Source organism: Caretta caretta, chromosome 16, assembly GCF_965140235.1.
Source record: "Caretta caretta isolate rCarCar2 chromosome 16, rCarCar1.hap1, whole genome shotgun sequence".
NCBI lineage: Eukaryota > Metazoa > Chordata > Testudines > Cheloniidae > Caretta > Caretta caretta.
Window position 1 is genome coordinate 25,199,311 of NC_134221.1, and position 288,358 is coordinate 25,487,668.

General features: G+C 45.2%; 1 protein-coding gene and 1 long non-coding RNA gene across 2 annotated transcripts; one reads left to right on the plus strand and one right to left on the minus strand.

Moving 5' to 3' along the window:
• Window positions 1-67,354: 67,354 nt before the first annotated feature.
• On the minus strand, window positions 67,355-96,310 carry LOC125623506 (uncharacterized). The gene is made up of 2 exons (XR_007353029.2): window positions 96,117-96,310; window positions 67,355-68,946 (listed from the first exon to the last, which is right to left on the minus strand). It is a non-coding gene; the product is annotated as an uncharacterized LOC125623506 (long non-coding RNA).
• Window positions 96,311-96,670: 360 nt separating this feature from the next.
• On the plus strand, window positions 96,671-225,397 carry LMX1B (LIM homeobox transcription factor 1 beta). Its single transcript, XM_048823241.2, has 8 exons — window positions 96,671-97,043; window positions 97,690-97,876; window positions 208,605-208,837; window positions 214,741-214,919; window positions 215,569-215,646; window positions 216,106-216,172; window positions 217,540-217,701; window positions 219,393-225,397. Exons 1-8 carry the CDS (start codon window positions 96,905-96,907, stop codon window positions 219,548-219,550), a joined length of 1,203 nt encoding a protein of 400 aa, XP_048679198.2. The 5' UTR covers window positions 96,671-96,904; the 3' UTR covers window positions 219,551-225,397.
• Window positions 225,398-288,358: the final 62,961 nt, after the last annotated feature.

Below are 288,358 nucleotides of genomic sequence, written 5' to 3' on the forward strand. Positions count from 1 at the left end.
CGCTTTCCCACTTACCTCAGGGCTTTCATCTCCTTCCCCCGGTGAACCTAGTTTAAAGCCCTCCCTTCCCCGTAGCCAGGAAGTGGATTATTGAGCAGCAGCTGTAGGCCACCAAAAGTGCCCCCCCCCTTCAAAGTCAACACTGGCCTTCCCCAGAAAGAGCTACAAAGCCAAAAAGGAACTCATCTGCTGATTACAGGAGACAGAAAAAGTGCAGGGGTGGGAGTGGGATGCCAGGTATCACAAAGCGGACAGCGATCCCAAAGCCCCAGACAGGATGGGCAGGGTAGTCAGAGACTCTTAGTGAGGATTCTGCTGAACTGCAGAGAACAAAGCATTGGTTGTTTTGCCTCATATGTTTTTTGCTTTGACAAAAGACAAATTTCTGTAGGTTAGAACTGGTTGATCATGCCCACAGAACACCGTCAGACCCTCAGCCACAACCCAAACTCCCAAAGCCAAAAAGTAAATGGTAGAAAAACTTCACAGCATCTGGCCTGGCTCTGCTGGATCTTTCTGTGATCCCCAGATCACTGGTAGGCCACATCCAAAACATTGTTTCCAGTACAGTACGAAGGCTCCGTTTTGGGACGGGAATGGTGATTGCAGGTTTGTTTCCCTCCCCAGGGGAGGCAGGTATTAGAATGAAATCTGCCTCCTCTTGCCAGGGCTTCTCCTGGGAGACAACTGTGGAGCTTGGCAAAAATAGCTCTGCAGCCCCTATGCATTTCCCAGCAGGGTGCAGATTCATGACATCCCTGATTTCCTTGGCATACAAACCTGTACCTAATTTCTTCTAAAAAGGCCCGAAGGAAGTAAGCAGATGTTATTATTAAAAGCATTGAGTATCAGCAGCTCCTGAGATATTGTCAGTTCCTTAATTAGCGGATCAAACTGCGGAAAGCAAGGTGTTTCCCAACTTCTTAGTAATGAAAATAAGACCTCCAAGGTTAAAAGACTTCTTTTAAACTGCACCAAGTTTATAGGTTGCAAAATGTTCTTTAATCAGTATGTCCTTCGAAGGCCTGACCATCCAGTCACAGGACTAGGTGGGTTATGAAGTGGTACTGCTGGGAAACATTAGCAGCTCTAATTCTGAAGCATTTGCTGCCATTTCTAACTGCTAAATACTTGGTTTCTCTTCACAGTAAACTCAATCAAAATGCTCTCTTTATTCCTTGGGTCCAGATCTTCCATGATGATTCGCATTAGCTCCACTCCTAGGAATCTACACACTTCCCAACCTTATTTTAGCCTTTTGTTGTTCGTTTGAAAATGAACCCAATTTCCCACGCTACTCCCCCCCATCGTTTTTCATTCTCCATTTGGCATACTTTCATCCTCAGGTGTTTTCCGAGTCTGGCAGGAGCCAAAATATGCAAAGGTGGGCATCCTAAAGGGGCCTTGATAGTTAGAAAGTATCCCTGGTCGCTTTTCTGTCTTTGCTCCAGCCTCATTGGCAAGGCTGACGTCGGGACCCATCCATACCTAGAGATTGGCTGGCAACCTGCTCCTACTATAAAGAGAGGGGAGGGGAAGGAATGGCAGCCACAACATCTGGGAGTGTGCGTGGAGTTTGGTTAGTTCTTTTAGTTGAAGGGATATTTAGAAACTGGAAGACATTGTCAGTTCGATTAGAGTAAACTGATGACAGGTCAGATTTTGAGACGAGGTAGTGTTCGTTATTGGTGAATCTCTAGAGGACAGTGGGGCATTTCTTTAGGTGCTTTACAGGTCATATTAAAAGAGTTTTAGATCCAAGACCCGACCAGTGTAAGCTGAGAAAAACTTGCCTGGTAAAGTTTGGTTCTTTATGCTCAAAATGTGACCAGATAAAGTTTAAGGGGAATATTCAAGGGGAAAAGGGTGCGCAGAGGGCAAGTTTTACTACCCAGCTCTCCCTGCCTGCTCACTTATGCAACTTTCAAATAGGAAAAGCCTAAGCCCCATCCCACTGAACTGAGCTTGGCCCAGGCGCTGGGGAGGGGAGAGAGGCCCCCATTCGAAAGCTCCCACCCATCCCTGAGGAACGTGGGCCCAAACAAAGGATTTAGCTGTGGATTCCGTGGTCCAGCATCTCTGCGACACTTCCCCTCCTGCCATGCATCACTTGGTTGTATAATCATGTGTGGATTTATTTTAGCATGGCTATATTTACAACAGCTGATAAGTAGGTCTGTGTGTGCGCCAGTGAGGAGGGGGCATGTTGTGATAAATTGATGCTCAGCTAAATTGTTTGTCTCTGATTTTAAAGATTAAAACAGTTGGGTCTTGGGGCAGTGGTGCAATGCTGTTTGTGTGTCACCAAAACGGGGGAAGAGGGGGGTGTTTCATATTTTAGGGCAGCAGTTTATTTACTTCACTGCAGCTTCTCAGAGGGCTTTCTGACATTCCATTCTTTTTAATCCTAATCTGTGTCATTGACTAAGTGTACCTAGTGACTCAGAACCAAACAGAACCTGAAATATTTGTCAGAGTTCTAAGAAGTGTCATTGTTTTTCTCGGTTTCCCCATCCTCTGCCCCTTCTGGCTTCAGCCAGGTCTGGAAGCAGAAAAAGTGAAATATAGCTAGTGAAGCTCTCATGAAATCTGATTGCATGGAGAACAAGGCAGACTGCAAACCCCCTGCGGCAGTCTGACCTTAAGAGCTATTGATCTACCCCCCGCCCCCATGGCTTTCCGAAGATGCTTACCACTTGGTCCCTTAGATCCAGCCTGGTTTATCTAATAGATGCAGGATGCTTTACGCCAGGCAAACCTTTAAATCACCTGAAGTTCTCCATCCCTAGGGAAGTACAGTGCTGCTGAAGGCTGATGGGCATAGGTCTCCCAGGGATCATTCATGGTGCCAGGAGAGCCATTGTCAGCTCAGTGGCCACTTATCAGGAGAAAGGAGAAAGAACAGAGGCTGAGCAGAGATTCACCTTCTCTCTGAGTGCGTGTGATGTTCAGTGCTCAGAGCAATATGGCTCCTGGCACCATATGCATTGCCACAAACGTCACCGAAGCCCTGGGCTTGCTTTGTTAAATCCCTTGGCACTGAGAACTGACGCACAGTGTTCCCTGAGCCAGCACGGCTCCTCGGGATCTGGGTGACCAACACTCCGTCTAGAACCCAACCTGATGAGCTACAGGTCAGCCATCACTTCACATGTCCTTCCTTTTACAGGTTAACCCAGACAGTGGCCATTCCTGGGGCTGCGATTTGTGAGGGGAGGAGAGGATTTTAATTTCTTTCTTTTCATGGCAACTTACAAAGAAAACTAATAGAAACCCATCCTTCCTGAAAGCAAGAAAACAATCCTGCGATGGATGAAAGCATTTGGGGCTTCTTATGTCAGTAGAGATCAGGACGGGGATGATTCTATTCTATTCTGTGGAGATTCTTATACCTACAGCCCTGCAAATCTGCTTTATCTCCACAGACCTTGGATGCGGATACAAAGTTTGTATCCACGCAGGGCTCTGCTTATACCAGGCTCATCACTGTAGTAGCTGAGCACTCTGTAGCCATGCTTTAAGTGATGGGACCAGCACGTGTGTCGTGTTTGGTCTCTCATCATCTCCCTGGGGGAGGAGTGTGTGCAGAGTTTTGTTCAGGAATTATTTTATAATAAATTATACACACATGTTGCTATGTGTTTGTGTTTGAGAAGGCAGGGCAAAGAACTGTGCCTTGAACTTGGTGTGAAAGGAGGGGAGGTTTGTGATGCTCCTTAGTTCTTAGAGAGTTTGTTCCACAGTCTGGGACCAGCACTGGTCTCTGGCACAGACGAGCTTTACCCTTATTGTCAGCAGTCCATTGTGCCACATTTGCAGTGCAGCTTCTATGTTAACAAATTCTGCCTCTCTTGCTGTCCTAATCCCACTCCATTGCAACCGCAAAGAGGCTAGTTCAGTGATTCTCAAACTTTTGTACTGGTGGCCCCTTTCACAGAGCAAGCCTCTGAGTGCAACCCCCCTTATCAATTAAAAACACTGCTTATATAGTTAACACCATTATAAATGCTGGAGGCGAAGCGGGGCTTGGGCGGAGGCTGACAGCTCTCGACCCCCCGTGTAATAACCTCGCGACCCCCTGAGGGGTCCCAATGCCCAGTTTGAGACCCCCTGCCCTAGAAAGAGTCAGGAAAGAACAGCAAAAAGGATCAGATGCTGGGACTGATTGTGGAGAAGGACTAAGAGGGCTGAGGCCCAGGGCCTGCCAACACCTACCCACGTGCCCAACCTGAAGCATGAGACCAGTCCCTTGGAGGCAATGTGAAGACACTTGCCTACAGCTAAGCATGTGCATGTTTGCACAATCACAGCCCATTTGATTACTGCCAGCAGTGTGAGGGACATAACCATAGACGCCAGATATCTGAACTGGGTAAACACCACAGAGAGAGAGGAATTGTGCTGGGTCCCCAGGGGAATAACGAGGAGTCACAGAGTGAAACTAAGCCAGGCAGATACACAGGCCTAGAATCATAGGACTGGAGGGACCCTCGAGATGTCATTTTGTCCAGTGCCCGCACTCAAGGCAGGACTAAGTATTATCTAGACCATCCCTGACAGGGGTTTGTCCAGCCTGCTCTTAAAAATCCCCAGTGATGGAGATTCCACAACCATGGTTTTTGTAAAGGGAAATCATGGCTCACCAATCTACTAGAATTCTTTGAGGGGGTCAACAAGCATGTGGACAAGAGTGATCCAGTGGATAGAGTGTACTTAGATTTTCAGAAAACCTTTGACAAGGTCCCTCACCAAAGGCTCTTAAGCAAAGTAAGCTGCCATGGGATAAGAGGGAAGGGGCTCTGATGGATTGGGAACTGGTTAAAAGACAGGAAACAAAGGGTAGGAATAAATGGTCAGTTTTCAGAATGGAGAGCGGTAAATAGTGGTGTCCCCCAGGGGTCTGTACTGGGACCAGTCCTATTCAACATATTCCTAAATGATCTGGAAAAAGGGGTAAGCAGTGAGGTGGCAAAATTTGCAGATGATACAAAACTACTCAAGATAGTTAAGACCTAGGCAGACTGCAAAGAGCTACAAAAGGATCTCTCAAAACTGGGTGACTGGGCAACAAAATGGCAGATTAAATTCAATGTTGATAAATGCAAATTAATGCACATTGGAAAACATAATACCAACTATACATATAAAATGATGGGGTCTAAATTAGCTGTTCCCACTCAAGAAAGAGATCTTGGAGTCATTGTGAATAGTTCTCTGAAAACATCCACTCAATGTGCAGAAGCCGTCAAAAAAGTAAACAGAATGTTGTGAATCATTAAGAAAGGGACAGATAATAAGACACAAAATATCATATTGCCTCTATATAAATCCATGGTATGCCCACATCTTGAATACTGCGTGCAGAAGTGGTTACCCCATCTCAAAAAAAGATATATTGGCATTGGAAAAGGTTCAGAAAAGGGCAAAAAAATGATGAGGGGGTTGGAATGGCTTCAGTAGGAGGAGAGATTAATAAGACTGGGACTTTTCTGCTAGGAAAAGAGATGACTAAGGAGGGATATGATAGAGGTCTAAACAGTCATGACCGGTGTGGAGACAGTAACTAAGGAAGTGTTATTTACTCCTCATAAAACAAGAACTAGGGGTCACTAAATGAAATTAATAAGCAGCAGGTTTAAAAAAAACAAAATGAAGTATTTTTTCATACAACGCACAGTCAACCTGTGGAACTCCTTGCCAGAGGATGTTGTGAAGGCCAAGACTATAACAGGGTCCCAAAAAGAACTAGGTAAGTTCATGGAGGATAGGTCCATCAATGGCTATTAGCCAGGATGGGCAGAGATGGTGTCCCAAGGCTCTGTTTGCCAGAAGCTGGGAATGGGCGACAGGGGATGGATCACTTGATGATTGCCTGTTCTATTCATTCCCTCTGGGGCACCTGGCATTGGCCACTGTTGGAAGACAGGATACCGGGCTAGATAGACCTTTGGTCTGACCCAGTAGGACTGTTTTTATATTCTTATCTTCTGTTCCTCAAACCAGTATGTATTTCTGAACTACGCCGACGTCTTCCCCTTTTCTGAGTGCCCAGGAGCGTGTTCTCAGAGGTGGGAAGATCAGGAAACCCTGCCTGCCACTTTCCCTCAGGCTGGGGAAATGGTCTCCTGAGAACAGAGGTGGAAGTCCCATGGTTTGGGACATTAACATTGGGCTAAGTTAGAGAACAGTGTGTGCTGGCTGCTGGGTGGAATGGCTGAAGTAGGAGGACTTTCCCATCTCTAATGACTCGAACTCTGTGAATTTTCAAACATGAGCTCACTTGCTATTTACATTGAATATTTAAAGCTTCTCTTTCCATCCTAAAACTATAACAATAAATGGCCCAATATATTCTGTGTTACAAAACCCAAACTGAACTGATCTGTGAGCAGGGCATCTTTTGCCTGGAGCCTGGTTTTCTTAGGGTCCTTGGAAACACCAGCATTTGGAGTACACAAGGCCAGACCAGTAGTAGCCAAGGGGGCTCTTGTAAGATGAGCACTAGGAGCAAAAGGCTGGTTTCCAAGAGAGGCTTGAACTAGTATACTTCCCCTCATCTAGTGCAGAGTGAATGCCTCACTAGGTGTGTTAATTACCTCAGCGTGAGCCTTGTTACTTAATTACTTTTAAGTTAGTAGCATGTTTCCCTTTACTCTTGTTTATCTGGTTTTATACCTGAATTCCAGTCAGGTAGTCAGAGTTGGGAACTGGGACTCAGGAATTCTGGGTTCTATTCTGGCTGCAGACTTTCTGGGTGATCAGGGCCAAATCACGTAATGCCTCTGGGCTTGCATTTTGCTCTCGCTTAGTTGTCCCCTGTTAATTTCAGAAGAGGTAGGCCTGATTTTCACCTGGGTAAATGAGATCCAAATGTGGCCCTTTATGCAATAATAATGCTGACCAACTGCACCTCACAGAGGTTTTGTGATGCGTGAGCAGTCTCTGTTAGCAAATCACTTTGAGATCTTTGAGTGAAAGATGCTGTTGTTCTGCAAATGTGCCATTAAACGTACAAAATTTATAAACCGGAAATGCTGTATTTCCATCACTTACTGCTGACACGTATTGGGGAAACTCCATGTCTTCTCATTGCAGACGTTCTCTCTATGCTAGACCAGGGAACTGACCTGGAAATGCCTTGGGCCTCCTCATTCTCTCCGTTGTGCATGTGCAGCCCCCTCAGACATCCCTGGGAGTTACACACACAACTGAGAGGCTGATTGGGCAGCTTGTGGGAACTGGTGATGCTCAGCATTAGAGAGGAGCCTGGCAATGTCACAACTAAGGATGGAGGCAAATTCATTCTCTCTAAAAATAGTGTGTGTGTGTGGGGGGGGGGCATAGCTAAATATTTTAGTTTCATTTTAAAAAGAATATAAAAACATCTTTATCTCTAAATGTCCTTGGCACAAAAAAGAAAACATTCATTCTTATCAGCTTCTATCATTTAGCATTTTCTTTCATAGTTATATAACGTTCAGGAAAAAACAGTTTTCTGGACACTGAATAAATGAAACTTGCGCACATAGTTTTGTGGCGGGAAGGAGAGGGGGCATGCATGCAAATGCAGGAACTCTACCAAAATTTTATTCGTACAATTAATGCATTATACAAAATGAAATTGTTATTTTTAATCTGGGGCTACCAGCCAGCTAAGAGGCAAAAGACACCTTTGTGCCAGATCCTTGGCTAGAGCATAGAAATGTGTAGTGTGCATTGGGGTAGAAAGGTGGCTTGTAGCTCCCCTGTGCCCTCTCCCAGTCCTGAATATGTTGTGTACAGGGCCAGCCCCTGGCCAGGGTAGAGCAGTCCCCAGGCTGGTCTAACTGAGACCAGTGGCTAACAGCCCCAAGGGGCTAGAGAGCAGCCAGGGCTTGGTGCCATATCGGCGCATCCTCCACCCAAGCCCGCTATATTGGCACCAGGGTGGGGGACGCCATAGGAGCCAGGGGCTGGTTCTTTGCCACTGGATGATCCCCCTTATACTGAAGTGATCATCTCAGAACTGGATACAACCGCTGAAGGCCAGAATCTGCTAATATGGCACAAAGCCACTGTGGCCATATCGCAGCATCTATCTGCAGAGAAACACTCATCTGAAGCTCACAGACAAGGAAAACAAGATACTTTATACATTCCCACTTGTCTCTCAGGTTCCAAAGCTCAGAATATACTGAAAACACATGGCAAAATATGGCTGTACATCCCCCGGGACTGTTCTGAGCTATACAAGGGGTATACTGTGACTAGCCTTCTCTAATGCAAACACAGACTTCGAAAGACTCCCTAATACAAAACATTAAAATACGGCTGATTTGGGAAGCTGTGGGTTGGTCTCCTCAATCCCAGAAGACAAGCCTGTTTGTAAGCCAAGTCTGAGTGACGTCCCTTTGCAGACAGAAACAGAACCAATTTCCCATACGATGACTCTTTCCCTCTTTCAGTAGCGTATTGATAAACTGCAGCACAATCAGCATACTTTCATACTGGCACATGCCTTAGAACTGTGAATTGCTGCAAAACTCAAGTGATGGAGTCATTAAGAAGCTACCACCCAGAATAAATCCAGAAGGATTAAAGTGGCAATTCTGCACTATTCTGTTAGAAAGTACCATGCCACATATTGTGTTTGGCTGTGTGCATGCTGGGTAGCTCACGGAAACCTTATAGTGCAGGAAAGTATTTCAACTAACTGAAAACAACACTAGATAGAGGCATATTTTTATATTCAAAGAACTATTTTGGAAAGTGGAATTTTGTGATTTAAAAAAAATTCAGGAGTCCATATATAGTTTTTGTCATAACACCAGAAGGGAACTAGTGCCGTCTGTCAAATTAGAAACAGGCTTGAGTATTAGTCTTTACGCTGATGGTACTCAGGTATTAATCCATTAAAGTAATCAAACGAGCTTAAATAAGAATGTGAAGGCTGCAATATATATGTCACTGAACAAGCTGTAAAACTTCCTGAAAAGGTGATTTCAAAGCCATATTGCCCAAGGTTGGCAAATTGCATATTTAATTATTTTGTCAGTCCCTCTTTCTACTCTAATCTTTTGGTAAAATACCTTTAGACATATGAAATCAGTTAAGATAATTAGGGTATGATGGAATTAGGTGTTACTTGATTTTTAAGAAAGATACCATCCTCTGCCTTGGTATAAAATGTGTACAGAGCCCAAAAGCTAGCCTGTATTGTAATGTTTTCTTTTCTATAAAGATCAAAGGTCTTTAGCCCCTTTCAAGATGTCTGAAGAATTTGTTTCCTAATTATACCACATTTACTTATTTGTGTGCTGGGACATCACAGTTAACTCTTTGATTGTAAAGATGAGATTGGACCTTCGTCCAGATGACTGCTGGCCAGCAAAACCCTTGCATCTCTAAATTGTTTTTTAGATTACCCTGGCAACTCTAATTCTACTATTTTGACACAGTGTTTGCTTTATTTTTAATACCCAAATCCTCTCCAGCAAAGATTTGTTTTTCCTCAGTACGAGTTTATACTTTCATTACTACCTTTTACAAGTTTACATACTCTTCATGAACAAGAGTAAACTAAGTCAGGTTTTGATTTGCCCGGGAGTTGGAATTGTTCTGACCCAATTGTTATGATCTTTCCATGAGGTGGTGACTGAGTTTCTTCAGTAGAAGTTTCTATAAAAGATTTGGAATTAGAATTTTTTGGCTCACTTCACTGACTTTATTCTTCCCCAGCAAGAGAAATATAAAAGCGTGACAGGCCACCCCAGCAATGTGAAAACAGGCTGGACGGTTTGCAGTTTCAGTTGTGAAGTTACAAAAATCAATTTGATTAGAATAGCATGAAATCTATAAAATAAAAAGCTAAAACATTTATAGGAACAGTCTAATATGAAACATTTTTAAACAATGTGTTTTATTTACTTTTTATCCATTTCCTTTCTCATATTCTTTTGAACTTTTTTGAATCTTCTCATATGTTTCCTAATTACATTTGCCTTTATGATTCCTGTTTCAATATTTTTCCCCTTCTACTAAGAGTCTTTTAACATGAAACATAAAAACACCATACCCGGCCTTTTTGGGAGAATATTTGGAAAAACAGTCAATATAATTCAGAAATCACAAGTGCCCACAAAACAGTGGAAAATGAAGCTAATGCGTAGATAAAATAAGTGAGTTTATTTAAGATTTTCTCCTTTCTGTGACTGGCAGCTCCAGAAACCTGAAAGAGGCTGTTAATACCTTCTCTTTATTTGAAGATTCTCATTCCTACTATTTAATCTCTTTAAAAAGCTACTGACTCAAACTTTGACAGGAAATACAAATTACTCTGTTTGGACCTGATCCTCCAGGCCCCAGAATTATTAACTGGGGTTAGCAGTCATTGGGCACATAAAGGACTGGCAGGACTGGTCCCTCCATGGAAAACAAAAATTGAGTAAATGTTTCTTTTTCCTCCCTGTTTCCCCTGGAGGGTGAGTATGCTTTAGCATAACAAACATTTCTCTTGGTAACAGATAGAATGTGTTCCAGTCTGAATAGTTTTCAGAAATCTTGAGAAAAATTACTAGCTGGTGAGGATGAGCTGACCCCTTCTTGCGTCTAGTGACCCGGTGCTCCTAGGAGTTTCTGCCATAAGATGTGACAGAAAACTGCTAATAATGGTAGCCCATTATTACTACTAGCCAAGATTTCCAAAAGTGACTGGTGATTTTGGTGCCTACCCTGAAAACCCTTCGAGGGGGCAGATTCTCAGGGAGCTGGCACTCCGTGTTTTCTGAGAGTCAGGCCCTTCTAAGGGCTCTGAAGCAGAACACTGAAAATCACCAGTCACTTATATCTTGGCTTTTATTTAGCCCACCTGCCTCTCTTGCTAGGGTAGAATTCAGCTCTGATGGCATGCCCGTGCAGGAATGGATATCTCGGGGACTGGGGTTTGTCCATTTGGGATCTTGAAGGATCCCGAAGCACTGACAGACTGTGCATTTGTACATGCAGCCATTCCTTCCCCCACCACTAACACATAGCACGCTGCACCATGGGGCAGAAGAGAAATTTTGTCTGCCTGTGGCACCTTGTCATTACCAAGATCATAAGCTCTTTGGGGCAGGAACTGTCTCTTTACGTCAGGTCTGTACAGTGTCTGATGCAAAGGGGCCCTGACTGGGATCTGGGGACATGGCTGTTTTACACAGTAATGATCCTGTGGCTATTATCTATTTTCCAAGAAAAATGCAATCTGCTCCTGTTTACTGACAAGTTTAAAATAATCCCCACCTCTTCTTGTAGCCAGTTCTAATGGTGTATTCATGATTTCACAGTGCTTCTCATGAACAAGATCTCATCCAATTTAGAGACAAACTAAAAATTGAACGGGTTTTATTGAAATATCTGGGAAAGGCAGAAGGGGCAAGAATATCTCCTGTCACTGTTTATATTCTCCCGCTTCCCTCTGAGAGGGGACCGGGATGGACAAAAATCAAAGATTTTTTTTAATTAAAAACATTAGATTTTATATTTTAAATTGTTTTTCTATTTAAATGATGTTTTCCTTGTTAAAAAATAAAACTGTTTAATATTAAATTTGAAAGAATGACAATAAATATAAGGCCTAAACTTACAATAATCTATTAAAATAATATAAATTATTTTTTAAAAACAATATCCAAGCAGTACATGTTTGCTGCCCAAGTTTGAGAGAAACTCAGACCACTGAACTGCTGGAAATCCTTGAGCAGGCATCTGGAACCAGAGTTTATTCAAGAGTTAACCCAGCTTTCGACAGCAGTAGCTCAGAGATAATATTTTCATTTCAGTTTATTCAAGTAGTTCAGTTCAATGACTAGTTCATTCAGAGTTGAGAAAACAACAGGAATTTGAAAAAGCAGGAAAGTGTGTTTTCCTCTTCAATCTATGAATAAAAATGAGGTGTGAGGATGAGATCTATTGTTTCTAAAAACGTGAAGGACACAGTGACCAGAAACAATCACTATAAATTCTCTAACTACATTTACATAGTTTACATTTACTTCCTTTGTTAATAAGCTGGTTAATTTTAAATGCAAAATATATTTTGATAAAATTTCTTTTTTCCCTTATGTATCCAGCACATATAAGGAAGTTTTAAATTTAATTAAAAAGCACAAAACCAGCACTCTAAAATTGTTTATTGGTTAAATAAATTTCCATCTAAATGTAGCTTGACACAAACAATGAGTCAATTTAATCATCTTCTAGTAAATAAGAAAAGCATTATTCACCATTTTCCAACATACTAAAAATGTAAAAATTAAGAATCTGAATAAATGTAAGTTATGGTACATAACTGCTTAAATAAATATGCACTGGTATACAGTGGAAAGGCTGTATCTAGTTGCTAAATAACCTGTTTTAATGGTTACCAAGCAATGAGAATCCACCTTTCTTTAGGAAAATAACTAAAATGTACAAATGCAAAAGAATATTAAAATCTATCATTTAAATCAAGGTTTCCTGTTGCTGATTTAAATCACCTTCAGTCCACCCTGGAGGGATTCAGTGCATTGCTACACGTTGCGGCTTCTCTTGGTCTGACATTCCTAACTGACTGCCCATTCTGTGTCCATGAGGACATGGTACACAGTGACAGGAGTGATCATTTACTCTTCTGTCACATCTTTCATCCCACAGAACATCGGAGTCCTTTTTGCCCTGAAGTGATGTTTTCTCTCTACAGTTTGTAGCTGCCTCTGACATTGACTCACATGCAAATAAAGAAATCCATGGGATTTCTAATGTCCTCCTCACGCAACAGACTGATTATGAGGTTTCACCTGAAAGACCTCCACATAGCAGCCGACACGGAGCTCTGGGTAAGAACCAGGGCTGAGCTGACGCTGCTGATATTGGAACCAATGATTCCCGGAGTTATCACATTACTGATGCTTAGAGCATCACATGACCACAGCAATAGTGTCATTCCCTGCTGCTCACAGGGGCAGATGATTGCGCTTTGATATCCTCTAAGAATGTTGTGTTGTTCTCTGTCCTGTGATGCCTTGTAGCTAACTTGCCATGCAATGCTGTCCAGCCTTCAGCTCCCGTTTTTTGTTTGTTTGTTTGTTTTTTGGTAGGGGCCAAGTGTTAAAGTTAGAGGGAACAAGGGGAAGTGCATCTCACCTGCCTCTACTCAGAGCACAGGGAGATTTCCCCAGGCCCACCCCAGACCCCCAACAGGAAGGAGCAGCTCCCCCTCCTCATTAGCTGGTGCAGTGACAGTTCCCCTTCTTGTTTCAGTCTACCTCAGCCCCTGGTAAAAGCCGAAGATTCATGTCCTGATTGGCCTGTGAGCACTGGCCTGGGGCTGTATCCATCAGGCATGGAGTCCTCTTTGAGAAGTGAGGACGTTTGCTATTTGTAATACTTTCTTTAGTCCAAGGCCCTCAGAGTAGCTTCATGCTATGTTCTCTTCCTTCTACTTCTCTAGTTTGAATGGTCCATGAAGACACAACTTCTAATTCCTTCCCACCCGCTGTCATCATTTCGTCTTTCCCCATACCGCTTCCAACTCCTCTTCGCCCCAAGCCCTTTATCAGCAGTGCTCAACTGCTGTCAAGGAGTTTCAGGGCCCCCAGAAATAATTCTGGTGTGAGTGTATACAATTGGATTGCCATGGCTGCATCCTGGGGTCACATCAACATGGTGGCATAATAATGTCGTAAAGCAGCGAGAGGAGCGCTCTCTCTCTCTGGTTATTTTGGGTTCTGCCGCTCCACATGAATCCAGAGGGGGGCGGGACTGGTGGCTACTTTTTTGTTCCTCTGGATGTCGGGTGCTGGCAGTTTCCGTACCACTAGTACATATACTTACTACTCACATGTACCTGGCGGTGGATCTAGCCCTCCTATGATTGGTGCTCATATCACTCTGAGCCCTGATGGCACCAAATAGCTACACAAAGCCAGTTGCCCCTGCTTTACATTGTCCAACACACGGCTATCCCAAGCAGCCTTCTCCAGTACCTGATTCATTGTGTGTCAGTGACCCTTGATTTAGGAATTGCTTCCTGCCTGTTCTGAACTTCAACTAACCCTAAGAAGTCCCTATTGTCTGATCTCAAGCTATTGTAAAGCACAGACAGCAGGCTTGCTGTCCTCCACGTTTCCCTTTAGACGTGTGAATACCAGTGTCCCAACTGCCTGGTGTCCTGCTGTTCATTATAGTCACATCTCAGCAGTTTGTTTCCAGGTCTGGTATTCTTCATCATCTCATGTAACTAGCATAGCACCTACTCCTACTCAAAGCCTCTTCCTGCTCCTGGTGGCCTGTGCAACTTTTTCTGCTGGTCCTTCAGAGACGCCTTGCACATGACAATGCACTCTCATTCCAGGAGCGCGGAATGCCACCGGTGAGTAAAATTACCACAATCTCCCAGTCTCTTAGGCCCCGATTCAGCAAAGCACTTTAGCATGTGCCTAATTCCTTTTGCCTTCAACAGGATTAATCATGAGCTCAAGTAAAGCATGTGCTTAGGTATATTGCTGGAATAGGGACTTAATTATCTTTACCCTAACAATTATTTTTCCATTCTTTGCCCAGCATTGAAGTTAACTATTGTTTCCCTTTCATTTTCTCTTTTATTCATTTCAATTGGTGTTTGCTTTAAGAATCCAGCATTCTTCTCCCTATTTTCCATCTTACCCTTGGCCTCAGTTCTTTGCAGACACATAGTGGCTGGTGTTCAATCTTTTCTCTAACATTTGTTATTTATTCAGGCAAGACTTCAAATTTGTCTCATTTCATTATTCTCAGTTTCGGAGTGGTTTTCTCCATAGCACTGAATATATTTTTCCACTTAATTAGTCATTAATTATTCAGCTTCTGTTCTTCAGAAGCTCTGCATCATAGTATGTCTGTTTGCTATTCTTCTTTTCTTTGCAAAGCTTTCAGTTTCAGGAATGTTGGATTTTTAACGTCATGTTGCACTATTCCACATATTGGCCCAATTCAGTAGAGCATCAAAAAAACTCAAGCGTATCCTTAAAGTTTTCTGAATCGAGGCCTTCATCTATCCAGCCAAGACATGTCCGTAGGGATTTAAAGTGAAATTTTGATTAAGAAGCCTATGTCACTTTTCATAAAACAAACAATCAGAACATTCTACTGTCCTCGTTTTAAATATGGGTAAAATTTTCCACAATGCTCTGCACACATTCCGAAGAGACTGAGGTATGCAGGAGCCCAAGTCCCACTGAAGTCAAGGGGGTTTCCTAAGTGCCTAAGTCTCTTTTGAAAATGGGACTTAGGCGTCTAAGATTCAAGTGCTTTTGAAAACATTTATCCTGTCTTATTGAAGGACATGCCCAGCTGCTTCATTTGCCTGCTTTTCATAAACAGTATTTCGGGCCGGATACTAAATGGGCTGTTGATGGATTTTTGATCAAGGATTTTTCATGTGGTCTCTTCTTGAAAAATTTCTGTGTGAGCTATCTGAATTCCATCCGTAACTCTCCCCTTTTGTCCATAGTTCATGTAGCCTGGTAAAAAAATATTCATGGGGAAAAGAATGGGTCTCAACTATAGAACTGTCATTACAACTGTCCGTCCCCAAACAGCTGGGCTTTCACACTCAGGTAAAATATATAGAATAGTTAATTTTGCAGACTAACTTGTCTGCACTCAGGATTTCCTGGACAGCAATGGTTAATATTAACTAGCTAATCTTTAGAAACATTTTCCCCTGGAAACATCTCCCACTTTCCCATACCTAGTGGGTATAATTCTCTGCTTCTTGACATTGTTAACATTCCAGTAGCAGTAGATTAAGGAGACACCAATAAAGGGATTGTGGAGTAACAATGAGAGAGTTTTAATATCTGCACATATAATTAATTCTGATGCTAGGTTGGAATGCTACTGACATGCCGTGTTCTTATTCCTCCAATTACCATGATGAGCCAAAGAGCACCTCCTTTTAAAACAAACTTTTGAAAGAAAACCATACAGAATCGTTCTTCTTTGTATAAATAATTACAAAATTATATAGCAAAAACTTTTTCAAAATGAGGAAGTTTAAATAATTATCAGCCTAGTAGCAGTACAAATGACCATTTTAAAGGCAGTAGATTTCTTTTTAAAGTAAACTTTAACATTTATGTCTATTAAATTTAACTTAATTGAATAAATGAATTAGGAAACATTTAAGGTTAGGAAAAATAATGGTTGATAAATATGCATTAATTCCATGAACATTCTTACAAATTCACACTTACTTTTTATTTTGTAATAAGGAGGAAAGAGTCATGCATTTTCTCCCATGCTTTAAGGAGTTTTATAATTGGAATTTATGCCATAACTTAGCTTGTATGGTTATAAGTATATTTAAAGATATGTTAAATTCATCAAGCATTCACTTGTTAAGCTGGTTAAATATTATTATAAATATCCAAGCATTTACCTTGTTGTGACTAGGTGCAGCAGACACCCTTTAAGGTGAGACTCAATGATGTTCGTATGCTGAGCTGAGAAGAAGCCCATGGAGGATTAGGGTGTGTTAAGTCTCTCTTCAGACAGGTGCACAAACACTTCCCCCTTGTAGGTGCTACCTGCTCTTTACTGGACATTTATTACAAGTCAATGCAATTTCACAAAGCACCTGCATGCAATAAAAACCTATTACATGTGTGAGGCCTTAAGGAAATTAACAGTTCCTCCCTAGGGATGCATATTTTGTTAAGATGTTTATTACAGATGAAGTGGTCCTGGGGTAAAACATTAACAAGTTGTAGAGTGATAAAAGGAATTTTATCATTTCTCAGTGACATAAATAGGAAGAAACATTTAACTAAATCTATAAAATTCCTGTTTCCTAATTAATTTGCTTTAACTATTTATTAACTGGGTCAACTGGCTGAGGCCACATTTGTTTGTTTGTTTTTCAAAAAGCAAAATAAATCTAGGACCATATGTGCTCATCAAAATGATTAGCTCTGCTACCAGAAATAAATAACAGCCTGCACAGAGTAAGAAACATCAGCTGTCTGTTGTGAGATGAAGGAAGCACAGTTCTAAACGTCAGTTTGCTGTTGTCATATTGACGTAAGCATTAGATGTAAATTTCACCTTCTGTATAAAATTATAATAATAACATAATAATATACTGAGCTCTTACAGGTCCTCATATTTATGACATAGTCCAGCAATTTATCTTTGGTTCGGGTTACAAAAGTGTATTCTTTTTTTAACACCAGATTAACCAAGTTTGTCTGTGCTCCATTATTAGAGATGAAAGCATAGAGTGCTGCCTTTGGACTAAGAATGCTGAATCTAATTGAATTATATGAATGTAGTTAAATGTCTACTTCAGAAAGGCTATATTCACTTTCAAGATTAGTTACTTCAAGAGTTAATGGGCTATTTAAACAACATAGTCCAAGAGCCAAACACAGGTGGGCTGCGTTAATAACTTTATTTAAACCGCTTTTCCCCCTTTGAGAGGCACAAGCCATCCATTAATGCATTCATTAGAGTTTATGGCATAGTTCTGCTTTTTTCCTAATGACACTATCCAGACTCTAACTTGCTCAGCTAATTTAGCCCAGCTGCCCTTTGCCTCTCAGCAACAGGTCTCTTGTTCTTCAGTCATACATGCTAAAGTGTCACAATGATTAGTTTTTGTTGCATTGCTACTCTTTGCAATATTGTTTTGTGTATTCTTTGCATCGGAGCCCACTTTTGCTTTGGGTATTTTCCATGTAGCCAATATGGCATTTGGGAAATGCCCCACAGGGCAGCCATTGGAAAAGGCAGCACAGCGTAAGAGCTAAAACCAAATTCCCGACAGTGCTTGCATTCCGATTTGATTGAACATAACAGTTTATTACTTTCCTCTAACCAAAGAAGCTAACAAGTTTTAATACCCAGTTCTGCTGCAAGTATTTGTAACAGCTCCTTGCTATTGCCACGCCCTGACCCAGTCCCTGACTTTTCAAAGTGTGTTCAACTGAATCCAAAGATGTTTGTCCCTGATGCCGTTAGAGTTGTTAAATACGTAATTGGGGACTGAAGTGCTCACTGCCACCAGCAGCTAAAACACAGGTAACCTGTGTCTGTTTAGTAACTAATTCCCCAGATACTAATGAACATCACAATGAATAAGAATGACCAATGTGTCACTCTCAGATTAACAGCCAGGAATTGCATATACAGAGGATAGACTCAGCCCCGTCAGCTGCTGAAATTTGTTTTGTTTTTTTATCAGATTACGGTTTGCAGGTCTAATATTCCTGGGATTTCCCTTTCAGGCAACTTGTATCCAATCTGAAAGAGCCTTAGCCTGCTCAGACCTCAAGCAATTCTGCAACCTCCATTCTGTTTACTGCAGCTGCTGCTCCAGTAAGAGCATATGCCCACTAATGTGTATTAAAACTGCATCTACTCAGACCTGGCAGAGGTAACTGTCCCAGGGAACAGCATTGGGTGAATTCTGGTTGGTGCTTGATAAAATATGTACAATGTTCCCCAAGTTAGCTCTCGTGTTGTTTTGCACCTGAATTTAGAAAGAGAAATCTAACAGCTGATAGAAGTATGCAATACACGGTAGGTATAAAACATGGACTCATTTCTGTGGAGGTGAATGACATAAATAAAGAACCACCACTGCTCTACTCTGCCAACGTCTCTCTATTGAGGAACTTCCGTTTCTACTCTTAGGCTGTAAACTCAGTGGGGGGGCAGATGTCATTTTATTAATCTGTAAAGCACCATGCGCCCGCTGTCTAAGCAATGACGGTAATGGGTGCTGCCTATTGCATTGCTTTGGGAGAGAGAGAAGTATCCCCTCCGGCAGATGGCACCCGCTATCGCACGCTCTCTGTCACCTTGAAGGGAAATGGGCAGCGTGGCTTGTTAGTAGCATGGCAGTCCAGGCTGGGAGGTGACGGGGGTTCAACCAGCAAGACAAAAATTGTGCTGACTGGCTATGGGGAAATGGGAGTGGTGCAGTATTTTCTTAGGGTCCAGCTGGCATCTTTAGGCTGCTGCTCCTCTGGCCCAAGCAGGGAGCCAATATTTGGAACCTGGCAGGGCTGTTTCCACTGGGATGGGAAATCAACAATATGAGTCAGGTCCGTTCATGGTGTCACCTTGTTTCTTTACCAGAAATGTACACCCAGTCCTGCTTCCCTGAATACACTGAAACAGACAGATAGTGGTCAATCTCCTTGCTCAGAAATCCCCTAAGCTGCCACACCAATGCGCCCTGTGCCCAGGATGCATTCTCCCTCTGCTTCCTGTCAGGGTCCTGCTCACGCCCCTCACGGCTTCTTGCCTCCAGCACACGCAGTGGCTTCTCAGTCCTCACAGCTGAGCTCTGATCTGCCATGAACAGTGTAGAGCCTTGGGCGTGGCCTCCGTTGCCTGCAGTGGCCTTTGCTACGTACAGGGGCTGCACTGCTCCTTCCACTGGGCCTGAAAGAGTGCCTGGCTCCAGGGGCTGTGGCGAGGTCTGTATCTTTGGACTCCCCTGGGGGCAGTCATCATCACCTTTCCACGTAACAATATGGTCTGCATATGCAGGACCGGCCCTGAAGATTGACAGCTGATGGCAAATGCTCTGTGCATTGAAGAACTCACTGGACTGCCTACACCAGCTGCCCGCAGTCTGCAGTGGAAGGGCTCATGCCAGGCATTCAGGGGCAGTCTGTGGGTGTAAAGAAGGCCTGATGGAGCCAAGCTCTGATATACCTGGTCCTCCACGGGCATGAAGTCCATCCTTTATACCCATCGCCTAGACAAGAGCAGGGCCCTGCTGGGCCAGGCAGCTGAGGATCAGGGAGTCACAAACAGTTCCCTGTAGCCGCCACTCCCTGCTATGTCTCCATGCAGCTCAGGGCCAAAGAGATCTGTTAAAGTGTGAGTCCGTGATGACTGGTGACTATGGAACCATGGGAGTTTCATCCACCCTGCTCTCTGTATGTATCAGAGCCAGGGCTATTGACATCACTGATAAAGTAACTGGTTTGTTGGGGGTGGAGGTCTGCTTTTTATTGTTGTTGGCCAAAACCACAACGGGGATCCAGGTTCCATTCTCAGTCCTGCAGCCCTTGCCGCTTTGGCAGAGGGGACTGAATTCTCTTCTGTCTTGTGCATAGGTAACAGAATTGTTAATCGAAAAGGAGGTTTGTGGCACCTTAGAGACTAACCAATTTATCTGAACATAAGCTTTCGTGAGCTACATCACGATGTACTTCATTGATGAAGTGAGTTGTAGCTCACGAAAGCTCATGCTCAAATAAATTGGTTAGTCTCTAAGGTGCCACAAGTCCTCCTTTTCTTTTTGCGGATACAGACTAACACGGCTGCTACTCTGAGAATTGTTAATGAGGCTCTGACTGTAGTCTCGATTGCTGGTGCTGCCGGAGCCCAGGAGCACCCACCTTGACTCTCAGATCAGATCCCAGGGTGAACTTGTAGGGACTGCAGGTAGAAAATCCTGTGTTACTTGTCAGTGGAGCAGATTTGATCTGGACAATAAACACAGAACCACTTTTCAGATTAGAACTGCCCTCTTGCTGTGGAATAGTCTCCCAAGGGAAATGGGGGAATTTCACCACACAAAACACTGAAAAACAGACTGGCCAAAGCCCTGGACCTTTTGTGGGCAGAGGGACAGAGTGGGTGAGGTAGGTACAAATGGCTTAACGCTCATTCCCTTCCATCTCTAACTTCCAGGAGGTTCCTTGCATGTGCTGCTGATGATTTGTACTGCAGTAGTACGTGGGGCCAGCCCCGTTACGCTCGATGCTGTATAATGCTTACGATGACTGACTGAACTGCGCTGGGGCTCGAGCAGCAGAGTCCCTGCCTTGAGGAGCTCACAGTCTTACGCAAAACAAGACACAAGTGACAAAGGAGTGCATGGAAGGGGGAGCGTAACACTCAATCTCTCAGGGCTGCATGGGCCAGCCCTGTGCACAACGGGGTGGTTCTAACGCACACTAACGAGAGTTTCAAGACAGCTGGCGGGTTCCTGCACGAGGCACTGGGGAGCTCAGGACAGGGCAGTGTAGGTGAGCAGTGCTGCTCCCTTGTCTCAAATGCAGGGATGTGAGGACAGGGCCTGTTTAGTTCTTGCATGTTCTGGTGGTGAGCACAGCCCCCTAGTGTCAGCACCGTGCTCAGAATCTGGCTGTGCTCTCGCAGCCTGGTCTGTGACCTCCCCTCCCAGTGGCAGGAGCTGCAGGCCTCACTCCATTCCCCCATCCTCCCCTCTCTGCCAGTCCGTTTTGCATGGGCCTGTGCTCACACGCATGCACCACAAGCCGTCAGAGCCAGAATAATGGCTACGAAGCTGGGTGTGAACACTGCCGTGTGGCTTCAACTCCTTCTCCTGGAGCAAAAAACATTCCTTGGCAGCACTGAGCAGCATTTTTGGCAGATTTTCTTTAAGCTTCTGCTTTGTGCCCCTCCCAGCTGCATGGTGGGCTCCAGGCCTGTCTGGTTGAACAGAAGAGCCCGAGGCACTGAGGTGAGCTGGCCGGGAGCTTCCCCTTGTCTAGCTGAAGCTGGCTGCAGAGCTCCGCTCTGGGATGATCGGAGCTGTCGGAGAGCCGGCAGCATGTGCCCTGCAGATCTGTTGTCCCGGTGTGTCCAGCTCAGACAGGGTCATAAGGTTGTATCCACAGAATGGGCCTGTGAGAGGGTGTCCACTCCACACAAGACTTGAAGGGGTTTAGAGGGCCAGGTGGGCCAATTAACTCCCAAGGCTGCACCTGGAGGCGGAGCCAGGGAACACGTTATTAATTAAATGAGGCTCAGCAGGACTGGAACAGGAGGGGCCTGAATAAAGCCCAGGAGCTGAGAGCAGGTGTGGGCTGCAGGGAAGCAGTCTGCAATTGCTCCCTGGGTGGAGGGAGGGAGTCTGGGCCAGCAAAGCCAGAGAAGGGGGAGCCAGCAAGGTAGGAGAGGCTCAGGGAAAACGCAGCCAGGTATGAAGTGGTGCAGCCCTTGGCTGCTGCGTAGAGGGCCCCTGGCTGGCACCTGGACTAGAGGGGGGCCAGGGCCCCCTGCCAGTCAGCCACTGGGGAAGTGGCACAGACCAGGCAGTGGAGAGCCGACTGCCTAGGACAGTTCGCCTTGGAAGATTTTGGTACCCTGGAAGGGAAGGACGACAGTGACCTGGCCGGAGGGCCGAGTCACGAACGGGCAGCTGCAGCTCCTGGAGCAAGAGGGGCCGCAGGGTGAGAGAGGAAGATGGGTGGAGAGACCCCCAGAGGGGGGTGCAGCGCCTGGAGAGAGCTAATCCCAGAGCACCCAGGAGGAAGCCCTCTGGCGGTGAGTGGATCCTGTGACGGGCCACAGAATGGAAGAAAGGAAACTGATGAGGATGGATTCCTCCAAGCGGAGTAGCGTGCAGGAGCCAGAGCTGCGGTACGTCTGGCCATGGGGCAGGGGTGCGAATGCCTGTGTCTCCGGGGGAGGAGGCAGCATAGGCCAGCCATTCACATCTGGCATTATGTACTGCCACTAATTTTAAAGGCCAGTGTGGAAAACAAGACCCAAGGAGAGGAGAGCAGCCTCCTCCTCGACCCACACTGACCCCAACCCCTCACAGAGTGAGGCTTCTGCACGGCAGATAGGGACACCTGAGTGCCACGCAGTTGATGGCAGGGAGGTCTTTGCAGTGCTGGGGAAAGCAGGAAATGTGAAATGCGTTCAGAACAGGGTTGCCAGGTGTCCGGTTTTCGACCGGAACACTTGGTCAAAAAGGGACCCTAGTGTTCATCAGCACCGCTGACCGGGCCGTTAAAAGTCTGGTTGGCGCGGGGCTGGTTGTCTCCCTACCTGGCTCTGCGAGGCTCCCTGGAAGCGGTGACGTGTCCAGCTCCTAGGCACAGGGGTGGCCAGGGGGCTCCATGCACTGCCCCCATCCCAAGCGCCAGCTCCCATTGGTTGGGAACCACAGCCAATGGAGCTGCTGGGGCGGTGCCTGCGGGCGGGGACAGCACACAGAGCCCCCCACGCCTCCGTCTAGGAGCCGAGGAACATGTCACTGCTTCAGGGAGCCTCAGGTAAACGGTGCCAGGAACCCGCTCCCCGCACCTCCTCCTGTACCCCAACTCCTGCCCCAGTCCTGAGCCCCATCCCAGAGGCCACACCCCCTCCCACATCCCAACCCCCTACCCCAGCCCTGAGCCCCTCCCGCACCCAAACTCCCTCCTGAAGCCTGTACCCCACACTCCCTCCCATACCCCAACCCCCTCCCCTCCTGCACCCTGAACCCCTCGGCCCAAGCCTGGAGTCCCCTCCTGTACCCCAAACCTCAACCCTCACCCCACCCCAGAGCCCGCACCCCCAGCCGGAGCCCTCACCCCCTCCCGCACCCAAATCCCCTTCCCCGGCCCGGAGCCCCCTCCTGCACTCTGAACCCCTCATTTCTGGCCCCAACCCAGAGCCCACACCCCCAGCCAGAGCCCTCACCCCCTCCCACACCCCACCCCCCTGCTTCAGCCCAGTGAAAATGAGTGAGTGAGTGACGGGGAGAGCGAGTAACAGAGGGAGGGGGGATGGAGTGAGCAGGGGCAGGGTCTCAGAGAAGGGGCGGGGCCTCAGGGCAGGGGCGGAGCAAGGGTGTTTGGTTTTGTGCGATTAGAAAGTTGACAACCCTAGTTCAGAATTCCCATCAGGGTGCGCTCCTTTCCGGAAGATGGCAGGCACGAGGTTCCAGGCAGCCAAGGCGCTGACTGTTGTATTAAATGCAAAGTACATGACTCAGTGCCTTCCTTGCTCCTTGTCCCTCTCAAGAGATGCAGAAATGTTTTTACTGGGAAGTGGAGATGCTCCAGGACTGAAATACCACAATGAGCCTGGCAAGCTCCATGTTCTTCTGGTACCCCCCAAAATCCAGTTCTTCTTATACCCCCGAAACACACTAGTCAGATGCAGCCCAGAAAACATTGTATGTGTGTGTGATGGAGAGAGAGAGAGCCTTACCAACTTCTAATGATGCTCCCAGTCCATTCATAAACGCCTTCCTTGCACACCTCACTTATCCGTGATCAGCAACATTACCCCACTGCTGCTGTTATTCCTCCTCGCTGCTGCTGAGGGGGGAGAGGTTCCTCTCTGAAATGGCTTTAAACGGCAAGTAAATAGTCCCTGCTTGTTTGCAGCAGATGTGACTGTGAATCTCTTCGGGCCAGGCATGGGGCTGGAGCACTGCTACCGTTTACTACAATGTTTCCCGTTTAAGCAGCGAAACATGCCAAGAAGTAGGGGCCAGATTCTCACAGGTGTTTGGGTGCCAGTGAGATCTGCCTAGGCGCCTGGCTCCCACTGACCAGGGGACCCCTCAGCCAGGCTGGCCCCCTCCTGCTCATGCTGTGGGCAGTGTGCTCTCACTGCACCGTGCAGGCGGGAGGTGGGAACGGACTGAGGCATTGTTAGGTCCTGGATTCTGCAGCAATGCTCATGCGAAGTGATTCTCGAGGACTGTCGGGTCCAGGGTGCAGGGGCCTGGCCTCACAGGCTGGGGGGGTTGAGAAGAGCTCCAGTGAACGTACCCCCTAGAGTTTCTTCTTCTTTTGTTTGTCTTTGACCCTCCATTTTATCCCCTTGCTGAGCTGAAGTTATTTCACCATTTCCATTTCCTGGAAGACATAATCACTAAGGGACCCCAAGAAACAAGGGGGTCTCCAAACCTGGGAGTCGGCCACCAGAGATGCTCACAGCAAAAGCTGGTGACAATGAGCCTGTGACCAAAGCGACCCCACATCTGCCCTTCAGTCAGGGCCGGATTGCCAGGTAGGCACAATGGGCACCTGTCTGGGGCACCGGCGTTCTAGGAGTGCCTTACCTCTCTCAAACGGTGTGCAACACGAAGGTCAGCTGTAGGCAGGAGAGCGCTGAAGATGCTGGGCCTAGGGGCACATAAGGTGCAAATCCAGCCCTGACTCTTATCCACATAGGGCTTTTCCCTGGCCCCTCAGCCCCAAGGCCACACACTGCAAGAACTGGCCCAGGTGGCAAGCCCAAAGGAGGCTGTACGGCAGGTGCAGCATGGGAACGATGGACAAGCCCATGCGTGTCCTCTCTGCCCCCCTCAACAAGTATTACCTTTGGCAAGTAATCTAAATGACCTAATGGTAACACAGTATCTGCCTTTGAGTCCCTCACAGGTGCTGGCTCCCCAGCTAGTCCGTCCCATGTCTTCTCCAAGGCATCCTGCAGCCACTGGTCAGAGCTGTCATCTGTAGGCTCTTCAGCCCGCTTGGAGTGTGTCTGCCAGGGCTCTGCCCAGGTCACAAAGCCACTTCCACGACTGGCTGCCTGGGTGGCAGTCTCGGCCAGAAGACTACTGGGTGAATGTGCCCTGGAGAACGGGCAGCCCACCAGTTGGGCTGAGGAGTGCGTGGGAAGCTAGTATGGCCAGTGCACCTATCTTGTGGAGAGAAGGTCCCAGGGCTGTTGTCTGTCTGGCACCTTTCCCCACCATTAACTCTCATGCAAGAGAAGAGCGAAATTGGCTCTCCATTTGTCACTCTAGGGTGCTTTCTAAAGTACCCATTGAGCTGTGGCACCCGGACACTGGTGTAAAATAAAGCTCTGGATACATGCGGAATTGCATCGGAATGACTGAGGAGCAGAAGTCTCCTTGTGTCTCACTGGGAGGTGTGCCCCTGAATCACACAGGTTCGTCTGAGAAACCCTCCCAGACACATCCTTGTTCACAGCTCCTAGACACCTCTCGCTTCCCACCAGTTAGCCTGCACTGGTGGGAATGGGCCGTCATGGAACCCTGCAAAAACCTAAAGCCATCCCCCATAAATTGTGTACTGATTCCTAACATGATATACTGTGACACTGTGGGCTCATAACACAGATCTTCCAGTTCATTAGAGGATTTCTTCTGAGGCCATAAAAGCAATGGAGGGAGAAAGAGAGAGGCAGGGCTCAAACATGCATAAATCTCCCTAACTACTGCTCGTATATCACAACCTGTAAACCTGCTGGAGAAGGAGATTGTACCTTAAACCTCAACAGAATAAACCATTTTCCATACATCTTCATTTTTGGGTGGTCTTAATTTTGTCTTTGATTTATCATGATTTTGCTTCTAGTTTGGAAAATAATTCTGTGCTGCATACATCTCACTTATAATTACATCCCATGTGCTGTCCTGGGGACCCATATGTGTGTTAGTGTCCTTATGTCCTTACAGATTTTGAATTTTAAAAGGAAAAAAACTTGCATAAACAGCTAACAGTAGTTCACTGCTCCCTTTAAATTCCTACAGTAAGGCTGGAGCTGCTGTTTTCTGCTCTAGTTTTTATTGGTTTGCACTAGCCACATTACATAAACTAAGATGCACAGTACTACAGTCATGTAATACAGTCTGGTACTAAAGGGTTTCAGGCATAAATAAATGTATGTCCACCAGCAAAAACAAAAGGAATTCCACACATAATTAACTCCTCCATATTCTCCATCATAACTTCAGAAAAAAGGTAATTGGCAGCCTTGATGATGAAAATCTTACTACAGGTGAATGGATTCCTTTGTCTTCTACTCCGTAATGCTCTGCTTGTATTGTGAGAGCCGTGTGGGGATGTGCTAATGAAACGAAACGACTGTGCTCCCATTTCCATGGTCCTGGCTTCTCAGCATGGACTGGGACACAGCTGTGCATATTCAGGATCTCATTTTAAAGCAACCACTAGATGTCACAGAAGGCATGTGGCCGAACACTACTCCGCAAAGGACAAACACACGTCACATTCAGAGGCAACATTCCACAGGCTAGGGAATAGCCGGTTCATGAGACTTTCTTTCTACCCTTGCAGGGAAGGGGCTTCTTGTGTGGACTTTTCCTTACCTATCACGACCCCTGAACCTGGCTCATGTGTGTGCAAAGGCATTTGACACTTCCCCAAGCCAGTGACTGCACTACGGATGGGTTTGGTCACAGAAGGCAGCATGCTCCAGAGTGGTTAGAGATGGGAAGCGTGTTCTCTCCCTGGCTCCAATGCACTGTGTGACCTTGTACAGAGAGGTAAAAAGATTTGTCCCCTATTCTCTCCAATAGGGTAGGTGGAGATAATAGAGGGGGTTGGAAAAGTGTTGTCAGTTTTTTTTCCCATGACTGACTGGCTTTAATATTTACTCCCCTTTGTTGGGACTCAGAGCACTACACAGCACTTTCACCCCAGGATCTCTGAGGATCATGTGTTAACAACGTTATAATCACAAATAATCTGAGTAAGTTTTCACCAACTGCTTCAGCCCAGGTGCTCTCCTCCTCTTCAGCTCCCCAGGAAATTCCATCCTTTCCTGCCACTCCCCAGCCTCTGCTGGTGTGATCAGTGACCGCTCTGACACACATGCTCCTGGGGTGATGGACATTCTCTAGTGACGGCCTGATAAGCCCTGTGCAGAGGTGCAGTACCCCTGAAGCCTGCCCCAAGGTCCTGGGAGGTGCAAAGTGAGAGCAGCAACTCTGCACAGAGAGCCTGTGCACAACCACCACCAGGGTTACTTGTGGCCCTATTCTCTAGCGATCCCTGTGGCCCCATGCTACTGGCTCTGGGGACCCCAGTCATGTATACAAGATGAAGAAAATGCACCATCTGAGCCTGGTCCGTCCTTCAGTGTTGGAACCACAGGGAAGTACAATATCACCTGTGTGATTCCAGCTTTCATCCAGACCACACCACATGATCCATTGTCTACAGCCAAGCTCTACGATACAACCGCATTTGCTCCAACCCCTCAGACAGAGACAAACACCTACAAGATCTCTACCAAGCATTCTTACAACTACTATACCCAGCTGCTGAAGTGAAGAAACAGATTGACAGAGCCAGAAGAGTTCCCAGAAGTCACCTACTACAGAACAAGCCCAACAAAGAAAATAACAGAACGCCACTAGCCGTCACCTTCAGCCCCCAACTAAAACCTCTCCAACGCATCATCAAGGATCTACAACCTATCCTGAAGGACGACCCATCACTCTCACAAATCTTGGGAGACAGGCCAGTCCTTGCTTACAGACAGCCCCCCAACCTGAAGCGAATACTCACCAGCAACCACACACCACTCAACAGAACCACTAACCCAGGAATCTATCCTTGCAACAAAGCCCCTTGCCAACTGTGTCACGTATCTATTCAGGGGACACCATCATAGGGCCTAATCACATCAGCCACACTATCAGAGGCTCGTTCACCTGCACATCTACCAATGTGATATATGCCATCATGTGCCAGCAATGCCCCTCTGCCATGTACATTGGCCAAACTGGACAGTCTCTACGTAAAAGAGTAAATGGACACAAATCAGACGTCAAGAATTATAACATTCAAAAACCAGTTGGAGAACACTTCAATCTCTTTGGTCACTCAATTACAGACCTAAAAGTTGTAATTCTTCAACAAAAAAACTTCAAAAACAGACTCCAATGAGAGACTGCTGAATTCGAATTAATTTGCAAACTGGATACAATTAACTTAGGCTTGAATAGAGACTGGGAGTGGATGGGTCATTACACAAAGTAAAACTATTTCCCCATGTTTATTCCCCCCCCCCCCCCCCCACTGTTCCTCAGACGTTCTTGTCAACTGCTGGAAATGGCCCACCTTGATTATGACTACAAAAGGTCCCCGCCCCTGCTCTCCTGCTGGTAATAGCTCACCTAAAGTGATCACTCTGGTTACAGTGTGTATGGTAACACCCATTGTTTCATGTTCTCTATGTATATCAATCTCCCCACTGTATTTTCCACTGTATGCATCCGATGAAGTGAGCTGTAGCTCACGAATAAATTTGTTCGTCTCTAAGGTGCCATAAGTCTTCCTTTTCTTTTTGTGTGATTCCTGGGACTTCTCTGGCTCTGCCTCCAGCCTGGCTTCCCATTCAGCCAAGCTTTGGGCTCCTGCATAACGTACAAAGTCTGCCAGGCCCAAGAAAAGCCTCCTGAAAGAACAGCATGGCCAGGTTCCTGCGAGTGGAACATGCCCTCGAAAGAGCCTCCACTTCAAGAGTGACCTCAGTGGTTTTCCAACAGCTGCAGCCGCATCCTGAACACCTCTGGGCGATGCTTGAGCAACAGGAACCAGGAACTGGTGCTGTGGTTGTTATCTCAGCAAAAGACAATAATGAATAAGGCCAGTCCAAGCCCAGGCCAAGATGAGAGCCAATCCCCAGTGCTTTAGCATCCAGGGCTTCCTGTCCACAGTGCTATGAATAACTTCATTTAGTGCAAGGGCTTGGAAACATTTTCCCCCTTTTTAAATCGCTGGTGTGAATTGCTTTATTACTTCAAGGGAGCTGGGAACTGAGAATCCTGCTGCTGATACTGGCTCTGATGCAATTCATCTGAAAGCAATTGTACTACAAATCAGCTTTTGTCACACTGCCCAGTTAATGAGCTTATCCATGGTCTGGAGAGAGACAGGGCGAGAGGCAGCCCTGTTTCTAGGGATGGGAGACAATTTATAACTTTCCCTGCTAGCTAAGTCCTGGGTCTCTTTCTGAGAAAAGACACAGGCCGTGCCAAGATTGACGACGTGCCTTGAACGCCGGATACAAGCACCAGGTATGATGTTCCAGCCTCCGCCGTTCACAGCATCCCAAACAGCTGCTGCTGATGCTGGGTTACAAGGGCAGCAACAACAAAGACAAAAATATTATTCAAAAAGTATCCAATTGTTTTAGAGCTAGCCGCAGTGACAGAGCTTCTCCACTCAGTAGCTACCATGCCACCAGGTAGCTCGCAGGAGAGCCTGGCTCTGGCAGGGTGGCCCCATCGGGACTGCACAGCCTGGGGCAGGGCACAACGTTCCCCCCACACACACACACACACTTCCTCTGCCTTCCATCGCTCAAGACCACCGGCGCCTCCCACCTCCTCCTGACAAGTCTGCCCTGCGGCGTGGAAGTGTAGCCCAGTTTCCATCCTGTGCTATTTACAAACTGGCCTGGGAGACCTCAAAAGATGGGAATTTCAAACAAACAAATATTGGTTTTATAATAGGGAGCTGGGCGTCAGGACTCCTGAGTCCTGTTCCTGATGTAACCAGCTTTGTGCGTGTCTTGGGAGCCCCAGATGAAAGGGAATTGACAAGGTCAAACCACTGTTATTTATTTATTGATATTGTATCTGTTAGCATGTTATTGTTTGCTGTATCTATTAGCGTCTCTGGGGACGTGTACTGAAGAAGCAACCGCACTGGAATCGATATTGGTCCAAATGAGGTTAGTGCTAGTGAATAGAACTAATACAAGAGGTGGAGGCTTGGAACCTGGGTCTGGAAATAGTCTGACTTTTCCATCACACACACATCTTGTCTAGTGTTTGGTACCTATTAGACGAGCACACTTCTTATCAGTGAGTGGGCAGCATGTGACAGATGGAGTCTGGGGTGAGACCTGGAAGATTATCAGGTGGGTTTGTGTCTTTTTAGCTACATTCTTGCAGAATAAAATTTTAGTGCAACACGTCTCGAGGCAAGTAGTTCATTATTCTGTCGACCAGTCTTCCCGAAATCATGTGCAATATTATCAGTGGTATTGGGGGAGGATGCTCTGCCTGCATGGACATGTACACGCACCAGCCATCCTCTACCCACACAGCCATGGTTTCATAAGCACGGCTACTCTAAGTTAGTGCTGGCATCCCTTCGGGACTGGCTTGTTCTCAAGCAGATCACACTTGTGGGCTGGAGGGTCCATGGAGATTGGGGAGGGTTTCCAGCAGCGAGGGGATAGGGTTGGGGCAAGAGTCATTCCATCAAGACTTGGCTTCTGTTTCCTTGCTGCTGGAAACCATCCTTGACCCTAGCATACGCTTCTCATGCTGCCTGCCTGCCTGCCTGCTGCAAGGCCTTACCCTCTCCACGGCTGAGAGCAGGGGCTGCTGGGCTACAGCTCCACTGGGATGGGGCATGCCCAACACCCAGCAGGGAGGTGGGAGGGGCAAAGAAGAGAGAGCCCCAGGGGAAGGCAGGGTGAACAGAAACTTGGAAGGAGGCTGACAGACGGTGAAGGACCTTGTTTTATGTAAAATCACCTGCTGTGCTGAGCTTTCCCCATTATTAAGCCTACAGCTTAATGCCACTGCATTCCCAGCCTGGCCGGCTAGCTGCTTAGGGCAGCCAGCCCAAATCTTTCTTTTCCCCTGACACCTCTGCTTCATTGCAAAGTAGTTTAAAGCTTAGCAGAGATTGCAGGGTACTCAGGGGTGGAGGTAAAATTAATGCTAGTGGGAGCCTCAATGAAATTAGCCCAAGCAAAGAAACAAAATGAATACAATAAATAAAGTGCACTTTGTCCCCTTTCCCTTCAGTGGGATTGCAGCTTTTGGGTGGCACTGGGCCTGTCACTCTGCTCTCATCTCTGCCTAGCAAACTGAGAGAACCCCTGTGCTGCACACACCATTGTATCTGGAGTTTGCATTTTATACTGGTGTGTTTGAATTGCAACTAACACTGTGTCCTGCAGAAGGCAGCAGGGAAAGGCTGCTCCTTTCCTTTCTTAGGTTGTGTATTTATTTCATCACTAGCTGTTCAGACTGTTTTAACAGGATATTGCAGGAGGGCAGTGAGCGCTGTGCTAGCATCCAGCCGTTCAGAAAACACAGACCTGGAAGCCCCAAAAATAAAAGTTAAAACTAACACAAATATCCAGATCAAACGTAAGTTCAGAAAAAAATGGAAATCCCTCGAGCACGTCAGTCACAAAATGCATAAAGCCCCACCGCACAAACAGCAAAACCCTCACCTCAGATTCTGCAGCATCTCTCACTGGATCGTGTGTTTCCAAACTTGCAATGTATGCAACCTAAGACTTAGACGAGGGGCGGGCAAACTTTTTGGCCTGAGGGCCACATAGGGTTTCCAAAATTGTATGGAGGGCCGGTTACGGAAGGCTGTGTCTCCCCAAATGCCCGGTCCCGTCTCCTATTCAACACCCCCCCACACTTCTTGCCCCCTGATGGCCCCCCTGGGACTCCTACCCCATCCACCATCCCCTGCTCCCTGCCCCCTAACCACCCCTGGCCCCCCTACCCCTGACTGCCCCCCCGGAACCCTTGCCCCATCCAACGCCCCTGTTACCTGCCCTCTGACCACCCCAACCCCTAGCCACACCCCTGCCCCCTGACCACCACCCCCAACTCCCCTGCCCTCTATCCAACCCCCCTTGCTCCCTGCCCCCTTACCACACTGCCTGGAGCACTGGTGGCTGGCAATGCAGCAGCCGCGCTGCCCAGAGCACCAGGTCAGGCTGCAGCTCTGCAACTGCGCTGCCCGGCCTCCCAGGGCATTGCACCGGTGGTGTGGCGTGCTGAAGCTGTGGGGGAGGGGGAACAGCAGGGGAGGGGCTGGGGGCTAGCCTCCCGGGCCAGGGGCTCAGGGGCCGGGCAGGAGGCTCCCGCGGGCCGGATGTGGCATCCTTTTACATTCCTAAAGCGTCAAACTGCTTGGGGCCCGTTTCTGCTCCATCATCACTGGTTTCTGTCCAATCATTTTACAGAACCACCTGCTTCTGAGATGTGATTGGAGGTCGAATAGCTACAGCCTGGTTTTTAGAAGTCTGTACAAACATTTGTAAAACCACCATCTGACACATTTCAAACTGATCCTGCCCTGTACATGCTCTGTATTAATTTTGGGAACACTTATTAAAATAAAAATTATGCAACGTTAAAGGGCTAGTCATTGCTATAGGGCAGTCCTGTAGGGTCTGATTAGAGGTTTTCCTATTTCCATACCAGACTAGGCAAATTTTAGGCCTAAACTGTCTTATCTCTGGATTGAATTCAAGTAATTTCTCTCCCTATTTCTGTTGCGTCTTCATCTGCAGATGCTTGGCAGGGTTTATGCAGATGAATGGGTGCCACACCCTAATCATTAATGCTCTTGATGCTAGTGTGGTGATTGGGTCTACAAATGTATTCCAATTGTGAGCTCAACTGTGAAAAGTAAGTGAAAGTTCATAAAGTGTCACAATCTAGAACAACACATGGCGATGGGGAAACGTGCAAAAGCAAGAGAGAGACTGAATTAATCCAGCCAAAAAGGCTTCTTGAGCTATCTCAAGAACAGTGTTAGGATCATGCCTGGTAAACACGAACAGTGTGGGACTGGAAATCAGTGAACCAAAACTGGGGTGTCAGAATGAGGGTGGACAAAATAATGAAAAGCTGGACGTGCACAAGTCCATGGGGCTGGACGAGTTGCATCCGAGAGTGCTGAAGGAATTGGCGGCTGTGATTGCAGAGCCATTGGCCATTATCTTTGAAAACTCGTGGCGAACCGGGGAAGTCCCGGATGACTGGAAAAAGGCTAATGTAGTGCCAATCTTTAAAAAAGGGAAGAAGGAGGATCCTGGGAACTACAGGCCAGTCAGCCTCACCTCAGTCCCTGGAAAAATCATGGAGCAGGTCCTCAAAGAATCAATCCTGAAGCACTTGCATGAGAGGAAAGTGATCAGGAACAGCCAGCATGGATTCACCAAGGGAAGGTCATGCCTGACTAATCTAATCGCCTTTTATGATGAGATTACTGGTTCTGTGGATGAAGGGAAAGCAGTGGATGTATTGTTTCTTGACTTTAGCAAAGCTTTTGACACGGTCTCCCACAGTATTCTTGTCAGCAAGTTAAGGAAGTATGGGCTGGATGAATGCACTATAAGGTGGGTAGAAAGCTGGCTAAATTGTCGGGCTCAATGGGTAGTGATCAATGGCTCCATGTCTAGTTGGCAGCCGGTATCAAGTGGAGTGCCCCAAGGGTTGGTCCTGGGGCCGGTTTTGTTCAATATCTTCATAAATGATCTGGAGGATGGTGTGGATTGCACTCTCAGCAAATTTGCGGATGATACTAAACTGGGAGGAGTGGTAGATACGCTGGAGGGGAGGGATAGGATACAGAAGGACCTAGACAAATTGGAGGATTGGGCCAAAAGAAATCTGATGAGGTTCAATAAGGATAAGTGCAGGGTCCTGCACTTAGGACGGAAGAACCCAATGCACAGCTACAGACTAGGGACCGAATGGCTAGGCAGCAGTTCTGCGGAAAAGGACCTAGGGGTGACAGTGGACGAGAAGCTGGATATGAGTCAGCAGTGTGCCCTGGTTGCCAAGAAGGCCAATGGCATTTTGGGATGTATAAGTAGGGGCATAGCGAGCAGATCGAGGGACGTGATCGTTCCCCTCTATTCGACATTGGTGAGGCCTCATCTGGAGTACTGTGTCCAGTTTTGGGCCCCACACTTCAAGAAGGATGTGGATAAATTGGAGAGAGTCCAGCGAAGGGCAACAAAAATGATTAGGGGTCTGGAACACATGAGTTATGAGGAGAGGCTGAGGGAACTGGGATTGTTTAGCCTGCAGAAGAGAAGAATGAGGGGGGATTTGATAGCTGCTTTCAACTACCTGAAAGGGGGTTCCAAAGAGGATGGCTCTAGACTGTTCTCAATGGTAGCAGATGACAGAACGAGGAGTAATGGTCTCAAGTTGCAGTGGGGGAGGTTTAGATTGGATATTAGGAAAAACTTTTTCACTAGGAGGGTGGTGAAACACTGGAATGCGTTACCTAGGGAGGTGGTAGAATCTCCTTCCTTAGAGGTTTTTAAGGTCAGGCTTGACAAAGCCCTGGCTGGGATGATTTAACTGGGAATTGGTCCTGCTTCGAGCAGGGGGTTGGACTAGATGACCTTCTGGGGTCCCTTCCAACCCTGATATTCTATGATCCTATGATTCTATGTGGGGATGGGCTCTCTTCCACCCCTCACTGCCTTTTAGAGGTAATAAAAAAAAGAGACTTTGGAAGGAAACTCAGCAAAGGGGGAAAGCTGGTTTCCGGAATGCTGGCTAAGTGAAAGATGGGAGAAGGGGAAGGCATGAGCTTCACCAGCATGGCTGCCATCCCCACTCTCTCCTGGGACCTGAGAGACGTCCTGACCAGACTGAGCCAGAGAAAGGGACCCACTGGCTCCCGTTACATCCCAAACACCAACTGGGATTTGAGACTTTGTCACCCTACCCTCCTACTGTCTCCTTTTCCTTCCCTGCTTTAATTTTTTGCTTTCCTATTCTCTCCTGTTGCCTTCTCTCTAAGAAGAATCTGGCGGAGCCAGCCAAGACTTTGTATTTTGCAACACTGCTGTCAGCCTTGACCAGAAAGAGGCAGCTATATGCAATGCCCACCTCAGCCCCACACTGGTACAAGTTTCCCAGGTCTCCGGGTGGCTGATAAGACTGTGTGCTGAGCCTGTGTTTCTCCAGCACTGAGGTTGCAGATGAAAGTTAACATGAGAAACAGAAGCTGCATTTTCTATCTTTGCTCTTCTTTTCTTCCCCTTTTGTGTCTGTTTTGTCTCCGTAGGAAATGGGATTGAACTTCAACAACAGCTCCAGCCCATCTCAGCTCACTTCTTTGCTCTTCCCCAGGACAGTCGTTACCATGTAAGAGACTGTCTGATGGGGGTGTTTCTTTCTGAAAGCTTTCTCCAACTGCAGGGAACCGGAACATGGGTTATGGTTCAAATGAAAGCCTTGGTTAATATTTTACATTTCAAATGCTTTGACCTTTTTCTTTCCTGCCTTTTCTGTATCTTTAAGAAAAGGTTAAAAGGATTTTTAATGGTGTGTTTGCCATGGCACTAAGCAGACTGAGGTCTCTAGCTGCCACACCCTAGACGTGTTAACACCTTGGCCTGGTTGGGCCCCCGGATTCCATCAAAATTAATACAAGAGAACCCAGTCATGTGCAGAGCCCATCTGCTGAAGGGGCACTCCTTGGGCCTACAGCCATCTTCAATGTCCCCTGATGAACCAGGGCAGGATGTTGAAATTATAACAGCATGTGACCCGGGAGCCTTCAGCTGCACTAACAATGAAAGAGTTAACGCAGTAGTGAAAAAGATTTTTAGCATGGGCCTGAACTGGGGATGACAATCCATTACTCATAACTCTTCAGAAACCTGTTGCCTAATTCTTTGCTCTCCCTCATGATTTACAGAACACTACAAAAAGTAGAAGCACTTTGCAGTTGGGTTTTTATTGCACTCTCCAAAGTGAAGAGTTATTATTCAGTGTTCACGCTGGACAAATGTGGGCCAGTGTTTTATGCGTCCTTTTCATCTGATCTGGCCCATGTCTAGCCTGCCCTCCAACTCCAAGCAAAGAACTTAATGAGTTTCTAAAACTGAATGCAGCTCAAGCAGCCCGACTGTTGCAACCTTAAGGGGTTAAACACTATGAACCTATACAAGTAGAAAGAGCTCCTCTCCATCACGCTAGAGCAAATTATGAGAGGACCTGGGGGGCAGCCCCCTTGCTGTTCCCAGCTGGTTGATGGGCAGCTTTAGCAGCTTTCGGAGGAGCAGGAGGCAACTGGAACGTGTCCAGCATGGTAGCCCTCATCTGTGTCACCATGTTCTTGTTGCAATCAAAAATGCAGCAGAAGCTTGGCTTGTGCTGTTGTATTAAAGAAGGCTCCACACATGTGAGAGCTGCCCTGCTGGGGCATGCCCACCACTCTATTTGATTTTCCCACAAGAGCTCCCGGCTCACCTCAGTGCAGCCTACGTGGGTCACAGCAGAATGTGACAACTGGCAAGGGCGGTTCCTTTTGAGCTGGAGCCAGATAAACCCCGGCTCACATCCCTCAGTGCTGTGGGGCTGACAAATCCTCTCAGATTCCCACTTGGTTTTCTCTTTCAGTAAGTAGCTGAGGGTTTTTTTATTATTCTTGCCTTGTGTCTAGTTCCCTAATGAAGACTATTGCAGAGAAAGTTACTGCACCTGCAGTATCTCTCCCGCCTTCCTGCCAGCTCCCCTCTCTTTGCCCCCCACCACCGAGGTACTTTCAGGAGAAGGTATTTTCATGGCAAAGGGCTCATTTATGCAAATAAATAAAATCTGTGCAGTAAGTAATATCCTGCCAGGCCCATGGACTTCAGTGGTGTCATACTAGGGTCAGACTGGAGCAGGCCAGTGACGTATCAGGTCCAAGTTATATACTCAGGTGCTAAAGCGTTGTCCAGCAAGCCCCAAACTGCGCCATGGCTCACCAGTGGTCTGTGAGCTTCTTGCGGGTGTTTCCTGGAGAGCTGGTTTCTCCTCTGTAGCTGCTTTTATACAGCTAAAAATACTTAAACATATTTCCTCCCCTTGTTCTGCACATAAGCAATGGTTGTTGCTGCCACAGGGAATTGAGGCAATCAGACAATTAAGACAGGCTCCGTAATTTGAAAAGCATTTGGGAGCCTCTGCTGTAGCTCTGTGGCACTGCAGGCAGAACCCCAACAAGAGCTAATTTTTCATTCTGGACAAGAGAGTTATGAGGTACAAACGAGTGCCCGAAAGAAGGTTAGTAAATTACCCAAGCTTAGCAGGAGTGATGGGTGTATCTGCTGGGTGCAGCATTAGACGGTAGGGCAGGCTGATCCTGCTCAGTGTTTGTCACAGATCAGAAACACTAGCCCTTTGACAGATGCCACGTAGATCTTCATTTCCAAATTCACCCATCTGAGAAACATCTGTGAACTTAGGCTGGCAAATCTCAAGGAATGCTCTGCCAAGTATTCTGCTTCCTTTTTTATAGCTTTGTAATCCTTGCTTTGGATTTCTCATTTAAAAAGAATAGAAGCGTGTTCAACATTTCAGGAAAGCTGTGTAGATGCAGGAGGAGTTTTTGAAGAAAAGATTCATGGCATGAACAAAAAGCAGCCGTGCCTTTTACAGACAGGGCTCAATACTTTAAACAGTTATGAGCATGAGCAAAGAGGGGAAAGCAGATTAAAGAGTTTTTAGTTTAAAGGTCTACATCTTACTAGAAAAGACATAGGCTTCATATTTTCTCTCTGCTCTTATAAAACGGGTTATCCACTTACATCTCAACAAGGATCACTCAGATGCAGACAAGTCACAGGGAAAGAAGCATTTCTCTTAAAGCTGTTTGTGTAACAGTCACTGTTGTTTGTCATGGATGAACCACAAAAGGTTGCTCAGGGCTCAGTTCAGAGAAGCATTTGACAGTTTGGAGACTTAACTCTTCCATGCTTCTCCCTTGAAATCCTACAGGAAAAAGGCTTTCTTGTAGGATTTTCAGAACCTCCCCATTTTCAGTGGTGACATAAATACCATGAAAATAGCTCTGGGGTGCTTTGCTGTTTCTGCTTCTGGCCCCAAACCCAGAGGATCATGGAAATTTAAAAAGTTACCTAAAGTAGTGAAACCCAGGTCAGCCTGGCTTCTCCTTTTGTTCCTCACATCAGCTGACTCAGTTTGCCCCTCCCTAATTGTAATACCCAAAAGAAGAACTTCTCGAAGTCCAGCCCACGTTCCAGTGCTCAGAGACAGTTCTTTATTAGCTCCACACACGTACAGTAGGGAGATCACCAAGCTGTCACCGCTTCATTTGCACCATCAGTAGATCCTGCAATTGTTATTTGGGGGCAAATCAGAATGTAAAATATGTGCAAATTATTTCTGCTTTTGCTTGCTGTCAGGGTGATGGAGCAAGATAGAAGGAAAGGGCTGGTAGGGGTGGCTGTATCCAATATGCTGCTTTAGTCCTATTCTGGGTATTGTTCCCATCATTTGACTCTGGCTCAGATGCTCCTCTCACCAGCGTCACACCACTTCAATCCCATTTCTTTCAGTGGCATTTACACCAGTATGAGGTTGGAATCGGATCTGTAGGATAAATGTGTAGAGGTGCACTCACTAATTCACCGGTGGGGGTATAACACGCTTTTCACTAGTTACACTCCTTTTCCTTTTTTTGTTGTCTCCTTTGGTTTCCTCTCATGATTAGAGTTTTGGTGCAATCTAGCTTTAGGTTCCTAGCTTCCCCACTTATAGTTTTCCAGCCTACAAGAAAGGCCTCAAAGTGGAAAATAGTTTTTCCCTGTGGCTTGGCAGAGAGAGACCAATGTTCTCCACAGTGAACATGGCGTCTCAGTAGTTGCTGTTGAAAGTGCCAGCCAGTTCCCAAGTTGCGTATCTCATCTGGCAGAACAAGAAGACGGTACACACTGCTGGCACGAAACTGCATTGCTGAGCCAGTGGCTGGCTCCAGGGCTGGGAATGGGGACACAGGAATCTCCTCTGCAGTGACCGTGTAGTGTTCCATATTCATAAGTGATGCGTGTTCCTTTCCCCTCCAGCAGGGAGCCAAACATGTCTGAATCCCATTTTGGGGCTCCTGGGAGCATTCAGAGTAAGAGAGCATTGGCATATACTTTGGGTCTGATATGAATCTTTCAAGGTGGCACCCAGGCCATCGGAGAGGGAAGAGAAGACAGCAGGGAGCATGCTTGTCCCTCCATTCTTGAAACCCTGAGGAGGGACGTGGGCAGGAAACCCAGCACAAGGGAAACATAAAGCAGGGCAATGAGACAGAAAAACAACGTCCGATAATCAGCAAATAACCAAATAGGGTTATCCCCTTCCCCTGCCCCCTCTTCATTTTAACAAACTTCCCTCCTTCAGAAAGGAATTATAACTCAGGGCGGGAATTCCAGCAACAGGAGAAGCAGCAATCCAGGGAAATGTCAAAGTCTTTACTAATCCAATGACCTTTTTCAGACAGCGCCTGGATATTGCATAAAGCAACACTCACATCAGCTGGGGAATGCCTGTGTCCATGGCTTGTGGAGTCAGAGGTTTCTAGGCATGAAGGCTCTCAAGTTCTGACAAATCCTGTTATAAACTCCCCCTTGTCTCCAGGTTGCTGGGATTGTTCCGGTTAGGATGGCAAGGCCCTTGGAAGGCATGCAGACTCAGTGAGTCGCCAAGTGTACAAACTGCAGAGAGAGATTCTGAGGGAACAGAATAATCCCAAACACCAGGCTGGCCTAACAGGGGTGGCCACAAGGTGGCCAATATGTGTGTGGAGCTTCCCACAAGAGCAAGTTGTTAATAAGCATCACAGGGTAATGTTCACATGCAAAAGCAGCCTGCATTTCTTGGGCGTTTGGCAGGAGCATTCTAGCTGTGATCCTCACATTGAGCTGTTTTGCCATGAGACGCACACTGACTGGAACCTGGATCGAGGCCACTAGCTCAGAGCCAGAAACTCGATTGCTTTTCCAAAACTGAGTGAAGATGTGCATCCACAGGCATATTTAAAACTCCCCGAATAAACCAGCACCTCTTCAGGCAGAAGCACAAGAGAGTAAGGAGAACTTCACTTAGTTCACAATTAACTCAAGGAGTATAGCTCCATCTCCTTCTCAGAATCATGGCAGTGGTCTGTCTGCTTCCACTCTGCTCATCCTAGTCTCACTGCATTTCAACGTCAGAACATCAAACTATAGCCCCATGTCATGACTAAAATGGCCAAGGACATGAGACACCTACAGTTACTAACGACAGTGCGCGCCTCTCTGTGTCTGACCTGCTTTGCACCAGGGATGTAGCAGTGTCACTCCTTCCCAGCCAAATCAATACTTGGCTACAGAATGACAGACCTTTTATGAAACAGACCAGAGAGTAAAGACTAGAAAAGGCTGTCATACAAAATATTTCTGCTCAATAGACCTGAAGAGTAATACTAATTTTTATGACAATACAAGTCAATAGATCATTATTAAGATATAGTGACCTGAGGGATAGATATTGACTAAGACTTTTTACTGAGTGCAATAAATCTTGACGTTCACCAACACAAGACCTCCAATATTTCATGCATTCTGAATGTCTTCATCAGAGATCTCTGGAGATCTCTTAATTATAGCCATTAATTTCACGTGTGTCACAATTTTTTCCTTTTGAAAAAAATGTTAAAGGGGAAGTGAAGTTGGGGATCCAGAAAGTTACAGCTTGTACGTAAATTCTAGTTTCCATGGAATTCTGTTTGGCCAAAGCTGCCCATACTTTCACATGCAATGTGCTTGGCAAACGCTGGTTCAGAAATCAGTGGACTTGATCCCTGAAAACTGAACCCTCGGCTCATCACCTGACAGTTTTCAGGCAGTCTGAAATCAGTATGATTCTCATGAGTGTAACATTCAGAGCTCAGTCCTGCTAACCCTTAGTCATAGGAGTAATACTATTTTATGGGGAAGGAGCCCCATTACTGAACTAGGATTACTCCCAAGAGTAAAGGGTTCGTGGGATCAGGCCCATAACACAAACTGGGAGGAGAATATTCCCCAGAAACAATTAACAGCATTTTGTTTCAAGAGATGGGTTCTTCCCTCTGCCTCAGCACTACCCAGCCCTATGGAAAAGTCCAACAGAATTGAATACAGTTAGTGCTTCTCTGTAATTTCTTTGGCCAACCCTAATGAATACCATAACAAGGGTAGAGCTTCCTATCATATCCAATAGGATGGTCTAAAACACCAGTAGAAAATGTCTTTTCTATTAAATTCCATGTGCTTTTCCAGGCTCTCAAGCCCTGATAAATTCCTGTTCTCCCTATTACTTCTACAGGATTGGTCCATAAAGGAGCTTTTCATGAAAAGAAACTGCTCCCTGATAGTGTCTGTTGCTATTCATTCACAAATCCCCAGCTCTCCCACCATCCAGACCCTCCCCACCCAAATCACTGCCCTGGGCTAGGGCAGCCTCACCCCAGAGCAGGCACCCACCATCTCAGTCACTGCCTGCACCCCGTTTCACACCATCGTCACTTGCCCTCCTGAGCACAGGCCCCAGTCCCACCATCTCCCTCATGTCACTCCCCAGCCTCGCCTCCACCTTCCTTCTACTTCAACAAATCATGTATGCCCTGGAGATGGAAAGTTGAAAACAGTCCAGCACATACACAGGAGCTGGTATGTGCATGGAAAGTCACTGCTCAGCTAGAACTTAAGTTAAAACTAACATAGAAGCAAAAACCCCACCCTTAGGCCTAGCCTACACTACACAGTTAGGCACAGTTGTATGTAAGGCAACATACGTTGACCTAATTATGTCAGCGTACGCACTTGTCATAAATATAAAGGGAAGGGTGAACACATTTAAAATCCCTCCTGGCCAGAGGAAAAACCCTTTCACCTGTAAAGGGTTAAGAAGCTAGGATAACCTCGCTGGCCCCTGACCAAAATGACCAATGAGGAGACAAGATATTTTCAAAGCTGGAGGGGGGGAGAAACAAAGCCTCTCTCTGTCTGTGTGATGCCTTTGCTGGGGACAGAACAGGAATGGAGTCTTAGAACTTAGTAAGTAATCTAGCTAGATATGCGTTAGATTCTGTTTTCTTTAAATGGCTGAGAAAATAAGCTGTGCTGAATGGAATGTAGATTCCTGTTTTTGTGTCTTTTTGTAACTTAAGGTTTTGCCTAGAGGGATTCTCTATGTTTTGAATCTAATTTCCCTGTAAGGTATTTACCATCCTGATTTTACAGAGGTGATTCTTTTACTTTTTCTTCTATTAAAATTCTTCTTTTAAGAACCTGATTGCTTTTTCATTGTTCTTAAGATCCAAGGGTTTGGGTCTGTGTTCACCTCTGAAATTGGTGAGGATTTTTATCAAACCTTCCCCAGGATTTGGGTTTGGGGAGGAGTTTGGGGGGAAAGACATTTCTAAACGGGCTCTTTCCCGTTATATATCTGTTAGACACTTGGTGGTGGCAGCGATCAAGTCCAAGGGCAAAGTTTTAACTTGAGTGGGTAAGAACAAGCTTAGGGGGTTTCCATGCAGGTCCCCACGTCTGTACCCGAGAGTTCAGAGTGGGGAAGGAACCTGGACAGCACTACAGCCTTCTCTCGCCAATGTATGTGCCCTACTACACCGACATAATAACTCCACCTTCACGAGAGGTCTAGGGCTTATGTGGGTGTAGTTAGGGCGACACAGTGTCTGTGTAGACACAGTGTTACTAAATCGGCTGTAGGCTGTCTTGTCAATTTTTGGGGTCTGTGCTGGGCTGTGAAATAGACAAGAAACCCAGGCAGCTAGCACCAGGCTGCCCCCGGGCTCCCCACTCCCAGCAGGGCTGCGCCTACCCGGCTCCCCCCTCAGGCAGCCGAGAGCCAGGGGGGCAGCTAGGCTCCCGGAAGAGAGCTGTGCGGAGCTGAGAGCCTGGACTCTCAACCCTCCCCTCCCCTCACTGCCCCGCTTCAGTCAGTGGAAGTGCTCCTGGTGAGGACGTGCACCACCAGCAGAAGGAGGGTAGTGGAGTGGGGATATCGGCCACCGATAACATAGGTCGACTTAAGTCTGTGGTGTAGACATGCCCTTAGATAACAGAGAGCAGCACCTTCAAAGTCCTTGGGGGGCAGCAGCAGCAGCAATCCTGTGCCCTCTCACTGGTGCCAGGAGCAGCGCCGGGGCAATGGGTGCAGAGCAGATCAGGGCTGTCAGCTAACTGAATTTACGGGCACTGGTGTGGCTGAGACAGAGTAAAGGAGCCTTTGGGCCTTCAGGGCAGCCTGGAAGGCAGAGTGCAGCGCTCGGGTGGCAGAGCCCAGTGCGAATGCCTGGGGAGCCCAGCTATGAGGGGCCTGCACCCCTCCTTCTTCTGCAGGCTGCCTTGCCCAGCTTGTAGGCTTTAGTCCCCATGGAGTGGCGTGGCGTCCTTCCAGCTGGGACAGTGCTGGGTAACGAAACGCACTGCAGATCCCAGCAGTCAGCCCTGCTGCAGCCACCATAGGGTTAGTCACCTGTGCAACTGCAAAGCACAGATGCAAACACAGCCTGAGGCTGCAGGAGAGGGTCCCGTGGGAGTTAGGGGGCAGTGAGAGCACAAAGCCAGAGAGCCATTTGGAAGGACATGGGACAACTGGCCATCTCACCCAGGGTTTAGGAGTTTATAAAATGGGTGCATCAGAGCTGAGGGGTGGAACATCTCCCCTAGGGGCCCAAGCACCCTAGCGAAATCAGGGATAATGGTTTAGAGGTGCTGTTTCGCACTCTTCTAGGGTTATTCTCATTGGGATTCCTCTGTGTGTTCGAGATCTGAGATCCAGGCGGCAAGCGAGGCTGAAGCAGAAGGGGCAGAGAAAGGAGCAGCCTCAAGACTTGAGAATCACCCTGACGTGGTAAACAATTCCTTCTCACCCCTACCTGATCTACGTGGGAGCCGAGCGCTGCCCATTATTGCAGATTAAAAGGGGTTGAAGTCACTTTGGGGCCATCTGCTGGACTGCAGCGCTAACTGCACCGACAGCCTGACACGCACCAGGGAGCAGGAGGGCTGCACAGCTGACATCAACGGTAACGTCTCCGGGGCACAGGGACTGTGTAATATACAATCATACGTCAGAAACCAGGGAGAGTAAATGGGTGGGAAGCCAGTGGGAAGGTTATTTAATCCCCCCAAAAGTGAGACACAGAGCCTGATTCTCCACTTTCTTTCCCGGTGTCAATCCACAGCCAGGCCGTTGAAGTGTGAAACTGGCGTAGGTGAGGGGCTAAGGAGGCCACAGGGCAGGCATCAGGCTCCCGGCAGCCTCTGCTGGCGTGTGGTGCGTCACAAAGCCGACTGTGGCTGCGGAGCGGAGCGCAGCAGAAACAGCAGCGCCATGGTAGGACCCCCGATGCTGGGCTGGGGTGGAGGTCCATGGCCAGAGTGCACGTGGATCTGGGTGAGAAACGCACTTTGAAAAGTGGCCCTTAATAGTGGGTGCTGCAGATTTGGGGAGCCCAACTTGAGACACATTGGGCCTGATTTTCAGAAATGCTGAGGCCTGCAGCTTTCCCATCGGTACCAAGAGGTCTGGGTGCTTGGCCCTTCTGAAACTAAAGCCCACCTACCCCAAGTCAGTAGGTGCTTCTGGGACTGTTTGTCCCTCGCTATTAGGAGAATAAGAGGGAGAAATCTGGGCTCACCTAGGCCCCAATTCTTTAAGCTGATCTGTGCGCCCTGGCTGAGCCCACTGCAGCCCCAGGGTCCTCACCACTGAACCAAGACTTTTCTAGCGTGATTTTTATACTTTGTGTGGTTTGAGTGTCTTGGAGCGTGTGTGTACGAGAGCGAGAGAGCACGAGAGAGAGCCCTCATGTCACATGGCTGTCCCACTGCGCTAGCAATGTGCATGCTGGCATGTCTCCCTCATACTCATGTCCCTGTTCTCCTTTCCTTTCCTTTGTTCAGGTGATGGGTGTATTCCCCTATTCCAGCAGCACTTGGTTCTTTTGTGCTGTCTCCACCCCATTGGTGTTGTGAGTTTCTATCCTACTTAGACCACAGGGCCCCTTCTCACTTGGGAGATTTGAGTTTGGCTTGACCATAGGGACAAGGCAGTCTATGGATTTTCCACATATAATCTACAGCAGTAACTCGGGAGGGGGGCGGGGGTTGGTTGGTTTTTAGAGGAGGGATAATTTTATTTTTTATTCTAAAACAAGCTTTTAAAGGCATATTAATAGCCTACAGGCTACCACAATTTTCTCATTTGTGCAGGCAAAAGAATATTGATGGAGATGTGCACAGACACCCCCAGGCCCCTAGAGTTAGAAATCTTTCACAGGAAATTGTTGTTTTCAGACAGATGAAAGCAAATCCCTTCTATTTTTAAGCAAGTGCAGGGGGGAAAATAGGAGCTGCTCAGGTGTGTTAATATCATTACCTCGGGCTCAGACTCTGTCTTGGTGGAGCTTTCCATACACTAGTCAGAAAGGAAGACTTTATAAAAGACTCAGGCAAGCTGTTTTTAACAAAAATCTCCCTTGAAAATAAACCCCAGTAGGTTAATCACACAGTGAGGTTTTCAATTATTTTCGGCAGCCAAAGGTGAGGACATAAAAGAATTCAACAGTGACACAATTGAAGGTTATGGTGGGGTCCAAAAAGTCCTCCTTTTCAGAGACAGCAGCTGCACCTCAGTAATGAGCCCCAGAATGGAGCAACACATGTCTGTGGTTTGGACTTTGGCGTGTTTTGGTGCTGCTAAACTGTAGTCAGCCATAGACCCAGCCTGGTGCAATCTGCCTGCTAACAGCTCTAGACAGAGTTCCCTTCCTCACTCTCCAGGCTGGGGAGCCTTTTCCCTTGGCTACTTTGCCAGAACACTGAGGGAAACCTCACCTAATCTCCTTGACCACATCTGTGCGTCTACTGTATGTTCGTTTTTGCTGCCTGCCAACAAGGAAGGCAGTGTGTTTTCTTAACATTGGAGGGCATGATTTATAAACAACCATTAATGCTCCTTTTAACCTCTTTTTTCATTGTTTAAATTTCAAATTTTTTGGATGCAAACTCTTTAAATCAGTTCAATATGCTCTGAAGGGCTGTGCTAGAATTCAGCTTGAATTACTTCCAAATGGAAACACTTAGAACGCGCGCACACACGCATACAGAGCACTTCAGTCATTTTCACTGACTCGCCGCTGTGCTTATAGTTTTAAATAATTGAAGTGTTTCCAATATTTATAGATGCTTCTATCTGGTGGTGATTTGGAGTTATGGGCAACTTTAAAATATAGGGTTATTGTGCAGCAGATTTTGCAAGGGATTCACTCTGGATTTAACTGGAGTTCTTGTGAAGCCATGCACAACTTTTGGAATGAAATTGAAAGCCAGGTTTGGTGAACCTGGTCTGAGTGTTGACAGACCCTGGGCCGCTGGAAGGTTTTGGATGGAAACTCACTGGTTTCACCAGATCCTCACTTTGAGTTTGGAGACTTATTTTAATTTGAAGCTCAAGCCCAAATTCAGAGAGTTCTGAATCCACCCCAAGGTTTGTACAAACCCTCTGGACTGGAAGCACACAGAGTATTGGTCCTTGTGGAAGGTGGCAGATAGATTGAAAACCAGTCAGAGCAAGAGTATGTTGCATTTTAAGAGGCCCTAACTACTCCTCCTCGAAGTACTTGTGATTTCTCAATACCTCTGTCCAGCCTGTGCTCCCCCCTGGTTTTGCTTCCATATATACAACATGTCTGTGACATATTGCTTCAGTGTCACATGGCAGCTCAGTGCAGGCTTCAGCTCTGCTTGCAAATGAGAAAAAATCATCAGAAGATAATGGAAAATTTACACCTAAATGCTGTAACTGCAAGGTTTGCCCTCATGAAGTTTTACTGAAGTGAATGCCTCTTAATCCATCTAATATAAAATTCCATAGGTGTGATTTTTACCGTTGAAAAACTACTGATGTAAGAGAAACAAGGTTTCTTCTACAGAAGCTGCTTTCTCATGCAATAAATGTGGCTGTCTAGAGCTATCTTGGCAGAATAGGAGTTTGCTTCCCTTCCGGCCAGCCAGAACTTGGGCTAGATTATTTGGAAGATGCTTCGCTATCTTTCTCCTTATCCCTGCAGGGGAGCCTCCCACTCATTTCCAGGGAGAATGACCCTCTTTGTAGGCATGTGAAAAATCTGCTAACTCACTAAGCAGCTGCCACCATTACTGATGAATGACCCACAACATGTAGCCAACAAACCAGCCTATGTCTAAGGAGAGCTGGAGATTCTTTGGGCAGGATGAAAGATTATCCTGCAGTGATGGGTGTGGGATTGACTAGACAGAACAGGAGGTCTCTTCCATCCGTAATAGTTATGCACTCTTCAGTGACATTCTTATATGTGGTCTGTACTGCGGACTGTAAAATCCAGTGCTCAAATGGGTGGAGGGTGAAGGGATGGTAGCCCCCAGACACAGGATCAACAGGCACCCCAAATAGGAATCGTAAGTACCAACTGCCCTGCTGCTTGTAATCAACTTTTTCCCCTTTTCCTACCAGGAAGAGTGAAATGTGTGGGTCTGGCATCCAGAACTCTGGTGCCCATTTTGAGCAGTGGGGTTTGAAGTGGATGTCTGGCATAACCACCTATATCAGGCAGGTACTCATACACACACACGTACGTACACATACATTTGTACCAGATGAAAATCCCACACCATTTCAAATTGACAATTAGCAACGTCAAAAGTTAGAAAGTAGCAAGATTAAGGTGACTTGATCACAGTCTAGTGATAGGGTTGCTTGAAATATTTACAACTAAAAGATTTTTCATCAGAAATGGGTTTTGTTAAAAACAAAAATCTCTAATGAAAAATCATGTCAATGAACTATTTCATTATTCAAAAAAATTTCATAATGAAAACATTCAAAAAATTCAAAAGGATTAAATCTCTTGTTTTGAAAAAGTGGGGAAATTCCAACTTTCCGTTTTTCACCCTTTTGTTTTTCCCCCCTCTTAAAAAGGGGAGAAAGGTTTTTTTAAAAAGTGGTTGAAAGTGAGGAAAAACACTCTCACACTTTTTTATTTTTCCCCACTGGAAGAGTGTGACTTTTCCCCACTTTTCCACTGCGCAAAACGGGGAAGAAAGTTCAAAAGCGAGAGGGGCAAAACCCCTGAAAAATTAAAAACAAAAAAGTTTAAAACAATTTCTTTTCCAAACAATATTAAAATTTCCATTTCATTTAAAAAAACTTCTTTTTGTGATCAAAAAGTGAAAAAAGTTTCAACAAAACAAACAATTTATATTCTTTCAATTTGTTTTTAACAAACTATCAAACAAAATAAAACACAAAATCACAACATTTGACCAGCTCTGCCTAACAGATAAAGTCACAACAAGATCAAAGACAGGCTGGAAATTGAAGCTAGACAAATTCGAACTGGATTAAGGCGCACATTTTAGCAGTGAGGTCAATTAACCATTAGAACAGATTACTGAGGGATGTGATAAATTCTCCATCTCTTGGAGTCAATAAATCAAGATCTTTTAAAAAGATATGCTCTAGTACAACCACAAGCTATTGAGCTCAATGCAGGGATCAGTCAGAAAAATTCTATGGGCTGTGATACACAAGAGGTCGGACTAGATGATCAAAACAGTCCCTTCTGGCCTTGAAATCCATTAACCTGCATATTTCCATTTTCTTTCTTTTCATTTTTCTCTGCATATTCAAATTTCAGCACAAGGAGTTGATTTTGTTATAAAAATGGTGAATTCCTACCTTGGAGTAGTTTCACAAAACATGACAATTGTGTGTGTGTGTGTGTGTGTGTGTGTGTGTGTGATTTTGTTACATTTCTCTCGCTCTCTTTAATAGTATTTTATCTTTGCTGATGGAAATGGTCAGATTTGGCCCTGGGTCAGATTGGAAATGCTGGTGGAAAACATCAGTTTTCAGATTCAAATCCTCACCAAGCAAAAATTGATGGTTTCACCCAGCACTAATGTCAGAGCAGCTGTAGCAGCAAAATGTGCAGCAAAGGGGAGTCTGGGATGAATAGAAGAACCATTCAGCTTTTCAATTGTAGTTTTAGCAACAATGACCCTTCTGTTCTTATTTATGTGTCAGGTAGTGGCTGGCTAAAATATTAAATGCCCTCTGCTTCACCTGGACCCTTAGCACCTTTCACTCCTTTCTTTCTTTTCTTCTAACCAGCATAGACCTGCAAATGGTTTGTTATTTAATATACAAGACAGATGGAAAAACAACTGCAGCAAGCCCCTTCTTCTCTGAATTGTAACCAATGTATTTTAAACATTTGGTTAAGTAATTTCCAAAAAAATTCACCATCTTCTATAAACTAATATGAACATCATGACATTCCCTTTAAAATTATATGATTTAGGGTCCTACCTGTATTTTAATGATGTGTTTAGATGTGCTACCTAAAATCCACCAATTCAGAATCAAATAATTAAAAATATTAAAACTCTAGTGCCCCTGAATCCATGTGTCTGGATTCCCAGTCAGAAACTTGACATGAAATGTAACAATACAATAATCTAAGCAAAAAGTCTCTCATTCTTGACTCTGTCAAAAAACATTACTTTCTCCAGTAACTTAAGTTTGTGTGTTGTATACCAGCAATATGTAAAATATGTTTCACCTTTTCTGATTGTGTTTACTAGATATTCTTTCTGATTCTTTTTATTTCCCCCCAAGAAGGAAGCTGCGGTTTAGTAGTACAAACATTGTGAGCATGCAAAAGAAATGCCAAAAACATTTAAAACACATGTATGATCCAATGTTAGTTTAGGCTCAGTTTGAAACATGTCAAGATGCTGCTCAGAGCAGTATTTTACGTCTACTTCTAATCTTCTAGAGTTTTAGTCTTCCACACAAAATTTAATAAAAACCTCATGAAGTTCTCACACTCTCGCATTTCCCAACGCCAAGGAAAAGTGACTTGCAGTCAATCATAGTCAAAAAAGAGGTGTACAGTTCCAGCTTTGCAGATCATCTTATTTCAAACCCAGAGCCCTGCACTGATACTGGGAAAGGTGCGTTTCACATGCAAGACGATTATTGCTTCAGAGCACGAGAACAAGTTTGATGGGTGCACCTTTGGGTTCCATTTTCCTATGGCAAACGAAAAGATCACTAACACATCTACTGGAGAGGAGCAAGACCATTCCAACAGCTAGTGTAACAGTCATTTTCCACAAATACATTGTAACTGCCATGGGGCGTTTCATACCTATGACAAGATGGCCATAGCCCTGAAAGTAGCCCTCTGTGAATTGGCCTCTGAACTAGAACAGCTGTTCAATGGTTAAACTGCCTCCACATCTTATACGCTAGTACTAAATATGTCTATAGTCCAGGCCTGTAAGCATAGTGGTGCAGCCCTGTCTTCCATCTCTCCATCTCTCATCCACCTGGAGCCATGCCTTACAGGAAGGGATTCTATTGGCCCATGCCAAAGCTTTGAGCGTTGATAACTTTCTATTTGTTTTACACATTCGTATATTGATGTAAGCAGTCAGGATGAGCTCCACCCTGACATCTGGTGGTGAGGTGTGGCAAGTTGTGGAAAAGAACTTCAGGGGCTGATCTCATTTGCATAGGCACACCCACCCCGCCTAGAATGAGGCCATAGCTGCCCAAATGGTCACTTTGGCTGCTGTGGGATCCCCAGTGTCTCTGTTATTGGGGCAGGAAGAATAAATTGTTATTACCCTGATTATGGGAATCAAGGACAGTGGAACTGTACTTGGCCTTTTATTATAATGGAGGGACTCGCCATCAACTAAGTATCACTCGCTAGGCAAGGGACATGGGTTCCAAAACTTTGTGAATTGAGAGGCTGGGAACAGGTATTAATACTTGGTGGTATGGGCCCCCTGGTGAAGGCCTTACATGCTAATTGCACTTCCTCCTCTCTCTAGTGTGGAATATCAGAGCTAATTTTGATTCCATTAGGAGTCTAGTTACAGGCTGCTGAGCTGAATTCACTTTGGGCTAATGGTGCACCAGCACTGAGGCTCCCCTACTACAAGCTGAAATCACAAAAGAGCTAAACTTACTAAGAGCTGAAATCACTGAGTGTTGTGTTAAGTAGTGGGGGAGCCTGAAGATATATGGCGGAGCAGTTTGCGGGACGGTGAGCAGAGTGGCTGGTGGAGCAGAGCAGTTTTGTTGGATGCCTAGAGCAGCCCATGGGGCGGCTGGCAGAGCGGAGCCCCATGGAGAGGTGGGGCCATCAGCTTTGGACCACATAAGGTGCCCCTTAAACTCCTCCCTACCGCAATCTCCACCCAGGTTGGGAGGTAAAACTCTGCAGGTAAACTTTTGAACTCTGGGGCTGCCCTGACCAGGGACAGAGACTTTTGGCTCGTTGGACTTTTGGGACTTTGGGTGATTTTGGGTTGCTGGACTCAAGAACTAAAGGGAAAGGACATGCTCCAATTTGCTTGGGGTGGGTTTTTGTTCATGGGTTGTGTTATGAATCCTGTTGGTGGTGGTTCACCAACATAATGCCACATTGTTTCTCTCTGTGATTAAAAGGCTTTTTGTTACACTCAGACTATGTGCTTGCAAGAAGTATTGCCTCTTGGAGGCGCCCAGCGGGGGTGGCATATATTTGTCACAAGTCACTGGGTGGGGGCTCGAGCTGGTTTTGCATTGTGTTATTGGAATGGAACCCCTAGATACTGAACCCGGCCCTTGTTGCTACCAACTCGGACAGGCAGAAGGGTTACATTTAAATAAATAAATAAATGTTGCTTTGGGATGGCAAAGGCCCGTTTGGCCAAAAGCAAAGCTGAAGAAAATGAGCAGATTCCAATTCTGGACAATGTTGCTGGTTTTGAAGCTTCAAAATTCAGTGTTGTCAGTTCCTGTGATATTTTATATTTCTTCTTGAGGACCCAGCTCCTGAAGTCATGTGAACACCAAAAACTATCAGCTTTCATTTGGGTAAATGTCTTGCAGCAATGGCAGGTCTAGCATTCACACATCACCGCGTTGGCCCCCAGCATCCCAAGAGCAAGTGTACACCAGTTTCCTGATGGTCAGCTCCTCCCAGTCTCTAGATGGGAACCTGAGTGTGTCAGGGAAGGGGCAGCCCCACAAGTGACCTCCTGCTCTGTGTGGGAGAGCCGCTGGCTGGGGGAAGTTGGTGCTTTTGGGGGAGGGGGGGAGAAGCTTCAGGCAAGGAGACCGAAGGGGCTGGAGGGGCAAATGAGCAGGATTTGACCTTATACACAAGCTTACAATGGAAAAAAAATATTGTCCTTAAATTTCATGACAATTTTCTTTTCATCCTATTGCAGCACATTGCATCATGCCATATAGTAAGGGCTATTTGATCTGATTTAAAATATGCTTAACACCACCCCCCATAAAGCCTACACACGGGCAACCCAGGCTTTGGCCAGCAGTGTAAGACTCAAACCTTTTAGTCTCTGATGTGAAAACTGGCTGTTGTTTTAACACTATGTAATATTTATTCAAAATGCATTCGTTGTCCAGTTGTGAGAGCATTGACAAATGTGCTGCATGAAAACATCCAATTTAAACACACATTAAAAGCATCACAAGGAATGACAACAACTTCTGGCTAGACATAAGAAGATGCATGCCGCAGAAGACTCATATAGAAAAAGTATGCACATGTAAATCATCAACAGCAAACTCATGCCCAAAACACGGTCTCCTGCTCCAGCAGGTAGTTCATTATGATATCCTGGAGTTTAGGCACAACTTGTTCAGTCCTCTTGTGTCCCCAGGGAATCTGCAAACTAAACAAGCAGCAAAGAACACTGGGGAAGAATGCCATGATCTAACATACAGACTATACATACTGAGGAAAGTACAGAGGAAAGAGAATCTGGACTTGCCCAGAGCTGGGGGATGGCTATGCTAACCTAGTGCAGAGCACTCAGACTCACATTCTCCTTCTACTTCTGTGACAACCCCCCCCACCCCCACCCCCCCGTGCACAGCCCCAGATTAGGATCCTAACAGGGCCTGAGCTGGTTTAGACACACAGTCGGGGCAGGGCGGGGCACAGAACTCAATCAAACATTCTGAAGATGCTTTGCGTTTTGGTGTGTTGTGACCTAATCTTTTGAAAAGAAGGACCTAGCAGAGCGCTGCTTCAGGATCCGCAGGGCAGGGCAAACTAGTGTGGATGAAAGAAAATCCAACCCAAACCTACCTCTGAAAAGCAAGCCAGGGTCGCTTTTGGTTTTGTTTTTTTTTAGAGTTCGAGAGTATTTGCTAAAGTTGCATCAACACAGAGCCCTCCTTTGGAGTCTGTGCTGCGCCCGCCTGGCACCCCCTGCTGGGGCACGCTGCCTGCCCACTCTCTCAGCGCATTTAGACAGCAGCATGGCGGCAGCTCAGAGTGCTCTGCCTGCCTCTCACTTCCGGCCTTTCCTGGGGGATTGGCCAGGCTCTTTGTTGTGAGTGACTGTGTCGAGCCAGCCAGACAGCATTTTCCTACAACTTCCTCACCTCAGTCTCCTTCCCCTGGGCTGAGGCTCACAGACAGAGGAACATCCCGCATTTGGTCAGAAATGGCTAAATTCTGAAATATTCCTGGGGCGCTGTTCATGACACATTGCCAGCCTGGCCAAATTAGGCTCAGCTACGATCTCATGATCTCTGCGCCTTTGTCCAGACCAAATTGACCATCCTCATGAGGTTTGTGCTTGACTAAGTTATAAGTAATCCTACAGCAGGGATTTATACACACAGGACCCCAGCTAAACCTGCTTTCTTTCCTAAAGACTGTTCTGTAGGACAGAAACATTTAAAAATAATCTAATTATCATGCAAAATAATTCAACCTTGTCCCTCTCTTGCTCTGCATGTTAAATAATTCTTCTATGGCTCAGTCCTGGGGCCCTGACATTGAATAGTACAGTGCCTTGCTTCATGAGTAGCCTTACTGAAATCCTTGAGAAGTCTCCCGAGTGAAGTACAGCTCAGCATGAGTGCGGGGATGGAATCGGGCACATGATAGTTATCCATTTCACCTTTTCTTTCTGGTGCCCTTGGTGTCACATTAATGTTCTCTCTGTAGCTATGGAACTACTAGTTAGTTAATGGGGAAGCTGGGAGGAGATGGCACTCAAGAATATGGCAGGTTTCAGACTAGCAGCCGTGTTGGTCTGTATCCGCAAAAAGAAAAGGCGGACTTGTGGCACCTTAGAGACTAACCCATTTATTTGAGCATGAGCTTTCGCGAGCTACAGCTCACTTCATCGGATGCATTCAGTGGAAAAAAAAAAACTGAATGCATCCGATGAAGTGAGCTGTAGCTCACACGAAAGCTTACGCTCAAATAAATTTGTTAGTCTCTAAGGTGCCACAAGTACTCAAGAATATGTAGCTTGGCTCCTGAGTTTTGTAGAACCAAGACACCTTGTTGCTGTATGCACTGCACGTGGCTTCCCCCAGCTGCTCTACATCAGTGCTTAACACCTGGCATAGCCACATTCAGTTGGGACAAATGAGACCCTTAAGCTTCTACTGAGCTGCTCAAATACCTTGCCAGCGTCTAGGTAATGTCTGTGACAAATGCACACAGGTCAAGGCTCCGGTGCAAGAAGGGAGCTGAAGTCTTTGGCTGATGCAGTTTCCAAGTTAATTCACAGAGTTCTAAGAAATATGAAGATTCCCCCTCTCCACCCTCTACGCCACCCCAAAAACAGTTTTCAGTGCTTTGACATTTCCCTGCCCCATGGCTAAGGCTGGGGCTTGAGTCTCCCCGTAAGGCCCCTTTATGTTACTCTGGCAGTGTCCAAAGGCCTTAAAATGGGTGGAAGCAGCACCCTGAGAGCAGCTGCTCTACAAAGTGGTCTCCCTGGCCAGTGCAGAGCTGAGGTCAGGGCTCCATGCTGACCCTGCTCCCAGCCCCTGGTGTAGGGGTGGATGTCGGTGTGGCTGGAGTGCATTGCACTTCGGTTATTCTCTGCTTCCTAGGGCCTGACTGCAGGGTCCCAGGATACCAAAGTGCAAAAGTGGCTCAAAAGCCATGCCACATGCAGCAGAGTAGCTGGCAAGGCAGGTGCTGTGGGCATCTCGCAGTCTTTACTTTCATGACAAGAAATATGAGTATTCCTTTTCTCTTCAGGGTGCACAGCCAGGACATTTGTGTCATATCATTGATTGTCTACCTAGTGGAAGTACCTGGAGAGGAAAATAAATGGCTTTAAAGGTGCATGATGTCTTGGAAGTGTGCAGCACGCTTTGGTCTCTGGGGAGTAACTTGCTTTCCCACTTTGAAGCAGAACTTCTGACAGATTCCTGTATGTCTCCAAGCTATTCACTTATCATTTACAGCACCCACTTCAAGCCTGAAATGAGGTTACTAATGTTTTCTAATATTTTTTATTAACCGCCTCCACCATCTTGTAATTTAAAGCACCTGTCTATTTAAATTCTCCTTCTGACCTACTAAATAACCCTGCATGATACGTACAATGAAACTAGTGGCTTTTGGATGGTGTTGTTGAAAACTGACTTATGAAAAATGAATTGAATGAGCCATGCTGCAGGAAACCCTTTTCAGACCCATTGGAACATGGAGCTGGGATGGCGCATTCTGCTTCCGCACAGAGGGCTGAATTCTCAAACAATTATCACTCACTTTGCACTTGAAAAATGAGGAATTTCTTGTGATTTTTCAGCATCATTGGGGCCACCGTGGACCCCCTTCCTGGCATTCTGTGAAGAACGGCAGGGGCTTTGCATTCCCCAGGTGCATGGGAGGCTAACAGCACTTGCCCCTGAGTACAGAGTTACGTGAAGAGGCTTTCCACCACTCTCGGCATCACTTACTCTTATTCTTACAAAAATATACGGCTCCGTTTCTCCGAGGATGAATGGTTAGATTTTTCCAGCAAAAGCAGCTTTGCATTTTTGCCTTAATTATTCCTTTACGTCCTCTGAGCCTGAACATACGAGCCTGGAAAGGTAATAAGGGGACCCAGAACATGTGGGTGGGAGGGGAAGCAGCTACACATTTCTGTGGTTTTGCAGCATATTTTGCACAGGAGTCTCTGGTGTTTACCTCTGGCAGAGCAAACCCATTGGGACTTGCCTCCAAACCCCGTTAAAGACTGTGCGAGTGATTTAATTATAAACCACTTAAGGCGACTCAGCCAATCAAATGAGACAGGGACTGTGCATGGGAATCTATACAGCGATACTTGCTGCCTGAATAGCATATACCTAGATACAGAGAACATAGAAACCGCCAGCACCAGGGGTTCTCAAACTTCATTGCACTGCAACCCCTTCTGACAACAAAAATTACTTCTTTCAGAGTAGCAGCCGTGTTAGTCTGTATCTGCAAAAAGAACAGGAGGACTTGTGGCACCTTAGAGACTAACCCATTTATTTGAGCATAAGCTTTCGTGAGCTACAGCAGATGCATCCGATGAAGTGAGCTGTAGCTCACGAAAGCTCATGCTCAAATAAATTTGTTAGTCTCTAAGGTGCCACAAGTCCTCCCGTTCTTTTTAAAAATTACTTCATGACCCCAGGAGAGGGGACCAAAGCCTGAGCACGCCCAAGCCGCACTGCCCTGGGTGAGGGGTAAAGCCTGAGCCCCACTACTCTGGGCAGCGGGACCAAAGCTGAAGCCCTCAGGCTTTGGCTTCAGCCCCAGGCCCCAGCAAGTCTAAGCCAGCCCTGGCAACCCCATTCAAAGGGGGTGTGACCCACTTTGGGGTCCTGACCCACAGTTTGAGAACCCCTGGATCAGACCAATGGCCCAAACGAGGCCGGTCTCTCCACTTTCCTTCTAGCTAAGATAAACACAGAGGCGTCTATCCAGAGCAGTCCGGACAACATTGATACTGAGTATTTTCTGCAGCACTTCAATTGTTCAGAGCACTCTGCCAAACCAGTCACCTTCCTAGCACCCGCAGCCATTGTGGCAGAGCAGGAGAGCCTGGCTCCTAGTCCCAGGGCTAGTTCATTTCAACATGCAGCTACACGAGAGACAGGAGCCATGGAAACAACCCTCTCCACTCCCACATGAAACCTGCTGAGTGTGACCAAGTTGCCCTGTGCGTGATAACACTGCTGCAGCGACCCCCAGGGCAGGCCAAGCACTGCAAACAGGGCCTGCAGCACTGCACAGCAGGCTGGGGCTAGTGTGACAGCAGTGCCCGGGAGCCGTTAAAGAGACAGAGTTCCTGCATACAGCTGGACAGGAGTCCTCACAATCAAAGTAAAATTAGCAAATATCTTGTAACAAAGTTTCAGTAACCCAGGACTTCACAGCTGTCATTATGCTACATTCCCAGTTCACTTGGAATTCCCCAGTGACAGCAGAGAGAACACTGAGCCTCCACTCAAAAGGCACAAGCCTCCACCATCCACCATGTGAGCCAAAGGAGACTCGCCAGTAGCTGTTAATAGTACAGGTCATATGACACACCATAGAGCAGATCTGATTTTACTCAGTCGGTAGCAGTGACATGTGTGCTCATGCATCCAAAACTAGCCAATTTATCAAAATATTTACTTCCCATTTTCTGTTACTTCGGCATTATATAAACAATAGGGCTGACAGAATTTTTTGTGCAGAAAGTTTTCCTGGAAAAATATAGGTTTTGTTGAAACCCAACTTTTTTGAGGGGAAAATGTCAATTCTGATTAAATTCTTTTTGTCTCATTTTAACTTTGTGTCATTTCAGTTAAAATTTCCTATGGGAAAACTAAATTTTTCAAATGAAAAATTTCTAACAATTTTTTTTTTTTGGTCAGACTTTCCCTCAAGAAAAAACCTTGGTTTTCCCCCAACTATTAGTAATAATTGATAACTGGTGCCTTAGAGCTAGGACAGCCCAGAATAGCTTAACAAGTGAGGATTTCAACTAAGAGGCTTAGAAGCACAAGTCTGATTCTCTTTGTAAATAATTGTGAAATATTTCCCATGAAAGAATAAACTAAGTTCAATACCTGTCAGAACGTTTTATTTTAAAACAATTATCATGTGGCGTATGTTGCACCAGATCATCTAAACCACTGATAGGGGCTGCCACATGCATATCCGTGTCAGAAATACAAGAAGGCAATTCTGCAGCAGATGCCTAGTAAGAGGAAGAGTGGGAAGGGTTGGTGGGACTTTCAGACGTTCACGTTCTCTACAGTGGGATGTGGGAGGAACTAACAATCCGTTTCTTCAAATGCTGAGGAGATTTAGTAAGAGAAGACCCTGGAATCCTGTCCTCCCTCTTCTTTCACCTCACCAGTCAGAGTGAATATAATTTTCCTGCTTGGTCACTTGGTTTTGACACCATCTACCCTGCTCGTCACCCCACCACTATCCACTCTTCCCTCTGAGGCTCTCCAAGAAACCCTCTTCCCGGTTTAATTACCGCAACGGCAGCAGGCATAGCAGCATGACAGAGCCAGTTGATTTCCCAGAGCTCTGTCTATGCCTCCCTCTTCCAAGCTCTTCACGTTCAAAACCAGGGGCACCTCTCCGTGGAGGGTGAGGGCATGAGGAACCATCGTCACGCTGCCCAAGGACTCTCATGGTTCTATGTTCCTCTTACCTTCAGCTCATCAGACACGTCTCCCCTACCATGACTTCTCTCCACAAAGCCACAACCCTTCTGAAAGCTGTGCAGGGATGAGCACGCTCGGGGGCAACGAGTGACAAATCCCTAGCCTGCCCCAAAGAATAGCAATTCGAACGCAAAGAGACCCTCGGCCTAGCCAGACAAAAACATGATATTAATGATGGCCAGCTGATGAACAGAGATGCGCTTCATTTCTGATTTATTAGGAAAAACTTTTTCACTATGAGGGTGGTGAAACACTGGAATGCGTTACCTAGGGAGGTGGTAGAATCTCCTTCCTTAGAGGTTTTTAAGGTCAGGCTTGACAAAGCCCTGGCTGGGATGATTTAACTGGGAATTGGTCCTGCTTTGAGCAGGGGGTTGGACTAGATGACCTTCTGGGGTCCCTTCCAACCCTTATATTCTATGATTCTATGATTCTATGATTCCCACTCCCATATCAATCAGCTGGGCCACTGAGGTTATAATACAAGCCTTGAATGGCATTGCTAATGTGAAAACAGGCAGCAAGTCAAGCAGGGACTGGGTGTGAGGGGTTGGTGTCTGTGTAGAGGTGGGAAGAACTGTGTAAAAATGAAAGAATCTGCTACTTCACTGGCCGGCTCATTTCAGAAAGCAATGCCGGGGGAGGGCGCCGAGAGGGAGCCCTGAGCCCTGGGGAGGGCACAGGGCTTGATTTGCACTGAAAGAGGTGCCGGGGCTCTGAACTGCCAGGCCCAGAGGTGACGGGGCTATGAGCTGCCGGGCCCAGAGGTGACGGGGCCCTGAGCTGCCGGGCCCAGAGGTGCCGGGGCTCTGAACTGCCAGGCCCAGAGGTGACGGGGCTATGAGCTGCCGGGCCCAGAGGTGCTGGGGCCCTGAGCTGCCAGGCCCAGAGGTGACGGGGCTATGAGCTGCCAGGCCCAGAGGTGCTGGGGCCCTGAGCTGCCAGGCCCAGAGGTGACGGGGCTATGAGCTGCCGGGCCCAGAGGTGCCAGGCTCAGCCCTGGCAAAAGCCTGACACAAATTAAGCACTGGGAGGGTGACAGAATCTCCACTAGAAAGGACAGTGCCACTGTTTGCTCAGCATAGCAGTCTGAATATCGCAGGGCCAGCTGTATCCCCCTCCCTGCATAAACTGTGACATGTATTTGCAAGTAAAGGTTTTAATTCAGACTTATGCTTTCACACCTACTGCTAGCAGCTGCCAACTCACTGGAAGATGACCCCCTTTGAGTCACCAGCAGTGCAGGAGCCCAGTGGAAGTGGCTGTAAATGCCATCTCTAGCCTGCTTCAGTGCTGAGATACATTCTGAGATTCACTGTACATACTTCCAGATTGTTTTGGACCAAGCCCTGTGTTTTTTGTTGCATCATATGATGCCAGGGTCAAATCTGTGCAGTATGCTTATGCCATGGATTATGTACCTACAGCAGGTTTGGTAATGGTGTGTCCTATGGAATAATCTGTAATAATGCGGTCATTGTGGGTAGCAAATAGTATCCGTTACCCTTGGATTAGCCCCTGCAGTTAGCTCAGGGATAGGATCTGGCAGAGAGTCAGAATCTAATACGAGTACAAGGTCTGCAACAGCTGGGGAAAGTAAGACTTAGCCAACCAGTTTGAAATGGTGGAAGGGGTGAGATACTAAATCCTATTTATATATTTATTATCTAAAATTCCAGAATTACTTGCAGTGATAGGTCTGTATCGGAGTTTATTTTATATATTGTACTTAGATTGCTGTAGCATTATTGCACCGCCATTCCTTTTTATGAATAATTCTTTTATTAAATGTAACATTAACTATACAGAAACAGTTAATCAAATATTATAGGCATTAAGGTGAGTATATGCAATACACCGAAAGACAGCATGTGCAATACATTGTCTAAGAAAATAAATAGCAAAGAAGGGGCTTGAGGTGAAATCATAAAATGCATAGGAATACAAAATATTTAATACAGAGAAGTAGACTAATTCCCCATAGTCATAAATAGAGCATACAGCCAGCAAGGAATACATGGAATTGGGCTTGATGAAGTTTCCTTAAATTTTAAATTAGATCTTTGAATTCCTGAGGCACAATTCCTGAAGAAGCAGACCCGTGACATATCTGACGTGCCCTGGGTTTCCCAGATCAGCAATGCTTTCTATTCTTTGGGAATTAGAGATGGGCCCATCCAAATACCTCCAGTGTTGACAGAGTGTAGACTGGGACCCAGACTCTACACGGAGCCTAATGGATGCCTTTGTTCCCTCTTGCTTTGTACGAGACCAGCTGCTCCAACTGGCCTTGGATTCTGGAGAAGTTTAACAGTTTCTGTCCTGTGATCTCCAGCAAAGCCAGCATCTTGGTCAGCTCTGGTGGGCCATATGTTGTGTTCACATGGTGCCGGAGGTACTGCAGGCCTGCAGGGGTGGGGGACGTGCATCCACACATCAGTAAAAAGGTCAAAAAGGAACTGCAATTTAGCATTATGCATGAAAAGACACTTCTTTTGATTGGTAATCCAGGCTTTGCTAACTGTGCAAATGGGAAAGGCCTGCCTTAAGGCTCTGAGATGTGTCACATTATCCAGAGAGAGGAAGGAGAAGATAGTTGAAGAGTCAGGTAAGGATGCATGCTGAGTATTGGAGGCTGCAGAGAAAAAAACCAACTAGTAGCAAAGCAAAATGACTGACACCACTTAAAAGGGCGAGAGAAGTGAAATGGCTAGACACATCCTACTCTAAATAAGAAACACATGGGAAATGTTGATCAGAGAATGCTGGCACACAGCTGAAGTCTCTGAAAAAGAAAAAAAAAAGAGGAAACAGAAAACAAGATGGGAAGATAAAATTTCAAAGCAAGCATTAAATGGGTAGCAGTTCCAGCTAATAGAGAGACCTGTAGCGATTTTGCCCAGTAGCACACAGAGACTTGCTGATGATCATTAACACCTTTTGCTAGGGATCCCAGGACGGAAACCTTTAATCCTCTCCAGAATTTATTATCAGCAAATTCAATCCTATCAATTTCTATTTCTCCCCAGAAATTGTTCTATAAAGATAGCAAAAACAAGTGAAGCCTTAACGGCAACAACAACAAAAACCCCTTATTAATTATATAGATTTGTAAATAATAAATACTTGGGATTTAATAATATGATATTCATTCAAGCAGCCATCAGAACCACAGGGATTCCAAGTACATCAGCTTCCTTCTTATCTGTTTCTCTGTTTTCTTACCACCCCACCTTTGCTTCCTACCAGTAGCAGCCATCATGGACCATTGGCACAACAGTCAGCAATGAGGAACAAGGACTGAGACCCAGTTCCAAGCTCCCCATTCTGCTGTGCAATTTCTTAGAAAATCTCTCTTTAAAATGCAAATTCTTTTTAAGAACGAAGGCGGATGCAGGCTTTTTCAGCAACATGATGCCTCATTCCTGCCAGTTACTCTCTGTAGAGTGCTGCTGAACATGCTAAATTGGTTAGTCTCTAAGGTGCCACAAGTCCTCCTTTTCTTTTTGCGAATACAGACTAACACGGCTGCTACTCTGAAAATTGTCTCCATTGTCTCTGGAGTGAAGCTGTGTGCCCGCTGGAGGGATTTGCTTTCATTGGGCTGGAATGTCAGCGCACCTGCTACAGAGAAGAAGACCCTGGAGTTCAAGTACATTGGCTGCAAAGGCAGATTTGTACAGTGCTCTCGATCAGCCTTCAACTCCCTGAAGGGGGGTTCCAAAGAGGATGGAGCTCGGCTGTTCTCAGTGGTGGCAGATGACAGAACAAGGAGCAATGGTCTCAAGTTGCAGTGGGGGAGGTCTAGGCTGGATTTTAGGAAACACTATTTCATTAGGAGGGTGGTGAAGCACTGGAATGCGTTACCTAGGGAGGTGGTGGAATCTCCATCCTTCGAGGTTTTTAAGATCAGGCTTGACAAAGCCCTGACTGGGATGATTTAGTTGGGGTTGGTCCTCGTCTGAGCAGGGGGTGGGACGCGATGACCTCCCGAGGTCCCTTCCCACCCGGATCATCTGTGATTCTGTGATCACTCCTCAGGTGTGTTGGTTCTTCATGTCTGCCTGCTTGGTGAAAATGGGCAGCGGCAGCTCCCACTCCACCTGAGAGCCCTGCCTGGGCCAGGTGCTCAGCACGTCTCACGGATGGGCAGCACATGACGCTTCCCAAGGGAGCAGGAGAAGGTACCAGCTTTATGCCACCTGGCATATGCTTCGAAGGCCACTTAAGCCAATTTTCTACCCTGTTGGTGCTGCCAGAGCAAGGCAAAAGACATGGAAGAGAGGCCAGAATGTGGCCCACAATCTCTTTCCAACAGGTTCTCTGCCTTCACACTTCCTGTCTGACTTGAGAACTCAGTTCCCTGCATCCCTTGAGGTTCTGCAGTCACTAGCCCCAAAGAGGGTGTAAAAGGCTTTGACTCCTGTGCCTACTCATCATAGGTCTCTGGAAGTCCCCCATCGCTCTTGCTAGCTCGGCTCTGTCTCCCCAGATCCTGCAGGAAATGGTCACCAGGTGAACACCGGTAAGTGGGAGGAAGCGTGTGTGTCAGCTGAACTGAAATTTGGTTTGGGTTTTGGAAAACCTTCGCGGCTGTGACTTGGTTTCATAACATGCGAGGTGGAATTTGTCGGTAGGGTTCTCATGTAGACCTGCCACTTTTGGCCTTTGCTTTAGGTACGTACAAAACGGGGACAGGACCAATCCAGGCTCCAGACACCAACCGGTGGGAGACATGGTTCCGTTGCTCCTGATGGCATTGTGCGTGAAGTGCTGTGCAGCACCAGGGGCAGACACGGACTCTCCCAGGGGAGCTGGAATATGTAGCCCAGGAGCTGCAGCACTGAAGGGAGCTAGCTCAGAACAGCAGTGGGTGTTTGCTCCAGCCACTCATGCTAAGAGGCCCCTTTGTACGGCAGGCATCTCACTGGGAGAGAAGAGCAGCAGGTACAATAATAAGAGGCTGTAGACAGGCCACAGTCGTAGGAATCTGAGATGTCATTTCAATGAGACGCTGGCCATGAACGGGACATTCCTATCACAGAGACATTAGAAACCAGGTGCATTTCTTTCTGGTATCAGGTGATGGCCTGCTGCCCATGGCTCCCATCTGGGAAGGCAAACATCAGACTGGTTGCCCCTGGGCCTACTCCATCTTGGGCCTGCCGCTGACATCCATGTATATCAAGAGATGCACCACTGAAGGCACCGAGTCACACAGGGAGAGTGAGAGGAGAGTTGGGCTCCTTGTCTCTGGCAATCCTGTCTGTTCAGCCCACAGCACTCTCGCCTGGAGGTCTCTGCTGGCCAAGGAGTCTGGCAATGGCTCTGTTCACTCAGAGCAGGTTTTCTCCTGGGCTCTGGAAGCTCTAAAACCAGCATCATAATGGCTGTGTGGAGGGAGAGTCACAAATCTGCAGCCCAGCGCCAGCGAGATGAAAATGACTACGGTGGGTACGATTAAAAAGGAAACTGACTGCAGAACAGCGTGAGCCCCCTGCTGCACTCTGCGTTCCAAATGCAGGAAATGTCACTGTAAAGTCACTACCGTGGAGCAGGGCTCGTTCACTTGCTTAATGGCACTCTCTGTACCTCAGATTTTGTAAATTAATTATTCATGACTTATACAAGGCTTTACAGTGAGACGTGGCTGCATTCTAGATATAAAAGCAACCCGCCTCCATTTTTTAATCAGTCTTTGTTATGAATGGTGGATGCTTGAAGCTGAAGCAAAAATCATCATCAGCTATATTTATTGGCTAAAATGTTGCTGTATCCAAGCTTAAGAAATATCAAACACATCTGCCAGTGGCTAGAATGGTAAGAAATGAGAAATCTTACCAGTGCAAAAGACATCATGTTTACCACAAGTTTAAAACAAAGACGCAGCAGCCATGAAAGGATTCCATCCAGGACATGGTTATTCCTTTAGATGATCTTTAAATGAATGCTGTGTTTCTGGGGAGGGTAAAAGACAAAATGGAAGGCTTGCGGTGTGGATGCTTTTCTTCCCCTGCACTTCAATTTGTTACCTCTTTTATTCGATAGCAGCATTATAAATCTTACTCATTTCATTCCAGGTAGAGGGAGACAACATCATAGGACCTGTGCATCTGGACTCCTCATTTTCAGTAAATAAATGGTCAAATAGACAGGAATCTTCTCAAGCTTCAGGACTGGGGGAATATTTTAATGCATGTTCCAATCTGACAAGTGTGAGCGAGAGCCCAGATGATTCTTCCGACTGCTCAGCAGCCTGTGACTAGGGTGGGGCTGGGAGAAGATGATCTGGCGTGCTGCCATCTTTATTCATACTGAGAACCACCATGTCACCCCATGAGTAGCCCAATGTGGGGGGCAGGGAGGGGGCAGAATACATAGTGTGAGGAAGGGAGACGCAATTGGGTCCTTTACATTTGGGAAATTAAAAGCATTCTAAGCTATTCATTACAGACTTACAAGCACTAGCTCACGAATGGGGACACCAAGGTGATTTCCCACAGCTATTTAAGTGTAGGAAGATAAAATTTCAGCTAACTTGTTAACTTGATTGCTGAGCACTAACTCTGGAGTCCCATTTCACCCCCGGATAGCTGGGGAATTATGAATTGCACTCACTCCCACTTCACCTGAGGGTGAAAAGGCGCAGCGCCTGTCCTATAGCGTTGGAACAGCTGTTTTGAGGTAATTTCAACGTATCTTATGCTTCGAACTCAACAAGTCAAACCCCCCCATAAAACCAGACAGCAACCACATTAGTCTCTTTATTTCCTATCACAACTATTTATGTGACATATTATAAAAGCCGATTTGTTAACCTTACTTGGTACAGCCTTACTGGGCTTGTATTGGTTAAAGACTGGCTCTCTGTGAGCTGCGTGCCTAAAGGGACCATTGAATAAAAAAAAGTGTTTGAAATTTTTTTACAAATGATAGAAAAATCCCATTTTACAACCGGAAGGTTGCAGATTATTATCTGGGTCTGTTTTCACTTGATTTCTCACACGGCAGATTTACTTGGTTACAATGAAATATTGGGGTAAAATAGTTCTGGGGCAGGTATGTGTAAAGTGTTGATAGAGTTTACAAGTCACAGACTCATTTTCATACACACAGGAAATTTTACTATCTCTTGATGTTTCAGTGTTACATTTAACTATATTATAAATGTAGCCAAAGCCAAATTCCAACTCCTTCCATGAAGCAAAATATGAAGCAGAGAGCAATGTGAGTAGTGAACCCAACCGGATAAAATCAGAAACAACCCAAATTTCACACACAATTTGAATTAAAATAAACTTTTGTGGAGGTTAGAAAGTTCTTTATTCCCACTAGCCTGAGTATGTCCTGGTGTCAGACAGAACCAGAAGCTGAAATGCCGTGAGGACAACTGCTCTTGTGTTGTTTCTGAGATGACAGAACCCAGGAAGTGGTGGAAATCTAAAGGCAGGGCCTGTTCCCATGAGAGTTCTAGCCTAGTTTCAGCATGGGTATCTGTTTAGATAAGCTTTGGGTGAGCATCTGTATTTTGGTATGTGCCAATATGGATCTCTATGGATAGCTATTAGAGCAAAAGCTGGTAGCAACCTCTTACAGAACACTTTCCATTATAAAAGATTATTACAACCTTTATTTGAGAAGCTCTAAGCTTGGCCTTGGCAGGAAGTAATTTGGTTGTACAGTTGTCCAGTGGTATGCAACACAGCAGTAGCGTTCCTCTCAAGCTCTCTTCTTCATATCTCAGGATGTCTTGAACCTGTCTCTTGTAGTTACCTCCCTATATTAGTTCATTTGAGATCTAGGATCTGATTCTCCACTTCCTCACACCTTACGTTAGCATTTGGACCAGTGCCTAGTGAATGCAAAATGCTCGCATTCTGGACTGACACTCACTGTGCTGTTCTGGCAGCTTTTAAACCCATTGTGCACAGGTGTAAATGAGGACAAAGGTGCAAGACCAGCCCTTAGTTCTAAGTAGTTGCCTGGGGCTGTGAAGATGTGATTGTGAAGAGATCACAAGTCAGTGAGCTACTATTCACTCAAAAAGCTACAACCCAGTGAAATTACCTGGATAGTTTTGCAGATTTCAAACATCAAAGGCTTTTATACTCTTGTCTCTTCTATCTCTCTAGGTATTTATTTGGCTTCCCTCTCCAGAGGAGCTGAGCACCTCACAATCACTAATGGATTTTGCTGTGTTTGTTTTGTTTCTTGCACCCCAAAGAAGTTCTGCCCAGAGATTAAACTTCTCCTTTCTGGGAAGCTGTTTGATCAGTATAAAAACATTTTAAAACCTGCATTTTTATGAAGTTTGTATTAGTTGCAGAGTCTGAGAGATGGGCACTAAATAGAATATTGGTCAACAAAGGTATCTATTTTTAAAAAAACCAGGTTGACTCTGATTAAATGCAAATACTGAATTAAGCTTCCTTTCCTCCTGAATCCAAGGTATCCTTCCCCAAGGCAATACCTTCAGGACTGACCCCTCGTCTTCTCTCCATTGCAGCTTCCCTCCCATCCTATGTAACAACAAGACCTGACTAGGAAACAGAAGGGGAAAACTCACATTCTAGGGCAATAAACAAGCCTATGTGCTCGTATTCCCTATAAACACTATCTCAGCTAACCTCCCCAATGCTGTTCGTACACTGAGAGAGGGAAATAAACAGCCAGCCACAGAAACAGACTTTTGCCAACTGCAAAGAGATTAAATTGGCAGAAAAAGAAATTTTATTTTCCAGTTTCACAGCAGGTTTTACCAACAATGGAAACTATGAAAATGACTCGCTCGGAAATGTCTAAGCTTTGTTTCTGGAATGTGCCCATTGTCCATGGTACAAGCAGAGATGCCACATGGGGTCAGTGCTCTGGGCGTACATGGCATCGGGAGCAGCGTCTTCCATCCAGTTTCCTCTCTGTTTGGAGAGGGGCGCTTTGCACAGAACCATAGTGTAGACAATGTATAAGCTGTTGAGAAAGGAGAAAATCACTTTGGGCTGAGAGCTTTGTCTGAACTTTGTCCTTTTCTCAAGCAAAGGAAAATATTATTTCACCCTTTAAAGAACCACACATAATAAGAGGCGAAATGTCAAGACCAATGTTGATATAAACCCCCAAGGAAAACAAACATCCATGTGGCTTCTCCAAAAGGTCTCACTCCTCACCCCTCTTCCCTAGTTTAAACAGATTTAGTAAGTGAGGAGGAATGGGAGGGAGGGGGGCTTCTCCAGGGGTCAATTCTAAAGGTCCCCTGTAAAGGCCCAGTCTGGTACATTGCCTTCAAGAGGATGCTCAGCACCTGGCGGGATTGATCCTTCTGGGATGGCGAAACCTCAGATTTTCACGATGAAAGCTCTGTGAATAAGACAAAGGCATCTTAGCCTCACACTGACAGGCCCCACACACATTTTCAGGCCCCTGTTTTCCAGTGTCATGTCATAGTGTATCCCTACGCCAGAGGGCTACAGAAAATGCCACGTACTGCTCAAGCAGATGATGCCACACTCGTCAGTACTTCAGAGAGGATTTCACTTGCCTGACCGCAGTAAAATGGCTTAAAATAGTACATCTGAGAACCATGTGGTCAGAAGAGCAAAAAGACACATTGAAAATGGAGATGTTACATTGTCTTCCGTAAAGTATTTGTTGGGTCTTTGGAAGAGTTGCATGGCGTATAGTCACACAAGTCTTGCTGACTTTGATCACTCCCCCATTGTCTTTCATATGAGACATACAGCTAAATCCTAGGCAACTCTGAAGAGATGGGGTGACGCATTTTTGTATAACAATATACCTGCATTAAGGGGCTGTATATACTATTTGCATGCCAACAAAAACAAGAAGCATATACCCGAGGTCCAGCTGGATCTGGAATAGTTAGCATGTGCCTGTGTCCATCGCCAAGAGGAGATGAACCCACAACAGGTGCTCTCGGCACAGTACCTCCTTCCTCCCCCTTTGGGGCAGGGCTGGGGCTGTCAGCAGCACAGTCCAGTCTCTCCCTGGGGGTAAGAACAGCAGTTGTGCCTGGCAATGCCTAGAACCCGGCCACTCCCCACCCGCGCACGTCCACACTGGGGACAGGCACAGTCGGCCAGACTGCCCCGTTATGTGTCTCGGCACTTCCTTATTTTCCTCTCCTCTTTCCCCCAGAGCTCTGCGCTCCTTGTGTTGGGGGACTGGGCTGGCTGTGCTTTGGACCACGGGTCAGACTGCAAAGTGTACGGTGGGCTTTACAAGACATGCATTTCTTTCTTGGTGGTGGAGCTGATCCGGGAGCACCCAGAGCTCTTTAGCAGGCAGCCCTGAAAAATAAAATCCCTGATTACTCTGCTTTGACTAGACAGCACAAATACAACAATTTCCACCAACAGGAACAATGATCACCACATTATGCAGCACAAAAGTACAAAAATGAATAATTAAAAAATACAAGCTGGCTCTGGGAGAGACCCTGTTATTATGTGCATCAGAAACAGAATAAATCACAAGTAATTCAGAAGCCACATTCCCAGGTTCACTCATAACCATCTTGGTATTCCGAGTCCCATTGGGAGCCATAAACGACACAGAGTCCACATTATAAAAATAAACATGAAGTTAAGTGGCAAGGATTCATTTACACCCAAAGGGGAAACACTTCACTGTTTACAGTATTGGTTTAATACAAACATAGCAAGTTTCACCTTCAAATACATCCCCAATTCTAGGGGAAGGGGATGCCTGTGGGAAGAGGGTGCTGGGTAACCCTATCTATTGTCAAAGCTGCAAGTCCCACCGAAGAGCATGTTGTCCTAGACAAGGTCCTGACCTGCTTGAGCTCTTGAAGAGCCACAGTCAAAGTAAAGGTAAAAGGCAAAAATGACAACGCCTGAAGCTGAAGTCCTTGCTCCATCTTAATTCAGTCCTTCCTCTTTCAGAACCAATGGGGCAGTCTCCCCAGTTCTCGAGATTTTATCACAAATCTCATGATACTTGGCATAAGTGGCTTGGCTTTACGAAAAGGCCTAGTTCCTGGAGGCAGGCGATGATGTGAGAATCTCAGCTTTCATTGCTTTAAGAAAGTAAGTTTCTAGCCCTGATGCTTTCAGAGAAAAGTGTGAACATGTGACACCCCAAAGGCTCAAAACGTAGAAGACAACTAAAAAGACCACAGATTTTATTGTTTAAAATCTCATGGTTTTTGGAGCCTATATTTAAGGGATTTGTCTGATTAAGGATTTCAGAATTTGGCCTCAAAGGATTGTACTGCCCAAGAGTGAATGGGCACAGACTTATATTTGACGTTCTCTTTTTCCCTTAGCAAAAATAAAACCAAAATGTCTCAAAGAAGCCCAGATCAACAGTCAAAGTGATTATCCCATAAGAGATATTATTAGATATTGCTAGTCAAAATGCAAAATGATTAACAGTGTGATTCATTTGGGGCAGGGAAGGGTGAATAGACCTTGGTTGCAAAATTGGATTCTTAGTAAAATGCAGGGCAGGCTCAGGGGTGATTGGCTGGGAACAGCGTCCCAGCACTCATGAAACCAAAACCGAGTGCAGCAGTTTACTCACCCTGAGACAGAGCCAACATGTCTTTCTCCAACCAAACACCCACTGACTTCAATCTCTTCAACTCAATGGGAGTTTTGCCTGAATGAAGGCTACAAGATTCATCCCCTGTACATGCTCTCTAGTATCCCTGTCTAAATCAAAATCTTAACTGCATCTTTATTCTGATTGCAGGCTCCGTTTCAGTTAGTTCTCTAAAGAAATGTTATTTGGTGGTGTCATGGGAGGATATTGCAGTGGCTCCAAAATACTTTTCACCAATAAGAAACGAGCATTTCACTGAAGCATGCTACCCTGTAATTCAGTTTGTTCTCAGGAAGCAAAAACTCCATGGGGGAACATGCCCAGGCAATGGTATGTTCCTTGGTATCAAAATTGTTTTAACCTCTGGAAAACGAGGGTTAAAATTAAAATCACTGGAACACATGGCACTTCCTGCATCTCTAGCATGAATCTTTAATTATGTATAATCACAGTGCAATCTGTTGTAATATCAATAGATGGAGCTAGGTGAGAAAGGCAAGGTGTGGAGGGAATTGTTTTTCCCATGATGCAGATTTAACTCTTGATTTGACCTGATTAAGGACAGATCCCCGATTTAGCTCCTGAGGCTTTGAAAATAACAGAAGGAAATAGTGATATGCAGCCCTGCTGGAATTGGACCCAGTGGGAAAACAATGACAGTTAATCTCATGGAAAAGTCAAGAGTTGGAGCCAGTTCAGACTTCTGAGCAAACTAGGAGCAGAGGGATTGGGCGCCGGGGAGGGGAGGTATGTCGAGCAGACAGCAACAGGGAAAGAAGGCCTCAACACTGAACCTTCAGCTCCCTCCCCCGGACCCCAGGATAATTCCTGGAGGGACATGATTTTGTCCTTGGCAGCACAATCAGGATGTGCCCTTTGATAGGACAGCCTCGTATAATGCATCAGGGACTGGTGATATTGGTGCTATCACTCATGATCAAAATGCATCACTGGTAATAATGCCATTTAAGCTCTATGGCTTTAATTTGCAAACTTTGCTAAGTATCTATCCATGCCCTACAAACTGAGAATGATGGGCACTAAAGCAGCAATGATAACAAATAATTAATTGATATTTACTATAGTGGCTATTATTTATTTGTTGAGAAATGACAGTGTGCTCAGCACCGAACAAAACACGTTTTCTGTCCCAAAGACCCTACAATCTTGGGACCTTATCCTGAAAATACTGGCTCTGCTCACATGGGTAAGGTTGTTCACATGCATACACATTTGCAGGATTGTACACGTATACAATTTCTGTGCATAGCATTTAACAGGGATATATATATATATATATATGTGTGTGTGTGTGTTTATGCCATATTGTGTGATGTCTAGTAACTTGATTAGCCAGGTGTCTGTAATATAATTACACAGTAACTGCGATGGCTCTTATGCTATTATTTATTATTTATATTAAAGTAATGCCTAGGAGCTCTAGTTGTGGACCAGGGCCCCAGTGCGCTAGGTGCTGTACAAACACAGAACCAAAATACAGCCTAGAACCAAAGAGCTTACAGTCTAAGTACATGGGTTTACCCTTTTTTGCTATTTCTCTCTGTTTCAGTACATAGCCCAGTTTAGTAGGGTTATGGAGGGGAAACAAATATACTTGACAGCAAAACCAGGGAAAAAGAAAAGGAGGACTTGTGGCACCTTAGAGACAAACAAATTTATTTGAGCATAAGCATTCGTGAGCTACAGCTCACTTCACCGGATGCATTCAGAATCTCTTACTGAAATCTCTATGCATATACGAGAAAATAACCTCACATGATCCCAAGCGTCTTCCTCTGTGTGTTTGGTTTGGGGCTGTGACACACATGAAACACGTCAGTGTCACTCCCCTGGCGCTTGGGATTTTGAGAGCAAAACTGTGGACCTTGGGAGTTCTGCCACCCAAGTTCCACACAAGCCACTTACGCCATTGGGGTACCAGCAAGGGTTCAAAGCAATTATGAAAGAAATCCAAATGCTCCAACTTCATGCCTCCTCTAATTAAATAAAGTATTAAAACAGAAATCAGGGGTCATATTCTTCAATCAGTTACACACATAAAAGGCTTTCAAGGCTGTGTGGAGAACAGAATTTGACTCGTTACGTGTTTCCCATTCTTTGCAGATTAATTGAAATGGGGTGGCAGCATAGATTGCTTCGCAGCAGAATAACTGAGCAAATGCAGCTCATTGTTTTGGTTTCACTCCAGTCTTGTCAGTTTCCTCTCTGCTGGAAGTAAGAGTTCTTTATTGGGACTAATGTTGTGATGCAAAAAGATTAAGAAATATCTGGTCACATACATATGCAAAAATCTGGGATGTATTTCAGTTCTCTAAAAATATCCATAGGGCAAATAAGGAAGAGACAGAGAGCTTCCAGTTTTCAAAAAACAAACAAACAAAACCCACTTTTTCACAATCTATAACCACAAACCAGTTATGCCTTCAACCCTAAAATGTAGCATTCAATAAAAACTCCTGGCAAACAAAATAGTAGTTTACAGTTGTAGTTATCTAAATGTTCTATACTTAACATTTTAAATACTAAATTCTCATAAACACTGTTGTGAGGTTGATTTGATTCCAACTCTATTGTTGTTATTATTACTCAAAATAAATTTGATTTTTAAATTTATTCCCTTTGTTATTTGGTTGTTTAATTTAATTTTGATTTGTTTTAAAAGATAAACATAAAAGGCACATTCATTCTATACAGCAGGCTTTGGCCAAAACAAATGCACATCAAATACGTTATTTAAACAAAAACTCATAAAGTTTTAACAAGACACCAAATAATTACAGGATAGGGCTAAAGTCCAACTCTGTCTGGAGTCCAAAGGTTTGACGTAGATTTAAGATCGAGATCAAATAGAATGTGCATTGGCATCATAATATCACCAAGTCCCCGACCCTCAGTGATGCACTCACTTTCCCAAGGCCAATCCATTTTAATGCACTTGTAGATTTATACCCAATCACATCAAATGCTCTGCCATCGACTATTCTAAAGGTTCTAATACAGGTTTTATGATCAAAATTTGGTCTCTTTGTTCTTCCAACATACATTTTAACACAGGGGCAAAGTAACTAAATGAATTAAGATGCATTTTTAAACATAAGCATAGCTTTCTGTCAAATATAGAAGAAATTTTCTCTCTCGTTATTTGTAAATGGATTCTACCCCTTTAATTAAATCTGCCCAAAGGTTATGGCAAGCAGTTTAGATCCCAGATTTGATCTGTCTGTAAAGAGCTCTAATCTGAGCCCGAATGGTGTCTGGATTTCAGCCATCTATCTGTGTCTTCATCATTTAAGACCCATTTCCCATTGGCTAGGTGGTCTTGGCGTCCAGCAGTGAAGCTTCTGATATCACACATTTTCTCGTCTCTACCAACCAGATGTGCTGCTTTTCTCTGATGATAACTTTAGTCCTACAGGCTGTTTAGCAACATTCAAGAGTGCCAATGCAGATGGAGGATTAGCAGACTAAGAAACAGGGACCCCGTCTTGGAACTCAGAGCCTCTGTGGCCCTGGATGAGTGGATGAGTATAACCATTGGATCAAGTTATACCTTCCTCTGCTAGACTGAATGGCCCATTATTAAATATTTGTTCCCCATATAGACACTTATAGCCTGTAATCAAGTCACCCCTTCACCTTCTCTTTGTTAAGATAAATAGATTGTACTCTTTGAGTCTACAAGACATGTTTTCTAATTCTTTAATAATTCTCGTGGCTCTTCTCTGAACCCTCTCCAATGTAAAAACATCCCTCTTGAACAGCGGCACCAGAAATGGACACAGGATTCCAGCAGCTGTTGTGCCGATGTCAAATACAGAGGTAAAACAACCTCTCTGTTCCTACCTGAGATTCCCCTGTTCAGGCATCCCAGGATCGCATTAGATCTTTTGGCCACAGTGTCACTTATGCTTCAATATGTCTGTTAGTCTATAAGGTGCCACAGGACTCTTTGCCGCTTTTACAGTGTCACACGGGGAGCTCATGTTCAGCAGATTATCCGAGACCCCCAAATCTTTTTTGCAAAGTCCCTGCTTCCCAGGAGAGAGTCCCCCATCCACTAAGTATAGTCTACATTCTTTGTTCCCAGATGTATACATCTACATTTAGCCATATTAAAATGCATATTGTTTGTTTGTGACTAGTTTACCAAGTGATGCAGCTGCTCTGAATCAATGACCTGTCCTCTTCATTATTTACCACTCTCCCAATTTCTGTGTTGTTTGCTTTGCTTTTGATTTGATAAAGATGTTAAATAGTGTAGGGCCAAGAACCATTCCCTCTAGAACCTGATTGGAAACAGACCTGCACGATGAAGATTTCGCATTTACAGTTACATTCTGAGACCTATCAGTTAGCCAGTTTTTAATCCATTTAATATCTGACATGTTAATTTTTAGCTCTATAGTTTTTAATCAAAATTTCATGTACCAAGTCAAACACCTTTCGGAAGCCTAAGTATATTAGGTCAACACTATTAACTTTATCAGCCAAACTTGTAATCTCATTAAAAAAGATATCAAGTTAGTTTGATAGGATCTATTTTGCATTACCCCATGTTTATTTGTATTAATTACAATACCCTCCTTTAGTTCATTAGTAATCAAGGCCTGTGTCAGTCACTCCATTATCTTTCTCAAGATTGATGTCAGGCTGAAAGGCCTATAATTACCCAGGTTACCCCATTTACCCTTTTAAAAACTGGCACAACTTTAGCTTTCTTCCAGTCTTCTAGAACTTCCCTAGTGCTCCAAGACTTACTGAAAATCATTATTAATGGTACATTGAACTCCTCGGCCAGCTCTTCTAAAACTCTTGGATGCAAGTTATCTGGATCTGTTTATTTTTAAATTTCTGTCTTTAGTAGCTTCTGTTTAACATCTTTCAGAGATACGAGTGGAAAGAGTATTATCATCACCATATAATGAGACTGTATCATCTGTTTTCCCCCAAATATAGAACAGAAATACGAGTGGAAAGAGTATTATCATCACCATATAATGAGACTGTATCATCTGTTTTCCCCCAAATATAGAACAGAAATACGAGTGGAAAGAGTATTATCATCACCATATAATGAGACTGTATCATCTGTTTTCCCCCAAATATATAACATAAATACTTATTGAACACCTCTGCCTTTTCTGCATTATTATTGACAATTCTACCATTTCCAATTCTACCACACCATTGTCAGGATTCTTATTCTTCCTGATATATTAAAAAAACTCCTTCTTACTATCCCCTTATATGCTGGCCATTCATTTATATATACACAAGGTATAAACAAGCTATATATATGTATATAAGGTCTGTCAATTAATCACAGTTAACTCAAAAAAATTAATCACAATTAAAAAAACTGTGATTAATCACAGTTTTAATCACACTGTTAAACAACAGAATACCAATTGAAATTTATTAGATATTTTGGATGTTTTTCTACCATTTCATATATATTGTATTCTGTATATATTATTTTTATTACAAACATTTGCACTGTAAAAATGATAAATAAAATAAATAGTGTTTTCCAATTCACTTCATACAAGTATCGTAGTGCAATATCTTTGTTGTAAAAGTGCAACTTACAACAACTTCACCCAATTGCTAAGACAAACAAGTTTGTTTACATTTACAGGAGATAATACTGCCTACTTCTTATTTACAATGTCACCAGAAAGTGAGAACAGACATTTGAATGGCACTTTTGTAGTTGGCATTGCAAGGTATTTACTTGCCAGATATGCTAAACATTCGTATGCCCCTTCATGCATCAGCCACCATTCCAGAGGACATGCTTCCATACTGATGACGCTCATTAAAAAAATAATGTGTTAATTACATTTGTGACTGAACTCCTTGGGGGGAAATTGTATGTCCCCTGCTCTGTTTTACCCACCTTCTGCCATATACTTCATGTTAGAGCAGTCTCGGATGATGACGCAGCACATGTTGTTCATTTTAAGAACACTTTCACTTTAGATTTCACAAAACACAAAGTAGGTACCAATGTGAGATTTCTAAAGATAACTACAGCACTCGACCCAAGGTTTAAGAATCTGAAGTGCCTTCCAAAATCTGATCGGGATGGGGTGTGGAGCATGCTTTCAGAAGTCTTAAAAGAGCAACACTCTGATGTGGAAACTACAGAACCCGAACCACCAAAAAAGAAAATCAACTTTCTGCTGGTGGCATCTGACTCAGATAATGAAAATGAACATGCGTCAGTCCGCACTGTTTTGGATTGTTGTCGAGCAGAACCCATCATCAGCATGGACGCATGTCCTGTGGAATGGTAGATGAAGCATAAAGGGACATATGAATCTTTAGAGCATCTGGCACATAAATATCTTGCAACACCAGCTACAACAGTGCCATGCGAATTCCTGTTCTCACTTTCTGGTGACATTGTAAATAAGAAGCAGGCAGCATTATCTCCTGAAAATGTAACCAAACTTGTTTGTCTGAGCAATTGGCTGAACAAGAAGTAGGACTGAGTGAACTTGCAAGCTCTAAAGTTTTACATTGTTTTATTTTTGAATGCAGGGTTTTTTTACATAATTCTACATTTGTAAGTTCAACTTGCATGATAAAGAGATTTCACTACAGTACCTGTATTAGGTGACTTCAAAAATACTATTTCTTTTGTTTTTTTACAGTGCAAATACTTGTAATCAAATATAAATATAAAGTGAGCACTGTACACTTTGTATTCTGTGTTGTAATTGAAATAAATATATTTGAAAATGTAGAAAACATCCAAAATATTTAAATAAATGATATTCTATTACTAACAGTGTGATTAATCACAATTAATGTTTTAATCGCTTGACAGCCTATATGTGTGTGTGTGTGTGTGTGTGTGTGTGTGCACCTTCACTTCCGCTGTAAGCCAGGTTGGTTTTTTTAACCAGCACAGCCTTTTTCCTCTTCTTGCTGGTGGCTGGACAAGGTTAGGTCATTGACAAGTGTGAAGCTGGTACTGCAATGCCAGGTTTCCACCTACAGTAATATAAGTTATCAAGTTACCAACTTTTACAGCGTTATCACGAATCTCATGATATTTTGGTGTTTTTCTTAAAGCTCCAGCTCCTGAAGGCATATTAATGCCTGAGAAGCTCAACTTTCAGTTTTTAATAAGAAAGAAATTTCTAGCCCTCCTAGTTGCAGAGAAAAGTTCAAAACCATGACCTAAGTGCACCCCCAACACCTAAAAAGTCAGAAGAAAACTATAAAGAATCCCAAATTTACTGTTAAGCTTTCATGATTTTTTAACCAATCTCATGATATTTTGGGGGAAGACTCATTAACATTTAACACTTGGAGTTGGCAACAGAGAATTTCATAGAACTTTTGCGATTTAAATCAAAGCAGGCCCTGCCTTTTAAGTGTCCCCGTCTCCACCTGCTGGCAAAGTGAAGCTAATCTATTGGCCTTGGCTGGAATAAGAGAATTTAGAAAAACCAAGTTTCCTCTGGGGTACTTGTCCTCCAAATTCAGGGCCCGCCCTTGTGTTACGTGCACACGCTATGTCCCCACTAGGCACTCTGGGTGCACAGGGAATGCAGCACTGCACCCAGCACTGTATTTATTGGCTGATGCTCCCTTTGAAAACGGTTTATTTTTACCTTACTGAAATCGCTGTAGTAATACAGACTTTTTTAAAAAAATTGACTCCTCTATCATTTTAAAATATATAAACAATGTTTAAATTGTTTTCCCTGGGCACTGGCAGGATTAGAACTGCAATTCCAGAGGTGAAAGGCCTGTAATTAATCCAGTGTGCCAATCAAATCCCATCAGTTAAACATATTTCATTAATATTTGTTTTTTTAATGTTAAGCCACATTATAAACATTTGAATAGTTCACATCTGTCTCTCATTGAACAATTGCAATTGAAATTAAAACTCTGGTTTTTCCAAGGTAATTGTATTTCAGAAATGCACATTCTTGCCAGTGGATGAACATTTTCCGCCATATATCTCTAAAACTGCAGAAGACTCCTCTCAACAAGAAATTAAATAGCACATCATGTGTCCTTCGCCTGATGGGATAGAGTAAAACACTGTTCTAAGACTCCCCTTGGGACTGAGGATGCCTCCAAAGAGAGATTGTGAATGTAAAATTACAAGGAGGGTGTTTGTCTGTCTGTTCCAAGGTAATGAATCCAGATGAATTGTACGTTATTTATACTGCTTGCAAATATTCAGAAACTCTTTTGATTTTTCCTTAAATCAACAGTGGCTATCGTGGCAAGGGGAATGCTGCTGAATTAAACAAGGTAGCACAACAGTTACGTAGCATTTTCCTTTTTTCCCTTTGAAATGTAAATATACAAAATTTGACAGAGGTTTCTTCAGCTCTGTATCCCTTCCTAATTTTAACAGCAACATTTTGATATTTTATTGGTAAAATATTTCAATAATTAAGCACCATCTTTACTGAGCCTTTTAGGTACCAGCCACTGCTTGCCAAAAAGGCCAAGAGAAAGAATTCCAACATCAACACAAAAAAGAACTACAAATCGGGTTCTATCCAATGTCCAAATGTAGCTAGAGCTCAAATACCTGAGACCTTGGCTTTCCATGTGCCAGCTATGAAACAGTTCCACACTAGCCTTATTGGGTTTTGGCTAGAAATGACTAAACCCTAATATACACACGGTCATAAATTCTGTGTGACCCATAATCCTATTTACTCTACTGCTTTCACTGCTCTAGACAACAGACTATGAGATCTCCCTGCACAGTAAACTTCTGGAATCCTGTCATGTAAAGAAAACACAAATCACTATAAACTCATAGACATAAGCTTACCCTACATTGCTGTCAGGGAATATACTTATTTATGGAGCTCCATAAATGCACATCATGTTTTTATGTGTTTTCAGCACACATAAAGACCAAGTCCCTGCTTTGGGCCAACATACAGAGCAAAGAGTAAAGGTGTCATCTGTTCCGAAATCACCCTAGAAAGGGGCTGGAAGGAGGAGAGAGGGCTTATGAACATGGCTAGTGGGAGGGTGCTCCGAACATGGAGACTGCTGAAAGGCGATACAAAGCTGGAGCTGGGAGGAGCCCAAAGAGGCAGCACAAGCAGGCAGGGGAGAACAGTGCTCTTCGGAAGAGATATAAATGTATGAAAGCCCACCGGGCTGGGGGTTTTACTCTGACTTTCAAAAAGAGCATTATCTATAAATTGAAGCTGTTTCAAAGACTCCAAAGCCAGAAGAACATAAAAACAGAGTACTGGGTCTGACCAATGGTCCATCTAGCCCAGCATCCTGTCTCCGACAGTGGCCAGTACCAGATGCTTTGGAGAAAGTGAACAGAACAGGGTAGTTTCAAGTGACCAATCCCCTGTTATCCAGCCCAGCTTCCAGCAGTTGGGGGTTTAGGGACCCCAAGAACATGGCGTTGCATCCCTGCTCATCTGGCTAATAGCCATTGATGGACCTATTGTCCAGAAGGGACCAGTGTGACCATCTTGTCTGAACTCCTATATAACACAGGCCACAGACATTTCCACAATAATCCCTAGAGCAGATCCTTTAGAAAAGCATCCACTCAATCTAAAAATTGTCAGTGATGGAGAATCCACCATGACTGCTAGTAAATTGCTCCAATGATTAATTACCCCCACTGTCACAAAGTTATGCCCTATTTCCAGTCTGAATTTGTCTAGCTTCATCTTCCAACTATTGGATTATGTAATACCTTCCCCTGCTAGATTGAAGAGCCCATTATTAAATACTTACAGGACCCAGGAGCATGGAAATATTTCTAGCTACCTGAGAAGGTGCCAAGTTTGGTAAAGTATGTTACTGGGAAGACTAGATGGGGACTGGCAAAAGATCATGGATCATCAACCATCTGGCCCTGATTTGGGAAAATACTTTGGCATGGGCTTAAGTGCTTCTCTATTAGCAAATCATTTAAACATAGGCTTAAGTGATTTGCTGAACAGGTATGCTTTCCTGAATGGACAACTATAAGAGAACAGCTCTATGAAGGAAGAAACCCTGCCCCATATGCAATAACTGAATTCTCTGGAAAACTAGACACCCTAGAAGTGCAGGTTGACATCAGGTGATCTATTACAGCCAAAATTAGTATTGTAAATGCCTGTACTTACAAAGTTACATTCAAGACCTGAGAGAGCTGATTTTTAAAAGGCAGATTCTGCTTGTGCAACCCAGTTGCATGCAGATTTTTACTTTCTCATCTATGTACATAGGTGACAGACTTTTCCTGCACATTTGGACAAGTTTGCTATCATCTGTGCAGACAAGTGAAATTGTTGTCACCTATGCTGGTAGGTGATATTGCTCACCAGGTGGTGTGAACCTGGCTGGTCTGAGAGCCCATCAAAAACAGACTGCAGGGGCTCTTCTAGAAATGTGTAGGGTTCTGTCTGATGCTTTCAATCCCCTTGCCCACAGAATGATTTGATGCACCACAGGGGTCCTAAATGGGGCTGCTGATTCAATTGTGCACCTTTATCAAATGGCCTCAATTTGCATAGATTCCACTCCCCACCTCACCCCCCTTTTCTAGACCCATTAAAGTAAACATTGCAGGAAATGTCCTTGGGAACTACCGTGCCTAAGTGCCATGAGAAAGCGGCTCAAATAAATCGGTTAGTCTCTAAGGTGCCAAAAGTCCTCCCTTTCTTTTTGCGAATACAGACTCACAGGGCTGCTCCTCTGAAACCGGTTTACAGTGCTGCCCTCCCCCCCCCCCCCCCATGTCCTGCTATTGCAGGTGTTAGGGGTCTCCATGGAGACCCAGTATGGACCACAGCTTCAGCGAGGGCCGGAGTCTGAATGTCACCGCTCTGGAGAGCACACAGCAGAGCCCAGATCTGATTTCATTCAGACCAAAGGGAGGTGCTGAAATAATTAGAGATGAGTCAAACTAATTTGAGTTAAGAAGTGTCAGCTAGGCTAATCTGTCATTGCCCAGATGAGGCTGAAACGGAAAGCATTCTTGCTCCTGATAACCTTTGAGCCCCTGAGCTCAGAATTCTTTCCGGAAGAGCCAGGATTGCTCTGCAACCAGGTGCCCCCACAGTAGCATTTACATAAATTTAGTTCTGTTCAAAGGTGACTAGCAATAGCCTTGGAGATACTGATGGTGAATGAGAACGGCTGAGTTCTCTACTCAGGCCAGTGGGTGTCTACAGTGGGATAGGACCATGTGCGACACCAAATAATTAGGAGCCAAATAAAGCATGGATCTGGTGTTCAGGGATCAAAGCCCTTCGGCCCCATAAAGAACTCCTGGGGTTGAGCCACCGAGTCTGGTCTTGCCAGCATCCAGCAGGCAAGATAAAACACTGACACATGAGACGGCAGCGGAAAAGAAAAGCCTCCAAAACAAAACACATTTTCTTTCTTAGAATGGCCAGAGGCTTCGTGCGCATCTCTCCAGCGCTGGGAAGGCATTAGGTGAGATCAGGACAGGGTGTTGGATCACATCATACAAGGACCCTCCATGGCAAACTGTCAGGCAGTCTGTGTGTTAGGAAATTTGGACAGGAAACCTATGATCAAAATGGAACTGACCCTCCGGGAGGGAGAGGACTGTGAAGGGGCCAAACGCAGGATGGGGGGGGGGGGGGCGGGGTGAAATGAACCCTCACCACCACAACATGTCCCTGAGGCCTTTGACAGGCCAAAGTTTCAGTCCTACTGGTTCCTTTTCTCGCTCTTGGTGGTGTCAGACTCTTTAGCCCTGGTTTGCATGAACATTATGTCACCTTCTGTGCTGCATGTAAGCGCCTCAGTGTTTCCCCTCTCTAGGCTGCAGGCGCTTAGTCCTGAAGCGAATACTTCCACTTCTGCATTCTTTAATGGCAGCGCAATAAGGACTAATGCAAAGCAGAACGGAGCTGCTCTGCTCTGCTCTGCAGGTCCACAGCTCTCTCGCTCGCTCTCATATGTATAATTATATAGAGACTCCTGATATTTCTCGCCATTTGCTTTTCCCATTCTACATGATCGTTTCCCATTTGCATGCAGGATCAGAGAGCGCGGGGCAGGACCGAACACACGGTGTGATTCTTCACTCCCGCGCTTGCCGGCCAGCCGTCTCTTGTGGGCTATTCCCGGCACCTGATGCCCGTGACGCGCCTGCCCCAGACCGCCCGCACCAGCCTGGCTAGTAGCCTGGATCTCGCCGTGGCCACCGTGAGACGGGTCTTGGGAGCCAGGGGGCTGCTGCAGTTAGCCCAGTGCAGCCCAGGTCAGTCTCCCTGAGGGCAGCCGAGTTTGGCCAGTGGCTGCAGCAACATGGCGATGCCACACGCGGGGAGAGGGCGGGCGCATACCCGGCCCGACTCCCGAGGGAGCTGGGCAGGCCTCTGGCTGCGGCTAGCCCAGGGCCATGCAGAGCAGGGACTCGCCCCAGCCCCGTGGGCCGTCCCGAGAGGCTGGAGCCAGGCCCGGGAGAGGGGAAAGCCCAGTCGTGCGCCCCTGACTCCAGTGACCCCCGGCCCGACACCCCCCGGGCCGCGCCCCGGCCGGGACCGCTCCGTGGCCAAGCGGGCCGGCCGGGGCTGCCACCCCACCCGCCATAGCGAGGGCCCGCGGTGCGCCCTGCCCGGGCAGCCGCCTCCCGCGTCTCCAGCCCCGGCCTGCGGCCGCCGGGGAAAGGCGCAGCGCCCATCCGGGCCGTGCGATGGGCAGGGCGCGGCGAGCTCCCCAGCCCGCCGGGCTCTCTGTCCCCCAACGAGAGACCCCCGGCGTCCCGAGCGGGGCAGGCCCTGGTCGCCCGCCTCCCGCCCGGCGTCTCCTGGCAGCCGCCCGCTGGAAAGGAGCCGGGCGGCCCGAGCTGCCCAGGGCGGGGCAGGCGGCGGCCAGCTCCGGCCGAGCTCCCGCCTGCAGAGGCGCGGAGAGGTGTGAAACGCCGCCCGGAGACCGCGGAGCTCGCCCGGCCGGCCCCTGGGCTCGTGTCCGCGCCTGAGGCTCGGACCACGCCGGCTGCGCTTAAGGGTAAAACGCCGGAGACAAGGCCCGTCCCGCCGCTCCGCGAGGCGTTCCCCCGCAGGGAGACGCGGCAAAGGAGGTGCAAACCCGTCGCCTCGACTGAAACCCAACCAACCCGTCTGGGCCCCGGGACCGGGCTCGCGGCGCTCGCCTGGCTGAGGGCTGCTGGCTCCTGGGTCGGGGTTTCACTGCGGCCCGCCCTGTGAAGCGGAAAGCGGCGCCCACCGATTTGTGTTTCACAGAAACAATTTACTGGGAGCGGGATTTAAATGAGCAAATCTCAAGGGATCAGAAAACCCCTTAGACAGGAGCCTGTGAGCCCATCCCACGCCAGGTCCGCTCCCCCGAGACCCCGGCATCCACAGGCCTGGCTCCAGCTGTTCCGGGCTGGCCTGGGAAATAGGACAAACCCGTCTGTCCTGCTTCCAGACCCACGGCCCCTGACGGCGCGGAGGGAAGAGACAATAATTAAAACTTCCGAAGAAGAAGTTGGTGCTCCCCTCTCCAAGCTGGGATAAAAACCCTCCAGATTCAAAGCACGGAGGGGGCGAGGGGGTTTATTTTAAAACGAGCCGCTAAAAGAGCCTGGGGAAAAACCATTATTTTGATTGTGAAGGTATTTCGCTGTATTCACGCCCATATCTCGTTTATTCTGCGGCTTCTATTAACAGTAACGAAACAAGCCCAGCGATGTCACTTTGTCACTCGCCTGCAAAAGGGAAACTAAACAAGAAGGCGCGTTTTGAACTCCCGAGAGGAGCAGGGAGTGCTCCTAAAAATTTTCTAAAATCTCCGCAGCCGTGCTGGGGGTTCAGGGTTTTACGCCGCGGAAGCGGACACACACACACACACACAACTGTCGGGAGTCGAGAGCCTGGTTGTAGCCCAAAAAGCAACCGGCGGGCTCAGTTTCTAGACTATGGAGCGCGCTGCTAATAGCGAGATTTCAGCTTGTAACAAAAATCTAAAGGAACAATAACGATAAATAAATAAGAATGAACCCGAGGGACCTGAGACATCAACACACCCAAAATCTTCCTCGCGCGGATCACCCCGGCTGTTGCATTTCTGTCTAAAAGCAAACCCGACAAGAGGGATCTTTCCAAAACGCGGGCGCCAGTTGTTTTCTTTTAGCTCCAGGAAGGAAAGGGGGACACATGGTTTTCCTCTGAGTTGCAACAGGCCCGGACTGCGGAGAGCCGTCCGAAGAATTAGCCCCAAACACCAACACGCGCAAGATTTGGCTTCTTAAGGTGCGATTCGAATTGTTCTGTTTTGGTTTAAAACCTTTTCCTTTATTCTGACTCTTCCCGACAACGCAGCTTTGGGGCGGTAGTTGGTAGGGCTAAACCCACCGTCGGACTTCACGTGGCGGTGGATGGCTGCTAAGTAGCCCGACTCCGATCACGCTCATAAGGCTCGAAGAACTGGTGATAACTTCTCCGCCAAACGAATAGTTTGGCCCTGGATGGGCGGGCTCCCGTTCCTGGTCTGTGCGAGCTGCGCGCCTCTTTTCTCTTGTTTTCGCTGCCCGTAGCACGGACCCCTTGTGCCCTGGTTTGCTCCGCTTCGCTCGCCCCTGCTCCAGACACTATTTAGGGGAAGGGGAGCCGCCTGGCAGGCCGGGTGTGTTTCCTGTTGGTTCCCCATCACTGCGGCTGGGAAGAGACCCCCGCCCACCAGGGTCCTGTCTGCTCAGCCCTGGCCGCGGTGTGCCCCCAAGCCCTGGGCGCTCCGGCCAGGCTCGGTCCTTGTCCGGCTTAGGCGCGGGGTGGCTTCAGCAGGTGCGATGCCCGTGGCACGGCGCCGCTCGCCTTTGGCAATGAGGCAGAAGGACAGACCCAGCCAGGCCTCTCCTGCCAGGCGGCTCATGGCCCGCGCGGCACGGCCCGAGCTGGAAATGCAGCGGGGCGCTGTGCCAGGACGGCGAGACCCGCGCTACAGGTTGTCACCGACTCCCCCCTGGCTCCGGCTTGTGCCGGTGACCTGGGCATCGTCCCATCGAGCAGGCGGGTTCTCCCGGGCCCGCCTCGGGCCGGTCCTGGCCACCACGCACCTGTTCCTTTGGGAAAGCGGGAGGCTCCATTTCACCCTCTCCGCGTCGCCGCTCACACGGGGGATCTCCCTGTCGGGCGCTTGCGGGGCGACCGTGGCGGTCATGCCCCGGGAGGCCCTGCCGGCTCCTGCCGCTCGGCGCTCCGGCTACCCAGGCGCGCCACGGAGCAAAGCTCTCCCAGAGAAAGATGCGCCATAAAGGCCGTTTAAAAGCGTTACACGAACCAAGTAAATCTCCCGACAGCTCCGTTGTGAGAGGCTGGGCTGAGACGGAGCGCGGAGCTCTGCACATTCGATTGCTAATTATTGTCCTCGACTCTGCGCTTGTCGCCAAGGCCGCTGGGGTGAGTCGGACCCGCCAGCTCGAGGGGCGCGTTCGCCGGCCGACTCGCCGTGGGAATCAGGGGTGCCCGGCCTGTCGGCTCTGGCAGGGTGCGGAACAGCGGGGTCGCTGCGATTCCAGCTCCTGGTGAGAGTCTGCCAGGAGCTAAAGGCGCCGCAAGGCCGGGCAGAATTGTTCTCTTAACTCGCCTGTTTCACGTTAGATTAGAAGCGAACTTTTTTTTTTTTTACCACCGAGGCTTGAAAATAAAATAAAAACAAAGTAAAACAATTATCAGGAAACCTACAAATCTCTCTCCCGATAAAATAATTGATTCGCGTGCAAAGTTCTGAGCCTCTGCTGACAACTGACATTAGGCTAGTGGGGAAATGAACTGCAAGGGGCTGTAGTGGTCTGTGTGCCTTTGGGTCTCACATGTAAACGAAAACAACATGCAGTAATTGTTTTCCCTAACATCGGGGCTAAACGCGAAACGATTTTTCTTCGTGCCGGCTGCACTGGGCCAGCCGCGGGGCAGGGAGAGAATTCAGCGCCCGAAGTCACCCGCGGCGCCCAGCAGACACGCGCCTGCCCCAGGACGGTCCGGATCTCTAGCCAGGGGGAATGGGTCGTTTACACTGTAGTCGCCAAGTCTGGTGAGAATACTCGGGTCTCCCGCGCCCGATTAGTGCTTGTCTGGATCACGGCAGCGCCCAAAACCCGCGCAGTCATTGCTTTTAAAACTCGCAGCACAGTTGCCTCTGTGAAATATTCGTGCAGAAAGTGATCGATCGAGATGAAATGTGGGGCAAGGGAAAGAAAGGGGGAGCCTCCAGCTTTGGGTCATGCGTGAAATGAGCCCGGCGGGGCGCGCAGGCTACGCTCCTGTGGGAGACCGGTTAAGCTGAGCCGCCAGGTCTTATTCACGGGGCTCCACGGCCCACAACTCCCTCCCCATCCCCCTTCCTTCATCCCTACACCCCCTCCTCCCTAACCCCACCGCCATCCTCTCTCCCCCTAACCCCACCGCCATCCCCCTTCCCATCCCCCTTCCTTCATCCCTACACCCCCTCTCCCCCTAACCCCACCGCCATCCCCCTCCCCATCCCCCTTCCTTCATCCCTACACCCCCTCCTCCCTAACCCCACCGCCATCCCCTCTCCCCCTAACCCCACCGCCATCCCCCTTCCCATCCCCCTTCCTTCATCCCTACACCCCCTCCTCCCTAACCCCACCGCCATCCCCTCTCCCCCTAACCCCACCGCCATCCCCCTCCCCATCCCCCTTCCTTCATCCCTACACCCCCTCCTCCCTAACCCCACCGCCAGCCCCTCTCCCCCTAACCCCATCGCCAGCCCCCTTCCCATCCCCCTTCCTTCATCCCTACACACACACACCCTAACCCCACCGCCATCCCTTCTCCCCCAATTCTACCGCCATCCCCCTTCCCACCTCCTTCCTTCACCCCACACAGCCCTCCTCCATGACCCCACCCCCTCCCCACCATCCCCCCACCTCCGCCTCACCCCACACCCCATCCTCGTCCCACACCTGTGGGGCGGTGCAGCATATTTCAGTGCAGGGTCTCCACCGCCGGGGCTGGAGAGAGTGGAGGGTGGGATCTCCGCAGACTGGGGGGTGGAGGGGGGGAGAAGGGAGCCTGATCCGTGCTGGGCTGCCTGACCTGATGGGGCCGAAGAGGTAGAAAGGGGCCAGGAGCTAAAGTCAGGGAGGCAGAGCAGCTCTGCTGGAAGCGCCTCTCCCTGGGGAGAGCAGCGGGCCCCCCAGCTCGCCAGGCTCCAGGGCTGGTGCACTGAGAGAGCCCACTTCAACCACCTGCACTGCCCCCAGCGCTGCCCTCCGGCCGAGAGCGCCTGGATGTCTGGGGAGAAGGCAAAGGAGTGAGCACTCCTGAGGGAGACCGGCTGAGCTGAGGACCTAGCTAGAGCCACGCTGGGCATCTGCTGCAGATTTCTCGGCTGGGAGCTTTGCATTCTACCCTCTTCTAACAACTAGAGCATCCTTTGTATCTGGCCTGTTCAACCGTCTGCTGAGTTTCTGCTGGGGAGAGGTTCCAGAGTAGCAAAGCGGCCTTATTTCCTGCAAGTCAATGTCCTAGCTCCATGGCTCTCAACTTCTCCACGCCACTGCACCGCTTTCAAGGCTCTGATTTGTCTTGCGCACCCCAAGTTTCACCTCACTTAAAAAGACTTGCTAACAAAACCAGACATACACATACAAAAGTGTCACCACCGCACTGTTAGGGAGAAGTTGCTGACTCTCATTTTGTCTGTATGAAATTCTAGCTTGTCCTGACTTCGCTAGTGCTTTGTATGTGGCCTGTTGTAAAACTAGGCAAATCTCTAGATGAGCTGAGGTACCCCCTGGAAGACCTCTGCGTACCCCTGGTTGAGAACCAGGGTGCTAGCCTGTCCTTGCCTTGATTAATTAATTAGTCTGGAGGCAGAGCTGTGCAGAAGAGCCAGGTGAGGTAAATCGGAAGGAGGTAAAATGACCTCAGTGGTTGAGAGACAGAAAACAAAGAGTAGGAATAAATGATCGCTCTCATCATGGCAAAAGGCGAGCAGCCCTGGCGCCCGCAGTTCCCTCCTGGACCCTGCCTTGTTTGACAGGTTTATCAGTTAACTGGGAAAGAGGGTGAATAGTAAGGAGGCAAAACTGGCAGATTACACAGTTGAAGTAAAGTCAATTTCGCGGAGCTCTCACGGTGCTAGGTGAACGGGCAGCACAAGGGCGGGTGAGATTCAGTGCTGAGCGTGGAAATCAGTGCGCACGCTGGAGAGATTCATTGCAAGGAACCCTACAAGATTACGGGGTAATCACTCCGGAGCAGCACCTGGGTGCCACCGTGGAAGGCGCAATGCAAACCCCAGTTCCATGCTCAGCAGGGGCCGGAAAAGATCCGCCCAGTGTTGGGCGGTAGAAAGGCTGACTCAGAAAAGTAATGCGGAACAGGTGACACTCGCGTTGCACACCCTCCCCTGGGGCAGCGGTTTTTTGAGCGGTTACGGCTACCCCATCTCGAAATACACAGAGCAGAAACAGAAGGGTTGCAGGGCCTGGGGACAAACACTATTGCAGACCTGGGTTAGAAATGCATTAGGGGCCACTGACAAAAACAGGACTGCCTAGAGAGGGGAGAGCTAAGAGGGGACATAGCAGCGGGACAACAATACGTGGTCTAGGAAAGGCCGGGGCTCTGCTGCCCTTTTTCATAACGCAAGAACAAGGGGGAAGCCAATGGAAATAAGAAGGGATATTTTAAAAACTGATTGATGGAAGGGCTTTTTGAAACAATGCATAATTCGTTAGTCTGTGGAACTCCTTGCCACCACAAGCCATTGAAGCCCAGAGTTTAGAAGGATTTAGCAAAGAATTAGTCATGTCCGCGGCTAAGGAGAACCTCCAACGTTACATCAGACGGGATAACAAATATAGGGGCTATAAACTGTCATGCTTCGGGGCAAAAGGAGTAGCAGACGGAGCCTAAGGAGGAACCAGGCGTAGGAGATTCACTCTGTTCACGAAGGGGTGCTTGCCGCTGGAGGTAGGATTTGTCCAGCAGAGCAGTGGGTACCTGTTTTCCTAGGAGAGCTCGGTTGTGAGGCGTGCGCCCTTCTGGTGATGCCCTCTGGGCTGGGGCATGCCCAGACCACAAGCGCGGGAGGTCGCTGGTGTCCGGCTGCCCCCGGGGAGGCGAAGGGGCCAAGCCAAGCACCGCCGCGCTCTCTGTGCGCACCGGCCTCGTCGCTAGTCTGAGCCTGCCCGCGCTGCCCGCAGATCTCTGCTTGCGCCCGGAGAGCGATTTGGGGTGGGGCAGCTGTGGGGTGATGCCAGCCAAAACAGGCGGTGTCCCGCTGCCCTGCGCTGCGCGGCGGCTCCCTGGGGCTCCTCTCTGGGGGGGGGGGGGGGGTGGAGGGAACCCGACGGCAGCTCCTCTCTCGGGGGGCGGGGGAGGGGTCCCGACGGCAGCTCCTCTCTCGGGGAGGCGATGCGGAGACCACGAGACTCTGCGGATTTGCCCTCAGCAGCTCTACCGAGCTAACGGCGCATGCAAATGGCTGGCGCCTCGCAGCTTGTGCCTTTAATCCAGAAAATTGAGTCGTTCCTCCAGTCCCCCCCCCCCCCCCCAACACCTACACAAGGCAGCGCAGCCGGGGCGCCCGGGGAGTCACACTCTGCGCCCAGGGGTTGCTGGCGCTCCTCCAGGCAGTTCTGACGGCCCTGGCGAGGCAGCTTTCTCCGCAGTGTCCCTGCCCAGAAGCTGGTACCCGTGCCGAAGGAGCGCAGAGCGCAGCGGTAGCATCGGTCTGGTGTGTAGCAGAGGCCCCGCCGTAATTAAAATATGTCGAGCGCTCGCCCCCGCGGCCTTGTTCCAAGCTGCAGAGCCCTGCCTTGGCCTTGGCGTGTCTCTCGGCCCGCTTCTCTTCCCATTCAAGCCAATGGGAATTTCGCCATTAGCTTTGGGCCTGATCCCAGCGAAGACTTCGCTGGCCTTTGAACTAGTTCCTTTGGTGGGGGAGGTTTGGCACACAGCGTGCCAGGTCCTCTGGCACGGATCTGCTCCTTGACTGGCACTGGCAGACTTCCCCTCCCTTGCAGAGCCATGGACAGGGATGGAATTATCCAGTAACGGACCAGGAGTGTTTGTACCCTGGTTGTGAAAGCTCCTGGTCACGCTGCCTCCCCAAGAAACCAGCTGCTGGCATGCGAGCGATGCCCCGTCCTAGGGGACCAGATTCTCTAGCGGTGTAAGCCAGTGGCACTTCATAGCCCACTGCCAGGATTCAAGGGTTTGGCTGCTGGCTCTCTGAAGAGGGAGAGTTTCCCCAGGGGGCAAGCCTGCAGCCTTCTTTGGCTCCTGACCCCAGCTTTGGTGAGCTCTGCCTGTGGAAGGCCCTGGGCTTGGCCTGCAGGGCGATATAACACCAGGGGTGACTCTGAGTGTCTTTGTAACTCCTGGGGAGGGGGGTGCCTGATGGGCTGCACCTCAGGGCCTGCCCTGTGCCCCTTAGCCTGGCCAGGGCCCACTGGGCCAGCGCATGGAGGGCAGGGCAGTCCTGGTGGGATCTGGCGCTGGGCAGGAGGAGGCAGGATGGGTACCCAGTGAGCAGGATAGAATCATAGAAGATCAGGGTTGGAAGGGACCTCAGGAGGTCATCTGGTCCACCCCCCTGCTCAAAGCAGGACCAATCCGCAACTAAACCATCCCAGCCAGGGCTCTGTCAAGCCTGACCTCAAAAACCTCTAAGGAAGGAGTTTCCACCACCTCCCCAGGTAACCCATTCCAGTGCTTCACCACCCTCCTAGTGAAAAAGTTTTTCCTAATATCCAACCTAAACCTCCCCCACTGCAACTTCAGACTGTTGCTCCTTCTTCTGTGCCTGATCCCCTAGGGCCGTTCACATGACCGCTCCATCCCCAGCGCTTGGCCACTGCAGAGTTCGGTAGGCGCCCCAGGCCAGTGGGGTTTGCGGATCCCGCGGCGGGCGGCCTGCGGAGATTGGGGGGCAGCCGCGCCGGAGGTTTCACCGGCCCGCAGCCTAATTAGCCAAGCTCCGTGTCCCCAGCGCCCGGCAGGACACCTTCCCGGGGAAGCGCGGCGGGGAGTCAGTGACCGCTGCCAACCCCTGCAAAGCGCCCGCTGCCCTCGGCTCGAACCCTGCGCGGTGTCCGGGCCAGATCCAGGCCCGGCTCGCTGCGAGCGGGCGCTGCTCGGCGGGACCCAGGCCCTCCTTTTGTTCACAACCATCATTTGTGTGGAACAGCAAGTGACTCTATGGATCGGTCATTGGTAACGGCAGCTTCGTGGCTTGTTTACATGTGTCCCTCCCGTCGGAGGGAAACCGGAGCTGGCGGGATTACTCGTTGCCAATGACGGAGCTCGCTTCGGGTCCGAATTTACCGGAGCAGATTTTAATTGGTAGGAAAGGTAACCCTGAAGAGCCCCATTTACTCGGCAAACAGTTTCACACCGTTCCGCGAATTCTTCCGCTACAATCCCGGGCCGCCGACGTGTGAGTGGGCACCTATGTCACAGGGCCCGATTTCTCCCGCTTGATCGGTGACAGCTGTTTTCTATTTGCTCTTTTTTAATTTAGTCTTCGGTGGAATGAACACTGGGCCGTGCACCAGTGGGCTTGGATTCACGTGGACAGGGGTAGTGTAGGAGGACCCGGCAGTCACAGAACCAGTCACAGCAAGGAGCATGCAAAGGGAATGAACGTTCCCGAGGGAGCTGGGAGGAATGGCTGCAAACTGGGAGAAGCTCGCAGGATCGGGGTGTAGCGGTGCCTTCGGGTGCAGAAATAGCTGCTGGGCTCCGCAGCCGCTGAGATTTTTAAAAGGAGAGGTCTGGACCAATGTCCAGTGAAAAGGGAATGAAAGTATCCCCAAGCGCCATTGTTAGAAGAAGCGCGGGGGGCGGGGTCTGACTCACGTCGGGGGAGCTGAAGGGAGCTGGTCTCTAGTCCCCAGTGTGACTTGGCCGCCTGGACGGGGCCGAGTGGCCGCCCAGGAGAAACGCTCCGCAGCCCGCATGGGGCGTGCGGGGTGCGAAGCGCAGCAGAGGCGGACACAGACCTTATGGCCACAAAGTTCGGGCCAGAGCGGACAGAAGCCCAGGGGATCCGTGTAGCAACACGCGGTCTGGTGTCGGGACAGAGACTTTCTAGGTTTCCTCAAAAATCCCCTTTTCTTGAAGGTTTCACAACTCAGCGGGGACAGGCCCCGCGGTCTGGGCCTGGGCGCTGACGGGAGGGGTTTCCGGCGTGTCGCGCTCAGTGCAAGACAGAGGTTTATTGCGTTTACACGTACGCCGCTTGCCGTCAGGGATCTGGGCAGTTCGCTTTGTGTGAGGGTTTTCCCAAGCAGCGCCGCTCCTGGTTCCCTGTCACTGTTCCCTGTGAATTGCTGAAGCATCTGCAGGGAGAAAGTGGGAGCCCACAGATGAGCCCAAACTCTGTATCTTCGTTTCGCCAACCCAGACAGTAGGCTGGGGACGCTTTGCATGGGCCGAGCAAAGCGGGGAGCTGGGGGTGCGTCCAGGAGCCAGACACGGAGCTGACACAGCCCCTAGCAATCCGGATCGGGTCGGGCTGCGCGAGCGGCTGGACTCAGCCAGAGGGACAGCGGTGAGCACTGAAGGAAGCGATTTTACAGGGAGATGAAATAGGAAGAAAAGTTAAGATAACTCGACGGGCCTGATGGAGCCAGACGGAGCCGACATGCGCCGCCCCCTGGCCCAGGCACTGGGGGGAGGAGGCGGGAGGAGCTCGGCCCCGCGGACCCCCTTGCTCTGCTCAGTTCGGGACGAAGCCGTGGCATGGCTAACGCTGCAGTTCGTGCTCTGGGATGCTGGGTCCCTGCTCCCTTCGGCGCTTGCCTCCGCCTCCGCCTCGGAAAGGCCGGCGGGACCTGCAGCGCCCCCAGCACGGCGCGACCAGCACATGGGCTGCCCGGCTCACCCGCCGCCGACTTCTCGTGGAAATGCGAAGACACCCCGGATAGCAACGAGCCCGGCCCCAGCCCGGGTAACGGCTGGGTCAGATCTCCCCAGCCAGGCCTATCCTGCAGCCGGTCAGCAGAGGGCAGGCTGCTCACAAGCCGGCCCCACACCGGTGCCCAGAGGGTTGGACAATTACAAAGGCAACCAGAGCCGAGACTAATGGCGCGCACACTCAGACTCACTCACACACACACACACACACTCACACTCACACACAGCAGAGACTAATGGGACACACACACACACACACACTCACACACACACACACACAGCAGAGACTAATGGCACGCGCACCCCCCCAGAGATTAGTGGGACACACACACACACACACTCACACACACAGAGCAGGAATCTAATGGCACACACACACACACACGTAAGAGGCCAGTGGGGCACCCCCACCCCGCACCGACACACACACGCAGAAGGCTCATGGCGTACCCACATATGCACAAGTTTCACTCGCCACGAAGGCCCTTTCGGCACATTCCGGGCCGGTAACACGGGCCCAGCCCAGCCGCTCACTCGCTCTTGTCTTAGGCCGGGGCCTCGGGAATGATGCTCCGAATTGTGTATTTCTCGCCCAACTCCCTGCAGAGCGAGAGATCCCTCCCCGGTCCCTGCACACAGCGCCGGGCCTGCGCGCACAGAGCCGCTCGCTTCAGGTCTCGTTTGGTTTTATTTCGATGATGGATTTTTGCGTTTTAATTGTTTGATTTTAGTTACAGACTTTTAATAAACCGCCTTCGAATTGTTCTCAAGGCGGCCGCCCGAGCTGAACACGGCCTGTGTAATAGTCACACACTCACACGGTGAGACGGTAACAATTATGTGGTCTGATTTCTATCGGAAAAGTGACCCCGACCAGAGCCGGAATTAACTGGAGGGCTGTGAGCCCGGACCGGGGACTGGTCCCCTTTCCCTCTGACTAATCCCGCCGCCCAATTGCGGAGTTTTAATTAGAAGTTAGGGAAACTCTTGGAGTGAGGCGAGACCGGCTCTAATTTTCCCCACCATTGCAGGAGATAATTGTGGCTGGAGACTGCCGAGCAGCCCCCGGCAGGATGGGAACCGTAAACAATTAATGCAAAGGAGAGGGTCTTTCTGCGCGGCAGAGCTCTGAAATCCAAGCAGCTTTCCTCTCAATCGCAGAGTTAAATAACCCAGGATTAGTAAATTGTCCAAGATAAAACCCCACAAGCCTGTTCCCAAAACCCCTTTCCGAAAGATTGAGCTAAACCATAATCCTGAATTTCTGTGCGAACCCAGCGTCCGAAGGGCTTTGCCTGCAGACCCACAAACGGAGCAGCCAGTGGCCGCCCTTAACACTTGTCCAGCTCATTAAATACCAGTGCGTTGGGAACCCGACAGAACAGCGCTCGGGCCCTTCCCTCGGCCGCCACAGCAAGCCCGGAGCCAGGGGAACAAACCCCACATCGAGTTCTCGCCAGCCGAGCGTGGCTTGCTCTGGCGATGGGGAGGGATCGCTTGCCGCGCAAAGGAAGGGGAGACGGGGGCTGTAGCCGACCCTGACACCCGCACGACGCCGGCACATTATTTGTCTTTTATTGTTTGCGCGTTTCTCGTTAGGGAACCAGCAATGGCCACAAGGCTGTAATTCAGAGGCAGCCCAGGGTTCAGCTAGGCCCGGCGCAGCACGGCCGCACTCGGCGGTTCTAACGCTCCCCGGGCAGGGCTTCGCCGGCCCGCACAAGGCACCTTGGGGAACCGACTCTGCGGGGCCGTGCGGCCGCGCTCGGCCATTCCCAACGTACAGAACTAAAGACCAGAAAACACCCGCTGGCCGCGCCAAGCACGGTTCTCGGGAAGGTGTAAACGCGCCCAAATCGACCCCTGGATTCGCTGCGCCGCAGCCCGCGCGCTGGGCTCCCGAGACTCGAGGCTGGGTAGGGCCACAGGGAATTAGTGCCTCTCCCCCGTCCTAGTGACTCCCCTCCTGCAGACGCGTCCGAGCAGGGAGGGGGCCGGGAGCGCAGCCCTCTGGCACTGCTCAGCCTGCGCGGGCCAGCGGGACCGGCAGCTCCAGCGCTTCCCGGCCCCGAGGTGACTAGCTCCGCCTGCGGCCCGTCGCCAGGCCCTCGGGCCTCCTGCCCCGGCATCTGCGGCTCTCCAGCTGCATTAGCCTGGGACCCATAATCCCTCTGAAGCAGGGAGCACAGGACCGAGCCCCGCAGCCGGTGCCAGCTGGGCTAGGGCCAGCCACTGCTCTGCCCAAGGCAAGGCCACGGGAGGGCACAGAGCGCTGGTCCCCAGCAGCCCAGGCCAGCGCTCCGCCGGCTGCGGGGGGATGCGCTCAGGTTCTCTCCAGAGGTGGGCCAGGCGGGCAGGAGCCCGGCTCTGCCGCGAAGGCCAGGCCGTGCGGGATCTGCTGGCATTTCAGCTGCCAGCCCGGGCCGGGGAAGGCGGCTCCCGAGCACTGGGCGCAGCGGGGCTCAGGGGCTGGAGTCAGCCCAGCCTCCAACTTTGGCGCGGGGGGAGCCCGGCGGGATCTGTGGCTGTGTCTCCTGCCAGGCCCCCAGCCCGGCTCTGCCCGCAGCCAGGGCTCCCCAGCGGGCGGCCGTCCGGGCTGCGCTCCCGCAGGGTCCGCGGGGAGGTGCGGCTCTCTGCCAGCGCCTCTCGGCCGGGCCCGGCGCCAAGGGGCCGCGGCTCCGGTGCCAGGACAGAGCAGGGGCGCCTGTGTCCGGCAAGGAGCAGCCAGCGCCGGGCCGTCGCGGCTCTGCTGGGGGCAGGCCCCGCTGTTAACACCTCCCCAGGCACAGCTGCCCCAGACACAGGGGCGGGAGAGGCGGGAGCGTGGGCCCCTGGCCCGGCTGCGGAGGGCATAGGCAGGCCCAGGGTCCCGGACACGCGTGGCGGGGAGAGGCTCCTGCAGCCGGTGCCCCCGGGACAGGCGCGCTCGGGCAGCCCGTAGGGCAAAGCCGAGCACAAGTCACAAGCCGCGTGGCGCTGCTACCTACCCCAGGACAGGAGGGAGAGCCCGGGGCGCGCTGCCCGCGCGGGGCCGCTAACTCGAGTGGGTCCCTCCAGGCAGCTCTGGCTTCACTCTGCCCCCCGGGTGTCTGTGGAGCCGCAGGGCCCCTCTCCCGGCCGGTGCGGCGCTCCCGAGAGCGCAGCCCCGGATTGACGCGGCCCCCGCCCTTGTCACCTGGCCACCCCCGAGCCGCGCGCACCTGGCCGCCCCCGGGGGGCTGCGGGGGCTCGCTCCGGCGACGGCACTATTTGACGTCGAGGAGACGGATCACCGCGGCGCAGCGATACCGGCAGCGCCAATGGAGTTCAAATGTCAGCAAGTTTGAGGAGGGGTGAGGCGGCTCCCCTGGTGGGTGTGTTCCTCCGCCGCAGCCCCAGCTCTAAACGGAGCGGCTCCTCGGGAGGCGGCAGGGCACAGTGACTGGGGAGCGCGCCCGGGGAACCCTGCAGCCCTGCCCTGGACCGACGGCGGCGCCCGCCGGCCCCTGCCCCCGGGAGGGCCCTGCCCCCGCCCCGGCCCCGGCCGGCCCCGGCCCCGGCCCGCCGGCAGGTGACCCCGGGCCGCCCGCGGGCTGTAGCATGACCTGACCCGATGGGCAGCCGCCTCCGCTCCGGCCCCTGCCCCCGTCTCCGCCAGGAAACGCGCCGCATGTCTCCCCGATAAAAATAAAAGCGACTCCCTCCTCCCCGCTGCAGCGTGCCCCGCAGCCCGGCCCGCCCCGGCGCTGAGCGAGCCCGGCCCCCGCCGCAGCCTGACTGGTGCTCCGGGCCGCCCATGGATATTGCAACAGGTCCCGAGTCCTTGGAAAGGTGCTTTAGCCGGGGCCAGTCGGACCGCGCCAAGATGCTGGACGGCATTAAAATGGAAGATCACCCCCTGCGCTCGGGCGCCGCGACCTTAGGCGTCTTGCTGGGTGAGTGGCCGCGGGGGTCCGGGCTGTGCCCGAAAGCCCAGCGTCCCGCCCGGGACTGCGCTGCCTGCCGGAGCCCGGGCTGGGGCCGTGGCCGTGCGAGAGCACGTTGGAAACAGCGTCTCCCTCCCGGGCGGGCGCAGGACTTCGCTCGCTGACTTTGGCGGGATGTGTATTTTTTAAATGACCGGGAAAAAATAGTGCTTAAAAAGCGCACGCCTGCCGCAGAGCCGAGCGGTGCCGTGCCGGGGCTCGGCCGGTCTCAGCCCGGGCCCCCGCCGCCAGCGCTGCCTGCCGTTCGCCAGGCTCGCTCTGCAGGCTGCAGGGACCCTGCTGAATTTTTCTCGCAACGTCCCGAGGAGGTTTTGAGCTGAGAGGCGAGTGGCGAGCAGGAAAGCCCGGGGCGCGGGGCCGCCAGCGAGGCTGCGCGACGCAAACGAAATCGCGCCGGTTTAAGTTTACTTCGCGATGTTGCTCAATGGGAGCCGGTCCCCGGGTAGGGGGGATCCCGGAGCCGCTGGCCCAGCTGCCGCTGCGCCCCGTGTAACGCCGCCGTGTCCCGCCTGGCAGAGCCCGTGCTGGGGCGCAGCTCGAGCAGTTCGGGGGCCACCTCGGCATGCCTCTCACCTCCCTCTTTGCTGTTTCCTAGGGTCAGAGTGTCAGAACCAGGCAGTTTGCGAGGGCTGCCAGCGGCCGATCTCAGACCGTTTTCTGATGAGAGTGAACGAGTCTTCCTGGCACGAAGAGTGTTTGCAGTGTGCCGTGTGTCAACAAGCCCTCACCACCAGCTGCTACTTCCGGGATCGAAAACTGTACTGCAAACAGGACTACCAACAGTAAGGCACCCTTCTCCCTTTGCCCCGCACGCCTGCCCCGCGGGGCGCTCATGCCACCTTCTCGCCGGGCCATACGCGCCTGCCGGGCCTTACACTGGGCACAGGGGACGGAACATGCTCTCCAGGGCCCAGGGTCCCCGGGAGCCTCTCGCCGAGTTCTGCTGCCTTGTTGGGAAACGCCAAAAAGTTTTCAAACGAAAATCAGAAAAAGCCCCGAATCGGTGCGGTGACCAGAGAGCGCCCAGCCAAGAACCGCGCGCCCGGACCCCCGAAAGATTTGTTACGGGTTCAAAGGGCCAAGCTAGAAATGTTCGCGGGGTGTTTACTAGTCACGGAAAAGACGTTAAATACTCCGCTGCCCATTTAGCAAAGGGAGTTTGTACCGGGTGGTTGTATAAATGACAAATAATACCTTGGTTGGTATCCGAGTGACAAGGGGGGTATTTCGCTAGCGCCCCCTCTAAATTCGAGCTCAAATCGTTTGGCGTTTGTGCCGGTAATTCGTACAGGTTTTACTGAAATGCACCGTAGGTAAATAATTGTAGGATTTAAAAACAGAAATGCCCTTTCAATTCAGTATAACATTCTCCGCGTGGCAGTTTTAGGTATTTTGAATAATTTAATCTTGGTTCTAAAATCAGTTTGTTCCAAACATTATCTAAACCCCCCCGAAATAAATAACACCGTGGGCAGCTGAAGTGAGGAAGGTAAAACGCTGGCATTGCCCGGGGAGAGTCCGAGGCACGGGGTTTGCTCTGGGTGCAGAAGGGAGCAGTGTAATCTCGGGGAGGCTTTTAACGAACGGGATTTGTAGTTGGATTTTTTAACACGGGAATTAAATCCGAATCGTCGGGCTGTTGGGTGAAGTGTTAGCTGGATTTTTAACTGGCCTTTTGTTGCGAGATAACGAAAAACCGTTCCTACGAAACCGTGCGAAGTATCAGCAGCCCCGTGTTGTCATTAGAGAAAAACAAGCACGCTCCGGGGACGGCTGAATAGGCTGGGCCAGCTGCTGCGGGCGGAGGGGACGGGGCTGGCCCGGGCCCGAGGGCAGGGAAGCCGGGGGGAGGAGGCCGAGCGAGCGGGTAGGTGCAGAGAGACTCGAGCATGTTTGCTCACCTGGCTGAGGGGCCAGAAAGCGGCTGATCTCCAGCCCGGCCTCGCTGGCCGGTACCGGGGGGAATCGCCCCGGTGCCCCCGGCCGCCCAGCACGGCCCCGCCGAGGCCCCGCCGCGGCTGTGGGGTCAGACACACACGAACGCGCCGGCCCCGGCTGGAGGGCGGCTTTCCGCGGAGCGCCCACCTGCTGCGCTTCGCGCCCGCCGGTGCCCGCTACCCAGGAGTGGCCGGGGCCGGGGCCGGGGGCAGCGGCGGGGCCGGGCCGGGGCCGGGGGCAGCGGCGGGGCCGGGCCCGGCGTTCGCAGCCCCCGGCTCGCTCCGGCTCCCGCCTGCCACGGCGCAGCCTGCGGGCCGGGCTCAGCCGCCGGGCTTCGCCGGCCAGGGAGCCGCCGGGCGGGCTGCAGGGTCACCCCGGGCCCACGGCTGCAGGGTCCCTCCGGTGGCAGCGCTAGGCCCAGGCCGGCCCTTCCTGCCCGGGCCCCCGGGCGCTCCAGGCGCGGACAGAGCCCGGGGAAGCCGCCCCGGCCGGTGCCACGCAGCGGGGCCTGCCCCCGGGTGCCCACCTCTGGGCCGGGCCTCGGGTCACTGCCGCTGTCTGGCGCCCGCTCGCCAGCCCGGCCATGCAGCCGCTGCCCCGGGCGTGCGGGCCCTACCCGGCGCGGGGCCCCGATGTGCAGCCGGGGGCTCCCCGCAGCGCGGCGCTGGGGACAGGGCGCGGGGGCACGCAGCCCCTCGGAGCCGGTCCCTGCGGCCTGGGAGCGGAGCTGGAGGTCGCCCCAGCCGGGGCCGGAGGCTCTGGGGACGCCTCCGATGCTGGGTCAGTAGCTCCCGAGAGACTTGACTCTGGGCTCCCGCCTCCCGAGAGACTTGACTTTATTTATACTTTTATTCCCAAAATGTCGGGCTTCGTATGAAAACCGGCCTGCCCCAGCAGCGATGCCCTTCTGCCACGCAGAGTTCCTGCCCCGCTTAGCTGTTTGGCCTCCCCTGCAAAAGCCCACTTCATGCTTGTCACTAAAATTTAGGGTCCTTTTTGTGTCGGGAGGGGGGTGAACATGGGCACTTCAATCACTGGGACATAATATGGCTCTGCTAGAAGTCTGGCAACAAACAAAGAACAACAACTATTGGTTTGCATCAACTTTTGTCAGGCATTCAGCAGGCTTCCAGAAAGGGCCTGAAGTGGCTTAGTGGCAACAATGTGCATTTCATAGCTACAGCATGAAAATCCATCTCCATGGAAACTAGTAGTAAATGCTAACATGACATGCTGAGTATAAATATTGTTAGGGTTATAACTCTTGTATGAATGGCCTAGATAGATGTCCCCCTCTTTAGGAGTTACAATAGAATGTGTAATTTCCTACTGCAGCCTTAACCAATGTGTTATTAAAGAAGCTTCAACAGACCCAGATACTGCGATATGAAAACCAATAGCTGCCTACGCATTCTCCTACTGAACTGCACTGATTTGTTTTGGGGGGTTTGGTTTTAACAAGTATTAATATTTTCACATATTCCCATTTGTAACAGTTACCGAGAATTTAGTTTAATAGAGATGTCAGATCCATGAAACATCTGACTGTATAGATAAACAAGGTACTTCTCAGGATTTTTTTTGTAATTAAGAAATGCTTCTTTGGATACCCACACAAAATTGTTTGAAATGTAAGTGTTAGGAACAGCGTGCAGGAGATGATTCCCTTTGCAGTCTGTGTAAAATAACAGCGTTTTGCAAAAAGGCAATATCTTAGAAAGCAAAACAATGGACTATCCCTTTGTGAAAAAAATTCTTTGTTAGAAGAGAAATAAATCCTCTTTAGAATTTTAGATATTATCAAAGGCTTCTAATTGTATAGGGGGAAATGGGGTGTCCAGGCTGACTAGCAATAAAAAGATATCAACATGTTAGCCTTTGTTGAATCACAGCACCTAGTGTGACATTACATGGTAACCTGCTGTGTGTGCCCCCAAGGACTGACAGCAGAAGTAGTTAATAGTAAAGAGGGGTGGGGGGAAGACATGTAAATGGTAAATCAAAATGATTTTTTCCCTGACATTTTATTAAATTTGAAAGATAAAGCATGTGAAACTAAACTGATAATGTTCCCATTCTTCCTCTGGCAGCTGTGTTTTAGGCTGTTGGAAATCTTCTCTTATTAGTAATTCTTGTTAATTAAAGTGTAAAAATAACTCTACACACCTTCTGGTCATGTGGTGTGTACACAAGTTTTATCAGCAAGAGTGTGGATGGTTGCATTGCCCATATGTGGTGAAGCCATGAGTGAGTTGTGCCGTCATCTCAAATGCATGCCGCTACAAACCTTTACATCCCGCCAGAACTTGCCATGATGTGTATGCACACAGGTTATTAAGAGATGCTTTTTAAAAAAATTACAGCTTGAGGGATATGAAGAATAATATCAGTAAAGTCAGATGTTTGTGTTACCCTAAATCCCATGTACCTTCATGGCTCAGAGAAAAAAGAAAGATTTCCAAAATTTTCTTAATCACTAAAAATGACTGAAAATAGCTTTTCTGTATGTAGTAATGTAATTGAAAGACCAGATTTCTCCAGAACTCCCGAGACTATAATCAAGTGCTATGTGTATCTTTGGAAATCACGGATCTCTTCTTTCCAAAGAAAGCAAGCTTCTGAAGGGTCAGATATCAGACCTTAAACCTTCCACAGGGTCAGGAATTATTATTGCCTGTCCTCTTGTAATTTGGGGGGAAAGGAGGAAACATTTTTTTTCTGGTGGGTTGATTTTCTCTTTTTAAAATAAAAATGGTGTCTGTTTGCAGCTGTACTTGGGTTTGAAATGTTAGAATAAATCCTGAGGGAGATGGATTAGTGGCCAGGGTGCAGAATGAAGTGGTCAAAGGTGCATGATAAATGCAATGTATTACATGAATCTCTCCACTACATCACCGGCTGCATGTCTGTGACTTTGTGTATTTCAGCATCTTTTTTATATGTTTAATTCTATAAATATTTGCACGGGGTGGATAGTACAGACCGATCTTTTGATTTTGACATTAAATACTTATTTTGCAAAAATTTTACATGTCTGTTGGGGCAGGGGTGCATTTGATTGCAAGTAGTTTAAGTGAAGACAACACAGTGCTACAGCAAGACACTGATAGCTGGATCTTGCTAGCCTAACTCAAGCAAAACTGTTGAGTTCAATGTGAGCTTTGCCAAAGTAAGGGTGACAGGATAGGGCCCAAAGGTGATACTTTGGACTTGGAAAAACTTAGTTACCTGCTGACCTACAGAAACATAGTGAATACTTATCAATCATAAAAAAACAAAAACAGTGTTTCAGCTTTTGCAGCAGTAAAATCTAGTGCTGGTTATTTGCTCTAATGAAATTACTAATTGTAGTATTTACAGCAGTGTTTTCTGCTACAAAAACATTGGTAATTATAAACAGCATAATGTTTTCCTATTTAGGCTCTCCTCCCTTCATTTAATTGTGGCTATATTTTTCTGCTTTGCTGTGATCTAAGTGTTTGGGGTTGCATAAATATTGTCTTATTTCTTGCTGCTTGGTAATGTTCTGTAATTGTACATCCAGTTTTAATCTTTTAAGGTGTAGTGGTTGATTCAGCTTAGTTGCTGTATATATTCTTTGTAGAACAATGCTTACTCTGATTGTAGCTTTGAAAATAAAGGTGATGAAGGAATTCGTGTAGACAAGGAATACAGTTGTAAATGAGGTTCAGACATAATAGCAGCCAAACAGCCACATTAGTTAATATTCCATATTTTTCACGAATTGGTTTTGCATTTTGTTTAGGGAAAGAAAGGGAAATATTTAGATTTTTATCAAAAGTACCAGGACGTATCAGGCATTGTATTGGCATTCTGAGTCTGTCCTGGAAAAGAAACACTGCCACTGATTTCTGTTCTAGATCTCCGGGCCTTTCTTTGTCAGTGATTATGCTGATTTTTTATGTGAAATCAACAAGGGTCAGTGCATGATTACGAGGCAAGAGAAGTGCAATGGGCTATCATTGCTCCACTCGATTCTAGCCTTTCTGGAGTCTGAAAATTCTCTCTGGTGAGTGAGATAGTTAAACTGGTATTTTCCAGTTAAAATAATTTGTAAATTGAAAGCAAAACAAAACAGAACTTCTTGGTAGCAAATGTTTCCCATTTTTGTGAATGTTGTTTTATTTTCCAATAAGAAAACATGTATACCCTGAGAGAAGTTTGTGATATTTAGACAAAATTCAGGGCACAAGAGGTGACTTGGGCTCTCGGATTCAGCTACATGTAGAAGGGACCCTAATCATTTACTAACAGAAAGATTCTGTTTGTTCTTCAGTTTCACAGTCTTTTAATCGGTGCACTCATCAGTACAAATTTTCAGAATCTGAACAAGCTAAACTTGGGCAGAGCAATGCCATCCCAGTCTGTTTCATTTACCTCTTCTGATAGATTGGCAGTACTCCTTGTTAGGTTGTTGTTAAGAAACAGCATAAATCCTGATCAAAGCTCAGAGATCAGGAGCAGCATATACATATGTCCAGAATATCAGATAATGATCAATTTATGGCATCCATTAAAATGCTAAAAAAGTGTTTTAAATGCTCTGGTACGTTTGCTGAAAATCTAAACATTCCCGTATATCAGATCAATCAGCCACATTAAAAATGTTTTGCAAAACTAGTTTTTAATAATACCTCCAAACAAGTCTGTTCCTAAAGCTGCATGAAACAAAGGCACTAGGCTTCAGGAGCTTTTAGGAAATGTTACTGTTATTTCTCCCAGTGACGTCACCTGAATAGCCAGAGACCAGGCAGAAAAACCTCAACTCGCTGCTGTGTCAGCAGGAATTCATCCCTATGTGACATGTATAAAAGGTTACAGAGAAGATAATTCCACAGGCTCTGAGAAAGCATGGTACCTGCAGAGCCAACAAGGAGACTAAGTTTTGGTTAAGAGGATATTTTTAGTAAATGTTAGCACAGAAATGGATTTCAACAGGGTTTGTTAATCTGAGGGGACATTTCTGTTTTTTAAAATATTAATTGAAACTTTTGTGGAGTTTTAAATTATTGTTATTATTATTATTAATAATAATAATAACATAATTATACTCACCTATGGCAGAAAATATTAAGGAAGACCTTTATTGAATGTGGGTTATTTACAATTATATGAATTAGGAGTAATTGATAATTTCAGAGGTTTAACTGTTAATTATATACAGAAGGGTAACCAATACATAGAACATCCATTGTGAAAATATTCTTCTTTGAAATATATTGTTGATATGGATAGCTCATACTCTGTTAAGAGAGCAGGTGATTTGGGGGGGGGGGCAAAATTTGAAACAGGTCAAAAATATACATGACATTATTTCAACAATAAATAACATACCATGGTCATGGTAAAATATATGAATCCTATTGTATTTTCTCAGATTAAGTATGTTATTGGTTTATTTCCATTCCAACTGTGTAACCTGTCCATATTCATCTCCACATCGATCAGCATATAAAGATTTATGAAGCTTAAAATGTTTGTTGCCACGGGGACTTGAAATATAGAGGGATAGTTAGTAATAATTAAATACTCTAAAGATAGGAAGGGTGAAATGTCCAGGAGAAAAAGATATTTTTAACATACTACAGTTTGATTCAAATTTAAGTGAAGAGTAATTTTCTTTACAAGACATGGTTTTATGAATATTTGTCTAGGAAGTATTTGCTTTTCATTACGTACCATACCTCATGTTATAATACAGTTAAACAAAACATTACTGTACTTAATAATTGCCCTAATATTTGAATGAAGTATACAGTATGTTCATTCTGAGCTTAAGTATGCATTCCTGGCGCACTTACCATACATGCAATGGGAATTTTGAGTATACAAGGAATGAGGATTGGGCCCTGAGTAGGTGTAATGAAATATAAACATAATCTCTCTTTCTGTGTAATGTGTATAAATGTGCGTATACCTGCCCTACACACACACACAGATATACACTTCTGCTGATTTGCCAAAGAAAGTAATTTGGGGAGCTTGTAAAATTATTCTTTAGCATTATCATGCTAAAGGGCAGGCAAGTCGATTTTGTGCCTCAAAATCTTCTGCTGTTCAGTTTTCATGACAGTTTTGCAGGGCTTGTAAATGTCTGTATAGCTATCAATAATGTTTCATAATTTTATTGGAGAGTGATTTTGTGCTCTTTGGCCTGAATTAGATCGTTGTGTAGAGGAAGTAAAGTCACAAGTGGGCTGTCGATTTTAACCCCTAATGAATGACAATAAAAAGCATATAACGTTGGCTTCCACTATATATAGTTATACCAAACCAAAAGGGGTGTCTGCAAAATAAGGTGTTTCGTATACTTACATTTTCCTCCTCTGATTTGTGTGATATATCATGCTATTTATTAAGTAGTATGAAATAAAAACCAGTGAGCAATGAATTATGCAGTAATTTCGAGTAAAGAAAAACAAACCACGTATTTCTCTTGGATGGTGAGGTATAAAGGTTTTCTTGGCATGTTTTTGAGATGACTGCTATACTCTCAAAGCAAAGTTTGACTCCTAAAGAAATGACAGTCTCTTGTTCACTCCAAAATATAAAAAGAAGCACACGTTTATTCTGACACAAAGGAAAAGGTTAGCTATGCATAGTGTGAAACCTGACAGCTGAGTTAGCTAGAGGCCAAATTCTGAAGTCAGTGAAGTTGTTCTGGATTTATACTGGTGTAACAGAAAGCAGAAACTACCCTATCTCTGTAGCTGACTTGAAATATAATAAGTAGGCAGCTAACTATGATAAAATCTATTTGTAGGACAGGAGCCTGAAACTCTACAATGCTGGTATCAGATGCCTAAACCTATTAATTAAAATGCATTTTTTAAAAAAAGGATAGTATGGGAATCTCATGGAAGCCAGAAGTGGTCTCTGAATTAAGACATTTTTTAAAATGTATCGGTGAACCAGGTAGAAGTTGGCTCCCAACAGCAGGAGTTTCGGCAGCATTGGTAACATTTGGGAAATTAACTCCGGTTTTTCTCTGTGAGAAATTGGGTAAAAATATATTGATCGTTGCAAGTTAAATGTAAGGTAACTGCTGAAAGTGGCCAGGCTAGGTCTCTGAGCCGAGGAAGCAGAACATAGGAGATAAGAAGGCAAATCATTTTAGGTCAGAACTAGCTGACTTTTGGTTTTAAATAAAAATCTCTGTAGTGTTTATATTCTGTGTACTAATAGGCAAAATCCTGCTTGCCCTGTTCAGGCACATTATCCCATAGTTTCTGGATGCTTCTTTAAATTCAGGATCAGTTTGAGGCGGATATTTGATTGTCCGTTTTGTTTAAAGCTAGTAACCCTGCTTTTGTTTTTGAGTTCCTGGAATTATTTTGGCTAGACTGATATTTCCTAAATGCAATGTAGGGTCTGGTTTTGTGGTGTTTTTGGTTTGTTTGTTTGTTTTTGTTTTTGGTATGTCTGAAATTGCTTAGAGCATTGCACCTTACCCAATCGGTACGACTAATGCAGTCAAGGAGATTTGGCCCAGGCATTGGCATGAGGAGGTCTTATGATGAGTAAAGATCATTTATGATTGTAAAAATGATGGTGGCGGGGGAAGGAGGATGTTTGCTCTCTGGAAGAAATGAACAAGCTGTTTTCAAAACAGATTTGCAAAATAAGCACTACTTGCTACTGAATATATTTATATTTTGAAAAATTATTTTCTCTTTATACAAACAGATACAAAGAAAATATGTGTTTGCCATTGCTTTTTACCTGACATTTACTGTACTTGCAAAATACTTGTAATTAGAAGGAATTGTTTATAGCAAGTTATGCAGTTTAATACACCGTGTGTAGAAGTAACCCATCTTATAATAAAATGTAGTTCATATAGTATGATACTTGCAGTGTCTTTTCAAGAGATAAAAGATTATTTCCCAAAGAGCTAAGGATGTATTGGAGCAGCCTTCCAAAATTGTAATGGAAATTTACCAACCTCAGTTCAAAACCTACTCATGATGACTGACAAAATTTAGAGTATTTTACTTACCCATCAAAAATAGCTACTTGCCGTGGGCAAGTGAGTGAGTAGACATTTGCAAGGTTTTATTACAGAAAATTGTTGATATAATTATTCCTAGATTGTTACTTTGTTACTGTGATTCATTCTTGAACTTGTACAGTGATCTGAGTACAGAACTTGGTAATGGTTTAAAAAATAATTTTAGAAAGTAGCAAAACTGAATACCTTAGTTCTTAGAGACTTTATAATGCTTTAGACTCTGGCATTTCTATCAGAAGCTAACGTGTTTATGAAGAATATATTCTCACCATCAAGGTTATTTACTTTGCTTCTGAAATACACCCTTTCCCCCGCACCTAGACCATATCTTTTCCTACAGATTTTGAGACGAAATTGCATGCATGGAACTCCCATAGACTTCAATAGGAGCCATTCGTGTGTATCAAAGGGCAGAATCTGGCTCTTGATTTTACTTTAATCAATGTATTATTTATAATGTACTAGAGCACACATGTACTCTCTGTTAGAGCTAATGGAATTTATATGCATATGCTGAGGACCAAATCCGGCTCGTAAATTACTTCAGTTAGGAAGTTTGCTTGAGTAAAGCAAATAACGTGTCCTTTAGTATAATCAGGAGAGTCACTTCGTTTGGATAAGAAAAATCTTTATAGAATTGATTCTCTTGATAATGTCTTTGCAGTTGTCACATTTGTGGTTGGGATAGTAAACCTGCAAATCGGAGTCTGCAGCAGGAAACGATACTATTCTTTTAAAGCTTTTCCTACCAGATCTAGAAATTGCTAATTATTTTCTCAGATTGACAGAAACAAAACTTTCCTTGTGTTTCTATTTACTTGCAGCTTGAATACAAATGCACTCTCTGCTATTTCTGAAGATCAGTGACAAAATATGATTCTTGTGAGTCATATATGGCTGTGAATTGCAACCAGTAATAAGGAAGCTGTGACCTGGAATAGCATGTCATTGAAGTAACAAAAGTGTGTCAATGAGAAACATTTGTTCTTTCAGGGCTTGATCCTTCGAGGTACTGAGCACCCTCAACTCTTACTGAAGTCCATGGGAGCTGAGGGCACGGAGCCCTTTGCTGGACGGAGCCCTAAGGCTGCAGCATTGTTCCTGCCAAATTCATTACTGAGAGAAAGATTATAGTTCTCATTAACGTCCACCCCACAACACGGTTGTTTTCAACCTGGGGGACCCTATCTTTGGACATAATGGCTTGCCTACGGCTAACATTTTATACCACTTGGTACTTTCTATTCCTGCAGCTCCCCATGGGAGCATAATTTAGCAGATTTTCTGATTCAAACTTTTCCTCAGAGTGTCACCATTTCAATCCATTTTATAGGAGTTTTTCTGTTTGCTGGAGTTTTGTTTTGGTGTTCTGTATATATGATAAGTAATGCAGTCTACGCCACACAAAGAAACAGGTTTCCTAGCAAATCAAAATAAAGTACTGTAGGAAATTAGTGAGTAGCCCCCCCCCCCAAAAAAAAAAAAAAAGAGAGAGAGAGAGAGCGACATGAATACAGAATAGTGAAACTATTCTGACTCCCACTTTGGGGCAACTCCCAAACTTTGTTACAATGAAGTACAGCCATTTCTGATACATACCAGTGACCGGAGCGTCATTCACAAATTCTCAAGCTCTTCTGCATACATTTAAATGTAGTAAGTGATCTGTGGTAATCAGTCATTGATTCAGCAGCCATACCACATTTTGATTGTATGCCCTCAAATCCATGCTGGATCTAGATGGATTCGTGGCCAACAGGCACAGGGCTTTTAATTTCTATTGCTAATGTGTTCATTTGGGGGTATAACCATCATCTGCTGATTTTTCAGAAATTCTCAGAAGTAAATTTTTCTGTTGGCATCATGAGTATTGCATTTGCATCTCTGCGTGTGAGAAAACATTTGCTTTTCAGAGATGGTAATAATCATGCAGTGAGCTTTGCAGACAGTATAGTCTGTCTGTGCTGGTTTGCACGTACAGATGGGCTTGCAATCAAACATCTATTTGCAATCATTTTAGAGAGCAGTCTTCAGGTTGTTGGTGTGCGTTCTGAGCTGTGTTCCCCCTGAGGTTAGTGTCACATCCCGTGTATGGTAATCATCAGCATATGAAAACACTCACTGTTTAGAGCCATTTGTACTACCAGTTCATTGGGCCAAGTTGGGGTCTGACTGAGCCTGTAAATCCTTACTCACATGACTCCTGTGAGTAGTACCACTGAAGCCAGTTTCTCTGGTGTGCAGTGGCTTGCAGTATCATGTAAGGTCTGTTTACTTACAGGATATAAATGCCTAGAGAGAAGTGAGTGGGGCTGCTAGGGGCATAAAGGATTGGGTTCTTTGTAAGGTAAAACACCTAATACTAATTACAGCTTTAACCTTGTGAGCCATGCTCTACCCTCGCTGTTGGCACAGAGCTTCCTCAGAAGACCAGAGAAGTTCCACGTGTGGAGTGTGACTCTGCGGGCCTGCTCCTGCTCGTGTTGAAGACAATGGACTTCAATAGGGAAAACAGGTTCAGGACCCATATAGGTATGCGAATACTAGCAATTTAGGCTGTAAAGCTTCTTTTTTCATTAATATTGTTTGTTTCTCATTTGTCTGCCTGTAGTTTGCTTCCATACCGTGTTATCTGCTGTGTGCCCAGGTTCGTGGCTAAAGAACAGGGATGGGAATCGGGAAACATGGATCTGTTCCCAGCTCTGCCACTGACTGTGTGGCCCTGAGCAAGTCACTTCATCTCGGTGTGCCTAGTTCTGTGGAGGTACAGTGGGAATGCTGATCATTGGGACCCATCTCACAGTGGAGTTCACTGAGGCTTGGTTTGTTAATGTTTCTAAAACATTACAGTCAGGGGAAGTGCCAGAGATTCCAGGAAATCCACTAGGGACTTCGCTGTCAATTCTACAGGGAAGGTGCTTAGATTCTGCTGTGCTGGGTGGCCGTATGAAGCCCTGACAGCTAGGGGGATGGAACGAACAGTATGTATGGGCTGATATTGGAGGTGCACATCTAAAGGAAAGAAAGGTTGGGCCTAATTCTCCTCACGCTGCTGTACAATTCCAGTGATTGCAATGGAATTTCAGTGGTGTAAATTGCTCTGAGAGGAGAAGCAGGTTCTTAGTAACCTTGAGTTCGTCTAAGCATTATGGGCTTGATTTTTTCACCGTGCCCAGGCTGACAGGGTCCAGTTAGGCTGATGGGGATTCTCAGCCTTCTGGCCCTGGTGTACATTAAAGCTGCATGGAGGCAACTTTAACTTACGCCACTGATATAGTGTCCCTCAGGAGCTTTACGCCAGGGAGAACTGGGTATAACAGACCCTCACTCCTACATGCCCTTTCCCTCCTTGAGGCCAGAAGAAGGGTTCAGGCCCGGGGGTAGCAGAGGCACCTTGGCCAGCTTTACACAGTAGGACCCTGGCTGCTGCAACTTCACCTGCAGTGAGAACTCCGTGGACTGGAGACTTCAGCCCTACAACTCCACATCACCGTTTAGATCAAGCCTATTGCTGAGTAGATGGCAAACAGAGACCACATGTGGGTGGCGTGAGCGCTCTGTGCAGTGTTCCAATCCGAATCCAGTGCTGCGTTATCGGTAAAGCCAAGCTCCTGTCTGTTTGGATCTCTGGGACGAGGCATAAACAGTTGCCCTGGACTGTATTTTCATAGAGTATGTTTCTCCCTGAGGTCTAGGAAGGAACTGCTTCTGTATTCCTCGGTATCGCTTTGCCCCAAGGGGCTGGTTCTTTCTTATTCTTCTAAAGATCACTTTCTTCTAATTCAAAAACTCGGTGGCATTGTAATGTCAGGAGACATTCTTGCTTTTATTTATACACATATATAAGAAATGACTTAGCTGATGATTTCATTTATCACCATTTGCCTGGGCTGTAAGGGAAGTGCCCACACAATTTTCCTTTGAAAATTACAAATGTGTGACAGTAACAGTGTTATGGCCACATGCTATCCAGCCATGAGTGTTTATTTTGCATTTATACGACCATGGGTATTTGCACCAGTTTTGACAATGTCCTACATCTGTATCTGTTGGTGAGCGTCTGGTCTGTGCAGCAGTGCCATGGTGTTGGACACGGAGGCTGGGGTGAGCTGATCATTTAGTACCAGTTATGAAATGTTGCAAAGTTAGAAATAAAATTAAACTTTTTTCTGAGAGAAAATTGGCTAGAGAGAGGTGCACAGACAGAGAACTTGAACTGCTCTGCTGATAGCATTACTTACTCCTCGTGTAGACCATTTACGTTAATCTGCAAGCCCCTGTGTTTGTGGCAGGTCACAATTAGTGTTGTTAGCTCATAATACCAAGGGTTTATGCATGGTATATGATACATTTAGAGATAAATGTAATTATTTCATTGGTAATAATAGGAAACTCCCCTTAAGGAATGACTTAAAGAACTGTTAAGGACGGTGAGTCTCTAATCATTATGCCATGACTGGCTCCTGGCTGCAGACCCACACCCTACTGTGCCATGCAAGAGCTAGAAGAGGGTTATAGTTTGGGGGGGCAGGGGGTCAGGAGCACAACAGTATGGCTGCACAATTATGACTGAGACATGCAGTGAGGGGTGATGGTGAGGTGGATTTGGCCACTGGTCAGGGACCTCTTAACCCCTGAGTGGATGTTATGGGATCCTAGGGAAATCCCACAGATCTTGATGCATATTCCTCCCATGTCAACATGGTCCCATAAGAGTCCATCACCCCTGCCTGGCCAGTCCCCCAGGGTATTTGGGGTGTGTGGAGTAGATTAACATTGGTTTACTTGGCAAAGTCCCCAGAGATTCCAGGGTGATGCCCTGGAGAGCAGACTTTATCCATTTCTGCCTTCTCCCAACCCAGCTATCTCCCCCCAGACTGATCAAGGGTGTCAGCAGGATTAGTGCGTGGTGCCAATCTGTCTCAAGCAGCGACCTGCCCCTGTAGATTGTAACCCAAATGAGCGGGGTTTCTGTTCTGTTCATTCCCCCTGAAAGAAATACCAGGGTGACATAGTGCATAGACATTTAAGATAATATTTCATGTATCTAGTCTGATGACACTAGTATTTAGCTGCTGAACTCACGGAGCTGCTGTTTACCTTACAAGTAGGTTGTAAAACAAGCCCAACATCAGCAAACTCTCTTTATTTCATACCCATCTTAAGAATCCTGGTTGTTGAGGGTAATTGAAGCCTGCTACATTTGTGGCTTTCCTCCCCCCCGCCCCCAAACTTAAAAACTCAGCTCATATTTTGGCATTGGTTTGTCAGAGCGCACAGCGGATACATTCAATGACATGAGCTACAACATACAATTTGTTGGATGCCACAATTAAACCTCAGGTTTTTTTCACCCAGCCATTTAAAAGCCAATTGCAAGTTGTCACTCAAGCAAGAATACACATAAACAAGGGCAATGCATAGCCCCAATTCCTAACAATGTGATTTTCATCACCCTACCTGTCTTTGGGGAGCCTTCAGCTTCCATCTGGAAGTTCCTTCAACCCTTTACAGCTACGGCTCTTGAAATAACTAGAACAGGGAGAAAACCAAAATGACATTGAGTTTATTGCCATTTCAGAGAGAAAAAAGTGTTTTGAAAAAGTTGATTCAGGAAGCCAGGGGAAGTTAAGTGGGAGACATTTGCCATTTCATCAGTCGGTTGGTGATAGCCATTCATGTCATAAATGGCTTGTGTCATTTGATGCCAAAAATAACACAATTTTCCTCCCCAAAGGCCTATAGGGTTTTTTGGCAATAAATGTTTATTTGTTAATAATATACTTTAAACAGCCCTGTCTTGACCTCAAGTCTCCAAAAGAATCCATCTTCTCTCAGAAAAATCCTACAAAGTTTGTGTAATTTTTCTGGGAATGTGTAATTGATGGGGCAGTGAAGGGTAGTGTGTTTGCTTTAACTACTGCAGCTGCGTGGATTAACTGTTTATAAGGGCCTACTGTGCTTTGAATGGCTACTTTCTTAGATTTCAAACCCTGGTTGACAGCACTTCCTAATGGTTTCATGGATTTGCTTAGGTTTGAACAGTCAAAATAAATTTCTGTATTAGGTCTTCCATTGTTCTTTCCTCCTCACTCCTGCCCTGAGATCCTTTAAACCTTGATTTACAGTAATGACATTTCATTGATTAGCATGTGAAGTGTGGAAACTTGAATGGAGGATGGACAATATAATCTCTTTAAATAGCTGATTTGGATCTCTCTCCTACACTCCTTGTCCCAAATCTTACATGGATTTCAGTGGGAATTTTGTGTGTGCAGGGAACAGTCTGTTTTCAAATGGTTTTCAACCTACTTTTTCGATTTACTAATTGAAAGCTCTAATCTAACACAACTACAGATTTGAAAACTTTTTCTGCTGACTTTGTGCCATTAGAGTGTTGCCAAAAAAATCAGAGATTGTGCAAAGATGCACAAGAGAAGAAGAGTACTTTTATAATTAAAGTAACATCATTGGTATTTTTCTCAAGAAGAAATGCAGAAATAATATTTAATTTGAAATGTATTACAATGCCTTAAAGTTGACTTTGAGTTAGGTTTCTTCTGTTGTGGCATTGATGGAATGTTAATGATATGTGATTAGCAATGTAAAGATTTCTGCCCCCTCCAATTTATTGGCTACTGGTGGCTTGGTTAATGTTGCATGATGATTTTCAGCAGTTTTGTTCTAACATCAGCCAGCCTGCTCCTCCCATTTTTGTTAAAAAGCAAAGAATTAAGACTTTTGCTGGAATTTTTTGTTAGTCCTTAAAACAATCAGGGAAAGTACAGTAGAAGATTATACAATGCAAACTGTGACTTTTTGAATAAATGATGTAGGATTTTTTTTATCTGTGAGCATATGTGAATTCAGTTGAAAATTGAACTAACTTCTCAGGCCATTTCTGATTATTATTTTATACTGCAGGAGAAAGTTCAGTCAATTGTGCATTTCGGTAAAATGAGACTGCTGTATGTATAAAATGAAGAGAATTTTTCTTTCTCTTTAAACATTTCACATGTGAGGGGCTAAATTATCTGGATAATTTGCATACTTGTGCAACTCCCTTAAAACTCATTCTCTTTCAATAACAATAGTTTATTGAGACTATCAGTCTGCATGTAATTAATCAGGACTTTTCTATGATCTCACTTTTTATTTCAGGAACCATAATTTCTAGTTTGGGCCCCGATCGTGCAAACACTTCTGCATGTGCTTAACTTTACTCCTGTGAGAAGGTCCCTTCAATGGGACTGTTTACATGGGTAATGTTACTCGCATGTACAAGTGGCTACAGGATTGAGTGCTAATGCCAGTCTACCTTCTAGAGAAATTTTCTGCAATAATCAGAGCATTTTTAACCTGTATGCTCTTCTCTGCAAGATTAGTTTGAGTGATGAAGGCTTAACTTTTCTATACATCCATTTTAGTTTCCTAGAGACCACTCTTGCTTTTCAGTTTGGGGAAGGGTGAATCAGCCCAGTTAAAATAAGAATGCAAACTTCATCTTGATGTTGAAAATATTCAGATAAGTTTCAAAAATGGTTTAAATCTTCGTGCATTTCTGCACTTTCTGATTCCCATTGAAAGATCGATCTAGAGCAAATAGACCAGCATATTGAGGTCTGCTAATAATATTGGCCTGATCCTGTATAGGGCTGAGGGCCCCCAGTTCCTGTTAACATCACAGAATTTGAGGGTATTCAGCATTTCACAGGGCCCAGCCCTGTATGCTGTTGTCCCTTGTATTGGCCTTGCTAATGTTTAACTATCAGCCAAGAAAGTTACGCAGACAGCTGCACACAGCATCTCATGGTGTAACGCAGGCACGCAGTGTAGACGTGCAGTGCGCATACACACACAGCATCATCCGTGGGAGGGTTTACAACCAGTTCTTACTAAACACATTTAAATTTTCTGCACTATATAACTCATGAACCCAGTAGGTGTAGAGACGTGGGGGATGGAGAGGATGGCCACTGGAACTGTGCTCAAATGGACCCTCTGAATGTGGGTTGGCCTCAGGCAGCTGTGGGACCAGACTAACACCAGGGACTTGTGGAGGGAGTGCCCGAGGCAGATCTGGGGTAGTATGGGCAGCACAAGAGAACAGTCCCGTGCAGGGCTGGGAGGTTGTTCAGGAGAAGCAATCCTGGAGCTGGGCCCTTTGTGTGTGTCTGTAGGGACGGGGGTGGAACACACTGCCTGCTCCCACTTTCCCCAGCAGACTCCACACATCTCGTCCCTCAGGCTTCCTCCCAGGCCTGGGAGATCTCCCCGCACGGTAAGAGCTGTAATGCTCACTCTCTCTCTTTGATAACACAAGAGCTGCGTCTTCACTGTAACCCCCGACCGTGAGCCATTTACTAGGCCCCTGAGACACAGAGGGTCAGATCTTCTTCTGACTCCCACTTGTGAGCCCCCCTCCACACCAGCGGAGTTCCTCCTGATTTGCGCGAGAGGTGAATCATCCCCAGCGGTTGCTGGCGTTTCTGCTGATTCCCAGCAGGGTGTAAGAGTGGCAAATCTGGACCTAAGTATCCACTGCCCTTTTGTGAAGCATAAAAGTACCTGAAATTGTCTGAAAGCAAAGTAGTCAAATGTGAAAGGTTAATATTGGATTGATCCTTTACCAGGAAATTAAAACTCATCCTTCTGTTCGTTGCTTAGATGCTTCCATTTCTCCTTAGCTTGTCTCGTTGTTTAACCCACTAGCGTAACACCCAGCTTCATCCTGGTGCAGGAGTTCCTCTGCTAATCTATTAGATAACACTTCACACCCACAACAGTGACTGTTCCTGCAGGCACGCTGCTGGGCTTTATGCCGCCTTAGAGCTATTTATTGGTGTGGAAAGGGGCCTTCGCTTGGATGATTTATCAGCTAGTTTGTATCTTTGTGCCTGCTGCACTCATGTAATATCCAACAGTAACAAAGTTAAATGGCCAAATGAACAGGAGGAAGAGAAGAAAAGCAAAGGAGCAATTAAATGTAACTTTTCATCATGAAAAGGATTTCGTTGGTTTATCTTCTAATAAGATTATGTCACTAACACAAGTACCTAGAAAACCCTTGATTGACAGGCTCCTGTACTTTTATCAGGCAGTGTGACACTAAACCTCAGGGTCTTTTGTTCGATAGAGTGAGCTAACGGAAACTTGCCATCCTAATCCCCTTATTCATGTCAAGCACAGAAAAGAAGTCCTGCTCAGATGGCACCTTACAACAGAGTCACCTCCACCCCCTAGTAGCTGGATGAACATGGGACATCTTCTGCTCTGTGCAGTATTTGTGCCCTGCACTGTTAGAACAGAGTGTTTTTTGGTGTATACACATCCCACTCCTGATCATTGTATGCTGTAATTTCCACATCCCTTTGATGTATCTTATTTTGTGTCACTGGAAATAACTTGTATTGACTATCACGTTCAAGCCAGTGGGAGTTCTATGGTTACTGCAGCACATACCCCAGAATGGTGTGGCAGTATCCATGTATTCATTTCTTAAAGTTTTATTTCTTTAGAGAAAACATAGGTTTTAAAAACAGAGGCTTCCCTCTGTCCCATGCATGTGAGAACCATGTAGCGAGAGGCTGCATTGTACTGCCTTAAATCCCCCATCCAGAAAAGGATTCCATGAGTGGAAATCAGAGCAAATGATCTTTTCAGCAGCATAGACTCAGAGAGAATTGCAGAATATTACTGTTTTTTTTACAGTAATTGTTAATGGATTTATAATTTAAAAGTCTCAGAGCAGAGTTTATCACTTAGTGCTAAAAGAGCAGATACCTATAGAATTTACTCGGAGTGTCATGGGAGTCAACAATTCATCCCAATAGTTGGTATTATAGTTTCATAGTTCCAGTCTTTTCTCAGTAGAGGGAATTCCTTTGTGCGTATCCCTGTGGTAACCTATTTCAACTAGCGGTTCCCTGTGGTGCTTTATTTACTTGTCCAACTGTTTGGAAGTCTGTTAGTCTAAAGATCAGATGCACTGAAACAAATCTTATTACTTTAACCAGCCCTGCAAATTCTTCTTTCTCCATTTTTATTGACTTCTCTTCAGCTAGAACTAATACACATGCAGCAGGTGGGCGAATATGTCTCTCAAAGTTTAACCTCTCAGCTTTAACGTGAGCAACTATAAATCTTTTTGCTTTTCTTGGAAAATGTGGGAAACCACAGGTATTTGAAAAGTTGCTTCTCGGTAGGTTTGCATAATTTATGCTGGTTGTCCTGGGCTTTTTTAAAAGGAAATCAGGAGAATATTAAAAGAATTCTGCATTTGGGAGGATGTACTTATTTATTTTTCTCTTTTTTTTTTTTTTTTAGTGATAATCAGAAAAGGAGGAAAGGGAGGGAGCTTTGAGGTTTGGATTTTTTTCTTTGCTTTTTTCAATCCAACATCATCAGTACAGACAGAGGCTGAAATTTAATAAAAAGAATTTGCTAAAAAGCCGATATAATCAGCACTAACCAACACAACTGCTTTTGGAGGGTGCTTTTATTTTCTGCTCTTTGGTTTTAGGCCAACTCCTGTTAATTTTTAGGAAGAAAAATCAGTTGGTCATCAGTATTTAAGAAACTGTTTTCTAGGAATTCCTCTAAAAACTCTCTACCTCTGTGCTTTGTGCTCCCCGGTCTGTGCTCCTACTTGGCATAATAGTAACAATTCCTAGCTCTCCTAGAGCAATTCAGTGTACTATCCATGGCATAGCACTGCCTTCCCACATGATATAAGGCTCTTCAATGCCCACAAGCCCCTAGGCAAACAATCAAATGCTGCAGAAATGGCGAATTGTTGGATTTATAAAACCTTTTTCTCCAATATTTGCTTTTGTTTTATCAGGATTTATTTGTTTTAACTTAAACAGCAGCAGCTGTAGTCAGATCATACAGATAAATGAACATACAAACAATCTGAACACTTTGCTAAATAACACAAGTAAAGGCATCCACTGAATAAAGATGCATCATTTGAATAGCTTGTATTTTTGAAATGTCTTCACCTTGGCCAAATCTCACTTTCTGAATCATCGTGTGCAGGATTATACAATCATGTAACTCAGGGCAGAATTGGGCCAAGTGGGTAGAAAACAATAACATAAGAAGTACCTGAGTTATCAGTGAGGTTAGTGAGAAAATCTGTACAAATTTCTGATGTAAACTGCAAGGCAAACTTAGTGTAACAAATATTTGAATTGTGACACACAAAATGACATCCAAGCATGATTAGGAAAGTTGTTTGCTACAGAATCTGATGGTTTCTTTGTTATTTACAGATTCCCAAAGTCCCAGGATAATACAAGGTTAGGGCTGTAATCAGTATTCTGCCATGTCAGAGATTTAAAAAAAACAGCAAGAGGCTGTGAATATTTCAGCAAAAATTCACTCTGGACAACAATCAGAGAAACACTGTTCATCCCCTTAATCTGTGGGGTTTAACATTTGAAACTTCTGGGCTCTACACCATTCCTCTTCATGCCTAAAAGGCAGTAACTCATTTTTAAAAAGGACCACAAGCAGGATGTCACATAGTACAAACTAACAGGTCTGTTTTATTAGAAACTAGATGATGCAGTATGTTCTGCATCTATCAAAGGCAACCAAACCTTATACTCAGGGGAATGTCATGAACCTTTACACAGCAGCATGTCAGATACTCTTGACGTGTTCTGCCCCTCTCTGAACAAGAGGGTCAATAAACAAGGGAAACAACAATCCACCTACAGTGAACTTGGTGTGGTGTCTTCTGCTTTCGGAGTACTTGATACTAACTTGTAATTCTTGAAAGGAGAAAAAAAAAACACTTTGGGGATTAAATTTCAGAGCCTCCCAGCCTCTGTCCCAACCCCCCACCAAAAGTTGAAATGATTTGTGTTCAAGGGTCTGTGACCCACGGAGGCATGTAACAGCAGAGAAAGGAAACATTTGGAGTTCAGAGGGACAGTGGGTATAGATGACCAGCGTAAGACAATGCAGATGTTTCAGATCATGAGTTCTCTGGCGATGACAGGAAAATGCCCTCCAACAGACCTGCTGAGTTGGCTCTCATCTTGGTTCGGTGGTTTTGTTTTGGTAATTTCCCCACCCCCTCATTAAATATAGTGATACCAGGTCCCTGGTTTTTAAGTTTTTAGGATTTATCCGGAAGAATCCATCTTATTTGCTGGATTTGAGAAGTACAGTGAGCTTTTAAAATCCTCTTGCCATGTCTCCTGTGAAATACACACAACTGGTGGCTGTAGTGATGTGGACAGGCTGATCCTGTTCCCACTGGAGTCAACAGCAAAACTCCCATTGTGTGTGATACACAGGCCTGATCCTGCCTCATAGTTCGGCCAGGGGCAATTGCTGCTAGAAGGTTCTAATCTGTCCCTAACGGGGCACTGCTCCTAGCATGGAAAGGGCTCAGTGGAAAGAAGAGTCTTTCTAAATGGCAGTTCTATCTCAAATTCAGGCAGAAAGTGCTTCTCAAGTTTGAATTTGTCGTCTTCTTCATGATGAAATGGAAACCATGTCAATGAAATGTCCAAGGGAGAAAGGGTAACAATTGCTTCTCTGCAGTGAAAGAGCCCAGCTAATGTTTTACAAATACATTAATAACACAATGATATTTGTATTTACTTTATTTTCCTTTATTTAGAACTTATCACAGCCCTCTGTCCAGCTTTGGGGGAGAAGACAGGCAGGTACAATGTGGTGATCTGAAAAGTTCTTTCACTTGGCTGACAAAACTCCAATCAGCATGGTCATAAAGCAGGCCAGGGCTGCAGCATGAGTTGGGAGGAGCTGGTGAGGGAGTGAACTGCAGCTCAACTTTCAGAAAGCCAAATTGTTCAGGGTAAAAGTGTGGCGTTTGGGGGCATGGTCCTGGAGTCTCTTCACATGCAGTGCTTCATTGAAGTCAGTGAGGGTCTGCTTGTGGCCTGGCTCCACGATCTGCCCCAGGAGAAATATGGGTTGTCCTGTAGCCTGCCTATGCTTATTATTTGTGGGCCGCGTTTGGGGGTGGGGACCAAGGCAGAGAAGCACCCTTTTCCTCTTTCAGCTGGCAGCCATGAGAGGGGAGGGTAGAACTGACAGCTGTACCCTCACCTTGCACGGGTAGTGCTCCTGGTGGGAACAGAAGATTCTGTCCTTCTGTCTTTCCCTCCCTAAATTCTCAAGTTTACAAACCTTTATACCTAAGAGAGAACAAAATAAACAAGACTCCTGATTCCCCAGAGACACTGATCAATATTATTCAAAACTCATTGGGCCTTTCCATGCTTTTCTCTGCCCTTATAACAGTCTGTCACATTACAAAGCACATGGTGCATTTGAGATGTAAGCCCCTCAGAACATGCCCCCAAATAACTAGGCTGTCCTGCAATAAAAACAAATGCTAACCCACCAAACCCCCAGATCCCTAGTGGTTTGTGGCTGGGTCTTCACACCAAATGGCATGTTTGACTCTTGCAGCCCTGCAACTGCTATATTGGCAATAATCTAGTCCCACCACAATGCTCTGCTTTGCCAATGTTTAATTCACGTTGGGAGCTCTCTCTCTCTCTCTGAAATCTGCCCTGTGATGCGGTGATCAGTATTCATATGAGGGAGGTAGACTCTCACTTGTAGCAACTGAGATGTGTTGAGCAAAACAGTCAGCTAGAACAAAGAGCAGTTTGTTCCACAGCGAATTCTGCCATTTCCGCAGCAGAAATTGCCACGCGTTTCCCAGCACCAGCCAAACCTCCAGGGCCCGGCCCTGCAGGCAAGATGGTGGTTCTTGAGTCACTGGCCACATTGGGGATGGCTCGCAGTGTTCGGCAGCAGCTGTGATGCCCTCCCTGCTGCCATGCAGGGCAGGCGAGTGCTGGCAGGGTGCTAGGCTCATATAGTTCTTATGCTGCCTGAGAGCAAATCCTGCTGTGCCAATCACAGGGTGCGAGGGGCCTCCCCCATCACCTGCACCGGCCTGGGCAAGGCCCTGATTTATTTCAGTCAGGGCGGAGAGGTTGTGCTCAGCTCTGGCCGTGACCAGTTTGGAAAAACACTTCCTCTTCCACCTCCCGTCCTTTTACTTTTGTCTATTAGACATTGGGAGAAACTCTGCATTTGTAAAGAGGGTGTATTCCAGTACAAGGAAAGGAGGCCACTGGGAGAAAGGGCGTGAGAGACGGTGCAGTACCCTAAACAGTGGTGCTGTTAAATACGTAGGACATTTGTGCATGCCACACTAGCCCTCACCTGGTCTGGTGCCAAGAGCACCTGCTTTGTGCTCCTCTGTTTGGCGGGTGAGGAAACTGCAAGCAGAACTGTAGTAATCTTGGTGGGGTGGGAAAGCTCTGGTTGGGGGACACCTCTCCCCAGTTTGGACCTGGGCTACAGCCTCTGACAAAGGCCCCACAGACAAGTTTTTAAAAGCAGCACATTATACTGACAGCAAAGCGACACAGGCCGCCGGTGGGATGAGCAGGAAAACAAATCCAGATCCTGAATTTATCTAGGTTAAATCTTAAGACCAGTAATAAAATTCAAGTGCATATTATAGGGTCTCTTTTAGCAATGTGGATGGGAATTGGGTATCGGTTATTCCCTTCTCAAGTGCATGAGCCAGCAAAGCTGCCATCCCCTCTCAGAGCTCCAAGGCTTTCTACCAGGCTCAGAGTTGGTGGTGGAAGAATAGTTTTGTGATGAAGCAGTTACATGGAATCATAGAATATCAGGTTGGAAGGGACCTCAGGAGGTCATCTAGTCCAACCCCCTGCTCAAAGCAGGACCAACCCCCAATTTTTGCCCCAGATGCCTAAATGGCCCCCTCAAGGATTGAACTTGCAACCCTGGGTTTAGCAGGCCAATGCGCAAACCACTGAGCTATCCCTCCCCCCAAAGCTGCCTCATTGCATTAGCCACTGTCCTCATTCCTGTGAGTTGCGTGAGCTCCTTCTTCAGAGGACTAGCACCTCCGCACTCTCAGCAGCCGAGTTCCCAGGCACAGTACCAGCAGAGATGGGCTTAGCGGCTTACATGGCTGATCAGCATAGCACCTTGTCCAGGCAGCATGTTCAACATTTCATAATTTGACACTATTTCAGTAGGTTTTCTCTAAATGCCAGGAGGAAAAGTCCCCAGCCATCTGCAAAGCGACAGGGTGAGGTGACAGGCTAGGTTGTGCCGTTGGAATTGGATTTCGCAGGACTGCAGAATTCAGGAGGTGCAGGCCTGTCCAGTGCAGCTGAGACTTGCACCTGAGCTGGGGAGAGGGAAGACTGATGGGGTCCAGGGAATGTAAATCATAGAATCATAGAATATCAGGGTTGGAAGGGACCCCAGAAGGTCATCTAGTCCAACCCCCTGCTCGAAGCAGGACCAATTCCCAGTTAAATCATCCCAGCCAGGGCTTTGTCAAGCCTGACCTTAAAAGTTTTTCCTAATATCCAATCTAAACCTCCCCCACTGCAACTTGAGACCATTACTCCTCGTTCTGTCATCTGCTACCATTGAGAACAGTCTAGAGCCATCCTCTTTGGAACCCCCTTTCGGGTAGTTGAAAGCAGCTATCAAATCCCCCCTCATTCTTCTCTTCTGCAGACTAAACAATCCCAGCTCCCTCAGCCTCTCCTCATAAGTCATGTGTTCTAGACCCCTAATCATTTTTGTTGCCCTTCGCTGGACTCTCTCCAATTTATCCACATCCTTCTTGTAGTGTACAGCCAGCCAGGCTCTTCCCTGCATCTCACTGGAAAGCCAAGGGTGTCTCAGTTCCTGAATGAGTTGAAAAATTATAAAACAAGGGGCTGTGTAATTACAGCGGTCAGTTAGCGCTTCTTGCTGTGCACACTTTGCACTTCGGGGTAATACACCTCAGGTGACACATGGGGCCAGATCCTGCCCTTGGTTGCCCTCTGCAGCCCCACTCACTCCACTAAGGGCATGGAGTGGCCAGTAGCCTTTTCACATAGCATTTGCTGTTTGGGTGCAATGTTCTATGAATGCCACTTCTTCCCCGCCAAGAGTGGCATCAAGCAATCCTCCAGCCTGGCATTTCTGCTCAGTTGAATTTAATTTGGTTGTTTCCCACTGTCTGTTCCCAGAGTCTTGCAGAAAAGTGTTAGAATCGTCTAACAGTGACAAACGTCTTTTTTTTTTTTAAATGTGTCTTAATTTACAAACTGCTTGTCTGATTAGCTTCATGTTTTGATAGAAAAATTCTCCTTCCCTCCCTTGTGATCAAGTTATTCTCTGAGCTCTGTCTCTGCTAGGAAAAGGGCTAGAAAATTGCTTTTCCTTTACAGAAAAGTTTTGTTAACCCTCCACTGACAGAGTGCCCAGCTTTTATGCCCATAATTGCTAATGAGCTATTCTGATATTACCATTTAAAATGCTAACTTTTGAAGTGAGCTTTGGCCCTTTGTACTAGCTTTAAACTAGATGAGTCCCATAAGCTTTCTCTCTCACTTTACAGCTTTCATTGATTGGTTGGTTGGTTTGTTTGTTTTAATGCCAGAAAGTGTCAAAAAAAAGTTAGAAGACCATGTGCTTTGTGGTGAACACCTCTATCTTTAAGACGTTATAATTAAGAAAGCCTATGTCTGATTTACTTCTATTTTGGTAAATAATTCTACCTCCACCTTCAATTTTGTCTGTCGTTGTTAGAACCCAACCTGGTGCTCACAATGGTAACTGAGACATGGCCAGACATCAATTAGCCTCTGGATAGTTATGGTTGGAAGAGCATTAAAAAGAAACAAGCTGGGTAACTATATGCTGGAAGATATGCTTTAACACTTTTAAAGGAAAGTTTTTCAATAACAATTATGTTTAGAAACAAATGATCCCAGTTTTCCATTTCTGGGCTGTTCTGTTTGAAGCCAAGCTACAGTCTGGGTTCCCTGCGTACAATCCGTGCAGTGTTCCATTTGGGCTCTGAGGCCTGAGAGAAACAAACTGGCTACTTCTAAAATGCTGCCGAGTTAGCAGCAATGCTCCTGAGCCCAACATGGCCTCTGAGTACCATCTCTGGCAATCAGCTGATTCTTTAGGTCATATGCAAATTAAAAAGGCATCTGCCTTCCATATGTCCCAGATACACCGCTTACATATGTTTTTTGGATGTATTATCTTAATCATACTTATTGGCCAATCCAAAAAAATTGGAAGTTTAAAATGTTTTCAGATTCATAATAATATAAAACTAACATCTACAAAGCAAATGAGTCATGAGCCTCACTCCAGTTGTAGTGTGCAATTATGATGTGCATTTAGAGGTTCTATTTCTCAAATGGAGTGAAATCTGTAGACAACAACTCCATATCTCTGATATTTTTCTCTAACAGAGATCTAAAGAAAAATTAATTACACTTCTTTGACTGATTGTTATTCTGCTGAAGTATGGTTCTAATCCTTATTAACATTCTCTAAAGTCATGCATGAAATATGACTTTTGCACCACACTCTGTGGCATATGTTTTCTCTTTCCAGTGTATTTTTCAAACTATCTTCAACCCTCACTGCTGTTCATTATTTTTAAGATAGGTTTAAAGTTTGCCACAGTCTCAAAACTGATCCAGTGCAGAGCATTGCAAGGAAAAAAATGACACATCATTCTGGTCATGAACGCAAATTGCTTCTGATTATTTAGCTTTGAATGTTCTCCCCATACTGTTTTTATTAAAAGTCCCAGTATATTTACTCTTGATAGTGTCTTCAATTAAGTTAAAAAGGGTCCCTTTTCTATAGTAGTATGTAAAGAAAATAGTTGTTACAACCACAAAATTACCGTAAAAACCTGGTTCTAGTAAAATACTACTTCAGTTCAACAACCACAGCACGAAGTTTGCTGTTTTCTTGTAAACTTTCCAACCCTTAGATAAACAGACTCTGTATCTTTGCAAAGGAAGAAGCATCCTCTCTTTGTCTGAGGGTGGTTTTACAGCTCTCTGCAAAATACAAGCTCCCTTAAAGAGAAATTAAGTTTTTAAACCTCGTTAATTATGAACTGAAATTTAATTTCTTGACCCTTTGGCTGCACTGAACTTTGCTGCATGAAAAATGTTGATAACAAATGGATAAGTATCTTGGGAGAGCTCTTCAGTTCTATACGTTTGCTTCCTTATGAGCATAGTTAATGACTTTCCTTCTGAGTGTTGCAATTTCAATTAAGAGATACTGTGACTTCAGCGAACAAATTGGTGGGAATGTTTTAATTTTCCTTTTAAGAATGAATGCTGTAGGAAATGCTGTAAGTTTACAAGTTTTGGAAGTTTCTGTTCTGCTCTTTTCAAAATAACTAATTCCCCTTTTGAAAATATTTGTCTGTGGAAGGTGTGATGTCAGAGGTTTGTATAGTACAAGGGCATGACTGGATCTAACGTGTCTGGAACTCAGGAGATTCCAACTTTCCACAAATTACTTAAACTCCTTGGGAAAGCCCACAAGCTCCTTAGTCATTTTCCAGTTCAAAAAAGCTTTTACCTGATGCTTTTAGGAGTGAAAATGCTGACCAGGGTTGTTTTTTGGTTACTATGTTTCTTTGTAGGAGTCTTTGTTTCCATCAGTCCTTGAGCTCAGATACAGGAACCACAAGGAAGGCACTTGCAGAAACGGAATGGTAAATATCAAAGAAAGAAGCAGAGCCATGGACCAGGCTTGTCAAAAAACAAGTTAATCCCCTTTTTAAAAAATCATAAAACCAGGCAGGATACTAATATATTTGTAACGCTGTCGCCATTCTTCAGCTAACAGCAATCACAGAGTGTCCCTGAATGAGTATCTCACATGGCAGAGGCTATAAAGCTGTTTGTACTTTGAAGGCAATGGGGTATGGAGTGAAGGACTGTTTGAAACCTGTCACTTTGAACTGCGATTGAGGGTCCCACGGAGTTGACCACCTCCATCTCCTCCCATGTTCCTTCAGAAATCTGGTTCCAGTCTGCAAGCCCTGGAGCCAGTTTGGGAGTCTGGTCTAGTGGCCCCACTGTGAGATGTCAGGCTGATAAGTGAAAGTAGAGGCTTACTCATGAAGATCAAGAGTTAACTGCTTGAACTGAATCTCTTAATATGTGGCAGTAGTTCAGTAGGATAACAAAGGGGGTTTCCTGCCTGGAGAGACAGATGCTGCCTTTTCAGAGAGCTGCCTTACATTTGAAGTCCCAGCATATGCTCTAATGAAGGCCATTCTGAGGCTTCAGTAGATTGAATCGCAGAGCAATTCAGAGAGGCAAAAAAATGCTAGTTGCATTTGCAGGATCTTTATGAACTAATGTTCTTAGGTAACCCACAAATAGCAAAGCTGTCCGTGAGAGAGGGAAGTTTTATAGCACCCTTTCTGTTCCGAATCAGAGCAGTCTTGTGGTTTAAGATTTAGTGAAATTCCTGGCAAGAAGACAAGATAGGTAACTGGATCCTGGCAGAGCTGAGAAGGGGACATTATGGAAACACTGTAATTGCTCATGGAAAATATTTAGACTTCACTACTGTCTGAAGGCTTTGATGTTATTGCTATTAGCATGTATATTGGTGTAGTGCTAGATCAGGGCAACATTGTGCTAGGTACTGTACCAACACAGAGAAAATGACGAACTCTGCCCCAAATAGTTTGTGTATTTACCTTCAGATTATTGAGAGTTTCAGTGTGAACTAATGGACACAATTCTCTGAAATGTTGCCCCTTCTTTCTCTCTCTCTCTCTGCTCCTCTGGAAAAGAAGGCAACTTTGGAATGAGAGAGAGAGACCAAGCAATTAAGGTGTTCAGACAACACGGTGATTGGCAAAGAGTAGAATTGCACACTGCACGTTCTGAGCAGAGAAGAGGGGGGAGTGGAAAACGTTTCTCATAGCTTTTCACTTTAATTCTGCTTTTATGATGCTTTTGTATTTTCTTGCTGCTCCAGACGTCCAATGGTTTTACTAGAACAAGCACTTGCAAAATGCAGTTTTTAAATTTTAATCCTAGAATGTTAATCAAAAGCAAATGACAAATTTTGCATTCAGGTCTGATAGTTTCAGTTCCAGCTGTGCTGGTTAGTGACACAAGTTATCTAATCAGGGAATGGACACAGTGCTTTGTAACTCATGTAGTTGATGAACATTGCATGAATTTGTGACTTAGAATAAACGAATATTTACAGGGAGATGCTGGGGAGTAATTCTGATAGGGAAGCAGATTTTATGATGACATCTGTGAATAATTTAAAATAATAAATTGAGAACCCATGACCAGCTTCTGGGCACTTTGTAGCAGAAGGGAAGGTGAAATTTGTCAGTAAATGATTTGTCTTGAATGATGTGCTCAGTGACAGGCTTGACTTCAGCAGAGTGCACATTTCTCAGTTGGTTTTCCTTTGGGTGCCAACAGTGGGTAGCAGTGCTGTGCTGGCTTGGAATAAATGAGAGCTTAAAACGCAAGGTTTTTCCTAAATACAGGCTTAAAAATACTTTGCTTCTTGTTTTGAATTTGAGTCACCTAATGCTGGGAGTTTATACAGGTTAGATTCATAATTTTAAATTTCATGGCCAAATTTTTCTCTGACATTGCCAGTAATTCCACTGAAGCCATATACAGCACATGTAAAGTTTGTGCATCTTTATCTAACCTAGGCCTTTCAGAAGGAAGCTGCTAGAAGAGCGTGAACTTTTCAAACCCATGATAAAAGTGGTGTTAAGTATAAATACAGAGCAGCGTTTAATAGCTATAATTAACATATGCAGTTGTTTTAAAGGCATGGGAACTGGCAGTCTGTCCCATTTTGAGGGAAAAAAAGAGCTTTTAACTTGATTTATCTGAAGAACTTTGTCCTGTACGTTTACTTATTTGAAAGGGGGAATTCAAAACCTCAGGGCCATTTCATGCTCGGGCTGAACACTACATCTGAACAGGCCTGATGCATGCAGACAGTACATGTTGCTGAGCATTCTCTTATGAGTAATGGAGCTAAACTGTTCCGTGAGCTGAGAGCTCGGTCTGTGGGCTGTGTCCATGCATCCATCCATCTTTCCAGAGAGAGGAAGAAAGGAACAGAGATGTGCTCATTGATGTCTGTTTCACAGAGCTACACCTTCCTGCAGTGCAAATTTGAGGCTGCTTTTATGTGAGACAGAGAAATGCTGACACTTCAGTATTGTTGTTTTAATCAGATATTAATTATAAAATATTTTATTCTGGGTAAAAATTCTGGATAATGGGATTTGTCATTGTACCTTGATGAAGTGAAAGTGAATGGGGTTGCTTCTGAAAGTGAAACTCATCCATAGTAACTACAGCCAGGTATTTGAATCAAATAGTTTGTACTTACAGGTCTGTCTTTAGCATTCTGTACAGCAAGAGGACTGTACTGCTGCATTGGTAGTCAGACTCAAGAGCTCTTCACACCTTGGGCAGGAGCATCTGTATAGGAGGCATTTAGCTAAATGTACCATTTAGTGCAGGCTTCAAATAATGGGAAAACCTCCTTATGATCTTGTACAGTGCCGGCACATGTCACATGCATATACGTGGTCTGTAGAAGGACATGAGGAAGCTGGAGCATATCCTCACTGTGGCATCTGTGGCATCCTAAAAGAGCCCTGCAAGGCGCCCACTCCTAATGCGGTTGCTCCTCCTGTTTTGCCAGGAGAAAACAGCGCTTTGATATGCTGCTGGGGCTGTGCCAGGTGATGGATGAGCTCTAGAGAGCCATCAGGCTAAGAGGAGAAAAACCAGTATCCTGCCCCAGGAAATGGGACCGAGGTGCTGGATGTCACTTGCAGTTACAATGTACTCAGTTGCTCTGGAGCATTGAACAGGGACTCCTGCAAACCAATAAATATTGGTATTGTGTGTCCTGTGCCTGTGGCCATCTGATCCTTTGCCGTAAGAGCTTCTTTGGCATATTAGAAAATTTGGGGGGGGGGGAGGTCATGTATTAGTGGAGAGATCTTTTGCAGTACAGTTTTGCTACCTCATCTTTCCATTCAGCAATCTGCAAACCCTGCTGAAGGAGAAGCGTCCCAGAAACCCTTGCAAACCCTTCAGTTGAGAGGTTGTAGCAGAGAGTGGACCACACAAGCTCTGAAAGGTGAGCGCACCAAAGAAAACTCATTGCAATGTAGTTTACAGTGACATTGTCTGCTGGACAGATAGAATGTGCTGTGTGTTCGTGTCAGTCATTTCATGCAATTGGGTCTGTTACGCACACAGAATAGGAAAGTATCCAATGAGATGATCCATCCCTTACCTGTTCTGGTTTTATACCAGTGAGAGGAGAATCAGGCCTTTAAACTTTTAACATAAAGTCATCCTCAGATAGCAACTGGACTCCACTGAAATCTTTTTGAAGCCATGGCCATGTGATACAACACAAAGACTGAAGGAAAAATACAAGCTTCAGAGATCCCTATTGTTGTTGTTTGTAATGCAACAGTGTCCCTATAGCACTAGGCACATTACGACAAACAGACATGAATTTCAGGAAGACTTGCTGTCTATCTCCAGTCCTTATATGGCATGTTACCTGGTTATCTGGGCACTGCACAACACCCTGCTGAGGTAGGGCAGTGCTGTTATCCCTGCTTGGCAGTGGGGATCTGAGGCACAGAGAGGCTACCCAAGGTCACACGGAGTCTGTGGCAGAGCAGGGAATTGAATCCAGGTCTCCCAAGCTAGGCTGGTCTCTTAACCACTGGACCATCCCTCCTTTCCTGCTTCCACTTAGCCAAGGGAGATGAAGACAAGCCCTTTCCTTCCCCCCATCCTTTCCAGTGCTCTTTCTCCTCACATCCTCCAGCAGCTTGGCCAAGCTTATCTTCATGCCAGCTGCAAATCCCTTTGCAAGCTCCACAAATAAGGTTGCTGTGTGCACACTTTGTTCAGGGAGCCTCTCTGCTATGTGCAGCTGCTGGGAACACAAAGGAACCTCTGGGTCTTCATTTACCAGCTAGCACTTGCTGGGTCTAAAGACGGTTATCTTCTAACATGTGAGCCTTCAGGTGCCCTCCAAGAGGCCCCTGGCAAGGGCAGCCCCAAGAGGAAAGAGATTACATCATTCTGTGTCGAATGCATGGGTGCTGAGATAGAGACCCTAGGAACAGACTCTGCAGAAGGAAGCCAGCTGGAATGTGGAAGCCTCATTCTTGTGTGTCTGCCTTACATCTTCTCCATAACCGAGTTGTCTGCTGTGCTGTATGTTGCATGCTGAAATACTTTTGCCTGCCCTCCTGCTGAAGGAACAGGAAAGCCACCTCACTCATTAACAGGGGAGATACCTGGGGAGGAAAGAGAGAAAACTAGGTGTGGCTTAGGCTCTGCAGAACCGAACAGTTGGAGTTTGTTGCAAACCCAGGGTTTGGTTTTTGGCCTGTCTCTGATCTCAGGCTGGTACACTCAGAGATGCAGAAGAGGATGCAGAAGCTTTCTTCTCCTGCAGTCAGTTCCCAGTAGTATGACAGCTGAGCTGTTAATTCCTGGGCAGGCCCTGCAGGGACAGGTGGGGGATGTCCCTGAGCCGGGGGAGTTTGTTGAGGATTTCACACCCTCATCATTTCGTTGTCTGGTTCTTTATGTTTACATTGAATAGAAAATGTATTTATAGCTTAACTGCCCATGCTGTGAGGTGTGTTTGAGCCTGGCTTGGCACAGCTTCTGTGAGCATCACCCTGGGCATAAGGCGGGTACAACCACTGTTCTCCCAAGGGGCCCGGGACCAGACAACACAACTCCCAGGGGCATAGCTGGGTTGCTTGGGGAGATGCTGAGCCAGTGACTCCTGGGACACTGACAGGACTCTGGTGGAGCCCTTGTGGCCAATTAAAGCTCCTCCTGCCACAGAAACACCACCTGTGCTTCACCAAAGAATGCCTCTGAGAAGATAGAACTCACTTACCTGGAAGTGAGGCCCTGCTTCACTTGTGATATTGCGGATTCTGCAGTATTAGGCTTCCGCCACAGTTTTGACAGTAGGAGCCCTGGCTGCCCTGGGACTGAGAGTGGGAGCCCCCGATCTTGGCCCTGGGCAGCTGCTCTCTGCCCCAGGTGGCTGACAGCAGAAAATCACGGAAAAGTATTAATGGGCTTTATTCTCATGAAGAATAAGATCCATTATTACTTTTCCACAATTTCCCATGGCTTGTCCACAACTCGGCCACAATTCTTTGGCAATCATCCCGCAATTCAAGCAGGGCCTTACCTATAAGGGAAACGTTCCAGGCTGAGTGTGCTGAGCGTCATCCCTTGCAGCTGTTTCTGTTGCCTTGTCCTGCTTCTTTTCATGACACAACTCTGCTGGGGCTGGATCATCTATAAGAGAGAGAGGATTCCTTTAAAGCCCAGCCAACACCCAGCACACCGTCCTCAGGGCAAGCTGGCATCTGATCCTTGTCCTGAATCAGCATTTCGCTGGGAAGGCTTCCATGGGTGCAGTGTTTGACGGGTGCTGCCAGTGTGCTGCATGGGGGATGAAAGGAACCGGGTACACGTGTGTGAACCTGTAGGGCTGAGTGTGGAGGGATACTGGGGTAGGTTTGTGTAGTCAGAGCATTTGGCCCTAGAGGCTGAATGTCAGTTCATGACAATCTCTCTCTTGCCTACAGAAATTGTTGGGCGAATTAGTATCACTGCTTTTACGTTCTGGCATGTCCAGAGCACACGAGGCACTGCCCTGACCCCGGGAGGAGTTCACAGCTGGGAAGACAAGAGCATGCAGAAAGGGAGACAATCCCAATAGCTACATTTATATAACCGTATGTGTGTGCTACCAGGGCACCACAAAGACAGCAGATGTCTAAATGAATATTCAAAAGCACGCTGTCCTGGTGTAAGTTAAAACGGTGCAGCCCTTGCTAGTGTGGACGCAGTTATTCTTGTGTAAAGGTGCTCACACCAGTTTAGCTCACTTCTGTTCTGGAAGGGGAGTAAATTGTGCGAGTATAAAGCTCGTGTATACCGCTGTAAGTGCACCCGCATTGGCCGTTGCACCAATATGACCACGCTGGTGTAAAATCAGACCCTAACCCAGGACTTCTCACAGCCCATTTTTTGGTGGCTTCAGGGTGCAGCCACTAACTCTTGGTGGTGGCCGCGCTGACAAATTTTCCTAAAATACTTTAGGAAAAACAAATAAATAGGCACGTGTACGCCTCCTGATCATTGCCATTGATTTATGTAGGGTTTGGGGTTTTTTTGCAGACTCAATAATAAAAATAATGTACAGTTGTATTTTAGTGCCCCCCCCCCCCCAATTGCCCAGGCTCCCTTCCACGGCCTTGTGCTCCAGGCTCACCCAACTCCTTGCCTCTTGACCATGGAGCCCAGTAAGGCTGGCCCTGCTGAAGCGCAGAGCCAGAGTCCCAAGGCTGGAGACAGGAGCGTGTGGGCCGAAGCCTGGAGCCGTGCCACCCCAGGGGGCTGAAACCCGGAGCCCTGCAGCTGAAGCTGGGAGGGATGGGGTTCAGGGCTGAAGCCCGCTGTTGGAGTCCCAGGGCTGAACCAGGGGAGGGCAGAAGAAGCCTGCCCCTGGAACCTCTGGGCACTGTAGGGAGGGGCTGCTGCTTTGCCACCTCCCCCATCTCTGCACAAGAGGCTGTCGTGGCCGCCAGAAAATGCCTGGTGGCTGCATGTGGCCGCGGTGGCAGCATTTGAGAATCACTGCCCTAACCAGCACAGTTATACCAGTCCCCGCGTGGAGAACAGCCCTCCCTGTCTGTCTCAGACAGCACAGGCAGCCGGGAAGACACCGTACAGACGCCATCTAGCCTTTACAAATGGTTCTCAGGTTGGCATTTGTGCATGGTTAGAATAGGCTCCCATTTGAACTGGATTCTCCCCCCTTTCTAAATCTCTGTCCCCTTTTTCAGACTTGCTTCTGGACTCTTGTGCCAGCTGCACAGAGTTTGAGGGGACGATGCACATTTCTCATGCCACTACAGTTCTGGTTAAATGGTGTAAAAAATCTAAGACATCGTGTGCAAGTTCTCAGGTTGGGGGCACTAAAGTATTAGTTCAAACTGCTCTGGTATCAAAATCATTAGCGTAGTGCAAAGTTGTGACTCAGCCCAATGTAATCTCAATATTCCATTGCCCTGTCAGTGGCGTGTTTTACCAGAGGGTAGCATAAGCATCTTTAGACTAAGTATTCATTCAAGGTGGAAATAAACTGAACTGAAAATGACTGAGGAGTGAGCAATGAGCAGTCCCCATAGGCCGGATCACAGTAGGAGAAAACACTTAAAGTTTCTTTAGTGCTTGCAGGTTCAAAAGTCATGGCTGGATTCAATTAGCCTGGGAGAGTCTCCGGGATAAACAATTCCTGTGGTCTTGAAGCAAGGGGGCTAGCTGCATGCAGCCATTCTCACTACTTGGACTGGCCCTTTCCCTTGCGCTGGGAGGACCTGTCTCTGTGCGTGAAGGCTCACCATGGTGTGCACATGACCTCTGCCGAGGGAAAGGAAAATACAAATAGATGTTCTTTCTGGTTAATGCATTTTTGGTTAGAAAATTCCCCAGAGCATCAATTTAAAATAGAGATGAAGTTAGTGCAATTCCTTATTTTCTTTTATAAGGAACTGGAACATGTGGGTCTGTGTGAGCGTGTATCTGTGTGGTTGTGTGTGCATCCTTGTGGGTAATGTGCACATGGGGGGTGAGGATGGGTGTTGCCGAAGTACCTTGCCTACCCACAGCCAGCGCAGAGCCAGACAGGTGAAGGCTACCGGCTGCCACGTTTTGCATGGTGCCCTCCCTTGGGCATACCATCCTCTGGAATCCTACTTCCGAGGATGCTGCCACAGTCCATCGCCATGGTTCAGTTCTGTAATGTCCACCCAAATCCAAGAGAGGAGGAAGGACCCAAGCTATGTGTGTGAAATGGAGGCCCATTCCCAGCTCCCTGAGCACCCCCATGTTTTGCTGTTTCTCGCACTGACAAAGCGCATTGTTTCAGTACTCCTGAGAAAGGTGCAGAAGCCCCAGGGTAGCTGGATCATTTTGTAGTGCTTTCAGTTTGTCAATCAGACCCTGTTTTAGTAAGAAAAATGCCTTTTCATGCTACACCTTTTGTGTGTAGATAAGGAGTATAAAAGGTAGAATTTCAAAGACTGAGGACACCATGAGTCATATTTAAGAGGATTCCCCTTCTTAAATGATGTGGGGCCAGCACCTCACCTACCTGATAGCTGCCTTGTGTGTTACTCCATGCCTCAGGATTGGTCTCAGAGCTGCTTCTTTCCAGGCCAGCTGGGAATATGGTAACTTGATGAACCTTTAGCCTTTGTGTTTGCACTTTATTTTCACATAGGTCAGTGCATTCAGAAAATAATTTTCCCAATACCACCTATCCCACTAGCATTTCTTTATCCAGCAAGTTCTAAAAGAAACTCCCCCATTCGGAGCCCCCACAAGCAGTCATTTCTTGTGATGAACACATTTTGCTGGCATTAATTCACCTTTGCAGCTTTGTAGTTTTAAATGCTCTCAATGAAGTCTTTATAGTGAAGTCCAACAAAGGACTCCTATTACACATCCAGCTATCTTGTTGGATTTCCAGACACATTTTATAGCCAACTGTTTTGCCCGTAGAGTCATAAGTCACGAAGGCTGTTGAAATATCTCATCTTCAGGATCTCCGTTATCCCTCTGCGTGCTTATCTAATGTTGAAGATTTGTGCTAACATGCTTAGGGATAGGTTGCGGAGTATCTGTACAGTAATTGTAGGACACCAGATGCTTCCAGTATATACAAGTATTTTATTTATAGCAAAAATTATTAATGCTAATAAGCTTCCTGTTGCAGCACATAAAGGAAATACGAACATCTCCCCAGAATGTGTCCAGCCCAATGGAGCCCACTAAAACGAATGGCGGTGAAAGATCTGAAGCTTTGAGAAATATGTTTTCTATGCAACAAAACAGACTGTGTAGGAGAGTTCAGTGAACCCGCTTAGATCAGGAATGGTATTGTACCTTTAGCATATGAAGAGTTATTTTTATCATGAGAGTTTCCATAGCAGGCACTGATTTAACTCTTTACAGTGGTGGTCACTTTAACGCATGTCTCTGTGAGTGCTCAAACCCCACTTAACACAGAGATGAAGGCCTTGCAGAAATCTTGCATTTTGAGAGGAGAGCAGATGTGGCAATCTCCAGGCACAAACATGCAGGCCCCATCTACTTCAGTTTATGCAAAACCCTTTCATACATACATCACAGTACCTGCACCCGCAGTGGCTAGTGACGAATCTAGAATTTCCAAATGCCGTTTTTTGATGTTGCTGCAGTTAACAAAGCAGGGGCTACACGTACATGTGTATTATACAAAACCAAGACAAGGACACCTGTGGAGTCCCTGGGAGGTCTCCATGAGGAAGTGCTTGTGGACTGGGACCATAGGAAGTTGAGGAGGGTCTGGTCCAACGTTCCTGATTACTCAAAGCTAGCGCTGGTTGAAAAATACAGTAACATTTTTGCAGATTTTTTTTTTTTAAATCACACTAATTTGTCATTGAAATGTCGACTCTTCAGATAATTGTGACTGTGCCATCCGCTGGTCAGGAGCAGCAAAGCATTTTGCAAAAGAAGGTTTGGCCAGCTTCATTCAAAACATTTGTGCAGCAGACTTTTGTCCTTCTCCCTCCATCTTCTGTGGCACCCTCAGTGTCAAGCCTGCATGTGCCGTCTTTGCCAAAGCTAATGATGCTCCCCTGCACGTGGATGTGCCAATGTGACACGCACCTTGTCCTACTTATTGCTTAAATATGTTACTGTAATGAAGCAGTCTCTAGAACAACAGCACTTGGATGGATTGCTAATGATTATACACGCTCAGGAGGAACTGTTCTAATAACACAGTCATTTACAATGGAAACATCACACGTCTGACGTCAATATTTAATTGATTATTAAACCAACAAACCCTGAAACAAATCAACCTTGAAAAATAAACCGTAAATGTAAATCAATACGCTTAAAAATGGAACAAGAACCCTGCCTCAGGCAGAGATTTTGACTGCCCAAAAAGAGATGAGTCAGAGACTCCATGAGATCTGCTAGCGACTTTGCTATCCCTGTTGAGTTTACATGGAAGGTAGTGATGAGCAGCCGTAGAAAACCCATAGATAGATTATAGTAATTTTCCCATCAGCATGCCCATATTTCTTCTTTTAGCTCTTAATTTTTGAGAGGAAATGGGCAACATGCAAGTATATCTACATTGAGCAGGCACCTAAAGTGTCCTGTATTTTCAAATTGATATGGTATTTTTCACTTCTGTCCCAAACTGTTGTGTAATTCTGCAATGCCCTTCTAAAGAGCTGCCATGTTTCACCCTAGAGATGGCTGCATTTCAGGGGTGATCCCCACATATATTCTAGTTTCTTTGTTTATAAGCCAGTTTGGGATTCTTTGAGATAAAAGATAATTAATGAATATTGTGAATTATTATTTCATTGATTTATTACCGTGCCCATGATCTGTTGCAGCCATATCAATCAACACATCTGCCAGAGAGAGCATTGCTCCCACATATATCAGTGTCTAGCCCGGTAACCCAGATACACTCCTTGGGCATTGGACTATCAGACTAGCTTAGACAGGTTAAGTTGTTACAAAGACCTGCTAGATTTGCTGTTACTCATACTCTTGATGATCATGAAGGGTCTCTAACAAATAATTACCTCTGAAAATAATATTTACAATTAACAATTCTGCCTTGGCGTTAGAAATCTAACCGTTTTGATTCATTCCCTCTCGTGGTTTTCCATAAAGCGCTGGCTCTGGGGTTATCTAAAGGAAAACTGGAGCTCAATGTTGACCTCTCTAAATATTTATCTTGCACTTCTCCTTTTAGAATGTGTCGCCTTCCTTAGCGATCCCAGATAACGCTGAACTGCAGTGGTTGGTGACACTGGATCTTTGTCGGTGTGGGAACCAGATAACCCTACAGAGCAAACACAGTGGTAGTTCAGTAGAAGCAAAGAGCCTTTATTCAGCGCAGCATGTCTTGCATGGAACCATTTAGGAACTTCCCTGTGGAAATAAACTTGCTCACATTCTATGGTTCAGCACAATTCCTAAAGTGCTGGAGAGGTTCGGCCGTAGTCATGGAGGAAAGAATACCTGTTCTCCCCTGCTAGTCAATGTTGGATAGACGAGGGCAGCAGCAGATAACCTGCCATAATCAGCGGCTGTCTTGTGCCATTTGTGTCCAGTATGTTAAGGGAAGGAAGGACCTCTTCTGCTCTCAGTGACACATGCACGATCCGTGTCCAGTGTAGACAACAGCAGATGGGCTGGAAGGGCAAGAACGCTGAGCTAACCTGGAAGAGTTACAGCAACAAGCAGTGTATGAAAAATTGTTCAATGTAGGCCTCTGCTTGTGTGCGTAGCGAGCAAAGGCCTTGCAGCTGCGGCACTGACCTGGAACTCCAGGTACGTGGGTTCTAGTCCCACCTCTGCCCAGTGTGACCTTGAGCAAAGCACATACTCTCTTCCTCCCTCTCCTGGACCAGCGGCAGCCACTCCTGAAGAGTCAAATTGTGCTCCATGCCATGTGCAGCTCTTCCCTGCAGGCTAACGCCTCATCTCTGAGCTCAGTTCATGGGGAGAACAGAGGCTGGGTCTTGCATGGTGCAACTCGGTGTTTGAGCAGTGCCACGGGAACGGCCTCATTTGCACCGGCCTGGAAGGGGCTGATAATCACTGAAGGAAATGAGATCTGTGGTTGTAGCTAGCAAAAATTGGCCAAAAATCAACAGAAGCATGAAATCCTAAATTAGGTTTATTCTGGCATTAATCTGTCCTGTCTTCATAGCACTGGTTCTGGTTACAGCAGCAGTTCTCAACCAGAAGTCCAAGGCCCCTGGGGGGCCATGAGTGGATTTCAAGGGGTCTGCCATGCAAGGCTGGCATTAGACTCACTGGGGCCCAGGACATAAAGCGAAGCCCCGCCATCCGGGACTGAAGCCAAAGCCTGAGCAGTTTAGCTTTGCCGAGCCCCCTGTGGGGTGGGGTCCAGGACTATTGCCCCGCTTGCTACTTCCTAATGCCGGCGCTGGCTTTGATATGCAGAAAGCCAGTAGTTGTGGCACGGGTGGGCTGTGGTATTTTTATAGCATGTTGGGGGCAGGGGCTCAGAAAGAAAAAGATTGAGGACCCCCAGGTTATAGGGTCCATTTGCGAGCCTCGATTTAGCTTTTCTCAGTGTGATTTTAAGAGATTCCTCCTTCTCCTAACCACTAAGTAACATTTATCTGTGCCAGTGCTCGGCAGGGCAGGAAAGCAGAGCATGCCAGAGAGGGGGAATTATTGGCTTAATACAGGAACTAGCTCTGTGTGAACCCTGCAGCCATGAGGTGGCAGAGTGGGTTTAGACTCAGCTGTTTGGGAATCACCACTGACTAACGCTGGAAACCTCAGTGTTCACTTTTGCCTGATGTTCAGCTTCTCTCCGCTTCAATTGCTTTTTAAACCTGGCATTCTTTGCTGTTCGCAACTTTACTCCTACCCCTTAGCAACGCAAACTGTCACCCACTTCGGCTGTTTCACATATTTCCCCCTTAACTTCCATCTGCACAGGTGAGAGATGAATTTGGCCATTTAAAGCGCATTCAGCACTATCTTACACGAGAGATTCCCTGAGCTGATGACAAGGGTATTGATTTTAAGGGACCATGGAGCAACTCCATTCTCAGTGTAACTGCTAGTGACTTAGTGGAGTACGCTCGGGCTGAACTTGGCTCCTTGTGTTTTTTCCTAAAAGCTCTAGCAGCTGCATTGATTGTGCAAAGGACAGCAAAGATCTCTGGTTCCAGCAGTATAGTTTTGTTGGCTCAGTCTTCCTGAAACAGTATAATGTCTTTATGAAGGTAAACTCTTAACTATGCCTCGATATCCCAGTTACAAAAAGAGCTGATTACGGAAAAGCATAACACTGGTGCTTTATGTTCTCCCCATCACAGCTTTCACATACTCACAATTCACAGTGGAAGATAAAGACTGAACTATGATATATTTATTCAGATTCAAAAGTTTTAAAAACAACAACCTTATAACTCAGCAAACAAATTCAGATCAATGTTCTTAGTGGCGTAGGGACTGATTCTGTACTTCTTTCTCTCACTAAACTTCCATTGATTTCAGTCCGTAGAACTCCAAAGGGAACTTTGTCTAAAATCAGGCCCAAAACACAAGCAATGAAGAAAAATCATTGAGCTTAATTTTGTGACCCTTAAGCGAGCAAGATTTCCCCTGACTTCAGTGCAAGTGCTATTCAATTGAGACCCACACAGAATTCAGCCCACTTTCAGGAATCTGACCTGTAATGCACAGATGAGTCTAAAATGGAGTTAATGTATGTTGTGTGTTGTGCAAGCCCTGTATTTAAGATGGCTTGGAGTGTCAGGGTTGAGTCCTTAAATCATATGTATGTGTGATACCAGGACTAATACCTGGGGATTTGCTTGATGTGATTATAGCATGCTGCTCTGCTCACTTAGTTCATTTCACATCTGCCTCCGGAGCAACCTCCGGAGGAGTTGACTTTGATTATTTTTCCTCACAACAGCCAACACAGTTTAAATAAAACTGGCTATGCATAATTAAAGGTGTCATTGCTTTCTCACTCAAAATAGTAGAAGGGCAGTGGACATAATTTCCTACTTAGCACTTAAAGCCTGCTCTTATTAACTATTACTATGATTAGTATTTACTAAGCTCATTTTAATACTGGCATGCTGTCTGCAAGCCCTAAAGCCATTCTGTGTCTAATGTAACACACACAGTACACCAGGTCTAAAGAGAGGGTGTAGACTGCATACAGAAATACATGGGGCGCAATAGGGTATGCACAGTGCCTAAAGAGGCTGTATATAGAAATACAGAAGGAGGTTCCTCTGACCGCTGGAACAGTTCTGGGAAAGACATGCAGGGAAGTGAAGCTAAGTGTATGCAGCCCATCTCACTGCCCAATGCGTGCTGCCCCCGCATCGCTCCCATCCAGCCTGTCCCAGGTTGGGCCATTCACCGACTCGAAACTCTTTAAACACAAGAGGAAAGGAAAGCATCTGGAGCGATTTCCTCCTTTCAAGAGAATGCGTTGGACCCAGTGCATTGTGGGCACTGTGCTGTCGTCACGCCCCAACACAATCACGCTGGAACCATGCTCATGTGGTGGACAGCTGTGGTTCCTGGACAATACACTGGCTACAGGGTAGAAGGTGCCCACATTCAGAGCTAGCCTTATATCTCCTTCCACAGTAGGAGAGGTTGTTAGCACTGCCCCCCAACCCTGGCTTGCAGGCTGCACAAGTCTGGTGTGTGCTTATTTCATTAGCATAACAGAATCTGCACCTCCTGGTTTATTCCCCTGAGAACTGGAGGCATGAATAAAGAGATCACGCCCTGCTACTGACCATACTTTTGTCATTAAAGAGTGAAGTCATGAAGTCAGGGCTTGTGCTGATTACAGAGAAAAGCAGCAGATACAGTCTGATGTCAGGCAGCCACACGCCCCGTCACAGACTCCAGGCCTTGGCAGCGGAAGATGTTTGCACTGTAACCCTGAGATTACTCAGTGTCAGGCCCCAAACAATCAACTCATCCACGGTCAGTTTAGAAAGTTAAAAGATTTGACAGTGACAGGGCTCGTCCTCTCATCATTCATCGGAATTAGCACCAAACCGCCAGGGAAGCAGTGGACTGTTAGGTCTTGTCTGAACCCAGCCAGACTAGGCAGGCAGTGAGCTGAGATTACAAATTGTATCCCTCCTGTGGTCTCGCCACCCTTATCTCACCCTCCTCTCGCCTTTGCTTTTCCACCTTTTGCATCTTGTCATAACGGTAGATGGGGAGCAGTCTGGTCGGGCAGGGCCTGTCCACAGAACTTAACACAATGGAGGCTAATAATAATAATAATTGCCCCTGGTGTATGGTCACTTTTCCAGGTGCTCATCTGTTGAAATCGTTCAGCTGTCACAGGGAAATAGACTCAGCACGTGCCCCGATGGGTGGAGCTACATTTCACCATCAAATCTTTAAAAAATAACCCACCTTGCTAATAATGAGCCAGCAAGTAATAGCCAGCCAGCTGGCTGTACCAGATTCCAGGCCAGGTCAGAACATTTCCCTCAAAGCATGAAGGAGAAGAAATTCACAGAAATGCTTTCCAGTCCCCCTCCAATTCTACCCTCCATATCCCTGCCCACTCGCCCCAGGAGAGTCGTACTGCCTTGTCACCTGTGTACATGCAGATGGCATCTGCTGGCGGACGGGTGGGGCAGATCTGACAATTCTGTCCCGTCCCACGCCCTTCTTTCATAGGAGGCTCGGACCAGATGTCCCCTCCTTTGGACAGTTGCTGGGTGGCCCTTGTGTGAACTGACTGGGGTGGGGCTCAGTTGACGCTATCTGGCCACCTTTGGGGCAGTCTCAGCAGAGGTTGTTTTGGCTGTGGAAACTGAACTTCCCTGTCAGCTGTAGAGCTGGTCTCCAGGGCCGGGCTGGGACACTCGGATAGGGAGGGGACGATGCAGGGAAGAGCCTCTACTGTATCTGTTCTGAAGACTTTCAGGCCCTCACCTTTCTCAAAGGCGAAATTCATTCAAGACATTCTTACACAGGCACCTGGGGCTGGCTCTGCAATTGCTCTGGAGTAGTGTGGCACTATTCATTGGGAGCCTTTTCGGTCCTCAGCACCCCGGTGTGAAAACAGAACCGGAATCAGAGCAAACAGGAGTCTTGGGTCCTTTGAGTATCTGTGAAATGAGCTACTATGAAATGGCGAACAAATGAGAGGACAGCCATTTAGCAACACGTTTCTAACTTTGTCCAACCCAAATTAAAAGGAAAGCAGGTGATTTTAAGAAATAATAATGAGCAAACCTTGGCTGCCACTAAGTCACAACCTCGGCTCAGTCCATGGACTGTTAAATATCTGACAAACCTCTGGTTAACTTTAGCAGGGGCCAGTGACAAGGGGGTTATTGCCATTGTAAATTGTAGGTAACAGTTTAATAGTTGTAATACGTGGAATGCTCGTTTTAATCATGCGTCTGGGGTGTTGCAGAGCAGGAAAAGCATCTGGACCTGCAGTGGCTGAAGCAGAAAGTTGTTTGTTTTTTTACAGTAGGCCCTTTGGCCTGTCAGAATGCTGTCCGAGTGCGTTGCGTGTGCACGTTGTGTGGGTGAGTGTGCAGTCTGGGTGTGGCAGTCACTTGTTAAGATTACATTGAGCTTACAGAGATTCAGGATGGTGAAGAAAAACAAAAGAATGAGCAGAGCCAGTCTTGTTCTCGCTGGGAACGCTCCGACGTGAGTTGGGAGCTTCCAGAATCTCATTGCCACATGAAACTCAGGCCAGGCCAGCTGTGTCTAACTGCCGCAGCCTAACATGTGTCTAGCCGATGTGCTTGTAACTTAGCCCTGCTCGCGGTCTGAGTGCCGCCAGGTTGGACTCCCACTCGGGGTGTAAGTAGGTCTAGGAGTGGCTATAAGGGAATGTCTACGCTGCAGTGAAAAACCCCTGGCTGGCTCGTGTCAGTTGACTCGGGCTCACGGGGCTCAGGCTGTGGGGCTGTTTAACTATGGTGTAACCATTCAGGCTCAGGCTGGAGTCCGGACTCTAGGACCCTGCAAGGGTCCCAGAACATCTGTCCCACAGTTAAACAGCCCCATAGCCTGAGCCCTGCGAGTCTGAGTCGGCCGTCATGGCCAGCTGCGACTCTCATTGCAGTGTGGTAAGGGAGTGTGGACATGGCTGCCCTGTCTCTGAGTTTGCTTCCCATTGTGGGGTGGGGGGGCCTTATGCTAAAAGCACTTTTTAGAGGCAGGAAGTGTTCCCGTTAACCTGTGAATAATGGCCAGGTAATAAATGGGGCTTTACAGAGCTCAGCGTGGCAGGCCTGTTGTTTCTCTCTGAGAGACCAGCTCTGGGATGGATGGGGAGTGGGGAGGAAGGAGGGGAGTGGATTTTGTATCCTGAGGGAGAAGAGAAACCAGGGGCTTTCAGCCACTGAGCTGGGCTGTGCCTTAGTCTCTGTCCTGAGCACTGTATGCTGTATGTGTACGCACTGCATTCCCCTGGGGTCACCCTGCGTTGAGCCTCAGACACACCCTGACGCACCGTGTCTGCCGTGCGTCCCTCTGGCTGTGGGGTGTGAGTAGAGGAGTGAGTTACTGCAGGTCTGGAGTGGGGGCAGCTTACCGTTACTCTGTCCCTGGCCATCGCTGCCCCTTTCCAGTTCTCTAATCGCATTCCCTGCCCACCTCCCGTGTGTGCGCGCACATACGACACAGCTCGGCGCGTACCAGAAATGTACAAAATGGGGCAAAGAATAAACAATCCGTTCTTGACGTTGTAACAAAGGGCACCTTCAGCTTTTACAAATAATTTGCCTCTTTATTTCCCATCCCAGGCCCTCGGGTCTCCTATCTGCCTGCAGGCTTTCCAAGGGTGCATGTGGGTATCCTCCTGCCTCCAACAGCTTGTTGTGTTTTAGGATCAGGAAGCTCAAGCCTGGATTCTCTGCCCCATTTCTTAGGTCATGACGCTGTCTGTGTGCATAACCCACTGGCAGGGCTGAATGTGCATGGCAGGATGCTGGTAGAGTGTGCATTGTTCATTAAGGTGGTAGCTAAGACTCATGTCTGGTATTTACCCAGAGGAGTAGGCCAAGGTGCAAGGACATAAGTGTTTGCTGTTTTGGGATGCAGGAGACTATGCAGCCAGTGGACATTTCTTGCTGCATAACCCATCCCTTGGAGGGGAACCAATACATTAATTTAAAGAAGAAAACCCAGAACCAAGTTCAGAGCCCGAATCCACATGAAATGCTTCACAAGCCTGTCGACAGTTAACCTGGAAACTGGATATTTTGGAAGGAGAAGAGGCAGTGGGTGTTTAGCTGCATACAGCAATTCTTTTTAAGATTTAGCAAAAGAAGTCTCCTTGCTCTGTTCAGTTTGATCCCAGTCAGTCACCAGGGTTCAGTTTGGCAGGTTGTCTCCTTCCTGCATCAAAGGTAATAGGCATATAAATGCTTGTGATCGCAAGAAAGTGTTCACTCTCTTGGCCAATGTACAGAAGGGAAAAACAGACCATGAGTGATCTCACCCTCTGGGGTCTGGAGAGCTCAATCCAGTCTCCAGACTTGCCATTTATTCAAACTAAAAACCGATTTTCTTCTCATTGTAAGCTTGGATTTCGTTCCAATCAGACTTACAGACAAAGGGGCAGAGGTGAGCAGTTGTTTCTGGCTCTTGCACAATGATTTCACTTCATTGTAATGTTACAGGATAAAAAATACAGTCACCCAAAGGTAATGAGGCACCTATCCCTGAGCGCTCTCTGTCCTTTCCCAGGGTGGTGCTTCAGTACCCGAGATTGTTGGACATTCAGTACTTCTGCCAGTCAGTCCAGCCGCCCGTTATTTCCAACTAAGCCGTGCTCGTGGATTAAGTTAATTCAGTGAGAAGCCATGTCAGGAGCTCTTCCTAACCTCGCAGAGCCATCCCCCACATTCCAGGCCATGGTTACTGTGCCTAAACTGCATCAAGCCCCACAATTATGCTGGAACGCCAATGAAGTAGAACTGACTCCTAATAAAAAGACTCCCGGCCTATGTAAATAGGAACTGATTTTCTCAGCAGCTCTGATTTGTGGAGTTGAACGCAACACACGGTCAGTGACACGCCATTTATATCTGCAGATACCTGCACAGTTGCTTGTGAAGAGCAGCAGTGTGTGAAGCCTCCTGCTCAGTGTGCAGCCACACTGCACCCCAGCTACCCCAGCTCTCCCGCTCACAAAAGAAAAAATAACTGAGATTTGTCTTGTCGTGAGCTGACAGTACAGCCAAGTGGTTGCCAGTCCAATTTGGCAGTTTTTAATCATTTTATCTCTGTTCTCTGCTCTCCGGGGAGACAGTCAGTGTTGAGCAGTCTGCTCGGAAAGACCTCGGGGCTAGTTTCGGCGGCAGTGGCTCAGAGCTGCGATTATTAGCTCTGCTCTTAGGAGCACACTCAGATCTTTCCCAAGGGAGCGGTGTGAAAAATTAACACAGGCTTAGAGCAGCAGTGCAGCAGCAAGCTATGTAACTGTAATTACTCCATTGATATTCCTCACACAATGACACTGTCATCAGCCATTTACATAAACGTTTTCTCTACGAAGAGGGAATGGCTGCTTACAACCCTATTGGGTGCTTCCAGAGCATGCATTATACATTGCATTTGCTCTAATTTCAGACTAAAGGCCTCTAGGAACAGGGAAGGGAGATGTGCAAAGACTTTTGTTTCTTCCAGAGTAGCAATAAGCATGATGCTGTCTCCAGAATGGACACATGAGCAGGCCAGAGAGTTCTGATGAGCTGACATGGGAGGAGTTTCTCTGATTTAAAATGTTCATTGTAACTTTAAAAGAGAGATCACTATGTTTGTTTATAAATAAATGTATCTGGTTATCGAAACCTTGTTTGCAGACTTGATTCCTTGTGCTTTGCAAGGCCTTGTCCATTAATGGTAAATACAATTAGCAGAGTATTCTCCCGTTTGCAGTAATGAGGACACAGTAGGGTCATTTGCTTTTGTGACAAGAAGCTGCTTTCCAAAATACATCTTTTAAAAGCACTGACCATAAAGGCTCAGACTCCTTCTCTGTGTATCAAACTGTACTGATTTTTCTGGATGCGCGGGCGCTCAGCCTCTCACAGGATTGGGTCACTTTTGAACTAAAGAAGTGCCCGCTGCCTTCTTCAGACAGCCCCTCTAACATTGCTCCTTCTACAGTGCTCAGGAACAATCATCTGCTAAGTCAAAGGCCTTCTCTCTTGCTGACAGCAGAGAGCCATGAGCAGGAGAAAGAGAGAGGAGGTTTATAAAATCTTCATTTAGCACCTTCCTCTGGGCCTCCCAAGGACCCATGTCTCCTCTAGGTCTGTAAACGGTGTAGCCTGGGAACTGTCTCTCTTTTTAAGCATCGATGTGCAATCCCCCATCCACCCAGAAGCCACATTCTGATCACAATATGCAGCTTTTCAATGCGGTTTCCAAAATCAGCACACAGTGGGAATACACACACACACACACACACACACACAACAATAATGAGCAGTTCAACTAGTTTTACATTGCTGGTCCCTTTCCTTCCTCAGTGGTATGCACTGTTACATACCTACTGTGTCATCTCACTGAGGCAGAAGAATGGACACCTAGGAGATTATGTAGTGCTGAAAATTCAACCAAGTGGGGTCTGGTTAGGGAAGGAGAAGTGCACATCCTCACAGGCAAGGAGTTAAACTTCACAGGAAATCACACTTTAATTACCTAATTAAAGACTTCAGAAGGCACATATTCCCGGGGCCAAGGCTAATACCACATGCAGAACAATAATAATCCTGTTTTGAGCTCCAGCATGCTATTGATGGAGTTCGTACCTGACAGACGGTAGCCATCTCCTGCCTTTGCTCTTTCTCTGCCACTCTGCACTACACAGGCCTGCAGGGCAAAGCATCATTTATTGCTGTCACAGTAGAAATTCTAAGCACTGCAGCAGGAAGCATCTAGTGGGGGGGGGGGAGGAGGGGGAAGGCGCATGATAGTCAAATTTCAGTTGCTGAATATTTAATGAAGCCTGCAGTGTTTATTTGGTTAGCCTGTCGATTTTTATCGTTCTGTCAATAGCTTCTCATATGTGGCATGGTGATGATCTTTAGCAGCCTGTCCCCTGGGAACCCAAGCGCTAAATGCAATTATGGATTTTATACTGCAATGTGTTTGATATTTCCACTGATCTAATTTGCAGTCTGGTAGTTTATTGTTTGGCATTTTAATGGTGTTCAAATGCTATGGAAAATTTGATTTCTCTTTATAATTCTCCATAACATCATTAATGCTGGTAGCAGAATGGCATGTATTTTAGAAGGCCAAATGTATAGGAAAATCATTTTTTAATATGGACCAAAATACCTTGAATTTTAACTAACAGAAAGTTTGTGTTCTTTTTTTAATATTTCCCCTTTGTCGCTTTCCATTAAACATTAAAATTACTGTTGGGGAAATGGTAACACAAATCCTGGATCTTGCCAAACCAAATGCAAACAAAATATTTCTTCTGCTGTATAGAATACCAAATCTCCAGGGATTCAAAACTGGGGTCATGTACAAGAAAAGTCTTATTTGCCTTTTCTTCCCCATTCTATTGCAGGCCACCATTACTTGATAATTACTTCAATGTATATTTTCTTCTGTGACATTATTGGCAGAGATCCTGAGCAGCCACCTCACCAGATCATCCATTACTCTTTGAAAACTTAAAAATTCGGCAGAAGTGTATTTTTTCCAGTGTTGGCACAGACTGCAGGCACATGGGGGTTCCACGGGCTTGGCTCGGAGTAATTAAGCATTGGGTGTCGTTTTACACATCTACACCACTTTTATTGTGCAGTAACTCGGGGGTTACAGGAGTCCTCTGCAAAGGCAAAATAAATCCTTTAATTAACCACCTAGTCAGAAACAATATAACTTCCTCAGTCTATCTCATAAACTACATTAGCCCCAGATTTATATAGAATAGCATTGTGTAATCATGATCTATTTACATTACGGAGAATATGCCCTTCGTTAGCGTTAATGTACTGAGACAAGGAAACACAAGTTTGTTTGTTTTTATTGGGTATCATCCGTGGCTTTTAATGTTTTTATTGAATGTCTCCTGAATAAAAGCAAATGTATCCTCCTGGTAAGCAATGCAGGAGACCGTCAACAGCATGGCAATTTCACAAATACAGGTAGCTTCAAATTTCCCTGTTCATTGCTTCTCCGTAAGCAGTGATATTTTAATGACAACAGCATTAAAGGGAAACCTTACTCTCTCTGAAGCCCAGTGAAAGTCAAACTCTGTAATGACATGTTGGGAAGCAAAGATTCCACTTCTCTGAATGCTGAAGAATTGGTTTCTGTCTTTCAACAGAGGTGTGAACACAGGGCAGTCAGTGTAATAAATCTTACGAAATGCCAGAAATGGTGTGCATTCTTCGTGGTTTATGTATTCAGGAACCTTAAATAGGTTCAAAGGGGTTTCCTTGTCGAATGTAACCAAGTAGAAAAGCTGACAAAAAATAAGAACTCAGAAAGGAAATGACAATCGGGCCAAAGCCCCAGCGGATGAATAAGAAACAATAGAGTTATGCAACCCCCGAGCATGCTCAAATAAAGTGGTTAGTCTCTAAGGTGCCACAAGTCCTCCTGTTCTTTTTGCGGATACAGACTAACACGGCTGCTACTCGGAAACCTGTCAATAGAGCAATAGAGTTAGTGCTTCAGCTCTACCTTCAACAGTTACACTCCTGGTCTTTACCTTTCGTTTTCTGGACACACACTTTCTGCAAAAAGAACAGGAGGACTTGTGGCACCTTAGAGACTAACCAATTTATTTGAGCATGAGCTCTCATGAGCTACAGCTCACTTCATCGGATGAAGCTCACGGAAAAAAAAAAAAAAAGCTGTAGCTCACGAAAGCTCATGCTCAAATAAATTGGTTAGTCTCTAAGGTGCCACAAGTACTCCTTTTCCTTTTGCGAATACAGACTAACACGGCTGTTACTCTGAACACTTTCTGCACATTCTCAAAGCATCTCTAGTGTCTAATGTGATGCTCCACACCACATCCAAACCTCCTGGAACAGAAGTGCTTATCTGGGCATCACACATTTTTATACAGATCCAGGATAAAATAAGAAAGAGTTGCTCAGAAAGATCCCCCGACTTGGCAGATGGAGCGTGCGGTGAGGAAAGTCTGGGGGTAATACTGTAGCTACTGCATGGCATTTCTGTCCATGGAGCCAGTGCCTTATCAATACTCTCCTCATCTCTGTTTAATATTCCCATATGTAAACATTCTGTTCACATACTCCCCAGGCTGGTGCTCAGTCTGACAGGCTCTTAGGAAGGCTGCAGGCCTGATAAGATACGCCTCCAGAATCAGTGAGCTGGGCTGAAATCCCATGAAGTGAAAGTCACCTTTGTGCAGAGGGCTTACAGGGGATGTAATGGGCCACAGGCTTCGGGCTGATCCTTTGCATGGGGGTGACTGTCCCCTTTGGAAAAAAGGCTCTCAGAAGGGTTCTGTCAGTCCTGAAAATAGGAGGGAACAGGCTGTCTCTTGGCATCTCTGCTTTGGTCCCAGCTGGAACCTGGAAGAGAAGCACTAAGCAAAATGTATTATTTAAAGGACCAACCAGATTTGTTTGACCTTTGAAGAAGGTCCCGTTTGGTTTGAGTTTGGCCACAAAGTTCCTGATTGATTCCCATGTTATCTGTTCTGGTCCACTCAACCCCTGCTCCCCAGCTCATGAGGAAAGCTCACTTAGCAACTGTTACCTGGCTGCTCTAGGGCCTGATTTAAAGCCCATCAATGAGAACAGCCTGCCCCTTTGGCAGTTTGTGTAATGGTTGTAATGTTAGCTGCCTTCCTTGGATCCTCCACAGGCAAACCTTAGTCATGCTCAGCAGGCCCTGCTCTTGGTGGGTGCTTTGTTGAGGGAAGGACTTGCAAGTTGGCCCTGAATTTGGATCCTGTTTGGTTACTACTAGCAGAACAAAGCAGATGTGATATCTGGAACTGGGTCAGATCCCAAAGTGACCTTCTCATTTCACAGGATTTCTCTGACTTTAAAATACTCTAGGAGGAGACCTCTGCTCACATTTGGTCAGGAAGCAGGTATACTGCCATCAGGCTGGGTCACAGCCTTGATCTTCACTGAACTGAGAGCCTGCAGTGTGTATTTCAGCCCAAAATAACCTTTTCCACTGAGTTCAATACTGAACATAGGAGATTATAACAAACACCCATCATCGTATTGTGTTCCCAGTGCTACTGTAGTCATGAGACACTTTCCTGCGTTTAAAGTAGTGCAGCATACAGGATCTGCACAGCAACTCTCATGTATCCATTATTAGAGTTTTTATCAATTTTGCGGTGGATTCTCCATCACTGACAATTTTTAAATCAAGGTGGGATGTTTTTCTGAAGCCCTGCTCTGGGAACGGTTCTGGGGCAGTTCTCTGGCCTTTGTCATACAGGAAGTCAGACTAAATAATCACAGTGGTCCCTTCTGGCCTTAGATCTATGGATTTCCAAAGTTAGGCCACGTGTACACTACCGCTTATGTCAGTATAATGTATGTTTCTAAGGGGTGTGAAAAACCCATCCCCTGAGCAACGTATGTTTCGCCAGCATTATGGCGATATGCATGGTGCTGTAGTCGGGAGAGCTACTGTCACTCGTGGACATGGCTTTGTCGTCGGCAGGAGAGCTCTCTCCCATCAGCTACACAGACGATCTTATCGTGGCGCAACTGCGTCGGTACAGCCGTGCCATTGTAAACTCGCTAGTGTAGACATGGCCTGAGTCAATTTAAACTTCAGGGTCTCACAGATTCCCCTGCTATCCAGCAGAAATATCACAAATCACGGGGTGGGTGGGGGTTAATCCCTACCCTATGAGGAAGCCAGACACACATCTCTTTGCCGATACGTGGGTTTGCGGGAGTTAAGGCAAACACTCTTTGTAAAAACTGGCCCGAAACCTAGTTAGCAGGCATTAAGAAAGCCACCAAGTTCTAGAGGGAAGCAGGCTAATGACATTAGGTCTGAACCTCCTAGTGATCGGTTAGTAGATGATAGATGAATGTGCATCTCACTCAGCAGTGCCACCAGCCTTGCTCCATTCTTGAATATCTGTCAAGATGTTAAGTGGACGACCGCAATCAGCAGTGAAATAAGACCTGTGTAATCTGATGTTCCACTTAGAAAAGAAAACAAAATTCCTACCACCTAATATGAGACTACACCAGTCACCACAAGAAGTGCTTTCAAGGAGCACTAGGTGTGTGATAAAATCTTTGCAGCTTATTGTCATTTATAATTTAGAGATACGTGTCGAGGCGGAACGACACACAGCGTGCAGCAGCATTTCCAGGGACTTTTATTTGTGATTGTTTCCAGTGAATAGACTCAAATAATAATGATAATAGTAACAATAATTAATAATGCCAAGTTCTGATATGCTTCTTTGCATTCATTTCAGTTTGTTCTTGTGCTCAGATCTTCACTCACTGGTGAGGAAAGCCTGCCTGGAAACACTCCATAGATCTCTGGTTCTGTGCATTGGGGAAATGGTTTTGATGAGTTCAGTGTAGTACGAAGTCATTCTGTGTGAGAATGAGTAGGAGAGAATTTGGTCTCTCCAGTCCCCAGGGATGCAGAATGTTGTTGTGGGTACCCTAATGGGAAGCAAGCAATGGCGTGACCATTAGAGGAAGTGCCCATCTGAATGAACAGCTTGGACAGGCCAACCCAGAAACAGATGGGGACAGGTGAAAAGGCAGCAATGTGCAGTGCTGATTGCTTTCATCCAGATAGATGGGAGTACAGAGGCTTAGCAAGATGTAACTGAATGCACTGCACAGTTTGAAGAGAAGTCAGAAGTCAGCATGGCCTCATCAGCACTATAATCTAGGGTTTCCAGTGCTGGATCTGGAGGTCCAGGAACCCAGAGCTGGGGGATTAATGACGTATCTGAATAAAAGAATGTACTGGATGAAGTAGACATGCTCTTACAGCTCAACCCTGATACTAAAGGGCCAGCTGGCATCTGATTGTGTTGGGACAGCAGGATTTGGCCCCTCTGATTTTGGTGGCCCCCTGTTTCCATTAAGCTGGTGTTCTCATCACATCTTCACAGAGTGCAGGGGAGTACAGCACTTTGCCGGTGTGGTAGGCGGTCAGCATTTCCCCCCTTAAGCATTTCCTTAGCTCATAACCCAGCTCCTGTGCCTCGCCCCCAGCACCAGAGCAGTGACTAAATCTGTCCCCATTTTGCTCATTCCTCAGATTAACGCTTTTATGCAGGGTCAGCAGTTTGGGGAATTATGAATCATCCCAGGCAGGAAGTGGCACCAGTTACCAAGTCCCTGCTCCATGGCTCCACCCCACAGTCACCACATGCTGCTCCGGAAGCCTCTTACCCAGGGACTGACTTGTCCCATGTCTCTGTGATACCTGAGCACCTGGAGAAAGCTAGTAAATGTCCTGTCTGAGCCACCCAGGAGCAAGGAGGTGCTGTCACCCCGTTCTCAATGGAGACCGGTGGCACAGACAGGGAAATGATCGGCCTATGGTCACATGAGAAGTCTGTGACAGAAATGAGAACTGAACCAAGTTGCTATGAGCCCCAGCGTCGGACAATACATCCATGTACAGCTCCCATGAACTGCTGGGGCAGGAGCATTGAGAGCAGATCATTCCCAGGAATAAGGCTGCCTCATTTCACACCTCTAACACAAAGGGGGGACCGAGAAGCATTGTTGTCTGCCTCTTTCGTTTGCAAGGAATGAATTCTATGGCTATGCCCGCAGGATGATACATGCTCCAGAAAGTGTCCTTCTCTCCCTCTAGATCCTTGCCAGTGTGCTGTGTGGGGAATGGAGAAATCCCTCCCTGAGGCCAGATCCAGTGAGATGAATCAGAATAATCACAAATCCAGAGTCCCTCCATAAGCCAAGCTAGGGCTGAAGTCTGCCTGAGTCCGATCAGCCTGGGGACCCCTTTGGCACCACAGACAAAGGATATTTTTAGGAAAAGTTCATTTAGTTTGCTCTAAGAAATTTAATGTAATAGCCAAGAAGAAATATTCCAGTGACAAATGTATCACAATCATTATTAATAATAGCCAGGACATTTTGACTGGGATGTGACACTCTATAATAAATGTGAGCTTGCTTTGTTCCAGACTCTCCTTAAAATAGTTGGGTTTTTACTCTCCCAGCATGGGCTCACTGTGATTTTAGGATTATAATTGTAAATATGAAGGAGAGAGTGCCAGAAAAGAATTCCATACAGCGATTTCTAAAGCCCTGCATCCAGTCTGGCTGAACCAGGCGTCTGAACCAAAGAATGCCACTTGTACCAACCAGCAAAACCTGATACACTGATGATGATAATAGTGCATGGTTCCTGCAGACAGAGGCTTTGGAGATAAAAGAGCCCAATGACCACACAATCCTCCTGTCCTGGCTGCAGGTGTGACTGGAAATGCCTAGAAATGGCTCCCCTCCTGCTTTCACACCAAATGCAGGGGGGTGTTATCTACAAAGCTCTTGCCTGCCTTGTCCCACAAGGCACAGTGTCCTCCCCTCAAACAGCCATGCCACCAGCCCTCAGTCCCGCACCAGGAGCAGCACCTGGGAGAAGAGGGTCTAGCTCAAGCAGAACCCAGGTGAGGCTGAGGTATTGCCAGCAGGAAGGGGGTCCACTTCAGAGACCGTGTCTACTACATGGCATGGCCTGCAATCCTGGGAATCCGTAGGGAAGGCCCAGGTTTACTGGGTCCTGCCTCAGCCTGGGGTGGGGTGGGGTGAACTAGATGACTTCTCCAGGTCCCTTCCAGTCCTACATTTCCGTGGTTCTGTAATACATGTGGGCCAGATTCTGATCTCAGTTACACCAGAGTCAATACAAAGTGAGTCCAATGAAGGCAGGGGTGCTCCTCCGCATTTATGCTTGGCAAACAGAGATGAGGATCTGGCCTGTTGTGTCAAATGCTTTGGTACAGTTCAGATCAATTGCATTTCCTACACTACCCAATGCTGCTGAGTTGATCATTGCATTTTTAGATGCAGAGTCATTTGGGCCTGGCATGAATTGTTTCATGAATTGCTTCATACAAGACACCAGTGCAACTTAAGAGGCATGGTTTGGTTCTCTTCTACGCTTTTACAGACACGCTCCAGTTCACATCTGTCCATTTCTACACCTGTTGTGCAATAATGGAGGATGACAGTTAGAGCAAGGCAGGACAATAATCAAAGGTTAAATTCCCTGTGGCAGAACTTTCCCTATCTGAGTGCTCGGCTCTCGAACTGATGGGAGCTGTACGGCTCCTACCAGCATGGGCGCTGCCAGCAACTCACCCTTCCTTTGGTGTAACACAGTGAAATCTGGGGATCTAAACGAAGTTGAAAATACTGATTGTGGCACACAGATAAAGCGCCATGTTCAAACAGGCTGTTCAGGATTGTAACGTTATGAAACTGCTCTGGAATCAGCTTGCTGGTTATTATCAAATGACCAAATAACTGAAGTATGGAAAAAAAAAAGTCTGATATTTTCAGCAGTGTGCCCATATTTCTTCTTTCATCTTTTATTTTTTTTTAGATAAATAATTAGAAAGATAGATAGCCTTTGTTCTAAGAAATAGATATATACAGCTTAGATAGGACATACTGATGATTTATAAATTCCTGTTCAACTTTGCATAGAATGGAAAGAGGTAATTTTCAAAACACAAATGACTGGTTTTTAGTCAGAAGGATGTACAGGACCCCATCACAGGCTTGCTTGGTGGTGCAGGGGGGTAGCAGAATTCGCTGTGTTGGGACCCTGTGGAATAGAAATGGCTGCGATTCAGCTCTTGTGACCCTGGTGATGCAGCAGAGAAAGTTTGGTCCATCACCAGCACAGTGATCAACAAAGATTCATAGTCTTTTGTCATAAGTACATAGAAACAGCAACCTGAATCCCTGGTGCAGTGCTCCAGCCAACATACCATAGCTAGGCGGGGACACCTCTTTTGTCCCATTAGCAAGTTTACATTGGGTCATTGGGGTTTATTTTATTCGCAGTCTCCTTCCCTAATATGATACGGAAAGAAGCATGGCTGAAAAGAGTTTGTTCCCTTTCAGGCAGCATGATACAATGTACCGTGAAAGTGCTTAATGCAGTAGAAAATTGCGGATGGAGTAAAACAGAGCCCCTGGGAAAATTGGCTGAAGCCTGTTATATCTTTTTGGGTCCTTTTTGACCCTGTTCACAGGGAGCAGAACTTAGAGAACAACAGGAGAGCTTGATCAGAGAGGGAGGCTTGTCTGGATTTGTACCACAGAGGCCTCCTTTTTTGCCATGACTCTTTGTGGTGGGAGAGGGGCCCCAAAAATCTTTTTCGAGCCACCTCTGGGGCGTGGTCCCTGGGCAAAAGGTGGCGTCAGGGAAATCCTCTCCCCTGTGAGAATCTAAACAGGCCCCAAAATCTCAGTGTCCCAGGCAGTGTCCCCTGGCAGATGTGTGGATACCCCGGGTCTGTGGTAGCTCCCAGAGATCTGGGCTCTGAGGGTGGAACCAATCACTACTTTTAACTACACTCCAACCATCCACCGTGCAACTGGGCACTCTGGAGTTTTCAGGCTCAAACACACGTTGTTTCCAGATGGGGCCGAATGTGGCTCAAAGGAAAGATCCAGACATTTGGAAAAGGAATATGGTGCCATTTGTAATTAAGCAGAAATACACAGTTTTTGCTGGCCCTCGTATGGTTTGGCGAAGGACCCTGAATGTGAATTAAATGGAGATAAATTCTTCCTGTGCCTAGAACCCTCTGAAATTATTACATGAAACCTGAAAAACCTACTGATGTGGAGTCTGCAAATGCAATGTTTGCCAAACTGCAAACTGAAAATGATATAAAACCTTCTGCAGTTTAGTGGAGAGAAAAATTATTGACAATAGGTCCCCACGCTGGAGTGGCTAATTAGTTGAGATTGATGAGTATGTGCAATTGTGAAGCTACTGGACTGCAGCTTCAAGTGGCGTGTCAGGCAATAAAAAAAACTACATTATGAAACTAGTGGGGTTGGAGCACCATGTACTTAAAAGAAAAAACAATACATAGCCAAAAATGTGTTCCTTAAATGCCCACTAGCCACAAATGGTATAGGCTGTGGACTCTGTATAAGAAGTACTTGAGGAAATCTTCTTAAGGTACTTCGTACTAGAAAAGTTCACCAAGACATGCCAGCCCTTGTCAGCAGGATGGGAATGGTAGCCATAGACACTAAAATGCCACAGTGATCAGACAGATACATTTGACTGATAAACTGTACAAGCATGAATACATGGCTAATCACAGGGAATCGATAGGAAATTTCCAGGCAAGATGATAGCTGAGAAATAGTAGCTTTTATTGAGCAAAGCACCTTTAAGCCTAATGTGGCCCCTTTGCACTGGATCCCTTTGCCAGAGTGGGGCCAAGGGGCTTTAGTGTAACTGAGAGGTTGGTCTCCATCAGGAGAGAAGGGAAGCCTGTTCTTGTGCTGAAAGACCTCAGCCCCACTCCAGTTTCTCTGCAGCCCGTGAATCTCCCTGATTTCGGGGCTAGCCAGCAGAAATATTGGAATTCTTTAGTGCTGGATGAGTGAGTCCGAGTGATTCATTTCTTCACTCCAAAGCATAATTCTAAGCAGCTTCTTTTTAACTGAGAGGATCAAAGTCCCCAAATGAAAATGTGGGGAACTCGATACTTCTCCACAAGCCTGATAGTCATGGACAATATACATTTTGTAACTGAAACCTTTTGGGGTTTGCGTAATACAATCCCCTTTCTGTAGCCCCCACCCTTTTCTCAGTCCTCATGACCCTGCTGCAGCTAAGGGACCGGACAGTAGAAAAACATGTCAAGCATGAAAAGCAGCAACTTGAGGGCAAACATGACCCCTCAACTGCTAGTTACAGAACTTCTGAAAGTACGTCAAGCAAGCAGAGTCAGCTAAAAAGGGAGGCCCGGGACACCTCATGTTGTGCAAGATGGGAGGTTAGGGCTTTGCTCTTTAGAACTAAAGTGTTTTGTTTTAATCATGGGGAGAGCTGCTGGCTCGGCACTGTGTGAAATGGATTTAGAAATCCTGAGGAAGGAGGAATTTCTCAAAACAGTAAAGAAAACAAAAGTCAGCAACAGGGAAGACCTGGACGGCATTTTTACAACAGGAAATGTGGAGGATCCTGAAAAGAGAAAATTAATTACACTGGGAGTTTGATCCTGTTAGCTGTTATTGTTGACACCTCATCATTTCTAAACTGAGATGCCGCTAAGGCAATTGTTTCACTTGACACTGCTTTGGGTCATCTTTGTCTGACACAGAGCAAATACAGCATCAAACAAGCACTTAACCCATTATACAAAAATGGAGCATTTCACGAGCGAACTGTTCACTTTGGGAATCTGCATAATCAGCCGCAATACGTCTTCTGCGTAGAATGTGTGCTTTGATGGCACCAAATATTTTGCTGTATTTTACTTTTGAAGGTAGAATAAAGGTTTTGTTTTGTGCACTGGAAAATGCTAGCTATACCTATTTTAAACACAAGTGTAATGTTTTATAGCCCATAGAGGGATAATTACAAAGTACAGAATCACAGATTTTATCACAGATTTTCCCAGGGGTGCAGTTAGGAAAACAGTATGTGTCATGTAGCCAATTTAGATAATGATTCTGATAAAGATAAACTGAATTGTTTATTATAAGTAATTGGGTCTACAAAGGCCTAAATGACACAGATGAGTGCACTGACTTAGAAACACAGGAAACAATATTCAGCCTCTGACTGTATGTGCTAGCTTGTCTGTGCAAACACCAATGCTTCCCTCAGAGTTCAGTTCATGGAGTGCATTTGACATGTTATTAATGCCAAATTTAGCCGTTTTAATGTTGTAAGAATCTCGGGAACATCTGTGATTAAAAACAACGCGAAGGTTTTTCATTGCTGAGATTCCAAGGTGATGACTTTTGTGAGTTTCCATGCAGGAAAAGAATCATTCTTATGTGAGCAACCAACTGATCAGGAACAAAGCGTCTCATTCACAGGTCTGGAAGCTGAGCTGGAGGAGACACCTGAAAGCCAGAAAATGCAAAAGAAAAAAAAGTCAGCCATTTTTACTACTAAGGAAGTCCTAAGGCACATTCAGAGCTGAACCATAAAGAAACTGGCTTGTAAATACAGCATCACTTTACCAGAGGCATGAGATTACTTGTTGAGTAGATTATCTCTCTTGAGATAAAACGAAATCCTTCAGACTCGAGTGGAGTATCTTGTCTAGCCTATTAGTATATGACAAGATGCAGTTTGGGCCTAGTAAGCCTCTATCAATCACAAGATGAAGTAAAGCCCTAATTATCATTTAATTGCTGCCTTCAGCTTGAGCTGCCCTTCTTCACAGCTCTCTGCATCCATTTGAGATTAGGTTGCACTAAAATGAGAACCGTAAAGGGCCAGGCAAAGGTGTGAAATTCCCTGGGTAACTAAATTAATGACAGTGTGTTCTTGCTGCTGGGGAGTTTTCTGTTCTCTATGAAGACAGAATGAGTGAGGGCAAAGGGAAATAACGGGAATTGGTAACAATAGCTCTCAGCCATTTGTTCACTAAAAAGAATGACACAGAACATGCTGCTTTGGTCAGACTTGAGGGGAACAAAGAAAATACAACTCGTCTACACTGGATTTTATGCTAATATTTGTGGGTTTGCATTGTGAATTATTTTATGCTGTAATAATTACCCAGCATAAGCAGATTACTAAAATAACTTTTATTAACCCTAGTTGTCTTTTCTTTGTTATTCTTCTAGGGCATTTTTGACACCATGTGGGTTTGGGTTTTTTAACATAGCTCTGTGTTTATATTTAATTCCAGGCATTCGACATGCCAGGTGTATTTTTTAAGCAAATTGCAGCAGCGGAATTCTTTGTCATTAGGAATTTCTATCTAGGCAACAACACTGAAACGTGACATTAATCCTTGAAATGCCTTTCTATACTGTATAACTTCCAAATATCAAATCCATTATCTGGGATAATTATTGGCCATTAGCACCTGATGTGGAGAGCTTTATTAAGAGAGCCTAGATATCGTGGCAATCAGTACTTTAGAAATGCACACTTAACCTAAGAGGGACTTCCCTATTTTAAAAAATAGATAAATAAAATAAGAGTCTCTTGGTTTTTAAAAGGCAGCCCCTGAAAACTTGTATTGGCTGGAGTAGAGGCAAAGTTTGTACTGGCCACTTAACCATCTTCAGATAAAGGACAAAATTACCACCATCATTTTAGCAGTCTGCCTGGCAGATAAATGCTCTTCTTCTTCTTCATGCTGTAGATATCACAGTACATGTACGCAGAGTTTGGCAAATTTTACCCATTAAATGGCACTATCGGGTGTTGAGTGCTTCACAGCCACCCACAGCCCGTCTGAAACCCGACCCCCTCCACCCTGTTCTTCCATGATATATATGTCCTTACGAGCCTATTGGTGCTGCTCTTTAATTAGGGATCATAGGGAAAACTCTGTTGGCTCCTGGAGAGAGGCAGAAACTAGGACTCAAGGTCACCCCAAGATCAGTGCCAAACTACAGCATGCAGGGCATTTCTTTTCTCTCCAAGTTTTAGTTATGAGGCACTTTCAGATGAGCACAGTGTAACAGCAATGAGGTCATTGTGCGAGGTCTGTGTGGGACAGCAGTATATATGAGTATAAAATCAGCAGTGTCCTATGCAACAAAGAAGAACAATGTCTTGACTGCTACCTAAGTAGCTGTGTAAACTCTGGTACAGCAGTTATAGATTGGGAAATGGTTGTTTTCCCAAAAACTAGCATTGGATTCTACATTAACATGCACACTGATCAAATATCTCTCCTAGAATCCACAGCAGGCCAAATATTTTAAGCATTAGGAAACCTGGATACCAGGCAGATGAATCCACATATGATGGTCTGTGCAGGAGATCAGGTAGCCCCATGGTGGAGCATATGCACAAGGACCCTGACTAGCAAATATTACAGATGTTCTGAGGCTAAAATTGCTGCACTTTCCCAGGAGTGCGGTGTTAAAGCAAGGTGACTGGCTTGATCTAGTTTAAAAAATAGCAAAGCAGGAAAAGGAAGCTTCACTTTAGAAACTAAACATGCTTGCAGTTAGACAAGTGCAGAGAGTTGTAGTGATGGCTGAAGGTCTCCCTGCCTTGAGGTAACAAAGAAAGAATCCTCTTCAGTTTTATCTGTATGTACATTTTATCCAGTTAGGGTAAAGATAACTGTTAAAAGCAAGAAAGTGCACATCTCAGTTCTCACTATCTGCCAGAATCTTCAGTAAAGATTTTGACTTTTTTCAGATTTTTGGAATGTCTAATCTCTCCCCATTTTAACTCGACAAAGCACCTGGCCAGTGGATCTTTTAACATATTTCACAAATACCGAGAGTGCTTTCATGCTGAGACCTTGTATAGCAGGATTTCAGCCAACAACGATTTTTACAACCAAGTTATAAATCTTTGAAAATACAGGTTCATAATAGGCGAGTTGTTGCTGGTTTAACCCTAGCATTGCAGTCATATTAGACTGTTTGCTTAGTTCTACAGTAACTGATCTAAAATTATGGTACATTTATTTCTCCATAACTGTTGCTATGCAATATTTGCTTACAAATTATAGCACGTTCCATCATAGGATCTAAAGGATATGACCGATAGTAGCATATCAAGCACATCGGCATACTCTTGCAGATGTTCAGGTAAAATATTATCCCTATTTTACAGGTGGAGAAACAGAAGCACAGAGAAGTTGAGAGACTGTCCCAAAGGAGTGGCAGTTCTGGGAGCACAGTGCAGGTCTCCTGACTCCCAGTCCTGTGCCTAGACCCTCCTTATCCTAAAGGTGTTCTGGGGAAGCACAAACTTTCTGGAAACTCAAACAGAGTGCAGGGAGTTTTCAGGAAACCTCAGTGTCTGCAAATGCAGTATTGACAGCCATGTGAGTTCAAAAATCATGAGTTATGCTCCTAAAAATCTTGAGATTGCCTTAAAAACATTATATTTAAAACCAGTGATCAATGTGGATTCTTTTTTGTTGCCTTCTGGTTTCTGAGCTTTAGGCTGAACAGATGTCATGTGTTCAGGCTTTTCTCTGTACCCATGAGGACAAACATTTACTAAAAAAAAATAAATCGTAAGGTTCTTGTGTAGTCTGTGGACTCCAGCAACAAGGAATTTCAGAAAAATGCCAAATATCACAAGACCCATGATGAACTTTTGAGAGATGCCTACATTAAAATGCCAAGGAAGTTTGAGAGGCTCAAACGAAAACAAGTTTAGAAAGTCGCTGAAGAACAGGACATTTCAAAGCAATTTTTGCAAATGGTTAGGATGAAAAGCTTTCTCTTCCCATCTTACAGGTATCTCTATCATCTCCATGATGGGGTGCTCTGGAGAAGCTAATCAGAGTATCACCACTCTGGGACAAACATGTCTACAACACACTGCAGATGACTATGGAAGATATCTCATTTTGCCATTTAAAATGGAAACTTCACAATAGGATGAGACCAACATGGCCACAACAACTCTGCAGGGAGCACATTATTACTTACCTTCTAATTGGTCATGTAGGACTCTGCTTGCTCCAAATTCCACTTGAATCTAATGATCAGGTGGCAGATTTTCATACATCACCTGCAGATTGTGTGCTGCTTTACAAAGTATTACTGTGCTCTGATTATCAGTACATTGGCAGTGTCACCTGTGGTTGGCAAGAATCAGAATCTCTACAATGCATTTATGGTTTTAAGGCCTCTGACCACAGCTGTAATTCACTGCAGAAAAGTTTAATCCAAATTAACCAAGTGTTACCCCAACAAGGCTTCAGACCTTGCATCCACTGACCATTGTGAGCTGTGAAGGCCTATGAGCAGCCCCGTGCCTGCCCACCTGGTGGAGTGACCCCCTGTCACTTCCACAAGCTCTATTCAGCCTCCTCCCACCAGGAGTTGGGCTGTCCCCCTCACATACAGGAACCATTAACCCCCTTAACTCTCAAGCCCAGCTTGACACTGTGGGACCCCGGGCCAAGACACCTTTTACAAGGATCCTCCATGTCCAACAGTGAAACAAACAAACCCTTCCTAAACTGCCTGTCCTCTGGTTCAAGACTCCATGACAGCCTGTACCAGTGCCCTTCGTCTGGGGTGCCGTCTGTAGCCCTGCCTGCAAACCTCACGTGGGATCCAGGGAAAGGAGAACAGCCCTGGCAGCTTGGCCAGAGTCCCTTCCCCGCCTTGACATGGTGATTGGCCTAGCTCTGCGCATGCCAGGATGCTCCACCAGGCTTTCCCGCTACCCTGGCTTCTCCAGGTCACAGGGACTGCAAATATAGCCAGAGCCTGTGAGGTCCAAGCCCAGGGGTATCTGCATGGGAAAGAGCCTCAAGGAAGAGAGGTGTCCTTCCTCCCTGATCTTCCCCCCACTCGTGGGCCAATCCTCCAGTGGGCTGTGGTAGTTTAAATCCATGAGTTGTGAGTCACTCCAAGCCACCGGATCCTCTCCACGCTCGAAGGCAGTGACCCACCAAGGAGTGGGATGGGAGGCAGCAAAGGAGGGAGCACATCACTCTGGTGCCACTGTGTTTGCCTCCGGGGCACTGGGAATCTAGAACTAGTGAAATCAAAGTCGTGAGCCTGTGTTTGCCTGTCTCCCTACGACACCCAGCCCTCACTGTCATTCACCAGGAACTGCTGACCACTTGGCTGGCTCAAGCAATTCTGTGCAGCAGTGAAACAGTCACGGTGAGCATGTCCTTAAATTAGGGTGGAAAATTAACCAGTGTGAACACGTGCAGCAGATGATGCTGAGCTCTGTTACACAAGCCATTGCACCAGAAGCTGGGAGCTGGATGAGAACTCACACCGGGTAAATGAGCTCTCTTCACAGTGTCAGGCTTAGCTCAATGGGTCATGATTTTTCTTGATATCATATGGTCTTCTGCAAAGTAACTTCAGTCCTGGCTGCATTAGCTTTTCCCCTTCTGGGTTTTGTTGCTAAATGTGCCTTCACTTTGATGTTATGATCTGGGGCAGGGGGCCATCCAGGTGCCGCAGGTAGAGGTACCGTATTAGCCAGTGCAAGGGCTCAGCCCTCTTTATTTGGACCCCTCCTCCCAAAACATTCTCTCTGGTAGGGTGCTCTTGCTGTTTGTCTCTTCATTGGGTGCACGTCCCGTAGGCCTTGGACTTTCCCAGGTTTTGGCTGGGCAGATGGGAGGGATGTTGGGGTCTTAGAGACAAAGTTCCACCAACTTTACTGTAGAAAGCTATTTTTATAAAATGATGAATTGTTACTCTCTGTATTTACAAATGATGGCTAATGCCTCCTTCTCCACCCCTACAAATCCTCCCATTTGTATGCAGTAAAACCTGTGACACTTTGCACGTGGGGCATAGCATTATGACTGTTTTGTAGTATTCGTATTGAGCTAGTGTCCCAAGGCCTCACTTAGGGTCAAGGCCCCGTTGTGCTAGCCCTGTACAAACACCCTGGAATGCTGACTTCAGTGGGACTCGCAGGGGTCTGTGGGTGCTGAATCAGGGCTAATTTAGTACCTAATGGGCTAATTTGAGAGGGGGAGAGTCCTCATAACCATCCCCTTCTGCACATGCTCCAAAAATCAGCCTGAGTTCCCCAAGGTCAAAAGAATTCAGACAAAACCCGAATTGCTGATTTACAAAGCGGAATGTAATTTTTCCAAGTGAAAATTCTGTACCAAATATTTACTGACATTGATGGGGAAGACAGGGTGTGACCTTAATACTGAAAATAGCAAGCTTCCCAGGCAAGGGTATAGCAATTCTTTAAGAATTTGAGTAGCACATTGTTCTTTATTATGAATATAAATTGGGTGTCATAAGCCCTTATTATAAATTCACAAGATTTTTTAATCTTTAAAAAAGCCATTTCATTTTAATAACCCATGTTACTGTTCCATTAAAGGAAAACCTTAAAATAGATTTTAAAACAACAAAGAAAGAAAGTTCTAAGATGCCGGTACCAGTTCTGGGGATCCAGAAATCCAGTTCTGGGGTGAAGCAGCAGTTGTCAAACTGTAGTATATACGCACAGGCTGTAATCACCAGTGATAAAAAGGATGGTTTAGAGGATAGTATTTGATGGAGAATCCATTATAACAACACCTATTAAAATAAACAAGGTGCTATGCCAAGTACTTTTGCATTTCAGATGTAGCGTTCTAGGTCATGAAGCCTGAGACCCCCTGGGGCAAAGAACAAGCAGTAGCGAAGCAGGACTGGTCAAGTCAGGGACTCACAAGCCAAAATCTGCACTCAGATATGCACATGTAGTTCCCCTGACTCTCATGGGTGCCAGATATGCTTATGTGAGGGTAGAGTTAGATTCGAGAGAGGTGGCTTTGTTTTTTGTGTGCTGTTCTTGAGTAAAGAAGATTTATTTACTACTCCTGGTATTTGCCATCCGCATCCCAGCCCCAAAGGTATGGTGGCTGAGTGGTTCAGGCACTTAGCTACAATCTTGAAAATCATGGGTTTGAGTCTTGCTCGATCTCATACTGAAAGGCCACTTCCACTTCACCCAGATGCAAACTGGGAAGTAGATCCATTGGGTCAGGGCTGTTAAAGGTGGACAGATGCAATGCTGGCTACATCACTTCCTTGTGTACTGTTGCCTTTGACACGCCATAACAGCACCAACCTGATGAGCCATTGGCTCAGGGGAACTTTGACTTTGATCCCAACTCTTCCCACCCCATCTACTGTGGGTTGCAAGAATCATTCACTTATTTTTTAGGAATTCTGATGGAAATTTTTCGTAACTCACAGAGTTCTTTCATTTCATTGGGGATTACGTCTTTCACTCTGAGCCTGATTTGCTTCCAACAACAGCAATAATTGCCCATACTTTTACTCAAAAAATAATAAATAGACCATAATGGTGAGTAGAGAGTTTACATTCCCAATGGAAAGAATACATCTGTTAAGATGAGTTTCATTAAAACGTTAACTGAAACAGACGGGTGAATTTTAAAATTGATTCCATCTTTACCCAGCATATTCAGAGCTAAGTTGAAGACGGCAGTTATGAAGCATTCTTTATTTAAGATAAACAAAAAACATAGTATAAAGGAGGCCTTTTTTCCCTCCCTCCCTCTCTCTCTCTCTCTTTCGCTCTCTCTCTCTGGGTCAGTATCTCAACCTCTTGATTAGATTTGGGATCTACTAATTAGATATAATTCATTATCTGCAAAAATGAGATCAGAAATCAAGAGCTGCTTTTCAAAATAAGGCGATCTTTCCCCTCATCCATCATGGCTATAAGTAACCAATTTTAAGTCAGACGAATGCATAACCAGCATTATTACCTTGTCATAACTAGTTAGGGAGAAAGACCTGGAATAAGCTGGCATTATAAATGGTTTTTATCACATTATTTTGCAGTTATTTGTCAGCCACTTTGCTTAAGATAAATGCAGAACAAATAATCAAATTATAAAACTAAATAATGGAAAAGATTTTGTGTTAATTGCAAAAGCACTTCTGCAATAACAAGTCTCCACATTATAGAGCAGTGTTTACAGATTTTCTTTTTTTTTTTGAAAATATTTTCAGATATTGGATTCAAAGAACTTGTAGGGTAGGATATAAGAAATTGGGACCCAATCTTCCTGCAGCCTTTACTCACAAAAGTACACCCGTTGCAGCCCATGGAAGCTATTCATGTGATTAAGGATCACTTACTTACACAAGTAACAGTTGAAAGATTGGTCCTTAAATCACCATAACTTTTTTAATCCTACTACTTTGTTTTTCATCTTGTTTTTATATCTGGTTTTCATTAGCTGTGAGTTCTAATTACAGTAAATAATAGTTAATTTCTCCATTAAAACACGTAGAAAGGATTTAAAAGTCTTAGCCAGATGTGCTGGGTCTCAGTCTGATATATTCTGTAACTGGTGGAAGGAAAATGTACAGTACAAGGTAGGAAATAGAACTTTCTTTGATTTCATAATGTTCATCCGTCCACAGCTGATTTCCCTGGTGTTGGTATGTACTCCAAAAGCTGGATTCAAAGGCTGTCCTAGCTTGGATATGGGGAAGTACACAATTGAAATTAAACAGTGGCCAGGAGTTGATTATGGGCTCAGCCTCATGGAATTATTGTCATTAATAGCTATGTCTGTACTCAGGTTTTTTGTTTTTTTTTTTAATTAAAATTTAATTTTAATTTAATTTAATAGACCTGCTCTGAGTGTGGAAACAATGTAAGGGTCAGATTCTGCTTCCAGTGACACGAGCATGAATCTGGAATAACTCCCTCAGAGTTAGTCTAAATTAACGCTGTGAGTTACTGCAGATTTACAGCAGTCCCTGAGAAGTGAATGAAGCTATGAATTATTAAACTCTATTTATTTAACGTTTGTAACCACTCTTAATAACTTCCTCAGAAACTCCAAAACATCCCAAAGCAAGAGCCCAAACTTTCAGGGGATTGGACCCAAAGAGAGCGAGGAGTTTGTCTCCAGAATTATTGTTATGCTTTGTTAGAAAGAACTAAGTATAACTCTGCCTACAAATTTTTTTAGATTAAAATATATAGTTCTGATGAAGAAAAGTACCTCTTCTGGCATATAAGAAAGCAGAAGTCATGTGACCACATTGCAATAGTGGATTGCACACACAAATTGGAACGGTTGCGGAGGAGATTAATTACTATTCAAAATTCCAGATTTAAAAAAAAATTATGGGGGGTGGTAGGAGGGTTCTGCTGTGGTCATGACATGATTTCAGCTGCTGGAGTGTAGCAAGTGGGAAATCAGCAAAAAAGAATTATCGTATTATTTGCTTTACACCAAACTCTCCTCCAAAAATACATTTTTACACATTTGAGTGACCTTCCCTGGGTCTACTTTAATTTGACATTGCCTTGAGTGACATGTAGATGCACCCTTTCATGGAGAAAAATCATTTAAAGTTTCCTCAGCTGAGACTCTGTTTTTTTTTTTTTTTATTAAGCTGCAGCTGATTAAAAGTGTAAACACAGTTGCAGTTTAAAGTGTAGGGGAGCAAGATTCAAAGCAATTGCAGAGGACAAGCCATTATGACTTGCACATTTCTTCCCTCAAAGCCTGAACTATTGCTTACCAGGGCAGGGAGGGTTTTTTCTAGCTTTTCAAACCTAAATGAAAATTTCATGTCTTTTGTCAGCAAGCGACTGCCACCAGCTCGCTCATAGAGAAGATTGTCAATTTCCAGACTTCCACCCCACTACAGCATTTAAAAATACAACAAAGGCAGTGATTCCAGTCAAACCCTTACTTTAGGATGCTACGTTAGCATTTGCACCCTTGATGCTGTTATTGGATTAACTTTGTGTTTCAAAACAAATCATTTTGGAAAGACCAAAAAAAAAAGTTTCCACTGAATTTTGCATTCAGGATTCGTTTGAAGGGCTGATCAAATCCCAGGTTTGAAACAAGCTTTCTCTTTTCTTGTTAATAGAGTTTAGGTGGCTGAAGAGTGAAAAGGCTTGACAAACTGTTAGCATTAATATACTGAGCGTAATGAACCCCAACGATACAGCACATGGTGCTTGTCTGCTTATTGGTGAATTTAACTCACTTTAATTGCAGTGTTACTTATGTGATGGAAATGTTGCCCTCAGAGGAACCGTTTGGGTGAGGAATAATGTTTTTGTTTAAAATCATAAAAAAACAGACAAGCAAATAATCTGCTGTAGTAAATGATGGTTTAATAATTATTATCTAGATGGTGTTTGGCTTAGGGTTAAAGCAGAGGCACTTCTGGAAAACAGGATAAAAGCTGGCCTGAAGCACAGCCGTCGGGACTTGCTTTTGCAAGTGATACTGGTGGCAAGACATTCACTAGAGCACCTGGGAATAAATTGAGTCTGCTGGGAGGAGAAAGTATCCGCCCGAAGGGCATGTCAATGAAATAGAAGGTGACAATAAGCCTGAGGCCTGTTTTGACCATATCACATGGGTCTCTTGATTCTATTGAAGGTACAACCTGCCCTCTTAGCAAATCTGACACCTGGGAGGTTTTCTATGCAAGTGGGAGGTGTAAGACCTTTCCCCTCTAGCACAGAGCTGGTGCCGTAGGCAGTGGGACACTGGTGGTGTTAGGACCTCCCTTATGTCTATCGTTTGTACTCTGAACATTGAATATCATCCTCATTATTCATCCTAGCACACTAGAAACAGCTGGTCTTCAAGGGAAATTACCTAATGAATCAACAATAAGGCTATTGTGTAGGCGTGACATTTCTGATAATAAATTAATGCTTTCAAGAGATTGACCGCACTTGTCTGGGTCTGTAAGTTACAAATTCAGCTGCAGCTCCCTTTACTGTTTTACATAACTGAGAACTGAAAACCTTGGAGTTTCACAGAAAATAATCCCCCCAGTTTCTAAATCTACATCACAGAAATTCCCTCTTCTTTTACAAAGAATAATCCAGGCGAGGTATTTCAGACTGGGGCTTGGAAATGATTTTCATTTGCTTTTGTTTTAATCAACAGTCTTTGTTGTGTCATATTTATCTTTGAATTAAATGTGGAATTTAAATATTTTTATATTGGAAAATGTAAACAGGCTATAAATGCAAGGGTTACATTTTTATTTCATTTAGATGAATTATGCATTTTTATATTTCGTGTATGCCTGCACTTGAAGGATTAATTTTTCAGAAACATTTTCATGGCATGGAAAAACAACTAGATAATCTATTCCTAACTTTCCAAAATTATCTGGACATGCCTTATTTATTTAAAAATGCTTGGCCCATGTGAAATATGCTTCAAAGACTTCTAGTTTAAAACATGCTTCTCTTTGCATTTGCAGGTGTTACTTGCTTTTTGCTGTGTGGACATGGACATATATGATTAGTTAGCAGTTCAAAAACGTGACTCTTTGCTTCCTCTGAACTGAATGCAAATGATAGTGAAATACGGGCATAATATGTACTGCAAACTCTGTGCTTTATCTCTGTGGAATTCTGTGGAACCAGTTCCTTAGGTTTTAGTACTATGAGTCTTTTCATAACCATCCAACAAGTAAAAAGGACAGCACTTTTGTTTTTTGCCAGATTTCTTGGGGCAAAATGCATATTTGCAGGATATGAATAAAGTAGACTAAGGTAATTCAAGCCGGGAAGGAAGTCTGTATTCTTATGCAAGTAGTCGTGGAAGTTAAAAATGAGATCTAAGGCAGAGGATACATGTTTTAGCAAGTATTTTGAATATAGAGAACAGCTACTATTATAATATTTGTTTCTTTTCTTTTGCTAATGGCTCCTTCATTATATAAATGTCTAGAGAACGTTGCTCCTGTGCCTGCTAATATAGATCATGTTCTCAGGGGCTGCAATGTGTCACATTAAGATTTTATATTCGATGGTTCACGCCACCAAGCCAGCATCCGCAGAGATGATTTTTGTTTGACAATTCACCTGCCGCCTTAGTCTGATTTGTTTCAGTGCCAGCCCTGAGCAGTGTCTCAGGCTGTGGAAAGCAGTGTGGTTTTGAGAAGCCAGGAGCTGTTTTCTCCAGCCCCCAAGCCTCCAGAATTACCCACAGAAAGGTGATTGGCTGACAAACAAGGTGGCCATGCAGGCTGCATCTGGCACTTTCAGCCTGGGACCAAGGAACCAGTTTGGATACAGTGAGAACCACCCGGAACCTCTTCTGAGTGCCCAAAGCTCGGTCTCATTTCAGAAACGTTTTCAGACATGTATGTGTGCACACACACACTGGCATTAGGGACTGGAAATGCAACCACCAAACAGCTATGAAAGAAGCTGTCCGTGTGTATTTTTGACCAAAGTACTAGCAACCCCACAGCAAGCCTGTTCTTGCAAAATCCCACCCCCCAAGCTGTAGCTGGGTTTTAATGAGCTTTGGGGAAGTTTCCGGCAGGAGTGTTGTCTAGTGGTTACAAGACAGGAGGAGAAGGTGGGAGATCTGGACTCTGTTGCCAGCTTTCCTATTGGCTCTGTGACCTTGAGCAGGTCACATTTTCACTAACTTTTGGCCCCTCACTTTTATTGGTGCATGACTTGAGACACCTAGGACTTGATCTGGAGAAGTGCTGAGCATCCAGCCACCGGAGCTGAGCACAGCACCACTGGAAATCAGGCCCCAGGAGTCCCCAGAATGGAGACACCCAAAATTAGTGGACACTTGAAAATTTTAGGCTTTTACTTCTCTGTGCCGTAGTTCCTAAATCTGTAAAATGGGGCGAATTACTGACTCACCTCACAAGAATGTTGTAAGCTGAATCATCAGTGCTGTGAGATCTTCCCATGGAAAAAAAGGGTTAAACAGGACAAGGTATAATTGTTACAGCATCAGACCCTTCTGATTACTTCAAGAACATAAATCTCCAAACCTTTGGCAGTCTGCATCTCTAGGGGGAAGGGGTTATTTGATGGTTTTGTCTAGTGATAGGTTTCTTTTTATAAAGTCAGCTGGTTGACAGAAGGGGAATCCTGCTGGCAGGAAAGAAACTGTCACTCGGTGCCAGAGAACTTTTCAGTTACCACCCAGCATCTCAATGAAAACTGAGTAGAAAACAACCTCCCCTGCTGGACAGTGTCCTGGGCCAGGCCTATCTGCGGCATGGCACAGAGACAATATTGGTCAGCCTGGTGGTTGGCCTCCTCCTGCCCACAGACAAGGAGCTGTCCAGCCATTCTTGTTCTGCTGGCCTCTCTGCAGCATGGGATTCTGCTGATCAGCCTCTTGGAGGCTGCCAGGCTGAGCAGAATGGCCCAGCCCCTTCCATTCAGCCCTGAGGATCGTGATGGGCCCCTCTTCCTGCACTCACGTCACCGTGGCCTGTGCTGTGCCAAGGCTCAGTCCTCCCTCCATGTTGCGCAGGATCTGTAAGAAGTGTCTGGAGTGCTGGTGAGATAGCACAGGCTGTGTGGCCAGCAGTGTGGAGAGGATGTTAAGCGCTCCACATCTCCCTTGCATATGGTGCAAACACCATGTTCTCACAGCAAATAGGAAAATGCTGAGAACCTCATGAGTCCCTTTGGCAGGCTGAGGAGGGGTAGGTTCAGTTTCCCCAGGCTGGCTGCTCAGAGAGAGGGTGTGTGCCAGGGAATACCCGGAGGAGAGGCCAGATTGGTAATGTGAGCTGAGGGAAACCTTCTTATGGGTTGAGTCAAAACCCCGTTCAGGCTGATGTGTGAACATGCCCTTCAGTGCTTACTTTGTGCCAGGGCTGAGCCAGCACCACTGGGCTTGCTGTGTCTGCGATGAATGTAAAAAATTGCTTGAGCACCAGCCCCTCTTTCATTACAAATGAAGTCCTGGCCTTACCTAGAACAAGGCCTAACCCAGTCTGCCTAGGTGCCAGCACCACCTGGGCGGGGGGATCCACTGGGGAGCTTGGGACAGGTCTGCGGGAGGTTGGGGTGAGGAGAGAGAACAGACAAGCATGGAGCACGAGGCTGAGGCCAAAAGCAACAAGGCCAAGGAGCAGCCCGTGTGCACAGTGACCCTGGCAAGAACTAGAGCGGGAGATGTGGGTCTGTGGAGACATCTCCTTTTGTTCTTGGCTCCACCGGTGTCTGAAGCAGGGCTTGAGCCCTACAGAAGGAAGTGCTGGAACGCAGTGCCGTGGGAGATCCCAGGAGGGAGCAGAGGGGAGCAGGAGGGCGGGGGGGGGGGAGCTGGGGGGAAGACAGGCCGAGGCAGAACTGGACAAGGCTCTAGGAAGCAGGGGGAGACTCCCTCCAGAGCCATCCCATGCCTGCATCCCCCTACCCTTGTCCAGCTCCTACTTCCCACAGGGGGCTCAGGTGTCCAGGCCTCCCCACTACCAAGCTCCTGACATCACCTGGCTCCAGCTCCACCCTGAGTTCCAGGCAGTTCCACCCTTCCTGCCCCGCTCCACCCCCGCTTCCCTACCTGGTCCCAACTGCAGCTTCCCCAGCTTCCTCCACGCTCCCCTGGCACCAGCACCTGCCGGCTCGGGGGACACTGCATCCAGGGAGGGAAGAGCTGCCTGACCCAGGACTGGTGGCAGTTCTGGAATGCCATTCTGTTGCCCCCAAAAGTGCTGGAACGGCATTCCCAAGCATTCCCACATGACCTGAGCGCCAGTTTGGAGAAGCAGGACTTTGTACATTCCTTGTAAAGAAACAAGATTGCATCAACGAGAAAACCAGACTCCATCAATTTCTTCTTCCAGCCGGAACATCCCAAGGGCCCCAAAATTTGACTAGCTGCTCAGGTCGAAAAAAAGAGGCAACAGTACATTCCATTGACTGTTCTTTCTGTCTGTGTGCATGGCAATGGGAGTCCCTCTGCCCTAGATCACAGCTGTGAGAGGAGGGAAACTACTGTCACAGGTTTCCAGGGAGAAAAGAATACGTTTTGGCCAGAGCAAAATGCCATGTTTGCCTGCACAGTGTGTAAGAACTACTCCCTGCATGGAGGCTGCGAGGAGATAGTGCAGGGAGCTGAAATCACATCCAGAGCCTTTCATCGGGGTTTACTGGTTTGAATGCTGCTGTGTGAGCAAAAACTGCTCCTGCTCTGTGTCATGCTGCAGGCAGAATGAGCTGCTGATCCACCAAGAGCTCCTTGTCACTCCTTGGCCCGCTTCTGGCACCCTCAGCAGGGAGACTCAGCGCTGAGTGGGCAGATGGAGCTCCCTACTCCCTCGCTCTTCGGGGGTGTCCTGGCAAGACAGGGTGGGAGACAATAGCAGAAGCTTGCTCAGCCTGCCCTGATCAGCAGTGGGCATTGGTTCTCAAGGCTGGCTGGCTGCAACCTCTGGGCAATTCATTGTCCTTGCAAAACAAGTTGGATAGGCTGGGTGCTTCTGAGCACAGTCAGTGGAGTCTGCTACCATCCTTCGTCTGCTCTCTTCGGGACATTGCTAGGGGATAAGAAGCTCTGTGTACCTGTGCATTTCACCTGGCTGAAGAGGGTCCCCAGAGCAGGTGAGATGCCTTTGACTGTATTCTTCCTCAAGCAGTGTTAGCCTGTGCCAGTGTGGAGCCTTCCCATCCGGCAGTCCCCAAATCCCACTTGCCGGCAAATCAGATCATTAATTATAAATTCCACTATCAGCCCTGTGGGACTGATCATCCGTTCTGTAAACAAAGGCACAACGGCACGAGAAAATCTCCGGGAGGCTTTATGGAGCACTGCGACCTTTGAATGGAGAAGATATTGGTATTAATTGGTTGGTTGGTTGGTTGTTGAGGGTGCAGATGGTGATTGCTCAGCTCTCTGGCTGCGCAGCTGGTAACTCATAGGTACATCCTGTTTATAAAGCAGTATCTGAAACCTGGGCCCAGTAACTCCTAGGCTAAAAGTGGAGGTGTTCACAAGAGAGAAACCTGTGGCCTTTAAAACCTGGTCTGTGGTTATTACTGACATAACAGTAATGGCCCATGTCCTCATACCCCCATTCCTGCACCCCCTTTATCATCAATCCCTCTGCTCTGCCAGCTCCCCCCCGCATGGCGAGAGCTGCACTGCACCCCCCCCGCTCCTAATCCCTGGATAGCTCCCTATTGCTCCTTGGCCTTAGCAGGGGGCCTCGTCCCCACTCCCCTGATCAGAACACTTCAAATGCATTTAGTAGCCGGTGCTGGGTGCATAGCCAGAGGAGAGATTAGGAGCAGTGGCAGCTTGTTTATTTTGAACATAGGGATGAAGCTAATTAGAGGGGTGGGGTTTATAATTACCAGAGCAGAGATTTGCATAATCATTTTGATTGTTGAAAACACCCATACAGTGATTTTCCCAATTCCTGTCTTCCGGTTGGCTAATAATGGCTCTTAAACCAATCAGAGGACAGGGATTTGCATGTACACAGTACACAGAGAGCCTAGAATTGCATGACTGAGAAATAAGCTGATCAATAGCTGAACTGCCTCCTTGCGGTCCCTGGCTGAAGCAGCGCCATTCCAGTATAATTAGCTATAATTTAATGAATTATAAATTAAATTACATTTTCCTGTCCTGCTTTAAACTTTTTCTCCAGATTCATAGAGAGACACGGTGAAGGAGGGAATATCTTTTACTGGACCAACTTCTGTTGGCGAGAGAGACAAGCTTTGGAGCTTACAAGCTCTTCCTTAGGACCTGACACTGCACACATCCCCAGATTCATGTTGTTTCTGGGCTTCCAGCCTGGGAGGCCAAAGCTCTTTCCTGTGTCAGGTAACAGAGATTCAGGTGAAACAAACCAAGATTTTCTAACTCTGTGTCACACTGTCATTTCACCCTCCCAGGCTGATTCCCTGTTAAAGATGTGAGGTGTTTGGGAGCATAGAGAAGCAGCAGCAGCAGTTCTGTCTCCAAAGTCTGGCTTCAAGGCATAAGGCCTGTTGAGTTTCCATGGTGATGGCCACAAATTCCTCACCAGCTCTTCAAAGTGAAAAACATATTTGTTTTGCTAGCGCAACTTTGTAGCACAAAAGCTTTCTCGCTTTCTCTTTTTTTTTTTCCCACATAACACCTGCTAATCTGCACTTGGTCCCTTTGAAGTCCCCTGCTGATCAGAAATTCAAATACATTTTTGCATGCTAATCTCCCTAGTAATCTGAAGTCTTTGCATCTTTCATGTTCTGTCCATTAAAACAGTTTTCTTTATCAGTCACCAGAGAAGGTGGCCCGGTTTGCTCCCCATGAGAGGATGAGTTGATGGGGAAATCGCACCGTCGACTGCTTGGGCTCTCAGCTCTCAAGCTGTAGTACGGACTGGCCAAAGCTATCCACACAAAGTGTTTTAACCATTTATTCAGGCTCCACAAGGGGATATAATCTTACAGCAAAAAGCGTTTTGCTATCATTAGCTCCTTGGGGAACTTACCATTCTGTGCGTGGCTGCTCATTGCCTGTACAGATCGTGTGCACGGTAGTGCTGAGCTTGGAACACAATGCCTCAGCCTCAGCACGTTAGTCACATTCTGTTTTATTATTTTACATTTCTACTCGACCTGAAACAAGTGTGGCTGAGAAAGCCAGTGAAGGACTGTTTGCTACAGTCCTTTTCTGGCTGTCTGCTGGATAACGGTGCTATGAATGTGGGCTGGCTTTCAAGTGCTCGGCGCTTCTTGAGCAGTGCTAAGCGCCCATAACTCCCTGACTGTAGAGGGCACTCAGCACTGAACAAGATTGGCCCTGTATGTTTCAGATGCACTGACGCTACATTGCACCGCACACACGCGTCAGTCCAGAAACCCTAAGCGCTCGGGGCGAATCCTGCCTGCAATTACGCATGAGAGTTCCTTTCCCAAGTCAATGGCAAGATATGACTGTTCAGACAGGTTAGTACGTTACGGTGGCTTCCTACTTTACTGTCGGCTACTGCAGGAGGGACCCGTCTGTCATCAGTTAGAGCTGTGCAGTCAGCCTCCGGAGCACAAGTATGGCAGAGAGGTGTGCCCCTGGATGGCAGACAGTAACTACAGGCAGCTCTGGGGTCAGGCACAACCAGACCAGCAAGCAAGTTAGAGTCTCTGGTCCAGGTCTTCTCATGTGTGTCTTGGCTGCTGTGCTTCCCCTGTGCCGATGGGTCTGTGCAGCCATGGATCTACCAGCCCGGTTCCACCCTTCCCTTGGCTTGCCGCCTTTATTCCTCCCCAAGGGGTAACCAAACCCTGCCTTGCCAGTGGAGCTGCACTGAGCTGTCTCTGCCCAGGATCATGGATGAAGAGGGCAAGATTCACTCTAGGCAAAGAAGAGCAACGTAACCAGCTGAAAACTCAGGGTTATGTTAGGAAGGCAGCGTATAGCCTTCTCCTTTGGAATTTGGCCCATGTCATTGAAATGGCAGGATATCTTCTCTGGTGCAGCCAGTCACTTGTTGCCAAGGTCTGCTGAGCTATCAGAATAACCGCAGAGTTTCCCATTTGATTTATCACTGCAGCTGAATAACTATTTCCTTTTATTGTCATCACTGAAGCCCTTGACGCTGAACCAGTTCCTGCTACGTCTCAGTTCGCGGGGGAGTCTAGGGATGACTCTTCCCCCCCTGCTCTTATGTGTAGGTGCTCCATTGCTGCCCAACAGCATGTCATGCAGCTGGCACCCCTGGCCGTTACCCTCCTTCAGCCGCCCTCCTTCACGTTCAGCAGACACAAGCTGTTCTCTTCCATTGCACTAGCCCAGGCCAAAAATCCAGTGTTAAAGTCTTGATGTTTTAATTTAAGAAAAAAACAATCCACTCCATGTTTTCTGTCTAATTCCATTTCTATTTAAGACATTTTCTTCTTCTGAATGGGCACAGCCTCATGATATTCCTATGAAGTACCTGCATGGCTTTCCTTGTCTTTTGCACCATAATGTGCCACCCATTTTGAAGCCGAACTCCCAAAGTGAATACAATGGGAGCTCTCTAAAAAAGCAATGGCCTTTGATTTTTCTCTATTTACAGCCAATTAAGGCCCAAGCCTGTGAGGTAATTAGCAACCCCCGTTCCCTGTTGGACCCAGTTGGAGTTGAGGTTGCTCACAACATCAGGCCCTTGCCATTGCCCATTCTTGAATATGAGAAGTAAGGCCAAACTCTCCTAGTTTTTTTTTTTATTCAGACTCATTTTGAGCAGCAGCTCAGACTGGAGATTTGCTGAGTAAATAGTCTCAACAATAATCTCAGCCCGATTCCAACTAATTAAATCCTGTACAAACATCCCTCTCTGGGCCAATATAGTGAAAGACAACGAAAACACAGAAAACCAGACAGAGCTTTCCTCCAGATTTTGCCCGGCCCTTTAATCCTGTATCTTTTGAAAGATAGTAACGTCCTTAAGATGAGGGGGTCAGCCTTCTTGCCCTCAGCATCAAGCAGTGGAATTTTTCAATAATGAACAGCTGGGTCACCAGCGACACAAAAGCTGCTGTAATATCCTGTAGGCTTACGGGGCACAACAGAAATCCCAAAGCAAATCATGATGTACACAGAATGGGACCATCCTTTTCTATTAAGGAGGCCACTTCAAACCAGCCTCAACTCCACCTTTTCTGCAGCTTTTTGGAGGTGGGATTATCCCCTGCGTATATTTAATCACACGTTGGGGGATGGATTTGATTGCCTTTTTAGAGTTGGAGTAAGTTAAAGAACCTAGACTGAAGGCTCTTTTTCTCTGTGTGCCATTCAGGCATTCTTAGCTGAGAGATATTTACAAACAAACATTTAGATCAGGAGGAGTTTTAACATAGGCTCCATGCAGTCAAGTGAAATGCAAAGAGTTATAGCTTTATAAACTGTAGGTCCAGACAGAGTAAGTGCTGGGATATTTTTTAAGCTTCTAGCCTTTTTCTTTCTTTTTGTTTTCCATGGACTAGATGACATTCTTCAGGAGAAGATAGATGAAATGCCCTAAATGCTTATTAAGGCAAAAAAAGCAAATCAGGGTGTAACAAAACAAAAAACTAACAAACAGTAAAAACGTTCTTATGTATTACAAATGTCAATGTATGATGTACGTGAGATAAGTTAGAGATTCCTGATTAAAAGCAGTTTGTGTCAAGGAAGTTACCACTTGCAACATGGAGAACATCTGACAGTGATTAAATGGAGCTAGCTATTAGATTTTTCCTAAAGAAACAATAGTTAAACATATCTCCACAAGTATGAAACACTTTGTGTACTGTATCTGGTACACCTCATTTAAATTGACTTAGATGGAACAGACACACTAAGCCTAACTAGTAGGTTATTAAGAATATAAACCTGGTGCCCAAGAATTTACAATCAGTTATATGGGAGGTATCCTGACTTTCCTCCTTTTCCCAGTGCTTTCATTTACTAAGCTTGTGCTGTAAAGATGTCACATTTGCAGCAGGGGACAAGTTTTGGATGTTTCTTACAAACAGTTTTAAGTTACATTGCTGTGGCAAACGTCTCTCTCTGTAAATACAGCATACACACAGCACCGGAGCCTCTAGAGAATAGTATGGTAAAGTACAGATACATGTATTCTCTAGATAGAATTGGTCTTCATTTATTTATCAGTTTGTTTGGAGACTTTAATACCTTTTGATAGAAAAAAATGGACAGAAAGGTTGTTTTCTACAAGATGATGAACAACCAAAAAAGTTTTTCAACTCTGCTAAACCACTTAAAGGTTTGGGAAAATATGTCTTAAATTAAACATATCATACTTTTAATACTAGTGGTTAGCAAAGAAGATTTGGAAATTCATCCAGCTCGAAGTATACAGTAGTTGCAAATCAATGAAGTGTTGCAACTAATAATCATCATTTAATATGGGTCCCCTGAAAGTATCTTTTAATTTCATTGGCTTAGAGATCAAGAAACATGTTTAGACAGTTATTTCCGGGCTCTATTTACACTGGCATGCCCTAATTCACATTCATAAATAGCAAGGAAAGAACAGACAAGTCAGAAAATCTTCAGCATTTCAATATGATTTTAATTATGATTTTTCCTGTTATTTTGTGAGATGAGTGGGCAGAATTTCTGAAGCTCCACTGCTCTTAGCTCAGTCAGTATGACGCTTTTGGAATGCACAAATCATACAGGTGTGTCTGTGTCATTTTGCACATACTGTTCACATTTAAAGGTGTCTAAAAGGCTGCCACTTCCATTAAAAACTGAGGGAGACCCATTTTCTAGTCTGTCTCCTGCAGCATTACATCCATCTCCTGGTCTCTGCGATGGGCAAGGCAAGGTTCACTAAGGGTTCTTCCAAAGGTTCCAAACGAGAAATGTGCTGAGGACCTGCTGCTAGTAGGCTGGGAGCTTATACAATCAGTGTCCCCAGGGATTTGGACACTCCATGTATTGTATTCATATAACAGCATTATGAAATAAAAGGGAGATGAGCTTTGCATGAATAGTTCATTCTCATTTGCTTTTTTATGTAACTCACTGACGGACACAAAATTTACTTGAACATGTTACTTAGAAAAACAGCAAGAGAGAAATATGTTGCAGGGAAAAGACTTGAGAGCAGGGGAAAGATTTTGCTACTCTCTTGTCCTGTTCAGCTGTACAGAATTATTTGCTAGGTTAAAAACTATGAGCTGGGTTGTTTCCAAGTAGAAGCCTTCATCATACACAAAGCTCTCCAGAATTTGTTCTTTTTATGAGAATCATAGATTCAGTGGACTGAAGTAAAGGGACTTATGAGGGTCACTTAGAGAAGCCACTGCGTCATGGGTATGTATGTTACATACATACATCATGGGCTGATACTTAATGTGTGTTCTATAAGGAAGGACAGCTTGAAAGGTAGTTGTTTTCTAGTGGCTGGCTTTGTTTGGAATGATTATGGCTTGAAGCTTTGCCAAGGGGTGACTCTTAACCAAGAGCTCATTCCTCCAATTCGGTGATAGTTTTGAATCACCTGCTCTGTGAAATGTCAAACACTGAAACGTGGTTAGGGGCCAGGGGAACCAAAGTGCTGAGCACGTTTTCTGGCCATGCTACCCTCGGGTCCATGGAAGAACTGGGCATTTTTATCCTCTCTGGAAGATCATGATGAAAGCCTGATTATTTAGCACAGCCTTTGTTGGCTCTCCAATTAGTCTGCTTTGGGCAGCTTTCAGGGTGGCCTGGTTGAGGGTCAGAGTGAGAGGTGCAGCTAGTCTTTGGCATAGCTGTGTGAGGACGTTAACCAAGCAGCTACCTGCTGGACTGTTGGCTCACCCCTTTCGTGAGCACTACATGTTTTTTCAAACATAAAAGCCACAGTCATGTCTTCCCACTCTTGGTTTCACATGCTAGGCACTTGGCTGGTGGTGTTATTCATTGTTATTATGGTTGTGCCTAGGGATGAACCCAGATCAAGCCCTGTTGTGCTAGTCACTGTATAAACACAGCATGGTGGACAATCTCTGCCCTGAAGAGATTACAGTCTAAATCGAAAGGACAAATGAAGGGTTGGGGAAACAAACAAGCAGAGTGAGTAGTGTGATGTCAGCAAATGTCACGTTAATTCTGGGGGGAGGGTGTGTGTGTGTTAGCCGAGAAAAATTAAACAGAAAGAGAAGGGATGAGAGCTGGGGCACTGAAGGAAGGGAGTTGGGAGACAGGGCAGGGGAGGATAGAAGAGGGCACGAGGAGCTGGTGTGGCAAGGGGACAATAGAGACATGGCTTCTGTTAGCTTTTAGAAGCCAGAAATTGTTTGGATTCATGGCAAAGTCATAACTATTAATATAGCCACACTCACTGGCAATGAAGTCTTGGGCAAGTGCTCAGTAAAACCCATCCAATTCCAGCCCTTGGGACCCAATCTCACTCTCATTGAAGGCTGTTGGCAGAAAGTCACGTAATTCTGGAAGTTTCATACCAGTGCCTTAGGCCTGCTATGGGACCAGGTAAAGTGAACGTGACTGGAGTTAGACCATTGGTTTTTACACACTCTTGTTGTAAAAGGGAAACTGCAGCTCCCATGTGGGGAAAATTACACTCCTGATGGGGAAAACAGTACACACCTTTGACGTCATAGAGAGGGGCTCCAAAAAGTGTGATATGGGGTTTTTCCCCACATTGGCTGCTGGAGTGTGTCTGTGAGAACACAGGTGTAGATGTGTGTGAAAAGTGCACAATCAAACACTCCATGGAAAAACACAGCCCCATTGATAACCTGATATGTGACTTCACAAAAAGTTCTGTCTCTTGTTGATTCTTATTCCTGAACTGACCAAAGTTGCTTGTTTGTTTTTATTCCCTCTTATTCATTTACCCCTTCTGGATGGGCTAAGTCCTTGCCCCGTCCTCACTTAGAGATGTGAGCTGCTGATGTTCAAACTCACTCACTTTGCGGAATTTGGCACTACTGGTGATTCTAAGACAGTAATGCCACGTAAACTCATCTAAACATCCTCCCTGGGCTTGCAAATCCCTGGGGTTCTCTTCCAGCATCTCCTCTGTTCTGGCTCCCTATGGCCCAGTGTGATACTCCTGTCCCACCTTAAATCCTGGGTGCAGTTAGCAAGGCCTGCCTCTCACAATGAGTGAGCAGAGCTTCAGCAGCTCCTGCAGAGTTCTAACACCTGGCTCCTAGCAGGGGGGACTGGCAAAACAATTCTGCATCCCTCCACTGCGTCTGGACTTGTGCACTTCTCCCCTCGGGGCTCCCTGCACTGCTTGCACTGCGAGAACTCAGACTGCCTTCACACATAGAAAAACCGTGCAACCCAGTATTCTGCAGCCCCCACTCTATGCCGGGAGTGACCACGCCAGCAGCTGGCCTAGCTACACCCTGCCGATCCCCTTTTAAACATTGCCAGAACCATTCGGCAGAAAGTCACTTCAGCATTTTTTAGTATTTTAGTGGTTCCTTTTCTGCTATTTGGTAAATGGTTAACTGACATAGGGCACTAGGAACCTAGAACTGGCAGGGACGTCTGGGGTCATCGAGTCCAGCCCGCTGCTGAGATCAGATCACATCATCCTGTTCATAAATTTATCAAGCTCCATTTTAAAACTACTGAGATTGTTTGCCCCCCCCCCACTGCTCCTATTGGAAGGCTGATCCAGAACCTCACTCCTCTGATGGAGTTATTTACTCAGAACAGAACCTCACTGTCCTTTGGAACGACGTGGGACCCATTATTAACTAGCTTTTATGAACTCTTCCAAAAGCCTGCAGAACACAGAGATTTAGGGCATGATTCTGATCTTGCTTGAACTGGTTTTAGACCAGTGTGACTCCCTTGACTCCCAGGGAGGTATTCCTGATTTACACCTGCATGGGATCAGAATCAGGCTCTTCCCTTATTAAACTTGGTCCTATGTAGCAAGTTTCCTGCCAGTATTCACCTCATCCTATTGCTTCCCTGTATGTATTATACAATGTAATGTTGTTGCTGATGGATTTGTTGGCACCTTTCATGCAAGGGACATAAAGACTCTTTTCTTATTGCCTTTTAAATAGATGGGGAGCAAGAGAAAGACAAAGGGAAGTGTAGGTACGTAGCGGGGAAGCAGAGTTAGCAACTGATGACATCAAGAAGACTGAGGTGTTTAATGCCTATTTTGCTTGAGTCTTCACTGAAAAGGTTAATAGTGACCAGAAACTCCATACAATTGTTATTAACAACAAGGGGGCAGCTATCTCGGAACTGTTAGCAATTACCTTTGATAACTCCGGGAGGATGGGTGAGGTCCCAGAGGACTGGAGAGGAGCTAACATAGAACCTATCTTTAAGAAGGGAAACAAAGAGAACCTAGGGAATTATAGACCATTCAGCCTGACTTGGGTACCTGGAAAGACATGGAACAAATTACTAAACAATCAGTTTGTAAGCACCTGGGGGTTAATAGGAATAGTCAGCCTGGATTTGTCATGAATAAATCATGCCAAACCAACCGAATTTCCTTCTTTACCAGGGTTACTGTCTTAGTGCATCGGACAGAAGCAGTAGATGTGACATATCTTGATTGTTACCAAGGCTTGACAAAGTCCAACATGAAGCAAGTTAGGGAAGTGTGGTCTAGATGCGTGGGTGCACAAAGTTGAAAGACTGTACTCAAAGAAAAGCAATCAATGGTTCACTGTCAAACTGGTAGGGGTTATATAGTGGGGTCCCGCAGGGATCAGTCCTGGTTCCAGTACTATTCAGTATTTTCATTAATGACTTGGATAGTGGAGAGTATGATTATAAAATTTGCGTCTTACATGTGGAAGGGGAAGCTGGAAGGGGATGCAAGCACTTTGTCAGGGTTGTTTTTATTTTGAATACTGTCCTCCAAATTAGATAATTGGTCTGAAAGCAACCAGATGAAATTCAATAAAGACAAGTGCAAAGTACTATTCTTTGGAAGGAAAAATCAAATGCATAACTAGAAAATGAGGAATAACTGGCTAGATGATAGTACTGGCGAAAAGGATCTGGGAGTTATAATGGATCACAAATTGAATATGAGTCAACAATGTGATGCAGTTGTGAAAAATGCTGATATCATTTTGGGGTTATCAACAGAAGTATCATATGTAAGACATGGGAGGTAATTGTCCTGCTCTGCTCAGCACCAGCAAGGCCTCATCTGGAGTCCTGTGTCTAGTTTGGGTTCCATGCTTTAGAAAAGATGTGGATAAATAGGAAAGGGTTCAGAGGAGAGCGACCAAAATGATAAAAGCTTAGAACACCTGATCTATGAAGAAAGGTTAAGATAACTGGACATGTTTAGTCTTCAGAAAAGAAGACTGGGGGCGGGGGGGGTGGGACCTGTTTACAGCCTTCAAATCTGTTATGGGCTGTTATAAAAGGACTAATCAATTGTTCTCCATGTCCACTGAAGGTAGGACAAGATGTAATTGGCACAATCTGCAGCAAGCGACAGTTAGGTTAGATATGAGGGAAGAACTTTATAAGAGTAGTTGAGCTCTGGAACAGGCTTCCAAGGGAGATTGTGAAATCCCCAGCATTGGAGGTTTCTAAGGACAGATGAGGAAAACATCTGTCAGGGATGGTCTAGGCTTGTTTGGTCCTGCCTCAGCACAGGGGACTGGGTTGGACTTGATGCCTTCTCCAGCTCCCTTCCAGCCCATCATTTCTATGTTTTTATGATTATTCTCTTAAACTCAATGAGAATTGTCAAAAAAAGTCCGAGAGTCGTCATTCCGAAAGGCCCCCTGTGACTCTATACATACTGTACTTATCCACATAGGGCTCTGCACTTCTCTTGGACAGCCCACAGAGCTCCTGGTGATGTGAATGACAGCTGCACATGTGCCTCAAGGAGTGTGTATGCCCCCTCAGCAACTCTCCCAAGCCCTGCCTTGGGAAAATGCTGGTCTCTTCTCTGCTATTTCACTGGCAACTAAATTTGCAAAATCTTTACTCACTGGTTCCCCCAGTTTCCTCCAGAATTTGCAAATAGAAATGCATGGAAAAATGTCTTAAAACAGGCTGAAGTTTTAGGTGTTCAGTTGGCCTTTCTTCCCACTTGGAGGTACGGCCCACAAGCGGAGGAATGGCAAGAGATGTGCTCCTAGCACAGCTGCTCCACACGGCTTTCTTGTTGACAGGTTCCTCTAAATTAAATCTGAGGTTTTAATCCATTCTTGTGAATTCAATCTGGGGTGAAACTGCCATTGCTGCCATCAGCAAATACAGATGTTCATAGTGGCAAAGCACACTCTCCATGTCAAATAAATCACACACATTTCCACATTTCGACCCCCCAAGAGAAGTCTGCCTGTTACTGGCAAAGCATCATGTAGGCCAAGGGGTTTGTGTTGGTGACCATGAGAGCAAAGCTGCAGCAGAGGGGTCCTGCAATGCCATCTGCAGCTGCACCCTACCTCAAGCAAAGTAAACTCTCCAGTATCATGAAATCTTCAGGCTGACTTGTCATCAAGCAAATAATCTGCAAGGTACTAATCATGTTTGCTCGACTAATCCTGCCTCACCTCCACACAGTATGGCTCACACTGCCCCAGGGCCCTAGTTACAGCCACTCCCCTTAGACTCAGAGGGCATGAGGAACCAGTGACTGAAGCAAACATCTGAATGTCGGGGCTCAGAGTGAAAGGGAATGACTAGAAATGAACATGGAGCTCACTGAAAGCCCACCCTGACCAGTCTGTCTCCTTAGTGCTGCTGAGTCGCTGATCTCCACACGTTTCATTTTCTCCTGCTGCTGAACTCTAGTAAAGCCCATTCGTATCGAGAACACGTTCTTAGTATTTATTAGTATTTGTTTTCAGTAGCTAGGTGCTTTCCAGTCACCAAACAACCCCATCCCTGCCCCTGGAGAGCGTGTGTTGTGTACCACAGTTACACCAAACTGGAAATCCATCTATCGCTTTTTTGTCTTTCTCTCATTGTTCATCCATTAGAACCAGCTCTGTTTTAAGATAATGGAAAGGGTGAGCATTCAACAAAAATGCCCTTTTGTGCTATTCTTTACCAAAAAGAAACCATCGTACTCTTACTTTGCCAGTGCAAAACACACACTGCTGCAGAGGAGATATTAAACAAAAGCAGTTGCTTGAAAAGAAAAGTGGAAGCTGCCAGTGGTGAGCGGATGACAGATATTTTTGTTAGGAAATAATACCTTTCTCCGATTTCCTGAGGGTTCAATACAAAGCGTAAAACAAGGGATGGTGATGAAATCCAAAAGAATTACCTGTGTGTGTTCTGCTGGAACAGAATAAACAAGTGCCTATCTGCAGTCCAGGTACACAGGCACTATTTGGACAGCTGTATTGTCCATTGAAAGCTGCTGCTTCATAGTAGTTTGGGGATAGTAATTCTGGTTTGCTCTGAGGTTCACATCAAATTGTACATCTCCATAGAGATACCTGCATTAATAAACCCCATACGGCCTGGATTTTAGATTTCAGGATGCATACCAACCATTAATATAAAACACACTCCAGTGAGAATTCCCTGCAGAAGCTGCGCTTGCCAGTGCAATAATAGCAAAAGGTCATCTTGGATCAAATTTGCAAAAGGTCAGATGCTGGTGGAGATATCAGCCTATGCACACACGCAATCACAAAGCAAAAAGTTGGTAGATTTGTTGTGCTCACATCTGCCGCAATACGTGAACCAATTGGGGATATACTTAAAAAGTTTCTTCCATTCAGACAGATTCTGTGACGTGAGCGGGATTATCCGTACAACAGGAACTGTCTCTGGGACTGGTACAACAGAATGGAAGACGCATTGGAAACGCACCCATTGAACTGGGCAGGCTCTGTATTGGTGTTCTCCGGCTGCCTGGCTAAGAATGCACCGTTGGAAATCACGACTGTATTGCTAGCATAGGGTTATCTGCCTCCCGTGCCACGGCACGACGTGTGTAACGGGAAATGGAGCCTCTCCGCGCCAGCTCGCTGGGTGGAATCCAGGAGCAGTGGAAAATGGTCTCACTGCTGTTCAGTGGTCTGCAGTCAATGGATTGGAGGTCTCAGTTTACTAATAGCCGTTCCTTTACATTCCTAAAATACATTCAGAGAGGTAATTTGACAAACACCCAGCATCCTCCACACTGCTGTGCTTTTCTCTCCATCCCTTGAGCTGACACAGGCTGACAAACTTCAGGCACAAAGAAAAAGAGTTATAAGTAAACATTGTTTCACCGGCTATTCTCAACAGACATTCTGAAACTTCCCAGTTTATTCTCAAAAGTGTAGCTTTCTGATTTCACGAAAAAATGCTTCTAGAGATGTTTGCAAATCCCTGAAAGAGGCTGAGCGTGGGTCATCATTTAGGGATATGAGGCATTTAGCTCTCAGTCCTAGGGACATCCATGGAAGAACCTGCACAGAGTGAAGCCAGCGTGTGACTGATGGTCCTATATAAAAAACTCTTGCTATTAGAATAGTTTCCAATTTGTGATACTTAAGTGGGTCAGATTCTGCTCTGAGTTACTCTCAGTTTACACTGCTGCAGGTGTAACTCCAGTGCCATTAGTACAATTACTATGGATTTACACACAGGATTCCGTTGTTGTTATTTATCTGTGTTCTGGCACTGCCCAGAGGCCCCAGTAAAGCCCCACTGAACTGGTCATGTGCTGGTTCTGCCCCCGAAAGAGTTTACTGAGAGCTGAGAATGCAGATGATGCATCCTCTGGGAAAAGACACATGAGTTGTCATTAAAAATAGTTTATCTTGGAAAATAAAAACTCAGGGCCAGATTCTCCCTGGGATGTCCAGTGTAAGCCTTACAGTACAAAGATAAAACGTAAACCAGACACTGACAGGGATTACAGCTACTGCTTAAACCGGGGCAGATTTTTACCTTGTGCATGGGAGCATTTGCTGTAGTGTATTGTCAGACTCCAACGGCTGCACGGTGACCAGCCCTTCTGACAATGTCCTTTTTCTGGACGCATATGGCACTCCTGAAAGTGAGAGATTAACAGCCCCAGCCAGAGCCAAGCAGACTGCAGCAGACGGTTCACTCTCCTACCCGTGTTTTAGACACGGAAGATAAAATGTGGGACTCAGAAGGTGGTATCCAAATATTTAACACAAACCTAGCTGATGACATTCTGTGCTGTGTCCCTTTTTAGGCTGTCAGCAATATCCAGTAAATTTTCCCAGAGAATCACTGATGTCCACAACATGGCTTCAGTGTTACTCTTTCCTAACCCTCTTGTTGTGCTCAAGATTTACCTTTGCCTTTGGGACAGCTTGATGTTGCTAAGCAAGAAGAATAGTTTTCTTTCTGGCATGTTTGGGATACTCGTGCTTGCATTCAGGCTGCTAGGCAGACACTTCAAATAAGTGTCAGAGGCTGAAATGCCAACCAGAGCTGCTAACTCTGGCATTTAGTTAATTTTTTTGTACAAAATGCAGTCGAGGTTCCAAGGAGCAGTCACCAAACATTAAGTTCTGGGGGTTAGTAGAATGAAAGAGGAATTCTTTGTTTGAGCAGCCGTTTCTCTAAGCATCTTAGAGAGCCATAATAGAGTCAGAGGCTTATAATGGAGGTCCAGGAGAAAGCATCATGGAGTTGAAATGAACCCCCTTCACTACAGGTGTCAGGCTCAAGAAAAAGAGAACCTGGACCAGAATCTTAGAACTGTGGCTCCAGCTAAGCCCAGGCACTCAGCAGGTGCAGCACCGTTTCAGTAACCACCGTCTTTGGCATACAGTTGGTTCCACGTAAATATAACATTGAGTCCTCACATTATATGAAGTAGGATCTTATTTTCACTGGGATTCTTTTCCAGGCTGAATTCTGTCTGTGCCAATGGTGAGCAAACTCTGCAAATAATGTAAACACAACTGTTGTCATTGAACGTGCATCATCACATGGCCTCTTCAAGACCCTGATGCTTTAGGTGCATGACTAAGTTTAAGCACATCAGTGGTCCTGTTGATTTTCATGGGAATAATTCATATGCTCAACATTAAGCATGTGTTAACATCTGCAAGCTGGGGGCCCAGATAAATAGTTTGGTACCCTGTGCAGAACTATTGGAGCTACAGGGGGCTTGCTTCTTATATTGCCATTGTCACAGATCAGTTAGGCCTTATCAAGTTTAAAAGTATTTTAGCCACAATATTGATGTATTCAGGCTATGAGGCATCTAATTATAATGTAGGGTTCCTTTAAAGGGTTAATGTGGAATCTTTTTAATTGTCAAAAGAGTTTCAGGCTATTAGTGTTGGCATATTCTTCAATAATCTGTTTTATTTTTACCTGCTGGGAGCTTAATTAAAAAACAAAGAGGCTCAATTTAAAGCCCATTACTATGCTAATTTTGTAAGAACTGGGCGGTGATTAAGAAGCTTTAAAAAGAGGAGTTTAGTTTGCTCTAGGGAATGGGATGGAGGCAGGTTTTATTTCGTTTCATTAGCTAGCTACAATTATTTATAAACTAAATGGAAATGATGATATTAAAGAGTAATGAAAAAACCAGCATCCATGTATTATTGAGCAGTGGAACGTTTTTTAATTTAGCATTGAAATGTGCAGGGCCTTTATTATTGCCACTCGCAGTTAACGCAGCTAAATGCAGTTGTTAAATATAAGACTCCTTTTAAATATGCTCATAAATACAGAGCTTCTATAGATCATTGGAATAAGTTTATAAAGACATCAATGTGACAATAAAGATGAACCACTGGCTCTTTTTTACAAAGATTTTATGAGGTTTTATGCAGGAAAATGCCTTAACACAGAATAAATTACAAGAATGTATTGTATACTGTATGCATTTCTGTGTATGTTCTACACACACACACCAATTTTCTATTATATTTTGTCTCTCATACAAACCATAACCCAAAATACCATACAGAAATAAATGCTGTAAGACAATATCTGTTCTAACACACAAAAAGCAGATGTAGAAGAACATACATTCCAAGGCAAACAACAGAAAGAGAAAGACACTAAGAGGCACAGGAAGGGGATACAAATATCTTTGAAGATGAGATTTGTTAAACTGTTGGGTAAGGGTGAGATGGAGAGATACCAGTGACATTGTATTCTAGCCCCGCCCAGCCCCAATCCTCAGCCCCACTCACCAATCTCTTCCCTTTAGCTTCAGCCCTTTTCTGCTTTTACCCTCTTCTCCTCTCCCTCCCCACCTTCCCCCAACCCCGTTCTTTTACGTGGCTTCTTGCACCTCCTGTCCTTTCGAGAAGACTGTTTGCTTGAAATCCACTAGTGAAACACTGAACAGGGATTGTATGTGCAGATTTCGATTCAGCGCTGGCTCAGAGGGAGGGGTGCAGCATTGCCCCCCGCTTTTCACCACCGACTGCTGTGTCTCATTGCTTAAATTGTGTGCCTGAAATCCCAGCTCAGTCCTGGGGAGTCAGTGGGAGAGTTTTGCATGTGTAAAGGCTGAATCAGGACTCAGGATTGGGTTTAGTGTTCAGTTCCATATGAGATACATTTTGATTACACAGTTATTAATGCTCCAGTGAGCGCTAAGCAATGTGTAACAACACTCTAAACATGCTGCTTTGCAGAATCTATTTGAGGCCTGGCCCTTTAAAACTAAGAAGCTGTTTAAAAGCTTTGGGACTCAGAAATCTTTTCCCCTCTCTTTGTGTTGATTTTTTTTTCACTGTAACGTGGTCAGGCATTGCTTGTCAGCCTGCAGGCACTTGGGGCTGGGGTTAATCATTGCTGGGCTGGGGCACGGGCCTCCATCAGGAAGTTACAATACAGAAGCCCTGCAAGGTCCATTGTCCTCATCACCCAGGTGCCCATGCCAGATTGTACGCTGCAGCCTGTTCCCAAAAGGTCCCCTCTCCCGCCCCCTGCTCTCCTGCTGGTAATAGCTCACCTTACCTGATCACTCTCCTTACAGTGTGTATGGTGACACCCATTGATTCATGTTCTCTGTGTATATAAAATCTCCCCACTGCATTTTCCACGGTATGCATCCGATGAAGTGAGCTGTAGTTCACGAGAGCTTATGCTCAAATAAATTGGTTAGTCTCTAAGGTGACACAAGTCCTCCTTTTCTTTTTGCGGATACAGACTAACACGGCTGCTACTCTGAAACCTTCCCAAGGACAGTGGCCAGCACATTGGCTGTCCCACCTGAAGAGCTTCCGTCTTTTCCCTTTGCAGTGGTGCTGGAACAGGTTTTGTAGTGGGGGTGCTGAAGGTGGAAATCCTGTACTTGAGTTGTTATTGCTACTTCAAGCCAGGGGGTACAAGAGCATCCCCAGTACCTCTCTCCCTTTAGAGACTCTTGCTGACAGCAAGATCTATTCAACTTCAGATAATGAGCCGTTCTCGTCACAATGTTACTGTTTTTGAAATCCAGTAAGAACAGTCATTATATCTGTCATGATCACCATTACAGTGTCATGGCCTGTAGTACCCTCCTCCATGATCTGCTGCACATGGACTGACGGAGGTAGGTCTGTGCAAGGCTAACTGACCAGTGAGCAAATTTTCACGTATACGACCATATCATTACACACTAGGGCTGCAGCCAGGAGCGGGATGGGAATTCTGTGGTGAAGACTCTGGCAAAGTGAGAACTGAACCAGATCATCAGAGTCCCTGTGTGACATTAGTCTGTAAGTGACTTGCCAAAGTCAGAACTCACTGAAGTCAATTAGAGGCTTCCCCTTGATTTCAATGGGCTTTGGATCAAGCCGTTAGTGTCTCCAGGCCTCAGTTCCCCAGCTGTCAAACAGAGATCATAGTATTCCTTCCTCCCACTCTGTCTCTGCCTTGTCTCTTTGACTGCAAGCCTCCTGAGCCAGGGCTGCCTCTCACTGGCTGTGAGTCTCACACTATGGGGCCTTTATCATCACAGTGCTTCACTGGGAAAAGACACTTTTTTCACACTTAGGTCACTTAAACATGTGGCAGCCAAATTTACCAGCCTTCCCCGCAAACATCACTTCTGGGTTGGGAACCGGCATTTGAGAAATGTCAGAGCATGTCCTGCTCCAATAACTGCAAGTGCCTCCTTTCTGGTTGCCCCAACACCTGCATCGCCCCTCCAACCATTCAGATTGTCCCTATTCCTCTGACCATATCTCCCTCTCCTATGTCTGTATCCTTCGACCATCTCTCCCCTCTCCACCACACTGAGTTCAAACTACATGCGAGAGCCCTGTGTAATTCTGCCAGTTGATACGGATAGGCCCACATCTCTTAGACCACTGTCCTGCCCTTCCTGCTTCATCAGTGCTGGTAGCTTCAGCACACACCGTGCCCGTTCCTCGCACAACAAATGGCTGCATTTTCTTCCACCTCGCCTGCTACAGAGACCCTGCCCTCTCCTCAGGCCCTGGCTTCTGAGATACCTTCAAGGAATTTGCTGACTAATCTATTCTATCACTTATTTCTCCTTTGAGCGAAACCCTCCTTTATGTGGAGGGAGGTGGTTGAATGCTAGGAGAGAGGGTATAGGATGCTGGAATCAATGCTGGAAACTGATGTGAGCAGAGACAATGGGGCTGAATTATGGAAGGAGGGTGGGAGAGGTGTGTTCATCATGCTTAACCTTAGAAAGCCATGTAACTTGCAAGGCTGCATGCTTAGCACCTGACCACTTTCCCTTTCAACCCCCTTCTATCTTCTGTACGTTCTTTGGGGCAGGGGCTGCATTTTCGTGTGTTTAGAAAGTTCACAGCATATGGTGGGTGCCACTGCCAGCTAAAGAAATAAGATAAAAAACAATAATAAAAACAAATGTAACAATAAGTTCAGAAATCCGAAACGCCACGCCAAAGGAGACGTGTTCCCTTGCTTAGGCCCAGATCCTGATCTCAGTTGTTCTGACATAGAACTAGAGTAAGACCACTAAAGCAGAGTTTGTTCCTTAAAAAGTATGTTTGCTAAGAAAATAGGACCTATTCACTTGTAGCCGAGGATGGCTGGTCACTTGCAGTTCCATTTTCAAGGGTGCCTGTTATCAGGACAAAGAACAGTCAGGAATTATGTGGCATTTTCTATGGTTTATTGACAGACTTTTTTTTTTTTTAACTACTTGCAGATCTCTGGTATAAGATTGTTTAAAACATCAGAGACATTTTTCAAGTCAAGACTATTGCTGAAAGATAATAAAATTGCTGTTGGTTCTCTACTTTATTTGTTTGCAAAACTATTTTCTTTCCGCTGTCCCATCTGTTAAATTCTGTTATTGACCTAGACTCATCAGGCCAAAATCTTCATTGGGAATTGCTCTAACCTAAATGGGAATTACGCCCAGTAAAGTTATTTTTCATTAAAGAAATGAATTATGACCAATTTTAATACAGAAGTTAGAATTGCTTAAAGCCTCCAGCACATCTGTGACTCAAATGTCTGTAGAAAGCAGCAGGACAAGCACTATCAAAGTCTTGTGTGCTGATCTGGAGTATATAATGATGTAAGGCATCCTTTACCCGTTCCGTCTCTGTTAAAACAAAAAAGCGCACATGGCTTCCAAACTCATGTCAGGCTCCAGACTTCATGCTACAGTTCTACCTTACTCCAGCTAGGACTGAGTCTAGCCGCAGAGGTGCCTGGTGGGATAAAGGTCATATGGCAAAGAAGCTTCTAAACTGTTTTTGGTTCTAAAAGGCAAACGGTGCTATCCAGGAACCCTGAGGTCTTTTAAATGTCCCCTGGCCTTCTTCTGACCCTGTATACACCTTACATTCTTCCTTTAATGATTGACACTCAGTGGGTAGGTGCCTCGAGGCACATCGAAGTTGTAGCTGCTTCTTCATCAAAGCAACTGTTTACAGCTGGTTTGAGTTGGATGCCAATAAACAGGATTCTTTTTGTCTCAAAATAAAAAGCAGCTTAAGTCCCTAATGATAAGGATTTTGTGCTTTGTAGAGCAAAAATTCAGCTAGGTTGAGACAGCCAGGCCCTCAGCTTAGCAAGTCAGAGTACTTTATACTTCCAGCTAAACCACTTTTATCTCCTCAAGTGACTGGGCTATAGATTCTTATCATTGTGGCAGAAGTGATGAGGGTAACATCTTTAGTTGGAAATCATTGGCAACATGTGGTGAAAGCTTAAGATGTTGTCACACTTTAACTTGGTCCTAATCTGTTCAAAGGCAGTTCAGACTTTCTAACTGCACCAGCAGGTAGACAGAGTCAAAGACCATCAGGGCAAAATAGCTCACACCATTCTTCAGAGAGTTTATGACTTTCATAAAAGTGGTACAAAGAAACTGCAGCAGTAACTGTTATTGTCTAAATGAAGAGCTTATGTTCACCCAACCATATTTCATTAACTTGTACCTTCCAAGCGTCTACATTTCCTGCCTTGTTTGTGCAGTGCTGGAAGCAATGTTAAATGTTTTAATGCCTATTCTAAGTGAAATGAGAACACGAGAAATGTACAAATTATCCATCCTCATACCTTTGACTTTTTAGTAGCATTTGGCCAACTGACTTACGTGTATGAGCATGTACAATTAGCAGGTAGCACACACAGGCCATACATGTCTAAGAAACTGGGATCGTACTTTGCCAGAATTTCTGATTAATACAATGTGTGTTATGAACTGTGAAATACTATGTTGATGTGGGATCCCAAAATGAATCATTCACTTCCAACAGTAAAATGACAAGCTGTTGGCAACACTTTAAATGTCACCCATAGAGATTCCTGAAGAGAATGGTAAACAATAGATTTGGGATTTGCAATGGAATTGGGCATTTTTGAAAATCCAGTGATTTGTGAATAAGGGTCCAATCTTGTTCCCATTGATATCACTGGGAGTTTTCCCCTTTACCTTTATTTGGAGCAGAATTAGACACAGATTCTTCTCTCATGTTTAACATTCACAGATGGACTAATGACTTCAGGTTTCTTAATGAGCAAACTTCATGCTATTCAGAAGATACATTTATTTTTAAAATAACTCAGACAACTGCTGTTTGCCATGGACTACGAATAAGGGAATCTCAGTCTGAGCAGAATTTATTCTGCCACCCGTTCATAAAAAAATCTAATTTTGGAAATGTTAATGCAAAACCCAAGAATATCATTGGTTCCCCCCACCTTGTATAGAGAAATCCCAGCAATCTGAATTGCCATGGCAAAGAAAATTAATGTATTGCCAGAACATGCTGAGGATATTGCTCTCTCTATAGTTCCTTTTTCAGACTTGTTAGGCATTGTTTACCAGTTTTGATTTGCTGAAAAGGTTTCACATAAGATTTTTTAAAAAATCTAATTCTCAAAATGTCATTTCTATATGTAAAAAGCTAATCATGTGTTTAGATAAATCTAGCATTATTCTCCCAATTGTGTGAATTAAAGGGCAGAAACCCCCTCCCAGTACTACTGGCTTTGTGGATGTTCAACTCAATTTTCAAACTTTTCAGCATGTGTGGAAATGTCCTGTGCAATGTATGTGCAACTGGTGGAAATGCTTAAAACCAATACTGAAGCTCTCTGGCTTTGCTATGTTGCCTTGCTTATCAGTAAATCTGTATGTACGGGTCTGAAGAGTCTCGTTTACTAGATCCTAAGTACAAACACAGATGTAGATATGGGATGCCTACAGCTAAGTCTGTAGCTTGTGATCATCCTTGTCTACCTGTATCGCAATAGGCAGAGTTTGGCGATTGACTCAATTTCCTGTAACTCAGCGACTCTGGGTTGTAGAGCAAATGCTGTGATCACCATGGTAGAATAAACACCCTACTGTTGTTACTACCGTAAAGATGAGGAGTCAGACATTTAGATTCTTCAAATAAATCAGTTTTAAAAGGGCTGTGTATTTTCCATCACTAGTATTAGTACTGTCTTATCATTAACTTTGACTCCGTATTACAGGAATACATTCGCATTCTTAGGTATTAATGGACACATCTGCATTTGCTCCTGTGTCTTTTCTCTCTCTCAATATTTTTTTATTTATTTTTCATACAAAAAGAAAAGAAAAGGGAAAAATGTATTTTCCCTCTCCTGCTATATCTAGTAATACCTGATAACTTCTCTGATCTCTCTGTTGCAGTCTGTGCATTTTTGTAGTTAGGAGATGCACTTTAGGAGGGAAGGGTTGTAAAGAGAAAGTACGTGACATGACAGGAAAAAACAGAAGCTGCTTTCATACATTCAGACTGATAGACAAGGATTCGCAGCAGAATATAGCAGAGCCCTTTGTAAGACAAACAACAAGTTTTCATGCTCAGATGGAGAGTCTTGGGTTAAATTGCTATCTTTGAGTTCTGAACTTGGAAAGGTATTAAAGTGGAATTAAACCTTTACACAATCCAGCTCTTGTGTCATTCAGGATTTTTTTTAGGTCTGTTTAATTGTACATAGCAGCAGGGTTCTGAGTGACTGGTGCTCTAAAGAAATAAGGGGTAGGGTTAAGTCTGCAGCCTACAGCTCTCTGCTAATCCTTCTTGTTCCTTGAAGAAGGATTTACTTTTGCTGCCAGCTTGTGAAAGACTTTCCTGGTCCACAAGAGATTGTTGTGGCTTTCCTGGGGAGGTGTGGTTGCTATAGCAGGGAGTCACGCCTGGATATTCTCTCAAACCATACTGAGAATGGGCCAAAAAAGAGCCGAAGAAGAGTAAAACTGGGGATTAAAAAGTGGAACAATGGGAGACAGGAAGATAGGAGTGGGAACAAATAGGAATTACAGCACCAAAAATAATGCAAAGTGACAAAAAGAGGAAATAGAAAAATAATAGCTGACAGTCTGGCTGAAAAGAGAAACTACTACAAAAGAACAATTTATTTTCAACTGACAAAGAAAATAACAGGGCATTTGGGAAATAAGACACAGTCTTGTGTCTTAACATTATTTTGGTTCTTATTGGACTGCAAGCGCATACTGCAAGTATACAAAATCTACCCATCTCTGCCACAATCTGTCTATTCCAAACTAAAACAGCGGTTTTGGTTTTTTGTTTTTGTTTTTGTTACTAAGGCATATTGCTCATGGAGTTCCATCTCTGCAGAGTAGATCAAGGGTAATTCTGGAATTTCCATCTACAAGCATTGCTGTTTGGATCATTATTAAAAGAAAAGTGCCAACTCTACACTCTGTTACATTTCTTGAATGATTCCCAAAGTAGTAACTGCCATTAAGAAAATGCCATAAGCGCTCTCATTTGTTTTCTTTGTTGCTTACAGGACAAATCCTGCAGTCATTACCCATGCAAAGCTTCCACTGAAGTTAACACTTTGCTTTAGCTTTGCCTAGGCAGGGACTGTGGATCCAATCCTGCAATATGCTGTGAGGCAGCGAGGGGCCTCCAGTCCCAGTATTTATTGGGCTCAGCAGCTTTGGAGAATCACCCCGAGTGAAGACAGTGAAATTTCACCCCTGAGGATTTTTCCTAGGTGATACTTTCTTCTTCTGAAAACCTTTCCAATGCAAATCAAATGGGAAAAAGTTGACAAAGATTTGAACTTTTCCAAGTGAGTGAAGCACAGAGTGAGAAGCACAAAGTTCCAGTCAGGTTAAAGACCTTGCCAAACAACAACAAATTAAGAAAAGTTTCTTAAAAATAATAATAAAAAAGTCATCTCTGCCTCTAACAGCAAATCTCTCTGAATGCCTGTCCTGCACCCTACTGTTTTATATATAGGGGATGCAAAGCGATATAGCAGATGAAACATTTTGTTTATAAAGTGTCTGTGGTTTGTTTTATTTCACATGTTTTTGCAATATAGATAACAGATTACACCATGGAGCTTTCACTGCCTCTATGCAATAATGATACTACAAAGCCTTTGTAGGGGTATTAATAATAGATTGTGTTGATGAGTTTGGAGAAGCTGGCAATAGACCCCCCACTGCAAAGACATTAACACCACAGGACTAAGGTATCTTTTCCTTGCAAATCAGTTGCTAAATTGGCTGTGCTGATGGGTTTGGGCACAATCTCTTGTACAGCATCCCTGCAGCAGGCACAGGAAGTTATTTTGCTTTTGCTTTTTAATGTTTATAGTTGAGAGGAAAGGACCTGTATAAATTCTTTCCTTAAGTCATTCTTGCCTGCCAAGAAATAATTTATCATTTAAATCTAAATTGCATTGATGGGTGATTTTTTTTCTTTACGAGTGAAGGCCAAAGCACTGAATCATGAACACATACCTTCCCTGCTTCTAGGGCCCTTATAGTGAATTTCCATATAAAAGTGATATTAGCAGAGAAATTTGCAATATTGTTAGCAATGGAAATTCACAGGAAATTGTAATTTCGGAATGCCATTTAGTGTATTAGAGTGATAAGACTACTAGTCAGACTCATTAATATTCAGTACTTTGGAAGCAAAACAAGCCTTACGTGAAAAGACTGGCTTGTGATGTAGTGCACCAAATTCTGCTCAGGGTGTTAGCCATGTAACCCACTTGAAATCAATGGCATTGCACAGGTGGAAAGGGAGGGTGAATTTAGCTCAGTATACATAAAGAGTTGAGTACAAGTCCAGAAAAGTAAAAATGGAATAAATGGCGTTTTGGAGGGGGTGGGGGGTTGGATCCTCCTCATTCTGCAGAGTTCCTGCAGTATGCAGACTGCTCATTGTGCACTGTGCTTTTATGGCACATTGATATGTTTTGGAGTAATACAAAAGGGATAACACCACATGTCTGTGTTTCAAATATTTTTTTTGAATCCATGGACAAAATAATGCTATTTCAGAAAGATTTACACGGCCTGGAAGTATAGTTCTAACAAAATCATCACATCTTGTTAATCCATTAGGCTTTTTAATTGCAGCCATGACTTTATGAATTCAATTGGTGCTCTTAACTTTTATAACACTTTCCACGCTCCAGAACAGATTAGGAGAAAATTGCAGCCATAATCTGTACAGTGCAATTGCCGTGCTATAAAGAGGAATGGGAGTAGCTTGGAAGAGCAATTGGATTCCCAAAGGTGGAGCACAGTGGAGCAATATCAGTGACTTTGTAAATGAAAAATTGTTTTAATTCCCTTCTAGCAGCAATAATTTGATTGTTCATAAATTTTTCCATCAAGTGTTGTAAGGAAACGATGTCATAAAATAAAACTGTGTGACAGTGATGGAAGACAGCAGAACAAAGTGGTCAATTAGGGTGTGAAAATTAAACAGAGAAAAAAATCCATTTGCCATGTTCTACTTGAAGCAAGAAGCTCCAAAGCACTTTACATTTCCCTGGTACTGTAGAGCTGTGGAAAATATAATGAACTAAAAAGTTATATCTGTGATTCGGCATGTGAGTCTTGTTAAAATCACTGAAACTATGTACAGGCTTAAAATTACGCATGTGCACAAAGACTTTGCTGAATCACAGTTTACAGGGCTTTTCTTATGTCAAGGTCACATATTTGACCCCAGCCCCAAGTGTGGTGGTAGACCGCTGTTACCATCTGATCGCTGTCTGGCAGCCCATGTGAAATGAGTTCGGGGTCGCAGTCCAGCTCCTAGTTGACAAGTGTCCATCTCAATTAAATCCAGTTATGAGGGTGGATTTTATGACATCCTTATTGGCCATTTTAGCAAAGAAGCCACAGATTGAATGGGCACAAGATTGGAACTCTCCTTTCACTCCTAAAAATGGTCATGCCAGATCAGGGCTGAGGTATATGGGCTGCTGCCAATCATGAGGTACCTGCACTGTGGAGAAAGACACAACTGCAGGCTCCAGGGCTGTCAATCCAAGACTTGACAGCAGTTGTGTGTTCACTTCCAGTTGTTCTTTAAATATATATATATTTTCTGTAGAAAAACTAAACCAGAGAAAATGGGATAGTCTTAGTATTTATTATTTATATGACAGTGGTGGCAAGCTGCCTGAGTGAGGGTGGGAGACCCATTGTGCTAGATCTGTGCGGACACATGCAAAAACACAGCTCCCGCCCCAAAGAATTTACAGTCTTAACAATGGGTCCAATGCTGCTCTCACTGATGCTAAAGGGAGTTTTGCCATTGACTTCAAAGGGGACAGGTTCCAATCCCATGATAGATAATGTTTCTGTGTCTTCTAGTGGTGATACAAGTCAGTTTCCATATATCATAAGATCCCATGTTCTGAAAGAGCACCTGTATTCGGGGAGCAGAGTCATTGGGTAAACTCATGACTCCACTAAAGTCAATGGCAAACAAAATTCCCATTTTCTTCAGTGGGGCCAGGATTTCACCCATCATGTGACATCGTGCTACCTTTTATTTATTATTTTATATATCCTTTTACATTAGGTGGCATTGCCAAGCAAATAATAAGGTCCTTAAGACAGCACAAATAAGTTTGGTGTTGGTAAGAAAAAGAACATCAGATTACTGTTAAGATGTGCTACAAACAATTACTCAGATGTACACTTCAAAAACATACTGGAACATAGAATCATAGAACTGGAAGGGACCTCAAGAGGTCATCTAGTCCAGTCTCCTGCACTCATGGCAGGACTAATTATCTAGACCATCCCTGACAGGTGTTTGTCCAACCTGCTCTTAAAAATCTCCAATGATGGAGATTCCACAACCTCCCTGGGTAATTTATTCCAGGGCTTAACCACCCTGACAGTTAGGAAGTTTTTCCTAATGTCCAACCTAAACCGCCCTTGCTGCAATTTAAGCCCATTGCTTCTTGTCCTGTCCTCAGAGGTTAAGAAAAACAATTTTTCTTCCTCCTCCTTGTAACAACCTTTTATGTACTTGAAAACTGTTATCATGTCCCCTCTCAGTCTTCTCTTTTCCAGACTAAACAAACCCAAGTTTTTCAGTCTTTCCTCATGGGTCATGTTTTCTAGACCTTTAATGATTTTTGTTGCTCTTCTCTGGACTCTCTCCAATTTGCCGACATCTTTCCTGAAATGTGGCGCCCAGAACTGGACGCAATACTCCAGTTGAGGCCTAATCAGCATGGAGTAGAGCAGAAGAATTATTTCTCGTGTCTTGCTTTCCAACACTCCTGCTAACACATCCCAGAATGATGTTTGCTTTCTTTGCAACAGCGTTACACTGTTGACTCATATTTAGCTTGTGGTCCACTATGACCCCCAGATCCCTTTCCGCAGTTTTCCTTCCTAGGCCGGCATTTCCCATTTTGTATGTGTGCAACTGATTGTTCCTTCCTAAGTGGAGTACTTTGCATTTGTCCTTATTGAATTTCATCCTATTTACTTTAGACCATTTCTCCAGTTTGTCCAGATCATTTTGAATTTTAATTCTATCCTCCAAAGCCCTTGCAACCCCTCCCAGTTTGGTATAATCCGCAGACTTTTTAAGTGTACTCTCTCTTCCATTATCTAAATCATTGATGAAGATATTGAACAGAACAGACCCCAGAACTGATCCCTGTGGGACCCCACCCGTTATGCCCTTCCAGCTTGATGGTGAACCACTGATGATTGCTCTCTGGGAACGGTTTACCAACCAGTTTTACATCTTATAGTAGCTCCATCTAGATTGCATTTCCCTCGTTTATTTATGAGAAGGTCATGTGGAACAGTATCAAAAGCTTTACTAAAATCAAGATATACCACTTTACTGCTTCCCCCCTGCATCCACAAGGCTTGTTACCCTGTCAGAGAAAGCTATCACCTTATATCTTCTAGTTGTTTGCAAACTGATTGCTTAATTATTTGCTCCATTATCTTTCTGGGTACAGAAGTTAAGCTGATGGGTCTGTAATTCCCTGGGTTGTGCTTATTTTCCTTTTTATATATGGGCACTATATTTGCCCTTTTCCAGTCTTCTGGAACCTCTCCCATCTTCCATGACTTCTCTAAGATAATCATCAAGGGCTCAGATATCTCCTCTGTTGGCTCCTTGAGTATTCTAGGATGCTTTTCTTCAGGCCCCAGTGACTTGAAGACATCTTATTTGTCCAAGTAATTTTTAACTTTTTTAGCCTCTTCTGATCCCGCCTCATTTTCACGGGCATTCACTACGTTAGACGTCCAATCACCACCACCTTCTTCGTGAAAACTGAAACAAAGAAGTCATTAAGCACCTCTGCCCTTTCCAAGTTTTCTGTTATTATTTCCCCCCCTCCCCCCATTGAGTAACAGGCCTACCCTGTCCTTAGTCTTGCTCTTGCTTCTAATGTATTTGTAGAAGGTTTTCTTGTTACCCTTTATGTCTCTAGCTAGTTTGATCTCGTTTTGTGCCTTGGCCTTTCTAGTTTTATCCCTACAAAAATTTTTTGTCTAATTTTGTGTTATTTGTTTATATTCATCCTTTGTAATCTGACCTATTTTCCACTTTTTGTAGTACTCTTTTTTGATTTTTAGATCATTGAAGATCTCCTGGTTAAGCCAGCGTGGTCTCTTGCCATGCTTCCTATCTTTCCTATGCAGTGGGATAGTCTCCTCTTGTGCCCTTAATAATGTCTCTGTGAAAACTACCAACTGTCTTCTATTGTTTTTCCCCTTAGACTTGCTTCCCATGGGATCTTACTTACCAACTCCCTGAATTTGCTAAAGTCTTTCTTCTTGAAACCCATTGCATTTATTTTGCTGTTCTCCCTCCTACCATTCCTTAGAATCATGATCACTTTCACCCAAGCTGCCTTCCACTTTCAAATTCTTAACCAGTTCATAGCTTTTAACATTAGTGTTCATCTACAAGTGGTAGTCTTATCTACAATCATAACCAAGGGGGTGGGTTAGCAAATGCTGTTTTCAATTTTTGCTATATAAAAAGATGAATTTTTGTTAGCCTCTTTCAGAAGGGTTACTTTTTCATAAACTTTTAATTTTTATGCAGACTTTATTGGTTCTTCAAGAAAGTGAAATGGCTTCATTTTACTGCAACTTTAGTTTTGAAATTGCCTTCAGCAAAATAAGTAATTATTTTTTTCTGAAGGGAAATTTGAAATGTTCCAATATTTCTTAAAATGAATTGTTAATTTTTTTCCTAAGCCATAAACTCTAGCATTTCAGTTTTGCTTTGGCACAATGGGGATATTTTGAATATTTGAATTTAATGTAACCAAACAGCAGTCTTTCCTTTTCTATATGCAGCCATAATCCAGAGGACATGACATTTTTTTGAAGTTCTGCTGAACCATATGTGGTGTTTCCGCCATTCTAAGCTGTATATAGTGTATGGCTGAAGTATGAGTAGCAGAGCTATACTATGAAATATCATTAGACATTTAGTTTCTCTCTTAATAAAATTCAGTTGTTGTGAAAAGCCTATCCTACTTCAGTTCTGACATATTTTGTACCATATGATATGAATACCAAGTACATGGTCAGTTGGCATGGACCTATACCCATGATTTCAATGACATGCAAAAATCATTGTCAATACACCAAAGTGTCAGAGTTAAAGGTTGTTTACAATATTTACCAAAACCAGTGACTATAATCTTTGCATAATTATTACATAAACAGAAGCTTAGATAGCTGTTACATTTTTTTCTAACAGAGAATGTCAGAATTACACCGAAAGGAAAATAATTTAAAGTCCCTGATAGTCAGACAGCAGCATCTGTCATCTTGCGTACATCAAATGTCTTAATAACTTCCTATTTATTGCTTCATTGCAGAGGTCCTGTAAATAAACAAATTGACTGATGGTCTATTTTTATAACTCTATCCTGTTTAAAAAACCTCTTGAACCACACTTAATTTGAACAGCAAATTTTACACTGCACATTGAGATCTCTCAGCTCATAATAAATTAGTTATAATAAAACTATTAAAATCTATTTGCCCACAAACAGAAGGAAATTAAGGGCTCTGGTGAAGCAACAGAAAGGTAAAGGGCAGGTTGTTAGGACGTGATAAGAGTAAACAGCAGAACAGTGATTCTCAGGAGCCGAGCAGGGTCAAATTTAAAGCAAGATAACTACGCTAGAGATAATAAATCAGTTGTACATATTAAACACCAGATGGTTCTGCCCTATGCAGGAAAGCACAATGGATCATATAACTGTGGCTGTGTTTGTAAGGATTACTGAATCAGCCTGACTTCACAGGGATATCCTAACATATAAAATCTTAACGGCCATTTCCGCTGGTGAACATTTTCATCTACTGTTTAAAGACAGGGCCACATGTCTCAGGCATTTCGTTGTCCCCAGAATGTATATTCCATTAATTTGATAAGTGCAGCCATTTTCAAATGCAGCGTGTATTTTTCTTTCTAATACAGTAAGGTTGTTTCACAGTGATTAGTACCAATACTCAAATGAGCAAAACAGTCTATTGTTCCAAGCTTTAGGTCAGCTAAATCCCCGACATGTTTCAGGCATAGATGAAAACACACTCAGAAAAAAAACAGAACGATTGAGTTGTCTTTCCGAATTGTCCAGGCAACAGAACTTATTTATAAAACTCTTGCAGTCATTGATTCAAAACAAGGTTTTCTTGTTCTGCTTTTCTCTTCTTTGAACAATTTTCTTTGGAATGTTTTCGTTGTGCTTAGGAGTCAGAGATTTCCTGGGGCTTCTAATAAAGGCATTTGATTCCCACTCTCTGCATACTTTAACAAGTCCAAGGGTTTTGAGGTTTGATGTTAACTTGAGAGAGCTGGAGATAATCAGCAATGGGGGTAAAAAGTCAGTTATGCAAATTATTTGTAAAATGTATGGCAAGGCGAAAGAACCATTCCTCCAAATGTGGTTCGTGTGGGGCATACTCTTTGTCTCAGCTCCGAACATCCACCCGTCACTCCTCAGATTTATTGCTTTGATTGAAACCTGTGTAGGGTGATCTGTAAAGTATTCCTGCTATCCTCGGTTTCTCAACAGGTTTATTACCATTCGTTTATCAAATGAGCAGTCTAATGAGCAGTGTTTTAGATCAGAGATATCAAAGTCTGGTCATTTGTCAAGATTAGTTTCCTGTTGTGAGACTGCCTTGTGCAAAAACCGTACATAACCCTGGGTTACTCTCTGGGAGTTGAAAAACCTACAAACACTCTATCAGATAAATATAATGAAATCTTCATAATCCCAGAATTAAATGTGATTCACTGCAGTTTGTGTGTATAGATTGCTATACATGCATCACAAGTTGAGAATGTCTGCGGGTGGGTGATGGCATGTTTTATATTTCCAAGGGTAAATGTAAGAGAAGGTGTGACGTCCACACAGTAATGTGAAACACAAATACAAATCTATGTAATTGGTAAACTGAATGAATTAGTATCATATTAGTCTGTCTGTGACTCATTACAATGAAAAGACCACCAGTGACAATGTTACCACAGAAACACTGTCTCTCTGGGCACAGCGAGTTACCTGTAAATAACGTTGCCTATTTTACATTTACATTATAAAGCGCTCTGCACCCTGAAGAATATCAAACCACTTCACAAGGCATGGAAACACAGAAGGTGGCAGTCAGGCAAACAATGCACTGCAAGTACAACAGAGGGGGAAGGGAAACTTGATCATTTCTATGTGTGCATTTAGAAAGAATGAAGGTTATTTTATACACATTCTTATTTACAGTTCACAAACTACAGAGCAAGGGAGCTCTGGATCATAAGTGTGTTATTGAGATGCTCTTTTGTACATCAAGTTACGTTATTGTTTCTGCTTCCACTGGGTGGTGGTAGATTTCATGTCTTTCTAGTGAGTCCGTTTCCCATTGGGAGAGAAATTAGTGGCACAGACTAGTGTGTTTTGTTTATTTACCAAAATATGCACCCGTCCTATTAGCCTGGAACACAAAGGGCCAAAACTACACATCGACTATTCCAATTGCAAAACCACAGCTAAGACCCACCAGCTCAAGCCCTGTCAGCAAGGAAAGCTCCCTTCTCTGTCCCATTGGGCTCCATCACTGTGCCTTTAGCACATGCGGTCACTTCCCCTTTCCCTGCCTGCGTCCAGCACTTTTCACCTGGAATCCCCTTAGCCCAGAATTACCATCTTAGCGTTTTGTCACAGGGAGCTCAGGGACCGTTCTGCAACACGGAGAGGTTTGGCTCAGACAGGTTTGACTAGATGCTAGTCTCCATCCAGACAAGAAGAGCGTCCCTATTCCTATCCCCTCAGAGACTGGGTGCAGTTGTTGTGACCTGCCTTCATGGGATTCTTTTGGGCCAGGCCCTTTGTGTTTATACTGAAGCTGCCCATAGAAAGGGTTCGAATGCATCAGTAATTCAAAACATGCATTTCATTAACAGCGCAGCCGTCTCGCCGAGTTTCATTCTGTACTATCATAGCTGCAGCAGCAAGGAACCTTTTTAAAGGATCCTCCTCCCCGGAGTCACAGGACTAAAGTCCCTTTTAAAGATCACTTGAAACAACAGCGTGGATTTGAAATGCAAATGAAGTCAGGAATGTTGAGACTGCAGAGGCTGAAATTTCCCCCTTGAGAAGCTGTTCTATCTAGAGCCTGTTAGAGGCTGTTCCCACCTGTTGGGCTGGTCCCATCCCTCCTTGTATCCATCCATTGAGTTGTACTGAAACGAACACAGGTTCACTGTCACAATGGTGTGAATGAACGGATGCAAGTGAGAGGAGTCAGATGCCTTCACCCCAGACTGGCTAATCTTCAGCTTCTTTAAGCTTGTTCCATCACAACAACTCTTCAGACAAAAGATACAAGCTTAAGTAAACTGAGCCAAACACGTTTAAACAGTTAAATGAAAGCGACTTTTTAAAAGTGGCTAGAACTGTTTGCTCCTTGTCTTTTAATTAAGGCTGTCAAGCGATTAAAAAAATTAATCATGATTAATCGCACTGTTAAACAATAATAGATACCATTTATTTAAATATTTTTTGATGTTTTCTACATTTTCAAATATATTGATTTCAATTTACAACACAGAATACAAAGGTACAGTGCTCACTTTATATTTATTTTTATTACAAATATTTGCACTGTAAAAAACAAAAGAAATAGTATTTTTCAATTCAGCTTATACAAATACCATAGTGTAATCTCTTTATCATGAAAGTTGAACTTACAAATGTAGAATTATGTACAAAAAAACCCTACATTCAAAAATAAAACAATGTAAAATTTTAGATCCCGCAAGTCCACTCAGTCCTACTTCTTGTTCAGCCAGTCGCTCAGACAAACAAGTTTGGTTACAATTTACAGGAGATAATGCTGACTGCTTCTTGTTTACAACATCACCTGAAAGTGAGAACAAGCGTTCACATGGCACTGTTGTAGCCAGTGTCGCAAAATATTTACATGCCAGATGCGCTAAAGATTCATATGTCCCTTCATGCTTTACCCATGCTGATGATGGGTTCTGCTCGATAACGATCCAAAGCAAAATGGATCGACGCACGTTCATTTTCATCATCTGAGTCAGATGCCACCAGCCGAAGTTTGATTTTCTTTTTTTGGTGGTTCAGGTCCTGTAGTTTCTGCATTGGAGTGTTGCTATTTTAAGACTTCTGAAAGCATGCTCCACACCTTGTCCCTCTCAGATTTTGGAAGGCACTTCAGATTCTTAAACCTTGGGTCGAGTGCTGTAGCTATTTTTCAAAATCTCACATTGGTATCTTCTTTGTGTTTTGTCAAATCGCCTGTGAAAGTGTTAAGAACATGTGCTGGGTCATCATCCGAGACTGCTAGAACATGAAGCAAAATGTGGGTAAAACAGAGCAGGAGACATACTATCCTCCCCCAAGGAGTTCAGTCACAAATTTAATTAATGCATTATTTTTTTAAAGAGCATCATCAGCATGGAAGCATGTCCTCTGGAATAGTAGCTGAAGCATGAAGAGGTATACGAATGTTTAGCATATCTGGCACGTAAATACCTTGCAACGCTGACTACAAAAGTGCCATGCGAACGCCTGTTCTCACTTTCAGGTGATGCAAATAAGAATCATAGAATATCAGGGTTGGAAGGGACCCCAGAAGGTCATCTAGTCCAACCCCCTGCTCGAAGCAGGACCAATTCCCAGTTAAATCATCCCAGCCAGGGCTTTGTCAAGCCTGACCTTAAAAACCTCTAAGGAAGGAAGGAGATTCTACCACCTCCCTAGGTAACGCATTCCAGTGTTTCACCACCCTCCTAGTGAAAAAGTTTTTCCTAATATCCAATCTAAACCTCCCCCACTGCAACTTGAGACCATTACTCCTCGTTCTATCATCTGCTACCATTGAGAACAGTCTAGATCCATCCTCTTTGGAACCCCCTTTCAGGTAGTTGAAAGCAGCTATCAAATCCCCCCTCATTCTTCTCTTCTGCAGACTAAACAATCCCAGCTCCCTCAGCCTCTCCTCATAACTCATGTGTTCCAGACCCCTAATCATTTTTGTTGCCCTTCGCTGGACTCTCTCCAATTTATCCACATCCTTCTTGTAGTGTGGGGCCCAAAACTGGACACAGTACTCCAGATGAGGCCTCACCAATGTCGAATAGAGGGGGACGATCACGTCCCTCGATCTGCTCGCTATGCCCCTACTTATACATCCCAAAATGCCATTGGCCTTCTTGGCAACAAGGGCACACTGCTGACTCATATCCAGCTTCTTGTCCACTGTCACCCCTAGGTCCTTTTCCGCAGAACTGCTGCCTAGCCATTCGGTCCCTAGTCTGTAGCTGTGCATTGGGTTCTTCCGTCCTAAGTGCAGGACCCTGCACTAGACTAGTCAGACTAGTCAGAGCAAAAATAGCTGTAGGAAAATCCCATGTACTGTAGGAAATGAAATGGCTGTATTTACTGGAGGTGTCCCAGAGGCTCTTGGGACATCAGATTCCATTTAATTGGCTTAGTTCATTATGTATCCAAAGAGAAGCTTGTTGGCTGGTTTTTGAGGCATGTACAATATACAGGCATGCTAAAGTTCTCTACTGCCTTGCCCACACGCTCAGCCCACTTTTTCACTAAAGAACTAGTAACTGCCATTTTGCTGTATTTCCTCAGCTGAGACAAAATGAAGGCCTATGAGGCACATATCTAGCAGCCACAATAGGGCATGCACCCTGAAATGGAGTCCATTTGACTGTTAACCAAAAGGTGGTCATTTTGAAAAACAAAGAGAAAAAAAAACTAAGGACATATTTTTCTTTTCCCTGTAAGGAGAGCAGAGCATATCCACTATACAAATACATAAGTGCTGCTCATTGCCTTGGAAACATGTATATATTACAAGATTTTACCTTGCATTTCTATGTATTGCCATGAAATGATGATAAAATCTAGAAGCATCAAGCACATTATATGCTACAGGAAATTAATTAATCACTCACCATTATTTGGAACAGCACCTTTCCTGCAAGCTCACTGGGGGAGCTTCCCAACTGCCATTAGAGAATCAAAATAAAACTAAATGAAATGATTCAAGCGTCACCTTCGAAAATCAACAATTGATGAGAGTTGGGGGCGTTATGAGAGTTCCATTAAATGTAGTGAGTATTCTGGAGTCTGTGATTATGGCGATGGTTTAGCAGGTCACACGCTGTGTACCTCTGGAGGTGCCAGAGGGGGTTTCACATCCTTCCAAAAGGTAAACTACCTCCTCTGAAACAGGTTAGTCTGGAAATGACTCGACAGCCCAAGGAACACTCGTGTTCTTCCACACATCTTGCCCAAACAATAATGCCCCTCCTCCCACACACTAAGGTTCCCTTTCTTGGTTCAATGCTTATTTGTTATCCTCCACAGCAATAATTGTACTAGGACAGTATAGTTACAAAATCGCTACAGAACAACAGATTCTGAGTTAGGTATCAGAAAATTAGTTTGGGTAGCCTCAGGTTTGACTCAAATCTTTCTCCAAAGGTTGAACTGAACTGAATTTGTTAGAGCTTTCGGAGAGATTAAGTAACTTTGTTCCCCTTTTCTCTTGTGCCTCTGGAATTCTTGGTTTCATCCCCTGATGGAGGAACAATAACATATTGAGACAGAGGCTGCTCTTTTGGTATTTCCAACCCAACCAAACCAAAGATGCCCTGGAAATCTCACAAGGAAACTAGAGCTCAGGAGATTTCTAGACCAAACGGGTTCAGAATAAGTTGGGTCCCCCTGGAGTTACTGAGGTTCACCAGTTGCTATAAGTCTCCTAATGTGCTACGCCATGCGGCCGGCTGATCTTCCGTTCCATTAAAATCTCAACCTATTTTTCATGTTGAAATAAAGACGGTACATGTTCTGACATTTCCCCTTCCTCCCTTTCCTTCTCACAGGCTATTTGCTGCTAAGTGCAGCGGCTGCATGGAAAAGATTGCCCCGACAGAGTTTGTGATGAGAGCCTTGGAATGTGTTTACCACTTAACCTGCTTCAGTTGCTGTGTCTGTGAGCGGCAGCTGAGGAAAGGAGATGAGTTTGTTCTGAAGGAAGGACAGTTGCTCTGCAAAAGTGACTATGAAAAAGAAAAAGACTTGCTCAGCTCAGTGAGCCCCGATGACTCAGACTCAGGTGAGCTCTTCTTGCACCTGTTCCAATTGATAGTTATGGACAGGCAAAGCGGATGGAAAAGTCAGATCCATCCTGAACCATAGACTCACAGGCGGTGGAAGAAGAGACCACAGGGGCCAACCATTCCATCTGATTTTGTAGACCACTCATAGGTGCTCTTTCTTTCAGACTCCATTGTGCTGGTGCCTTGACCCCTTTGCCTTTGGGAATTATTGCACTGTCTGTTAAGAGCTATCCCCAAATATCTAGTTTAGATCTTTCCTTTCTTAGGTTCTGGCCATTACTCATTGTCCTTACCATCTTAGTAGAGGACAAGAATAATTTACAAGTTGCTGAGATTCAAATAAGTGATATTGTTGTATAAAACCAGGAATGGGTAAATCTGTCTGGTTTGGGTTACCCGGGGCCTGCCCAAAGCCTAATGTTGTCAATGGGAGTCTTTCCATCCCTTTAAATAACAGATTGGGGTTGTATCATACACCCATATTTCCTACCTGAGTATAGACAACTTGCTGTACATGCACATACATACAGGGTGTGTTATACATTTACTATGGCATGAGGAATACACAGAGCTGGTTTGCAAAATAGACTTCAAGAAGTGATGTAATTTCCCAGAGTTCTCTAAGTGTCTCTCTGCTGGTCACAAGTGGGAACACTCAGAAAAGGCACAAATGCAATATTGAAATGTCAGGGACTTGAAGGAAACTGAATGCTGAACTTGGCATTCCAGTTGTGAAATGTGTGTAGCAAAAGCAGTGGTTTTGTGTCTGCTAGGTCAGTGGGTCTCAACCTTTCCAGACGACTGTACCCCTTTCAGGGCTCTGACTTGTCTTGTGCACCCCAATGCTACACCTCACTTAAAAACTACTTGTTTACAAAATCAGACATACAAATACAAAAGTGTCACAGCTCCCTATTACTGAAACATTGCGTACGTTCTCATTTTTACCATGTAATTATAAAATAAATAGATTGGAATATAAATACCATACTTACATTTCAGTGTAGAGTATATAGAGCAGTATAAACCAGTCATTGTCCGTATGAAATTTGAGTTTGTCCTGACTTCGCTAGTGCTTTTTATGTAGCCTCTTGTAAAACTAGGCAAATCTCTGGATGAGCCGGCGTACCCGCTGGAAGACCTCTGCGTACCCCTGGTTGAGAACCACTGTAGTAGTACGGCCTGAGTTGTTCGCTCTGATACTAAGAAAGTCCTGGAGCAGATCAAGGCAGGACAGAGGGTTAACGTAAAAGATACAAAAAAATAATCCAGACTGGGAATTTTGCCACCTAGAGTCATTTTGCCACCAAATATTGCCACCTAGAGTCATAACATTTAGTTTAGTAACTTCTGTCACACAGAGCTCACTCGCCATGCAGACACTTCCAGAAGCTGTACTTCCTGCCAGTTTTAAAGTTGTAGGAGATAAACACAAGTTACAGGGGAAATATAGATGGGGGACAAGTGACAGGTAAATGCTGAGTTCCAATCTGTCTTCCTTTTCATAAAAAAAACATCATGAGAATTATTCCAACCCTTCTGGTTTGGAGGTGAGTAACTGTCCCAGACCTAAAAACAGGTCAGTTTTGACCAAAGAAACAGTACTTGAATTGGAATAAAATGAGTGATCCCGTACCCCATCCTGCTTCGCAGGGCAATGGTGCCCACCCTGCAAAAAGAGAGATTTGGGCATTTCAGTTTCTTCTCATCAGTTCATTGATGTTAAGGCCAGAAGGGACCTGGATGATCACCCGTTATGAGCTCCTCCATAGCACAGGCCAGAGAACTTCATGCTGTAAACGAGGGAACCCTCCTTCCCGGCTACATGAGTAACTGTTCTCAAGCCCAGCATTTTGTTCCTGGGCTAGATTAGCCCATCTTTTACAAAGACATTTCCATTCTCTCATCTCTGCTTCTGGTATTCCACTATCAGCAGTGTAATGGGGCAGGTGACAAAACGGCCTGGCCTCATCCCCCAAAAGCTTGAGCCCTGTCACGAGTAACCAACAAACAACCAAATCTGCATAGAGCATGTTATAATTTTACAAAATCGGGCCTGAGCCCTCCGATGTGGATGCTTGTGATTCAGTGTCCCAATCCTTGGAAAATATTCATACCTTTGAACCCTCGTACTGTGAGACTCTGTTCTACTTCCCACAACTGTCTCTGGGGAACCCCTTCCATTTCTGCCTCCCCTTCAGTGGTCCTCTGGAAGAAAAAGCCCAGTGGCTTTCAATGCACAGTCCCCTTGTGATGTCTTTGAGAGCAGCTGATTGGCCTGGCCCCTGCATCTTGAATTACAGCGGGGAGGAGCCTACTCCCTTCACCCCATCAAATTCCCAGGAAAGATTTTCTAGGGAATGAGCAACCCTGCCTTCCCTCCATTCTGAGCCAGGGGAGCAGCACCAGACCGTGAGATGAGTGAGGTAAGATGTCATGCTTTGATCCCCACTCAAGCGTTTGCAGCTCTGGTTTCAGCAGAGATCAGGCTCTAGGCCCACTAGCGTTTGCAATTCCAGAAGACATGGGATTCCTCTTTGCCTTATCCATTCATCATGATTTGAAAATCCTGCACAGCTGATGTGCCATGTCTGGCTCCCAGGTTCGAGACACATACAAATCATTGCTAGTAGACATTTTCTCAGAAATAGATAAGTGGTTCTAATGACTAAGAAAAACAGTGATTATCATTCCATTAAATGTACAAGCAACATGGATAATTGCTTCAGTTTTATGGGGAAAATATATTATTCCCAGTTTAACTCGGAGCAGTTCTTAGCCTTGATCTTTGCTTTGAGACCTACATCCGCCATGTTGTTAAAATTTTCTCTTTCCATGTCAGGAATGTAGCGAGGCAAAGGTCACTGCTACCTCAGCAGGATGTGCAGCTCTAGAGCTGGGTTTTATTTATTGCCAGACTATATTTGTAGACCCTCAGACTCCTCACTCCATAAACCTCAGTGTGCAGGTTTCTGGCTTCTAGCGAATATGGCCACTAGAATGTATTTATCTAGTGTATGTGGGTTCCCTACTGCTTTTCAGATAGGATGTTCTCTCTATGTGAAACTCACTCAGGAATACTCAGGCCTTACTGAGACAAATTCCCATTGAAATCATCAGTCCCTAGTCTTCAATACAGACGTGTTTCTGCCTTCATCTACTTTCTGCCAAACAACTGCAGTGTGGATGGGTCCCTCCTGCCCTCCCGTGCTACATGTTAGCATCACAGCACATAGGCAGTGGTTGCCAGCTGTCAGCTGGCTTCATTTGACATTTACTTCTGACACTGATGCACACATCCTCCCCAGCCAGAGTCTCCTTGTGTGTCATGATCAAATCAGCAAGGCCCAGGAAGCTATCAGGGAAGCATAATGATGTGCGTTTGAGTTCAGCTTTACTTCCCCATGATACATACAGTAGCATCTCCAGCAGATGAGAAGCATTTTTTTCATTGACAAAGAACCCTAAGCCCCAGCCCACTCCATCCCCACAAAATGAGTGTCACAAGACATTTTCCCTTCCATTGTTTAAAACAGTGAAAGCCCAACGCTTCCCATTCCCTCTGTGAGTGCAAATGATTTCACACAGCTCTGGATGAGTGCATCTTCTTCTCCAATCAAATATTTATCCACTGGCCACAAAAATAACTGTTCAATGAGCAACACAAACCTTCACAAACCTTCCCGTAGAAATGGCAGTCTGGAAAGTTAATGATACCACAGTTACTGAAATGACGGAACTGCTCTTTAATCATTATACAAAAGGTGCCTCTTAGACTGAAATGCACGGTAGGTGCATGTGAATCAGCTCCTAAAATGAATTAAAAGTCTAACTTGTTAATTCCCCAAATATGATATTTCAATGTATCAAAATTATAGTTTCTTAATTTTAAAGATCTCCAGAATGTTTTCTGAATGAAAATCAATGATCTAGTGAAATTCATATAAAATAGACCTATTTGACTGCAGTGAATGATAAATTTTGGCCACAGATATTGATGTGGACACAGAAGTTATTTCAACCAGGACAAATATAGATAGATACGTAGATAGAGACACTTATATATACTTATATGGACCCATGCCTACACACACCCATAGAGGCACATGCACAGGCCACACATAAAATCATAGAACGGGAAGGGACCTTGAGAGGTCATCTAGCCCAGTGCCCTTCCTCACAGCAGGACTAAGTATTATTTAGACCATTCCTCACAGGTGTTTGTCTAACCACAACCTCAGTAGGCAATTTATTCCAATGCTTAACCACTCTGATAGTTAGGAAGTTTTTCCTAATGTGCAACCTAAACCTCCCTTTATGCAATTTAAGCCCATTGCTTCTTGTCCTATCCTCAGAGGTTAAGAAAAACATATGTTCTCCCTCCTCCTTGTAATAACTTTTTACATACTTGAAAACTGTTATCATGTCCCCCCTTAGTATTCTCTTTCTCAGACTAAACAAACCCAGTTTTTTCAATCTTCCCTCAGAGGTCATGTTTTCTAGACCTTTAATCATTTTTGTTGCTCTTCTCTGGACTTTCTCCAATTTGTCCACATCCTTCCTGAAATGTGGCGCCCAGAACTGGACGCAATACTCCAGTTGAGGCTAATCAGTGCAGAGTATAGCAGAAGAATTACTTCTCGTGTCTTGCTTACATCACTCCTGCTAATATATCCCAGAATGGTGGGGTTTTTTTGCAACAGCATTACACTGTTGACTCATATTTAGCTTGTGGTCCACTATGACCAGATCCCTTTCTGCAGTTCTCCTTCCTAGTCAGTCATTTCCCATTTTGTATGTGCGCAACTGACTGTTCTTTCCTAAACCGAGTACTTTGCAATTGTCCATATTGAATTTTCATCCTGTTTATTTCAGACCATTTCTCCAGTTTGTCCAGATCATTTTGAATTTTAATCCTATCCTCCAAAGCATTTGCAACCCCTCCCAGCTTGGTATCGTCCGCAAACTTTATAAGTGTACTCTTTCTGCCATTATCTAAATTATTGATGAAGATATTGAACAGAACAGAACCCAGAACTGATCCTTGTGGGACTCCACTCATTACATCCTTCTAGCATGACTGTGAACCACTGATAACTACTTTCTGAAAACAGTTTTACAACCAGTTATGCACCCACCTTATAGTAGCTCCATCTAGGTTGCGTTTCCCTAGTTTGTTTATGAGAAGGTCATGCGAGACAGTATCAAAAGCTTTACTAAAGTCAAGATATACCACATCTACCACTTCCCTCCTATCCACCAGGCTTGTTACCCTGTCAAAGAAAGTATCAGGTTTGTTTGACATGATTTGTTCTTGACAAATCTACGCTATTACTTATCACCTTATTATCTTCTAGATGTTTGCAACTTGATTACTTAATTATTTGCTCCATTATCTTTCCGGGTACAGAAGTTAAGCTGACTGGTCTGTAATTCCCCAGGTTGTCCTTATTTCCCTTCCAATGTTAAACTACATAGATTTGATTAAAAGAACATTTAGATTTTTAATAACATTTAAAAACTGTGGTTACCTCTAAGGCTGCAAAAGAAAGAAATTTTAAATATAAAGTCATATAATGTACAGCATAGAATAATCAACAGGACCTAATTCTGCAAACGTTTAAGGACACTCACATCAGTAGTCCCTTTGACTTCAGTTACAAGTACATGCATACTTAAGTGCTTGCTGGATTTTGGCCTGGCGTTTATGCACAAGGTCCCATTTAACATGCTATCGTCTGACTAAGGGTTAATTTTAAGTTTTAAAACAAATGAAGGGTAATAGCCGAGTTCATTATTTTAAGGGCGTGTATTATTACTCCATGAATATATCCTTTCAAAAGTCCTGTTCTCTTAGCAAACCAAAGAGAATGTTCCGATAGTTTTCGTTTCTTGACAGTTAAAAGTGATGATGAGGACGGAGATGTTAAACCAACCAAAGGACAAGCAAACCAAGGAAAAGGGAGCGATGATGGGAAAGACCCAAGGAGACCCAAACGACCAAGGACAATACTTACAACACAGCAGAGAAGAGCATTCAAAGCATCTTTTGAAGTGTCTTCAAAGCCATGTAGGAAGGTAGGCTCTTCAGCAGAGACCTGCAAACAATCTGGTTTTCTGCTGGTAACGCATAGGACACAATGCCAAACTCTGTGGAAGACCCTTACACAAGGGAAATATTTGGTTGCTCAAAAATTTGCTAATAAAACATGAACTGATCATTTACCATTAGAGTCTCAGGAAGCATGTGGCCCCTCCAACACTGAAAAGTGCACATCCCCATTCCTGTAGTTATTGTTTCTAGTCCTGGCTTTACAAAGTGTAACCAGGATGTGTAGTCGTTTATAGCAGATAGGACTGTGGAAAAAACTATTTGCATCACTGGTGAAACTGATTGAAAAATCACCTCTTTGTGAAAGGCAACATACTCTGCTGTTTCCGCTCCATTTTTTGCTGTCTGAAGTATGTCTTCACTGTGAAAAAGTGACATTTACCTGCATCTATAGAAAATGAGTCACTTGGGATAAGTGTGATGTGTCTCAGGGTTGCCATTTGCCTTTGTTCACGGTGACAAATAGTGTTTATTGGCCAAAGTATCAAAATTTTATTCTTAGCCAAATTTACAAATCAGCGTTTCATAGTTTAAAAAAAAATAATGACATGCTCTCTCTCCTGACCCACCTACTTAGGTGTAAGTTAATTCTTCTTTAAACATTTCTGCCTGTAGGTCAGAGAAACACTAGCAGCTGAAACAGGACTCAGTGTGCGAGTTGTCCAGGTCTGGTTTCAGAACCAAAGAGCAAAGGTAAGTTGTTTGTCCACATCTCAAAAGTAGAGCCTGAAGCACATGTACAGAATGCCTAGCAGCAATGGCAGCCGTGCACAGCTCTTCCCTTTTGCTGAGAGGTCTGTGTTACCGAGATAACAGTTTATAAAACCGTCTTGTGACGTGGGCTCCTCACAAGTGCATATTTCTGCATGGGCTGCACAGACTGCGATCATGTAGGAAGGCCCCTTTCCAGACATCCGCAGCTAGAGTAGAATGGTCCAAGCAATGCTAGATAAGGACTAGTTTGTATGTGCAAATATGGAACTGCAAACCCAAATTTCTATGCTCAGGAATGACAGTTGATCCCCTGGTAGGGTGTACAGGAGTATACACACTCTGTATTGATAGGTTTGGCATTTGCACAGAGTTTTGTAACTAAACCAGCTCTTTCCATTCAAATCCATGAGATTATCCTGCTTTTCCTATTTTATTCAGATGAAGAAACTAGCACGGAGGCATCAGCAGCAGCAGGAGCAGCAAAACTCTCAGCGACTAGGGCAAGGTAAAGCCATGTTTGTGATGGAAGCAAGGAGAAGGGAAGGGGCTTTGTGGGTTTATCGTAGCGTATGTGGGAGGGTACATACAACCATGTGTATGTCCATACAGATGATATCAGAGAATCATAGAATATCAGGGTTGGCAGGGACCTCAGGAGATCATCTAGTCCAACTCCCTGCTCAAAGCAGGACCAATCCCCAACTAAATCATTGCAGCCAGGGCTTTGTCAAGCCTGACCTTAAAAACTTCTAAGGAAGGAGATTCCACCACCTCCCTAGGTAACCCATTCCAGTGCTTCACCATCCTCCTAGTGAAAAAGCTTTTCCTAATATCCAACCTAAGGCACTTCCCTGCCCCAAAATGCGTACAGTCTAATTGGAAAGAAGACACAACAAGTGATGGAAGATTGATGAGGCTGATGTAGAATGATTAGACTTCCTAGTCAGAGTCAGGGCCAAGAGTTTGGGAGGCACCTCTGATTCGAGGGAGACATTCGCACCATTCATTCTGCCCTCCTGTTCCAGAAGCTAGGAATCTCTTAGCAAGAGATGAAAAAAGATGCCTTTCTGATTATACCAGACCTCTGTCATTAAGGCTCCAAGTTTTCACTTGATCTGCATCCACAATTAAGACCAGATTTTCCAAGGAGCTGGGTGGGAAACCTGGCCACTGATTTTGCTGCCTAAATTACAGTGGAGCTGTTTTGGAAATCTGGCTCTAACTGACCCGCAGGACTTAACACTGGGATTTCCTGCTGGCTGAGTTGCAGCTGAGTAAATGGTAGTTGGGGAGCACCAATCTGCTGAATGCCTAACTCTGCCTTTGTGAAACAGTGTCCTAGTCTCTCACATTCACCCCCCAGTGGGCAGGTATTTCCAAGCGCTGTTGGTTTCTGAACTCTAGGCACAAACAGAACGGCTTGGCCATCTCACTGGGTGCTCTGGGCTTTCCAGTAGTTCCTTTGAAATCTAACTGAAATGGGTCAGGGCAGTTTGGTTCTCTCCCACAAAATGGGATAGAGCTGCTGATTTTTCCCAGGAAGAGCGATGCTGCAGTAGAAGGACCTGGAGAGCTGGACAGTGTGACAGAACCATAGATCTCTGGAGGACACATGGGTTTTAGCAAATGGTGATCACTTACTACACTGCCCTGGACTCCTCAGCATTAATACCTTCACGCACTGACCCCATGGGGAGCCCGGGGCTGGTTGGTCCTAAGAATGTTTTCGCTATCGTAGAAGTTTTAGTAATTCCATCTCGCTTCTGGCCTCGTGTTCCAGTGTAGCACAAAGTGGGCAGTAAGCAGGGTATAAACCCCATGTGTGCTGCTTCAGGGCTAGGCTGCGAATGGATTCTGCTGTTTGTTTTGCAGAAGTAATGTCCAACCGAATGGAAGGGATGATGACATCGTACACACCACTTGCACCACCACAGCAGCAGATTGTAGCAATGGATCAAAGCAGTTATGGCACGGACCCATTCCAGCAAGGTCTTACCCCTCCACAAATGCCAGGAGACCACATGAACCCCTATGGTAAGGCTCTCCACGCAGCACCACCCCGGGAGCAGCAGTTGTCTGTACGGCAGTTCAGACTCCAAAGGTTCAGCCTAGTGATTTGTTTTTTCTGCGATTTGAGCTAGAGCATATATTGAACCAGCATCGGGTTTTTAATTTATTTATATGCACAAAAACAGGTAGGAGAAAACCTGTCCCAGGCTCTAGGCACCCTTAACAAATACTTCAAAATATCGCTCTTAGCCATTACAAATCCAGCAACGTTACCTCTTCCCTCCACCCCCAACAGAGTCACCCAAGAGTGACCAAACACCACCAGCACCCCCCTCTGCCCACCCTCACAGTCCTTCCCTTTCCCCCAAAGCTCAGAGGAAAGCAGGCATTTTGCAGCATGCTCCAATAGAGGGAATTAATCTTGTGGTCCTCAAATGCAAAAATTACCATCTCCATAAACTCCCTCAAATTGTAAGCTCTGAATTGCTAAAGAGCAGCCCTCGTGTTGCTGCGAGATATGCCAGGACAGAATATTCCCTCCAGGACTTATATAATACTCTCTAACCGAACACAATTACCGGCTTCTACCCATTTCCCACTCACCACATCACATGGCCAGGTGTAACCAAACGGCACCTTTTACGTGCTACACAAATGTAAAAAGCCTCATGGCTGTTACAGGACTATTACCGTCTTGCATTTAAATATGATTTAAGAGGATTTTTCAAACGGCGATGAGTGATCTTGTAGCGCATCATGGCTCAGTTATATCACTTTAACTTCTGTGAAGTATGGGGCACGTTGGTACTGAGATGGATACACGCCTCTTAGTAACACTCATTGGAATGACGTGCATGCAGCAGGAGGAAAGCAGACTGTGCTGTGTGCTGTTAACAGTGTTTGTTGCAGAGAGGTGTATGCACACTGGGAAGTTTGGTAAATGAAACAGAGTCTGAATTTCAAGTGCATTTCATAAAGAAACTTGAACCCCAGAGGAACTTTGGAGGGGTCGGGTTTGGTGGCTAACATTTTGCCCAGCTCGCTCAATGAATCCCCACTAGAGATATGGTCTGTGCCTCAAATCAAACACAAAGTAATACAATGCAGCCATTTCAATTGAGTGCCGGTAGAGCACTTTCTGGTGCTCTCCCAGGTGGTCAGTTGCCATTTCAGCCGCAAAAGGAGATAAAAGGCAGTATTGTCTCTATTCCAAAACAAAACTCCATTGCATTTGCAGATGCGACATTGTGTCTGGGTGAGCAACACTTTTTCCCAAAGAGCCGTTTCCCATTGTCAGAATTGGGGCCTAATCCTGCATTAATTGGCTACCCAAAGTTTCTGTTGTGGAATGCAAGGTCCCAGCTCGTGCGGAGTGTGTGATCCTCCCTGCTCCCTGTTGGTTGTCTGCTCATGTCAATTAGAGAAGGGTTTTTTTATGTGCTGGAGACAGCAGCATAAATGAAGCACTGCCAGATTTCCTCCTTCTACGCAGTATCAAAGCCATTGAAACACCTAGAATTTGATCTCCAGTCCCTGTTTAAAGAGCAGAGCCTTGCAGAAGAGTTATTTTATGTTAGCTTAGGAAAGGAAAACAAACTGTATTAGCTTTTGCGTTCACTTGGAACAGATAGTGTGCCTCATAGTGCCTGAGAATCCTGAATCTGTATTTCTCTTCCTGCACAGAATCGAGCTTAATTTCTACATTTTGTTTGCAGGAAACGACTCAATTTTTCATGATATCGACAGTGATACCTCTTTGACTAGCTTGAGCGACTGTTTCCTTGCCTCCTCAGAAGTTAACTCCATGCAGGCTAGAGTAGGAAACCCCATTGACAGGCTGTACTCTATGCAGAGCTCATATTTCGCCTCATGAAAATAATAAAAAAAAAACAAATAGCTGGCGTATCTTTAGCAAGTGACTTTTTGCAGAGCAGACTCTACAGCCATATGTTGCCCAGCTCTTCCTTCACAGTGACTCCTGCCACCCCTGGACTGCCAAGAGCATTTTTAGGAGGACCATATATTAAATAAATAAATCAACCCATCAACCCTCACCTCCCCCAGTCACACACACCCACATCCTCAGTTATCCGGATTGGACCAGGCCGAGAGGAAAGCATGGGAAGAACGGAACACCCAGCTCTCCAGCAGCCCTTGGTTTGGTTTGAGCTCCGCACTGTAAAGGAGGTGACTGTGTGAAAAGCGAGACCTTTTTCCTCCTTTCTTTCTTCCTTTCATTTGGATATTTAAACTTTTTTTTTTAAAGCCACTGAGACTGACATCAGTCAACCATATGACGAATAAATCAAAGAAACTGGAGACTCCTCCCCTTTCTTACTGCATGACTCATACTATGTTGTGGATAAATTGCCATTTGAACTGTGAGAAGTTAATGTAAATGTGACGTTCAACATTTGTTTCCTTTCTACACTTTTTCTACATTACCCTCAATCTGCTCCTTAGTTTATAGCCCTTATACTGTATGATACTTAGAAAAACTGGTTAACAATAAGCCTTGTGGAGAAGCCAGTGATTTCATAATTGGAAAAGGACCCTGGAGAGAAGCTGCATGTTAGGGACAGATGCATTTAGATTAGTATTAATCTTGAATAATTAAAACAAAAGGTGCTTACATTACACAGAGCTTTATTTAATTTTTAATGTGTGAGAATAAAACATTTACTTTTATTTGTAAGTAATTCAGTGCCACCTTTCAAGCCTAGACTGTGATTGGCAACCATGTGTTGTTCATTCTGTTCTGTTTATTTAGGTTTTGTATGAGACATAGATGTGCTACACTCCTTTGTCCATCTGGAATAATTAAGACCTCCTTTCATTAATTTTCTTCCCTTGTCAAGGAAAGTGCAGGATCTAAAATCCTAGCCCAGACCCTGAGAAGTGTCCCGAAATGTGCACCAAGTGAGCGAGAACACAGAGAACACGAGGCTCTGTCACGAGCCTGAGTCTGATCTCACTTATGGAAGTTTCACACTGATGTGCCTCTGTTGCCTCCAGCAGTCACTCCAGACCTGCACTAGTGCAAATGGGAGGAGAACCGGGCTCCTTATGCAGAGATAAAGAGGACTGTCTCAACAGCCCTTGCCGAGGTTTGAGCAGCCATTATAGATTTTTGTAGGGCATAAAACACGATAAATAATAATATTGTAGTTATAAATGTTGCCTGCAGACAATAATTACCGGGTGGAGAGGCAGACAAGTATGGCCATGTCTCGTAATGGAGAGGCCTTAGTGAGGAACAATTTGACAAGGTAAGAGAAGTAATGATACGATGTGTTCAAAAACGAGTAAAGACGGGGTGAGGAGGGAAAGGTTAGGTAAGTCAGGCCCATTCTTAAACAAATGTGGTAAAATGCTGACCATCCCATGAAAACCAAGGTAATTGAACTCCTGGCGTGTGACTTATGGTGCAGGCTCAGGGGCTGCAGTTGCAAACTCTTCAGCACTCGGAGGGGCCCTCCATGCCAGTTCGATGGGCCACAGGCAGCAAAGAATGTAACAGACTCAACAGCCTCGTTACGTTCGTGGCAGCGTACGTATGTTCCAGTTTCCTGGGATAGTAGCACTGCCTGCTCAGGATAGGTCCCAGCTCTCATGGGAGTCTGCCCATGAAAAGTTAAGCACCCTTTTCTGAACCAGAAAGGGCTACTTCTTGCTTCCCAAAGGGGTGAATACCAAGCAGGGCAAGAAAGAGCTGAGTCAGCCAAAAAAGGACCTGTGTTGCTCTATGGCAAATGGTATAACTCATCTGGAACACAGATTTAAAACAAAAGAGGGCAAGAGAGCACTTCTTACATCCCAGGTGATTATTAACTCTCCCCACTTTACTAAACAGGGGGCAACCAGAGCCACATCCCATCCAGGGGTAGCAAAGCAAACAAAGCTATTCATTCCAAACAACCATGGGCGGAGCTCAGAACCCATTTTACACCTTTCTTAAAACCCAGCTTCCATCACTAGGAGAAACACTTGAATTTGCACCTTGGTGAGGTGAGGAAAGGCTCCATTGGGAAAGGAAGTATACTACTCATGCAGGCGAGATGGCACGTCTGGAGGTCTCCCCTCTGCTCTGCTGCCCACAGCACAGTGTCCCAAGACAGGCAGAAGGGCCCTCTCTCACAAACACACACCCAGTGTTGCTTTATTCTGTCTATTCCCCTGCAGCCCCCGATGTTCTGGGCTAACAAAGCTCAAGCCATCCCCTTGCTACTGCATGTAGCTCTCCTACCTCGAACAGGAAGTAGCCCAGATTGCAGCCTGCCAGCAGTCAGGGGTCCATCACAATTGCATGCATTCTGTAGAGGCAGTTTTATCTTCTGCAGAGGGAAGTGACTTCACCAGTTGAAGCAGAGGCTTGTGAGCCCCTTGGATATCTGCTGCCAGTTGGGAGAAAAAGGCTTTACTACCTTTTTTCTCACCCAGGCACCACCGATTTTTCCCCTTGTGCTGTACCAAAAAACACCCCTGCTCACAACAGCTGGTATCTGTAAAGAACTCAGGTGACCTGGACATTTACATTGCTGTAGGGGCCAGAATTTGAAGCATTTCTCATGTGGTACATTGGAAACATTTGTAACTACCCGCCTCACAGGATTAATCCAACTCCCAGCAAATATCAATTTTCTCAGAGCCGGAGTGTCTTCACAAGCTCCAACCTCTGATGTTTATGGCATCTATACACTGTCCCAGGATCCCACCAGACAGACCTCCTCTTCTTACCAGTGCAGAATCAAAGGCCATAATTAATTAACGTTGAGACTGGTCTGAGCACTGTACTGTGCCCCACAGTCTGGAGACTCCCCTGCTCCATGTCTACCTCTGGTTCGCGGCTGGATGTTGAAAAAATCCACTTCCAAGAAAGGAATCAGCAAGCCTACTTTGGAGCTCAAGTATCGATAACCCTTCTGCTGCTCTTTGGATGGCACTTTATCACCTTGGCATATATTGCAATGTAGGTATAAATATACTCTCGGCTGAGCCTTTGGTGTGTTGTATGGCAATGCTTAGCCGTTTGTTCCCCCATATTATGCTCTAGTTGGTGCCAAGTGCATTGTACATGCAATCTCTTGGACAACATGGCTAACTATATTTCCAGTGCCGGGGTGCATTGAAGCCAATCAAGCCGGGGGTGCACTTTTGAAAGTATGGCCAGTCACTTCGAGCAGGCCAGTGATATCTGGCAAAGGCCAAAGTTCATTAAAGCAAAATAAATTTGTAGTACGAATTATCCCACAGGAGCGTGATCATTGTGGTTTTAACCCAGGACCTGCAGTAAAATATTATAAAGCAACCTCTGACCTTTTTGATTTCTGGTTTACTCTTGTATTGTCAAGGGAAATGTCACTGATCAGGTGAAAGTAAAATGTGCAATGGGCCATACAGCGGTAATATCTTACCCTGAGTCACATTGATAAATTCTTGCCCAAAACTCTTAGCATCTGGCACTTTCACGGAAACCACAAATAGTGATTGTACATATGGGAGTTTGAAGGGTAGAGGTCGTGACAGCAGTTTATTACGTCTACCTTATAGTGATAATTCTCTCTAGCAAATTAACCTCGCTCTAGTATAAATACATCAAGTGAACTCTTCATAGCATTTCAATCATGCTGTTTTGGCTAAAGAAGGAATACACATTAGGCTAAAGCAGTGACAAGATGCAATTAACTAAAAGAAGATTGATTAGGTTTGTGTTCACTCAATAATATTTAACGAAAGGTTATCATAATGTGAACATGCTAAATGATAGCTTCCTCAGAAGTCTGTATTGTGCAAATGATCAATTCTGTGCCCAAAAGTGATGCTAGCATACTGCAAGTTTCCTCCTGCCAAATGCGGTAACTGATTGATGCAGTATTTAGTCCCTGTACTCAGGGACCAGCATATGCTTTTAACCTAGTAACTAGCGCGTTTCCATTTCATAGTGTCACTGCCAATGGAAGAATTCCCCCACAACGTGCAGCTCATCTCAGGGCTACACTAACCACAGTCTCAGTATGATGCTGAGGAGAGGGACATACTTCCAAATAATTGGCTTTATGGTGTTAAATGTGTTTCATGCCCAACAAGTAGGAGATAATTATGTTGCTGTCAGTAAAATAATTTTTGGTTTCCATCTCTAAGCTGAAACATGTCCCACGAATCTTGGTCTTTTTTCTTCTTCAGATGCTTTGTCACCAAACGTGTCTGCGTTCTAAAGCCCACTTGGTGCTACCCATGCACAAGGAGTGAGCTGAAGCATGCTCTCAGTGGCCACTGAATGTGTTTCGCTCTGCTCAATGTGCAGTGTGAGTATTGCTGCTGAGGGATAGGTACGAGCCTGCTCAGGGAACCCCTCTCATGAGCCTGGCAATGTGTCCACTCTGCAGCACAGTCACGGGTTAGGGAGGCACCTTCAGCCTGGTAATGCCTTGCAGAGTGGTTGATGTAATTCCACATCCCTTTCCCTACTGGGTGCAGGAGTCCTCTCCACCTTTTCCAATGATCAACGATATTTCCAGCCACACCCCTCATTCCGCCCAGAGCATCACGGTGTCTCTGCTCCTGCCAGCCAGATGGGCCATTCAATTTGTGACATCACCAGAAGTTCCGTGGTGATGTCATACTAACTCAATAAGACTCCACTACAGGACCAAGGAGAAAGACAAGCTTCCTCCAACCACAAGGGTTGGTCACAAGAGCAAAAGGGAAGAGAGGACACATTAGAGATCGCATCACAGCCACAGTCCTTGGAGCCAGTTCCAGGTACACGGCTACGAAGTTCCCATGTGCTTTACATCTCTAGAGCCTGAAGTATTTGGGAAGTGTTAATGAGCAGCTGTCATTGTGTGTCTAAGTCCCACTTTAGTGTGCCCTCCTCTCCTAGCACAGTGCCGCTGGGTGGCACAGATTGCCCGACTAACACATCCATAGCAACTTGAATTCAGAGCAAGTTAAGTATTTAGGCCACCATTCAGTAAGGTACTTCAGTACAGGCTTATCTTTAAGAAAGTTCTTAAATCCTGTTGGCTTCAACAGGACTCAAGCATGTGTAAGTGCTTTGCTGAATGCAGAGGGTTGACTTCATGCTTAATTCCCTTGCTGAATTAGGGCCTTACTGAATAACTTGGTAACTTCTAAGTATAAGCACAGAATCATAGATTGATTTGCTGATTCTACTGCAGGCCTTCCTAATGGTACAGCATGGCTGCTCTTGGGTCTGCACAATGTTGTTTTGTTTAGCAGTGACTGTGAAGGGACTTCCAGCTATTTTGCAGTGGGAACTCTGTTTTTAAGTGGACACCCTTTTTTAGCTGTGTACGGCTGTATTACTTGTATATTTATATATTCTGTATTTATGTTACCAAAATGTAGTATTTTGTAGCTGTCTGTTACAATTTGTTTAACTTGTACAAAATATGAATATGCTCCCTCATACTTAACCACCTGCCTTTCACAGTAGCTCCCTGCCCCTTGCTCTCTGTGTTGGTAACACGCCACCATAATGTGTGTAGGTTGGATTTTTTTTTATTTAATTACTTGTCATTGTTAAATTATTTATTAGTGTTTTTTAAATTTCATTTCACTGCATTTTTTTCCTGCCACCGTCACCTGGCAGCTAAGGTATGTGAGATTCTCATCCATTGCGTTTCTGCCCAGGAAAGAGAGAGAGAGAGAGATTACATTTCAGTATATTTGTAAATAAAAGCAACCTGTAAACAAACCAGCCGTCTCCTCAGGGTGCAGTTTTTGTCTCTTTCGTTGCAGTCGATGTGTGTGCAGCATGCACTCTGTGTGTGTGTATGTGCAGTGTGTGTGGTGGACAGGGGCACTGTGTGCTCACCTGGGAATTCGCAGGGAACTTGCCACCCTCGGTGTAGCCCTTGACTTGTACGGCGAGTCCACGTAGCACTGGGGAGTGTGAGGCGCAGCCTGCGTGGCCACATTTTCCATTGATCCTTGGCGCAGATACAGCACAGACAACGCTAATGCAAGCTTCCCTCCCGCTGCCCTCCACCAGCATTTGCAGAGCCCACCTGTCAGGGAAGGAGGGGAATGTCACTCCATGGCTCCTGGTTCTCAGGCTCTCTGATGGGACTGCCCTGGGATAGGGGTGCGTGGTGTGGCTGCATCCATTAGGTAACCAGACTGAGCCAACTAATACCCTTGGCATGCTGTCCACTGCAACGATGGGGCCTTTTAACAAACCATCCTGGGCCACGTGGGATCCAGCTGTCACTTCTGGTGTCTATGCCCCAAGCACTGGTCGTCACTCAGAAGTCGTTGGTTTTTCTGATGAACGCATGGGAGAGAGGGGAAGGTGGAAGCCCCGCTGGCTGGTGAAGAGGGATGCACTCTGCATCCTAAAGCGGGAAGGAAAAGGTCTATCTTATTGCCCTGGTAGCAGCACAGCGAGGAGCCCTCTTGACTCCCCCAGTCACGTAAATCCAGCCTCTCCACAGGACGGGGGTGCTCAGATCTAGGCAGCCCCAGCTTTAGATCCTGAGCTCTCCCAGGTAGAAGTGCAGCATGCACACTGGGGGGGCACCGTGCACACATGGGCCCGACAGAACTAACCGATGGAATCCAGGGAGAGACAGCCTGGCCAGGTGCCACACGGGAGCCTTGCAGCTCTGAACAGGGGTTTCCTGGAGAAACCTACTTTTGCTCAAGGCTGGGAAATGGGGACGATGGCTGGTGCTGGCAATGCAAGTGAAGCAGACACACACTGTGTCTCGTTCACAGGTACCAAACCCGCCAGCAGCCCACAGGGTAGTCCCCTGCTTCTGGCTTTCCAATCCTAAGAGCAGTTGGATGTGATCTGAGAATGAGAGCCTGCCTAGCAGCCTAGCAGCTGCCTATTTGGGTTCAGCTGGAAGCCCGACAAGCCGGGATCCCCAGAGGCCTCAGCCGGAGATACAGCTATCACAGAGATGGGTGGGGCACCCAATTCCTCCCCCTCCCCATATGAACTCTGCTGGAGGGACAGGCTTGGCAGTGCGCATGTGCCCCACCATCGACTGGGGCAGTGGAAGCGGATTTAGCCCACATTAATAGGAGCCATCAACCTTTTTCTACAGAAACTATGTTTGATGGAAAATTTCATTTTCAATTAAATGCTTTCCACACAAATTTTAGGTTTTTATAGAAAAAATTTGAAAGCCCCCAAATTGAAAACTTTCCTACCAAAACCTTTTGGATTTGTAATGAAAATTTTCAGTGGGACAACAAAAAGTCACCGTTTCCCCTGGAAACACGCCTGTGTCAGACCCGCTCCACACATCAGGGAAAGAGGTGGCCCAGCAAGCGCAGTTGCTCCCGAGTGACCTCACTCCAGGCTCAGCACACAGGGGACTGGCTGTTTGGGCCCCAGGTTGGAATCCCCTCTCTTCATAGCAACGCGAAGTGGGCAGGGGGCGGCTCTGGGACTGTTCCAGCTCATGGCATAGAGCCGCCTCGGTGCAAAATAAAAAAGTGGTATTGATATAACAAGACAGGCAGAGTCTCTCTGAGAGAAAAATTATCCAGCCGCTTATTGCCCAGCATGCTTTGGCCAGCCTCCTAGCTAGGGTCTGCTCCTTGAGCTGCACTGGATAGAATGTATTTAGCGTGTGCAACTATATATAATGAGCCACCTTAACAGCACTCACCCCACACACCCTTGGCAGGCACAGCATGCTACTGTCTGTTTCCAACATGAGCACTGCACCTCAGGGACTAAGTACCAGTCTTCCCAATGCCTGGGCACAAAAATTCCTCTCTGCTGCCAATTATGCCAGGTCTGTGCAGGTAGCACACACCTGCCAGGCTGCTGGCTAGTTCAGGCAGCTCATGGTTGCACACACCTGTATGTAAAACTGAATGGTCCATTGGGTGCACTGAGTAACTTAGGGGACTATCAACAAAAGGGGAAAAAAGCGGTTCTGTTGTACTTGAGTACTCAGAAAGGATGCTTTCCATCATGGTATTTTGCAAGCTTGACTAAATCTGCATGTGGTGTTTGAAATTAATGAATCAAAGCAGAGCTCCCAAGACTGGAAGTCTAGTGCTACACGAGGCAGAAAAGTTTGTCAACTGGGATTTTAGTTTGTGATCTTTTTGCCCACATGCAGCAAGTGGATGGACAAGTCAGGTCCACGGGGTTCCCAGCATCATGACTGGTGGAGTGAAGAAGATTGTCCCAGTGGACTTGAAGACTTCAAAAAAGCTGGGATGGTCTGTTGTACTCAAAAGCCTTTCTATTGGCAGTGCCTAGCTGAGGCATCACATCACTGACAGAACCTGCTCTCGGGAAAGTAACAGTGACTCCAAAGCGATTCTAACAGGTGCCCATCGGGAGGTATCATTTATTCAAAGAGACCAACAGCTTAAGGGCATGGCTCTACTCTGTGTGCTACAACACCACAGCTACACATTGCCGCTGTAGTCTAGACACTTCCTGAGAGATGGGGGGAGGGGGGTTCTTCGATGTTGGTAATCCACTTCCCCAAGTGGCAACAGCCATAGCTACAGCAGGGGCTAGGCCAGCTTCGCTACAGCACTCAGGCGGTGTGAATTTTTCACACCCCCCCACGAGACATAGCTAGGGCAAGCTGAATGTTAAGTGTAGACCAGCCCTAAAACAGACAAATATATGCATAGGGCCATAAAACAATCAGATTAGAGAGTTTGATCTAGCTATCTGAGTGAGTTTTGGTTTGTTCACATCTAATTCTCAGTTGCTGATTTCTGGGGTGTGGCGGCACCATTTCTTTCATGCTCCATGCACTTTAAGATACAGCTTCAATGCCTTTCTTTCATTTGTATACCTGGGGGATGTCATTTGAGGGCTGTGAAGCCTTCCCCACTTCAGCATGGAAATTGTGAATACTTTGCCAGACTCTCTAGTGCTGAGGTAACTAAATATTAATACAATAACATCACATGATCAAACAGTTAATGCTTGTCCCCCCCCAATATTTCTACCCGTATAGATGCCCATATAGCTGCTACACTTTGTCCTGCTGTCCTTCCATCTGCATAACCCCCTCTAATGGAGGGCAGCATATGGCCCAGAGTTATGCTGAGAACGCTGCAAATTTACCTTTATTGCTCTGAGTCAAATACCTTTTTTCCTTTTGCTGTTTGGCTCCAAATTGCATCATCTCCTCCCCCCATGCTTGCTATTGGTGGAATGTCATTGAGGAAAAATGAATTGCCATTAGCAATTGGTTTCACCCAAGTCAGAACTAGCTGCTCAAATATTCATGCTTTGTGAGCATCCAATATTTATGAAGGAAGAAGTACAGTCGCCCTCAGCGGTTTCTGAATCTTCCCAAAAAGATACGTAAAAGAGATTAGCAAAAGGGGGAAAAATGATGATTAATATATGTGGGGCTTTGCGTTCTGCATTGTTTGTGTTGTGTTTTCTCTTTAGTGTCAGTGCGACAGAATGAAGACTGATTTATATGACACAGCTGTAGCAAACAAAAGGAGAGGAGAGCAGGGAAATGGCTGGAGGTAAAAATGCCAGTGCAAAGGGCTAAAGGCCTGCACCTGGGTCCTGCTTCCCATACTGCCGACCCCCCTCAGAGCACCTTGGACAATCAGATTATCTTCTGGAAAGAGGAGTTCAAATGGCCCTTCAAAAGATTTGTCTTAATAATTGCTGTCTTATCTTAAGTCCTGTTTTTTTTATCAGCCAAACTGCTGCTGCGAGGCAGATCCTGGGGATAAGGTGCTGTCACTCTTCATTATTATTACCGCTTATAATGAAAACACATTTATTCCTCTTTCTGTGGACTTTGAAATGGTGTCACCTAATGCACATCTGGTGTTTTATCGATATTTTTAATAAAGTAAAAAGTAAAATGACAGGGATAGGCCCAGCTGTCTAAAAATAACCATGCAGTAAATGCTGCTAAATACATAGCATCGCTGCATTGCGTTCGTTCGTACTCAGACTGTAACCGATTGGTCTAGCAAGAACGAATCACATTTTTACATTTACAGAAAATTCTTCCTTCCTTGATATTGAATTTTTCAGTTATCCCCACAGTGTGCTAGCTTCTCATCCATGAGAGAACACGGTAATTATCACTAGTACCAGCAGGTAAATTGTGAAATGAGAACAATGACAAACACTGTACACTTTTCTTTTGCACACCAGAAAACAAAACAATTCTGTTTGAAATCCCATTAGTGAATTTGGATCATGATACTTATCGGACAAAAGCCACAACAATTACTTAATTAGGGATTGGTCTCTACCTGGAGCAAGTTGTTCAAAATTAGCTCTAAAAATATAAAAGAAAAGCTTGGCAATTGTTTATAATGTGGAAAGTGAGGATGCTGCATAAAGAATTCCATAATTTCTCTCTCTCTCTCTCTCTCGTATTCCTGCCTACATGAATCCACACCCCGGCTTGATCCAGCCCCCTCTGCAGTCAACTGAAAGATTCCCATTGACTTCAGTGGGACTTGGAGTTGAGCCTCAAACACCAATATCCCAGTCGATAAGGAAATAGCACCTGGTTCGTGTGTATCATTCACTGTAACCTTACTCTGGCCTAACCTTCAGATTCACCATTGCACTGTGTGACGGGGGCCTGTGTAAGACGTTTCCTAAGACACTATGGAGCCCGTCGTACACGTTCAGAGCCACAGGGCAGCAGCCATGAGAAGAAAGACAATAACATGCAGGTGGGAGTCATAGCAATCTGCTCAGGTACAGCAACTCCTATGTCTGAACTAGCACCCCACCTCCAAGGAGGCATGATGTTATCACGAAGGGAAGAGCCACTGGGTTTAAAGGATGAAGAACAGGCCGCACTAGAGAGATGGAGGACTTGGGGCACCTTAGAGACTAACCCATTTATTTGAGCATAAGTTTTGTGAGCTACAGCTCACTTCATCGGATGCATCTGTGGAAAGTGTAGAAGTCCACAGGATGCATCCAATGAAGTGAGCTGTAGCTCACAAGAGCTCATGCTCAAATAAATGGGTTAGTCTCTAAGGTGCCCCAAGTCCTCCTTTTCTCTTTGCGGATACAGACTAACACGGCTGCTACTCTGAAACCTAGAGAGATGAAAAGTCTCCTCTCAACCACACCTAGTATTCCAAGCCACAATCCCAGGCTGTGACAAGGGTGTTGTTAGAAGCTGTTGGGGTGATTCCCCAGGTCCCCGATTCTCCTCTCTCACCAGTTTTACACTGGGCAAGGCAACACCGCCGCGCTGAGTCAGCGCAGCGGCCCCAATGCTGCTGGGCCGCGGCAGCGCGTCCGATGAAGACGCCCTCTGCCAACAGAGCGCCTTCTCCAGCCGCCATAGTTACTCCAGCTCAGCGTCCGGTGAAGACGCCCTCTGCCAACAGAGCGTCTTCTCCAGCCGCCATAGTTACTCCAGCTCAGCGTCCGGTGAAGACGCCCTCTGCCAACAGAGCGCCTTCTCCAGCCACCATAGTTACTCCAGCTCAGCGTCCGGTGAAGACGCACTCTGCCAACAGAGCGCCTTCTCCAGCCGCCATAGTTACTCCAGCTCAGCGTCCGGTGAAGACGCCCTCTGCCAACAGAGCGCCTTCTCCAGCCGCCATAGTTACTCCAGCTCAGTGAGAAACTGAAGCTATGTTGGCAGGAGCGCATCTCCCACCGACATCGCATCAGGGCGGACAGCGCAAAACTTGTGTCACTCAGAAGGCCGGGGAGGCGGGGGGGTTCGCACCCCGAGCAACATAAGTTAACTTGACTTAAGCAGTACTGTAGACCTGCCCATTGACTGCAGTAGGGACATGCTGGTTTGTACCAGAGTACGCGCCATGATAATTAGGCCATTGATCTCTGTGCTGAGAAAACAGGAAAGAAACTGAAACTGGGTTCAAACTTTGTGGCTTGAAAATAAAACCTGTTATAACTCCACCTGTTCTCAGGCTATTGCATTGGTACCTACAATAGATGAGCCTGAACAGAAAATTTTTACTCCAGACCCAAATTTTTCCACAGGTGGGGCCTCCTCAGCTCAGCAATTTAAAATAACAGATGATTGTGCATTTTTCAGATGGCTACAAGGAGATTAATTCTGATGCTGTCTGTGAAGAGAGTAAACCGTTCCAAGATGTGTTTGAAATGGGTCCCCTCATAGCTGGTTCCAAGAAACTGCCCTTTGTTCCAGGAGGCTGGAGATGTGGCTATAGGATCTGTGTCTTCCTTATAACTACCTCTTGCTGCTCCAGAGCCAAATGCAGAGTTTGTGGCTACAGGGGCGAACAAAAATGAGATGTTTGAAAGGGAAGGCATGTTTCTCGTAAAAGTCAGCACTAATGTGAGGCTAAATCTAAAATAATAATTATATCCTTTCTAAGAAGGTATTATGGGCCCAGGCCTCTGCCAGGAATACAAAGAGATCAGGCCTAAGCCCTGTTGCAACAGCAGAGTTCTGAGTTCAGGGACAGCTCATCTAGTAAAACAGGGGTGTTTTGGGACAACGGCATAAATAATAACAAATGAATCGCCAGTCACCAGGCCAAGGTGGAGTCACTGTGTGCCACTGTCAGACAGACAGGCAGAGCACTCGGAGGAAGGGGGGGTTGAACATTTTTTCTAGATGGAGCAGAGAACTCAAACGGAAAGCAGACTCACCTGCCCACCCACTCTCAGAAACCAACAGAAAATCAGACCATTTTACAGACATTAATTAATTAAACCTCATCCCAACTCTATGAGGGTGAATAGCGTATTTACATCTGTCCACAAGGGGCTCACCATACTGTGGGGTGCAGCCATAAATCAAATTCCAAATGCAGTGTTTGCTCATCTCACGCCAGCGACTGACTGCATGTTGTGAGAGCATATGTCTCTCGTTCCCGTGCACGCCTCTTCTCTTGTGTCCTATAGTAACTGAAAGGACATGGCAGCCGCTCACTCCCACCAAAAGAGAGAAATGGAATCAGAGTGCCCAGAAAACTCCCCTTGCACCATCCTACCACTTTGCAGGGGACTCAGGCTCAGATGAGGCACATGAAGCCAACTGCCGTCCTGCCAGAAGCACAGTGACGGGAGAGGCCCAGGGGGCCCAGGCCCCCCCTCTCCTGGCCAAGCTCAAGACAGCAGTGAGGTGGCCCCAAGGCCAGGGACCTTCTGCCTGCACAGGAGGTAACAGGCTGGGGCAGCCACATCCCCACCCAACAGAGGAGCCACCACCAGAATCCTGGTGCTGTGGGGAGGGTGGGGGGGGGGGCCTCTGGCACTTCCTGAGCCCTGTACACTGGGTGGAGCAGGAGCGGGGGGAGGGGTGGGGGGAGGGAAGCGGGGCTGCAGCTCTTCATACAGCAGCCCCAAGTCTGGGAATTTACCCTCCCCCTTTACATGCAACCCTCCTCTTCCTGCACACTCCTTTGCCACATGTGAGCATATGTGCCATGCTGTCTAATGCTTTCCCAAGGAGAGCATTTCACAACATCCACCTGTATAATTACCGTGAGGAACATGGTGTATGAAACACATTTTCCTTTTATACACCCATTTTGTAATTACCAGAGACCCACCTACCCCCCGGTGCGTGTGCGCACGCGTGTGCATGCATGCATGTTGTGCAACGATTATTAACTACACTCCTGTGGCAGCTACAGACAGCGAGCTCTCTTTCGCATCCTCCTTTGCTATTGCATTACCAGTGCTATTCATGCAGGTTTGCTGTGTTTGTTTCATTGTTTAACTTGTTGCAAGTAACTTGGTGTCCCACACATCAGGATGAGTAATTGCTGATCTGATTAGCCAGCAGTATACACCCTATGTGACATATTCCCTCACACCTGGGCTGTCAGATTGCTGTTGATAAGATGCTGATAGGTTGGGCATGAAAGACACCAGGTGAAGGGCAGACATTCTCTTAATCTTCTCTTAATCTGCAAGACATTGGACTAAAACCTTGTGCTCTAGGCCTGACCGGAGAAGTCAGATAACGAGGCTCCCTTTGGCTGCAGCCTTTCCTGCAGGACACAGCAATGGGACCCTGCTTAATGAAGCAGGCAAAGAATATACAGTTAAAAACCTCACAAAGGTGAGGGAGATCCCTAAGGCTAAAGAGGGAAAAGGCCTTAAGCACTCTTCACTAGGCCATGGGAAGCAGAATGAGGCAGCCTCCAGGGGCCACACCGAGCATCGATTCGTCCTGATGCAGCCTCCTGTCAGTGCAATCCAGACACCTGAATCAGCTCTCTTCCTGCACCATCCCTCTAGATTTTCTGTATCATTGGATTTAAGGAGGGAGCTTGAATCAGTATCCTGGCCATGCTCCATCTACCTGATCTGTCTCAGTTTCCTGAGGCTCAATTAAGAAGGAGCCTTCACTTTTGCATTTAGGCACCTAAATATATTTGAGATATGAGCCTAACTCCCATTGAATCCAGTGGGAGTTGGGTGCTTAAATAGCAGGATCTCTGTCTTGGTGATCCCCTACATTTCCTCCCGCCTTTTGTTATTCTGCAGCATTTAGCAAACAGAGTCACTTTCAGGATCTCAGTTCACTCCTAGTCTGACCCTGATTATTGCGTGTGCTGGAATTCTTGCAGTTACATGTCTTATTCTTGAGAATATTGCCATCTTCATTTTCTCTCTATACCTTTCTCTTACTCATTAATGCACCATTAGTTAGTGTTAGCTAAGTGCTTTGAAGATGAAAAGTGCTAAACAGGTATGAAGACTCATTATTCTGGTTATTAGAAAGGTAGAAGCAGTCTAGGACTCACCCGTGCCAGCATTTAATTATGCTGGTGCACTTTCGGTAAACAGAGTCTGCGTCTGAAGCTGAGCCTAGCCAGACACACTGTAATTTTCAATCTCTGCAACGATGCAATCAACAACAATAAATACTCTGCACCACAGCACAGACAGGCCCAAGGGCTTCCGGTTCCTGGCACATCTACATTTGAACTGAATTTCCATGAACCTAACCGATTTTAGTGGAATTTATCACAGAAATTGCCCATTTTGCTCGTTTCTTAATCTTCTACAACATTTTAGAGGCCTTTCAAGCTTCAGATGATTCCTGCAAGACAACTGGACCACGTGTAAGAAAGAACAGTCTTTGGAAATCTAATCGTCTCCAGCTCAAAATAGAGAGGTAGCACTGGGCTGTTGACAGTGGGTCTCTGAAGACTTTCAATGTACTTCTTATTCCATAGCTCTGGCACCACATAGGAAATTAATTCAGCGACAATATTTTCATTAGATTATAACCCAAGTTCTCAATCTTAGGCACATTTGTATGCTTGTAATACATTCTAATTACCTGTAAAGAATAAGTCTGTGTGCTGGTTGGTTTACTGAATATATTAAGTTAATGAATAAATAAATTTGTCTCCATGCTGGGAATGCCACTCGCCGTCAAAGCTTGCCGCAGAAGGAGGGAACCAGAAACAAGTTTCATTTGCAGTGTTGGTAAATGATATCGTTTGGATTGTAGGTGGATTTGCTGCCCCTCCTATGAGTGATGAGTGAGAAAATCACCCCATTTCTGGCTAACAGCAGATCGACTGTTTGTAAGAGTGCATTACGGCTTTTTGAAGTTAAGTAGGAGTCTCTCTCTCTCTCTGCACCCCATGACCCCCCCACAGATCCCAGGAATGCACGACTCCTGGGGAACTGCCTGCTCTACTCCTCTCCTGGCCTCCACAAAGGATGCCCAGCAGAAGGCGCCACCAGCAGATACATGCATCTAAAGTCCCACTCCTGGGGAAAAGCCTCTGAATTTTGGACCATGGAACATTTTTTGCTTTCTCCTTAGGGGCTCTCTCTCTCAAAGAGAAAAAGAGAGAACACCTGTCAGTTTTCATTACAAAATGTTGAATCTCTGAATGGCCTGGGACAAGACCAATAGAACTCCCTGTTTTTCTCAAAGGATGGAAATTAATCATTTTTGTGGTGAAATACTGAGTTTTATCCGTGGAATTGATGGATTCCCTCCTCCAGCAAATACACAAACTCAGCAAGTGAAAGGCAAGAGTTTCAGACCCATCCAGCTGTGATTGCTCAAAAAGTTAGTCCAATAGTGGCTTGTAGAAGCACAGAGTAGAAGGGACCACAAGGGTTGGATTTCTATACTGGGATTCCCTTTTCTGAAATAAGTCTCTTTTCGGATCTATAAGGGAGAGTACAGGTCTTACCATGCACTGATAATGGTCCAGCGTTCTGGCCTAAATGCCATCCACTACCCTGGAGCACTGGACAGAGGGGTGCTTGGCCTCACTGGGAACGGCTGCTAGAACCCTTTCTGCACTATCCCATTGCCCCAACGGGCTGAGGCCTCTGCTGAGGCCTCCTCTAAATCCCCAAAAGCTGCTTCAATGTCCCTTCCCGCGTGTGTCATTGCGGAGTGAAGATGAGGACAATAACACAGGAGCTTTTACATGAGAATACTCACTCCAGTTACCCCCCACGGAGAGAAGGCACATGTGACGTGAGCAATACAGACCCATGGTTCTACCTTACTGAAGTCTCAAGGGAGCCTTAGGGGAAAAGGCTCAATATTGTACTCACTGCCTACAGCTAGGTGCTAGGCAAGGGACATGATACTGCGACGGAGGCGCAAGGAGGAATGGAAGTCCCTTTCCCAGCCCACTATTAAGGTCCACTGTGGAAATAAAATACAGGAAAGCGGAGGAAGTGGCTGGCTGTGGGGTAAAGGAGAGCTATTCTGTGTGCGATGCCTCACTAAAGAACAGTTCATCTATACAACATACATAACCCCTGCCAAGCTGCCAAGTGAAACCCTGAGTGTTCAGCTGCGTGACTGCTGGTAGCACAGGGGAAAGCTGCCTGTGGGCTACTTTCACTTACACGCCCCATTCTCTTAAGGCTTTGGAATATTTGGGAAAGGAGAATCTGTAGAACTTGTTTGTTTCTATCGGCTAATGCCCTGTTTTCAAGTTTCTCAACCACCCTTTTGGAGCATGTGACCTTGGCCCTTCCTCTTCCATATCCCTGGCAATGCACTGAGCATGTGCACCAAACCCTTAGGCGCAGGAGACAGGAACCGTGTCAGGAGTGATGAAAACCTGCATGTGGTGGGAGCTGGAGCAGGGTTTGCCTTGACGTGACACTCTGCATTCTCAACGCGTTTTTGCAAAGTAATGATTTCGATCCTGGCACTGCAGTGGTGAGGCAGGCAAGCCCATGGATGCCAATAGGGGTCTGTAGGCTGGTGTAGCCAGCAGTAGCGTTCGGCACCTAATCTTTCAGTTTTATCAAAGGTTACTGGAAAAGTGGCCAGGCGCTCCAGGGCTTTGGCTGCTATACAAAACAGATGAAAAGAGAAATAGCTGTCTGCCTCCTGTTAAAGAAATGCCAGTGTACATGTTCAGTTCCTGTTTGGCCTCCATTTAGGTCAAGCACTGAGACAGTCCTCATAAGAGTTTGCAGTGAGCTCAGTGTGCCTACTGTTGGACTTGTAAGCAGTCTTTGGACACTGCTGCATCATTGGAGAGGTTTATAAGAAGTATAAATCTCACCTTTCTCACCACTTACAAATACACTTTTCATGGGTCCAGATACTTTCAAGATAGTCCATGATTTTTTCTTTCCTTGCCATTTGTACGCAGTCTTCTGGACCATGTGTAGACTGATGTTGACATCTTACTCCTTGTGGATTTCTGGATCTCTCTCTCTCTCACACACAATGTGGTCTGATGATTCAAGCAACATCAAGCTGATTTCTTCACACTTCTCAGGGATGACTAGCAAGTTGGAATTATTATTTGTTGGCCCCCTGAACACCAGATCTAGTCCCATCTTTGATATTTCTCTTCAAAGCTGCTTTCCAGTCAGCCTCCTCTTAAGGATCTTAGTCTGCAAGTTACATAATTTTTTTAACTGTACAAAACATACTATAGGGTCTAATTATGATACCAGGTTTTCTTCTAGAGAATTTTTTAATGATATATTATCAACAAATATAAAGATCTCACTCTCATAGATAAAGGAAGAGCTTTTCAAAAGCACAAATGGGTGTTGGACAGCTAACACTCCTTTTGGGTCTTGAAAGTCACCTCCAAATTTCTAAGGGTTCACAATATTATAAAATAAATTTCTTTACAAATATCTGGCCATATTCTTCAACCAGTTCTCACACTGAATAGCACCTCGTTGTGTAGCCACATTCATTTCAATGGAGCTACTCAGAGAATAAGAAATTACACCATGTAGTTATTGTATTAATTGTTGAGAATAGGCCACTTTTTCCACCTTAATTGAATTAGTCTCTTTAGCACTGACCCCGCACTTGGTAAGGCAACTTCCATCTTTTCATGTGCTGTAATATATATATTGCTTACTGTATTTTTCACTCCATGAATCTGATGAAGTGGGTTTTAGCCCACGAAAGCTTATGCCCAAATAAATTTGATAGTCTTTAAGGTGCCACAAGGACTCCTTGTTGTTTTTGTATTAATTAAGATGACATACCTGGACTCAAAGGTGTTAACGTGACTCACTCCTGTCCAACATTACACCGTGTTAAACAAGGTCTGGGGTTTGGTATAAAGGGACCTCGGCCTGCTTAGTACCATGGCAAAAACACCATTAAAAATCCTTTAAACCTTTTTCATAAAAATATAGGGAAAAAAAGAGGAAAAAACACAAAGTATTGAGTAAGGATTTCATTTTAACCACATCCGTTGTTCTGTTAGCTGTACAGAGTCTTTAAGGAAGAGCCCCATGTTTGACAGTCTTTTAGCTGGTGTCAAAGATGGTAATTGTCTTTTTTGGGAAAAAGAGGAAAAGTTAGTGGAGATGGGTGGAAGCTGTTGTTGCTATTGTAAAGTCTGATCCTGTTTCCTAGAAGACAAAACGAGACAAACATACAAAAAAGGGGAAAACAGAGAACTGCAAAGATAGAAAATGCAGCTTCTGTCTCTGATATTGACTCTTACTTGCAACTTCAGAGGCCCAGCACATGGTCTTATCAGCCACTCCAAGAGCTGGCACACTTGGACCAGCATCGGGCTGTTGAGGGCATTGCAGTAAGCTTGCAACCAGGAAGGCAGCTAACAACATTGTTGCAAAATATACAGTCTTAGCCAGCTCAGCCACACTCTTCTTAGATAGAAGGGAAGAAGAGAGAATAGGAAAAAGAACAAGAAGGTGGGGAAGGAAAAGGAGACTTTAGGAGGATGGGGTGACAAAGTCTCACATACCAGCTGGTGTTCGGGTAGAGCCAGTGGAGATGGGGATATCATCTGGCTCCCTTGCTCAGGCCCAGTCTGGTCAGAACATCTGTCAGGATTCGGATGAAGGTGGTCCAGGGTCCCAGGAGAGAGTGGGGATAGCAGCCATGCTGGTGAAGCTCACGCCTTCCCTTTCTCCCATCTTTCACTCAGCCCATGTTCTAGTAACCAGCTTTTCCCCCAGAGTTGCTTTTTGAGGACACCAAAAGTGGAATGATGGGTGGAATAGCCCATCTCCTCATTATTTTGTCTACCAGTTAGGCCTAATTTCCAGTTCCACGCTTTTCTTGTTTACCAGGCATGATCTTGACACAGTCCTTGAGTTGTATCAGTAGGATTTTTTGTTCACACTAAGTTAGTCTTTCTGTCTCCCTTTTTCACATTTTCCCATCAACATTTATGATGGGTTATTGAGATACTTTATGAACTTTCACTCACTTTTCACAGTTGAGCTTACAACTAAGATAAATTTGTAGGCCCAATTATCACAACACTAATGGCATCAGAATCTGACTCACAGGTAAAAAGTGTCGAGAATTTGCTGCTACTACTAATGATACAAGAATGCCTAACAGCTATCTCAACTAGCAATCACGCAGAAATCTCCAAACGTGGACAATAGCAGCTACGCATCTGGAAGACACACATGTAAATTAATTTACATCATCACCAAACAATCTGATGTTACTTCATTAGCATAATTATCAACCTATTAAAGGCTTACTAGGTAAAAACTAATGGGTATAATCAAAGTAACAAAACAATATTTTACACCATTCATCATTACCATAACTGGTCAAAATAAAGGCTCACTGTTTTATATAGCTCACTGGAAAACATAATTTTCATTCCTACATTTCCAAATTTGTTTTAGTTCCAAATCAGAACAAAAGGAACAAAATTCTTGTGGAACAAAAATTCTGAAAAAAATGTGATTCAGAAACAATGAAACGTTTGATTTCGATCATGTCAAGCCATTTAATTTCAATACAGTAAAGTGTTTTGTTTTGATAATGTTGAATTTTATATTATATTAACACTCAAAATGAAGTGAATCAAAGTGAGAAAAATCAAAACAAAGAATAAAAATAATTCATTTAAACTTTCCCTTTGAAAATGTTGTTGAAATCAATACATTGCCATGAAATGTTTCAAGTTCAATGAAACTTCATTTTCTTATGAAAAAAAATTTGTTAAAATTCTTTTGACCAGCTCTAAGGATTGGTGAGCAAAGATAGGGTAATTTTGTTTTTGCAAGAAAGCTTCATCACTTCTGTTGAGTTGCCTCAGTCAAACTGGGGTATATCTGTAACATATTTTCCCCAAAAATACCTTATATTTTGCTGAATTAAAGACAGAACCAGCTCCTTATCCTAGGCAAAATAGAAGACTAGATGGATTATATGGTTAACAAAAAAGTGGGACACTGTTAAATAAGAGCTAAGGTTTGCTGGTATATTTAGGTCCTGCTGATGATTTAATTATCACACAGAAATGATGGCCCCTAAAAATAAAATGTACAAAAATATATTTTACAAGTTATATAGCCATCTGACAGGTTAATCAGAGTTTTCATCACCCCCTTTTTCCAGTGCCACGGTTGGGTAGGGCTGAGGTTATTAGCAGATTCCATCCATATTTTGAGCTGCCATTTGAGCCCTTTGGGGGGAGGGAGGGTGGGGAGTTTACATACCATACTATACCACTGTCTCCTTGGATATCCACGGCCACTTTCACCATGCACTCCATAGTGAACAATTTTAGACAACTGCTATGGGTCATTCTAGCAACCTAGCCAACTCACTGTTGTTGGTGCCTTTTATGACTGCAGCCACACACTTCTGTGCAAGTCATCATTTCTTAGTCTAGCTAGCCTTGTCATGCCTAGGACAGAGTCCAGGCACCTCATTTCAAATGTTTGCAGCTTTTGCTCCGGGTGCTTTGTGAGTACCTGTGTTTCACAACTACAAAGGAATATGGGTACATGAAGCCAGATTAAGCATTGTATATAATCACATTTTAGCTCAATGGACACGGATTTAAGGTTCCAAACATTCTGTTGGCAGTATTTATCCACTTGTCAATGTCATCTTCATAGTGGTTGTCATATGTAATGAAGGAACCCAAGTAGAAGAAACGAGCTTCTTGTTTGATGTCTACACTATTAATGACTAGTTTAGCCTGTTTTGATGTTACCATTAATTTCATCTTTTGTTCACTCACTTTTAATCCCCATTCTCTGGCTGCTGGGTACAGGTTAGTTGCTGCTTCTTGGTTGTATTCCTCTGTAGCATTATCATTTTCAAGGTGATTGATAACATGCCCCAATATCCTGCAGTCTCCATCAATGATACTAAGAGTTAATTTTCCAAGTGTAGAGCAAAGATGTTTTTTAAGTACAGAGCAAAAAATATTGGACTGAATATGTAACCCTGTTTGACTCACCAGTGAGCTGTCAGAGTGGTTAACGAGTTAGTGGCACCTCCAGATCTTGTGCATGTATTCTTAGGATGGCGACATCAGCTACATATTAATTATATTCAGGATAAGAAAGAATTCCTCTCCTATGCTATCCCTGAGACCTTTCAGGGAGCTGAACTCTGCAGCAACTTTCTAAGAACTAGTCTCTTTGAGCTACATGGCAGGATGGATCAGAAAGGTCATTTACAGTCACCGCAGTTCAGGGGGGGGAATTATTTTTAGAAAAGCTGCCAAAGGGTAGAACTGATGGGTCCAATCAGGTAGAAAGTGAGGAACAATGTTTAATGACTGAAAAGGACTCTTTCGTCTGAAGGAAGTTCACATTTAATGGACAGATGGAATGTAAAAGAAAAAAAATACAATCGAGTTAAACATGGAACAACATTTTATCTGCCTGGGTTTGGAATGGCCATGACTCTCAAGTTTAAGTATAAGCACAGTCTTAAATATCTGAAAATTGATCAGTTTTGCATCTAAAATTGCTACGTTGGGGCTTTTCTGCTATTCCTGTCGCAGATGGGTTACTGCTGGTAATAGCATGGAAAGCAACATGACTCTAATACCTACTATCTCCCAGGCATGTGTCTTCTCACCCATGAAGGGCAGTGCTGGTCATTATCTATCCTTACTGAAGAGGAGACAGAGTTGACTAACACAGCCATATCCTTGCCAGATGCAGGGAACTTCCAGGCAAACTCTCCAGCTTGACTGATAGCAGTAGGGCTGACAAGATTCTGGCTTTGACTAGGGCAGAGAACAGTTGATTATAAACGTAGAAAATATGGAGTAATCACTACAATAAAAATGGGCCAATCCAACTTACTTAGGGCAAAATATACACAGTGTCTACGTGGTGGGAAGCCAGTTTCTGTGTAAAGCATATTTAAAAACTGTCCCAAGTGCTCCACTCATGAGGTATCCAAGAAATCAGCATGGCCTAGGATGCTCAGCACCTTCCAGGAAACAAATGTGGTGCAAGGACAAGCCAGAAACTTCGGGCACAGGGCAGTGCAGATTCGGACTGGCAGAGTTCACTACGTCCATACAGGGAGAAAAACACCCAACATTTTTTTCAGACGCACAAGTTACACTCTCTGCGCCAGGAAGTTTAACCTACCGACTGGCACTGACACGGCAGATAACCCTTGCAGACACTGATCTTGGCAGCATTTCAGGAGTAAGATTTTCACAAGGATTAACTGTTCTGGAACAATTTCTCCAATGTACTAGGCACAAATATTCTTTTCTTCTCAAACATGCAAGTCTTCTTGTTCGGCCTCTACTTTCTCGTACAAACACTGTGGCCAATGAAAGGAAAATCCCACTCTCCAGTTATGTTTAGCTTCCCTAGTGACCTCTCAGTTGGTTTCCAGGGGTGCTGATGGAGTGCAGGGTCACACACCACACTTGTTCCCCTAAGAGACTCCAGTGTTGGCCGCTCTTCAGCTTTGGCAGCCGTGTCTTTGGGGCAGAAGTTCACTTTCCTCCCCTTTACCACGGAAGGATCCAGCATGAATCTTTTCCTGTATTGCCCAGGGGCAAGAGGTACATACACAAAAGCTTGTGCTCAAATAAATTTGTTAGTCTCTAAGGTGCCACAAGTCCTCCTGTTCTCTTTGCAGATATAGACTAACATGGCGGCTACTCTGAAACCATACATTTGTGTCTGGCTGCAGAGGGCAGACACTGACATTAGCATAGTGCTCCATCCAGTAGCTAGCGGCTAGCCAGCTGAGCTAGACCCAGGCAATACTGAGAGAGGCAGGCTAACTGGATCCAGGCAAATTGCTGCCTCATGGAGCATTTTATCCTGTCTCATTAAAATCTTCTTCAGCGTGGTTACTTGTGGCATCTCCCATTTCTATTAAGTACAAACTTTTACTAATGTCCTTGGCCTTCCTGACAGGGTCTCTCTCTCTCTAGTCCCATTCCATGTGCTCCCCACCTTCACTGCTGATAGCAGCTAACACCAAACGCAGAGAGGTGGAAATCCTTTTAGGTTTTAGAAGCAGCAGAAGCAGGAGCATTGACAGGAAAATCTGCTACATTCCCAACTCTTTGACCTTCTCTGAGGGATGCCAGTGGCAGTTTACATTCCCAGCCCCCAGGAAAAGTGTCCAGCTGCTGCTTAAAGCACTCCTGTAACCTTCTGCATTCAAACAAATGGCAGTGGATGGGGTGGAGAAGAAGCCTAATGATTCAGCTTGTGGGTGTCTCTAAATCCTGACCCTTTTGGGCAGGGTCATATGAGCACCAAAGTCCTGAAAAGCTGGTTTTGCCCAGAAAGGATGCCTTTGGGGATTGGGCAAGAAATCTGCTCAATGAACAAGAACATAGGAATTACCAGACTGGATCGGAACCAGGGTCCAACTAGTACAGTGTCCTGTCTCCAACTGGGGCCAGCACCAGATGCTTCTGAGGCAAGTGCAAGAAACGTTATAACTGAGAATTATTAAATAATCTATCCATAGGGGAAGGTTCTTCCTAAGCCCATCAGTTAGGGACTGGTGTATGTCCTGAAGCCTGAGGGTTTAGATCCCCTTTTTGGATCCTATCTAATGTAACAGAATGTTCTTGATTTGCATATAAAATTGTATCCTTGTTTGAACTCAGCTAAACTCTTGCCTCAGTGATGTCTTATTGCAGGAAGTCTCACTGGGTTCGTTATGGGTTCTATATAAATTGTCAGATTTAAATTTGTCTTTCAATTGCATTGAATGTCCCCATCTTTTTGTAGTGTGGAAAAGAATAAATAGGAGTGGCTGAGTGATCTTCTCTATCCATTCATTATTTTAATACGCCTCTACCATGGCCCTCAGTACTTGTCTCCTCTCTAATCATTCCTAGTCTTTTCAATCTCCCCTCTTAAGGAAGTATTTCAGAACAACTATTTTCAACAGCAACCCCTGCAGCCCTCCCATTTCCACAATATCTTCCTTGAGGTGGGGTGTCCAGAATGGAACATGGTGTTTGAGGGGCATAAGCACCCCATTGCTTTCTATAATTGAATAACAATTTCAGTTTTACTTTTCCATATTCTTTATGCATCCCAGCGTCTAGTTTTGTTTTTGACTGTCTCTATGCATTGAACAGAGATTTTAATTGAACTGTACAAAGTGATGCCCTGATCTTTTCCCATAAGGATAACATTTAATTTAGAATCCAGTAAGGTGTGTGAGTGGACATGAATGAGAAGTCTCCTCCAGTATCCATTACTTTGCATGCGTCAACCATGAATTCCACCTGCCACTGTGCTACCCATTCACCAAGCTTGGTTACGGACCCACTGGAGCACCTCACAGGTTCTTTGGTCATTACTCACCTACATTATCTTTATCTTCTGCATATTTGGTCACTTGATCCCCTATTCCAGATGATTAATGAATACACTAAATACCAATCCTAGCACAAAACCAGGTGGCATCTTTTGCTATGATGAAAATCAACAATTTGTTCTTATTCTGTTTCTTGCCCAATTTCTGATCCATGACAATAAATTGCTTCTTAACCCATGATTACTTAGATTACTTAATAGCTTCTTGTGTGTGACACTGATAAAGGCTTGGGATTATCAGAATAAAGACAAACACTTGGATAATTTATCTACTATTTTGCTGAAACACTTAAATGGTTCTAGTAGTGTGAAGAGGCACAATTTTCCTTTACACCCTAACATATCAGGTTAATCTAGTGATTTTATAACTCTGTCTTTAATAACCTTTAATTTGGAAAGAAGAGGAACAAGAAGGACCAGGATAAAAATACGTAGAAAAATGAATGGTCTGAAGAAGGTAGATCAAGAACTTCTGTTCTCCCTGTCTCATAACACAAGAGCAAAGGGCCACTCAATTGAACAGAAAAGTGGCAAATTGAAAACTGATGTGAGAAATTGTATTTTCTTTTAACATGTAATTAGACTGTAGAACTCATTGCCACATGATGTGGTTGACATTTACATGGATGACAAGAATATTGAGAATTATAATAGTTAATGCTAATGAAAAAATTGAGAGGGAGATAACCCCTACTAGTTAGAGATTGGTTTAAATTCCAAAGTAGAAGGTTTTAAGATGAAACATTAATGGAGATAGAATATCAGGCATCTTATACTACAGGTTTCTTACACCTTCCTTTGTAGCATCTGGTGCTGACCACTGTAGGACACAGGATACTGGAAAGATAGACCTCAGGTCTGATCCATTCTTGCAGTCCCAAAATTCCTATCATTTCAGCCAACTGACCTTCTCTGGAAGGAAGGCTCAGTGGCCTGCAATTCCCCGGCACACACACAGCACTGTTTTTGAAGATATGTACAACATTCGCTCATCTCCAGGCCTCTGGAATTATAGCTTTCATCAGCATCTTCCCAAGATGTTTGAGCACTGCAGGTCTCATTAGGGAACAGTCCTCACCTGTAAGACAAAGTGCTGTTCCTGCCGTCTGCCAATGCCATTGTTCTGCTTGCTTCTGCCTCTGAAATACAACTGCCGACAGCGATGCCTCGGACTCTGCCTCCTCAGGCTGGAGCGCTTGCAAGAAGCCCACATGCTTTGGTTTACACTCAGGACTCCAGGCCAGAAAGAGACTGGGCATGTCATAGGAGTGACCTGAGGAGTACTGCTGACAGATTCATTTACCTGGGAGAGATTGAGCAACCAAGTATAAAAGTGTTGTCTTATTTGTTTGCTAATAACAAAACCTAGAAGAAGGCTTGACTTGTACAAGGAAAGATGCAGGAGTGAAAAAGTGCATAGCTCAGCTGCAGGCTCTGATACAATTATTACCGATATTAATAGCAAGAACTTCCAATTAAAATAGTTTTCAAATGATTTAATAAGTTATGGCTAAATAGCAATCTGTTCTTTAGCAGCTTGTAATAAAGCATTGTATAAAATCCATTAGCAATAAAGTCTTACCATGTGATGCTGCAGACAAGTGTAAATTTTCCCCCCTTCAAACAGTATACGTGACTGTTAAGTACAGGTTTTTTAAGTTGCTATAAAAATCTATAAAACACCTGTGACAAAGTTCCTCCTCTGCCTTGGTGGGTCCTGCGCTTATTGGCAGATTTGCTCGCCTCAGAGATTCACAGCAGACCTCAGTTTGGCCACTCTTGCTAGTGGCTCAAACCTGCCGTCCACTCAGCTAACCTCATCACTGGCCAGCATAGGGGAAACGGAGAACAATCCCCACAGTCTCTTATGTCCCACTGAGTTGGTTGGGGACAGGGCAGGCCCCTTTCCAATTTAGACCTTCCCTTCTGGTGTTTCTCACAGACCAGGTCAGCTCCTCCTATGTCCGACCAGGAGTTGGGGCGATGGGGGGAACCCAGGCCACCCTCTACACCGGGTTCCAGCCCAGGGCCCTGTGGATAATAGCTGTCTACAATGTCTCCTGTATCAGCTGCATGACAGCTACAACTCCCTGGGCTACTTCCCCATGGCCTCCCCCCCAGCACCTTCTTTATCCTCACCGCAGGATCTTCCTACTGAAGCTTGAACTCCTTGGTCCTCCAGCAGTATGCCTTCTCGCTCCCTGCTCCTTGTGCATCCCCCTACTAACTGATTGCAGGTCCTTTTTAAACCAGGTGTCCTGATTAGCCTGCCTGCCATGATTGAATCTAGAAAGTTCCTAATTGGCTCCAGGTGTCTTGATTAGCTTGCCTGTCTTAATTGGTTGTTAATCAGGTTCCTGATTGCTCTAGGGCAGCCCCTGCTCTGGTCACGCAGGGAAGAGAAAACTGTTCATCCAGCAGCCAGTATATTTGCCTTTGACCAGACTCCTACACCCCCTGGTTTGGGTCTGACACACACCATATTATTTAATAAATGATTGTAAAGTTTTTTTTATATATGGAACTTTAATATAGAATGTTACCAAGGCATTAATTACATATTGTTGTGTGTGATCCAGCTTAGAAGTTAAAAAGGATAAAGTGTCAGAAAACCACTTGCCATGTGGCAAACAAACAAACAGAATACAACTCATAGGTAAAGGGCTCTGCCACAGGAATGCTTTGAGTCTAAAAATATTATGTTCCTTTTAATCAGCAAAATGAAGCTTTTAAATGTGGCACTTAATTCTGGTCACAATGAAACCCAACTTGGATTTTTGCTTGTGCGGAGAAAATATTTTCCTTTCTTCTAATATTTCCATGGGCAAACTTTTCCCCCCTAGACTTTGGTGAAACCTGGAATAGTTTTCAATGAAGTCTTAGTTATTTGAGAATTTAATGGCAGACCAGGGAGCGCTGTACGCTAGTCAGAGAGAGAAAAGGGTTGGGGGGGGGGAGAGGATTGCTTTTTTAAAAATCAATTTGGTGTGTATATCACTGTGAATACAAATTAAGACAACAAAGAGAGCAAAGTAGTCCAAAAATTAAAGCAAAGACAGTTGTCACACAGGGATAGAAAACATAATGTAATACCCCAGGGAAATGACTACAAATAAATTCTCAGACACTTGGAAAGAGAGTGCAGGGAAGAGTTGGCCTTATTCTTAGCTCTTCTCATTGTTGGTTCCCTGTCTGAATAATCAGTAAATAATAATAATCAGAATAATCAGGTGTTGGGCATATGAGTCTAGGACATCCCAGAGTTTTGCAGACCCTCCACTCACTGCTGTTCATCAAGAGTTCACATTTCTGCAGCTATGACAATTCTGGCCGCTCTGCGTAAATGTTGTAATGAAATGTAATGCACACCCTGACATACATAACAGGACTACAGACTGGGATTGTCAAAGGGATGTGAGAAGTGAGCATTCGTTCACTAGGTTTGGGCACCTGACTCCTTTAGGACCCTCTGGAAATCCCAGCCAGAGCCAGCTGATGACCCACCATTTCTGCACTGTGTTCAGTGATTTGTGACGTAAGGACACTCCCAACATCCATCTCAGGTGTTACCCAGAGAGTCACAGCCCCTTCAGCCCCGGTCAGACACCATCTTTTTCATCTTATGAGTGGTAAGATAAGCTCGGAAAAGATTTGGTGGTGAGGCAAGTGATGAAATTCTGCTGTGTTTGATTTCATCAGGCTGGAATTGTTCTGATGCCTGAACATGGATTTAATTACCACATGCTGCTAGATGAGCATCTTCTGGGGAGGGAGCAAGCACAGATAGCAGACCCTAACTCTAGGAATAATTCATTGCCATCAGACAAGTTATTAATGTAGTATTTCAAATTAGTTAATGGCCTAGGAGCCACCCAGAACGTAAATATTAGATGGCAAATCATTTAAACTGTATCTATTAGAGAAGTAAGAACAACTATTTCCCAGAAGTTTAATTAATCTGTTTAAGAGAAAATTACTTCCCTTTCTATGTAAAATGTAGCCCTTGGAGATGGTTATCAGCCTCTGCTGCCTCCTGCACTGAAGGAGTCAATAACACGTGACTAGAGCCTAGGGACAAGGAAACCATTAGAATCATAGACTATCAGGGTTAGAAGGGACCTCAGGAGGTCATCTAGTCCAACCCCCTGCTCAAAGCAGGACCAATCCCCAATTTTTGCCCCAGATCCCTAAACGGCCCCCTCAAGGATTGAACTCACAACCCTGGGTTTAGCAGGCCAATGCTCAAACCACTGAGCTATCCCTCCCCCTGTAATTCAGGAGCTGCTGACCATTTCTCCTCCAGGCAGGAATTGTGTGTATTATGCTGCATGGGTTTCCTACTCTGTGGGTTAGCAGAAAGGAACACATGTTAATCTGGCCCACAGCACAGAGAACTATGCCATAAACATGCAGTGCAGACAGGAACACACATAGTTTTTAAAGGCAAGGTGCAGCATGGCTGAGAGGCCAGTCATGTTGTCTGACAGACAGCACAAGAGGTAATTGCTGCCAGGGCTAGCGGGTTCTGGGATGGCTGTGGCAGCAACGTGCTCAGAGTGGAGGGGAGTGTGTACCTCACCTTGCTGTGCAGTGCCCTTGCTGTGCAGTGCCCTTTGGGCTGGCTGCTCTAGGGAGGTGACCAGCACATCTGACACTGCTGTCTGGCTCTACTTCTGCCTGATATTGGTGGGGATGAGCGCTTCTGCAAAGAGCTGCTGGCCGCCCTCCTCCACCGTAGAACGGGTTACTATAGAAAGGTCACTCGGAGGATGCCGGAGTGAAGGAGAAAATATCTCTGGCTACTGTGTTCACCACTAATCGTAATGACAGGAGTATCTGGTGAAGCAGTGGGATCCAAGAGAGGGCATCACCTCCTGGGAAATAAAGAGAGAAGCTATTTTCTGAGCAGTGCGGTTTGTCCATCTGCACCTGGGGCAGACCTGGCTACTCTGGCTCCACCATGCTCTTGCTCCTGCAGCAGGCCAGGACGAAATCACCCAGACTCTGAATCTCCTGCACTGGGGCGGTTTGTGCTGACTGAGGTTCCCGTGGTTTGTGAATAAAATTCAGTGACAAAGAGCTCCCAGTGGCCTCAGCCCAGCCTTGTGTAACAGACTCTCCCTGTGGGCGACAAAGATCTCACATCCAAAATGTTTCTCCTCCTGGTTCCCTTTCTGTCACTGTGTGTCTGTGTCTCTAACCAGGCCAGAATGTTCCGAGCAATGCAAACAGGAGAGCACAAAGGTGGGATAAGACCCTCAATGGAGAGGGAGAGGCTACATACAGTTGGGCTAACCAATTACAGCCCCAACAGCCTGAAACATAAGAAACACTGTTTTTCTATTCTCCAGGATTCACCAGCTGAGCCCAGCTGAGTGGCACAGGGGGGAGGGATGGGGGGGGATCAGCTGTGGGCCTGATCCCAGCTGCATCTAACCATCTTTGTTACATGCAATAAAGAGAAGAAGAAAGGACTTTTGTCCTTTATTGCAAGACCAAGCAACCTGCATCTGACTGGCCGGGGCAACAATTAACCGGATGGGATTCATCTGTTTGGCACTTGAGATCACGCTGCAGCAGTCACTCCACAGTGTTGAAATAATGGGTGGTGCCTTGTTTTTGTTATGACTCAGTCTCGCTTTGTCTTTGTCTGTGCCAGACGTCACAGCCAAGAAGAGCAGACTGGCAGGGTTAGATCTTACTGAGAGATGGCTACGGAATAAAGATAAAGAAAGGGTGTGAAAAAAATTGCAGTGACAGGCTGGAGTGTGGACTGAGGTCTCTTTCCAGGGGACCTGGAAAATACAAAGAGCATGGAGACTCTGCTCTGGGCACCTTTCTGAATCCCCTTCCTGCAAATCACCCATAGAGGCCCTCTTTGCTAAGTTTCAGCTTGGAGCGAAGTTTATGGCTGAGCTCTCTCGCTCTGAAAACAGAGCATAACATTAGAATAGAAACACACAAGCCTTAACTGTAGCCATGTGAACATTGTGCCACAAGAGCAAAAACTTCCTACCCCTCCAGCAGGGGAAGAATGCATTCCATTCAGGGTTTCAAAGGCTCCTATCGGAGCGAGGCATGCTACTGTACACCCTTTCCTGATGCTAATCCTATTCTGCTGGAGATCAAGTCATTTTTGTGAGAGTATTTTTCCTTGGCTACAGAAAAAAGATACTTAACCACAACAAACCCATTGCCAGCAAATGTCAATCTTAGCTACTTGGGCCTATATTATATGCGCCAGCTACCAATTTCTGACAGTCATTTACTTTTTACTGCAGAGGTACCTCACACATTGACATAGAACTCTTGGCAATCAGGGCTTCTTGGCATTCTTTTGGAAGCAAGCATATGCAGTACTCCAAGACATGAAAGCAACTTAATTAGATTTAGAGCTAGAAGGCACTTACAGTTCCTTGTTAAATCTTCTCTTGCAACACTTGCTTGGGAGTGCAGGGAAATTCTCCTTCCAAAGGAATTATTTTGTTAGCTTGTAGAGGAGGCAAATGCAATATGTAGGAATTAAACTTATTTGGTTACAAAACAAAAAACAACAACACCCAAGTAGCTGATCATTCTAACTTTGTGAAACACATGACGTGAGGAGTGGAGCCAAATCCTTCATATTAACATGGAATGGAAAGGAAGGCAGCTTGTGTGTTTAGTTAGTAAAAACCTGAAATATGCTTTTTGCTTTGAACCCAAACCCGCAGGTGTTTGACAAACAATGGGAAGGAGCACTTGCAGTTATGTTATTTCATGTAGTACTAGTGAAAATGGCACATTTAGTAGTGCTGAAGATTCCTGTTTATTATTGTTACTATTTATTATTTCTATTGTGGTAGCACCCGTGGGCCCCAGACAGGGGTCAGAGCCCTAAAGACTGTATCCACCACAGAGACCCCACCATCTAGGATTTAGACTGTGCACCACAGGAAATGGAGACACATGGAGAAGGACAAGGTAACAGCAGGAAGTTACTGGCCCATAATCACAAGTTGCTAGCAGCTAATCAGTATTTATTGCCCAAGTGAGCACAACATGGAGACTTGTCCCCACTTCAATGTGAAAAGGGAGTTCAGTGCCCTGGGTCTCTCTGCTGGGATAGCCAGTTACAGGGGCGTGCTGCTTTTGTGACATGTAGCTAGCTTCAAAGAAACAGACTGAAAACCCCAACTCATTTCAAGCTCCCCTACCAGCCAGCACTTGATATCAGTGTTTGGTCATTATTAGAACTGGGGACCCGGAGGTGAGAGGGGCTATAACAATTACTAGTCCCTGTATGCGCCACATTCCATTTCATGCATGGCTCAGCTCTGAGGCAGGTCTTCATTCTTTGCTAGTGCTTCCAACCCCAACCTAATACTCAGTAATTAATTTTCGAATTTAAGTCTCTTGGCTTACTGAAAAATCTTTTCAAAAATCCTAAACTGATACAAGACTCTACATGAAAGACTTCCAAAAATTGCATCCCTTTTAGCAGAAATATATTTTACTCTGATATGGTATAGCTATAAATAGCAAATTTTCATTCTTGCAGTGTCAGTTGATTTGCATGGAAAAGCCAAGAGACGCAGAAAAGGAGAGTAAGTTAATGTAGCTAAAGGAGCCACGGTCAATGAGGAGGGACTTTGCCAAGGTGCAAAAGAAAAGAGCAATACTAGGCTTAGGCTTGCCATAGATGATGACTATGGTATCAAGGATGGTTGTAAAGTAAGCGAGTTACTGAAGTGCTGTTCAAATTAGTCTTTAACAGTCAAGAAAAGGAGGACTTGTGGCACTTTAGAGACTAACCAATTTATTTGAGCATGAGCTTTCGTGAGCTACAGCTCACTTCATCGGATGCATACGATGTAGCTCACGAAAGCTCATGCTCAAATAAATTGGTTAGTCTCTAAGGTGCCACAAGTCCTCCTTTTCTTTCTGCGAATACAGACTAACACGGCTGTTCCTCTGAAATTTAACATTCAAATAAACAAAAATAGTGAAAAAAACAGATGTGGCCACAAAGTAATGAAACCTTATATAATAAATATAATACTTTGCACACCAAGAGTGTTTGTCATTCATGATGAATCACCAATGCCTCTCAAAGCATTTTGCAAACATTAATTAACTAAGACAGAGAATAGGCTGGAGGAAAGTATTATCATTTGTCTGATCCTGCTAAGAAGCAGGGAATTATTATTATGCACTTTTCACAGATGGATAAACTGAGGCACTTGATATTAGTCAATATTTTTACTAATGATCTAGCAAAGGGGATAAAGAACATGCTAATTCAATTTACCTATGAAACTAACTTGGGAGGAACCAAACTAGGAGGACAGAAAGGAACTACAAATTGATGTAGAGATGTTAGAAATACGAGTAGGAAATAACAATCAAAATTAAATCTGAAAAACTGAAAGCTACTGTAATATATATATGAGACATGCATGGAATATGCGTGGGGAATATTACCATCAAAATATCAAATAGCAGGGAGTAACTTGCAAAGCAACGATGCTAAAAACAATGCAGAGCTGACAGCAGACAGCAAATTAGGTCCTCAACTTCACAAGACCATCTCAAGTGTGCAAAGCTAAGCATCAGCATGAACCTTTGCAGGATCAAGGCCTAAATATTTGTTTTATTAAATGCACTTGCCATAGGTGGCAGTGGTTAATCACAGGAACAGCCCAGCTTTCATCTCTTTTGGATGGGCTTATCTATTTTTATAGTTGCTTAGGCAACAACTCTTCACTTAAGTTCCTGTATGAAGGATATGCCCTCCAGCTCAGCATCTGAGATGCAAGTCCACAGGCTTCCCTGTACTTACTTGGCGTTGGGAGCCACCATTGTCCTTAGTGGCGGCAGCATTCTCATAGCTCAGTCAGCTGAGGTGACTATAAATATCACAGACCCATAACAACGGCAATGGAAGCAAAGCAAACCACACAAAGGCCATGGTGATTAGAAGCTTCTTCTATTGAGAAACGAATGTCAGCCTTGCTGCCCTGAAGGTAAAGCCACTGTTTGTCCTGCAGAAAACATACAGACCCTGTACAGCTTAATTTATTGTCCAGAGCCCATTGCATTCTAGTTTATTTTGCTTCAGTTTCTTTCTTGGCTTCTCTCACGCTCCCTCCTCCATCTCAGGCCACCTGCCATGAGGCAGTTTCCCTCATTGGTGACACAGTGCTCCCAATCAGACATGTTCCCAACCAGACAGGTTAGGCCTTCTCTCTCTGTGTTCCAGCTGCAGACACTGCTTGTTGAGCAGACCTGCCTCATCTACAGAGGGTGGAGTGGACTTTCAGGATGCAAAGCCCAGACAAATGGGGCAGCAAGAGGATTTGGTATTGTAGTACAATTTGAGAGATTAAATTTCCTACTCAGTTCTTTAAAAATCTAAGGGAGCTAGCCATTCCTTCCAACACCTGCACATCCTGGATAGCCCAAAACTTCAGCAAGACTCTCTTTCGAAAATGACAGAAGAAAAAATGTAAAAGTCGCTTCTGAGAGGTAGCTCCATCTAAGTGTTTAGAGCAGGTGAACTGATGTTAGGACTCCTGGGTTCCATTCCCAGATCTGTCAATGACTCGTTGTGTGACCTTGAGCAATTTTTACTTTGTCTGCAACTGAAAGAGTCAGCCTCCAAGAGGCATCCTGTCCTCCCATGAAAGGTGAAAGATATTATTATCCTTTAAAAATATTAGAGTATAATTGTTAGCTTTGCGATACAAGAGTTAGGGATGACAGAATCTATTTTTTTAAGACCCCTTCAGCTGGCAACAGTATTGCTAATTCATTTTTCCCTTTTAATAATAACTACATCTCTTGTGTGTTTATTGGAGTAATTAATTACAACAGACATTGAATTATCAACCAAGCGGAAGGGGAAATGGAACCAATGAGCAGCAGTGCTCGGGCACTAACTATGGCTTTCTCGGCCAGCTCTACTGTTCAGAAGTAGCTACGCTGCATAGTAGCGGATATTCAACCCTCCTACAAATGGTCCTGGCTTCTGCTGCTCCTGATTTCAGGCTCTTGAATCAGATTTCCAAGACTCTGCTTCCCATTCGTAGTAATTCCCGCCATACATCCAAGCAACACATCTTTTTTCAAAAATGCCTAAGCCCTGGCTTCCATCCCTCAGAAAGGATGCAGGACAACGGAGAGCGGCATTTTCCTCATTTACTAGGCCCCTCCCAGTGGAAGATTTTGCATCCTGCTAATGCCAAGAAAAACGATATTTCACAAACTTTCAGGATTTTGTTTTACTTTTGCTGTGTGTGTGTCCTTGGCACACTCGTCAGTTCAAAGTGTAGAATTAGCTGAAAATGGGTTACAGATGGGCACACAGCGAGCGCACCAGAATGCTGCCATTTATTTAAGATGCTTTGTGTACATGTCCCTTACCCAAAATGCAAAACATAACAAGAGTTGGCAAGAGAAAGAAGTCTCTGCTGCTTGTTTTTAAAAATGCTTTAATAAAATGATCTAGGCACAGTTTTGCCATTTTAACTTAATATTTGTGCCTTTTTCACCTGCCTTGGCAGAGGAGCTGCCAAACATGGAAATAAATCAAAGAGCAGGGAGGGGGATGGGTTTGATGTCATGCCTCTGATGTCTAGCTGCCCCATAGTAGCACTCACTGCACAGTCTCAGGTTCAGAATTCTGTTTCCCATCATAACCTCAGGAATATGCCCTGCCTGCCCACTGGATCTCAGTCTCAGAAAGACATAGCAATGGCATTCCATGGCCAGTAAATGATTGGGTCTCGTGCCAGGCCACAGTCTGGTTTCTGGGAGCACTTTACCTTAGGCACCCTAGACCTGCTAGGATTTTGATTGTATCACAAACCTGAAACTCATCAAAAGCAAAGTCTGTACAGCACTTGGAAGGTGGTAAGTGCTGTTATTTATTTCTTGAGCCCTTTAACTGAGACACGCATGGTTACAGCTCCATGAGAGAAATATGCCTGCATGAGGACAATTCTCTTCCCTTTAAACACAAATCAATAACAATGCAAATGTCCAATGGGAAGAAAGCAGCACTAAATACCAGCAAGGTCACACTTTTACTGCCAATTCCATTGTTAGCCTTGAGGGCCGTGATACAATATCAGTATTAGCAGGAGTGTTCTATGTAAGACATGGCAGGTAATTGTCTGGCTCTACTCAGCACTGGTGAGGCCTCAGCTGGAGTAGTGTGTCCAGTTCTGGGCACTACACTTTAAAACAGAGGTTGACAAATTGGAGAGGGATAAAAGGGATAAAAATGATAAAAGGTTTAGAAAGCCTGACCTGTGAGGAAAGGTTAAAACCCTGGGCATGTGTAGTTGTGAGATACGAAGACCTAGCTGGGGGACCGGATAATAGTCTTCAGCTATGTTAAGGGCTGTTACAAAGAAGATGGCAATAGTTGTTCTCCATGTCCACTGAGAGTAGGACAAGGAGTAAGGGGCTTATCTGCAGCAAGGTACAGTTGGGTTCGATATTAGGAAAAACTCTCTAACTCTAGGGGGAGTTCAGCTCTGGAACAGGCTTCCAAGGGAGGTTGTAGTATCCCCGTCATTGGAAGCTTTTAAGAACAGGTTGGACAAATGACTGTCAGGAATGCCCTCGGTTTACATGTCCTGCCTCAGCACAGAGGGCTGGACTAGATAATTTCTGGAGGGCCCAGACAGTTCTATGATTCTATTGTACTGGATCAGTGAGAGTACCTTTAATGTGTCTAGTGTGGGATACGTGATATTGTACCATGATATGACAGGACAAGCACTTAGCTCGTTGGTGAGCACTACAAAATAATGGCAACAGCACATGGAAATAATTATTTCAGTAAGTATCTCAGACTGGGTTTTTGATGCTCTGCCTCGTAGAAGATACAGTCATCTGACTTGGCCTGGGCAGAAGAGACCTGGCTGCGTGGACTAATGTTTAGAGAGTTTTTGTTTCTTCCCTTTGACTTTACTCTTTTACGCCTAACTAGAGAAGCTCTTTTCCCTCTTCTAAAAGGCTTGTCATGAACCAGTTAGTGCTTCTAACAGTAGCTGTGTGTAGCCTGCAGGCTTCTTGGGATCCCATCAGAGAAATTATCCACCTAGTTCACACAGAAACATGATAAAACTTTTCATTACAAGTTGCACTAATTCCTCACTTCACCAGCCCATCCCCAGATCCTCCCTTACACACCCTAGCCCACTGCACTAGGGGTGTCTGTTTCACACACAGATACATGCTTGTTACAGAGAGAAATATACACATGATGTCTTTAATATGCCCACCGGGAGCCCACATTCCCTGGGTCTGTTCATCCCTGGCAAAAAATTGATGCTTCTCCCCTACCCACAAACCAACTTCTCCTCAATGATCCACCAGTAAAGTCATACGGTTAAATAGATGATCTCAGCATTCTTTTCATGGCAACCAACTGTGATGTCACTAGCAGATGATAATGATGAATTGACTTCAGGCTCCAGGTGAGGGAAAAGCTGCTATTCAAACATGTCTGATAACAGCAGGAGATACAGAAGACAGGATCAGAGGAGCATTTTGGGGTAAATTTCTCTCTGGCCAAGTTTTCCCCAATGTGAATGTACCATTTTAAAGGGCAAGGGGAGACTTGATTTTACAACCTTAACAACACATTAATATTAACCTTTCGCATTAAACTATTTGTCTCATTCTGCAGGAGCCAATGTACAATGTTATTAATTATTATTAATATTTATTAGGCACCAACAGTGTAATCAACACAAAAAGGCTCTGCTCCAAGAATTTTAAATCTAAATTAATGACACATTATCTTCTTGACCTGGAGAGTCATAAATACAATGGGTCTGATTGTATTTATGACTCTCTGATTGTCTGTGAGGGGAGGGCTCCTGCCTCATACTGGGAATGAGGGGCGATCAACAGGTTATCTCAAGTGCTTATATACAAATGCACAAAGCCTTGGAAACAAGCAGGGAGAACTGGAGGTCCTGGTGATGTCAAAGAACTATGACGTGATCGGAATAACAGAGACTTGGTGGGATAACTCACATGACTGGAGTACTGTCATGGATGGTTATAAACTGTTCAGGAAGGACAGGCAGGGCAGAAAAGGTGGGGGAGTAGCACTGTATGTAAGGGAGCAGTATGACTGCTCAGAGCTCCGGTACGAAACTGCAGAAAAACCTGAGTGTCTCTGGATTAAGTTTAGAAGTGTGTGCAACAAGAGTGATGTAGTGGTGGGAGTCTGCTATAGACCACCGGACCAGGGGGATGAGGTGGACGAGGCTTTCTTCCAGCAGCTCATGGAAGCTACTGGATCGCATGCCCTGATTCTCATGGGTGACTTTAATTTTCCTGATATCTGCTGGGAGAGCAATACAGCGGTGCATAGACAATCCAGGAAGTTTTTGGAAAGCGTAGGGGACAATTTCCTGGCGCAAGTGCTAGAGGAGCCAACTAGGGGGGGCGCTTTTCTTGACCTGCTGCTCACAAACTGGGTAGAATTAGTGGGGGAAGCAAAAGTGGATGGGAATCTGGGAGGCAGTGACCATGAGTTGGTTGAGTTCAGGATCCTGACACAGGGAAGAAAGGTAAGCAGCACGATACGGACCCTGGACTTCAGGAAAGCAGACTTCGACTCCCTCAGGGAACGGATGGCCAGGATCCCCTGGGGGACTAACTTGAAGGGGAAAGGAGTCCAGGAGAGCTGGCTGTATTTCAAGGAATCCCTGTTGAGGTTACAGGGACAAACCATCCCGATGAGTCGAAAGAATAGTAAATATGGCAGGCGACCAGCTTGGCTTAATGGTGAAATCTTAGCGGATCTTAAACATAAAAAAGAAGCTTACAAGAAGTGGAAGGTTGGACATATGACCAGGGAAGAGTATAAAAATATTGCTCGGGCATGTAGGAATGTTATCAGGAGGGCCAAATCGCACCTGGAGCTGCAGCTAGCCAGAGATGTCAAGAGTAACAAGAAGGGTTTCTTCAGGTATGTTGGCAACAAGAAGAAAGCCAAGGAATATGTGGGCCCCTTACTGAATGAGGGAGGCAAACTAGTGACAGAGGATGTGGAAAAAGCTAATGTACTCAATGCTTTTTTTGCATCTGTTTTCACTAACAAGGTCAGCTCCCAGACTGCTACGCTGGGCATCACAAAATGGGGAAGAGATGGCCAGCCCTCTGTGGAGATAGAGGTGGTTAGGGACTATTTAGAAAAGCTGGACGTGCACAAGTCCATGGGGCCGGACGAGTTGCATCCGAGAGTGCTGAAGGAACTGGCGGCTGTGATTGCAGAGCCATTGGCCATTATCTTTGAAAACTCGTGGCGAACCGGGGAAGTCCCGGATGACTGGAAAAAGGCTCATGTAGTGCCAATCTTTAAAAAAGGGAAGAAGGAGGATCCTGGGAACTACAGGCCAGTCAGCCTCACTTCAGTCCCTGGAAAAATCATGGAGCAGGTCCTCAAAGAATCAATCCTGAAGCACTTGCATGAGAGGAAAGTGATCAGGAACAGCCAGCATGGATTCACCAAGGGAAGGTCATGCCTGACTAATCTAATCGCCTTCTATGATGAGATTACTGGTTCTGTGGATGAAGGGAAAGCAGTGGATGTATTGTTTCTTGACTTTAGCAAAGCTTTTGACACGGTCTCCCACAGTATTCTTGTCAGCAAGTTAAGGAAGTATGGGCTGGATGAATGCACTACAAGGTGGGTAGAAAGCTGGCTAGATTGTCGGGCTCAACGGGTAGTGATCAATGGCTCCATATCTAGTTGGCAGCCGGTATCAAGTGGAGTACCCCAAGGGTCGGTCCTGGGGCCGGTTTTGTTCAATATCTTCATAAATGATCTGGAGGATGGTGTGGATTGCACTCTCAGCAAATTTGCGGATGATACTAAACTGGGAGGAGTGGTAGATACGCTGGAGGGGAGGGATAGGATACAGAAAGACCTAGACAAATTGGAGGATTGGGCCAAAAGAAATCTGATGAGGTTCAATAAGGATAAGTGCAGGGTCCTGCACTTAGGACGGAAGAACCCAATGCACAGCTACAGACTAGGGACCGAATGGCTAGGCAGCAGTTCTGCGGAAAAGGACCTAGGGGTGACAGTGGACGAGAAGCTGGATATGAGTCAGCAGTGTGCCCTTGTTGCCAAGAAGGCCAATGGCATTTTGGGATGTATAAGTAGGGGCATAGCGAGCAGATCGAGGGACGTGATCGTTCCCCTCTATTCGACATTGGTGAGGCCTCATCTGGAGTACTGTGTCCAGTTTTGGGCCCCACACTTCAAGAAGGATGTGGATAAATTGGAGAGAGTCCAGCGAAGGGCAACAAAAATGATTGGGGACTGGAACACATGAGTTATGAGGAGAGGCTGAGGGAGCTGGGATTGTTTAGCCTGCAGAAGAGAAGAATGAGGGGGGATTTGATAGCTGCTTTCAACTACCTGAAAGGGGGTTCCAAAGAGGATGGCTCTAGACTGTTCTCAATTGTAGCAGATGACAGAACGAGGAGTAATGGTCTCAAGTTGCAGTGGGGGAGGTTTAGATTGGATATTAGGAAAAACTTTTTCTCTAAGAGGGTGGTGAAACACTGGAATGCGTTACCTAGGGAGGTGATAGAATCTCCTTCCTTAGAGGTTTTTAAGGTCAGGCTTGACAAAGCCCTGGCTGGGATGATTTAACTGGGAATTGGTCCTGCTTTGAGCAGGGGGTTGGACTAGATGACCTTCTGGGGTCCCTTCCAACCCTGATATTCTATGATTCTATGATTCTCCATTGCCCTGTATCTTTAGTTATCATTTACACCTGTTCTCCCAAACTAAACTTCTCCACTCATTCAGGTAGGTGTTGTGTTTGACACCCACTTTGCACACACTGTGCACATGACACAAGATGGCAGGCAGTTGGGCATCAGGCCGTTTGTGGCTTGCTACAAAAATCCCTCTGTGCCTTTGTTTGGAGGCCCTCTCAGATATCTGCAATCGGGACATGTACAAGATTCCCTGAATGGGCCACATACAAGTATCTGCTGCTGGAGAGGATCTCATGTTCTACAGGAAAAATTATTCTGACACCTGGAAATTTTTATAAGCACCTTAAATGGGCCTTCCAGTCACTTTAGAATGCCATACGTAGATTAGACAGACAGATCAGATCAAAACAGAAAGGAAAGGCAAACCCATTCTGATCAACTAGTGAGCCCACCCTGCACCTGATTATTTTCTGAAGGTTAGGGTAACATTTTTGCTGCTGTTGCCTCAGCACCTTCTGCTTCTGGCGGTAAGCAGAGGTGCAAAAAAAGAGAGAAAACCCTCTTTCTTACCTGGCTTCTGCATTCTGGTTTCTGCTAGGCCAAACATTCCTTAAAGAAGCCAGTTTCAGAAAGAAACTTTCAGCTCAGATTTACAAACCCAAGAGTTTTGAAGAATTTGCATAAAGCTTGGTTAAGTGTCTGAATATCCGGGTGTTTTGACTTCCAGACCATTTGAAGGGTGGACTTGCCCCTTAGGGCTAGGGGCAAGCTCTGGGAAGAGTGAACCACTCACATGGTTATTTTTTATGCAGCACCACAGATGTGTAAGACGCTTTGCAGACACACAGAAAATTATAAGAACCTGCCCTGCGGACTTTACAAACCACAATAGACACAACACAAGAAAATAATATAAAAGGGTGGGTACATGCGTAAGTATGACAATGATACCACAGTTAGAGATCAAGAGTTATTCTCATTGCCACTTACACATCTCACAAGCTCCTTTGTAAAATGAACATTTGGGGACATGGTTCAGAGTGAAGGCCAGGAACTGGGAGTGAGCAGTGCAAAACAGGTAGGTCATCAGCTCCAGGAGGCTGTGATTATGATTGTCGTTACTATTATTATTTCTATTACAGTAGCACCTAGAGGCACCAACTGAGGCCAGGTCTCTGTTGTGCAAGGCACTGTACTAGCATACAATAAGTAAGAGGCAGTCCCTATACCACAGAATAGGAACTAGTGCTGTTGGGGGATCAACATGATACACCTTGCAGGGGTTTGATTCCTGGAGGGCTCAGTGCTTTTTGGAAGTCAGGCCTTTGAAGTATATCTACCTGGATAAACAAAGTCATGAGTCACTTTTGAACTCTTGGCCTTAGTTTGCAGTGGCCGCTTCGTGTTGTATTTTTACGATTCAGTACCAGTATTTGCATCACTGTAACTGAGATCAGAATCTGGGTCAAGGTGCTTGCTCCCAGATTAGTTTGAAAGTTTCATACATATAAGCCCAGTGTTCAGTACGTACGCAGACATCAATAACTGTGGGGACAGAGGAGATGCTGCTGTGGACACTAGAGTGTAGACTGCAGCACAACAAATGGATTTTGCAGCCTGTCTTTTCCATGACATTTTGTTAAATATATTGTGGCTTCATCATCACTTACAGTTGATTTTGGCAAGCTCATTACATCACAGTTCTCAAAGCCACTTGTCCCGCGGTAAATCTGTGCACCACTCCGGCATATTCTAAGCCATGCATGTTTGGAACAGAAAATAAATAAAACAAGATGCACTGTACACAAGTGGTAGCAGTTTCCTGCCACTCCTGACTAATAGAGAAAAAAGACCGCAATTGCCGTTTGCAAAAAAGCCCATCCAAGGTAGAGATTGTATAACCCGCCCTTAGGAGACACAGGAAAGGGATGGGTTTTTCATACAAATAGAAACAGCCTTTGATTGTATTTTTAGAAGATCTATGCAAAGCAGGAAGAAGGTGCCAGATTCACCACTGTTTGACTCCACTGCCAACTGGAGTAAATGCACTGGGGAATCCAGCTGTTTTTCCCTGCTCTGCACAGGTTTCATTGATTTCATTGGGGTTACACTGGTGTAAATCTGGAGTAATGCGGTCGTGGATTAGGCACAAGTAAAGTAAAATGAGGGTGATGAAGGAGGAGGAGGAGGTGTTTCTCTCCAATGGGCACCCAGCAATCCTGAATCCTTTGCCCCTACTGCTAAGCAGCATTTAGCACAGCATTTCCTACAGTCTTTTACTCCTGTTTGTGGCCCAATGTGGCCCATGCAAGTTGTGCTAAAGAGCAGTTGTTCCAGTTATGTAAAGTTGGCTGTTGACTGGAGTAGGATGTTGACAAACTGGCCGACTGTGAACGTGAATAATGGTCAGGGCATGTATGTATGTGTTATTGTGCCAGTGCGTCTTCATTGGAGACCTGTGTGAACTGAATTGAGTCCTACTGGTTAGGCTGCTGGTGGTGGGCTGAGAGGAGAAGGGAAGGATTAGAGGGCGTGTGCAGGAAGCCAGGTCCTTCCTGAACAGTTCACCTCGCACAGTTTTCACTAGAAAATATGTGTGGGCAGCTGACAGAACTAGAAGAGCCTCCCGGTGACTTGCCATCAGGAGAGCAACCTGGCCCCCACTCCAGCATACAGTGTTATGATGGAGAAGAGGCGAGTAAGAAACAAGCTATTTTGCTCATGCGCATGATGGCCTCAGAAGGTAATGTTAATTTCCAGAACCTACCTCTCATTCACTTGCTTGCAAGGCGCTCTGCCTTTACCTCTGACAGATCCCCATGTTGCTCAAATCTCTTTTAACTGTTTTAAGGAGCGGCTGTGCCCCAGTTCAGGAAGCAGCAGGAGCTGGCAGAGCAGGCACAGATATAAGGCTGGGCTGTTTAAAGACAGCCAGGCAGACTGCTAGGTTCATAGAGTCATAGAAGATCAGGGTTGGAAGGGACCTCAGGAGGCCATCTAGTCCCACCTCCTGCTCAAAGCAGGACCAATCCCCAATTTTTCCCCCAGATCCCTAAATACCCCCCTCAAGGATTGAACGCACAACCCTGGGTTTAGCAGGCCAATGCGCAAACCACTGAGCTATCCCTCCCCCAAAAAAGAGCAAGTGAGAGAAAAGCACAGTGGAAATGGACCCTCTGGGCCAAACCCCGTTTGCCTTAGTCATGAGGTTAGGTTCTAGCTTTCCCACATTTAAACTGTCATGCCGCAGTGACAACTGTCAGAGTTGAACTGCTGCAGAATGGAGAACAGTTCTGTAGTTGCAAGAATGGTATAAAGTTTTATAAAAGCGTCAATGAAAGTGGCTTGTTAGAATTTACAGTAATTTAAGGTGCTTATTATTCCTACAGGCATGGAACTCGTAAATATTATTCAGTGCTATTTGTCATTGGCTCCTCTGTCTTGCATAAGGTAAAATTAGATACTTATCTCTATATTGTTAATGTATTAAACATTAGGATTTATGGGTTTTGAGAACTCACTTGCTCGGAGAACATTAACTTCCTTGATGAAAGATCTTAATGCAAACACTAGGAGTGTCCGCGTGCACTGTAATGCAGTTCTGGGTTCTGGGGTGTGAAGACGCCCCAGGCACATGAGTAGGCAGCTTCCTTACCAGGTAACGGCATTGCAGGTCTTCTGCACCACATTTCTGGAGTGGCCATCTCATTTCTCTCCACTAGCTCCATCAGGTGAGGAGGACACCTACACACAGTATCTAAGTGCAATTATTACTTGGATCATACACGGCGAACAGTGCCATCAACTTGACCCTTTCCCTTGCTATCCCCCAGGAAGCCAAGTTGTAGGCATTGCCTCTGAGATGCAAGGAATCACATATGAACCTTAGGTATGGAGATGGGCTTGTTTCACAGCTTCATTGATTTTTTTGGTACTAAAAGGCTGTTGGAAATAACGAGGGACATGCATGATCTTTGAACAACTCTTAAATGAGTCTATGTTCCCATTGTACAGTAGAAATACACCATCTTACAGAAAGTACATCTTAGAGTCTCTCTAGACAAAGCTGCATACCATATTATCCAGTCAGTGCAGAAGACTGGCCAGAATCAAAGCACATATTTACTGTCTCCACATATGAAAAAGTTGAGTCACAATTGGCCAGACTTATATGTAATGAGAAATCCCTTCCTTTGATTGCATTTTTCTATGGAATTGCCAAAAAAGGGAGCATGCCTCTGAGAAGACTAAAAGGATATGAATGTTCCTGTCATTCTGGAAGAGCACGAGCTACAAACAAGCTCTCAGGGCAAGAACTGGTGCAATGTGGAGCCTCATTTGCAAAGAAAGCTTTGAAATTCTTCATCCAACCTCTAAGAATGCCTTCGTGTTATACTGGGCTCCACGTTCAGAACTATGCAGTACACATAACCCTCCACTTTATTTCTCTCTAGCTCCATCTTTTCTAAATCAACCTGCGTGTGATACTCCATTAAGAAACATTTACAGCTCCTTCTATACATTGCCATTCTGCCATTCAAAAGGAACAAAATGTTCTCAGTGGAGTATTTGAACAACATTTTGTTTTCAACAACATCTGTTATTGTTATTAGAACATGAATGGCTTCCATTCCTGATGCCAGAGTGAAAAGCCATGGCCACCGGTGCTCGGATACTATGGTGATGAGCATCCTATAAAATATTTGATAGGCATCTCTCTTTCTGCCTACCTAGAGCTAACCACTGACATATAAGTTTGGTGAAGTTGAGCAGCTTATATAAATTGATTAAACCTGTCCCAAGGAGTGGCTCACCATCAGATTTAAAATATGTTAGGTTATGACCTTGAAAAATTAATTATGCCAATCAATTCATCTTCTTTCACCCACACCTTTGCCAGATAAGGATTAGATTACTGCAGTAGGCTGTACATGGGGCAGCGCTTTAAATCAGCCTGGAAACTGACGCTTGTGCACAAGGCTGCTGAGTAAGTGGAGTAGCTGGAGCACATGACACCACTGCTCTGGGATCTGCACAGGTTGCCTATTGGTTTCTGGGTGGAGTTTAAGGTGCTGGTTTTAATGTACCTCATGGGAGATCACCACTTTCCCCAGGCTATCCTGCCAGATCTGTGGTCAGTTGAACCCTTCATACAACAGAGAGGGAGCTGTCAGCAGAAAATTTTCAAAGAGGGATCCTAAACTTTGGAATTTACTATGCCCAGTTGCTCCAAAATAGCCCAGATTTGTTAAGGATGAAAAGCTCTTCTCTTTACCCAGACTTTTGTAAAGGGAGAATATGATGAGGGCTGAGATTTGTGGAGGAGACAAGGTCTGGTTTGGGATTGATTTAATCTCTGGTTGCCCAGTTTATTATTTTCTGGTTTGGGGGCAGGATAAATGTCAGTTTTACCTTTGAAGTCATTATATTTTTAATTATATCAAAGCACAGGCTAGGCATAGTATATAAATCCAAATAAATACATTTGGGATATCCTAGGATATGCACAATTTAACAGATCTGTAAACTTTTTGGAAAAAAATAAAGCATTTGGGGGAAAGAGTGGAGAATCTGGTGTTTGTACTGAAACTGACGCATCAAATCAGAAAAGAGAAAACTTTCATATCTTGAAAACAATGTTTGCTTGCATTTTAGTCCACTTTTGCATTCATGTAACAGAGGTCCTTTCTTATTCCATGCATTATGGATGTTTAATTGAAAGGTTACATACAGGGTCATCAACATGGCACACGAGGACTCTAGCCTTACAATACACTTTAACTTCAAAGGGATCAGCTACATTCCTGAACCTTGTACCAATAAGCGCTAATAACACTGAAAAATGAAAACCAAAACAGATGTCTCCAATCGCATTGCTTCTTCTTAGCCGTTCGCAGCTATTCTTGCACCTCTAGGCATAATGAAGTAAAAAGTCTTCTCATGTTGTGTGCAAAGCTGCATTACACCACAGTAATGCCATTGGAATGCTCACCTTCATTTTCGCTCATTTCACTCTTGACAGACTGTCGCCATTGTAATCTTAAGAAAAGTTGTTTAAAATGTCATTTTAAAATGCCCTAGAATATGTAAACGGTGATAACCGTATGTACTGAAATTCATTGTTGACAAATGCACTATAATGTACATTGGAAGGAATAACTGGAACTACGCATTCCTGAGTTCTAAATTAACTCTGAGCACTGAGGAAAAAGCCTTAGGCATCCCTGCAGCTCAGTGGAAACCTCTCATTGCCCAGTGACGGTCAAAAGGCATGCAAGAGGTTAGTTTGAGTATTATCTTTTCTCTCATTCGTTATACATTCTACTATAATGACGACATTATGTAAATCAAAGGTACACGCTCACCTGGAAGTTTGTATTCATTTCTAATCAATTGAACTCAAAGAAGAGATTACAGTAAAAAAGGGGTCAATGATGGGTGACAACAATTAGAGAGATGGAAAGATTTTTCTATGAGGAGAGTTTGAATAGAAAGAGACAGTTTACAAAGGGAATGCAATAGGATAATACAAAATAATGAGTGCTCTAGAGAAGTTAAATCAGACACTTCTATTTACCATCTTTCATAATACAAGAAAGGGTACACTCAATGTAATATAGTCAATGACATTGAAAGACAACATATTTAAAACTGATAAAAGAAAATACTTTTTCTTACATGGTGCATAATTAACCTGTGGAACTTCCTACCACATGATAACAAAGATCTGAGGGTGTAGTAGGATGTAAAAAAACAGCCCCAGTGACATTATATAGAGATATTTTTAAAATTTAGAAGGGATCTAAATACTCATGATTCAAGGCATAAAGAAATTGCTAAATGATGGGGGGTTACAAGAAACTTCCCCTGTGGGCAGGTTATCCCAAAATTGTCCATTACAGGATTTCTTGCACTTTCAAGGCACTGGGCACTGGTCCTGTGAAGGACAGGATACTGTATTAGATGGACTACTGGCCTGATTGCATATTTAAATTTCTATGTTGTCACTGTGGAAGAAATGCATCTTTGACTGCTTGAAATAGCCCATCAAAAAATAAAAATAAAAAAATTAGCAGGGATCCGTCCATTAAGAAAACATTTTCACTGTAACACAAGATCACGGGTCTGTATTAGAATAATATTTATACTATCAAACCCTAAAATATTTATTTGTCCTTGGTTTGCAAAGCTTTCTTCTCATGTGATTTAGTCTAGTTTTCTAAAATATGCCTAATGAATCTGATTCTCCCACTCTGAGAGAACAAGAAGGATGGTGTGGATTGCACTCTCAACAAATTTGCGGATGATACTAAACTAGGAGGAGTGGTACATACGGTGGCAGGTAGGGATAGGATACAGAGGGACCTCAACAAATTGGAGGATTGGGCCAAAAGAAATCTGATGAGGTTCAACAAGGATAAGTGCAGGGTCCTGCACTTAGGACGGAAGAACCCAATGCACAGCTACAGACTAGGGACCGAATGGCTAGGCAGCAGTTCTGCAGAAAAGGACCTAGGGGTGACAGTGGACGAGAAGCTGGATATGAGTCAACAGTGTGCCCTTGTTGCCAAGAAGGCCAATGGCATTTTGGGATGTATAAGTAGGGGCATAACCAGCAGATCGAGGGAGGTGATCGTTCCCCTCTATTCGACATTGGTGAGGCCTCATCTGGAGTACTGTGTCCAGTTTTGGGCCCCACACTACAAGAAGGATGTGGATAAATTGGAGAGAGTCAGCGAAGGGCAACAAAAATGATTAGGGGTCTGGAACACACGACTTATGAGGAGAGGCTGAGGGAACTGGGATTGTTTAGTCTGCAGAAGAGAAGAATGAGGGGGGATTTGATAGCTGCTTTCAACTACCTGAGAGGTGGTTCCAAAGAGGATGGTTCTAGACTATTTTCAGTGGTAGAAGACGACAGGACAAGGAGTAATGGTCTCAAGTTGCAGTGGGGGAGGTTTAGGTTGGATATTAGGAAAAACTTTTTCACTAGGAGGGTGGTGAAACACTGGAATGCATTACCTAGGGAGGTGGTAGAATCTCCTTCCTTAGAAGTTTTTAAGGTCAGGCTTGACAAAGCTCTGGCTGGGATGATTTAATTGGGGATTGGTCCTGCTTTGAGCAGGGGGTTGGACTAGATGACCTCCTGAGGTCCCTTCCAACCCTGATATTCTAGGATTCTAAGAAGGAGAGGTGACAAAAAAATGAATGGCCTAGAGAAGGCAGATCAAGAACTTCTTTCCTGTCTCACAACACGAAACAAGGGGACATACAAAGGCGGCAAATTCAGAACTGATACAAGGAAATTTTTTTCCATACAATGCACAATTGACCTATGGAACTCATTGCCATGGGATATCAAGAGGGCAAAATCTTGGCAGAATTCAGAAAAGGATTTGACATTTGTTCTCTGTGTATATAAATCTCCCCACTGTATTTTCCACTGAATGCATCCAATGAAGTGAGCTGTAGCTCACGAAAGCTTATGCTCAAATAAATTTGTTAGTCTCTAAGGTGCCACAAGTCCTCCTTTTCTTTTTACAAATACAGACTAACACAGCTGCTACTCTGAAACATGAACATACAGTGTCATATTGGTAAATATTAAAAAATAAGCAATTATCCCATGCCTGTCTACTGCCGGGCTGATTTGCATCTTCTTCTGAAGCTTCTAGTACTGGCAACACTGTCAGAGACAGGACACTAGAAATGGATCTCTGGTCTGATCCAGAACGAAATCTGTGTTTCTAGACTGAGTCAAGACTTTCTTACCAAATGGTCCCAGTGATTTCAGTGGTCCAACAGGACAGGCATTTACAGACCAATATATGCATTTAAGCAGAATTTTAGAATTTAACAGCAGTTTAATGCCTGTCAATAGGTGACAACATACTGAAAATTTATTCATTAGTTTAAATATTGAGAGTCATAGATACAACAGCCTGGGTACTTGGCTAAAACCCTCATGTTCTAATCAGAAGAGCTAATATAATAAAGACCCCTACTATATTTTATTGTGGATTTCTTTGATAGATTGATTTTCTTAGAGATCAATATCAGGTTCAGAGAACAGATGTTCTTAATTTAGCATCATATGAAGCACCCTCCCTCTCCTCCATCTCTTCCTCCCCCTACACCTCCACAGACACCCACAGACTTTTTATACCTTGAAAATGCTAAATCTGACTCTAGGCTGCCACCTCTGCCTACCTCTGAAGATAAACCAGAAAAGCCCAGTGCTTTCTTAGTACCTACAGTAACAATGCAAATTGGTAAGAAAGGAAACTACTAATTGCCACTTCTGTGAAATGAAAATAAGAGAAAGTGGATGATCTACCAGATGAACCATCTCAGTACAGATTGGCTGACGAATAACTTGTGTATCTTGTTATGCTGAGGAAGGGAAATGGAAATCTATTACAATAAACAAGAGGGTCTTTTAGGGTATTTTGAGCTTTCTGGGAAGGTCTCCCAGGTTTCCAGACATGCTGGAGTAAATGAGAACCCGTCTCTGCCTACTGCATCATCATCATCACATAGTATCACTATACAACTCAGCACATTACATTGAACAATTCCAGCAATTCTCCACCCTAATACAATGTCTCTTCTCTCAGGCAGTGTAAAAAGTGTAAGGACGCAATCAAATAAAGACTTTCTGATCTGTAAGAGACATTGGTTTTCCCTGCAGTCATTGTCTGACTGTTCCTTAGTGCATTCTTCCTCTCAGATGAAGAATGCTATCGCACAGCATACCATGCAACCAGATCAATTATACTAGGCACTTTTGGAATATTAAGAATGGGCTTTTGATGCCTGCACGGATCTGCAGGGACCCTTCAGCTTGCTGGAGGGAAAGTGTTTAAGGCATTTATTGTGTGCTGTACCACGTAGACTGCATGATTTGACTTTACAAAGGAGAATAACCCTGAAGGGAGACATCATTCAAAAAGGAAAAAGAGAGGGAGGGGACATTAGCTAGGGAGGATGTGCTTAAGTGGCAGGCTCAGATGTACTGCAACAGCAGCGAGGCAGCTGTGCAAGGGATTTCCTCCAGGTGGAAATTCACCACTTTTGAAGGGGGAAAAAGCTCAGTTTCTACTGCAGTAACATTGCTGCTCAGCATCTCACCTGTGAGCATTTCTCTGTTGTCATGTGTCATGCTCCTGGGGTTCCTACAACCTGATCTTGGGTACCTACTGCTGCCATCCAAGCTCCTGGCTTGGAAATTTTACCTCCGGGCATCCCTCCCGCTGCTCTCTTGTTACCAGAACCATGTCCCTAGGAGTGGAGATCCCCTGACTGGTCTGGCAGGAGTTCTTTGAAGGCCACTGAAGAAATCCCCATTCACCACAGCTCCACTCCAGATGGCATTAACAAATTGGTAGTTTATTATTTACAATTGAAATCCATGAGTGGCCACCAGTAGTGCTCATCTGGCAGCAACCACATTCCTTTCCAAGCCCTGGAAATCTTATTTTATATCCCAGTTCAGCTTTCATTTTCATCAGCCATGGACTCCCATGTTCTCTCAACCGGGTATCACCATCACCCTCTCGGCAGCCCAGACCTCTGTCATCCCTGATGGACCAGTCTCTGGAGACTGGAGAAACCTTTCTTGGCAATTTCAGACAGCCTGGACCATCCCATCTCCCGCCGGCCAGTCTCCACACTCCCTCCTCCCAAATTTCTCCTCTCACTGCTGACCAGACAATGGACATCCCAGGGTGGCTCCTAGCCACCCAATAGGCCCTCTCAGAGTCCTTAGGTTTCAAACCACTATCTCACTTCCTCCCACATATTTCATCTCCCACAAACCTCATAGCTAAAATGATATAGAACCATAGAATCATAGGACTGGAAGAGACCTTGAGAGGTCATCTAGTCCGGTCCCTTGCACTCATGGCAGCACTAAAGTATATAAATGCAGCACAAACCCTAACATTCTCCACACCATTAAAAGGGGCTTTGCTTTGGAGTGACCCAGCAGAAACATGATTTTGTTGTTGCTCTTGCTGGTTTCTCCCGTGGTGATACTTTTGCCCAGAAGTGATAGTATCCAGCAGTCAACATCTCTCAGATCTTGTCTGCAGCTTGATTTATCTCTCTTGCTCCTGTCTGAGTCTCGGTGAGAATTCACTACCTAGTGTGGCCTAGAAAGTCCTTCCTGCTGAATCAATGGGCAGAAAGTGAAGAGGAAAATGAATCCAAATGACTTGGATATCAATGATGTATCCAAATGTCTAGTGACTTGGACGGCAACCAGTTTGTCTCTGCCTCTGCTAGACTTAATGCGATCATTGTGAGCCGTCTGAAAGATCTGGAGCAAACCGATCACTGCCAGCCGATTTGCTCTGTTTTCTTTTAGCTGCCATCCCAAAATACTTCACAGCAGTAAAGGCTCCACAATGAGGTGCATCCAGATGCTTCATCCAGATGATACATAAAGTTCAGGAAATTCAAACACGTCTGGGTACTAAAAAAACCCAGCAATAAAAACTAAATTTTTATTAATAAAATGAAAAGAAAAACTTTTTCAAGATTAATCTAAAGATGGGCTGATTCAGGTAGCATTAAAATCCCTGGGCATAATGGGGTAACCTGCTTTGCATAGCACACCCAGCAATCCAGGTTGGATAATAATGAGACTTAGAGAGCTGCTGCTGGCCCTAAGAAACACTGGGATAAAGTTTAACTTCTACTTTTGTTAAGGGCGCAGCACTCTAACTGAACTGACCACCAGCCTGAGGGTCTGGCTGACAGCTCCCCAGCTAGTACAGAATATTGTTTTAAATGTAAGTAAAGTAACTCAGAGGAAAATGGCACTAGCAGGTCTATGCCCTGGTCTACACTAGGACTTTAGGTCGAATTTAGCAGCGTTAAATCGATGTAAACCTGCACCCGTCCACACAATGAAGCCCTTTATTCCTACTTAAAGGGCTCTTAAAATCGATTTCCTTACTCCACCCCTGACAAGTGGATTAGCGCTTAAATCGACCTTGCCGGCTCGAATTTGGGGTACTGTGGACACAATTCGATGGTATTGGCCTCCGGGAGCTATCCCAGAGTGCTCCATTGTGACCACTCTGGACAGCACTCTCAACTCAGATGCACTGGCCAGGTAGACAGGAAAAGAACCGCGAAATTTTAAATCTCATTTCCTGTTTGGCCAGCGTGGCAAGCTGCAGGTGACCATGCAGAGCTCATCAGCACAGGTGACCATGATGGAGTCCCAGAATCGCAAAAGAGCTCCAGCATGGACCGAACGGGAGGTACGGGATCTGATCGCTGTTTGGGGAGAGGAATCCGTGCTATCAGAACTCCGTTCCAGTTTTCGAAATGCCAAAACCTTTGTCAAAATCTCCCAGGGCATGAAGGACAGAGGCCATAACAGGGACCCAAAGCAGTGCTGCGTGAAACTGAAGGAGCTGAGGCAAGCCTACCAGAAAACCAGAGAGGCGAACGGCCGCTCCGGGTCAGAGCCCCAAACATGCCACTTCTATGATGAGCTGCATGCCATTTTAGGGGGTTCAGCCACCACTACCCCAGCCATGTTGTTTGACTCCTTCAATGGAGATGGAGGCAATATGGAAGCAGGTTTTGGGGACGAAGAAGAAGAAGAAGATGATGAGGTTGTAGATAGCTCACAGCAAGCAAGCGGAGAAACCGGTTTTCCCGACAGCCAGGAACTGTTTTTCACCCTGGACCTGGAGCCAGTACCCCCCGAACCCACCCAAGGCTGCCTCCTGGACCCAGCAGGCGGAGAAGGGACCTCTGGTGAGTGTACCTTTTAAAATACTATACATGGTTTAAAAGCAAGCATGTGAAAGGATTACTTTACCCTGGCATTCGCGGTTCTCCTAGATGTACTCCTAAAGCCTTTGCAAAAGGTTTCTGGGGAGGGCAGCCTTATTGCGTCCTTCATGGTAGGACACTTTACCACTCCAGGCCAGTAACACGTACTCGGGAATCACTGCAGAACAAAGCATTGCAGTGTATGTTTGCTGGCATTCAAACAACATCCGTTCTTTATCTCTCTGTGTTATCCTCAGGAGAGTGAGGTATAATTCATGGTCACCTGGTTGAAATAGAGTGCTTTTCTTCAGGGGACACTCAGAGAAGTCCATTCCTGCTGGGCTGTTTGCCTGTGGCTAAACAGAAATGTTCCCCGCTGTTAGCCACAGGGAGGGGGGAAGGTTGAGGGGGTAGCCACGTGGTGCGGGGAGGCAAAATGCGACCTTGTAACGAAAGCACATGTGCTATGTATGTAATGTTAACAGCAAGGTTTACCCTGAAAGAGTGTAGCCACTGTTTTATAAAATATGCCTTTTTAAATACCGCTGTCCCTTTTTTTTTCTCCACCAGCTGCATGTGTTTCAATGATCACAGGATCTTCTCCTTCCCAGAGGCTAGTGAGGCTTAGAAAGAAAAAAAAAAAACGCACTCGCGATGAAATGTTCTCCGAGCTCATGCTGTCCTCCCACACTGACAGAGCACAGACGAATGCGTGGAGGCAAATAATGTCAGAGTGCAGAAAGGCACAAAATGACCGGGAGGAGAGGTGGTGGGCTGAAGAGAGTAAGTGGCGGGCTGAAGAGAGGGCTGAAGCTCAAATGTGGCGGCAGCATGATGAGAGGAGGCAGGATTCAATGCTGAGGCTGCTGGAGGACCAAACCAGTATGCTCCAGTGCATGGTTGAGCTGCAGCAAAGGCAGCTGGAGCACAGACTGCCACTACAGCCCCTGTGTAACCAACCGCCCTCCTCCCCAAGTTCCATAGCCTCCACACCCAGACGCCCAAGAACGCAGTGGGGGGGCCTCTGGCCAACCAGCCACTCCACCACAGAGGATTGCCCAAAAAAAAGAAGGCTGTCATTCAATAAATTTTAAAGTTGTAAACTTTTAAAGTGCTGTGCTTAAAGTGCTCTGTGGCATTTTCCTTTCCTCCTCCACCACCCCTCCTGGGCTACCTTGGTAGTCATCCCCCTATTTGTGTGATGAATGAATAAAGAATGCATGAATGTGAAGCAACAATGACTTTATTGCCTCTGCAAGCAATGATTAAAGGGAGGAGGGGAGGGTGGTTAGCTTACAGGGAAGTAGAGTGAACCAAGGGGCGGGGGGTTTCCATCAAGGAGAAACAAACAGAACTTTCACACCGTAGCCTGGCCAGTCATGAAACTGGTTTTCAAAGCTTCTCTGATGCGTACCGCGCCCTCCTGTGCTCTTCTAACCGCCCTGGTGTCTGGCTATGCGTAACCAGCAGCCAGGCGATTTGCCTCAACCTCCCACCCTGCCATAAACGTCTCCCCTTACTCTCACAGATATTGTGGAGCACACAGCAAGCAGTAATAACAGTGGGAATATTGGTTTCGCTGAGGTCTAAGCGAGTCAGTAAACTGCGCCAGCGCGCCTTTAAACGTCCAAATGCACATTCTACCACCATTCTGCACTTGCTCAGCCTGTAGCTGAACAGCTCCTGACTACTGTCCAGGCTGCCTGTGTACGGCTTCATGAGCCATGGCATTAAGGGGTAGGCTGGGTCCCCAAGGATACATATAGGCATTTCAACATCCCCAACAGTTATTTTCTGGTCTGGGAATAAAGTCCCTTCCTGCAGCTTTTGAAACAGACCAGAGTTCCTGAAGATGCGAGCGTCATGTACCTTTCCCGGCCATCCCACGTTGATGTTGGTGAAACGTCCCTTGTGATCCACCAGAGCTTGCAGCACTACCGAAAAGTACCCCTTGCGGTTTATGTACTCGGCGGCTTGGTGCTCCGGTGCCAAGATAGGGATATGGGTTCCATCTATAGCCCCACCACAGTTAGGGAATCCCATTGCAGCAAAGCCATCCACTGTTACCTGCACATTTCCCAGGGTCACTACCCTTGATATCAGCAGATCTTTGATTGCGTGGGCTACTTGCATCACAGCAGCCCCCACAGCAGATTTGCCCACTCCAAATTGATTCCCAACTGACCGGTAGCTGTCTGGCGTTGCAAGCTTCCACAGGGCTATTGCCACTCGCTTCTCAACTGTGAGGACTGCTCTCATCTTGGTATTCATGCGCCTCAGGGCAGGGGAAAGCAAGTCACAAAGTTCCATGAAAGTGCCCTTACGCATGCGAAAGTTTCGCAGCCACTGCGAATCGTCCCAGACCTGCAACACTATGCGGTCCCACCAGTCTGTGCTTGTTTCCCGAGCCCAGAATCGGCGTTCCACAGCATGAACCTGCCCCATTAGCACCATGATGCATGCATTGGCAGGGCCCATGCTTTCAGAGAAATCTGTGTCCATGTCCTGATCACTCATGTGACCGCGCTGACATCGCCTCCTCGCCCGGTATCGCTTTGACAGGTTCTGGTGCTGCATATACTGCTGGATAATGCATGTGGTGTTTAATGTGCTCCTAATTGCCAAAGTGAGCTGAGCGGCCTCCATGCTTGCCTTGGTATGGCGTCCGCACAGAAAAAAGGCGCGGAATGATTGTCTGCTGTTGCTCTGACGGAGGGAGGGGCGACTGACGATACAGCTTACAGGGTTGGCTTCAGGGAGCTAAAATCAACAAAGGGGGTGTCTTTACATCAAGGAGTAATTCAGGCAGGACTTCACAGAGGGTTCCAATAAGAAATGGTGCACCTAAGTTATTGTTCTTATTGGAACAAGGAGGTTAACCTGGCCTCTGATTGATACATGGCTAGATTTACCTCGCTGCACCTTCTCTGTGAGTGACTGCAGTGTGACCTAGAAGAATGAGTCCCCTAGACGGGGGAGGGGGGGAAGCAAATGAATACAGAACAAATCTGCTCTATTTCTTGTTTTGATCCACTCCATCTATCTTTTACATCTTTGGCTGGCAGCAGATGGTGCAGAAGGACTGCATGCCATCCACATCTCATGGCTGCTCGGCAGAAGATGGTACAGTACGACTGCTAGCCATCCTCATCTCTTGCCTGCCCGGCAGAAGATGGTACAGTACGACTGCTAGCAATCCGTATCGCCTGCCTGCTCACCATAAGACGGTTCAATAGGACTGACTGCAGGACTAAAGAGAATGACCTGGTCAAGTCACTCCAAATTTAGTCCCTGCGCCCATGTCTGTCCAGGCGTTCCCAGCCAACGTGGCCAGGAGCACCTCGGACATGACGATGACGGCTACCAGTCGTACTGCACCGTCTGCTGCCAGAAGGCAATGGGTTGCTGCTACTGTGTAGCAAAGCCATACCGCATCTGCCAGCACCCAGGAGACATAGGGTGACGGTTACCTGAGCGGGCTCCATGCTTGCCGTGGTATGGCGTCTGCACAGGTAACTCAGGAAAAAAGGCGCAAAACGATTGTCTGCCCTTGCTTTCACGGAGGGAGGGAGGGAATGGGGGCCTGATGATATGTACCCAGAACCACCCGTGACAATGTTTTAGCCCCATCAGGCATTGGGATCTCAACCCAGAATTCCAATGGGCAGCGGAAACTGCGGGAACTGTGGGATAGCTATCCACAGTGCAACGCTCCGGAAGTCGACGCTTGCCTCGGTACTGTGGAAGCGCTCCACCGAGTTAATGCACTTAATGCACTTAGAGCATTTTCTGTGGGGACACACACACTCGAATATATAAAACCGATTTCTAAAAAACCGAATTCTATAAATTCGACCTTATTCTGTAGTGTAGACATACCCTATGTGCATTAGGTAAGAGAAATGCACATCAAATCCAGGGTTAATTCTCTCCTAAAGTGACAACAGGGTCAGAAAGTCAAGGTTCAGTTCTGGGCCTTTGTTCAGTGCCTAGTGCCTTCGCCCGTTATTTGGGCAGGATCATTACTTTCACAGAGTCTGTGGAATCAAGAGAAGGTTGCACCATTTAGGGGTGGTTGAAGTACCAATGGTCCTGAAGGCCCAAATGCTAGAGATGGGCAGGGTACATGAGGCAGCATGTATAAATATGAGAACAAGCCAGTCAGCACACAGGTATGCCTACCTCCTTTCCTTGCCATTCCTCTTGTATCACAGGATTCTCCGGGCATCACATCCAGAGTGGTTTCTGCACTGGTAAAAGTCACTCAGCCTTTGTTTGGCCTTGTTCTTCAGACTGCTACAAGCCGCACAATAATCCCCAGAAATGCACTGCCCATCCACTGCTTAAATGTGTGGTACAGTACATATAAAATCCATTGTGAACATGGTGGCAATGTCTAGCCTGTATCCTGGGGCAGGGAAAGGTAGTGAATCCATTTTTCTGTACTGAATAGGTTGTATAGATGGTTTTGGTCAGGCTGCTACAATAATTGGTACTTGAAATAAAGTTAACGCCACTGCTTCATGGCTATCTAGAGAGATGAAATACTGATAATCTAATGTCCCTTCTGTTTGTGGCAAGAACAAAGGATGTAAAATGGCTGCATTCCTTTAAGTTCAAACCCTGCTGCTTCCTACTGCAACTGAGGGCATCTTGCTAAAATACTACAAGCAAAAAAAATGTCCCAATGCTCCTTGCCTGCTAAGGTGCTGAGCTCCTCTCTTCCAGTCCTGGCCCCCAGACATGGAAAGAAAGAGCGCAGCCTGCAGTGCAGAGACAAATGAAAGAGAAAAACTCTGAAAGAAAGGTGGAAGGGCCTGTGAATCAGCATTTAAAACAATGTGGTACAGATGAGAAGCTGCTGGTGCCCACGAGGAGAAAGCATGAAAAATTCCTTGAAATTTTAAAGATAATCCTTCCCACAGCCTCCATCTAGTGTTTTAGATTGCAAGCTGTCCAGAGCACAAACTTATCCTCATTTCATGTCTAGTAAAGCACTGAGCTGAACTACTAAATACACAAATAGCAGCTCAAGCTACTGCTGCACTGAAAGGGAGGGTATATAATGGAGCCCAACTGGGGTCACGCCTGCCCCCCAATCCCTTGCCAGACCCAGAAATACTTGGGGGTGACACCACACACATTCTGGGGGCAGTAGGGCCCAGGTGACATTCTCCCTTCCTCCACCAGGTAATCTTTGGGAAAGAAACTCCAGGAATGAGCTAGATTGAATGACAACTCAAGGGCTTATGATTGATTTGGTTGCAGTTGTGTGTCTGTGTAAAAGAAAGCAGGAGAAAGCAGCAAGAAAACCAGGAGACAAGAAGAGAAGCACAAGTAGTGTGGCCCTGACAAGGGAGCAAGCTTTCTGGGCAGAGTGCTAGCTAGACAGACAGGCTTGGAATTGTGCACAAGAAAACTGCTTCCTGTTGTTTGATCCTAATATGTTCAGGGAAGCAGAACTTTCTGTAATGCTTTGTAAATAAACAGGATTGCATCCAAATATTCCAGACTCTATTATCATCTCTCCTAACAGACACAACCGAGAAAACCCCAAATATTGGCTAACTATGGAGATTAAAAGGAGTAAAAAAAAGTCAAATTGCATTCTGCCATGTTCACTCTGAACATTCTCTCCCTGTGCTGATTGTCTTTTTGCTCCAGCCTCTATTGTACCTCCCTCACTGTCTCTAACCCCTCCTGCCTAATCCCTTCCTTTGACTTTCCATCCAGCTAACACCCCACTGAAACAATAAAAGGGGGAATCACAGAAATAACATGACACTTGCAGCCATCGCATTGTTCACTCTGCTTGTATGTTCTCTCCCTCTCCCTACTCTTTGTCCACCTTGTCTAATTGGACTGTAACCTCTCTGGGGCAGGCACTGTCTTTTGTCCTATGCTTGTGCAGTGCCTAGCACAGTGAGGCCCTGTTCTCAGCTGTCCCCTGCACATTACTATAATGAATCTAGTAAATCAAACAAACAAATAAATGCACAGTGATGTGAGGATGGCAAAGGGAAGACCAAATGGGTGAGAAAAAGTAAAGCCCAAATCCCAGTTCCACGCCACCAGATGCAAAGCAACAAGGGAATTAGTGTTAAGCCTAAACCTTGGGTCTTGGCTTGGAAGTAGAGTCACATGCTGCATTGTTGTGTCTTTTTCTTTCTTCTCTAAAAAGTCAGGTCTGAACCACTATGTGGAGGTGACATTATGCTGGGGAGAAAGGGCTGGAGTCTGGTCTCTTCTCCCTACAGACCCAGTACAGCCTGGGCCACAGCAGAGCAGACTCTCTCTGACACAAATATCTTCCCAGTCCCAGCCCTGCTCAGGGGGGATCCCCACTGAGATAACAGTGTATTCTAGCGTGCAGGTCCCATTCCATCACATGCACCACTGATAAGATTGGGAAACAGTGAATGTCAAAGACAGTGGTGAGTTTTGTGCTGGGGCCCTTTGTCTACTAGGAACTGGACCTGGAATCACCAGCATGTTTCAGATAGGCCACTGGACCAAAATGCACAAGGCTCTGAAGGTTTGTCCCCTGATATCTCCACCAGTTCTCAGAGCCCACCCACATGCCCATCAGCCATCGAATCTTCTTTGAAATAATAAACATGCAAATAACCATTTGATCCACTTCCTGCAGCCACTATAGAAAAGCATGGATTGTTACTCTATTACTAGGGACCATTATCCAAACTGAGCCCGTGAATTTTGCCAAGTGAATGTAAAATATAATTAGGAAGGCCAAAAAAATAATTTGAAGAACACCTAGCCAAAGACTCAAAAAGTAATAGCAAAATTTTTTTTAAGTACTTCGGAAGCAAGAAGCCTGCTAAACAACCAGTGGGGCCACTGGACAATTGAGATGCTAAATGAGCACTCAAGGACAATAAGGCCACTGTGGAGAAACTAAATTAATTCTTTGCATCGGTCTTCATGGCTGAAGATGTGAGGGAGATTCCCAAACCTGAGCCATTCTTTTTAGGTGACAAATCTGAGGACCTGTCCCAGATTAAGGTGTCATTAGAGGAGGTTTTGGAACAAATTGATAAACTAAACAGGAATAAGTCACGAGGACCACATGGTATTCACTCAAGAGCTCTGAAGGAACTCAAATGTGAAATTTCAGAACTGCTAACTGTAATCTGTAATGTATCGTTTAAATCAGCTTCTGTAACAAATGACTGGAGGATAGCTAATTTTAAATATTATAGGCCAGTAAGCCTGACTTCAGTACCAGGCAAACTGATTGAAACTATACTAAAAAACAAAATTGTCAGACACATAGATGACCATAATTTGTTGGGGAAGAGTCAACATGGTTTTTGTAAAGGAAGATCATGCCTCACCAATCTACTAGAATTCTTTGAGGGGGTGTCACCATGCCTTCGTGGGTCACAACTGAGAATACCAAATTCAAAACAAACTGCTGAGAAATAGGGCAGACACACCCCAAAACTGGTGGTTATTCTCCCATAAAATATACCAAACCAGCAACAAAAGTTAACTTCTGTTTCACCACACTGGCTAACAAGAAGTCAGAAAAGCACTTTCCTTAGGCATTCCAGTCCTTGTATCACCACCAAAAACACTAGACTTAAAGATGAGTGGTTGTTTAAAACCAATTTCATCCACAAAAAATTTCTTCTGATCCCAAAGGACCAGCCATACACCCAGGCCAATATGCAACTTGGATTTTACCCTATAATCATGCTGTTGCCAATCCTTTAGTATCTAAAGGTTTATTTATAAAAAGAAAGAAAGGTGAGAGTTAAAATTGGTTAAAGGAATCAAATACATACAGTAATTGCAAAGTTCTTGGTTCAGACTTGTAGCAGTGATGGAATAAACTGCTGGCTTGCTAAGTGTCTGGTTGCTTCCAAATCACTGGAAGTCCTCAGTCCCTTGGATAGAATGCTCCCCTTAGTGCAAGACCCAAAATCCAGAGATTTGAGCAGGAAAGAAGCAAAATAGAGATATTTCCAGGGCCTTTTATAGCTTCTTCCATGTGGAAGGAAATCCATTGTTTCAAACCAAGCCCTCAGCTCAGCTAGTGGAAAATCACATAGAACAAGATGGTGTTTGGAGTCACAAGTCCATGCATGATTTCTCTTAGTCACAGCAAAGGCCATTACCTATGCTCTAGTTGTTCACATGGAAGTCCATCAAGCATGGATGGGTGTCTTCCATGGTCCATTGTGAGTTAAGTGTCCCTTGATGGGCCACTTAACTTGAATAGTCCCTTGAATAGTCCCTTCAAGATGTGCAGGCTAAATACCTTGTGGGCATTATCACAGGAGCAAACCTATCTGAAAAACTTGTATAGAGCCAATACTCATAACTTCAAATACAAAAATGATACATGCATACAGACAGCATAATCATATTCAGCCAGTCATAACCTTTCTATAGACACCTTACTTGACATACTTTGTATAAGACTTGTTGCAAATATATAACAGTAGTAGCAACAATGATCTGCATGGTCATATTTTAATCAGATAACGTCACAGGGGATCAACAAGCATGTGGACAAGGGGGATCCAGTGGATATAGTCTACCTAGATTTTCAGAAAGTGTTGGACAAGGTCCCTCATCAAAGGCTCTTAAGCAAAGTAGGCAGTCATGGGACAAGAGGGAAGGTTCTCTCATGGATCGGTAACTGGTTAAAAGATAGGAAACAAAGGGTAGGAATAAATGGTCAGTTTTCAGAATGGAGAGAGGTAAATAGTGGTGTCCCCCAGGGGTCTGTACTGGGACCAGTCCGATTCAACATATTCATAAATGATCTGGAAAAAGGGGTAAACGGTGAGGTGGAAAAATTTGCAGATGATACAAAACTACTCAAGATAGTTAAGTCCCAGGCAGACTGCGAAGAGCTACAAAAGGATCTCTCAAAACTGGGTGACTGGGCAACAAAATGGCAGATGAAATTCAATCTTGATAAATGCAAAGTCACGCACACTGGAAAACATCATCCCAACTGTACATATAAAATGATGGGGGTCAAAATTAGCTGTTACCACTCAAGAAAGAGATCTTGGAGTCATTGTGGATAGTTCTCTGAAAGCATCCACTCAATGTACAGCGGCCATCAAAAAAGCAAACAGAATGTTGGGAATCATTAAGAAAGGGACAGATAGTAAGGCAGAAAATATCATACTGCCTCTATATAAATCCATGGTATGCCCACATCTTGAATACTGCATGCAAATGTGGTTACCCCATCTCAAAAAAGATATATTGGAATTGGAAAAGGTTCAGAAAAGGGCAACAAAAATGATTAGGGGTATGGAACAGCTGCCATATGAGTAAAGATTAATAAGGGTGGGACTTTTCAGCTTGGAAAAGAGACAACTAATGGGGGATATGATAGAGATCTATAAAATCATGACTGGTGTGGAGGAAGTAAATAAGGAAGTGGTATTTAGTCCTTTTTGTAACAAAAGAACTAGAGGTCACCAAATGAAATTAATAGGCAGCAGGTTTAAAACAAGGAAAGGAAGTATTTTTTCACACAACGCACAGTCAACCTGTGGAACTCTTTGCCAGAGGATGTTGTGAAGACCAAGACTATAATAAGGTTAGAAAAAGAAATAGATAAATTCATGGAGGACAGGTCCATCAATGGCTATTAGCAGGGATGGTGTCCTGAGCCTCTGTTTGCCAGAAGCTGGGAATGGATCACTTGACAATTCCCTGTTCTGTTCATTTCCTCTGGGTCACCTGGCATTGGCCATTGTCGGAAGACAGGATACTGGGCTAGACTGGCCTTTGGTCTGACCCTATGGCTATTCTTATGTTCTTATGAGCAAAACTTCTACATGTAACAGTGTTTATTTGGGCCCGTCAGACAGCTGGCCAGTGCTAACCAGGATTGCAATGGCCCTGCACTGGATATAACTCAAGCGAGACGGAGAGACATAGACAGAGAAGGGAATGAAGAAAAGTTGCCCCCGCTTGTTACAGGTGCCAGGGAGCCCCACTTCTGCCTGTGAAGTTCACAAAGGAAGCTCTGTAGCGAATCATACATGGGTGAGATTACTCTACACACAGCCGCATTTAATTTGCAATACGGGGAACACCTTGTTTTATTTTATTTCCATGTGCCCATTTAATTGGGCTTGTGATTATTTAGTGTCATGGTTGTGGAGCTCTTTTATGGGAGACAGAAGAAAATTTAATGAAAATTATTCACAAGCCCAACTTCTGACTAGTAAAACTGAGAGTTTAATGTAAAAGGCAAAGTCCCCATCTGGTACTTCTCTTTGAAAAGAACAGCCCATGTGAAGGATTTATTGTGACATTACAATGCTTGATGTCAAATAATCTAGCTGGAGGAACATTATTGCCCTAAAGAGAGCCATCAGGCTCTGTGTGACATGGATATTTGAAAGGATTAACTACACTTAAATCAATATGGGCAATGAAAACAGAAATAACCAATCTTTTGGCCACTCAATTATTTAAGAGTGTCTGTATTCCCCACAGAATGGAATTAAACGCATGTTTAAGAAGACTGACAATTAAATCTCTTTCTTTAATGCTGAGACAAGGACACAAGGATCCCAGATCTCTCCATAGTAAGGACTCATGGTTCAAAAACTGAAACATTCTGAAATGACTATTTATTTTGTGTACATTGTAGGTCATGTTTTTACTTTGCAGTGGAATTCATAATTACCCTGGTCAACTCTCTATAACACAATCATAGACATGTAAAATGATTTCCATTCACAAGTAAATGCCAAGTCAACACAAGCAGAGTTCTAGGTGAATCTCAGAACTGTACACATAACATCATTTGGCCACTATTCCCTTTGGGCCCTGGGCAGATATGATTGCAGGATCAGAGCCTATACTAGATACATACAGCACTAGGTGGGACAGAAACATTTGCAACAAGTGATCACGACCCATATTATACTGCCTCACGATTGGATGTGAACGTCACGGTCTGTACATATGACTGGCAGCTGCATGCAGACAAAACTTTCCAGCTCCCCCTCCCTCTTCCCCTCAGTGTTATACTGCAAGAGCATGAGATGCTGGCTTTAGAATTCTCAGACTATTAACACTAAGTGTATTTTCTGCTGACTGAATTTAAATTAGATGAAGGTTGCTGCATCCTCTCCAGTCTAAGGAAGTTTGTCTTATTGGTCTAAGGCTTTTAAAATGGGGATAATATTTTACAGAGTAAATGGTCCTCTCTTTCAGTTGGTGATTATATCATTTCCCCTTAGGTGTTTTTGCATCACAAGTATGATGACGAGTGATTTCTGGTTTGGAAACACATTCATAGGACATTTCTATTTTCAAATGGTGCATAAAGTACCAGGTGAAGCAGGAAACATTCACAGCCTGGAACAATCACCCATCGTATTGCAAATGCCATAGGTGACAGGAGAACATCAGCTGCCTCCTTACCTTCTGTTTGGCTTCCTGGCCTGGAAAACTGAAAGATGTCATTAAAGTTGGACATAATCTGATATACTAAGATCTCTTGTACAGTAAGAGTCTCACAGTTGTCCATGCAGAATATTGTCAATTTAGAAAGAACTTTTGTGAACTCATAGGTGGCTAAAGATTCCAATTCTTGATTTACATGCCACTGCATGGCACGGTAGAGAAGAGCTCCTCTAAGTACAAACAACGCACAAGACTAGTGCTACATGTAGTAGAAGGTGGACTTGGAGCTCTAATAAACCATGGTCCTGGCCCTGGCTCTGGCTCCACTTTGGACTGGACAGTGCAGCTGGCTACGTGCAGAGGAAGAAGATGCTGCAGAAGCCATACTCTTCCTGCACACCCCAGAGCTCCTCGAGATTTCAAGCATAAGACTCCCATGGCTTCCAAAGCAGGGCTGTTCCTTAAAGGCACTACTGGGCCCTGTGTGTCTGGTTACAGATTTGTTCAGCCTCTTAAATGAAGTTTGGAAAGATCATAAAATCCCACTTCATGAGTGGAGCAAGAAGAACTAATGCCCTGCAGTGGGGCGTAACGTGTTCAGGGTCCCCGGCCTCAGTGCCAGGCTTTAGGAATATTGCCACACCACCTGGGTCTCAGGGAATGTTGGTGTGAGAACTGAAAGGAACCAGACTTGTTCTGTGAGCAACTCACATGGTTATTGTTGCCAGGGAAATTGCTTCCTAAGACTCCCTCCCTCTCTCTCATACATCCCCTTATGCAGTATCACCCTGCTCTGTAAATAATCTATTTCTCCTTTAGTGAAGTCCAAAGGCTTCCAACTTTATTTCTTTTATCTCACGCAAATGCTGACTTTTCCATCCCACTGCAACATGCACCCGCTCCGCACTCCTGAATTAGTGTGTGTACATGTGAGAGACACAGAAGGACCAGCTGCCCAACAATGAGGCTTGATGAGAATGAGTGGCTTTCAGAGAAAAGTTTCTATGGTCCATTGTTAATCTCTAGAGCCAGTCAGTTCCCCTATGCCACCCTAGAGCCTTTGTTGGATCCCAGATTTGTTGGATCCTAGTTTTCAGTACGTTGCCTTCTCTGTTCTTGAACACCTGTTGAAATAACATGCTGCCCTTTATTCATACTTAATTCCGCAAGTGGGAATCACACAACACCATGTTGAGAAACAGGTTACATCACAGTAATAGCTGCTGTTTCACCAAAACTCTATTGTTTGCCGTAATGATACATGTTTAGGCTACCATGTCACTGGTAGTTCCGTGCAATCAGAATCATTGCTAAAACAATCACGTTTGTGACTCTCAGCCAACTTAATATTTAGGCAGAAAAAAGAAGTTTCAATGTGTCAACAATGTGTCAACAATATGTTTTTAAACACAGAAATGGGAAGAAGTAATTGTCTCTCTAAAGGTTACAGGAAGCAAGGAGCCATCTATTGATTTTGATTTCAGGGTAAGCATTTCCACACTGCATCCCGTCCTTTATCAGTTCAATGAAGACAGACAGTGAGCCACTTGTCACCAGAATAAATTGGATGCACAAGGGTCTGACCTTTTTCAATGGGGGTTCAACCAAAATTCATTCAAAGTGTGAGATTTTGCTCAAGAAAACTAAACAGATAACCCAGCACGCTTGTCAATGAAATTGCAGCAGAAAACGTTTCTTTTAAAAACACAAACACTACAGAAAGCAAGAAAGGAAAATCTGGTGGGACCATCTAGCTGATGTTGCCAAATCAACTTACTGGGACAATGCTTTCCATTAGAACTGGTCAAACATTTTTATGTCAAAAATACCTTTTTACCTGAATGGAAATTTTTCACAAGAAACTTCAGTTTTTGTTGAAATTTAACCAAAAAATTAAAAATGTTGGGTTTTCAACCAAAGCCAGAAAAAAGATCCCCACAAAATTTAGACAAAAACAAAAAGGAGTATTCTTTGAATTTTTTTTGCAGACAATAAAACACATTTTCCAACCGTACTCACTGAAACTCACTGTTTTCATAAAGACTTTCATAAAGAGTTGGTTCAGGACACACACCAATTACACTTCGACCCCAATAAACATCACTGTGAATTCTGTGTTGGTTATTTTCAAATTACAATGGAAACGGATGGGACGTTGCAATCCTTATAAAACAATCCAAGGAGAAATGTTCCAAATATTTAAGCCACTTGCCATTGTAGCTGAAATACAGAGAATGAAAATATTAAGCTAGTCCATTGATTCATGGTGTCATTCTTAGGGATGATGCTCCAAGGTAGTGATTTCCATGCTGAGGGCTCAGTTAAGCTCCCACAGTAAGATGCAGATAGACTCATAGGAGTTAGAAGTGAAAATGGCCGTCTAGATCATTCCACCAATTGCAGAGCTAAGGCGTAATTTCAGTAAGAGAGACACACAAAGGGGAGTTTTTCCAGCATGGAATTAACTCTCTGACTCCAGTTATCAAGAGCTCGTCATAGCTCTGCCCTCACACACCTCGCCCTACAGCAGCATGCCGAGATGGAACCTGAATTACTGTGTAGAGCTCAGCTCTTGTTAGAGTACAGGAGGTGGGAAAATGCATATCCCTGAAACACAGTCATTGTATCCCCATTACTAGAGACTGGAATCCAGGAGTCCACCAAGCCCATCATTTGGATGCTCACATTCACAGTGAATCTGGAAGAGGATGAAGTAACAAAGCCCCACTTCATACCCCTTTAGACCTTTCTCTGCAGGGCTCTCAGGACACCTACTACTTTCAAGTAGAAGTTAAATCAACAACAAAGTCACTCAAACATTTTCAGACCTCAAGTTCAGCTGTGGTTTGGTTTGAGGGGCAGGCCTCGGGTGCACTCAGATTGGGGGATGGGCAAAGGTTCATCTGTCTGCACCAGTTCATCCCACTTTACTTTTCTTCAGTGTCCTGCCCTGCTTAGGAATTGCTGTTGCGATCTGTATTGCAGTAGTTTCTGCAGCCTCCCTAGTGTCCTATGTCAATGGTATTCGCTATCATATAGGGGATCATAGCCTAAAGCTAGTATTAAAGAAAACTATTTAGACCTGAAACCTATTTAGACCTGAAAGCCCAATTGTCCTGCTTGGGAGATACAAGTCTCAGCAGGATTCTTTCCACTAAGCCAAGGAAGAATTATTCTATTTGCACACATGGCCAGCTCCCTTGAGTTCTACCTTAGTAGATTTGACTGGATCACCTGTGGCTGCCCTTGGATAGGCTAATCGCTGTGAACCTCCTGCCCTCAAGAAAGCAGAAAGGGAGCTGCATACTGATCTGCTGCTTCTCTAAACTTGACACGTGGTTGGCCTGACACGATTCCTGTGACTCATAAGGTGTGGAGAAGAGATCCCTTTAATCCATGTAACAAGTAGCTCCCTTGTCTCCTCTCAGCACCAAAGCAAATTAAATAGCAAACTGCAAGCACACGGATCAGTGAGAGAGGAAAATACTGTGTGTGTGTATTTGGCCAAGGTGTGTGATTTGACGAGCCACCCACATGCCTCGAGTATGTTGTAAGGCATGAAAATGAAGTCTGTGTTCCCTACCAGCACTTCCTATCAGCACTGAGAAATGCTGGGACCCAGTATGAGTATGAGCTTTAAAGCATTAGGACTCACTTTACCCATTATCTTCCTAACCCACCTTTGATAGCAACCTATATTTCACAGCCTGCAAGGGTACA

Excerpts from the sequence above, each read along its gene's own strand:
- LMX1B (XM_048823241.2), top strand. The coding sequence starts at position 96,905 with ATGGATATTGCAACAGGTCCCGAGTCCTTGGAAAGGTGCTTTAGCCGG. Across the intron at positions 208,838-214,740 it reads CCCCGATGACTCAGACTCAG|TTAAAAGTGATGATGAGGAC; the intron begins GTGAGCTCTTCT and ends GTTTCTTGACAG. Across the intron at positions 215,647-216,105 it reads TTCAGAACCAAAGAGCAAAG|ATGAAGAAACTAGCACGGAG; the intron begins GTAAGTTGTTTG and ends TATTTTATTCAG.